The sequence below is a fragment of the Gopherus flavomarginatus genome, chromosome 5 (genome assembly GCF_025201925.1).
Source record: "Gopherus flavomarginatus isolate rGopFla2 chromosome 5, rGopFla2.mat.asm, whole genome shotgun sequence".
Classification (NCBI taxonomy): Eukaryota; Metazoa; Chordata; order Testudines; family Testudinidae; genus Gopherus; species Gopherus flavomarginatus.
This window is the reverse complement of record NC_066621.1, coordinates 131,097,356-131,343,181: the sequence shown is the minus strand read 5'-3', so window position 1 is coordinate 131,343,181 and position 245,826 is coordinate 131,097,356. Positions and strand designations below refer to the sequence as shown.

Below are 245,826 nucleotides of genomic sequence, written 5' to 3'. Positions count from 1 at the left end.
AGTGGAGTTCCAGTTACATCCTCTTCACCTGTGCTTCCTAGTCATAGATACATGCACTGCATCAGCCAAAAATCTATTTGTAGTCCCGATACCAGATGCTTAGTACTGAAATCGCCCTCCCTTGCCTTAATGATGAACCCATAGTGTGACTTCTGTGCTGGACCTCACCTTTCAACTCTACACACTCTAATCCCCAACAGATCTTAGACTAGGAGGCTGCAGGGTGCATACGAATGGGAACTAGGAACTTTGTACGTTTTTGGTTTCAGGGAAAAGTGGTGAAGTAGTAACTTTTTGGCAGAGCCAAGCAATGAAACTAGTAAAATGTTGCAGCTGCTCAAAAGGGTTAAAAAAGCACCTGGCGTTTTCTATCTATTAGGCTCAATGGTATCATATATGGGGGAAAATATGAATAAATTCAATTGAGTTTCTCTAACTTGCCTAATTAAAAAAAACAAGGAGTCCTTGTGGCACCTTAGAAACTAACATTTATTTGGGCATAAGCTTTCATTAGGCTCTAAGGTGCCACAAGGACACTTTTTTTTTTGCTGATACAAACTAACATGGCTACCACTGAAACTTGCCTAATAAAAATACTGCTTATCTTGAGAGTATGTTCTTTACCCATCACACCATTATCAATTTATATTTGTATTAGCATAACTTAACATTTTAGCACTCATAACAGTGAAAGGAAAAGTTCTGCCAAGTTTGGGCCAATGCTCCAATGGAACTACATCAACTTACCCCAGCTCAGAATCTGGCCCTTTGTATGGAAGCATAGGGACTTATCTTCAAATATATAAAGGTCTTGGTTGATTTTAATGCCCAAGAGAAGATTCTTGTGCAGTACAAAAACATATAATAGCAGGCTTACTTCACACTGAATAGCTTTCAATGGCTCTTTGAAGATGATTTCATACTCCAGTTTAATTAAAGAACTTTCTGAATTGAAAAAAAAAACAAATCCAATATGGATGCAAAATTCTTGACTGCAATTTAATAAGTTTAGCAATAAATCATATCGTATTATACAGTTGTGACTAAGCACCACTATTCGCACCCTATACTGCAGTAATCTTTGTACAAAATATGCCTTGTGAGGTAGCATTTGACAACTAATAACTCACTGATCAATAATATCGTGGTGAAATGTATGTAACAACTTTATATGTAAAGTTGTAAATTACCACTGTATGATGGTAGGGGAAAGAAAAGGGAAATATGTTAAAAATTACTTAAACAAGTTAGGTGACTTCAAGTCACCAGGGCCTGCTGAAATGTATCCTAGAATATTCAAGGAACTGACTGAGGAGATAGCTGAGCCAATAGTGATCATCTTCAAAAACTCATGGAAGACGGGACATATTCCAGAGGACTTGTAAGGGGGCAAATATGGAGATTCTGGGGGAGAAGTTGATCCGCCAGGCTGCTGCTGAGTGCCTGTGGCACACATACAGAATGGGAAATGACTCCCTAGGAGGGAGTACTGCAGAAAAGGAGGGTTATAGTGCATCACAAGCTAAACATGAGTCAACAGTGGAACACTTGCGGGGAAAAAAAAAAAGCAAACATCATTGTAGGATGTATTAGCAGGAGTGTTGTAAGCAAGACATAAACAGTTGGTCCACTCTATTCTGCACTGCTTAGGCCTCAACTGGAGCACTGTGTCCACATTTCAGGAAAGCTATGGACAAATTGGAGAAAGTCCAGAGAAAAGAAAAATGACAAAGGTCTAGAAAACGTGACCTATCAGGAAAGATTGAAAAAATTGCATTTGCTTACTCAGGAGAAAAGAAGACTGAGGGAGACATGAAAACAGTTTTTAAGTACATAAAAGCTTGTTACAAGGAGGGAGAAAAATTATTCTCCTTAACCTCTGAGGATAGGACAAGAAGCAATGGGCTTAAACTGCAGCAAGGGTGGTTTAGGTTGGACATTAGGAAAAATGTCCTGTTATGGAGATAAGCACTGGAACAAATTGCCTAGGGAAAATGTGGAACCTCCATCATTGGGGGGTTTTAAGAACAGCTTAGACAAACACCTGTCAGGGATGATCTAGTTATTACATAGTATTGCCATAAGTGCTGGGGACCGGAGTAGAAGACCTCTTGAGGTCCTTTCCAGTCTTACACTTGTATGATTTTATGATGTTATTAGCACACGTTCACAAAAGTTATTAAACAGGCCTATTCTAAACAAAGGAGTGTGTGTTGAAGTCAATGGGAGTTTTGCCATTTACTTCAATAGGGCCAGTACATCAACCAAAGAGTGTTAAACCACTTGTAGAGAGGAGGTGAAATCTCAGCCCTCATGACATTAAAGGCAAAATTCCCATGGACTTCAGTGGGGATGAGGAGATTTTGCCCCAGACCTATTAAAAAATGAATACTCTAGGCATAAAACTGCATGAACTGTCTGATTAGGGCTTGCCTCTTTGATCATGCAAGTTTCCTAGCCACCCACCTCTCTGGTTTCTCCTTGCACATCACCTAGACCCATGTACCTCCTCTGTCCAACTCTCTCTCCCTGCCATTTTGCCTTGTTCCCGATCATCCTACAACACTTCCCCCACTTTATCGAGCTGTTCTAGCTTTCTTTAGCTTGCTGTTGCAATCCACTTGATTTCTTCTCCTTCTCAGATTTTTTTTTAATTAAAATTCAAGGGTGATGAAGGGGCTAAAGTTACAATCTGATCTGAGGAAATTGGACAAACTGAAATCAGGAAATACAGAGGTAAGCTTGACTGAAAACAAAAGGAGAAAAAAAGAAGGAAAACAAATTGAGCAACTGACCAGAGCATAAAATAGAAACCCCTTGTGAACTAGTATGTTATATTGCTAGTTTTCACTAAGACACTGTCCTTGACAGCACACTGTACTCCCATACTTAGGCCACGTGCACACTACGGGGGGGAAATCGATCTTAGATACGCAACTTCAGCTACGTGAATAACGTAGCTGAAGTCGAATATCTAAGATCGGATTACTCACCCGTCCACACCGCGCAGGATCGATGTTCGCGGCTCTCCCTGTCGATTCCGGAACTCCGTTGGGGTTGAGGAGTTCCGGAATCGATATAAGCGCGCTCGGGGATCGATATATCGCATCTAGATTAGATGCGATATATCGATCCCCGAGCAATCGATTTTAACCCGCCAATACGGCGGGTAGTCTGGACGTGGCCTCAGTATCTTACCTGCTGCTAACACATTTAAATGTTTCAATAATATGGAAAATAATGCTTTTTCCTGGTATAAGAACCTGAGGATTGTGAAATGTGAAGCACTCAACTGAAAGCAAATTAGAGGACTGGCACCTCCGCCTCCGCTCAGGTGAGAAAGGAAGTGGCCTATATTGTGAAGAAGATACACATCCGTGTCAGAAGCCTTTGCAGTCAAGGGGGATAAAGATGTGACTACAGGAGAGCCCCACTGCAGCTTCCAGAGGCAAAGAAAAGATCTGATACATTGCCAGCACCTCCCAGTCTGTGTGGGAAAAAAAAATGGAGATAACCCTATCTCATAGAGCTGGAAGGGACCCTGAAAGGTCATTGAGTCCAGCTCCCTGCCTTCACTAGCAGGACCAAGTACTGATTTTGCCCCAGATGGCCCCCTCAAGGATTGAACTCAACTCTGGGTTTAGCAGGCCAGTGCTCAAACCGAGGAGGAGAAGGAGAAGGAACATTGATGCTGTAGTATTGAAGAGAAGCTCCTGGTATGAACAGGTGGTGATTCCGGAGAACAGTCACTAAAAAGGTAAGCCACAGTTATAGTGAAACTACAAAAAAGATTCATAACTTATGTCCATTTAAAATTCAAAAATTCATTATTCTTTAGTTTGCCTATGTTACTAAAAAAAAAATTCAATCCATAATTGTCACTAATTTGATCAATTGCCTAGACTTTTAATGATTTGGTCAAGTGTGCAAGCGAAATGATCATTTAACCAAAGGAGTGAAAATTTCAGTCTTCCAATAAAATTACTAGTAGACTAAAATGAGCCAAATCAATATATAGTATAAATATGCTTAGATTACTGCAGAGAAGAATTTGACTCAATACTTGTAACAAAGTATAAACAAAGTTTGAGCATAACTGAAAGCATTATAAATAATAAAGGAAATGGCAAGTCAAAACATCTCCAGAAAGACTTATGGTGTGCCTGTCCCTATCGGCCAGTCACTAGCTTTCTGTGTGATACCAACAGAGTAACCAGATTACTGAGTTTTAATGTTGTTCAGAGAGAGAGCGCGAGAAATAGAGAGCGTTATAATGAACGGTGTTGCAGTGTAGTATGTGATTTTGGTTCTCTCTGCATAATCACGATCAAGTGCATTTCAGTGGTTTCATTTGGAGACAAGTTCGGTTGAGGACCCCAGCATTTTAATGGAAGATGTCCACTACAATTACTTTTTAAACTACAACTTCCTTTGTGTCTGACAGATGCTTTAAAGTGGTCACACTTTGAAAGACAGAGGACATGATCTAAAAAAAAAAAAAAGAAGAATTATGAAGTATCAATAAATTGCTGGAATTCTTAGTTTAAACGTTCTTCTGACCACCAAAAATATTTATCCCATACACACATCTAGTCTTTTATTTAACAAGCATCATATCTGGCATCTTAATATCCTTTCTATGGCTATTATGCCTTTAATAATTTTTATGGAACAAAAATGGCCATCTAATTCCAAACTAATACAATAGCTGCCCTTAAAGGTGACCCAAATCTAATTAACTGTCAAGACAAATACTTAAAAAGCAGCAAAGAATCCTGTGGCACCTTATAGACTAACAGAGGTTTTGGAGCATGAGCTTTCGTGGGTGAATACCCACTTCCTCAGATGCATGTAATGGAAATATCCAGGGGCAGGTATATATATGTGTGCTAGCAAGCAAGCTAGAGATAACGAGGTCAGTTCAATCAGGGAGGATGAGGCCCTGTTCTAGCAGTTGAGGTGTGAAAACCAAGAGAGGAGAAACTGGTTCTGTAATTGGCAAGCCATTCACAGTCTTTGTTCAATCCTGAGCTGATGGTGTCAAATTTGCAGATGAACTGAAGCTCAGCAGTTTCTCTTTGAAGTCTGGTCCTGAAGTTTTTTTGCTGCAGGATGGCCACCTTAAGGTCTGCTATAGTGTGGCCAGGGAGGTTGAAGTGCTCTCCTACAGGTTTTTGTATATTGCCATTCCTAATGTCTGATTTGTGTCCATTTATCCTTTTCCGTAGAGACTGTCCAGTTTGGCCGATGTACATAGCAGAGGGGCATTGCTGGCATATGATGGCGTATATTACATTGGTGGATGTGCAGGTGAATGAACCAGTGATGGTGTGGCTGATCTGGTTAGGTCCTGTGATGGTGTCGCTGGTGTAGATATGTGGGCAGAGCTGGCATCGAGGTTTGTTGCATGGATTGGTTCCTGAGCTAGAGTTATTATGGTGTGGTGTGCAGTTACTGGTGAGAATATGTTTCAGGTTGGCAGGTTGTCTGTGGGCAAGGATTGGCCTGCCACCCAAGGCCTGTGAAAGTGTGGGATCATTGTCCAGGATGGGTTGTAGATCCTTGATGATGCGTTGGAGGGGTTTTAGCTGGGGGCTGTATGTGATGGCCAGTGGAGTCCTGTTGGTTTCTCTCTTGGGTTTGTCTTGCAGTAGGAGGCTTCTGGGTACACGTCTGGCTCTGTTGATCTGTGTCCTTATTTCCTCGTGTGGGTATTGTAGTTTTGAGAATGCTTGGTGGAGATTTTGTAGGTGTTGGTCTCTGTCTGAGGGGTCAGAACAGATGCGGTTGTACCTCAGTGCTTGGCTGTAGACAATGGATCGTGTGATGTGCCCGGGATGGAAGCTGGAGGCATGAAGGTAGGCATAGCGGTCGGTGGGTTTTCGATATAGGGTGGTGTTAATGTGACCATCACTTATTTGCACCGTGGTGTCAAGAAAGTGGACCTCCCGTGTAGATTGATCCAGGCTGAGGTTGATGGTGGGGTGGAAGCTGTTGAAATCATGGTGGAATTTTTCCAGAGTCTCCTTCCCATGGGTCCAGATGATGAAGATGTCATCAATGTAGCGTAGATAGAGAAGGGGTGTGAGTGGACGAGAGCTGAGGAAGCGTTGTTCCAGGTCGGCCATGAAGATATTGGCATATTGTGGGGCCATGCGGGTGCCCATAGCAGTGCCACTGATCTGGAGATATATATTGTCATCAAATTTGAAATAGTTGTGTGTAAGTATAAAGGCACAGAGCTCAGCAGCCAGTTGTGCTGTGGCATCATCAGGGATAGTGTTCCTGACAGCTTGTATTCCATCTGCGTGTGGGATGTTTGTGTAGAGAGCCTCTACATCCATGGTGGCTAGGATGGTGTTTTCTGGGAGGTCACCAATGCATTGTAGTTTCCTCAGGAAATCAGTGGTGTCGCGGAGATAGCTGGGAGTGCTGGTGGCATAGGGTCTGAGTAGAGAGTCCATATATCCAGACAGTCCTTCACCTGCACATCCACCAATGTAATATACGCCATCATATGCCAGCAATGCCCCTCTGCTATGTACATCGGCCAAACTGGACAGTCTCTACGGAAAAGGATAAATGGACACAAATCAGACATTAGGAATGGCAATATACAAAAACCTGTAGGAGAGCACTTCAACCTCCCTGGCCACACTATAGCAGACCTTAAGGTGGCCATCCTGCAGCAAAAAAACTTCAGGACCAGACTTCAAAGAGAAACTGCTGAGCTTCAGTTCATCTGCAAATTTGACACCATCAGCTCAGGATTGAACAAAGACTGTGAATGGCTTGCCAATTACAGAACCAGTTTCTCCTCTCTTGGTTTTCACACCTCAACTGCTAGAACAGGGCCTCATCCTCCCTGATTGAACTGACCTCGTTATCTCTAGCTTGCTTGCTAGCACACATATATATACCTGCCCCTGGATATTTCCATTACATGCATCTGAGGAAGTGGGTATTCACCCCCGAAAGCTCATGCTCCAAAACCTCTGTTAGTCTATAAAGTGCCACAGGATTCTTTGCTGCTTTTACAGATCCAGACTAACACGGCTACCCTCTGATACTTGACAAATACTTAGGGTTTTTTATATTTGTGTGTTACAAACTTTTTATTCTGAGTCATATTTAAAGAATAACATTCATTGTCAGATTTAGAAACCTCTCCCATCTCTTTAGAAAGCACCATGTCAAGTTCCTATTCTGAACCTCAGCACAGGTTGAAATAAAGATTAATGATTCTCTTTAGTGTTACAAATCAGACTCATTACATTAGCAAGAATGAGAGCACATCAGTCTGGTTTTGTGACACTGCCCTGCCATCATATGAAAATGGACAAGTCTTTACGTGGAGGCTGAGAACTCTGTGCTGGTACCACACTCAGGCTATGTCTACACCACAAACTTAAGTCAACCTAATTTATGTTGATGATCATCCACCACTGTACATTAAACTGTTTTTGCACAGTGGAGAAGCAAGTGGCAATCGCTGTGTGGAAGCTGACAACTCCAGACTGCTACCAATCAGTCACCAACCAGTTTGGAACTGGGAACTCCACCATGGGAGTTGCAATGATGCAAGCGTGCAGGCCCATTGATCACCTCGTCCTACGAAGGACTGTGACTCTGAGCAATGTACACTCCCACTGTTTTATTGATGAAAGCTGCCTTTTGTCAACATGTCAAGGTTCCTTTCCCACTCTGAACTTTAAGGTACAGATGTGGGGACCTGCATGACCACCTCTAAGCTTAACTACCAGCTTAGATCTGGTTTTGCTGCCACCACTCCCAAATACTAACTCCCTTCCCTGGATAGTCTTGAGAGACTTCTTCACCAAATTCCTGGTGAACACCGATCCAACACCTTGGATCTTAACACAAGGAGAATTTAACCATCTCCCCTTCTTTCCCCCACCAATTCCTGGTGAGTCCAAATCCAATCCCCTTGGATCTTAAAACAAGGGGAAAAAATCAATCAGGTTCTTAAAAAGAAGGCTTTTAATTAAAGAAATGTAATCATCTCTGTAAAATCAGGATGGAAAATAACTTTACAGGGTAATCAGATTCATAGAGCCCAGAGGAACCCCCTCTAGCCTTAGGTTCAAAGTTACAGCAAACAGAGATAAATCCTCTTAGCAAACAGGAACATTTACAAGTTGAGAAAACAAAGGTAAACCTAACACACCTTGCCTGGCTGTTACTTACAAGTTTGAAATATGAGAGACTTGTTCAGAAAGATTTGGAGAGCACGCACTGATGTCCTATTCCTCTTAGTCCCAAGAGCGAACCACCCCCAAAACAAAGACCACAAACAAAACCCTTCCTGCCACCAAGATTTAAAAGTATCTTGGCCCTTTATTGGTCCTTTGGGTCAGGTGTCAGCCAGGTTACCTGAGCTTCTTAACCCTTTACAGGTAAAAGGATTTTGGTGTCTCTGGCAAGGAGGGATTTTATAGCATTGTACACAGAAGGGCTGTTCCCTTGTAGACATGGCCTCAGTCTCAGGAGGGAAAGTGCCGGAGTATTTACTCCTCAGCCTTTTACTATTAACTGATTCATATACCACTTAACTGCAGCAGGAATTCCTTACATGATGAGCTAAATTATGGCTCATGGGAGCCAAAAGGTGTGTAACGGGGGAGAGGGCCAGCAGCACACAAAGATGGGGCAGGGAGGCAGTGTGTGAAAGGTGTGGCACTGGAGGGAAATGCATCTTAGGCCTAGTCTACATTAGAAAAGGTTTGCTGGTATAGCTATGCCAGCAAACCTCCTCCTGTAGACAGCTTCTGACAGCAAAAAATATGCTTTGGCTGTAAAGCTTATACCAGTTCTCTGGCTGAAATAAGCTCTCTCAGCAAAAGGATTTTGTTGGTATAACTGTTTATACAAGGGCTTTTGCCAATATACAAATATTACATATGTATGTTACCCCAACTGACATTTTTATCATGACAAAATTTTCTAGTCAGAACTCCCTTCAGTGCAGCCAGTGTGCAAGGGGAACAGGGTCATATTCATATCTAGGATTCATTTCCCCCTCCATTAGCAATTTAAAATGGAAACTGAGTCAGACTTTTAGCTTCTACAGCTGTGTATGAAATAGTAGTACTAGAATATACCAGTCCTGTTATGACTGACACATGCCACACCTTCTTTCCAGTCTGTTAGTTTCTTTAACCTACATGCCTTTAGTGGGACTGGATAAGGGGCATTTATGAATGTCTGAATATACAATATATTATCTGTGACCTGTCTAGAGAAAGGAAGGCTAATTGTAAAAAGGAACTGGTTGGTTTGCATTCACATTACCTGATAGAAGTATGATGAACTAGGTTTTGGACCTGGTAATAAGACTTAGAATGGAATTGTGGGTGCATTTCCCTTTAAATGGTAGAAGTTCAGCGTCACTCCCTCCATCCCCCCAGAAATGCTTTCAGTATTTAAGGTTTCATTTAACACAAACGTAGTCAGAAGCGACTAGAGAGTGAAAAGAAAAGCAGCAGTATGGCACACACGTCCAAGTGAATGAGCCTGTAAGCTAGAGACAGCCTTTCCCATTTGGGTTTGTAATTTGAGGATAATTCAATTAGACATTTCAAGCAATTTAAACATTCACGCATTGTCCAGTATCAAAGCATGAACTGTTTCAGCAGCAAACTAGACCTGACAGCATTAGCAGGCCAAGTAAAAATCCCAGTGTTTAAAATCCCAGAAAAGCCCTTACTTAATCAATGCCTCCTGGGGAAAAAAATGCAAAGGACAGTGTGAAGTGTATATTCCAATTAGTGGGTTCACACCTCATTTGCAGTCATCTGCTTAACAGAATACTTCAAGGGCTTGTATCTTCTCTTCAGAGGAAGATTAAAATACAAATGCACCTGACAGCCCATCTGTTATACCTCTTCTAATGATAGCCGAGAGGCAGGCATTTAGAAAAACAAAACAGAATGGACTTGTAGCAACTCATTAAAGGCCTGATTCTTCTTACTGTTATTGAGTGTTTTACCAAAGCACCTAAGAATTGAGATCAAGGCTCAATTGCGCTGTTCATACACATAGCAGGAGAAAGTCCCTGCCCTGAAGAGCTTACAGTCTAAACAGAAAGAAAAGATGGAGGCGACGAGGTATCATGCTCATTTTACAGGCAGGAAATTGAGGCAGAGATTAAGTGACTTGCTCAAGGTCACTCAGGAAGTCTCTAACAAAGCAAGCATTAAACCCAGAACTCCAAAATCCTAGTCCAGTGCTTGAGCTAAAGAAAACATCCTTCCTTTCTGCAAACCTCAGTCATATTGTGTAGCATTTCAGTGGAATTATTTGTACAGTAGAACCTCAAGAGATATGAACACTGTGGAAATGGAGGTTGTTTGTAACTCTGAAATGCTTGTAACTCTGAAATGTTTGTAACTCTGAACAAAGCATTATGGCTGTTCTTCAAAAGTTTACAACAGAACATTAATATATACAGCTTTGAAATTTTACTATGCAGAAGAACAATGCTGCTTTTAACCCTCTTAATTTAAATGAAAAACAGAAACAGATTCTTTACCTTGGCAAAAAAATTAAATGTAAACTACAAAACAAAAGTTAAACAGTACTGTACTTTAAAACTGTATTTATTTAGTTTTGGTCTCTGCTGCTGCCTGATTGCATACTTCTGGTTTCAAATGAAGCGCGTGGTTGACCAGTTTGTAATTCTGAGTTTCTACGGTCTGAATAATTCAACCTAAGCATTGCTGAATTCAAGACTTAAGTTGTTCACGGAAAGCAAAGATGGCAGCAGCTTGCACAATAACTTCTGCACATAAACACTGAAAGAAGTCAAGCAACACACAACATGCAGTGTTACTGGCAAGATGGACAAGAGAGGTGCTTATTCTGAAATACCAAATCAATTACTGATCATTTGGCATGGTTGATGAAAAAACTGCATGTAAAACTTCCTTAATGAGTGTGGATGTTTTTGCCTATTCAACTATTAACAAAGCACCATGCGCAACAAATCAATAATGTGACAGAATTAAAAGCCAGAAGGATCCGAGTCCTTATTTTCTTAAAATATAGCATCGCCTACAACCTCTGAATTTAGCTGAAGAGAAGCTATTTGTCCCCTCCACAATACAGCTGTACTGGGAGCACAAGGTCATGTTAACCTACTGACTGGCTGGCTGCCAGGCAAAGTCCTCTTCTGGTGGACTCAACCTTTCGCTGAACAAAGTCATTCATTTTGGCTAAGGTCATTTGGAGACAACGCTGATAAAAGCATCTTGGATTCTTAAGGCCCAATTCTTGGGTTGGCTATATCCCCTTTGAGTTGTTCCACTGATGAAAAAACAGGCTGCCAACCCAGCAGATCTTGCTAACTGGTAATTTCCCTAGCAGAGAAGGTACATGCAAAAACTTTCAAGGATGTACAATACTGGCACCCATTTTTATGCTGGACCAAGTTAAGATGAATGATCAAGACACTAAACTAAATACATTTTATTTATATGCCCAGCACATTTCATTATAATACCATTTTCAGTTGTTTATTACTTTGCCAAAATTTAAACTGTTTGGGTGTCTGCCTCAGGCTGCTAAAATGAAGCAGCCATTTGTGAGAATAACACTGGGGAAAAATACATTGTTTTGTCCATGTTAAAATAATTCTTACAACCATTTCATTTAAAATTCTGTAAAATTTCATGCTTTAGAGAAGGGACTTGAAATTTGGCAGGCAGGTCAGCGGGGTGTCAGGGATGCCGTTTGCTGCCATGTGAAAAAAATATCCAAATCCGGCTACATTGTAAACCTCTGAGAAGTTGCAGTTTGCATATCATAAGTAGACACTTGTAGGAATTTGGCAGCAAAGTTCTCTGAAGATTCCATCTGAAATGAGCATGCTCCATCCCCTCACCTCCTGAGACCAGACTGTCCATGCACCATCACTACAGCACCGCCTATCTAATGATCTCAAAGTGTTTTGCCAATCAGGGGTGGCTCCAGGCCCCAGCACGCTGAGCGCGTGCTTGGGGCAGCAAGCCCCTGGAGGTGCTCTGCCAGTCGCTGCTAGGGCGGCAGGCAGGCTGCCTTTGGCGGCTTGCCTGCGGAGGGTCCGCTGGTCCCGCAGCTTCGTGCTTGGGGCAGCAAAATTCCTAGAGCCGCCCCTGTTGCCAACACAAGTGAAATATTACACAGCTGGTGTTATGGGTACAAAAGTAACCCAATTTTTTAGATAGATAAGATTAAAGGCACTGAGGTTAGTGGCTTGTCCAAATTCAAATAGCACGTGGATATACAAACACAACGCAGGAACTGCAACCACAGCACCATTTATCTCAGTAACATTTGTCTTTCACTGACTAAAACAATGAGTGTAATGAAGTGTTGTTTACCTACTCCCTTTTAATGTATTACCACAGCAATAGTGACTGATGCTAAAAGATTTATTGCTGCTGTCTTCTCCCTGTTGGTAAATTTTTGGGTGCACAGGCTATGATAAAAGGCAGTGAATATTTAAAAAAAAACTATTTATCTTCCCTGTCCCCTAATCTTGACACAAAGAAATGCCAGCAGTGGTCCAGCGTGCACAGCAGCTACTCATTAACTACCCACTGCTCTGGGTTTTTATGAGCAACTGCTCTGACCAGCAGACCCCATAACTCAATGCATCAATGGGCTTAAAATGAAGGAATTTTAAAAATTAAGCAGCATACAGGCTAACAAATGCTATTAATCATACATGTACATAGCATTTTTTTCATCTTGATGAAGTGGCCAGTTTTTGATCTGCTCCAGATGTGTGCAAGAGTGGACTGGACTCAAAACACCCCTCCCTTGCCTTGCCCCCTCTGTGCAGCAGCTATATATAATTACATTCCCGGTCTCTGATATTTAAGCATAATCTTAGGCAGAGTACCATGTATATTACATATACTCGTACATAGCAGAAATTCCACACTCCCTTGCAGACCTGCACAGATTCTTAGGAGTGGGAGGCAAGTATTTCTAAAATTCCGCAACATATAAGATATAATTTATATTATCTCAAATCTGTCAAAGCAAATCCCTTCCCATGCCCCTGATCACTATAGCAGAATCTTTCCTCATCTGGTTCTACTTTAAAAGTCGCTGTGTTAAAACAGCCTCTTAGGGCTCCATATTTGCCTATTACTGACTCCATAACGAATTTGTTCAGTTTATAAGATTTCCCCCCGCCTTGTAACTGCCAGACCCGCAAACCCAATCTGAACTCTGATAGAGAGAATTGCCCCAGTTGTGCAAAATTGAAGTGAACAAGGTTCTACATTGGTGCAGGAGTCCACCTTTGAGATGCAAATTGCAGGATCAATCCCTCTGTTCTTTTCTTCTCACACATCAGCTGTAATACAGCTTCTGGGGACCAAAGTAGGCCTTCAGTTACACTTGTGCAACCCCAATGTTTTGAGATTATGGCCTCTGTGACCTCTACGCATTCAATGAGTTTATCCAGGTAGAACTGATTGGAATTTAGTAAACAATTCCATAGCTGAGGCATGAGAAGGGACAGAATTAATATAGCTCTCATAGCTGTGTGGGCTCTGCTGGACTAAAAGCGGTAGGAAACATCATAGATTTATTTTATTGACTTTAGTGACTATGAATTCACTAAACATATTGGTGGAGTAAAATAGTGCCATTTACAGTGTCACCTTTCAAAGTAAAGCCATACTTTTAAAACTTTAATTCACCACCAAAATCCTTCAATTACTTACCGCAGAAACAGTAAACACATCCACCATACATTTGAGGTGATGTTTGATTTCTAACATTTGCTTTGAAAAATAATTTTAATTTATTATAATGTCTTGTGACATAATCCCATTTATTTGTATGACAGTACACCTGGATGCTCTAACCAAGATCAGGGCCCCACTGTGCTAGGCATGCCACATGACAGTTCCTGCCCTACAGAGCTTAATGTCTAAGTAGACAAGGGGCGAGAGACTGGAAGCACTAATATGCCTCTTTTACAGATGGAGTACTCAGGTACAGTATGGAGAAAGGAATGGTTTTCAGAATGTGTTTTTCTGCTATAACGAAAGCAGAATAACTGTGCTGAAAGAACGCATGCACGCCACTTTGCTTATGCCAGCTTAATATGCTTACCTTGTGAATCACTGCATCTAGCCAGCTTTGCATTTTCTTTTAAATGAACACAGGATCCTGGGCAGATAGCTCATGGCACCATGTTCTACCATTGTATGCATTCTGGAATTTATTTTGGCAGTGCATTGTGTGATGCCTATCAGAACCTACTGGAATTCTAGGACTTGAGAGTTTTAGGTTGATCCCATGATTCCTATCCTTGTATCTCATTATTCATCTGGTTTTCACAAGTCCAGTGCTCTTAGCCAGCATAGTTTGGTGCCACAATTCTGATAGCCATTAATATGAACAGGATGTGCCACATGGATTGATAGTCATACAGCTGGTTGACTTTGGATGGGTTGGGAGACAGGCACAGCAATGCCACACGGATACAGGGAGAGGAGAAGGAGGAGGAAATCAAGCAGTCACTTCTACAGGATGTTTTCCTGGAGTCACTTCACTGAGTGAAATGCTTCTGGGATTGGCAACTAGCACCGACTGGTGGGACAGGATAGTGAGGCAGATTGGGGATGATTAGCAGTGGAAACAGAACGTCAGGAGGCAGAAGGCACCATTCCTTGAGATCTGTGCAGAGCTCACCCTGGAACTGTGGTGGTGGAACAACAACATGAGAGTTCCCCTTGCCATCTGGAAGTTCAGCACCCCCAGTGGCATTCTGATGTTGGTAGATCATCTGACAAGGCTGCTGTCATGGACATCTGCATTGTTATTAAGAGGTTGTTGCTGGGCCAAGTTGTAAAGTAGATAAATTATGCATTTGCATAGTTGCGGTTCCCAGACTGTAGAGGCCATTGATGAGATCCATGTGATTATTATTTGCCCCAATACCAGGCAGAAAGTAGTATTTCTCCATCATGCTGAAAAACCTGGTTGATCACCTTGGAAGGTCCACCAATATTAATGTGACTGATCCAGGTGTGAAGCAATGCAGTGTGGGGAAAGCAGTGGATGACTGCTAGAAGAAAAATAGTTAATCCAAAATACAGATGCAACCACACAAACCTTATTTACCCACCCCAAAAAAACCCACCCTCATTCCTGAACAGGATTATTACACTTCAAAAGCACATTAATGTAGAATAGGATGCCAGATAATTCAAAAATAGAACTTTTATGTTTAGATACAAGGCAATTCATCTTAAAAAACCTCAACCGGGGAGGGGGACGGAAGCTTTCCCATGTAGACAAGGTCTTTATGATTTGTTCAAAATCATACAAGTAGTTTACACCTGAGCTGGGAGTTGAATCCAGAATTCTAGTCCAGTTCTTGATCCACAAGACCATCCTTCCTGTCTTTTAAACTGAGTACTTATAAATGAACATAGAATTATAAATATCATGAACAGACTTCTAAATCTGTACAGTGAAAATCCATTTTATTTTTGAGTGATAAGAGTCCTACAGTTGTAGGAAACTTTGCTTTCCAATATTTTTTTTGGAGCAGTTAGTCACATCATGCAGAATACTTTGAACCTATCTGCCTCAAAAGTAACCTAGTATATCCTCTGTTCAAGTTGACTGGCTACATGCCATAGACAAGAATGACCTGGGATGCCTAAAAAGCAAACTCATCCATTCTGATGGCTGCAATCTGTCAATGTCTTCTGAGTTCAGTATGTGCTGGAGAGATATGCCTTTATCTATGGAAACTGAGCAGATGAAAGACACTTGAAAGTACAGTGGTATTCAGCTACATTTTCTGGTGGGCTGGCTAAAGCAAATGTCCAAATCTTGGTTGGCAACAGGGCACTTTCTGGGGCCAAAGGGATCGTCAGGTGTTTGCTTTCTAATGAAAGCATATCAGTTACTGATCATTGTATATGCTGCATAAGCATCTGATTAAGCACCTGATTAAAAAAAAAGTTTACCACTGTGGGTTCAAATGTATCAGTCTAGTTCCAATGTGTTTAAATGTACATGAAAAGTTTCTGAATTAAAACACAGAAGTGCATTTATCTAAATGGCAAGATATCAGATACTCAGATTACTAGACATTTGGACAGAAGGAAGTGATATTTTTAGCTGCAATTTCACACTGAAATTTTGTTCAGTCACTGACCATGCTGGCAGACCACCTTGGAGTGTTGAAGTTCTGTACCCAGCTGAAGTGGAAATGTACAATACTTTCATTCTATGCTCTTCCTTACTGCTGCATCATCTCCAATCTGACATTAAGCCCTCCTCACCACATCATTTTTGTTTGACTTTTTCAAACTTTTTTTTTGTTTTGCTGAATTTTGTGCCTGAATAAAGAGTTCTCTGTCATTTAATATAATACAAGCTTAATTCTTCCAGATAATTTATTAGACAAGTGGCAGCTAATAGAGAGAAAGTCCTTGTCTGTAATAATATTTACCTCTTGTTACTAGTGAGCAAGGTGGCACTTTTTGCTTTGCGCTAGCTTGTTAAAACCTGGCTTCAGTGAAGTGACTGCTACACAAAGGCAGCTCTCCAGAGGCTTGTTTTTCAGCATGTTTGAGCATCATTCTACGTGACTTTCATAACTACAAATTGGGATTTGCATGTATAAGTCTTGGGCTTGCATATGTGTGCCAATGATGTGTCCTTACCGAGACAGCACTGAGGAAAAAAAAGATCTTTATGGTTTGCAGAGGACTCAGCACCCAGCTCACAAAATAGTCTGTGCTGCAGACTTGAGGAGGCTCTGATTAAAATTATTATTTTCATCCTGGTCTCCACACCTTTCAACTACCCAACTTGGCACACAGCACACTTTGGAGTATAACACAGTGCAACGTTTTTACTAATGGTTCTACTTTGGCCAGTCATGCCACAAGGCCCTCCCCATTTGTCCAGCATTTAAGGTACTCCATCTATTACTGGAAAGCAAGTCTTGCCTAGCTGTAGCCAGAGTTCCTGTTGCCTCAAACACTGCAGTGACTTTCTCAAATATGAGGAGGAAACAACAGAAAATGTGGAAATGGCAGAAGTGCTAAATGACTATTTTGTTTTGGTTTTTACCGAAAAGGTTAGTAGCGATTAGACATCTAACATAGTGAATGTCAGTGAAAATGAGGTAAGATCAGAGGCTAAAATAGGGAAAAAAGTTAGATTACTTAGAGTATGGCTACACTTGCAGCTGTACAGCGCTGGGAGTTAAAGCTGTCTTCATACAGCTGTGTAGGGAAAGCGCTGCAGTGTGGCCACACTGACAGCTACCAGTGCACTGTCATAGCCACATTTGCAGCTGTGTTGGGAGTGGTGCATTATGAGCAGCTATCCTAGCGTTCAAGTGGCTGCAACGTGCTTTTCAAAAGAGGAGGGTGGGGTGTGAAAGGGAGTGTGGGGAAGGGGGAGAGAGAGAGAGAGAGAGAGTGGATTTTTGGAGCTGACACTGTATCAGCTCCCTGCCTTACAAGTTCCGACCCCTTCCCCCACCTCTCTCTCATTCATTAAATGCAAACAGCCTTGTTTCTTTCTTTACAGACCAGATAAGCAGCTGCTCCAAAACGGACCCGCCCCCCGCACGCCATGCTGCTTCTCTCCTCAAGCAAACACTAGCTGTGGACATTCCAAAGAGATCCCCCCTGCCTGCCTCATTCAGAGCAAACAGTAGCTGTGTTTGTTTTTTAGCTAAGCATATCCGGGTGCCCTGAGTTCACAACAAAACAAAGAGAGGCATCACAACAAAACAGAGTGTTATCTTTACTTAAATGCATTATGGGAAGCTTCCGGAGGTCAGATACAGCATAGTAAGATTAATCACTGTTCACACTGGCACCCCAGCGCTGCAGCACAAGCGCTGTTCTCTTTATTCCTCTCGTCGAGGTGGAGTACATGCAGCGCTGTAGCCAGGGAGATACAGCGCTGTATGTGCCTTGCCAGTGTGGACGGGGAGTGAGTTACAGCGCTGGAAAGCCACCACCAGCGCTGTAACTCTCAAGTGTAGCCAAGGCCTCAGACTAGTTAGATGTCTTCAAGTCACCAGGGCCTGACAAAATACATCCTAGAATACTCAAGGAGCTGACAGAGGAGAAATGAGCTATTAACGATTATCTTTGAAAAGTCATGGAAGACAAGAGAGATTCCAGAGGATTGGAAAAGGCAAATATAGTGCCAATGTATAAAAAAAGAAAATAAGGACAACCCAAGGAATTATACACCACTTGGTTTAACTTCTGTACCTGGAAAGATAAAAGACCAAATAATTAAGCAATCAATTTGCAAACACCTAGAAGATAATAAGGTGATAAGTAACAGTCAGCATGGATTTGTCTGGAACAAACTGTCAAATATAATAGGTTTCTTCGACAGGGTAAGAAGCCTTATGGATGGGTGGGAAAGCAGTAGATGTGGTACATCTTGATTTCAGTAATGCTTTTGACACTGTCTCACGTGACCTTTTCATAAACAAACTAGAGAAATACAACCTAGATGGAGCTACTATAAGGTGGGTACTATAAACTGGTTTGAAAACAGTTCCCAGAGAGTAGTCATCAGTGGTTCAATGTCAAGCTGAAAGGGCATATCGAGTGGGAATCCTGTAGGGATCAGTTGTATCCAGTTCTGGTCAATATCTTCATCAGTGATTTAGATAATGGCGTAGAGAGGACTCTTATAAAGTTTGTGTATGATACCAAGTTGGGAGGGGTTGCAAGTGCTTTGGAAGATAGGATTAAAGTTCAAAAAAAGCTGAAGCAAATTGGATGAAATTCAATAAAGGACAAATGCAAAGTACTGTACTATGGAAAGAGCAGTTACACTGTGAAATGACTGTCTGGGAAGGACTATTGAAGACAGGGATCTGGGAGTCATGTGGAACACAAACTAAAATGAGTCAGTCAACAGCAAAAAAGCAACCATCGTTTGGGGATATATTAGCAGGAGTGTTGTGAGCATGACCTGAGAAGTAATTCTTCTGCTCTACTCTGCATTGATTAGGCCTCAACTGGAAGTATTGAGGCACCCAAAACTGGACACATTTCAGGAAAGATGTGAACAAACTGGAGAAAGTCCAGAGAAGAGCAATCAAAATTAAAGGTGTAGACAACATGACCCATGAGGGAAGACAAAAAATTGGGTTTAGTTAGGAGAAGAGAAGACAGAGGGGACATAACAGGTTTCATGTACATAAAAGATTGTTACAAGGGGGAAGAAGAAAAAATGTTCTCTTCAACCTCTGAGGATAGGACAAGAAGCAATGGGCTTAAATTGCAACAAGAGGAGTTTAGGTTGGACAATAGGAAAAACTTCCTAATTGTCAGGGTGGTTAAGCACTGGAATAAATTGCTTAGGGAGGTTTTGGAATCTCCATTGTTGGAGATTTAAGAGCAGGTTATACAAATACCATACAACCTGCCTCAGAAAAATCCTCTGCATCTTTTGGCCCAGAACAATCTCAAACCAAGATCTATTGACACAGTGCAGCCAAGAGGATCTGAGCACCATCATTGCCAGAGGGTGTTGGAGATGAATCAGTCATGTGCTTCAGATGGAAACTGATTCCATCACCAGAGTAGCAATAAGATGGACACCTGAAGGCAAGCAAAAATGAGGACACCTGAAAACATAGCGAAGAGCTCATAAACTCATAGACTCTAGGACTGGAAGGGACCTCGAGAGGTCATCGAGTCCAGTCCCCTGCCCTCATGGCAGGACCAAATACTGTCTAGACCATCCCTAATAGACATTTATCTAACCTACTCTTAAATATCTCCAGAGATGGAGATTCCACAACTTCCCTAGGCAATCTATTCCAGTGTTTAACTACCCTGACAGTTAGGAACTTTTTCCTAATGTCCAACCTAAATCTTCCTTGCTGCAGTTTAAGCGCATTGCTTCTTGTTCTATCATTGGAGGCTAAGGTGAACAAGTTTTCTCCCTCCTCCTGTTGACACCCTTTTAGATACCTGAAAACTGCTATCATGTCCCCTCTCAGTCTTCTCTTTTCCAAACTAAACAAACCCAATTGTTTCAGCCTTCCTTCATAGGTCATGTTCTCAAGACCTTTAATCATTCTCGTTGCTCTTCTCTGGACCCTCTCCAATTTCTCCACATCTTTCTTGAAATGCGGTGCCCAGAACTGGACACAATACTCCAGTTGAGGCCTAACCAGCGCAGAGTAAAGCGGAAGAATGACTTCTCGTGTCTTGTTTACGACACACCTGTTAATGCATCCCAGAATCACGTTTGCTTTTTTTGCAACAGTATCACACTGTTGACTGTGGAAGCTGACTTGAAGAGCCTGGGGTACAGCTGGGGAACCATTGAAAGACTTACCAGAAACAGACAGGAGTGGAGGAGCTTCATCACTGCCCTAAATGCCAGAGGAATAATAGGAACATGATGATGATGGATAAATACCTGTCAGGGACAGTCAAGATAATACTTGTCCTGCCATGAGTGCAGGGGACTGGACTAGATGATCTCTTGACATCCCTTCCAGTCCTATGATTCTTTTATAAAACCTACTTCCTGCCCATCCAGCATTAGTAGTATCTGTAACGGACATCTCCCTATACCAGCTTCAGTGGACTTAGCCTTATAGTTAGGGTAACCTCAGGCAGTTAATTTGTGGCAATTAGTTCAGGACTCACCTAACACTTACCAGTATCAGAAGGTTTTATTCACGTGGAATAGCTGTTTTCATACACACAGGCAAAATAAGTGTTTCAATACCCATTGAACATTTCCCACTTGGTCAAAGTAGCTCTGAGGTTAGAGCCTTCTGCTTTGCCAAACATAGAGAACATCATTGGTATCAAGACATTACAGTGATGGGCATATTATAAACACATAAAATAGAGAAGCCATTATTTTTATCCCATTTCCAAGTCACATATTTCATTGGACAGAAGACATAATGGGAAATTTGGCATCCTACTCCAAAAACAGTTTCATTCAGAGCATTAAATATTTACTAATTGATTCTCTCTCTAGTGCCGCATTTCTCTTTGCATTTCCTCCTTTCCACCACATCCTCCTTGCTGCTACAATTCGTGTACCAAACATGGGGTGCTCAACATGTGGCCTATGGTTAGCTGGTGAAGTTGTTATAATACAGCGGGTGAGCAATGCTCCCTTTTACCCCAGATTTCTCAGATGGCTCATCACATGCTGGGATCTTTCATTCCCATGGGGCTTCATTCCTTTAATAATGATGAAAGTAGCTCTAACAATCTGCTCCCTTTTCTACAAATTGCATGAGAACCTCAGTGTAAATTAACATAGTGCAAATGAGCGAAATTCACTATCTGAGGCCTTGGTTCATCAAGTTGCTCATCTGGCTCTCAGTTGAGACAGGTTTGGGCCCTTGCTACTCTCAGTGGTGGAAGTGTAGAAATGTGTGCTTTTGCACAGCACTATGCCTTCCCTGTAAAGTTTGAGATTGTTCTCCCAGCTCCCTAAGCATTTTATTACCTTATCTCCATTATTTAAACAAAGGCAGAGCACTTCTCTAGACAGGTTCCAGGGCGCCACTTTATCAACATTAATGCAATAATAACCCTTTATCCACTGGATTCAACTCCTCCTTAAAAATCAATCACTGACTAATTTAAGTTCTGTAGATAATGGAATTTGCATGCTACACAGTACTAGATGTGCCATCCTCTTCATTCGAGCCCATTCAGTTACATTTCACTGCTTTGTTTTATTTTTATTATGAAGTCATCTTGCCACTTGCCATTTTAGTTTATTTTTAAATATCCCATTTGAGGAGCCAGAGGTGATCAGCTTAATGGATCCAGGCTGTTTTACACATTTGATGAGTAACTCACTCAAATGAATGGGGCACTTGCTGCAATCCAGCCTTTGTGAATAATAACCTGAATAATTAGGCACTATTGTTTTGCTTTCCCAGATGTCTCAGGAAGCCAGCAGTTTACAAAGAGATAAAAATCAAGCCCTTCACTCTAAAAAGGCTGGGTCCTCCAGAATACAGATAAGGGAGACTTACTAGGAAAAAAAAATTACAAGGATAGTGCCTGAAGATAGTTGGGGTTTGCAAGATAAAGAAAAAGCAAACAGAATCCTCCTAGATTTTTCTCTTTGTATTTTCAAAGATCCAGTAACCTCCTGCATTTATCACATTTGTAAGATTGATTCTCTAAAAGTGATGTTAAGGATGCGCAGTCTGTCTTTGTGACTATCATTTGATTATAAATCCAGACATGAGGACATTATCTGTGCTGTAGGGCTCGTAGAAACATGACAGATCTTCCCTCCAGTGAATTTACGGAGCTCTGACTTTCTTGGAGGCTGGCAGCACATTGCACACGGTGCTCGCTGTGAGACAGAGATGGAATGCTAACTGAGAATGGGAGGCCTGTTATTCAGCTTTGCTGAGTCAAAAATTCAAATAAAAAGGGCTTCTGCTGAGAAAAAAAAAATCACATTTAATTAGTAGAGAATAAAATGAATGTGCTGAATAAAATAAGACCAGAGCTACTGCAGAAAGAAAATTGGATTAATCTGTCTGGGAACTGTCTGACAGATTATTAATAAGTATACTGAGCACTTATATAGCACTTTGGGCAAAGGTCAGCCCCACTGTAAGCTAATCACTTTTGTTGCCCTCTGCTGGACTCTTTCCAATTTTTCCCACATCCTTCTTGCAGCATGGGGCCCAAAACTGGACACAGCACTCCAGATGAGGCCTCATCAATGTCGAATTGAGGGGAATGATCACATCCCTCCATCTGCTGGCAATGCCCCTACTTATACAGCCCAAGATGTCATTAGCCTTCCTGGTAACAAGGGCACACTGTCGACTCATATCCAGCTTCTCGTCCACTGTAACCCCTAGGTCCTTCTCTGCAGAACAGCTGCTTAGCCATTTGGTCCATAGTTTGTAGCAGTGCATGGGATTCTTCCATCCTAAGTGCAGGACTCTGCACTGTCCTTGTTGAACTTCATCAGGTTTCTTTTGGTCCAATCCTCTCATTTGTCTAGGTCCCTCTGTATCCTATCCCTACCCTCCAGTATATCTACCACTCCCTCCCAGTTTAGTGTCATCTGCAAACTTGCTGAGGGTGCAGTCCACGCCATCCTCCAGATCATTAATGAAGATATTGAACAAAACCAGCCCCAGGAACGACCCTTGGGGCACTCCGCTTGATACCGGCTGCCAACTAGACATGGAGCCATTGACCACTACCCATTGAGCCCGATGATCTTGCCAGCTTTCTATCCATCTTATAGTCCATTCATCCAGCCCATACTTCTTTAACTTGCCTGCATAAACTTACGCTGATTTTAATTACCTTCCTTTAGTTCGTTCTTAATCAATTCTCATATCAGCTGCTCCATTATCTTGCCTGGGATTGATGTCAGGCAAACAGGCTTATCCTTAACTCTACTAGCTATAGAGTTTTCTGTCTGTCTTTTGGCTTCCCTTATCTGTTTTCTACAATTCTTAACTTCTGCTTTATAGTATCAACTTCCTCTTTCCTCCATTTCTTATATATTTATTTTTAACAGTTGCCATCACTTCCCCTTTAAATCAAACTTTAAAAAAATCTACATCTTTCTACTTCAGTTGTGGGATTATGGCTTTTGGGGCATCTAATAAGGTGTTCTTAAATGATTCCCAATTTTTTTTTTAAATTCTTCATCCCAGCTGATTTGGCTCATAATTATGTTCAGCTTCATGAAAATGGCTGTTATAGCACCTAGTATACACACATTACTGGTCGGGACTTTATTCTGCTTGCACATTATAAATGTAATCAAGTCATGATTACAGTCCCAGTTTTGGGCCCCCCATTACCGAAAGGATGTGGACAAATTGGAGAGGGTCCAGCAGAGGGCAACAAAAATGATAAGGGGGTTGGGGCACATGACTTATGAGGAGAGATTGAGGGAACTAGGCTTGTTTAGTCTACAGTAGAGAAGAGTGGTAGGGGATTTGATAGCCTTCAACTAGCTGAAGGTGGGGTTCCAAAAAGGATGGAGCTTGGCATAGATGCCGACTTCTCCTTCTGTGTGGAGGGTGCTTGACCTCCCCCAACCCTGGTCCCACCCCTGCACTGCCGTTGCCTCACCCCCATTCGACCCCCCCTTCCACCAAGTCCCCACCCTTGCCTTTTCTCCACCTCTTCCCCTAAGCACACCACGTCCCCACTTCTCCCCCTCCCTCACAGAAAGTCCTAAGCCCTGCCAACCAGCTGTTAGGCAACAGGTGCTGGGAGGGGGAGGATCTTTCCTAAATACTTTATAAGCATTTATTTTAACATTCCAATTGTGCAAATCCCACCAGGTATTTCTCGCTCTCTCTCTCTCTCTCTCTCTCTCTCTCACACACACACACACACACACACACACACACACACACAAGATGGGGCCCATATAACACAGAGCTGCATATGCGGCTCACAATGGTAAATAAGATGAGAATCATTTAACTCAACAAATTTAAACCCATAAACCCACATTATAGTACACAAGTCCTGTGACAACTAATTTTGTGCATGTTCAAGGCCTTAAAAAAAAAAAAGATTATTTCTTTTAATTTCCAGAGTTAAGAGAAACAGGACAGATAGGACCTCTGAAATACAGTCCTAAATTTCACACACTGAGGGAAAGCCTTTCAAACATTTAATCTTGTAATGTAGTCACGTGTAAATAACATTTGGAATGGCCTCCTGTAGTAGTTCTAGTTGGTATACTTTTTAGAGTAGGACTACATTACCCAGATCCTTAAGAAGTGGAGGTGGTCAATATTTTTGGAGAGTAAAAATGAATGGGGGTTGCTGCTTAACAGCAAACTTCAATGCCACCATTTTTCATTAAAAAATCCTCCTAGCTACAACGATAATCTATGTTAGTTGTTCTTTTGATCCACAGGCAAGCTTCTTTATAATACTATACTCTGCATCCTCCTTTTGGACGTTGATATTTTATTTTTATTATTAGGACACCTACACTGCAAACCAATATCAAGGTCCTATTATGCTAGGTGCTGTACATACACTTTCAAGGCTGATTCCCCACTCTGGCACATCGAGTGCAGAAAGTGGGGGCCCGCAAGGATTTTAAAAATACTGGCCACTCCAGGCTTGTATCAAACTCCCAAGATTACAGCTTTTCTCTGAGCTTGGATGGGTAGATGCTGCCACCACCCAAGTGCAAAAACCCCTTTTGGAACCCAGAACGGTACACCTGGGAATTCCTTCCTCTGGGGTACCCTCAAGCCCTTTCACCTCCCCCTCCAGGGAAGAGCTGAGAAAGAAAACAAAGGAAATCAGCTGTTGCCACTAGCTAATTAAACATCCACAAACCTCTTAGGGACACAAATTCAATCCCGTTCTTAAAAAAGGTAAATTTTATTAAAAACAAAAAGAAAGAATACATCTGGAACTTAGGCTTTTTGCTAGGTTTAAAAAGAAACTACTGTCATAAACAGATAGTTAAGGGTTAATGTCTCTTTTACCTGTAAAGGGTTAACCAACAGGGACCCAAACACCTGACCAGAGGACCAATCAGAAGACAAGATATTTTCAAATCTCGTGCGGAGGGAAGCCTTTGTTTGTGGGTTTGGGGTTTGGCTTTGTTCTCTCTGGGTCCTGGATGAGGCTAGAGGTGCAACCAGGTTTCTGCCAATCTCCCTGCTACAGTCTCTTATCTATTCAGAATTGTAAGTAAGAAAAGGCGGTCATAGTCTTTTAATTTGTTTGTTTTCCATTTACATATGTGTACTTGCTGGAAGTAGCTTAAATTGTGTTTCTGCTGGAGAAAGTTTCTTTCTATTGTTTATAAGTTGAACGCCCCTGTAACTTTTTACCATCTAAAGTGCAGAGATAAACCTTTTACTTTTTTCTTTCTTTTTTATTAAAAGTTTTGCTTTTAAGATCTATTGATTTTTCTCTCCTAATTAAGGCTCAAAGAAATTGAGTCTGTATATACCAGGGAATTGGTGGGGAGAAGGGAAGGATAAATTTCCTCTTTGTGTTAGATTCACGCAGCTTGAATCTGTATTGCCTCTGGGTGAGGGGGATGCAGGGAGGGAAAGGTAAATTTCCTCTTTGTGTTAGATTCACAGAACTTGAATCTGTATTGCCTCTGGGAGAAGGGGAGAGAGAAACTTGATCTCTCTGTGTTGTGTTTCAAGGAATTGAATCACAGTATCTCCTAGTGTACCCAGGCTGGAAAGATCTGGGAGGAGGTAAAGAGGTGAGAGGGAATGGTTTATTTCCCTTTGTTGTGAGACTCAAGGAATCTGGGTCTTGGGGTCCCCTGGGAAGGTTTTGGGAGGACCAGAGGGTATCAGGCCCTAAAAATTCCTGATTGGTGGCAGCGCTACAGAATCTAAGCTGGTAATTAAGCTTATAGGACTTTATGCTAGTACCCATATTCTGGACGCTAAGGTCTAGATTTGGGAATTATACTATGACAACTACCGATTACAAGGATTAAGCATCAAAATAGCTCTCTTGAGCAGCGGCAGCTCTATGTATTTTGCCGCCCCAAGCACAGCAGTCATGCAACCTTTGGCGGCATGCCTGCGGGAGGTCTGCTGGTAACGCAGATTCAGTGGTATGCCTGCGGGAGGTCTGCTGGTAACGCGGATTCAGTGGCATGCCTGTGGGAGGTCTGCTGGTAATGCGGATTCAGTGGCATGCCTGCGGGAGGTCCGCTGGTCCCATACCTTCGGCGTACCTGCTGCCAAATTGCCACCGCAGCCATGGGACCAGCGGACCTCCCGCAGGCATGCCACCAAAGGCAGCCTGACTACCGCCCTCACAGCAACCAGCAGGCGCCCCCCGTGGCTTGTCGCCCCAGGCACGTGCTTGGTGCGCTGATGCCTGGAGCCAGCCCTGCTCTTGAGATCCAGCTTAAAGGCTACAAACAAGACAAAAGCACTTAGGGTTAACAGAGGAGTTCACAAGCCATAAAGAAATAAGAGATAAACCTAGCCATGTCTTCCTAGACATTTTGTGATCTACTTACATATCTGGGGTTTCCAGTGAGTAGTTTCTAGGCACGATCTGGTGATTTTCCATACCTGGCCCAAAGCTTTTTATAGCATAGTTCCAGCCCCGTCCCCTCTCTCTGGAGAACAATGGACAAGGGGGAAGTTCTTCCCCACCCCACCAGTTCTAAAAAAGTTCTACCCTTCCCACTGGCTCTTTTGGTCAGGTGCCAACTCCCTTCCTTTTACCTATGGACTTTACCTGTAAAGGGTTAAAGCAAGTAGAGAACAGCTACTAACAGTGCTTTTATAGCTGGCTGGCTGGCTGTCCATAAAAGGGAGCTACCCTCTCCCCACCCCTCATTTATCACTTACACATAAAAGACAGTTCCTGTTCTATAAAGCTGACCAGTCCAGGCTGAGAGAAAAGAAGAAATTTTATCCTCATTTTACAAATGTGAAAACAGAGGCACAGATAAATTAAGTGTCTTGTTCAAGGTGTCACAGGGAATCTGTAGAATGGCCAGGAAATGAACCCATATCTCTTGGTCCCAGTCCAGTGCCTGAATCAATCTTCCTCCATCCTTATGTGATAATAGGTTACGTCCCTTCTCATTCTCCTTTTCCGTCTTACTCTTTTTTTTGGGGGAGGGAAGGAGGAACAAAAAACAGCTTGCATGTAGCTCAATGTATAATCCCCCTCTACTGATTAAAGCAGGTACTCAGTTACTTGCTGTCTCTCCTGAAGAAAAGAGGTTACATTTGTTAGTGGCTTCTTGTGATCACTTTCAACATCTATGGTTCACTGTGGTAATTTGAGCAAGTCAGAGCTAGAAGGCTCCTGTTAATTAGTAAATGAGGAGAAAACTCCTAAAATGAGAGAGAGGTGCCTCAGAAAATAATCTACCCTAGAGATTATCAAACCTATTTGGTGTATATCAGATCCCTTAGCAGATAAAGGTCAAGTTGTAATTTTATTCAAGAGGCCAAGCAAAAGCCTTTATGCCTTCATAGTCCTGAGTGGAACAAAAGTATTATTGCATTTCATGTATTAGATAATGCTCATCTGTTTTGTACAAGAACAATTCAGTAGAGGATTTCAGGTATTAAGAACCTGATTGGTCCAAAAAATTAAATTTAGCCAGTAGTTCATCACTGCAGATCCAAAAGAAACTCTATGTATCTTACTTCCTCTGCCCCTAGAAGTCATTCAGATCCTTTGGTGGTTGGGACAGCTTAATTTAATTCCCAATCCATCACAGACTTCTGGTGCGCCCTTGGGATTTGCCTTTACATTGTGGCAAAGTGCTCTAGAGGGGAGAGATTTGCAGAGTACTCTAAATGTGTTGCACTTTCATTGCCCTGCATGAAGCCTAATGGCAGCAGAGGCAGATTAAGATTTACTGGTACCCTGGTCTCAAAGAACATTTGGGTCCCCCATACTGCAGGTGTCATAAACAGATAGCTAAGGGTTAATGTCTCTTCCAGCTGAAGCACCTGACCAGAGGACCAATCAGGAAACCGGATTTTTTCAACTCTGGGTGGAGGGAGTTTGTGTCTGAGTCTTTTGTCTGTCTTCCTGCTTTCTCTGAGCTGTGGAGAAGTAGTTTCTACTTTCTAGTCTTCTGTTTCTAAGTGTAAGGACAAAGAGATCAGATAGTAAGTTCTATGGTTTCTTTTCTTTGGTATTTGCATGAATATAAGTGCTGGAGTGCTTTGATTTGTATTCTTTTTGAATAAGGCTGTTTATTCAATATTCTTTTAAGCAATTGACCCTGTATTGTATCATCTTAATACAGAGAGAACATTTGTATGTATTTTTCTTTCTTTTTATATAAAGCTTTCTTTTAAGACCTGTTGGAGTTTTTCTTTACTTCAGGGAAATTGAGTCTGTACTCACCAGGGAATTGGTGGGAGGAAGAAATCGGGGAGATCTGTGTGTTGGATTTGCTAGCCTGATTTTGCATTCCCTCTGGGGGAATAGGAAAGTACTTTTTGTTTCCAGGACTGGAAACAGAGAGGGGGAGTCACTCTGTGTAGTTTCACAGAGCTTGTGTCTGTGTATCTCTCCAGGAGCACCTGGAGGGGGGAAGGGAAAAAGGATTATTTCCCTTTGTTGTGAGACTCAAGGGATTTGGGTCTTAGGGTCCCCAGGGAAGGTTTTTCAGGGGGACCAGAGTGCCCCAAAACACTCTAATTTTTTGGGTGGTGGCAGCAGGTACCAGGTCCAAGCTGGTAACTAAGCTTGGAGGTTTTCATGCTAACCCCCATATTTTAGACGCTAAGGTCCAAATCTGGGACTAAGGTTATGATATGAGTGGCAGCAGGTGGGATATAGACAGAATCCAGAAGCCAGTAGGAATATTATATTTTTCTTTTCTCTGCTAAGGGCTTTTTAGCAGAGAGAAACAGTTGGTTTTAAAAGGGAACCAGAGAGAATTTTTTTTTCTGCTCTCTCTGGCAGTTTGTGGCTTGCATGTTAAGCAAGAAGCCATTACCAGACTGTTAAGGGTCTTTTGTCATGCAATAGCCCTCCCATTAGGAGGCAAGTTCCAGCACTATATGCATGCAAATAAAGTGGTTTTTCAGGTTTACTTAACATTGAAGATTAGCTAAAGGCACTGTTGCTAGGCAGACTTCAGGAGGCAACAGAGCCTGCAGTGCAGAAGATAAACACCGGAGGGCACCCCAACCCAAGAAAACAAGAACCATGACTTCTAAGGCAAAAATTGAGGCCGAAGAACAATTCAGAGAAGCTGAACACAGGCGACAACTGGAAATAAAACAAAAAGAGATGGAGATGAAAGAAAGAGAAGAACAAATCAAACAGGCAGCACACAAAAGAAAACTAGAGGAAGAAGAGTTCGCCCACCGAAGGAAACAAGAAGAAGAAGAGTTGGCCCACCGCCGAGAAATGGAAAAGCACCAAAAAGAAATGGAAAAACAACAAAAAGAAATAGAAAAACAACAAAAAGAGAATGAAGAGAAGGAAAAACAGAGAAAACATGAACTGGAGTTGGCCAAAGCTGGGCTGCATGTGCCAGCCAACCCTAACAACCCGGCGCCAATTATTGCTCCACAGCACAGGAAATTTCCCACCTACAAGGCAGGGGATGACACCGAGGCCTTCTTGGAAAATTTTGAAAGAGCCTGTCTTGGGTACAGCATTCCTGAAGACCAGTACATGGTAGAATTGAGGTCACAGCTCAGTGGACCTTTAGCAGAGGTGGCAGCTGAAATGCCTAAGCAGCAAATGAATGACTATAAACTTTTTCAAACCAAGGCCAGAAACAGAATGGGGATAACCCCAGATCATGCCCGTCGGCGTTTCAGAACCCAAAAGTGGAAACCAGAGGTGTCATTTCCCAAACACGCCTACTACATTGCAAAAAACTATGAGGCCTGGATAACAGGAAACAACATTCAAACCTTGAAAGAACTGCACCTCCTCATACAAATGGAGCAGTTCTTGGATGGTGTTCCTGAAGACATCACACGGTACATACAAGATGGAAATCCCAAAGATATCGCTGAGGCGGGGGAGATTGGAGCCAAATGGATGGAACTAGCAGAAAGCAAGAAAGCTACTGTCAAGGGGAACGATTACCCCAGGCGGCACACAGACCATAAACCCTACAACCGAGGACAGCCAAAGACCCCACATACCACCCAAGTAAAGCCACAGATACCCTACCCTTCAACCTCACCAGTTTCCAGTAACTCACCTCGGCCCAGTGACCCATCAGATGGAAGATGCTTTAAGTGTAATGAACTGGGACATATCAAGGCCAACTGTCCAAAGAACACCATGCGAGTGCAATTCATTACACCACCATCACACCAAAGATCCCCAGGCCCGGATGCCTCTCAAATACCCTTGGAGCGAAGGGAAAATTTGAGAGTGGGCGGAAAGAAGGTTACTGCGTGGAGAGACACGGGGGCACAAGTGTCAGCTATCCACCAATCCTTCGTTGACCCCAAATTCATCAACCCAAAGGCCAAAGTTACAATTTACCCCTTCATGTCACAAGCTGTAGACTTGCCTACAGCTCAACTGCCTGTCCAGTACAAAGGCTGGTCAGGAATGTGGACTTTTGCAGTCTATGACAATTATCCTATCCCCATGCTACTGGGGGAAGACTTGGCCAACCAGGTGAGGCGGGCCAAGAGAGTGGGAATGGTTACACGTAGCCAAACCAGGCAAGCTTCCAGACCCATTCCTGTTCCTGAACCGTCCACAGACGCCCCGTCTGGGTTACCAGAGACCCAGACAGAGGTAGTGGACCCGGATTCCATGCCAACCACTGAAACAGCCACAGCACCTCCAGTCCCAGGCCCGGAACTGGAACAGCAACCAGCACCAGCAAGTGCAATCCCATCTTCAAACTCAACGCCAGAGGGCGCCAGCGAGCCAGAACTGGCAGAAGCCAAAGACAGCCATACCCAAAAGGCTCAGCCAGAGCCTGAAATACCCACAGGTGCACCAGCGGAGAGCGGTTCACCAGCAACGGAAACAAACCCCTCACCTACATCGCTTCCAGAGGGACCAAGTCCACAGTCTGAGGAAGAACTGGTGACCCCAGCCTCAAGGGAACAGTTCCAGGCTGAGCAGGAAGCGGATGACAGCCTTCAGAAAGCTTGGGCGGCGGCACGGAGCACCCCACCGCCTCTCAGCTCTTCTAATCGATCCCGGTTTGTTATAGACCAAGGACTTTTATACAAGGAAATTCTTTCTGGTGGACACCGGGAAGAATGGCAGCCGCAAAAACAGTTGGTGGTTCCAACTAAGTACCGGGGGAAGCTCTTAAGCTTAGCCCATGATCATCCCAGTGGCCATGCTGGGGTGAACAGAACCAGGGGTGCTGGAACCAGAGAGTCAGGGGGGCCATGCCTGTCCACTTTTTAACATGGACATAGTAACCTGGGGCAGGCATGGAGCAGCAGGGATTGCACTTTGCGGAAGGGGATCTAATAAGTGAGGGGCTAAGGTGGGCCCTAGCCCGCTCCCTTGCCAGAGGGGGCCTCTTCCCAACTCCTCCTCTCCCCCTCCCCCTCCCCCCCAAGGCCCCAGCCCCTGCCCAGGCTAGCAGTCAGAGTCAGGCCAGTGTAAGAACCGCTCAGGGAGCCTGGGCTGCTGTGAGGAGCTCTGGACCTGCCACCTGTCCTGGGTGGCGTGTCCTGAGCAGCCCATGTCCCCACCTGCTCTCAGGCACCCCACTCAGGGCAGGTAGAGAGTCCAGGGCTCCCCACAGTGGCCCAGGCTCCCTGAGCAGCTCTTACACCAGCCCAGCCAGGGCCATAGTCCTGGTGCTGGTGGCCACCTACTGCCACAGGTTCTGGTGGTCCTGTGGGGGTCCCCAAATTGGACAGGGCCCATGGGCACAGGTCCCATGCATTAATCTGCCACTGCTGGCATGCTCTAAAAGGTACCTAGTTCTTATTAACCAAAGACCAAAATCTCAGTTGGAGAGGCCTCCAAGCACTACCAAGTGTCTGCTTTGGGTCCAAAGAGTGCTTCCTACAAACATTCACATGAACAAAAAACTTTTCATTCCCTTTTTGCAATATGCCTGAGTGGGCAGTGCTAATGTGGAAGCAGCAAAAGTTTATTCAAAAAAGTCTCCAAAATATTAATGAAATGTCTCATTCCCCACATAGTTTTTCTGCTCATTACAGTGCAAATGGAAGTATGGTTTCAAATGTAGCATAACTCTATACTCAAATATTAAAATCAGACACTTTCTATAACAAGTACAAGTCATGTCACAGAAAACAGACAACTGGAGAAACATAACATGAGCCTCTTTGCCCATGTTCACTAAGGGCATGAAGTTTTATGCCTTGCAATGGTACCATGGCTCCTTAAGGATTTCTCCTCTCCTTGCCCCCTTCCCATGTAGCTATAGCTGCTGGAGAGTGGCCCTTGCCATGTGGCTAGGTTATAATCTTTGGTAACCCTGATTCGTGTTATAGAAAGTGGCCAGGAAATAAACATACTAGTACTCCTATGTGTCATGCCTAGATTACACTACATAACCAGGTGAGGTGGAGCCTGATCAACAGTGTGGAAGCCTGACCCTGTGTTCCCTGCCCCATAGAACCTAGTGATGCTGTAAGTTGTACCCACTACCTCTTCAGCCAAATCCCCCTGCCTCCCCCAAGGAAGCTGTGTGTGATCACATTAGTGATGTTTCCTGACCCTTCTACATCAGTGGTGGGCCACCTGCAAGCCGCTGGTTGCCTATCAGGGCAAGCTGCTGGTGGGTCACCAGACTGTTTGTTTACATTTGCACAGCCACTTGCAGCTCCCAGTGGCTGCAGTTTGCCATTCCTGGCCAATGGGAGCCACAGGAAGCGATAGCCAGGCCCGCGCTGCTTCCCTCAGCGCCCATTGGCCAGGAACGGTGAATCACAGCCACTGGGAGTTGCGGGTGACTGTGCAAATATAAACAAGTGGCCTGGTGACCTGCAGCCCACAGGCTGCCCACCACTGCTCTACGTGAGCACAGAAGAGTACAATTTTTTGTGTCTCTAAGCACTAGACTAGGAAAGACAGTTGCTAATATCCAGCCCACAGCTTCTCTCCCAAGTGAGCTGCATGAAGCTTCTGGTAAAGTTCCAGTGCAGGCCTTACAGCCTCCAGGAGTTCATGTGGAAGGGACATGAACAAACAAGAGGCAGGAAGGAAAATGAATGTTTCCAAAAGCCTCCAAAAGGGGAGGTTGTTTTCTTTCATTTATCCTGCTTTATTGAAGCCATTACAGAAATGAACCAGCAGACCTTGCTTTCGACAATTTAATGTTCTGCAAGTATTTTGGCATTGAGCACAAAGTGACTGTTTTAGATTTTAATTGCTTCAGAATTGCTACTCAACGGTAGTTTGCAAGTGTTTGGGGTTTTGATGTTTGTTGAGCTAATCTGTCCTTGCCTCATAATAAAATGTCAAGGCCCAAGTTCATCTGCTAAAGAGGAGGAAGAAACTGGATTTGACCTGGAAAAGTTTGCTGGCTGAGCAGGTATGTACTTGATAATGCTGTAGGCTTGGAAAATTTGTTACCAAAAAAAACCCACCACAAGATTTACTAATCTTGTCAGCTACATTAATTTTAAAGCATTTGAGTAAAGTTTGTTTTGCTCCAAAAACAAACAAAACAAACAAAAAAAACCACACGACACCATTTACTCCCATTTAGCCTGAAAAACATATCCTGGATCATAGTAACATCTTTGTTCCAGATTCTGCTATCTTTATTCAATTTCAGTAGTATCTTACTCCAGCAGTACTGCCAACCCTTCCTCCCTTCCAAGAAAAACCGTAAGTCAGACCTCACAACTCAATGTATTAAAAAAATTTTTTTTAAAAAAGAAAGGTTTTGGGTCTGTGTTGATATTTAAACTCCCCTGGCCCATCCCAGTGTGTGTTGCCATCTCTCCCAAATTTAGCGTAAGGTGATTTTGGCATTCAGTGGAAGACTCCCAGAAATCAGGTTACACAGTAAAAGCTTCCAGCTTCACCCCTCCGGCCCACAAGTTTCTAATAATGTGTTTCCCCCACATCTGACCATTCCCCAGCCCAGCTATAAATTATGCACACACCCAACTCCCACAGCAACTATGCCCCTCACCCTGCATCTGCTCTGCCTGTACGTCCAGGGGTCCTTCAGCCCCCACTTCCCAGGGCTGTGAGGGTGGGGAGCAACTGCAGCAGGGTCCCCTAAGCCCCTTCACATCCCATTGGTTAGAAACTAAACAGAGTCTCAACAGCAGTTTGCTCTCCCTCACTATTCAGAGATAACTGAAGATCAGCAGCAGAAATATGCACTGAAATAAAAAAAATGGAAGCTACTATGAAAACTGAGACAGAACGTGCATCCATCTTCACTGATGGCTGTGAGGGAAAATGGAAGTTCCTGTAATTTTCCTACAGATCCTGTATTGCACATGGGCTCATTTCATGTACCACATGCAAGTTATTGACAGTATTCACAACTGTTTCAAGGGTTAAGTAAACTATTATATATGCCTATATACCAATTTAGTACCAGTAAATGTCTTCCTTAAGTGCTTTTGTATCTTTCCTATCAGAGATTTAACTCTATTTATATTTATCTCAAAGTCCTGAAGAGACTAAACTCTGTCATGTGCCACAGCAGAGAGATTTTAAAAGAGGGGGGGAGAAACATTATACCCAACACAAGGGCTTTCAGCAAGCCCATTACCAGTTCACTCACCAAAACATTCCAGTTTAAGTGAATTAGTTAAAGTTTTAAGTTTTCCTGCTTGATTACTAGAGAGTGAATGAAGGGATCATGACTGTAGAGTGCTTTGAACATCTAGTGCACTGCCCAAGGGCCAATACTTATTGTATATTTCTGCAGGGCATTCCTTTTTGGAGCGGTCAGTGTGCTTTGCAAAAATGACAATTAGCCTCACAAAACCACTATAAGGGATAAGTAGAAAAGAGCTGGCTCACCATTGGCATGCACCCTCATGGCTAGGCATGACATAGCACCCCTTTCCTCATCTAACACTCTCTGCTGACAGTCGCTCTGCAGTGGTCTCTTCAGGATTCAGCCTTCTGGCCAGAGCACTGTAGAGTTTCTCCCCTTCTGGAATAAACATGGCATCCAATAAACTAAATTCAAGCACCCATAACTTCACCCCTTCCCAGGCTCACTCCTCCAATCCTTCCACCCCTTCCTGCAGCAGCACAGTCATCCTCCTTCTCTTATGCAGAATGGCATCTCATAAGGCTTTGTTCAGTGATTACTAGTTCCAAACTCAATTGTCCTTCTCCTTGTAGCAGGGTGTTTCTGCACCACTTTTTTCCAATGGCCAGTAGGGGAATCCAGACCCTCTCTTCTCTAGTTTCCAGTACAGGGACCTTGTGACAAACAACTAATGTCTGCTCCCTCAGACTCCTTGCTACATTCGTCTTCCTTCAAGCCCTTTCCTACAGCCCTTTCCTGGGCTACTGCAATTCTGCCTCTAGGCTCTTCCTTCACACTTTGGAAACCAGAGGCTGCCAAACTCTTTCCCTGCAGCCACCTTCTCATCTGGGCTTCCTCCTTTATGCTCACTACCCTCAACTGGGCTGCATCTTCAGTTGGGCCTGAGCCACCGTCCAGGTGCAACCAGATACCTTAGCCAGCTTTAGTTAACCCAGCAGTCCCCATCCTTTGTCTGGCGGGTGCCAGACGAAGGACCATGGCAGCAGTTGAGCATCCGCCGAAATGGCGCTGAATTTGCGACGCCTCTCGATGACGCTGCTTGTCGACAGCAAGCAGCATCAGCAAGAGGCAGTGATGCCGAAATGCTGCCGAAATTTGGCAGTATTTCAGCAGATGCTTGACCGCTGGCCAGGACGCCAGGGCACCGCATTGAGGACCGCTGAGTTAACCCATTTAGTACCAGTGGGAACTCCCCCTCCTCCTTCCACTATAGAAAGTTCATTATCTTCATTTTACAGATGAAAAAATTGGAACACAGATGATTTGCTTCAGGTCACAGAGAATTTAGAGCAGAGGCAGGAATCAGCCCTATTTCCGCTCTTCTAATTCAGCCATGTGAGTTAGCTACAAGACGTCTCACCCAGGCTGCCAATAGTTACTCAAATCCGTGTAACTATGGTACCTTTCTCAATGAATACTTACCCAAATGGAAAAAAGATTGTTCATTTAAAGTTATCACATACTGGGCCTATTTTTCAAAGGGCACATCTAAGTCCTGGAATTCAGAGTGACTCCCATAAAATGGTTCTTTCAGTGCCTAAGGGTCAATTTAAGCATCTATAGGCAGGATTTAGAAATCCTATCAAGTATACACATTTTAAAAAATAGGGCTGTCCATGATAAAGGAGATCAAAGAATTTGGGAACAAATCAATTTAACAAATCAGTATTATTTCTTTTATTCCCAATTTTTTTGTTCCTGAGCATTAACTTACAAGGGATTTTAACTCAACAAATCCAATATTCTCCAATCATTTAAAAAACAAAAACCCACTATCCCCAAACCCTTCCCTCTTTCCCACCAGGCTATCCACAATCATGTTTTAACCTCTAGGGATAAATCATTCTATTGTTGGCATTACCCATCATAATCTCTTCCATCAACATGAGTGCTTTGCAAAGAGTAATTCTTTCCTGCCACAGGATATTCTGCAGCTGTCTTAGCCAATGAATCTAATCAACATGCTGCAGTGAGCTAAATTACTACAAATGTGAAACTGATTGAAATTAGTGAGTCCTAACACTTAATCCTGCTATGAGAAAATGAGGCTTTGCATATTTAAACACCAAGCAATCTCAACAAGCTACAGAAGAATAATGGCCTGAGATGACTGGGTTGTGCTGTCAGTGTTGGATGAATTAATAAAACACTTAGTAAATCAATTGGAAGTGATGTGAAGCTGGTATTGGGTTTTCACCCTTGGTACTATTTCCGCATATGAAGTCTTAAAATTAGTCATGACAAATACATCCCCCCTCTTTATTAGAGATAGGTCCCAAATCCCAGGTTCAATGATGGGGAAATTCAGATCAGCCACCAGTCTTCACAGATGTGGTCCACTGTTCTCTATTTCTGTTACAGTACACAGTGCTGACAAAATGGCCTTGATGAATTTCAGATACCCCGTCACAAGTTCACAATGCAGGAGCAGTGCCTCCTCCAGACATTACTTGTTGTTATAACATTGCCTAAAACAACTCTGCCATAGCATATGGTATGGACTGCAGAGGTCTTGTTCACAGTGATCTGCTGAACCTGTTCAGTTCTATCACACCCCACTGCCATTGCCTAAAGGAGCAAAAGAATTGGGAAAGCAAGATCTATCTTGGCTGTTTGTGTGAGTGACTCGGAGCTGTGAAAAGGGAAAAATATTCTCATTTGCCAAGGGCAGCAAGAAGCCATACAGTTGGCACCTAGTAAAAAGCTGTATTCTTTAGTGCCTTAATGCACCAATTTAATAGCATCCAGGGTATGAGAGATTTCTGAAGATGGTGATTATAAAGTGGGTTCAGGAGATCAATTATTAATGGCCAGGTTCTGCAACTTTTGGTCATACTAGGATTTGGCTATACTAGAAAGTCATATCACGTTAGCTATACCAGTGTAATTAATGCAGTACAACCCAGCTAAAGGAGATAAAGATATAAATGAGTTTTATACTGTCTTTGTAGGGTCCTACCCCAGAGCAAGCCCCACATGCATACAAATGATTCTACAGCCAACAAATCTCATGACTAGATGTGGGGATGCTGGGCCTCTCTTGACTGTCTTCTCCCAATAGCTATTCAGACCCTGTGGGTGTCTGGTTCATTGACTTGGCTGGCCAAGTCAAGTCCCCTTTCAGGGTACCTAAGTCCAGCTGTAACTGATCAGGCCCCAACCTGGCTTCTCCCATCTGGTCTCTGCAGAGACCCTTCACCCAGCTCCCCACTAGACCTGCAGTAAAGTGCTACCCCATCAAACAAGAATCACACTCTTCTTTCCGAGAGAAGCCAGCTTCTCCCCAGGCCCCTCAGCAGAACTCAAAACCACATACAAAATTAAAGACTACCAAAGCATCTTTTGCCCCTCCCCAGGCTTGGGCTCCCCATCTCTTGTGGGCTCCTTGTCAGTTCCCTATTCCTCTTCCAGAACACTGGGCCTACCACCGTCTCCCTGGAACCTGGCCTCGTTTCAGGACTCACCTGTGATTCTGCCAGGCCAGGTGCCAGCTCATGCCAAGATCCCCATATCTTAACTTCAAACTATGTATTTGTCAATGTTCAGAAGTCTTGCTTGCTGAGGTGTTAGTATTGTTAATATGGGTATTAGAATTATAAGAATTTGTTTAGGTATATAGAGTTCATTAAATGCTTGTGAGCCGCTGTATACATTGATCTCACCCCTAACATCTATATCCCATGTTGTAAGATAGCATTAGAGAGGTTGTATTGTGAGCCTTTGTGACTGTGAGACTTGTTATTCTGCCTCCTCCCCATGAAGAGGAGTCATGCAAGTGACTCCTCCCATCAGCTGAGCTTTGCAGCCAAAAGCATGTGGGAAGAGGAGAATAAAACCTCTAACAAGAAGAAACTGATTATTTCTATGCTGCTTGGACCCTGGGGCACAAATTATTTCAAAGCATAAGATCCCAGCTGCTTAGCCTGGGCCAGCCCTAAAGAAGATGTAGAGCTTGAAGATTATAGAAGTTTCGTTTACCTTTTGAAATTTAAGAGTAACTTATTTGTGTATCAATCATGTAACAGGGTGGCACTCACTTCACGTGAGCACCCCCTTGTTCAGGTGTACAGCTGCACCTCTCACAATTTATGGTGACCCCATCAGCAGTTCTGCTAACTCAGCCCTTTGGCTGACTCACACAGAGTCCATGTGAAACACAAACAAAGCAGATCCCTTCCAGAGTAAACAGTCTAACAGAGGTCTGTGACAATACCTGTCTTCAAGCAGTTTCAGTCTTCACACAGTCCCAGCCCTGGTATCAAGCCATACTCCCAGGGCTTCCTCCCTGGAGGCAATGTTTTCACCCTCTCTGGGTCCTTCTGGCCTCAACTCTCTAGCTGAGCCATTAAGCAGTTCAGTCCCCTTCCAGAGACATAGCTTAGTTCAATATTCAGTAAATTGCTGACCCTCTTCAGGAGCTTCAGTCCCCTCTCTGGGGTTAGGTTCAACTCCCTTCTCAGGAAGTAGATCCACTCCACCTGCAGCCAGTGGGGGACACCCAGATCCACCCACTACTTCAGGTCCCAGCCCAGGGACCCTATGAATAACAGTCACATGCCATTGTGTTCTTTTGACCACTCACAATGCTACTACAGTTCCCTGGACCACTTCCCCAAAGCCACAGCACCTTCACTCACATATACTTCACCCTTATCATAGGACTGAAGTCTTGTACTCAGTCCCAGCATCCAGCCAAAATCTCCTCCTTATTCCCACAGTCCTTGTTCATGGTATTATAGCTTCCTTGGACCATCCAGGAGCAACATCTGCACTCCTGTGTCTCCAGCAAAGAACTAGCCGTTGCTAGCTTTGCAGCTCCTTTTATATGGCCCTCCTGGACCCTGCCTTTCTCCAACTGACTGCTCCTCATGCAGCCTCTCTTGGCTGCTTGGAGGACTCAACTCCTTTGCTCCTTTCTGAAATGCCTCCAGCAAGGGGCGGCTGAGCCTGGTACACCTCATCATGTTTACCACTTTAATCTTGTAAATAACTTTTTTTTAACTTAATAAATCTTTGTATAGTTTATTATAGGATTGTCAACGAGCATTGTCTTCAGTGTGAGATCGAAGGTGAAATTGACTTGGGGTAAGTGACTGGTCCTTTGGGACTTGGAGTAAACTGAATATTGCTGTGATTCTTGGTATAAGGAACTAGCTATCGCAAAGATACACTTACCTTGGTGGTTAGATAAAACAGAGTACCCCACCACAATGGGAAAGAGAATAAGCATCATCAGTAAAAGGCAGTTTTATATGCATATAACTGTATCCACACTTGGGTTTGCACTGATTTAACTATTTTGGTTTAAAAAAAAAATCACACCCCTAAATTATAGTTATACCAGTCCAAAAACTGTGTGTAGACCAGGCCTGAGTAGCCCCTTACTCTCCTAGAAGTCTCAGTGGAGCAATACACAAAGTAAAGGCTGGGTCTATGCACAGGAAGAATTTGCACTGGTATTAGTATGTCAGTTAGGGGTGTGAGTTTTCAGTGAAATAGTTATACCATTAAAACCCTTTGAAATCCTTAATGTTTACAAAGTGGCTCACATATAGTGGTCACTGCTGTAAATGAATTATAATACTTTTATCATCCATAATTGTTGTGTCAATGTTATTTGCTGCATACTGTGGGGTTTGTTTGTTGTTTTTTTTAAATCCCTAACAAGAATATCAGCTTAGCAGACATGGCAGCCCTTCCTTTTCCCAGGATATCATAAAGCATAAGCATTCTGAAAGTTTCTCCACTGCCAGCTCAAAAAATTGACCTCGATGTCCTGTCCTTTATAATAATCTTTAAAATCCATCATCTGCAAACTAAGTTTAAGTCAGAAACCTAATTAGTAACAGAGAAAATGAACAAACAAGCTAGGGGGAAAGAATCTCAGGCAGGTGGCCAGAGCTTCCTTGAATAATTTCTTGTGCAGTGGTCATGCTTCAGAAATTTAATTCTCCATAATTTCATTTAGAATGGGGAAAAAAACATAAGTAAAGTGATATAGGATTTCGTTTAGCTTTTGACAGGCACATTCATCTAAGGTCTGTCTGTAATAGCTGAAGCTACCGAACATTGCTTCCAAAACATTTACTGGTGTGAAACAAGAAGCAATACGACATATGGGACCTACTCGGCATTTATGTCCCCTATTTTTGTCTATCAAGAAGCAGCACAAAAAATAAATCTCCCTGCTGCCACATTGATTGTATTAATCTGATTTCTGTGGTACTTTAGGCTTGATTGCTTTCTGATTCTTGTTTATTATAAGTGGTCTTAAAGTAGCTGAAATTACAGCTACTGTTCAGAAGACAAAGGGGAGACCACTTGAATCTGCGGTGGGTGCCATGTTTCATTGCTTTAATTAAAAGTTGTTTTAAAATGCCAAACACTTCTGCTGTAATTTCATGTCCCTTGAGTGCAAAAAAGTGTGCTTTGCAATTCAGACTATTTGGACACTTGTATTGGCCCTCGGAGCTTTTCGGAAGTTCTATCACTTATCCACACTGAGGCACAGAACCAATTAAAAGACTTGAAATTTCCTTTCGGCCTTGAAAATCCTCTCCATGCTGGAACTATGTTTATCTTTGTGCAATACTTTAAAGATCACCCATTTTAGATTAGTGCACCTACAGACAGGATATTGCACTTACAGAAGCATATGGGAGAATTAGATGCCCAACTCCAGCTGTTTTTTTTTTCATGAAAATTGAATATCTAACTTCCCTTTGTGCCTTAACTAGAGGAAAACAATCTCCCACTTGTTTGCCCTTTCCCCAGGAGATGTCAGCAAGCTTACCTTTCCCACGCTATATTCCATGTGATATCTAGCGGATGATTACTTCATATATGGCCACAAGCTGCTAGCTACAAGGTCATGCCTTCAGAGAATGATCAGCCAATAAGAGTTTTTTCTGGCAAGGTAAGTCTTGCAACTAGATATCTAGCTGTAACTTTTAATAAGAGGAGCTTCTGCTGAAATAGTCAGAACTGAAATTATTAGCTTTTATCTGTTTTTACCAAATTAGTTGCTAGTCAGTTTCAGATCAACTGACCTCTGTACTCCTATTAACTTTTAATCCAAACCAGGGGTCAAAAAAATGACAATCCCTTCCAGTCTCAACCCCTCCCCTCAAATTGTGCAGCTTTGAAAATGATAATCATCCTTTTTTTCTTTTATGCTTTTATCAGCAATGCAATAGTTAACTTTGAAACCTAATGGTGACGATTTAAATGTTAGCACAATTTTGAGATGAAATCTCCATCTTCCTAAAAGGATTGGGAAGGGGGAACAACTCTACTTTCACACTCTGCTTCCCTCCATTCCCAGCCAATTGCTCCAAAAGCATAGGTCAGACCAGTTGTTCAAAAGGAGACTCTTGATTATCTGTTTGTAATTTTAGGGCCTTTATCCCCTGAGATCCAGCCAAAAGGAAGCATCATCATACACATGTGGCCTGACATTCTCTCCAGTAAGCAGCAGTGGTTCATGCACGCTCCCCAGTATATTATACAATCCTGTAAGCTATCCAGCTCCCCAACCCATTAGACTTAAATTTTCACTAGAAAATTAATATGCTTCAATGGCAATTTTTTTTCTTATGACAGCGGTATTGTGAGTACCATTAATACCTTATTGATATTAATATGGGTGGACCAAGGAGGCTGTGTAGGATCAAGGTCCATATTGGACTGAAAATAAGGTTCAGATTAAATGTTATCAATTTAGAAGTATTAAGTTTAAACAGCACTAGGTTTCAAATATCATTCTAGCAGAATCTTGTGAGTTACTTTTGAATAGTGGAAATTTCACAAGCTCAGCTGTTCTCTGCATCCAAATGGGAACCAAAAAGTAGACTCCCTCCAATTTTAGATCCAGCCTGCAACCAAAAACCACAGGGATGAATTGGATCTGGAGAGTCAAATATGAAACCTATTAAAATTCAAAGGGTTTTGGATTGGAGGTTCCAGTTTTGGCTCTTCAATGCTGTTTGTATCAGCAGCTGTATCCCTTTCAAGCCAAAGCTTTGAATAAAGAGAGTGAGCAACATGTCTTAACACAGAGAACCGAGCCTGCTAGCCCCTCTGTTACACAGTGTGCAAGGGTTAATAGGAATGTAAACATCCCAAGATCAAAGCTTTGTGAAAGGTCAGTCCCTAGTCTCCAAAACTTTCCATTACTGAGGGGAGTGAGTCACTGTTAGGCTCAGTGCTTGCCAAATCCTTCTCTGGAGGTCAGAACTGTGCAAAGCTTACAGTTTTCACCTGCTGAAATCTGAACAGAGAAGTGAGGAGCTCAGCTGATTTAATTTTCCCTCTAGTCAGTTTTTCCCCTGGAAATCACCAGCCCATCCCCTTAAACAACAAAATAAAAATTAGAGTCAGAATCATTGCGTTCCTTTTCAGAGGGCACCCAGGGAACATAGATCACAATCAGAGCATCTTCATTTGCTAGCAGGTACATTCCTGGTGATAGAGGGTAATTGCTTCTATAAAGCAATTATAAAGCTTCTATAAAGCTGTAAAGTTAGCACCCTGAGGGAGTGGTAAAATCAGCACAAGTGTGCAAAGGTCTAAATCTTGCAGTCCTTACTCAGGCAAAACAACCTGTTGCCTTCATAAAGGAGTTTTGCCCAAAGAAGGATTGCAGGACTGGACACACTGTTCCTGGAAAGCTGCTACCAGTTCAGCATGCTCCTGTTTCTCCTCTATCACTGGAATTTTCCCTTTGATGGAACCAAAGCTAAAAAGTACAGCCCCCAGTGCTTTGAGCATTCCCATGCAGAGGTCCACAGCCCATTGCGTAAGGCAATGACATGAAGTACATGGGCCTATGAACATCAATCTGATCCAGAGCTACATTAGGACTCCCAGCAACTTCAAATGCCATTTCCTTACAAGGAGCAATACTTACCTGCAAAAATGGCACAATGTTGGCTAACCCAGGTGTCTTTCTTTCCAATGCTTTCATCTCAAGTCTTTGGAACGATATTGTGGTTATGTTAAACAAACCTACATTGGAACCTTACCTGACTGTGGTTTGAAACATTACCTACCTTCCTCCAAAAACTAACAATTGGCTAGAAACCTTAAAAATTAACAATTCCATTAAGGCTCTAGCTGGAACTACTGGCAGTGCCCCACCTCACATGGATCTCCAGGAACTATTGTATCGCAAGCAGACACAAAGCTTCCAGAGATCCTGTGAGGCACAAGAATGGCACCACTCTTCACAAGGATACAGATGTTGGCCCCTCTTTGGCCATGCAGCTGTGAGGTACAGGGGAGGGCAAAGCCAGGGTCTCCCTGCCTTTTCCACCGCACCCTGCTTTTAGAGTGTTAGTACGATGACTCCAGTTGTGTTTGGCCCATAAACAGGGGGCAGAGGGGCACTGGCTCCAGATACAGTCAAACCTCGCAATAACGTGCCCCGCCATAACGCGAAATTGAATATAACACGATAATAAGTTGGCTCCCCTTTAAGGCATAATACAGTACTGTACCAGTGGTCCCCAACATCATGGCAGGGGAGAGAAGCTGCAGCCCTGCACCTGCCAGGGACAGAGAACTCCGGGGCTGCGGGCACTGGTGCTCTCTGTCCCCGGCAGGTGCGGGGCCGCGGCTTCTCTCCCGCTTCAGGAGGAGCCACGGCTCCCTGCCTGTCAGGGATAGAGAACTCCGGGGCTGCGGGCACTGGTGCTCTCTGTCCCCAGCAGGTGCGGGGCTGCGGCTTCTCTCCTGCTTCCAGAGGAGCCGCGGCTCCCCACCTGCCGGGGACAGAGAACTCCGAGGCTGTGGACGCTGGTGCTCTCTGTCCCCGGCAGGCAGGGGGCCGCGGCTCCTCTCCCCTGCTGGGCACTAGGGGCACTAGGTGGCGCACATCAATACACCATGTTGGGGACCACTGACAAACTGACTGGCTTGAAACCCTGCTATACCGTGACCCCACATTTAGCACAATGGAAGTTTTTGGACCTCAAACATCGCGTTATAGCGGGGTTTCACTGTATATTCTAACCAGCACTCAGCCACAGATGAGCCCGAGGCGTAACACGGTAAACAGAGGATTAGCTTTGGGCCAAACAGAGCCATGTTGTGTTGCTGTGGATTTAGTTTCGCAGCCACATCATTCCACTCAGCTTTGTGACACTTCAGGCAATTTTATTAAATTCCCTACTCCTAATGTCCTCATTTGAAGCAAAGCATCTTCAGCAGCTTAATGTTTGATCTCAGCATCACAAATAGGGAAAATCAGTAGCTGTCCTGTAATTCAAGAGGAACAGAATAATTACCCACTAGGGCTGTTTGTTCAGTATGTAGATGGGCAAATCGAATGAATAATTGGACAATACAGATCAATTAAGCATACCTTAGATAATATAATGAATGTGCAAATTAGTATCTATTAGGTGAATCAGACGCAATTCACTTTTGACCGGAATGTTAAAAAATATTATATCTAAAAAGATTGTGGCTGAAAAGGTTTGGGGATGGGAACTGTCAGATAGAAGTTGCTCTTCTTAAGCTCTAGGGTTCAAATCACTGAAGATGTATAGAACTCTTGGAGCAGGTTTTTGCTCTCGGTTTGTGCAACTCTCACTGGATCATAACCACTCATTAGCGATGGGACTGAGGTATAAGGTTCCGATCAGCGTCCAGAAAGCTATAGTGTTTGCTGGAGCAGAGATGTGGACGGGCACAGGAAGGAAGGACGAGAAGAAGAATGTTACAAAGTTTGAAAGCTGTCACTCGGAAATCAGCTGGCATAATAACGTAGCTGCCCCCGGAGCACTTTCTATAAATGCTTTGAAAATCCCTAAGAAGCGCTTGGATTAAGTGATACAGTATTTAGTACAGATAAAGACAGTCCTAGAAAGTTCAGCGGCTCAGCAGCCTGGTCACCTAATGGCTGGGGCTGCTGAGAGCAATGTACCCAACAATGGCTCTTCGTACATCTCCTGAAAGTTTCAAAGCACATTCCCTGCAGTGGCAGGCACCAAGTGCTAGCATGGGCACATGGGGGGGCACAGGCCTGGCTTTTCCTCCCACCTACACCCTGTAAGTGTGCACCATAGCACTGGCCGACCCCACCCCTTTGTGTGGGTGCTTTGGCTCCAGCATGGGTGCCCTGGAGGAAAGGGGTTTCCCCTCTGCTTTGTCCTCCATCTCATACACCCACACAGGGCCAGCCACAATTGGCTCCCATTGCACTCCTACTCAGTAGTCAGGTTTAGTTATAGATCCCATGTTCTTCATAGCTCAAGACTGCTGGCCATCCAGGGATATTCCCCACCCCCGCCCCAGGGAGTAAGGAGGAGGCAGGGCCATGTAGGGTGCGGTGCACAGAAGAAGTGAAGGAGGCAGGATGCATGGGGGCATGCTACCCCTTCCTAATGTTGGCAGGGCTGATCCTATGCCCTTAGGAGCACTGCATCATCCCCAGCACTGTCCTGTTCCTTAATGGCACAGTCTCTGCTTTAACAAACACATCTGCATGAGGAAGCCTAAGGCATGGCAGCATTTGTTAAACAGCATTCAACATAATGCACATCTATAATAGGCTAATGCTAGAACCTATATATGCTCTGATATCATTTGCCTACATCACATCCTCACTGTGACAGTCCTTATCCCTCACAAGCTAAAAGTACTGGGTCAGATCCACAGCTGGAGTAAATCTGGGTAGCTTCATTGATTTACACCAGCTGAAGATCTAAACCTTTGTCAGCATTTATACACAATTTCCTCGAGTCCAACAGCATAACACAGGGAAAGTTTTCAATTAATAATAACAATTTTTTAAATATGGGTTATTTATAATCAGCTTTATTGACATTTTCCTATGAGGCAAAAATTCTCAGGTTCGGAAAAGCTTTTGTAAAGAACCTGACTGCCAGTAATTTGATTTCACAGGAAAGCCATAGAGCTGTCAGAAAAGCAAACCTGCCCAAAGAAAGACCTACCTATGACATTTTTACTGTGCGTGTAAAACTTTACAGACACGCTGTTGTACCTTTTTGAAAGGATCTAAAATATCAAACAGCCTAACCGTTTGTGTTTGCCCCGCTACTGAATTATACATAGACAACACTGACCTAGAGTTACACTACGTCCATCAAACTCAGAGCTTCCCAGCCCACAGTCATGGTTTGTCAGGTTTGATGGGCAACTGGTTAAATACAATACTAGAGTGTAATGTTAGCCGGTGCCACTCACAGATCGCTCAATAGTGAATTAGTATATTAGTAACATTTTATCAAACGCAACAAAATATTGGCAATGAATTGAATAATTTTCCACCATTTGGATCACAGATTTTTTTTATGTTAAGTTTCCTTAGCAGTGAGTGAAAAACAAGTCACTTACGAAAATAGTATTTTTGTCTGTACTATTTGGTACATAGAGGGCAATAAATATGGCTTATTCACTACTGAAAAAATACTAAGCACTTCTTCCCCACACCCTGGTTCCTACTGGACTGGAACTGAACCCCTTAGAGCTAGTCGGTTCCAGCAGACCTTCCTTCCTCCCACTTGGTCCCGCACCACCTGACCAAATGCATTTCTGACACCAGTCTCTAACCTCCCAGAAGCAACCACAACAGGGAGCAGCAGCTGCAGTTGGAACTGGGGGAGCACCAGGCACTCTTCAGCCTAGGATAATGTTAGAACTCTTTTCTCTTAACTTTGCACACCATCACTTGCTGTTCTGCTTCCTGTCTATCCCAGCCTACACCTGCCAGTCATACACCTTGCCCATCTCATCTCCCTCTGCTTCCATCTTACATCCTTTTTCAGATCCAAACTCTTTCACCAGAAGTGAACAGAGTAATTCTAGATGTATATCACTGTAGCTCTAAGAAGTGTCTCCCCACAGCCTTTCCTCCTAAACATGCACACACAACCTCTCCACCTAAGCAGGGACCTGTCCCCCACATTCTAAACACGTGACATTGTGGGCCATAGTCTTGACAGCATAGGTGCCGGAACTAGCAGGAGCACCCCCTGGCTTGATGTGGTGTCCATCAGAGACAGGGTTTACTTTACAGATTGGTTCCATGGCTCTCAGCATCTCCACTATACAAATTGTTCAGCGCACCTGCTTGACAGTGTCCTAACCTGGTTTTAGGCCTAATACCAAGTTGAAGATCCACTCTGTTCACCAAAGCTGGGATTTTTAAAGGGGTTTAAGGGAAAGTCAATGGGGGTTGGGTATGGAATGCCCTTTGGCCCCTTTGACAATCCAAGCCTAACTGGAGAGCCCACTACTGTGGGTCAGATTTCTTGGGACTTTATAGGGGTGCACAATGGAAGAGCAAAGTGAAAATAGCCTTCCTGCCTCACCCTGGCACATCCTGAAAAAGGGCCTGGAAGAACTGCAATCCCTGGGCTCTTGTGACCTTCTCAACTTTAATGGGGCTGCACAGGCTGTAGTTTAGAGAAGCATTTGGCCCCACAACAGGTTTATCACTCCCCTGGCACATCAGGCCATATTGCATCATCACGTTTTAAGCAGAACTGAAAAAATGATGACATACTATGGCCCCTGGTTAGGATTTATAACCAGTGACAAGTCTGTAATTAGATGTCACTGAATGGGCCAGATATGCTGTCAGAATATAAATTAAAATCAACTGAAACACCATTTTAGCTGAAGTGTATTTTTCGATGTGAATAAAACTGTGAGGTGTTTAAAGACACTTGTGCAGAAAAGTAAGTAACTCAAGGTGTTCAGTGCATCCGATAACCTTGCCATGCAGGACACAGTGTTATGTAATTTGCCAGTTGTGCTGCCTACATTGTGGTTTTTAACAGTCATTTGATCCCAAGTGCCTTGTCTTGTGTTTTAAAATTTCACAGTTCAGTGCAAAATAAATTGATTCTTTTACTAGGTCAGCTGTGGTAACAGCCAGTGATTTAAGAAGCTTATGACAACATATGACCAAATGCTATTTCTAAGCTCCAGCTCTTTAAGAGTACCCAGAAGAGAGACCAAAGCAATCCAAACTGACTTCTTGACACACACACAAAGAGATACGAATTCTGGGAGCATAACAGAGCAAGAAGATTAGTTTGTGTTATTTGGCAGCATTTTTATTGAACACCAAACGCTATTTACTTCCTAATCTGCCTGCAAAATACAAAAATTTGCTACTCTGAGCTATTTCAGAGATAATATGAATGACTCGCTTGAGCATATTACCGTCAAGTAGCCTAAAGATATATTTTAAGCTCTTTAAACACAATTAAAGTAGATCATTCTCTTCTTCTTAAGGCTGCCTACATTGTTTCCAGAGATTTATATTACACTAAAAAATTGCACCTTGTATACTCTACATGTTAAAGCACACCTCTAGCCAAGTCAAATGTATGAACTATCAGTATTAGCCGGCATTATTACAAATATCCTGAATAATCTGTCACTTCTGTCATCCCCCTTGGGGTTATTTGTTCATTTTGATTTTATGCCTTCTTCCAAGCTGTCCCTTATGCTGGAATGAATATAGCTTTCCAATTAATATATTCAGTCCTCACTTCACTGCTTCAAAAAGACCCATTTGTTCCATGATGCATTTTGATTATAGTTAAAGATGGACCAATACCAAAGCCTTAAGATACTGACATTCAGATCTTACCTTTCTAGGGCGCTGAGCCAAAACTGTATCCAAATTCCCCCAAACTTTGGAAGAGCCTGGATGTGAATCTGGATGAAAACTCTGCAGCTTTGACCCATTTCTAATGTTATGGACTGTCCACCAGCACATTTTGCATTACATTGTTCTGTACTGTAACTCTGGGTGGTTAGGCCTCTGGGGCAGGTTATGCACAGTGCTGCCTACACTTACCGCACAACAGCAATGATAATGATTGAGCAAATGTGGTTCTGCTCTGGAAGGTAACTCTGTACAAGTAACACTGTGGAGCTCAATGGTTGTCTTTCAATGACTCCAGATCAAATATATTCCCTTTCCAAGTAAACTTGTAGGGTTTTTCCTAGCTGTCCAAATCACAAACTCACCAGGGAATTTAAGTCAAACTGAGAACCTTTCTATCTTGCCCATTATCACCAGTAATACAGGTTCTGCAACCTACATTCTGCCCTCGGTCACACCTGTGCACAGCGGAGTAATTATCTCCAAAAGGTTGCAGGGGGAGGGGCAGAGACACTTCCCCTCCCCCCTGGTCATGAAATCCCCCCTGCACTACAACCCACTGAAAGAGTTCCAACACAAGTGCCTTTCACTCACGTTCCTTTAAACAAAAAACAAAGATGCCCTCCTCTCACAGTGTTTACTTTGCTCTGCTCCTACCGGTCTTCCTCTGCTGCTGCCTTTGATTGTTCCTGTCCTGTGTGGTAGCAAGCTCTAGGTGCTAAGCTGAGTTTCAACTCTCCCACTCTGCTACCTACTTTGTCTCCTCTCTCCCCTACAGATTTGTCTGTGTGAAATCTTCTCACTCTCCTGTTTCACACAAACTCCCACCATGTGTCCTCCTCCTCCTCTTCTAAGCCACCTCTCTCTCCTTTTGCTTCTGAGATGCTCATCCCCCAAATCACACCCAGTCTCTTTTCCAAGATCCCCCTCATGCTTGCCCACCGCATCACTTCCCCAAACTCACCCTCTTCTATATTCTGCCATCATCTTCTTTCTTTCCCAATTCCACTGAGAGCTACCCCTTAGACTCTTTCCCCTGTGTGCCTCGGACTTCACAGCTGTCTCCTGGTTACAGTTCCCAACTTCCAGATTTCTTAAAACAGCTCCTCCCTGCTGGTCACTCGTTCACTCCCCCTTCCCCAGGACTCACCTGCCGCCTACAGAACTGGACTGGGAGCTGATGCAGAGCCTGCCTGCCCAGAAGATACAGGTAGGAGGCGGCCCCAGCTGAGAAGGGGCTGGCACAGGTTGATGACATGGTCCCACCCCGGCCCCTCCCCAGCCCCATATCCAGGGCCAGGCTGGAAGGGACTAGGGGACAGGCTGGCAGTGGCATTTGCAGGCAGCAACTTCCACCTCATTCCAGCATCCCTGCAGGCGGTAACCAGATTTGGTGTCCGGTCAGTACTTCTGACCAGACATCCTAGAAGTTCCCCTTCAACTGGACTTTCCAGTTGAAAACCAAGCCCTTAGCAACCCTACTTCTGGTGCCCGTCCCTCCATAACTTCCCCTTAGTGCCTATGTTACCCGCCTGCCTCCCAAGTGGTGTCCCCTAGCATCCATCTTGCCCCCACAGTACCCACCCCCCAGAGGTGCCCCTAGTGCCCATGTTACCCCCTAGTGTCCATGTCAACCCAGAGGTCCCCCCAGTGACCACTCTCCCAAAGGTACCCCAAGTGTCTGCACCCCAGAGGTGTCCCCTAGTGCTCATGTCACCCCTAATGCCTGCCCCTCCAAAGGTTCCCTCTAGTGCCCATGTCAGCCCATAGTGCCTGCCCCACAGAGGTGTCCCCTAGTGCCCATTCCAGCTGTCCTCCCCAGGTGCCTGCCTGCCCCTCACAGCTCCTCCCTGCCTGTCCCCTGAGGGAATGATTGCTGCACATCCAGGCCCCTCCGGCTCTACAGCAGCTGCGGCCTGGGATGAACCCTAAGGAGCCCATTTCAGGCACCAGACCACAGCTGGTTCCTGTCTATCCTGCAAGAGGATGGCAGCCCTGTTCTCCTGCTCCTAGAGCTTGTAACAACTGATCAGTACCCTGCAAGAGGAAAAGGGGAGGGGGGAGAAATAGGATGCCAAGCCCAGCTGCACTAAGCCACCTCAGAATCCCTTTCCCTCCCTCCCTTTCATAGTCTGCCAAAAGTTGGAGGAAGGCATTGCTGTTCCTCCCCCTTTCCCCCCCCCCCCCCCGTATGAAAGTTGGGGCAGGAGATGTCTTCCAAGCCTCCCTCATTACACCCATTATCTTCAGTGGGGTTACAAAGGTATAAACTATGCTGTTGATAATGCACCACAGGGAATGAATTTTAATACAGCCAGATGTAAAGTTATACATCTAGGAACAAGGAATGCAAGAATGGGGGACTCTAGCCGGGAAAGTGGTGACTCTGAAAAGGATTTAGCAGGTAACTGTGGATAAATAACTCAATATAATATCTCAGTTCTGTGATACAGTAAAAAGTGCTAATGCAGTCCTTGGGTGTATGAACAGGGAAGTAGTGAGTAGGAGCAGGGTGGTGATTTTACCTCTGTATATGGTATTGTGAATCTGATACTAGAATAGTGCATACAATTCTGGTGTCCACATTTTTAAAAGGATGTTGAAAAGTTGGAGAGGGTGGAAGAGTCCAGGATTGGAGAAAATGCCATGTAATGAGAGATTTAAAGAGCTTATTGTGTTTAGTTTATCAAAGAAAAAAGATTGAGAGGTGACTTGATTACAGTGTGTAAGTACCATCATGGGGTGAAAATCCTGGGTACTAAAGGGCTCTTTAACATAGAGGGAAAAGGCATAACAAGAACCAATGGTTAGGCATGAAACTGCTCAAATTCAGATTAGAAATAAGGCACACATTTTCAACACTGGGTTGATTAACCTCTGGAACAGTCTACCATCTCTTGATGTTTTAAAATCAACACTGGATACCTTTCTGGAAGATAGTCTTTACCCAAACACAAGTTACGGGGGGTGAAATGTAATGGCTTGTGATATACAGGAGATCAGATTAGATGATATCCTTGTCCCTTCTGGTCTTAAACTGTATGAGGGAACAGAATCTAGATCTCTCTCTCAGCTGTGTTGGTTCTGCAAGGCTAATAGGAGAAAAAGAAATAAAATCTTTACTCAAGCAATTATTTTCAGGACCTCTCTTCCCCTCCAAAGGAGCTGGGGAAAAACACGTTAATGCTGAGAGTGGTAGTAAAGGGCATGTTTTTAATAGGATTTTAATATACAGCTTACATGTTTATTTATTAGTATTCTAGTCAGTGCATTACAGTAATAAATATGAGAGATATAATTTATGAATGAACAGAATTAAATGTTAATTACACGAGGTGATAAATTCTGGTCTTTTTAGGAATTCACCAAAAGCCACTGAAGACAGTGAAAGTCTTATCATTGACTTAAATGGGCTCTGGATCAGTCCTTTAATGCTGTTAAAATTAATTTGTTATTAAACAAACTTTCTATGCAATTTTATGCCATAGCTATAATTTGTTATCATCATAATGCAAAAGTTCAGGACCAAACCTGCTCCTACTGAACTTTATGGTAAAACTTCCCTAGACATGACAAAGAGCAGAATTGGGCTGTACATTTTTAATTGCACTGTATACAAATATTCACATAAGACTAAAATAAAGTATTCACAAAACTAAAGAGGTTTCCATGAAGCTCACAGGAAAGTACAGCACAAAATCAATGAACTGAAAAGTAACTTTTTCAAAAAATAATAAACCATACTTGATAGGTGTGGTAAACATTAAACAAAAAGATGAACTGCCACAGTTTAACAACCTCATTTCTAAGTGTGCTTTGTAATAATGCTCCTCCCAAGCTGCTGTTTTTCCAGAACATAATGACAAAAAGCCTCATTGTACCATCACTGTTTTACAGTGACAAATTTTATTGCATTGCCAACTGTGAGTTTAAAGAAAAAGCTGTAGAAAGGATCCAAAAGCACCACCACCCTTTTTTTTTTTTTGGTTATCAGCCAAAATAGCAACATAGTACTTTCACACGTCGGTGAATATGCACTAGTCTAGTTTTAAAAAAAAGAAGTTAAAGAAAAATGAGTTTTGTTTTTGTTTCAAAAATAATATAAATAACCATTTCAGAATCAAATATTTCAATGATTAGAGATATGTTTAGCATGAAAGATAGAGCCCGACCCTGCAAACACTCTTGAGAGCAATCTCAATGACTTCACTGGGCCTGCTCGTGTAAGCAATAATTTATGTGTGTGATTACGGATTGGCAGGATCAGGCTCTTAGCTTTGCCCTGCTTAAGCTTTTGCACAATTGTCCTAGGCTACAAAGCATAGATAAAGTACTAATATATACAAAAATGAGCTTTTATCTTATAGCTTTAACCCTTTTATTGCTAGACCAAAAGTGAGGATGTGGAACAATTTACATCATTCATAGAGGATAAAACTGAGATGCAGCTTCAGATGACTGAATTTCCACTTGAGCCATTTTAAACTGGGTACACTGTAGCCATTTGCGGAGTGCGGATGAGCTATTGTTCATTTGTCCTGACCCCTGTAACATCCTCAGGCTGTGGTGGTTCACGTTATTCTGAATGGCTTGAAGGCGCAGTTGGAGTCCAGCAGATAAATGCTATTAAAACCAGCAGAAGGTTGAGTTTCTCTCTTTTATTCAATACATACATTAAATCAGGATTATGTAAGACTTTTTGCCAGGAGCTGATCTTGGAAGGGGAGGATTTCCCATGCATGCCCCACGCCCCTCCATCCCAGGTCTCCTTCTACCTCATCTCCAACCACTGACAAAGATGTTGTCATAAGGGGCATTGATTTCAGGCCACCATAACCCAAATCACTACGTTCTCAACAGCAACTTTATAGTGGAGCTTTCTGCACAGCCTTTATTCCCATCCACTCTTGACTGACAGGACCCATTGGCACACCTCATCCTCATTTCTGTCACAAACAAGGCCACTTAGCACTATTATCGTCCAACCAGCAGACCACAGCAGGTCAACATCAGGTGCTGCAGAACTGAAAGCCACCCCCTGAATCAGGGGTTCTCAACCTGTGGATCGATGTCAGGGGGTTATGGACCACCCTGCTTTGCTTAGCTAGTTAGATGGGAGTGGGGAGGGCTTCCCATTTAGATCCTAGTTAGTTATATGTAAGTCATGGGTGGCACAGTGTCTCAGTACAGAAAAGGTTGAGAACTACTGTCCTAAATGATGCCTCTGCCCATTCAAATTTGGCATATTCAATGCTGAGCCACTGATTATCCCCAAATACCAAGCAGTTTGCATATTATAACAAGATGTACGTTGAAAAAATAATATGGAGTTTTTATGATGCATTGTCAGAATGTTGGGAGTGTGAGTCTTATTTCTAGAGTACATTCAGACAAAGCACAGAACAGAAATACCAACAAGCATGAAAGAACAAGAGAAAATAACTTACCTTTAGATTTGACTGAATCATTGGCAACCACATGGGTATTAGCTGTACGAAGAGACAACAGATGTTTTGTTAGTTTACTATATGGGTCTATGAATCTGTTCCAGTTACAGTGAGTCAGAGCAGGGAATGTCTAACTCATTGAGCCCTTTGAACGGATGGTTACACATGCTGAAAGGACTCATCCATAAATATGGAAATGTCTCTGTAAAAGATGGGCATGCTGGACATGTGGCATTCAGAGGTTAAGAAGCCAGCTTTGATCATTTGTATCCTATTTTACAATAAAGAGCAATTATTGGTACTATTTAAGGCAAAGGTGCACATTGCTGCAGATGGTGAAGAGTGAAAAGGATTGAGGCAGAAGTTCATGATGATGCAGAACATTTTATATTCTGATCACTGACCACTGTTTTACAGGTCAACAATCGCAGACATTCATGCTATACTCACACATCTAATTTAGGCCCAAGACCTCCTTTCACCATACAGCACGTACTGCAAACTGTGAGTAGGGTATCTTAGTGCTGGGGCAGTGGAAAAGGAATTTTCCCTTCAATGCCAAGCGGCTGTGGAGTTGCTGTGCAGCTCTTACTGCAGCCCTCCATGGGAGCGATGGGTGAACCCATGTAACAGTGAATCTTCCAGCTTCACCCTTGCCTTGCCATGTCCTAATCCCTCATCTCCAACTGACCTCTGTGCACCCTACTCCCAAGAGATAGAAGGCTCACTCATCAGGATGAAAAAGTAACTCTTAGGCTCTGATCTACGCCTGGATTTATTTTCTCCAGGACAGCACATCATCAATCAGCACTCAGAACTCCCATTGACTTCCCCGGGCACTCTGTTTGCAGAGCAATGGCAGGATCAGGGCTTCGTGTGGTCATACTCCAGACACCAACAAAGTAGGGGAGGCAAAAAGGGATCTGGGAATCCATAATCCAAGAGCTGATATTTGTTTCTGGCTATATCTCTTAACAGAACTTTTATTTGAGAGTAACTTTACATGACAAGCCTACGGAAACCATTTCTATCCATGTTCTCCAATATTAATTTAACCACTGGGCATATTGTTCTGAAATGCTTCTCCAAATGGCATCAGAATTTGCAATTTACCAATTATGCTACTGAGAGTTGTAGGTTAAACCTAATCAGTATTGACAGCATTAGATAAAGCACCATTTCCCCTGTTTAAAGAATGCTAATTGTTTGTCTGGCTACATAACATAAATTTCAGTGCTGTTTTGCTAGTGTATCATATGCAGCTCTGTCAGTACTGATTACTTGGTCCACCAAATAAAGAACCATATTCAATCCTCTGCTTCTGCAGGCAGATGGATGCCAAAACAGATGGAACCCAGCCAGAGAATAGGGGAGCATTAGCTCTGTAATCTCCTTCCCTGGGACCTTGCAGAAGTTCCTCCACTGGAGTTCTGATGACTCAGGTCTATGTGGGGTTTTTGAGAAGCAGAAATAGGACAGCTAAAAGAGCACCCACATTCCATGGCGTGCTCCCCCTGCTAACCTCACAGACTTACCAGTGGAAATCTGATAAGGGGTTCATGCTGCTCCTATGGAACTAGCCAGGGGCAGAATGTTTCCTGCTAAAGAGGAAGGGAAGCTGGTTGGAAAGCTGTGCAGAAACACAGGATCTCTTATGTACCCCAAGATCCACACAAGATTTAGGAGGACTGAACCCTTGGTGGGGGTGGATGTTAGAGGAGGGTAAATCCTCCCACTCCCCGCACTGTCACCTAGCTGGGTGGAGGAGGAAGCAATTGAGTTGGAACTCTTGGATTTTTTTTCTTTCCATCTCCCAGTCAGGCTTTTCTCCAAAAGGAGGAATATGGCTTAAAAATCCAGCCAAAAAGTGCTATCTGGCAGTAAAAGGGAGCAGCTCTACCCCAGGGGGAAGCATACACAGCACACGTGGGTGGGGAACACCAATGGCTAAAAGTAGATGAAATCAGGAGGTGGAACTCTCACCCTACCAGTCAAAGAGGAAGGGGAGCTGAGAGAAAGTGCTGCTCCTTGCCAGTGAGATGAAAGAAAACTCCTCCTCTGCTTTTAGTTTAGGAGGATCTGCAGTCCCCTATCTTGCTCTACTTTCCCTGGCTTTACCCTCCCAGCATCTCATTCCTAATAAGGTTCCCCACCACCTCAGCATCCAAGTAAACACACTTCCCATAATCCACCTGGCAATGTATGACCCTCTTGACTCCCTGTTGTGGTGATCATTACAATTACACATTTTTCCTGTGTCTGCTGTGATGAAGTTGTACAGGGGCCTTCTTGAACATTTTAATCACATCTGATTCCCTATTTAGAATAAGAAATAAACTTAATTAATGAAGACGGTAAGTGTGCAGGGATTAGTGGCAACCACTGTGTTAAGAAGGGGTGGGGTTGGTGGTGGTGATGATTTGATTTGCACAATGCAGAAAGCTCAGGAAAAGGATATTAAGAATGTGCTGAAACTGAATAAAAAAATGATTATTTTTCACTCCACTCTCCCCTCCTCACCATTCTTTAGTGATAACTTATTTTTGTTTGAAAGGCTTACATCTACATAAAGGATAGGTGCTTTGAAATATAAAATATATTCTGTCCCCTACACTTAATTACCAACAAGGTCGCGGCAATACAAGATTTTCTAAACTGTCTGAAACATAATAAAAAACAACAATCAGCCAACAATCAGAGAGCTGTTATCTCTGCAGCCTCTTCATGTAGGTTAGGGCCGTGAAAATTCAAGTCTTCTCTGCAACCCTTGAAAATAAGACAGTTTCAGAGCTGATTTGGGGTAAATTTCTTGTTTGTATCTCAATGGTTTTCAACCATTTTTCATTTGTGGACCCCTAAAAAATTTCAAATGAAGGTGTGGCCTCCTTTGCAAATCTTAGACATGGTCAGGAGACCCTCAAGGGTCTGCGGCCCACAGCTTGAAAACCACTGCTATAAATTATGGAGGTGCAAGTCATGGCTCCATAGTTAAAGCTGAGCTCTGAACTTAGAGCAGGGATTCAGTCTCTCTGGAATGTTTTTAAAATACAGCATATCCTCCCCACAATTACAGAACTTACTTTTAAAGTAGAGATTGAACACTAACACAATGCAAAATACTGTGTTTCTACAAATCTGGAACTTTAAACACGGAAAAGCCTTAATTATAAACATATGGTTAATGCATGATGTCACTGCAGGGGAGAGTTAAGGTTGTCTGGTTGCTCTATGCATTTCCAAACCTTAACATACTTGGATTTCTTTTAAGCTTATCTGGAATTTCCTAGATTTATCATTCTTTTTTTTGCAATAATTACAACATCCCTTAGTGTATTTTACTATAAATTACTGACACATACTCTCAATCTTAACTTCATTGTACATACTTTTTGCTTGGGAATTTACTGCAGAATTTGTGCCAGGTTTGCCTTTTCTTTGGGTGGGAAGGCAGCTTTAAAATCCACCCTGGGCTTCATAAGATCCTGATTCATAGGTGCTGAATCAGTCCATGTCTTGGGAACCCTGTCCATGTTCCATCCTGGGACAGCCTTGCCCACTTTTAGGGACCCGGCCTGCAGAGCTGAGGTACTGAACTGAGCTCTTTACCTTATTATAAATCTGAATTTTAACATTTGCTAATAGAACCTGAATCTTTTCAAACCAATCTGCCTCATGCTCAGTCATCCATTAGGAAGTGAAATGTGATCTCATTCAAATGTCACCCCCGCCTAGAAAAGGTCAAAACACCCTATTTACTGAAGGGAAATACATGAAGTGAGGCAGTGAGAGAGTATGTCTGAATTTTTTTCAGAAATTTCATTCTTTGATTGATATCCTCATGCAGGGAATGTTTAAGTAGCTCTCCACAATACTACAACAGTATAACTCTTCTCAGCCATTAATTTTAAAGAAGGCATGGTAACAGGGGGATTGCCTTTCAATTTTAGCTATTGTGTTACTGCTGGACACTAATGGTATGTCTACACTGCAACATAAGTCTGTGCTTGAACCCAGGCTCAAGCCTAACCCCCTCTTGCATCTACACTGCAATTGTGCTAACCCAGCTTTTGAACCTACGGTCCCAGGACCCTGGATGGTTGGAGGGTCCAAGCTCAAGTTAAGCCAGGACCCAGGGTCTGAGCCCTGTTGCTTTGCAGTGTAGATGCAGCCACGCTTGACTCAGGACCTGGGAGTTGGCCAGACATATCCTACAATTCCATGGGACCATGGCTGTAGTACTCTCTATCCCAACAATCTGCAATCCACTGTATTGAAAATGGAAGCCATGCCCCCTTTGTAAATGGCAGCAGCTCAGCGTTAACCTAGTCTCTCATGATCACCAATCTGCAAGAACATATTGAGAGAGCCTCCTGGATTTGCAATGGAGAGCGAACAGATCAAGTCTTTGGCAAAGCGAGCTGCTTTCTGGTTATGTGCAGGGAGGGCAGTAAAGTTTTCCCACAGTGCATCATGGTCCTAGTGCTAGAGCAGCCACATTTTGGGGGGATGAGAGGGGATGCTAGGGAGTCTGGGATATGGTTACTTTCACTTGGGTCTGTGCACTGCAATATGGACACTAGAGCTCTAGGTTTCAACACAGGTTAGAAAAGTCTTAACGTAAGGTCAAGCCCAGGGTTCCCTAACACGGGTCAGATGACTAGAGTCCCATTAACCTTGCGCTTACGTTGCAGTGTAGACATACCCTAAGAGGCTAGAAAAGAATAACACACAGTGGCTTGCTCGAATGCAATGCAACAGCTCAAAATACAAAGGAACACAATTCATCTAGACTCATAGGACTAAGGACTGCTTTGCTTGCTGTTATTTCATCTGAAAAACAGCTACCCAGAGGACAAAGTGGGAAAGCATCTATAATGCTAGAAGACTTGACTTATCCTGTGTGACCACCCCAATTCTTTTCATTTCTTCTTTGGTTTGGTTTGGTTTTACTCAGATCAATGCAGGGAACAATGTGGTCATCCACAAGGGCGAAAATACTACTTTATTTAAATTTTGGACCAAATGCTGCAGGACACTGATTTCCAAAGGAGTTTTGTACAAGCAAGGCAAGAAGGACTTGGTCCTGGACTGGTGAATAGCCTATTGTGCTTCCCTAAAAGAATAGGATTCACCATCTAATTATATTAAGTAAGAAACACACACACATAGGCATTTAATAAAACCAGACGTTATTCAGGCACAAGTCTTGTGTTATCACCCTGAAAGAATTTGAGTGCCAGGACATAACTGTGATCTGCAAAGGAAGCTGTGTGACACCAACATTGTTAGGAATTAGAGATTGGTCCAAAATGGAAACTTAAAATCCAGATTTTGAATCCTGCTCCTTGCAAAGTTCAGGGGTATCTGAATGCAGACTTTGGGTTCATTCTGTTCTAGAAACTAGGAGTAAATAAGATACAAAGTCAAAATTCAAGGGCAGTTTGGGCTCAGCGTTTTCGTCTGTGCCTCTATGTTAGGGATTTTACTCTTTTAATGTTGTAAAGGGCTATATTCCCACACTGACCTTTAATCTCAGCCCCTTCTAGTTTCCCCTTCTAGGAAATCTGGTGGAAAAAAAGGTCCCTACGAACCCTTAAAGAAATATTCACAGCATGTGATTCACATACCTTGACAAAGATAGTGGAATTGCATTCTTGTAAAGCCTCCATTAAACTAATCACATGTAGACACACCATTTCCACCATCTGAAAGAAAAAATATTAAATAAATATCCAGTGTAATAATATTGTGAACACAGCAAAGAGTCCTGTGGCACCTTATAGACGAACAGATGTATCGGAGCATGAGCTTTCCTGGGTGAATACCCACTTTGTTGGATGCATGGCACCACACACAGCCAACAGTCCCTAGGGATAGGCTTGCTCCATTTTCTTGGCAGCTACACTAGGACATAAGCTGTATGTTTTGTAACCACTGACATTTCAGGTTAAATATCTCATGATGACGTTTCTGTTTACTAAGTCTTTCTCTGATGCAGCAGCATCTATCTGTTAGAGTGCTCTATATATTTTGTTTATCTCCTATTGCACACCAAGACCAACTGTCTTCAGTTTTCTTTCTCTCAGTCATTGTTCCTTCTACATGTCCCTGTTGGGTCGTTCTCATCAATCACTGAGTCAGAAATTGGTATTTTTATTTACTGAATTCCTTTTAAAATAAAAGATCAGATTTTATTTTTTCCATCTGAAGGTGATTTATTGTTCTGAATTGGCAGGGGGCCATGAATATATAATTCTTGGATTTTATAGCATGAAATACAGCATATGCAAATATTAGCTTTTTGGTAGTAAACGGCATTTTATGTTTTATGTTCTGTAAATGCACAGGTACAACAAGACAAATCTCTTGAGATGGCAGTGGGTATTTGCAATGCCTGTCTGAACTATGCATGGATTCCCCTATATAACAATAAATTTAGCTTTTCAGTATTGTTTGTCTTCTTCGAAGAGCTTTACAAACACTCACTAATTGAACTTCAAAATACCCCTGTGAGAATAAATATAATCCACATTTTACAGAGCAGGTAGTCAAGGCAAAGAGTTTAATAACTTGTGCCAAGGGCCACATAATGAGTCATTGTTAGAAATGAGATTAAAACTCAGGGGTTCCCAGTCCCACACCTTTCCCCTTAGATTGAGGCTAGTCAGAGACAGAGGTCGCGCAGAATTCCAGTTGACTTCACTAGGAGTTCCAGGCTTACAGCAGCAGTTTCCAAACTGTGTTCAGTGGACTACAAGTGGGTCACAGAGCACTTAACTAATAGTCCATTGACGCGGGCTGGTCACCCAGGCTTCTCCACATTTCCAGAGGTTAAAATCACATTAAAGGACAGCTATACATATATTAAGTACTTGCCTAATGTGACTATAATGTAAACAATTGCTGTAGTTGGCACAAAAATATTCCAACTGCAATCCATGTGACTGCAAATGAAATGGAAAATGCCCAAACATAGGGGGAATGGGAGGTGGTCTACATGATCATACATGAGCAGGGAGGTGCTCCACAAAGCAGTCTCTGCATAAATAGGTGGCCTACATTCTAGAAAATGTAGAGAGCCACATGCTTAGAGGACCTGGCTATATGTGAGGACTCTTTGTCTTGGGCCTAGAATCAGAACCTTCAGAGCCAAAGCCAACAATTACCATTTCAGCTAATGGAGAATATCGATCACATTAGTAGAACCAGAAGCTCATGACGAGTCTGGCAAGTGAGAGACAAGACCCCTATGTACCTTGCCCATCTTAAGCAAGCTGTCAACCCTGAGCATGCAAACAGAGAAAGCTATTATTCTAGCACTGTGCATGCTTTAGGGCCTGAACCTCTGAGGCACTCAGCAATGGAAGTCAATGGGAGTTTAGAGCACTCGGCACACATCAGGAGGCACTGGGCAATTTGCATAGCACTGGGTCCTTAGTGAACTGCACCTACATCCTGCACACTAAGCAGTGGAACTGGATTAATAATTCGTAACAAATAATTAACTGAACAAATTTGGCTCATTTTCTGTTTGTGAAATGTTTATGAACAGACTGCGGTCTTCTCAAATCATTCATTACTCAGAACTATTTGCTGAATGATCTCTGTGGATTATGCTTGCTCAATAACTTCTTTGCAACCAGTTAACTGTGAGAGTTCAGTATTGATCATTTGAGCTGTTTTGACTGAACACATAGATCACAGGGTAAAAACTCAAACAAATATTTACAAAACCCTTCTGAAGTATGTGATCATTTTTGCTATGCAAAGTCAGGCGCTCTAACACTGAACAGCACTAGGATCCAATAGAACTGACTAGCACTAAGATCCTTGTTCAGATCCCCACAGGGTAAAATTATTACTAGTTATCTTCCCCTTTGAACTGTCAAAGGTAACATATACTGCACTTCCAAAAATAGCACAACTGCTTCACAAAATTATGCATAGTCCCATGTATTCAGTTTTAAACTTTAAACCTAGAAGGTTTGGCTTTATATAAATCTGTAATAAACAAATCTGTATACAGTGTCTGACTCACCACTTTGTTATGTGCCATAAGCTGTATGATACTAGGTGTCACTCGGCTCCAGAACTCCAGAGCTGTAAGGATGGCCGTAAAGCTAAACTCGTTTTGATTTTGGACCGTAGGAGCTACTGCTGTTTGTTCACAATACACTGTCCAGAGCTGAGCAAATATAAATGCATGGAAGAGGGAACACATGTGCAGCACTGATGTCTGTGGAAAGAGTAACAAGAAGAAAAAGGGTTTTCTTGAAATAGTATAAAGTACATTCCCCACCAAAGTATCCCCCATTAACATAAACCTCCATCAAATTAAATCCTCCAAGGAATTCTCCCCCATCAGGTACTCCCTGATCAAATCCACAACTATCAAAGTGTTTCTCTCGTTAGGATGCAGTAAGTGAAAGGCATCTGATAACAGCTCATGCTCATGCTGTTATCAGCTCATGCATGTTGAAAGAACATGTTTATATTTACAGCCTAAGAGCCCGATCCTGCAAACAGATCTGCACATACAGGCCCTTACCTGTGCAGATGCACTAAGGGGTATTAAAGTAAAGGTCAGAGCGTGAAGACCACTTTGTCCTTGGGAACCAATCCTGCTGACCTCACTGAGGTAAAACTCCCATTGCCATCAATGAGAGGCCTGTAGGAGAAGGGCCTTATGACTCATGACCTTGAACATGCTACTACCCAAGTCAGTGAGAGTGAGAGTGTCCCAAGGAAACATGTATCCACACAAAATAAATCATTTTACATCAACTTCTTTTGATCTGCAACCTAGTTGCATCTTACCAGAATATAATTGCCCTAAAACACCTCCATGGTACAGCCCCATAATGGGAACTTTGCAAGGCTCACTGTGTAATTTTACAGATGCACCTGAGCATGACTCTTTAACAATAAATGTTAGGTGTAGTGATTTCTGACAGACACACCAAAGAACTGTCACGACTCCTAGACATGTCACTAGTTCATTATAAAAGAAATGTTCTACTGTAATTCAGGTCATAGATGTTTTCTCAGTTTAAAAGCGCAACAGTGATTCATGGCCAATGCCAGTATGACTGCACCAAACACTGCCAAGGTTGCTTGGTAACTGGAGGGAGGTATTTGAAAGAGCAAAAAGAGCTAGAAGGAATTAATGGGAAGCATCAGTCTTGAATGGGTGAGGGGAGGCCAATACTAGACAAGCATGTGATCATTCTACTTCTGTAGTTAATAAACTCCTATTTATTATTTATTAAATGAACACATAGCACCTGCTGAATCTATGTTAATTATTGTCATAAATGGTTTATGATTTGCAACAATGTGTACTGTTCATCTTCAAAGCACTTGACAAATCAAGCTGTGCTTGAGCCCATCTCTGTTTGCAAATATTAAGTCTTTTTTAATCCTCATACTACCTCTGTGATGGAGGTTAGCAAGTCTTATTTGACTAGAATAGAATAGTCACTTGAGTCAATGGGAGAGTCAATGTCGAGCTGAGAGAGGTAGGCTTAGGATTCAGGAATTCCCATCTCCCACTCCTGTGCTCAGAACACTAGACAGTGATGCTCTCGGACAATAAAACATCTCTAGCAAGCTGATTTTTAGTGAATTTATCACTGGTTTTCTGTGTCTATTGGGGCAGTTACCTTAAGAAAGACTGGGCAGGTTTGGGGTTTCTTTTCTGAATTATAATCATAAGTTTTTTACTATGCTTCCAATTTCCTATATCTTATGAATACAGCAGCCTGCTAAGTTTGGGCAGTTTTCGTTTTAGTATGGTGGGACCATTATTGAACAAGAAAGTGGGCAGTGTAATTTTAAAACATTCAAACAATACTGCTGGAATATTTTACTTGTACAAGTGGTACCATCTGGGAGTTTAAACCACTTTAAATAAGGCATTAACATGAAGTTGCTTTTATAATATCCAGAGAAGGAAAAGCCGTAAGATGCATTTCACCTCCCTGAAAAAAAACACAACTGGTTAAGTGTTTGCAATACTAATGGCGTTGCATAAGGTGTATCATCTTAAACCCAAGGAATCCCTTACCTTTGATTGCTCTGGAAACCCAATCAGGATAACAATAAGGTGGTCTGCAATGTGGGAGCCAGCATCCAGAGGAATTGGCATGCAAGACGAGGGAAAATTCGGACAGATGACATTGTGTGTCAGAGACCCCAGAAGTAGCCAGGAGAGTAAACGAATATGAGATACACATTCGATGAATTCTTTGGGCCTGTCAGAGAACAATTGATTTTTATAATGCATGTAAACTTTGCTCTCTCTCATTAACTGAAAATCCCACGTTTGCAAAATGCTGCCTGTGCTTGCTAGAGTCTAAATCATTCAGGTAGCTTGTGGGAATGCCAGGAAGAGCCGCATGTAGATTGGCTGAGCAGCATTTGTTCTGTCCTTGCAAAGCTGAGATTCTGCATAAGGCTGATGTGGCAAACTCAGAGCCACACACAGTGATTATTTGGATATAAATTATCAAAGGAGCTTTATATCATGATTCCTCTGTATATTAAAGACTGTGGTTATGGCACTGGGCAGTGATTCATGAGATCCTGATTCAGTTCCCAGCTCTGCCAGAGACTTCCTGTGTGACCACGGGCAAGTCACTGGATCTCTCGGGATCTCACTTCCCCATCAGTAAAATACGGTTAATCACACTTCCTTTCTCCCACCCTTTGTCTGTCTTTGTTCATTTAGTTTGTAAGTTCTTTGGGGCAGGGACTGTCTCTAATTAAAAGATCATACTACACCTAGCACAATGAGATCCTGATCTTCGCTGGAGCATCTAAGTGTTAGTGTAACACAAGAGTAACAATAATTTCCATTGCTTTCATCTCAATCCAAGATCCCCTGGCTTTCACAAAGCCTGGAATTTAGATTACCTACTCATCTGAATTCATAGGCACTGAGAAGAAACTGATTTCAGGTCAGAAAGCCATTGCTTAGCAGACCTCTCACTGCCATTTTTCATTATTAATTTAACATCATCAGTGATTCAAAACACCAAGGAGGCATAACGATAATACATTTATTTTATTCATTGGCTTTTCTATGGTGTTCAGCACCCAGGACCTGGGACTTCACAAACCTTAGTTATCCTCACCTCAGGACATATTAGCCTCATTTTACATGTAGCGAACTGAAGCCCAGGGAGATGATAACCCCGATGCTGCAAACACACATACACATGGTTAATATTAAGCACATATACATAAGTGTTCGCAGGACTAGGGGCTGGGGGCCAGATTTTTCAAGGTATTAGGTGTCTAAAGATGCAGATAGGTGCCTAGTGCGATTCTCATAAATGCCTAGGTGCTTAACTCCTACTAGGTGCCTATCTGCACCTTAAGGACCTAAATACCTTGAAAAATCAGGCCCAAAGTGACTTGCTGAGCTCCCATAGGAAATCTGTACTAGAGCCACGAATTGAATCCAGATCTGCTGAGGCTATGGCCAGTGTCTTAACCACACAGCCATCCTTTCTCTCTATGAAAAATAATTGTAAAACAAGGCTTAGTTCTCTTCACCTGCACCGCCATCATTTCCCATTATCCTACACAACCTGCAGCCACACAGAAATACTATAGGTCAGGATCTCTCACGTTTACCTTGACTGGGGAGGGTTAAGCATGTATTTAAATTAAAGTATATGTATAGCTTCACAGATTAAATCCAACAAACCTCTCATATTGTGAAGTCTTTTTTTAACAGATCACCTTCAGAATGGACCCAGTCCTGGAGCCCCTATTCATTTACATTCACTCCTTACACAAGCAAACTGCAATGAGTAAGTAGTTAGAAGTTGGCCCTATATAGCTAGGTTTACAACCAGAACTGATCTAACACTTTCATTCTGTTTTACTATGAGCTCATATTCTAAAATCTTTATTCAAATTCATTCCTCATGTAACCTCACTGAAGCCAATGGAGTTACATCATGGATTCATCTGAGACCATGATGCAATACTACTGAGTCATAAAGTTGGGGTTGTTCAAACATTTAACCTTGAATTATCTTTGTTTCAACTTCCATCATCAAATTACACCCACTGTCATCACTAACTGCATTCCCTTTAATCTGGCAAGAACCCCAGAATTATTGTGGGAATTTCTGCCTCATTGCTCTTCTTTTGGGGACAAAAGTGCTCTTACCCCTGTTGCATTGCAGAAGGAGGATGATACAGCCATGGCAAGTAACGAATCACAGCTTTATTATCTCTGTGATTTCCTCGTGTAATTTCCATAGCTGCAATCTGAGCTAAACCAACTTTGAGATGTCCACCAAATGTGTCTTCATGCAGCGGCTGAGAACATGTCTTCATGTGACTCTGCAAAGTAAAGATCTGATTTTCTATCCAGTAGGGTATTGCACTAGATCCACTTTATGCAAATTCTCACATATTGTCTGTTCACCTTCAATCACCCACACAAAGAGAGAGTTAGGCAACATGTGCAGGCATCCTTTCTATCAGCAAACCCTGTAACTATGTATGCAAACTAGCTTCTGCATACTCAATTTATTTAATTGCACATCGAAGGACTCAATCTTTTCACACGGTAATACAATCTGCACAAGAAATTACCAGCTTTACCCAGGCAAATAGCCATTTGCCTTTAAAAATACAATATTTCGACTCTTCGGTGGGTGAGGGACCATTTTGCATGGCTCATTTATTGTGAAGACATTTAGGCCCTGAAAATCTAAGGGCAGTGTTGTATCTATTGAGTGGCATATGCTTATCCCTGAAAACGTATTTTATAAAACACTGTTGTGAGCTGTCATGCTTAATTGGTGCTTCTTGAGATTCCTCCATGTTCCCAAATGTGCTAACTCTGAATTGTCTACTGCTATTGCAGATGATGACAGTGCCAATTGCTGTATGGTTTGCTTAAACCGCCAGACTGTCCTTTGCACAACAGAGGCCATGTCATCAGATGGAATAAATTGCTATAATGGCATGAAAGTCAATGGACCTATGCTGATTTTCATCAGCTGAGTATCTGGCCCCAGTAATTTTAGTTCTACCAAATGAAAATCATTTAACTGAACTCCTGTTTCAAAAGTGCAAAATCTTCCAGCACCGATGATTAGATCGATCGATAGATAGATCTTTTGCTTATGTACAGCTAGTGAAATTAATAAATTCAGCTTTCCTGACTTTCCAGAAATTTACATCTTATTCCAAGAGAAAACAAAGACCACAAATAACTGAACACAGACAATAAATGAGACTATGGCTATGCTGAGAAGTTATCATAAGAACGGCCATACCAGGTCACACCAAAGGTCCATCTAGCCCAGTATCTGTCTACCGGCAGTGGCCAATGCCAGGTGCACCAGAAGGAGTGAACCTAACAGGCAATGATTAAGTGATCTCTCTCCCACCATTCATCTCCATCCTCTGACAAACAGAGGCTAGGGACACCATTCCTTACCCATCCTGGCTAATAGCCATTTATGGACTTCACCACCATGAATTTATCCAGTTCTCTTTTAAACGCTGTTATAGTCCTAGCCTTCACAACCTCCTCAGGTAAGGAGTTCTACAAGTTGATTGTGCGCTGCGTGAAGAAGAACTTCCTTTTGTTTGTTTTAAACCTGCTGCCTATTAATTTCATTTGGTGACCCCTAGTTCTTGTATTATGAGAATAAGTAAATAACTTTTCCTTATCCACTTTCTCAACATCACTCATGATTTTATATACCTCTATCATATCCCCCCTTAGTTTCCTCTTTTCCAAGCTGAAAAGTCCTAGCCTCTTTAATCTCTCCTCATATGGGACCCTCTTCAACCCCCTAATCATTTTAGTTGCCCTTTTCTGACCCTTTTCTAGTGCCAGTGTATCTTTTTTGAGGTGAGGAGACCACATCTGTACACAGTATTCGAGATGTGGGCGTACCATGGATTTATATAAGGGCAATAATATATTCTCAGTCTTATTTCTATCCCCTTTTTAATTATTCCTAACATCCTGTCTGCTTTTTTAAGTGCCTCTGCACACTGCATGGACATCTTCAGAGAACTGTCCACGATGACTCCAAGATCTTTTTCCTGACTCATTGCAGCTAAATTAGCCCCCATCGTATTGTATGTATAGTTGGGGTTATTTTTTCCAATGTGCATTACTTTACATTTATCCACATTAAATTTCATTTGCCATTTTGTTGCCCAATCACTTAGTTTTGTGAGATCTTTCTGAAGTTCTTCACAGTCTGCTTTGGTCTTAACTATCTTGAGCAGTTTAGTATCATCTGCAAATTTTTCCACCTCACTGTTTACCCCTTTCTCTAGATCATTTATGAATAAATTGAATAAGATTGTGCAAGTCTAACATAATGCACTAGTTACTAATACAGGGCTGAGAAAGAAATACACAATTAATGTCTAATAAAACACTTTATTTCAGCTAAACTAACAACTTTTAACTAAATATTTATTCAGCAAACTTTACCTCTTTTTCTGTTCATTGAATTTCTGCAAACAGTGCTTTCCTTAGATTTATTCATTAGCTGATGAACAATTTCCCCCTTTTTGAACTCAAAGCCTTGTTATTCACAATTTGAAATCCCAAATCAAGTTGTGCTCCTAGGTTGTGATTGGTCATATAAGTCACATGATATTGTTCCCATCACCTGGATTGGTTAGTGTAACTCTGACCAACAGGCCTCTGGAGGCAATACTTGCAGAAAGCAAATATACAATGTGGACAAACTTAAAATCCACTTTCCAGGGATATTTGCATTAGTGAAACCCAGTCAATATGAACATTCATGTAAAATGAGTATGAATGCGCATGAACATGGATGATGTGGACTTGTTTAAAAATCTGACTGAACATTTGTAGGGTTTTTGGTTTGGTTTGGTTTAGCTTTTCCAGTATTTACCCATACTGGAGACATACAGTGTGTTTCTGTCTGCATCCCTTAAAAAGGTAAATCTAAAAAGGAAGAGGCTACAGCTTTTCCACATACAAACATTCCAGACTAAATATATACTTGCCTTTACATTTTCCAAACTGAACCAGAACTTCAATAAACCATTAACTAAAATAATGATCATATTAGTTGGCTTTCTACTGTATTCCTTCAAGCAGTCTGACCCATATCTCATGCTTTGATTCTGATCCAGATTTCAACTCCAAATCACAAAGCTTAGAACTCTGCTCCCTGGTTTAATTTTGCCCCATGAAAGATATATGAAGAACAGAGCAGGGGGCTTAGTTCAGGTCCATCGCTTGCTATACAAAGACTAACAATAAACATGAAGAACTTTTAGATTCTGCAAAGACTTATGCAGCTGTGTAATTTAAGCAAGTCAAGGTGCACGAGGTGGTAATATCTTTTACTGGACCAACTTCTGTTATATGTAGTGGTCAGAGGGCTATAGATGGTGAGACCTCTGGGAAAGATGTTTTGTTCCTTGCATTAACTTTTTCTTCCTTTTTCTTCATGTAGTGGAGTTTCCATTTCAGATGGAAAAATTCCATATCTTCCATGTTGTTTGCAGTGTTGTTGTAGCCATATTAGTCCCAGGATATTAGAGAGACAAGCTGGCTGTTTTATTGGACCTTTTACCTCACCCACCCTGTCCCTCTAATATCCTGGGACCAACACAACCACAGGCACCAGCTTCCTCCAGGCCCCAGGTGCTCAAACTCCTGCTCCGCCCCAGGCCTCATCCCCACCTGACCCCTTTCTCCAAAACCTCCACCCCCACCCTGTTTCTTCCTGCCCAGTTCCGCCCCATCCCCGCACCTCTCACCCCTCCCCTAGCACTTCCTGCACGTTGCAGAACAACTGATCAAGGCAGGCAGAAGGCACTGGGAGGGAGGGGAAGGAGTGGATCGGCAGGGTCGCCAGAGGACAGGAGGTACTGGCTGGGAGAGAGGGAGCTGGCTGCTGGTGGGCGCTAAGCACCCACTAGTTTTTTTCCCTGGCTGCTCCAGCCCTGGAGTGATGCATTTTCAAGAACAACAAGGAGTCCTTGTGGCACCTTAGAGACTAACACATTTATTTGGGCATAAGCTTTCATGGGCTAGAACCCACTTCATCGGATGCATGGAGTGGAAAATACAGGAGCAGGTATAAATACATGGAAGGACGGGAGTTGCCTTACCAAGTGTGAGCTGTTGCAGGATTGGAGCCTTAAAGAGATAGAAACAATTTAGTAAAACGGGAAAAGAAAAGGGAAGAAGGGGGAATTAAAAAAAAAGTATGCAAGAAAGAGCTCTTTTTAGGAATATTTCACAGATGACAGAGGTCATCTGAATATATTTACAAAGATATGGTTTCCATTTATGGTTTCAATCAAATTCATGTTTTCTGTGGGATAAGTGTACAGGATGAGTCTCTTAGTGTCACCACTGTTCATTTTTTAGTATATTTGGAAAGTAATTTAGAATGTGTGAATAATTTTTTTAACAGGGAAAAATTAAGAGTGGGCTGGGAATTCAGTTCAGTTGAAAATGATGAATTAGTTCACGCTTTAGAGTGGATTACTACTCCAGTGTGAAAGAGGAAAAAAGCAGCTTCCCCTACTGGAGCATTTCTGAATAGGGCTCAAGACAGACATTCAATAGGGCAGGCACTGGAAGCAGAGATTTTTCTCTCTTAAAAAAATTTCTTGTGGGTTTCAACAGAAGCATTTTTTCAGGTTTTATGCGTGATTCCTCCTCATTTATGTGGCTGACATTCTCTCCCTGCAAGATGTTCGTGTGAAGACAAAAGATGAACTGGTAGCACGAGGCGATCTAGTCGCACTGCCACTACTTTTCAGAAAAAGACTGATACATTCCAAAGCTTGGCCTATAAAAGCAGCAGCACACTCCTCTCTAGGGGAGCCGGTGTTTGCTGTGCAGCCTTTCAGTATCCCCTACAGACTGACCTGTGCTGCAAAATGCATTGGAGCAAATCAACAGCTCTTTAGCCACAGGCTAGAAGTGAACGTGGGAGATTAGTAGCGGAGCCTCCCTAGAACTATGTGTATGTCAGAGCCCAGGGTGCAATGTGTGAATGACGGGAATATGTTTTCTTGCTAGTTAGAATTAGGCAACATTAGCTGTACTATATCTGTTAACTGAGCTTTAGATCACAAAAATACAATTTGGCAACTGTTTGATTTGTCTGTGTTCAGTGATGGAGTGACCTCTGATTCTGCTCATGGACTTCCCCTTGGGTCACTGAGTTCCTGTTGTTCAAACACTAATGGCCTTTTGCCAGATTTTAGCATTGGCTGCATCTTTTACAACTTTTGGACTCTCTTTTGTACTTTGGAATGACCTCTCTTCCATACTACCACACCATCAATTTGTCTTGCAAACTTTGTATGGGTTACAAGTAGCAAGACCTGCTTACATCCCCTCCTGCTTTACTTTATGTGCTAATTGGATGAAATCCACTCCTGTGCAGGGAAGCAGCACTAGATCAACAGACCATTTCAATCCCACTGAACACCTTTTTTGAGGATATAGGAGGTATTTAAGCAGTGCTATTGATATACCTGTGCTTCTCCTCTGCTCAGAGGTGAATTTCAACCACTGCGCATGTATTTTCAGCTCTAAACTATACTCACACTTGTTTAGAGGGACAATGTTACAATTTAAGTTGTATAAATAAAATTAAATTAGTAGTTTAATAAATTAAAATATTATGATTTATTTTACAAAACTTAATAAGAGTATAACTGTTTTTATGGGCTTTTTAAAATTAAAATATTGTATTTTGATGTAAACATTTCTCTGGCATGTTTGCTGTCCAAACATGTTTGCAGCATCAGCATTAATGTATAAGAATCCGAAAATAACACTGACTAGAAACCAAAGAGAAACTAACTAGTCTATTTCCATTGTCCAAACTGAGTGAAATGCATCATCATACATGAGGAAAAGAAAACTGGAATTTTAAAATTATTACAATTTTAATAACACATGGTTAAATCATACTTCCCTAACAAAGACAAGTAATGTCTGTGTGTGTGTGTATAAGGGATGCAGGATTGGTTCATGAAAGCAGAATTAGTAACATGGATACGGAACTTAATATTTCTGTATATGATTGTCTAACCTGACTGTCCCTTCCAAAGCAATCTTTGTATAATATTATTTTATCAGCAGCCACATTTCAAAAAATGAAACCTGCGTTTTCATTTGTGTGCTATGCATATTCAAATCCAGCCCTAACTTCAACCCTTTCCATAAGCTTGTTCTTGTTTCTCCCTGAGGAAGTGACTAACCTATGATAACACTAGCTTTAAAACAGAAATCTCTCTGTTGGTCATCTTCATAGAGGTGCCTCCAACTGTGCTATTTACAGAAAAGATGAAAGTCATACTTAGCAAATACAATTTGGGTCAACATATCCCTGTAACGTACTCACCTTTAATTTGGTTAAGGTATGCATATCGGCAATAAAATCCAGCACATCATTAATGTACTGCCTCATGCACTCCATTGCTGCTGTTCCACACTAAAAAAAAAAGTACAAAATAACTGAATTCAGTCATCTGGTTTTTGACATATTCAGGTTCTGGATTTGCCTATTTCTTGGTTGCTTCCAGTGGTGTACCGTTTAATCTGAAATATTCCGTGGGAGTCTTCTTTGCAGTGTAGTTTGCCCCATTACACAAAAAGCAGCCAATCTCAGTACCTACTTCATCCATCACAGAATTTTTCATCAGTGACTGTAATAAAAAGTGAAGTGAAGACCTTTAAGAATATTAGTACAGTGTACTCCTTGAACGTTTCATGGGGCCTGAATCAAAGTCCACTGATGTCAATGGAAGCCTTTTTATCAGCTTCAATGGGCACTGGATAAGACCCCTAGTCCCACAACTTTTCAAGCAGCTGAGCTCTCCTCTGAGGCAAATTGGTGGGCTGAGCCCTAAGAAATTGAAATAGAACCACAGGCACGGACGCTCTGTGTTCATATGAATGAGTCCAGTTCAGGAAGCTTATGTAAAGAACACGGTCATTCTTCCTTGCTCACAAATTCCCAGTGAAAATGGCACCAGAAAAATTTATTTTTAATCACTGTTCTCATGTTTTTCACTTGTTAACAGAGATGAATGTGTGCACCACAATTTTTGAAAGCAGAGCTTAGTGGAATATTTTCATTGACACAGTACTCAAAAGATCAGCACTTTGCTGCCATTTCAAATGTACTTAAAAAAAATTAAAAACATGCTAAATCTAGATCACAATAGTTTTCACTTCACAACAGGTAGGGTTTAAAAAATGTAAGTGTTTTCAGAGTAGCAACAAAAGTGCTGTTTTCACAACACTTTGGGAACATGCAAAATTCTGGGAGCCCAAACTGTACAAAGCAAAACTGTGTAAGATTTTTTTTTAAGAAACTGCAACAAACCCCACTCCATAATTACAAATAGCCTTAGGGAAATAGACACAATAAAGACAGTTTCTTTCCTTCAACTCCTATTTAAATGGAGAGGACAGATGGCACACTGGGCTCAATCATGAGCCAGCCTACACACCAGCAGCACTGGGGAATTAGGGGGTATAAAACATCTCCCTATCCTCTTGCATGAGCTATCTGCATTTCAGTCACAGGTGGGTAATCAGCTGTGCCAGCATACAGGGAGAAGTAATCTGTGCCAGGAAAATGGCTAGCTTCCATTACCTCCCCCATAGAGCAAACGGGGAGCAGGGACCAAACTGGGATGTAATAGAGTCACAATTTGGCCTGGGCTCTGTTCCTGGGAAGTGCAGTTGTGCATGGCCCCTTACTCAGGGCACACTGCCAGATGCCAGTCTAGCCCTCAGTTAGTAAAAGATCTGCAAGGCACATGCGAACAATGCAGTGAATTAAATGACCAAGCTAAACATAGGTCATACCAGAGAGCTCTTCATAAAAGCTTTGTGAGAAGGTGCATACAATGGGTGGAGTATTCACCTTACTCCAAAGGCAGAATCCTCTGAATCCAAGGGGTTGATTTTCAGGAGTGGTGAGCACAGCTGAAGTCTGTGGGAGCTGTGGCTGCTCAGCACCTCTGAAAATCAAACTTCTATAAATTCAGGATTATGCTGGGTCCAATACACTTACTGCACTACATGACATCATTGTTTTATCAAATCTCATATCTTGCTTCCAAGAGTGGCCAATAGCCACCTATAGCTTTAAAAGAAGACAAAAAGTCGTAATGCACCTGGCCTGTAATGCAATACTGTATGTTGGGAAAGAATATTCCTCTTTGACCCCTCTAGTAAATGGTCTACATCCTAAACATTATTGAGTTGGGGTTGGTCCTGTTTTGAGCAGGGGGCTGGACTAGATGACCTCCTGAGGTCTCTTCCAACCCTGATATTCTATGATCTATGAACCGATCACCCTTTACTGAGCACGAGTAACAGCCAGTGTTGTTTTTGTTCATAAAATTATTCAGCCGTGAATTTTAGTTGCTGAAATTTGAGAATCTGCTCAAATGCTATATTTAAGCAGCTGACCAAAGTATTTCTCATTTTTCTATGTTAATATAAATCTACATGGTGCTGAACTATGACACTTCCTGCCTGTTCAAATGCTAAGCCTGTCAATTCTCTTGACAGGACAACAAACAGCAAAAGAAGGTCACTGGCAGCCCTGTCAGAGTGTCCTCCATCCAGTTTCTGTGGACTAAGGATTCCACATTGGTTCTTTAAACTGAGTGATGGAATTCTAAAAGGCATTGTGCTCAAACCTCCTGAATAATAAACCTGTATTGCAAGAGACATCTCTGCTACTATTTATTCAGTTTCTCTTGGGAGATATGTTGCATTCAAACAGCAGAACAACTTTCTCTTCTGTTAGTTCTTCTAAAGTGATCAATTTATGCCATGTCTTGTTATATCGACAGCAATCTGGCTACTTTGATCAAAATACAATTAAAAGTTTCTGTTAGGAGAGGTGTTAATTATCATTGTGGCTTGGAGTTAAAAGTCATAGAATCACAGAAGTTAGATACAGAAAAGACCTGTTAGGACATCTATAGAGATGGCGAGACTTGCACATAGAAAAGCAGTCTGCAAATCCTGGAGCAGACTTGGGATGACTAAGGACATGCCCAAGACCCATCTATCTACTGGAATTTGTGCTACATCCAGAATGATAAATCTGAATACCTTACAGGATTATTTAACTTCCTTCTTTACCTGTGTCTTTCTTTTGGGAAAGTTGGGGCAATTGTCTGAACTCTCCCTCCCCTATGACATCTTTTGGGGCATTCAGTTGGTCTGCTCTCCAATTCAGTTTTCTGGAGACTAGCAAGGTAACCCCTGCTTGAGTGAGAAGCCCCACTGAAGTCAATGGGACTTGTCATGTGAGTAAGGACTACTGTCATAGTATCTTTCCCCAATCTGAACCTTAGAGTCCAAAAGTTGGGGTACTAGCATGAATTCCTCTAAGCTTAATTACCTGCTTAGATCTGATAAGCTGCCACTAATCAGGAATTCCAGTGCCTGATACACTCTGGTCCCCCCAAAACCTTCCCTGGGGACCCCAAGACCCAAATTCCTTGAGTCTTACAATACAGGGGAATAAACCATTTCCCTTCCCTTCTCCTCCCCTCCAGGTGTTCCTTCCCTGGGCTCCTGGAGAGATATACAGATTCAAGCTCCATGAATCTAAAACAAAGGGATTCCATCCTTCTCCCTCCCTGTTAAGTACAGACTCAATTCCCTTGAGCCTCAACAAGGGGAAAAGATCAGACAGGTCTTAAAAGCAAAACTTTTAATAAAAGAAAAAAAGAATAAAGAAAATCACTGTAAATTCAAGATGGAATATTACAGGGTCTGTCAGCTTCTAGAAACTGGAGAAAAAGCCTCCTCCAGCAGAAATACAATTTAAAATACTTCCAGCCAAATACACATTAGACCTCTACCAGCCAGATACACATTTGCAAATAAAGAAAACCGATTAAAAAGACTAAACCGCCTTTCTACTTGCACTTACTACTTGAATAGAAAATTAGAGCCTGTGGTACATCCAGTCACTCTCAGATCCCAGAGAGAACAAAGCTAAACCCCAAAAATACAAACAAAGGCTTCCCTCCACCGAGATTTGAAAGTATCTTGTCTCCTGATTGGTCCCCTAGTCAGGTGTTTGGTTCCCTGTTTGTTAACCCTTTACAGGTAAAAGAGACATTAACCCTTAACTATCTGTTTATGACAACTACTCATATAAAGTAGAGGCTGCAGGATTATGTTGTGTTACTCTAAATTTTTCTCAACATTCTATAAAAATGAATCATCCAAGCTTCTTATCTTCAGTGCCCTGGTAAGCCAGAAGAGAAACAAAGGTAAGAGAAAGGACATTTCCATGAAACCATCTGAACATCAGAACTGTGTGAGACATCATTCTAAAAAAAAGCAGAAACAAAGAGATGGAGTGTGGTTCAGTACTTACTCCAGGCATAGATGCAATCATCTGTTTATGCAAGATTGTTGACTCAGCTAGTTTTGTTCCAGCATCTGCACAAACAAACTAATAAGAAATTAAAGATGAATTATATTTGTAGGAGCCTGAAAACATTAAAAAGTAATTTATGATTTTATTAAACTCAGCTCAGATCTCTTTTTGCTGACTTTTGTGGCAACTTGCTTTTGGCTACAAAAGAGCTCCTGCCATTATTAAAAAGCTAGTTTGTCAGTTATAAACAAGTTAATTCATCAGATAGAAAAACTGACTTTAAAGTATATGAATTGACATATATATGCTGATTTGTGCACTAATGGTTTGAAGAAAAATATAAGATAAAATAGGAAATTTTCAATCAAACCTAAATATATTTGTAATCAACAGGACACTTCTGCATTTCTCCAAATAACCTCAATGGGCTCTTCTTAAGTGACTGATTTCAGAAGGAGGATGGATCAATGGGCAATATTCAACTTTCATGAATCTCTACTGGAGAACTCTATCACTGGAGTTACACTAAGGATGAATTATATTAACAGATTTTAAATTCAGAATGGACCATTATGATCATCTAGTCTGACCTCTTGCATAACACAGGCCATAGAATTTCACCCACTGATCCCTGAATCAAACCCAATAAATTCTTGTTAATCTAGAGCAGCTGTCATTGAACATTATCATGCTTAATTTTTCCTTGTTTTTCTTGATTCCATTTGCACACTTCCATTTACTTTTAATTCCCCTGGCCCCAAAACCACTGATGTCCACAATATTCATACACCAGGCCTTTTAATGTTGTTGTTTATTCTTTATATATCTCCAACACTGTGCTAGACACTTTTCAGACAAGATGATGAGATCCCGTCCCAAGAGAGTTTTTACTATCCTAACAAACATTGTCCTTGCACTTGAGCAATTCTTGCAGTTTCTGTCCATAGAGATGCAGTATGTCATCCCTCAAAGAGCAGACACAGAAGCAAGGTTCCCAAGCTGAGGTGTCAACCTGGACTTCCTCAGTGTATGTTGTGGTTTCATTGATTTGGGCAGCTTCAAACTACATAATATATCTATTAACTGTTTGACACACAAGTCTGGCACCATTGTCACCACTGATTGTCCTCAATCTTGGCCCCAGATGTCCCCTACAGTGCCCGAAGCTGCATTTCTAGTCAATTTCCCATGACCTATATCTTTTGCAATGTATTTTAATTAGAACATTCGTATTACATACCAAGACTTGGAAACACTCAACCAGTAAACTTAGATCTTTGACATCAATCTGTTCTTTGGGGATAAATGCCACAAAGAGAAAAAGATATGTGTAGGGTAACGTTCAGACAGGGTCTTCCCCATATACACGGAATGATTCTGATCCCCTTTACTCTAATTTCACACCAGAGTAAAGACAGTGGTTCCAATTTATATTGAAGAGAGATCATGATGTGACCCATACCATTTCAGTCATGGTTGGTCAGAATCTATTCTGTGCCAGAGCTCTAATTGGCACAGGGAGGGAAGAAGGAGGCCTCTGGGAGCAGTTATGGTATGCACCAGCCGCAGTGGTATTTAGAATAGCTGTTAGGCTGCTCTAAATTATGCCAGAGATGGAGGAACCTTAAGAGACCCTATACCAGTGGAGGACAGGCATACTCCTGACATGCCCCCACAACATACCCTTGGCACATCCCCTACTCTGAGAATATATGCCAGTAGGAAGTTCTCCTATGCCAGAGGAATTATCTGCTGAACATTTCCTGCTGTATTATGGTCCTTTTGCACTCACTAGAGAATCTGGCCTGGTATTTCTAACACATTATGGTAGGTTATGTGCATTGCTATAGGTAAAATATTGTGTCAATATTCAGTAATTTCAAGTCAACTGAGAACATCTGCTAAAGTGAAACATTGTTGATTTTAAATATTATTTTCCCTTAAAACAAAAAAGCCTTATTAGCATCCTGTTAACATACTAAATGCAAAGTATTCAATGCGGTGGGTTATGCACAAAGATTAATATAAACATGAACAATGGCTAACACAATCCATAAAGTTTGTAATATCCAATTAGGTCCTCTTTAGTTTATAATTTTGGTTACCATCTGGCCTGCAGCTGCAAGGATCCTTCCAGAGCTAAACTGCAGTGAAGAAGGGCTGGATAAACCAAACCAATGCTCAGTACTAAAATTTCTTATTTCCAGTTCAACTCACTGACATTCATATTAACTCCCTACAAATACACCTCTACTCCATTATAACGCCACCCGATATAACACTAATTCGGATATAACGCGATAAAGCAGCACTCCGGGAGGGCAGGGCTGCGCGCTCCTGTGGATCAAATCAAGTTCAATATAACGCAGTTTCACCTATAACACGGTAAGATTTTTTGGCTCCTGAGGACAGCGTTATATCAAGGTAGAGGTGTATTATGAGGCATCAAGATGCCACTGGCAGTGGATTTAGTACCAGTCATACGTAGGGTCACATTGCAAAAGGATGGGAAATATATATTGGACCTCTTCCTAACATTGTCTGCTAATTGAGATAAAGTGGTTGGGTAATGTCTGCTGAATTTGGGTGGGTAAATATCCATCTGTTCATGCTCAGAGTTCTAAAAAAATATTTGCGAGAAATATCTTAACATGTGACCTTCATCTTTGATCATTTCAGTCAGTTATGCTTTATGATTAAATTCTGAGGACTAGATCCTCAACTGATGTATATCAGCATGGTTCCACTGAAGTCAATAGAGCTACACTGATATACATCAGTTTACGGTCTGGCCCAGAATGGGTGCCCTCTCATGGGTCTTGTTGTTAAAAAGGGGAAATAATAAAACATGTAAGTTAAAAAGAAATGAAACATGAGGCCTGATTCTGTGCTCTCTTGCACTGCTTTAATTGCACTGACTTCCACAGAGGTAATGCAGGTTTACACTATTGCAAGGAGGACAGAATCAAGCCCTTGGGATTTAAAATACTAGTAGAAGCAGCAGTTCCTATACAATCTGCCTGGGCCACACATCCATAAAGAAGATATAGTGTGAGGGCTGCAAAGCAGGCATGGCCATTGGCTCCTGGCAAGATTTCGGTGTTATCCTCGGTTGAACAAAATTTGGATGCTAGGCAAAAAAACCAACAACCACCAAGAAACCTTGCAATAAATAAATCATCAAAATGTAAAAACCATGCTTAAATAGATGCTTATATTGATCTTGTAACTATCAATTTTCAGAATACAATTAACCCTAATGGAAAGTTTCACTAATTAATTTGAATATTTGGATATAAATGTCGATCAACATGTAAAACAAAAAAACAGAGGGAAGAGAATATAATACTGAGGAACCCAGAGAATATGGGAAACTAAGAGAGTCTAAACCAACAGTTTCTGAGTCTGCAAACAATCATTTGTGAAATGTTAATATGACCACAACTACCTGCCAAACTCTTCACTTAGACCAGTAACAAAATGAAAGTAATAATACACTACAGTAGACAAGCATGTTTCACATTCAGCTAATGACTAAATTCTAGGCCAAAGTCAAACCTTCAACTTTTCTAAGAGTGACAACAGCAGAATTACAGCAGTACAGATTTGTTCTTTCTGAATTACTGGACCTTTCAGATAAACAAATCTCTGCTTAACATAATGCAGAACAACAACTGAAGAAACTAGGGCCCAGAGGTGCTGAGTGACTCCTGAGAAGGGTTCTCTCCCCTCAGTTTCCATTAAAGTCAATGAGAATGTAACAGAGTGGCTTGCCCACAGGTTGGAGAGACTGGGGCTAAGCCTGATTATGAGATGAGCCCCAGCTGAGAAGTGTTTGGTCATTCCAATGTAAAAGGCTACAGGAAGCTGAAAGTGTGAGGGGGCAGTTATTGAGTATGGGTGCAAGGCATCCCATGCAGCATCAAAAACAAATTTGGGAAAGCTTGACTCAATTCAAGCTCAAGTGTTGCAAATTGCTTGTGGTGCCTTCATCACAGTGCCGCTGCATGTACTGCAGATAGCTGCAGGTGAAATGCCTCTTAACGTTTAGAGGGAAGGTTTGAGACTTAACCTTTTGGGCTAAAGTCATTGGAAACAGTGAAGACGGAAACACTAAGCAAATATATGATGCATGCTGGGTATTAAGGAGTCGACAGGTAGGGCAAAAACTCAAAATGCCTCATCTCAGTAGGGTTAAAGAGTGGACAAAAGAATTAGTGAAAACAAAGACCTAAAAGAGATTAAAATCTATAGTTTTGGGGAAATACATTACAACTGAGGTGAGGGATAGCTCAGTGGTTTCAGCATTAGCCTGCCAAACCCCCAGTTGTGAGTTCAATCCTTGAGGGGGCCATTTGGGGATTGGTCCTGCTTTAAGCAGGGGGTTGGACTAGATGATCTCCTGAGGTCCCTTCCAACCCTAATAATCTATGATTCTAACTGGAGAATTACACCTCCTGAGGTAGATACAAAACAGTATAATGAATTTCAAAGAGGAAAAGGAGTGTTAAATATGCAGGATACAGCAAATCAATTCATTTGTGATAAGTGGGGATGCTAATGCCTAATGTATACTGATGGCTCCAAAGACGTAAGAACAGGAAGAGTGAGAGCAGCATTCTGTGGCCCTTCACACAAAAAGCTGTACGGCTATCAAATTCTGTAACCACTTTGACAGCTAACCTGGCATGGATAATGCTGGCATTAAATTGGGTCATAGCTGAGCACCCGGCCACCATGGTCATCCTGTCTGATTCCTTATCATGATTCCTGGCAATCAGAAATGGCACTTCAGACAGCAGAAATAATATGCTTAATGAATTATTACTGTTAACAGAATTGACACGGGTGTAATCATAGTAACAGCATGGATCCCAGCGCATGCAGGGGTGGTGGGTATTGAGCAGGCAGACGAAGTGGCAAAAACTGCTGTCAAACACAAGCAAGTTGATTTAGAAATCCCCTTAAGTAAACTGAAGTTTAATAATCTAATTAAAAATGAGTTAAGAGAGGAATGGCAGGAAATATAGGCACAAGAAGCAAAGGGGAAAAGATTCCGTGAAATACACCCAAGAGTCAAAAATGCTGATCTATTCCAAGGCCTTGAGAGAAAGAGTAAAGTGGTGCCATTTATAATTTTAACTGGCCATTGTGGCTTAAACAGTCATTTGTTTCTAACAAACAAACAAAGATGCAAGGTCCAGGAAACAGCTGATCATCTCCTTTGGGAACACCAAGAGTTTACCATCAAAAGGAGGTATTTATATGAAAAATTTAGAGGCCTTAAAATTTTCACTGTAATGCTTAGTAAGAGCATCAGGAAAATGGGGCCCTGGTAAAAAAAGCAGCATTGCAATTCTTTAAGAATAGGGGAAAGATGAAAGACTTTAATTCTTGAATTATTTATGGTGTCCAATGTTTGGCAGTCTTAGATTCAGCAAGTGAGTCTGCTTCACCATAAAACAGAAGAAGGGGATAGGGGAAAGGGGTGTAGATGACAGAGTAGCTGAGACTGCCAGAGGCAGGTGCTAGTTACCTGGGGAAACTTAGGAGACTGGTGGGGGGAGTTAGGCAGATAAAGCCTGTGTGTGAGAGTAAAGAAAGCTCAAAGGAAAAGCAGAGCTAGATGGGGACTGCAGAGTGAAGCTGCAGGGAGAGAGAGCCTCCTGCAATGGTCCCCAAGGAAGGGACAGTATGTCAGGGAGGAGGGGAACATTTTAAAATGTTTCTTTCTGGGAACTTTGTTAGTTTATTAAAAAAAAAAATCAGACCCCAGGTAGTGCTGCGATTGAGCAAGATTGTGCGACTATTGTTTAAGGAGCCCTGAAGGGGAAAACAAGAGCAAGGCATTGCACACATGGCCATGAGGGGGTGCTCCGTGTGACAGACAAGTTAAAAGTGCCCCACAGTAGGGGTGAATGTCAGCCCTGCCCTGAGTGCAGGGGGAGCTGGCAGAGCTGCACAAGCCAAAGGGAGCATTGTAGCGTGGGGTTGGTGGTGTCTATCCCTATGCAGCACACAGCAGCTGGACAACAGTACTAGGCTGAACACCCTTTACAAAGTGCTGTAAGGAATCATTCAAACTAAGCTCTACTTGTCAATTAAATCAGCAAGGTGAAGTGTGTATTTGCTTTTTAAAATGGTGTTTATTTTGCATACTGCTGGAGAGGACAAGCAGACGCATTATAGCTTTCCCTTGCAAGGGCTGCTTGGAGGAAGAGACTCCCCGTACCTCTTCCAACCTACTCAGGACACCTGTGCCCCAGCCAGGCATAATTTGGCCAAAGTGTTATCACTCTCCTAGTAAAGTGTGAAAAAATGATTCTCATCACATTTAGTATGTATGTCATCAGTAATGCTGATGGCAGTGAGTAATCTGAAATTAATGTGGGTGTTGAATGTACATTCCAGTAATTCCTTTGTTATTCAGCCCACGCTTGCTCTATCATTAAAATAAAGTGTTCCAAGCCCCCACGTTATCTCGATCATCTAGAGTGAATCCCAGTGTACTCTATGCATCACACATGGAGCGGTGTATATACATGTTAATAGGTGGCGGGGGGGGGGAGTCTGCAGGAACCTTTGTGAAAATGAAAACTGTCTTTGTGTTCATTTCATGCTACCCCTGCCACAGGTTTGATTAACATAAGATAATACAATTAATATGAATTTTCTACAGACTTCTCTGCACTGAAGTGGTGAAATGAGACATCTCCTCATTTCAAGGATATTGAAGTAAATCTAAAATTTTAATTACATTTATTAAAAATTAATAAATGTGATGTTACTAGCAGATTACTTTCAAGGGTGTTCCTGTGAATTTAGTGTATGGAGAAAGTGCTGGGTTGGCAGCAATTGTAGTTCTATATTTACAGGTAGACGAGAGGGAGTTTTGTTTAGCAGCTGGATCATGGGACTGAGTCAGCAGCTTTGGGTCCTCTTCCCAGCCCTTAGAAAGCACTCAGACCCTACCTGGATCAGGCACTTGAATAGGTGGTTGCACCTTACACAAGATAGGCTGTCCAGTTCCTAGCGGACAAGTCATGACATCATTAAACCACCAAAACGGTTATTAATTGACACCCTTTCCGGCAGTCTCAACAGAGGAACTCCAGCTTGAATCGGCTATGGAGATGAAACTATCTTGTCACCGGTCAAGGTAGCCCCAGGACTGAAGTGCATAGATACAGTAATGTGGAAAAGTTGGAATTGCTTAGCCTGCGATGCAGTGGCAGTCAGGCTATGTCTACATTGGCACTTTTATCGGTAAAACGTGTGTCAGCCAGGGGTGTGAAAAAACACCCTCCTGCCCAACATAAGTTTCACCAACAAAAGTGCCAGTATGGACTGTGCCATATCGGCGGGGGAGCATCTCCCGCCAACATAGGCACCGCTGCTCATTGGGTGTAGTTTAATTATGCCTATGGAGACCTCTCTCCCGTCAGCACAGAGCGGCTACCCAGGAGATCTTACAACAGGACAGCTGCAGCAGAACCTCAGTGGAGCAGGTCCTAAGCCAGAGATGGGCAAACTACGGCCTGTGGACCACATCCGGCCCACAGGACCCTCCTGCCCAGCCCCTGAGCTCCTGCTCCAGGAGGCTCGCCCCCAGCCCTCCCCTGCTGTTCCCTCTCCCCCACAGCATCAGCATGCTGCCCCGCCCCACCAGCACAATGCTCTGGGCAGCACAGCTGCAGAGCCCGGCCTGATCCAGTGCTCTGTGCTGCGTGGTGGCATGGCTGGCTCCAGCCGGATGGCGTGGCTGTAGCGCCGCCAACCACTGGTGCTCCAGGCAGCACGTTAAGGCGGTAGGGAGCAGGTGGGGTTGGACAGACGGCAGGGGAGTTCGCGGTGGTGGTCAGGGGTGTGGATAGGGGTTGGGGTGGTCAAAGGGCAAGGAACAGGGGGTTTGAATGGGTGCAGGGGTGCCGGGGGCAGTCAGGAAGGAGAGGTGGGTTGGATAGGGTGGCGGGGGACAGTCAGGGGCAGGGGTTCAGGGGGCGGTCAGGGAGAAAGGGTGGTTGGATGGGGCAGGGGTCCTGGTGGGGACAGTCAGGAATGAGAGGACAGGTTGGATGGGGCAGTGGGGAGCAGTCAGAGATGGTGGCTCCAGGGGCAGTCAAGGGACAGGGAGCGGGGGGAGGCATCAGGGGGCGAGAAGCAGGGGGCAGAGGCTTTTTAGGGAGGCACAGCCTCCCCTAACCAGCCCTCCATACAATTTCTGAAACCTGATGCGGCCCTCAGGCCAAAAAATTTGCCTGTCCTAAGCACTGAATAGCAATCAGATCGTAACTCTGGTCACTACCACTCCGGGCTGGATTTGGATCAGTGTTTTGAAGAACACTAACAATTCTCTGAGCCATCCAGTCTCCTCCTTTTGAATTACTTTGTGTTTTTGGCTGACATTACCTGAAGTCCCTGTTTAAAAAGCACATTTCTGATTTTTAATTAAAGTGGATAAAATCACTTTTCCTCACACAAAAAGAAACCTCTGTTTTTTCAATACTGCTGTTATTTTAGTTGTATATGGTTGTTTTCAGAGTTGTTTCTAATGGCTCTGTAATTTAAGCTGTTGATTTTACTGTTCTGTCAATAAGCAACTGTTTATTTTCTACAACTAATACTCCAGTGTGACTCAGGAGAGGTAATATATGCGCTGTGCGCCATTGGCCAGATAAAAGGGGAAACATTGTGATGAGCAGGACATTGTGAATGACCCAAAGAGGGCATCTACAGAGCACAAAATCCTGCTTTGGGCCATTTGTGTCACTTCAATCCTGACTCCTTGTCATTTTAAAGCTATTTAATGCAAACATTGGCCAGTCCATTGTACAGCAGAGGACAGCTACTGCCAGCTGGTTGTGTTCAAAACTGCTGGTCTTCAGTAGATGGTATTTGCTGGATGGCTTGTTTTTTCAGTTTGCTTCCACAGGAGTCCTTAAAATTCATTTTCAGTTCAAGTGGGATCCGAAGTAGGACACTGGATCTTTCTCACACTCTTGAACCTGAAAGAAGTCTGGATCCAAGTCTGCATTGCACAACTCAGGCTCACCTCTAATTCAGTCACATAGGTAGCTAGGATAGATGAAGAGTTCTTTGATTAAAGTTGGAGTTTTCAAAGGAGTCTCTGGGAGTTAGGCACCCAACCCCCATGGACTTTCAATGATATTTGAGTGCCTAATTCCCTTAGATCCCTTTGAAAATCCCAGCCTAAATCCTGTCTTGAGCCAGCAGAATAGCAAGGAGAAGAAATGGTTCCTAGGCTTGGTCTACATTACAAAGTTAGAAGAATGCTTTCAACTAGGGCAGGATCCTTAATGGACTGGACAGACATGCTGCGGAGACAACTTTGCTGCTCCTCTAAGCAGGAAAAAATTGAATCTTCGCTCATTAGTATGCCTTGCTAATCACAGTCTATCACCTGGCCAGCTGTGGAGCTATGATATGAACCCTGCAGACTGAGATTCCTTTGAGATGGGATGTGCAGGCCAGCGCATTAGCAAAAGTGCTGTGGGTCAACACCACCTTTGACAATCAGGCCACTTGTTTAGGTGCATAAATATCAATTTAGGTGTCCTAATTTAGGCATCCACGTTTTCAGATGTCATCCTTAGTTCTGAAGGACCTGATTCGGACAAGCACATGCTTAACGTCACATACTTAGCTTTTATTTGGAATGGTGAAGGACTGAATCACTACTTCTGTGCTTTGCTGAACTGAGGTCTGAGCACTCCCAATATGTGAATAGCATTAAATAGTTTTAAAGGCATATCTACTGTACCTGTACCAACAGCAGCAGGTTCGTATCTGGTAAGGGTGACTTTAACTTCAGGGCCTGCAGTAATTCTAAGATGACGCTGCGGGACAAGTAGAACTTATCCCTTTCCTAAACAGAAGGAAAAAATAAAATAAGTGAAGGTGTCTAGAAATTCACCTAAAATGCATTGATACCAAATATTGCACCACAACGCTCCCCATAGCCTCAATTTGTTTTTCATTTGTTTTTAATTGAGAACTTTAAAAAAAATGAGTTAAGAGAAAAGAAAGATGGAGGTGCATACCTTTGGCCTTGAATCCCAGAAAGCATTCAAATAACGCATCATTCATTTCTTTAATACTATGGACCAGATCCAAGGCCACTGAAGTCAATGGAAATACTACTATTGTCTTCAGTGGATTTTGCCTCAGGCCCTGTATGAGTGTTTGTATATTTTATATGTAAAGTATAGATAGATTAAATGATATATCTATGCACATATAAAGTTACATGGTTAAATCTACCTTATAAAGTAAAAAAGAATATGGACGTCAATGGCTAGGTCTGAATCAGAACAAAATTAGCACTAGACTCATGTAGCATAAGTCTTTCACTAAGCCTATCATAAAACCTGCAAATTTGATCATGAATTCTTCTGTTGTTTTCTGCACAAAATGAGTGTCTCTGTTAAACCAGCTCAGACATCTATACTGACTTAATCAGCCAAGCAGTACTTTTCCACTTCCACAGTAAAACCCTCTTAGCTACAGCTAGTGCAACAGAAACTCATTTTAAAGCACATGAGGGAAGATTAGGAGATGGAGATTAGATGATGTAGGCCAAGAACACAAGTTCTGGAGATGGGACAGATGATGAGATTAGCCGAAGATATTACAAATCTCAATCTGATATTTTCTGACTTTAAGAGATAGGATATGTGGAACCAATTTGTAAATTGTTATTGAAACTAGCAATTCAAGGGGTTTGATCACTACTGTGCAATTTGAATGAGGGAGTCCTATCCCTAGCTCCACCGCTGATTCACCAGTCCTTGATGTCACTGAATCCTTGATCCTACGAACATTTGGGGCTTATCTACACTACCAATCAAATCAATGAAATTTACATCATGCAGGAGCGTGAAAAAACCACCCCTTCTGAACGACAAAAGTTACATTGACCTAAGCACCGTCCACATCAGCGCTTTGTCAGTGAGAGACACTCTCTCATTGACATGGCTTTCACCCCTCATTGAGGTGTACTAATTATGCAGATATGAGAGTGCTCTCTCATCAGCCTAGTGCATCTTCATCAGACGCGCCACAGTGGCACAGCTGCACTGATGCACTTGTGCCGATATAGCACAGTAGTGTAGACTAGCCCTTACACAAATGATTAATTTATGTACAAGAGTAACCCCACTGAAGTCCATAGGACTGCTCATGTTAGTTAAATTTAGCACGTGCATAAGTGTTCACTGAGTCAGGGCTTTAATCTCTGTATGGCATCTGTAAATGGGTAAAATTAATACTTGCCTCTACCACACATAAGTCTTGTGAGGTTTCATTAACCAGCAGCCACGCAAGGTAGTAAGTGCAACTGAGAGGGAAAACGGCTGAACGAGTTGGGGACTGGGAAAAGTCTTGGCTCTGCCCCGCCCCCCCCAACACTGCAGGCTGCATAGCTCTTCCTCTTCGAACAAGCCTTTCCAAGTATAGCAAGAATGACACTCACCACAGTAGAGCTGGCCAGTGGATGACAACTCCATTGCACAGCAACTTTCAAGGTTTCAAAATCTGTTTTCATTCTTATTGGAACAAAATCCAAAACCTTTTGAACGTGTCAGTGAACAATGCCATTGTACCAAAATGTCTGTTTTTTATTCGGGAAGAGGTGCCAAAATGTCTAAGGTGTTTGTCTGTCCTGGTGGGTAGGGCGCTGGCCTGGGATACAGGAGACCCGCGTTCACCTCCCTGCTCTGCCTGATTCAAAGGAGAGTTTATCATCCCAGAGCACTCTGATTCAGGAAGCTTCCCACACCAGTGCCCTAACCATCAGGCTACAGAGCACAACAGCCCTTTTCTCTTAACCCCAAAAAACTTTCTTGTTGAAGCCGAAACATTTTGGCTTTGACAAAACAGCATATTTCGATCATATGAAAATTTCACTGAAAATGTTCTGACCAGCTCTATGCATTGTTACCTTAGTCTTTGCAAAAGTGGCCCCACCCCCAAACCATTATCACTAATAAAAACAATTTAAAAAGAAAAGGAAAGGAAAGAAAAACTGTAGAAAACAAATCAACTATCATCAACAAACAAAAAATACCCCAGAGTTTTTACCCTGAAAAGGGAGCAGAACAAGAGACTCCATAAACTGGACTAGGGGATTTGCTACTGCTACGGATTTTATGTGTTAGGCATTCAGATACTACAGGTTATCATAGAATCACAGAATATCAGGGTTGGAAGGGAACTCAGGAGGTCATCTAGTCCAACCCCCTGCCCAAAGCTGGGCCAACCCCAACTAAATCATCCCAGACAGGGCTTTGTCAAGCCAGGCCTTAAAAACCTCTAAGGATGGAGATTCCACCACCTTCTTAGGTAACCCATTCCAGTGCTTCACCACCCTCCCAAGTAATGAGCAGCAGCATAAAACTCTACAATAAAAAGACAGACAGAGTACTTTGCTAGACACTAACAATCATGGACTGAATAGAGACACTGGATTTATGGCTTATTACAACAAACTGTAGACCACTATCCCCCCTTTTTGTCCTATGACTGCAGCGGTATTTATGGGCCACTTCACATTAAATTGTCCCTCAGAATACGTGCTAACCACTTATGCTAAACTCTCTGTTCAATCTTGTATTTAGCTGTGACACGCAGAGTACCTTTCCCAGACCTGAAGAAGTGTTCTGTGTGGCTTGAAAGCTTCTCTCTTTCACCAACAGAAGTCGGTCCAATAAAAGATGTCACCCATCTTGCTTCTCAAAGACACTTCAGGCAGTGTATGCTTCTCTGGATATAGACCTGGTAAAGTTTACTCCCTCCCTGGAGCAGTGGGGGAACCACAGTCTCTGTGAATCACAGTCTCCCTGCCAAACTATTCTAAGGACAATATAACAAAGCGCTACCCTTTACTCAGTGCAGACTTTTATCTCATGCTCTAGTCCTCCATGTTTATAAAGCACTTTGAGATCTGTGGATGATGTGCAAATGTAACACCAACAGACCTTGGTTGTCGGGATTGAACCTGGTACCTCTGACACTTAGTGTATGAGCCTCTACTGCATGAGCTAAAAGCCACATGGCTCTTAGCCAAGGCTGCAGCAGACTCATCGATCTTTAGATGGGCTAGGTACCACTAGAGGAGGCACCACACCACACCACACCACACCAAGCAGGCATAGGTACACAAACAAGGCAAATAAACTCTGGAGAACTTCCATCATTTGAAAGTATATTTCTGAAATAAATTCCTCTGCCCATACCCAATATTAGAAAGTGAGCATAGCAGTGCAAAATAAATGTATGCCGGCTGATTTACTGATACTCTAAAGAGCTAAAGTTCTTAGCTATCTGAATTAAAAACTAAATGGGCCTGATTCTGCTTTCATTTACTCCAGTTTACGTCTGGAGTCACTCCACTGAAGTCCATGGGCCAGATTCTCTTTCTCACTAAGGCCCTTTACACGACTCTGTTGGTATACATTACACAAATAACATACACATTGCCAAGTGGAGTGAAGGGGCCATCATGTAAAAGAGAATAAGGCTCAATGCTGTTACATAAGTGTAAAACTGGTATAAATGAGATTGGAATTCAGCCTGTTTCAACTTTGATCTATGGAAGCTCACTCCCTCAACAAAATGCAGTGGGCCTATATACGGAAAGGCTCCTTAGCAAGCCTTATATAAACCCTGCCAGCGGTATGTGTGGACAGCCCATCCTGGACAATGATCCCACACTTTCACAGGCCTTGGGTGGCAGGCCAGTCCTTGCCCACAGACAACCTGCCAACCTGAAACATATTCTCACCGGTAACTGCACACCGCACCATAATAACTCTAGCTCAGGAACCAATCCATGCAACAAACCTCGATGCCAACTCTGCCCACATATCTACACCAGCCACACCATCACTGGTTCATTCACCTGCACATCCACCAATGTAATATACACCATCATATGCCAGCAATGCCCCTCTGCTATGTACATCGGCCAAACTGGACCAATACAGCTACAATAACACTGTATACCCCAAAGCATACACATAGATTGAGTAAGCTATTGTTGCTATGGTTGGTTCCAACAGACAAAACTAAGTTGTGACATGGACAAGTGAATCTGAGTAGTTTATGGATTCACAAATTGTATTCTGTTCAGCATGCAGTCCTGCATGGTATTCTGTCAGATAAATTAGTCCTTTAGATACAGAGATTTCTAATATAAGAAACACAGAGGGCTGAACTGGTAAGTTTCTCCTAAGGGCAGTCATAAATTTGCTAATTCTATAAAAACATATAGTAAAGATTCAGCAATCACAAGGATAATGTAGTGTGAAGTTCTATTAAACGAAGCATTTTCTGGGTATAAATTGCAGAGAAACATTTGCTAACTATCCCATTCTGGGTCAATAGTTTGCATTAACAAATTCAAGCAGGAATTTTCACCAAGAGATATAATCCAAGCTTCCTGTTTGTAATGAAATAAGTCAATATATTCTTAGAATATGTGACTGAGAAACGTAAGGGAAAAATGCTAACCAAGATCCACACCAGAAAGAGAACTTTATTGAAATAACTGAAGTTGAGGTAGCAATAGGGTATATGTGAGGGGACCTGGCTATTTCATACATTCCAAGATTTGCTTTAGTAGCTCTGGATAAATTCTTTTATCACAGCTCAAACACAAAATGATTCAGGTGTGCTATATTGACAGTGCCAAGTATTATTTTCAGATAAATATTTTCAGATAGCATAAATTCCTGCCATTTCTTAAAATGAGAAACTATCTATAGATTAACAGTATCTGAATTCAGCCTCGGATCACCTCCGTGTGGTAGGGAAGCATCATTGTCTCCATTGTAAAGACTAGAAAAGCGAGAGTGATGGGGCGTCCAGCCCATACTGGCCTATAAAAGGGTTAAAGGAGTCATAGGGAATCTGTGTGAAAGGCAGCCAAGAGGAGATGTCCATATAAGAATAGCTGCTGGGAAGGGCAGGTTCAGTTGCTTCCTGGAACTTGAGGCTCCTACCTTGCAGGAGGAGAAAAGCTAGCACTTTGGACAGAGCAGTGCTGGGCAGGACCAGGGGAGTGAGAGCCAGCGCTGGGCTGACTGCTGACATGCTGAGGCCCTGATATAAGGGCGGAGATGGTGCTGGGGCTGCGGGAAAGTGGTCCCAGGAAGTAGGCTGAGAGGTTGGACGGGATGCAGAGCGTGGCTGCCATCTACAGGGTCTCTGGGCTGAGATGTGGGGTAGTGAGCGGTCCTGGTCTCCCTCTCACCCCCGCACATCACTGAGGAAGTGGCTGGACCGTCAGACTGCGGTACGTTCCCCCAGAAGGCGGGGGAGCACAGAGAGTGTGGCACGGTCAGGGGGTTGTTTCATGAAGAGGACGCTGTGGTTCTGGGAGTGACATGGGTCCTGGAGCAGACATGACGGCGGCGAGACACCACCAGAATAGGCTGCACTGGCCAGCAGAGCTAAACGCATGTCAGCCGGCAGGAGGCAACGCAGTGGTAAGTCGCACCCCGTCATAGCGAGGCACAGAGATTTTAAGTGACTTGACTAAGAAGTCTATGGCAGATCTGGGAACCAATTCAACACTCCTGACTCTACTCCACATGACCCATCCATCTGTCATTTACAGCCCTTGGAGTAATTATTTCTAATGGCTGGACAGGATTTCCCAGATATAGGTTTTACAAAGGAAGAGATCCTATCTTTTCCATGACACATAAAACCAAGGTACTGTCCACTTGTTACTAGAGATAGCAACTTTTTGCAAGAGTTTACCTGGGTGTCTGACAAATTCCATCTATCTGAAGTTCCCCCGTCACTTCAGCTGATAAAATGATTTAATTATTTTCTTGTCATTAAACTGCTGAGTGGCATTGATGTTACCTTTATTATGGATGCCGCATCCCCTTTCAACAGGCAGCTGTATTCTGATGAAGGGTGATGTGATCCCTGGTGTATGTGTGCAATATTGAATTGGTAAAGCATATAGTTACTTATGAAAGAAATGCTCTCCCTGGTATTAATTATTGTTATGATAACAACGACTACGTTGGGAAATAGTCTACTTTAAGGCTGGATAAGGCTTGTGTTTATTGCTTTAACAACTGAGCTGACGGACTTTATGGAATTCTGCTACAAGTTTTGTCTGTTTTCTGCTGTTTGTGTACTGCGTATCCTCTTGTCAATAACTGATATAAAAATGCATTTGGCTAATTATTATTTGTACTGTGACAGACCCAGACCAGTGGGGTACAGAAGTCTGGTAGAGGGCAAATATGCTGGTCACTGGATGAGTAGTTTTCTGTTCCCTGAGTGACCAGAGCAGGGGCTGCACTAGAGTAATCAGGAACCTGCTAGAACCAATTAAAGCAGACAGGCTGATTAGATCACCTGCAGCCAATCAAGGCAGGCTAATCAGGGCACCTGGGTTTAAAAAGGAGCTCACTCCAGTCAGGTGAGGGGAAGCCAAGGAGAGGAAGTGCGTGTGAGGAGCTGGGAGCAAGAGGCGCAAGTTGCTGAGAGTGAGAGGGTGTGCTGCTGGAGGACTAAGGAGTACAAGTGTTATCAGACACCAGGAGGAAGGTCCTGCGGTGAGGAAAAAGAAAGTGTTTGGAGGAGGCCATGGGGAAGTAGCCCAGGGAGTTGTAGCTGTCATGCAGCTGTTACAGGGGGCACTATAGACAGCTGCAATCCACAGGGCCCTGGGCTGGAACCCGGAGTAGAGGGCAGGCCCAGGTTTCCCCTAAACCTCCCAACGCCTGATCAGACACAGGAGGAATTGATCCAGACTGTGGGGAAGATCACTGAGGTGAGCAAATCTGCCAATAAGAGCAGGACCCACCAAGGTAGAGGAGGAACTTTGTCACAGTACATATAGAGTGACTTTCATCCAAGTAGCTCAAAGAGTTTTCAAAGGTGGGCACCTATCATCTCCTTTTTTACATGTGTAGTAACTGAAGCACAGAAAGCTTGAGTGATTCATACAAGGTCAAACAGGGGTAGAGTTGGGAATGCACCCCAGGTCTCTTGACTCCCAGTCCTCTGCTCTAACTATCAGTCCACACTGCTTCCCTATGAACTTTACTGTCAAGACATGCTACCAACCATAGGAAAATTTCAAAATATTTTGATTTTTTGACTGCCAGCGATGTGTGGTTGAACACACATGCTAGGGGATGTTTGATGGGATTTACATGTTCTCACATATTTTTAAATCATGCCCAAATCTCAGACATTAACTATACAGGAATGAATTTTCAAAAGGCATAAAAGGTGTATCTTGAGGATCCTGTACTCACAACCTCTACAGGAAGTTTTCTTTATTTGTGCCTGTACTAGAAAAATGAAAGTCAATATTATCAATAGGCATTGCAACAACCAAACTACTGATTAGTCAAGCTCTATTAAAACTGCTGACATGACTGAGACATGACACTGATTCCAACTTTTACCTATGCATTTCCCACTTAAGGAACTAGTAATTTTTCTTCCTTGTTTTCAGTTGTCCCTAATGGAAAATATCAGCTCATTGTTACCTTAGTGAAGGCTCGGTAGCATAAGCCGCACAGTTCTACCAGGTAGGCCAAAGTGAAGACAGCATTCTGAATGACAAAACTTAATAATTTTGAAAATGGCTCAAGAAGACTCTGCAATGAAATATGATTTTAGAGAAATCAATAGCTGAATCATTCAGCAAAATAAATTACATTCAAGTTCTGAAAAGCTTTAATGGAACAAAACCTTTATTTTTAACTCAGAGGATAAGTTGCTGTGGTATACCCCATTTCAGACAAAAGGTTGTTCTGACATATGTTTTCATGTTTATAAAACAAATTAGAAGCAAAGGAATAGAAAACAGAGTTTCACCTTTAATCCAGTGCTTACTTGATACCAGTGCTTACTGGTAGTGCTTACAAAAACTAAACTCCCACTGACCTCAACAGGAATTGCACTAGTAAGTAGACTGCAGGATCAGACTCTGGGGAAGTTTATCATTACAGTTGTTTTAGAAAAACATCAAACCTTTAGGAAGCTATACATTCACATGCAGACATTCATGTAACCTAGATTCTGAAGCTCCTGTCATTCACTATAGAATACTAAACTGCAAATTTTCATGCTCACATATAATACTTCCTTAGCGAGGGGATAAGGAACGAATCTGTAATACAATGAAGGATGGAGAACTCTGTTGCAGAAGAGTTGTGTATTTCTGGAACTTACCCGGGTGGCACTAGTGGTAGGTATCTTCAACAGGCAAATCATTATTCTTAAACTGGAATCTAAAGAACACTGTGGAAAGAGAAAAGTTAGTGTCTTCCTCTGCACACCTCTTGTTTTTAAATGGTGTCAGATGTAAACATGCAATAGGTGAAGTCAAAAAACCATCACTTCTAAATTATCTTTAACAGGATGCTGCCAATATAAATATCATAGACTGCATTGTCCTCTCCAGCAGTAAAGCCTACGGAGAAGGAAATCTCCAAGAAGGCTTGGCTTGTTGTGGTCACTCCAAATTGCTGTCAAGGATGCTGCCATTACCCTCTGTAGAACAGAAAATGCCCAACTTTTCTAGTCCAACAGAATTTGGTTAGTATGGGAACATGTTCCTGGCAGATTAACAGGAGCGTAGCGTCCTATGTTTCTGTAGCTGATCTGGGCCCCAGTATCTCTCTCTGCTCTTCTTCAGCTCTGTGTAGCTCGAAAGCTTGCCTCTCTCACCAACAGAAATTGGTCCAATACAAGATATTACCTCACCCACCCTGTTTCTCTAAAATCTTGGAACCAACATGGCTACAACAATGAAAGATATATTGAATGGTGTTTTACTGCCTGAGTGGTGTTTTTCGATGGGACCGCTCATGGAGCAACTTGTTATTCAGTATAAGTAAATGTATCAGAATCTGGCCCTTAAACGCTGATACAAAACCAGTGGAAGTCAATGGAGAGAGTTGCACTGACTTCAGTGGACTCTGAATGAGGCCTTTGGAACTTAGTTAACTGGAAAATAAGGCATCTGTGCAGGCCCCAGGAGTGTTCACAGCGCAGAACCCAGAGCCGCTGAACTTGGCCTCTACAATTATATCCTGATTAGGTTCCTCTGATGGGATTATAACCTGATCAGTCAAGCAGGATGTGTTCAACTTCTGCTGTCTGAAGGCCTCTCTGCCTGGCTGGCTATTATGTATTCATTAATTTTAAGGAATTATTTAGATATAGCTTTCTTTCTATGGGATTGAATTCTTCTTAAGGCAGTAACAGTGAATGAACTTTTTATTGCCAAGAATGTTGATTATCACTAATTTATTGTCCTAATCTGACAAAGAGAGGACGTGGAAGGTGAGGAGGAGAAAAATATTCTCACCCCAGCCATAGTTATGGTGGCTACTAAATGGAGGGTAGAGACAGAGGGATGGATCAGGCACTCTAGTGCAACCTGATCTACTGGAAATGTCTGGTAATTTACAACAAAATATCACACACTATGCTCTGTTTGTATATAACTTTCAAATAGTTTGCACATGCCTTAGCCCATAGTAGCACAGCCCTTGTGTCAGATGTTTTGGTTGATCACTTACAAATTACCCTTATAAATAAAAAACTTTATTACAACATCATACCTTAAGTGGCAAAACACAAGGCAGCTTGGTAAAGAAAGTCTGAAAATGGTTACTAATAGTGGTCCAGAGGTTACTAGGAGAATCCATTGGCAAAGCTTCCATAAATGTAGCAATGTTTTCCAAACAACGTAGCATTGCACCCCCTGCTGGCAAGTTCTTTTTGTTGTTTAAACCCTAGAAAATAAAATGCAGAATTTGAAAATAAATTAAACATCAGAAAATAAGCATCTAAACAATATTTTAAAACACACTTACAATCGCCAAGGTCAGACTAACAGTGCAATTTCCATCTTCTCCCACAAATAATTTAAAGTGCATTGCTTCTCTACAGCATCTACCTCTGATAAAGTATGAGGCAGATCATCAACAGTGACAGTGGTCAGGAAAAGATTAAAGCAGCATATATTTTCAGAATCGGCTTTAGGCAACTGAAAGACATCCAATAAGAACCAGCCACCAGCACTTCCCAGCAGACCATGTGTGACAAATTGTCTTGTACATACCTATCATTTTCCTGTATTGGAAGGAATCCCAGACTTGTGCAAATGTTTATCAGACTACAGTTGTTTTGGTCTCTAGTGGGTGAGCTGAAAAGATGTAAGCACTGCTAAAGTATCATCAAAAGCTTTGCTTACAGGGCTACTACTGAAAGAAAAAGAAGCAATCCCCAGGTTCCTGTTAGTGCTGAAAAGTATATTAGGAAGTGAGACTTGAGGTAGAGACAAGCTAAGCTGGGAGGAGAAGCAGAAAGGAACAAGCAGAGGACTAGACTTTAACTTTGAGGGATTCCACAGAGGAGGATTGCAGAGCAGGAACTGCCATTAGATACAGAGGAGAAATGGTCTTACAGGCAGCAACAGCACTATGACAAGAACCATGAACAGAAATGGAGACAGTGCAGGGAAATGAAATGGTCTGATGCATCAAGAAGGAAGAACCCAATAGCTGGCAGAAGAAGTGAGAGTAAGACTGACTGAAAACGGTGGAGGATATTATGACTTGATTCTGCTTCCATGTAAGTCAATGCAAAAATTCTCATTGTCTTTAATAGTGTAGGATCCAGCTCTTAGTATGTTAGAGGAGGACGGAAAGATATACCTGGTAGTACCTAATACAGTCAGCCTTATTGTGAACATACCTCTAATAGTTGGCTCAGTGCAGCTACGGAGCTCAGCTCACTGAAGTCCATAAGAGATGTAGCCAGGGTCCGTAAAAAACTTCCATCTGGAAATCAGAACCACATTTTTTTGATAAGTGTTGAAATGCTTGAGATGATTGGTGGTGGAAGAAATGCACTCAGGCATTGCACATTACCTTTGATACTGCTCTGGAACAGCTGTGGAAATATACCATTGGGAGCCAGCTGATGGAAAATGCAACGGAGAAATTGCTTAGCCACACCGGCAGCATTACCAGGGATCATCATGCTGCAATGAAGGGAAAAAAAGGGAGAAATTTCATAGTAGATGAAAAATATTTCCGAAAGCTGAAAATTGGAGAAGGTAAAGAAGATCCTATTATTTCTAGTAACAGATAAAGACAAGTTCAGTTATGAATACAAGAAGATGGTGATAATAATAACTCCTAGCTCTTATAAAGCACTTTTCATTAGTACACCACAAAAGGAGGCCAGGATCATTATCCTCATTTTACAGATAGGGAAACTGAGGCATAAGGAGGTAAAGTGACTTGCCAAGATCACCAAGCAGCTAGTGGCAGAGCTAGGAATAGAACACAGGCCTTCTGAGTACTCCTGAGTGCTCTGGGAAAGGTCTTGATCCAGAAAACCATGTAATCACAGGCTTAACTTGCATGACTTCAGCAGGATTATTCACATGGTTTAAGTTAGGCAAGTGCTGAAGTGCCATGGCTTGATTCTGGCCTCAACAGTTAGTTTAATTTTTTCTCATTCTCTACATAGTGTCAGGAATGTTTTTGCCATTGAGTCTTCAGCATTTGAAGCCCAGTTCTGCTCTCATTGAAGTCAATGGCAAAACTCTCACTGATTTCAGGGATGCAGAATCAGCTTCCTGGAGAACTTCCACATTTGGATGCAAGCTCCCATAAAGCTCATTCATTTACTCCTCTCTAGCACCTCCCAGCCAAAGATTTCAAAGCACTTTCCAATCATTAATGAATTAAGCAGCACAATCTTTTTACAATTTCCAAAAATGAATGCAGACCATGTGATGTCCCCATAGAAGGACAGTGGTCTATTTGCATGATGGGACATCACCTGTAGGTGTTCTCCACAATTATGGATGATTGACTTATGCTATGTCTAAACTACTGCGGTTAGTCAACCTATGTTACTTAACTCCAGCTACGTGAGTAATGTAGTTGGAGTTGATGTAGCTTATGTTGACTTACTGCGGTGTCTACACAGCGCTAAGTCGATGGGACACACTCTGCGGTCAATTTGGTGGGTCTTCGACCCCTGGCACATCGATCGACAGTGTCGATACAGTGGTAGTGTAGATATAGCCTTAGTTAAATGCATACAGATGAAAACCCTTTCCAGGGCCATACATTTTATTCACCAGCATAATGGGAAAACCACACATATAATGAGCCATGGGAATGAGCTTCGAAGGTGTGGAGTGAAATCCAGCATCCATAAAATCAATGGGAGTTTTGTCACTGACTTTACGGGGCCCTCAATTTTATCCCTGATCCAGTATGAATTTTTCCAAAGTTCAAGGAGGTTTGGATCTGGGCTTTTTGGTCCAGGCCCATCACTAGAAAACATGAGATATTTGTACCTATGTAAAAAAACACAGGATTTGATCCTTTGTTTATACATCTAGCACACTTTTTGGGAGAAAGTGAGCGGTTACCGTACCTTTCTGCTTGATTAGAAAAACAGGTACTTGATGCCAACCTGGAGTAAACAGCAGAAAACAGCAAATCAAACAAAAGTACTGTTCATAATATTTTTTAATCAAGCCAATAAAATTACCAGTAAGTAAAATTTAGTAAGTAGACGTTTTGGAGAAGATGTTTTAAAGGTCACAAGAGACCCTTTGATCAGATGCACAGGGGACTCAAATTCATTTTTGTAAAGGATAAAAGTCAAAATCAAAGTCAGTCTTGCAATATTGTCACAAATATTTGCCAGCTCCAACAAATTCTATTGCACTCCCTTATCGCCATAATGATAATGAAAGTATCTTGTATTCATAAATCAAGAACAATTACTCACCCTGGGCAATTTGGAGAGCAGAAATTTGCAGAGATGGCGTAGGAATTGTATGCTGACTGAAATCAACAGGAGTTAGGCCCTTAAGGTGCTTCTGAAAATCCCATTAGGCATCTATCTGCAACTTTAGGCTCCCAAATACCTTTGACAATCTGGCCCTACGTTGCTTTAGTGCTTTGAAAATTTTACCCTAGATCTTAAGTCTCCTGACTCCAAGTCCTCTGATCTAAACATCAGACAACACTATCTTCTCTAAGCAGTAAAAGAGCAAGTAATTCACTTGTGATGCACAGGCATAAATATCATCTGTGTTAATAGACTGGATAAAAGAAAGCAATGCACAAAAATAACTTCAGAAAAAAAAAGTTTACTAGGAACAAAACAGCAAGTACACTGAGGCCACCTGAATGCGTTCATCTCCATATCTCAGGGGTTCTCAAACTGGGGGTTGGGACCCCTCAGGGGGTCGTGAGGTTATTACATGGGGGGGTTGAGAGCTGTCAACCTCCACCCCAAACCCTGCTTTGCCTCCAGCATTTATAATGGTGTTAAATATATTTAAAAGTGTTTTTAATTTATAAGGGGGGTCACACTCAGAGGCTTGCTGTGTGAAAGGGGTCATCAGTACAAAAGTTTAAGAACCACTGCCATATCTACTTCTATGGGAATTTGCCTTGTTCTGCTTCTATTCAAAGCAATTCCTTCATGGGCCTGTAACTGCACCTTGATTAGTAAAAAATGGTGATGACCAGGACTGAATGCTAGGAAATGACAAAGTACGTTTGCCATACTGGAATGCCCCAGGTTCCTTACCACCTGCTTGGCTAATGGACTCAGATGTGTCTCACTGAGGATGCAGTATTTCCACTTTAGAGTGGAAAATGTATGACATCCCCCACATACACTTTGATAACTAATCTTCAGGAGTTTAATTGTTCACTGCTTCTCACTGGCCCTATTAGTGTTGTATTTATGAGTAACAAGTAGGATGGATGGCATCAGTCTAGATTGGAAACTCTACCACCTCCGGAGTTCATTAACACTGACAGCAGGAAACTGCAGCCTCAGAATTAATCGAAATGAAGGGCTTGATTTTCCACTATCTTCAGGCGGAGTTCAGACATGGTGGAGAGGGAGGGCTGTAGGGAGCCAGTTGCAGTTTCAGAATCCTTGACCACCAAGCCCCTGCATAAGTTAAAGCTGTAGGGGAGTAGCTTTAATTTAAGCCACGGACATAAGGTTTCTCAGGGGTGTTATGCCAATGGAGAATCAGATATAAGAGAGCTCTGCTTCACTATCCTGCTTAGGCACCACTCCTGGAATACCCCTGACAAACACTTTCCTTCCCTCTTATGCTGAGGGTTGTGAGAGCAGTTGGCACAGAAGCCATCTCCACCAGCTTTCTGCTCGCACAGCCTTTCACCACCACAGGGAGCTGCCAGAGACATTCCCTGACACAGGTAAAGGCTCTGGCAACTACCTGTGAGAAGGGAAGGCCTCAGTAGCAGGGGGAAGCATCAGGGAAAAGCTCTGGCATCATAAGGATGCAGGGTCTAGAACCCAGGTCCAAAGATCCTGGGATAGCTGACATTCCCACTGTGCCAGAGCCCCAGCCAGGGAGCACTAGGGAGAGTTGGGCCCAGAGGAAGGACTACCCAAAGGAGCCAGAGTGACAGTATCTTGTGGCCCTCTGCCTGGCTAACCACCCTATTTAGCCCTGGAGGGTGCCCCAGAAAGCTATCTGAGCAACAGCAAAGACTTTGGGCCTGCTGTGATTCCAGACCTCTCCTGATCTCCAGCCTCTGATCCCAGCCTGACCCCAATTCCTACTTCCTAATTCCAGCAAGGTACTACCTCTGATTTCCAGTCTCCGACCCTGGCATCACTTTGACCCTGACTCTTGCTTATTGAACCCAGCTCTAATGATTCCTCTGACCTCTGCTCACTGGCTGTGTGGATTCTAGCCCAGCTGTGACCACCTGGCCAGACCACCTATGCCCTGATCCCTGACATGCAATTCCCTGTGGCAGGGAAAGACCCCAACAGCCTCCTGCTGCCAGAGCCTTTCACTACCATGTGTAGTTACAAAACTCAGTGTGAACACAGCCTGCTTTGCACTCAGCAGTAGCTACAATGTATCCTACATCCCACTGCCAGTGGCATGCAATGTAGACATGCCTTGAGACAACTCTCTATGTCCTGAATCACTTATACTTCTCAGTATAGCTCTACAGGGCATTGCTGTTGTTTAATTTTAACATTTTTAAAGCCTTTGGGTATAAGCTTTCTTCCATCTGTTATCCCGGCAGAGTATGTGCCATGGAGATTCTCATCTCTGAATTATATGTGACTGGAAATAGCGGAATTTATCATGCTCTACTTCACCTTCATTTTGGGCTGCCATTTTTCAGCTATACAACAATGACCAGGAAAAAAAATAGATCACCTCAAATCCACCATACCACTGCACAGGGCCTGATATACTAGATTGGTGCACAAAGCACTGTCCCCTTCCTCTACAGCAGTGGTTCCCAAACTGGGATTTGTGAACTGTTACAGGGGGTTCTTGGGGAAAAATTCCCTAATGGCAGACAGAGCTGTACCTACGGATCCCAGGCAGCACAGGGCCAGCAGACCAGAGACCCTGGACTTCCAAGAGCTAAGGAGATCAAAGCAAGCGTATCTATCACACTAAGGACATTTAAATTTCAAGAGTCCTTATAAGAAATGGAAAAGGAGGTGGATATGTTTTGCTGTTTTTAAAATTAAATAGGCAGCTACTATTGTTTTTAAAATTATCACGAGGAACAAGTTTAAGCTTTGTTGTAACGTGTGTTGTTTGCCTGGACTGCTCAAGACCTGAATGCTTGTGTAGGAGGAACTCTTTGAGTTGTCTTCTTAAATACCTTCATGCTGTTTCATATCTGATGCTCCTTGATGAAACAGAGGAGTCCTGTCTTATAACAGGCTTATTGAAAGTGATATTAGCTACGAAAGTGAGATGTTGGAAGAGTGTTGCCATTTTCATAATGTAATAATTAATAATAAATAGTGTGTAATAAGCATGTTATAAAAACAAATTTTATATTTCCAAGATCACTGCTTTTATAATTTATACTCAGGTAAAGAAGAAAATCCCTGGAAACATTCATTTTCAGGAGGGGGTTTGCGAGACTTAATATTTTAGTGAAAGGCGTTCACCAGTTGTTAAAGTTTGGGAACCACTGCTCTAGAGCCAAGATCTATCTGCTTCAAACATGGTCTACCTTTTGAGCTATCTGATATGCCACCAGGACATCTCTTTCAGTTCTCCTAGGGCACAATTCAAGGGCACAAAAATCTTCCTTCCCTCATAAAAGAGAGAGGGGTGCGAAGAGAGAGAGAGAGACAGAGAGCGAGCACGGTTCAAAGGTTACCTTCCTACAGACTGCATGATGTCCAACAACAAAGGAGCAGCCAAATCTGGGCTGAGGTGAATGAATGTGGAGAGAACAACTATGGCCAGACCTAGTGTTTCTTCATCATACTCTTCGAGGATAGCCCCACAATCATGGCATCTGCAAGGAAAGTTATTAAAAGCTAATATTATTTGTTCAATTAATTAGGAGAATCCATGTTACATTGAACATTTTATGACTAAGAAAATAGATCACTGTGCTTTAAACCCTGTATGCAAAACACTTTTCACTAGCTCCATCAACAGGCAATGTTGATCTCTGGCAGGTGGTCAGTTACTCCAATCCGTGCTTTGTGTCGATGAACAATAAAACAATAATCTGATGAGATCAGATTACAGCTGTGGTTATAGACTTGCAAGAGGAAATGATAGGATTTTTATGTGGGGAGGAGGCCAAAGAAGATTCCGTTTGTTTTTAGAGATGTCTCTTTCTGTTCCAAACCAGTTTTGCTGTTGAATTGCTGCCCCCTCCTGCAATGCTGAGAGTTGACTCTGAAAGCTCTGCAATAGCTTTGTAACATCTAATCATAAGGGAGATGTCAGCTGCAGGAGAGATGAGGCAGGGTTTTAAAACCACATAAAAAGATAAACAAACCTGGGAAACTGGTACATCTCAGCCCAATAGGGAGGCTTGGTTAATTAGATCAACCAGTCGCTAATGACTCCAACAGATTGATATTTTAACTTAATGGGATTCTACAAGCAATTTCCCTCCCTTTGTGTCTCAACAGGAGAAGAAGATGCTAGCAAGGTTATGAAAATCAATCTCGTCTGGTTTGGCATCTGAGGCCAAAGCTTCTGGAAAAAGGCCAAAGAAGATACATGAAATGAGCCCCTTCTTGGAATGTTTAGCATTTACACAACGTAACTTCCAGTTCCACTGAAGACTCACACAACAGCCTTGACCTTCTCTAGTAAGCATCTTGGCAGCTCATCTAGTGTCTAGAGCACAGGATTGAAAGCCACAACTCTGGGGTTCTACTCCAGTTCTGCCTTTGAATCAATGGGTGGCTTTAAGCCAGCTACTTCACTGCTTCTCTGTAAAATGAGTACCATCATATTTAATTACAGTGCCTCAATGGGATTTTGATCAAAGAATTAATGTTGGTAAAAGATATTGGGGATCCTTGTAGAGGAAAAGCATGTAAGTGCAAAATAGCAGTAGTGGAGGTAACAGTAGTATTCAAGGTGCTGATTTACAGTCATGGCTTTACATTGCAATGGAAAAGCCACAGCAATTCAAAAACATGATAACTTTCATTTTAGGGAGAAAAACTAGAGTTTTCAGTGGATTACAATGAGCCCTTACAGTAAAAAACAGAGAAAGCTCAATTGTAGAATTAAAGTCTTGTTAATTGTGGATACAGTTTTATTTCATCCATTTACATAACCAAATGTAATAAAAGTCCCTTCCTAGATCAAATCCATAGAAACAAAATGAGCCATGCAGGCAACGTGTAGATTCACATCCATCTTAGGTCAAGGCGAGGGTTTTGAGTTTGATTAAGGCCAAATAAATAAAAACCACTCCCAGTTTCAAGGCAAAAAGCTTTTAGAACCAGCCAAGTCCCAAAACTTGCTTACAGAAAATTCTACCCAATCAAGAGATTAAGCGGAGCAGAAGAATTAGTGAATTCCCTGATCACTGCCATAGAAACTCTAATACTTGAGTGCCTCCTCCCATCCCACTATCCACACAGATGGCAATGGTTCTCAGAAACCTCATGACGTCAGCTTTTCTCACAAGATTTCTTTGTTTGGATCTTTTCTAAATCAGATCTCCTTCAGGCATTGGTTCTGACTCAGATCGAAAACCATAGCGGTGAATTCGTATCCAAAGGTTTGGAGTGCAGGTCCCAGTCTTATCTCTATATCATTAAAAAAGCCCCTTTAACGAAAGATCTCCTTTTTCCCAAGGATACAGTCTTTTTCCTGTTTATGTTCCTTTAAAACTAGAGGAGTTCTGTGCAACAGGTACCATGGGTTTGATCTTACTTGTACCAGTTTTACACTGGCGTACAACCTTGCCTTTAATAGCATTAATTCGGATTTTCACCAGGGAAAAGTGAGTAGAGAATCAGGCTACACACCTTTCTCTAAATACCATACAAGGCAAACTGTCAACACTCAAATAATAAAACAGTACTACTAATAATACTCCCAGCCACCACTTTGCACACACATACTCATGTCCCAGTATATTCACAGCACACTCGGTTTGCAACATTTTGAAAATTTTCCCTTGCTACAAAAAATTATACTGCTCAGGAGAAAATTTGAGAATGTTCTTTCACTGAGTCAGGGCCCATCTAAATATGTTCTGAAACTCGGTGGTTTTTAACTACCAAATTATTTGAAAGAAATAGAAATTGGCTTACTTGTCAGTCATCATAGTAGGTTGGTCATCGGTAAATTCTTCTGGAGCTGGTACAAACATACTGACTATACTGGGTGCTGACAGTAAGCTGGATTTGGTGGCACCTTGAAGCCATTAAAAGAAAAGAAGCATGGTAAATGGAAATCTGGAATGGACATAGATAAACAAAAAAAGCTTTTGCAGTGTATGTAAATAAAAATTTCTCTTTGGAGAAAGATACAACACATTCTTTGGTTCTGTCAAATTTCTCCAATTACTTGTGCTTATTTTATTTTTTAAAGGTCAGGAATGAAACAAATTCAAGGTGGATGACTGCTTTAGTGTTCAGTTGTCAAGTTTTTATCCCCTCATTCTTTACGTAGAGTGGATGGTCCTGTAGTTAGTATGAGACTGTTAGGAACTTTGGATTCCTCCCCCCCAGAACTTTGTGTGACCTTGGGGGAGGAAATCACTTAACATCCTCTTTGCCTCAGTCACCCCATCTGTGAAATGGAGATGATAATGCCTCACAACGTTGAGGCTTAATTCATCAAGATTTGAAAAGGCTTAGAGATCATTGGATGGAAGATGATTGAGAAGTGCAAAGTATTATTACTGTTATTTTCAGTTAGAAAAGTTTTAAAGGCAAGCTATACCGATGAGGAGAAACTGACAGCACATAGACCTGGTCATAGAGGAATACAAATAGTGCAGTCACATGTGGCTCTTCCTTGCCCAGGGGGTACCTCTTCTATGCCCAAATCATGGGAGATGGGAAGGGGAGCGGATTCTTTGTTTAACAGGAAGGGTTGAAGGCAGAAGGAGCCTCACAGGACAGGTATTGAATAGGTAGAGTATCCTGGAAGACAGGACTCTTGGATTGATGTTATAGGACACCATGTCTCTGAAACAGCTAACTTGTTCTCCAGAATCACAGCTTTCTTGCTGGCTGTCTCTCTTTTTATTTTTAAAGGTAATTCTTTTTTATTATTATTTTTATTTATTTATTTATTTTTAAGGGTAATTCTCAAGATGTTATGGTTGTGAAAAAAAAACTCCTGGAACAATAGCACAGAGAGGTGTGAACTGCCCCATTCATCTCAATGAAGTGTTAATGCAAGTGCCCTTTGATGATATTTTAAGGTCAACATTGTTAATTATTTCTTTTCTCAGGTAAGAAAGAAGAGGAAAGGCCATAGATCTGCACAACCTACTATCGAGTAATGTCTCATTTTGATGCCACAAATGAGTGGCATTTGTGGGACAGCACCACTTCTTTTTCCTCCAAGCTAATTAAGACCCACTGAGAAGAGCCAAACTCAAGGAACCCAGTGGAACTCATATTATAGATGTGATCACACTTGCATGGTCTACATTGAGTGGCATCTCGTTTTGAAGTTGCACATGGGTGGAGCTCATTTTGTGGTTACAGCTTGGAAGAATACCTATGTCTTTTTCCCTTCAGTTTGACCCTTGCAGATATGGAAGGGCTGGAGGGTGATTTGAAGAAGCCAGAAAGAAAACAAACAGCAATCTGAAGGCCTCACAAACAGAATTCACAGCTAGGATTGAAACTAGCCTATTGTAATCCTCATCACGGGTTAAAGAAACAAGAGGTGGATTGTCTGACTAAGCCTGGTACAAATGGAGTTGCTATTGATATGGTCCCAATAGCTGCTGTTGCAAAGGCAAGCTCAGACCAAATGATCTATATGAGATTCCATTCTAGACTGATAGGGAGGGTGCTGAGTGCTGCTTTAATGAAAATAGAAGTGTCAAACAATTGTTCTGCTAAGTTTGGAAGGAAACATAATTATTTTCTATACAAGCTAAGACCCTATCCTATATGTTGAGTAATGGTCTCTTTGAGATTGCACTGGATGCAGCAGACAATTTAGAGAGTCTTGAGGAGTCTTCAGTGATATAGGAAACCATCGAGAATGCAAGAAATAAGAGTTTGTTAGCTAGTCTTTGCTTCATAAACTGATTTACTTTACCTTCCCTTTTAACATTATGCTGGAAGCTTAACTGATGCCATCTCTAGCTACAGGTTACAGTATAGCATGCAAATGCTGGATGTTGATGTAACCATGGCTACATAACTGGGAGTTAAGCTGCAAATAATAATAACACTTGTGCTGATCTTGTGGTGAAAAGTGAGAGAGAATGTGATTCAAGCTAGAGAAAGGCTAGTTTGTGGTGCCATTAAAAAGCTGTAAGGAAGGCTGAGCAGTTTGGATGTCAGGAATGAGTGTTTGAATAGCTAAGAAGTGGGGACTTGGTGACACCGGGAATGGGGCACACAGTCTTTCACTTCCAAGTCATCAGTTACATCCAGACGAGCTAGGTACTGACAGGAAGTCATTACCATCCATCAACTATCCATGTCCCGTGTAAAAAGAATTGGTGGTGTCATTCTAGCTGAACAGAACACAAAGCCACCATCACAACTGATACTAACTGGCAACCTTGTTGGTAGTCTCAGCAGAGAGACCAAGTTTGAATGAACGTGGACACTGAACTAACCTCTTATTCTTAGTGGTGGTCCCTCCAGGTCAGGGTTTAGGCAAACTGAGACATTGCACGGCCGCTTCCCATGCTGTATCTGTTCTGTGGATAAATAGAAGACTTCAGACTGTGGTACTGTTAATGCAGCGCCTCTCACCAACACCATAAATTCACTCCAACAATTAAAACACCACCATCACCACACACATATACAACAGCTGGAAGACAGAGGGTTAAATCTCTGAGCATGAAGACAGAAAAGAAGAGAAGAAAAGAAGGTAGAAGATAGTTCCATAGAGGAAGCAAGAACCAGATTTAGCAATATTAAAGGAGGCCTTTTAGGAAAGCTCAAAGTCAAGGTCTTTTGATAAGAAATATAGCGCTAATTGCAAGGATTCAGCAAGAAATGGATATGTAAAGAGTCACAGAAAGAGTAAAAGTTAATGCTCTGGGACACCGAGGGATGAGTAGTTCATGGACATGCTTGTGCTGGCATAGGATAGACACACAAAGAGTTTATTTTTCAGAGAAAGATTTTGGGACAGAGCAGTTTGAAATGAGAGATGAAGAAAGAGAGGATGGTACCCAGTTTAGCTGGACTGATGTAGAAAATATAAAGCAGCCACAAAATGATGTGAAATTAAGGATTGTAAAAGTTCCCTTGAAAAATTCAGTTGGTGTCACAAGTCACTGGAGGAAGTGACTTGAAGTGAGGGTCTTTTGGAGAGAAAGGTGACAGATGTTGAAAAGAATGCTAGTGGATTCCCAACAAGAATTAAGATGGAGCTCCTCAAAGATATAGTGATTAGAATACTGACTTGCCCACTTGGAAGACAGGTTCAATAGGTCACATAAGAGGTAAATGATAAACTATATGGTTCTGAAATACTAAATGGGAAAACCAGGTTATTGTATAAGTTATGCTAACTGACGTTTCTATGTGAGATAAACTTACTTGATATGTCAGAAGGCTACCATGGACCTGCTACCCATGACAAATTCTGTGCTTGATGATGTGGGGAAGGTTAGGAAGGGAAACTGACAATCCACGTCATTCTGAGGATGGAGGTCACAAGAGAAGCCATTGCCTCAGAGGCACGGATGGAAAGGGACTGATGGGACTTAAAAGTGAAAACTGAATTAAGCACAATTTTTGAGACCAGTCTCCCCACTAACTTTACAGTGGGAACGTTCAACCAAGTGCTACATTCCAGGTCAATGTCTTACAGTTCTGTCCCTCCCTCATCACCTCCTGGTTTGCTAGTGAAATTCTAGGAAGCATCATTCTATTATGTCACAATGAAACATATGCCAGAATTCATCATCCTGTGACAAATTCAATGAACTACAGAAGATTTCACACAAGAGAAAAAGAATGAAAAGAGGTTAAAACTATTTTCAGGTGGTTAGTGGGGACATTCTGTACTTAATTCAGTTTTCATTGTCTGCTTTGCATTTCGCTCTTAAGGAGAAACATGGAAACCCAGTATGAATTCCTGAGCAGAAACCCCATGAGTTGTGCATGAACTGGCAAAAGACTCCCAAGCGTCTGCCGATGGAGAAGTGGGAGTCTCTTTGGCATAAGGTTTAAATGCCTGATGTCTCAATATGATTGGAAAAAAAAAAAAGGTTTGTCTTTATAAAAATGATTCACACTGTCATAACATTTTTTCCCAGATTTGGACCTTAGCGTCCAAAATATGGGTGTTAGCATGAAAACCTCCAAGCTTAGTTACCAGCTTGGACCTGGTAAAGCTGCCACCAGCCAGGGATTTATACAGTGCCTAGCTCACTGTGGTCTCCCCAAAACCTTCCCTGGGGGACCCCCAGACTCAGATGCCTTGAGTCCTACAACAAAGGGAAATAACCCCCTCCTCTTGTTTCCTGGTTACTTCCTCCCAGGCTCCCCTCCCTGGACGACCCTAGGAGATTCCCTGCTTCCAGTCCTGGAAACACAAGTACCGAGAGGTCTAATCTCTCCCTCCCGCCCTTCACCCAGAGGGTATGCAAAGTCAGGCTAGTAAATCTAACACAAAGAGATTTCCCTCTCCCTTCGTCCCTTAGCCTTAACCAGTGAAAAAATTCAAACAGGTCTTAAAAAGAAAGCTTTATATAAAAAGAAAGAAAAATACATTAAAAATAGTCTCTGTATAAGGTGACAATCTACAGGGTCAATTGCTTAAGAAAAAAAAAAGTGAATATACAGCCTTATTCCAAAAGAATACAATTTAACACATTCCAGCAACTACACACATGTAAATACAAAAGATAACAATATAAACCTATTGTCTTACTATCTTTGTACTTACAACTTGGAAACAGAAGATTAGAAAGCCAGGAGATAGAAAAATCACTCTCAGAGCCGAGAGGGTCAGACACAAGACAAAGAACAAAGAACTCACACCCAAAACTTCCCTCCACCCAGATTTGAAAAAGTCTTGTTTCCTGATTGGTCCTCTGGTCAGGTGTTTCAGGTTCCCTGTGTTAACTCTTTACAGGTAAAATACATTAACCCTTAGCTATCTGTTTATGACACACACACACACTGGGTGAAATCCTGGCCCTGCTGAAGTCAGTGGCAATACTCAGTTTGATCTCAATAGGGCCAGAATCTGTATACAAGCTGTATACAAAATGGTAATGGCCACTACAATGGAGCCATCCTGATTCACACCAGAAGAGAATCTGGTATAATTCCACTGTAGACCTGAGCTCAGTTACTTTTCTCCAACAGCAGAATGGTAATGGCTCACTTATATTCACAACAATTGATCACCACAGAGAGACACACTAACTGGTTTAAGGGAATGGAAATAAAGAATAGAGAAGCATAACTTACCAGTGTCCCAAGTGCTGATATTATGGGGTGCACTAGATTGGTGTTCCAGCTGTCTCTTCATTAGCTGGTTCATTGTCAGAGCTCCCAGTGAGCCCCTTTTCATCTGTCTGAACTGAGCTGCAAAGCAGAATTTGAAAAGAGTTCAGAGAATCACACAAGCTGCTCTTATTCCCTCGAATTTGTCCATCAGCATGAAGGAGGTACTGATATCATCCACAAAGACCAGCTGCTTGCTCTCAGAATTTTATTCAAAGTAATCTGCTCTATTCACGTAGTTGTACATGGTGAAATTCTGGCCCCACTTCAGTCCATGGCAAAAATCCTGTGGATTTCAGTGAAACCAGGATTTCACGCATAGTGTCTACTAGCAATTCCTTGGCCTGTAATCTTTATTCTAAAATACAGTGAAACGTGTTCAAGATGCCACCTTTATTAGACATCCCTAAAGCTTAAGAAACCACTGTAAAGTATTGCCAGACATCGAGTTAGACTGTGACTAGTCCGTGTGTGCACATGCTGGGGGTGGGGACATCAGGACTGATTCTGGGGAGGATGTCTTCCCCAACAATCCCCTTTCATTTGCACACGCCATTGTACAGTTAGTAGAATGACAGTCTCTTCACTTGGGAAAGCATGAGCACTGCTCCCTCTAGGCACCTCGTGGAAAAGAAAGTGGGTAAGGATCATGACCTTGTGCCCCACCCCTTGCACTGGCCTGCAGAGTACAAGACACATTATGTGACTGGTGCATCCTACAGTCTCACTGAACACCCTGCCACTCAGGGAGGGATTGCAACTCTCTCCGGAGCTCCCCAGGGGTAGGGTGACGCCATACCACCTTCTAGACAGGCCAGCATCCAAATAGCACAAAATGGCCCTTTTGTCCCCTCCACTTTTATTAGAAGACCTCGTCCTTTAAGTAGCCAACTTCTGCTGGTCTATCGGGTTGCCAATTTCTATACTTTTTAACCTACATTGATGTATATTTTATTGAAAATGACCAGCTGACAATACTCCCTGAATAAACTATAACATAACCAGAAATTAAGACCAGTATTGTAACATATTTCCCTAATACTCAAATGGACAGAGAAACAGGTGATAGGATGCTCCCAACCTATCTTCTTTTCCCATCCCTTCAACAGGAAGCAATCAAGGAGGATGAGGATGGCTCCTCTACTTTATCAGCCTATCTGAGCAATGTATTTCCCCCAATGAAACCAAGACCATTACTCACAGCCTGAAACTGATTCTTGGGCCCTGAATCCGAAAAGCACTCGAGCATGTGCTTAAATCCATACCTATTCTGAATGTTTTTAAGCATGTAGATTTAAGCCTGAGTTTAAATATTTTCTTGAAGTCAGGCCTACATGATATCAATGTGAGACCTCTTTGTCATGATCATTTTCATTTGCAACTAAAAGAAATCTAATATAGGTAAAAATAGTATTAATGTGACACGTGCCAGTACAACAGTAACCAGCTAAGCTTTAAAAAAAGATCAAACAGTCCTTGACATTATTAACTGAAAAGGCAAAACTGGAGCCATAAGGTTCAGATCCAAACTTTGCCCAAAGTTGAGACACTCAAATCCCAGGTCTTCAGTCAGATCCATCTCAGTGTCTAACTACAAAGAAGATTCAAACCCAAATTAAATAGAATAATGGAATCACAGATAATGTAGGACTGGAAGGGACCCTTTAGGTCACTTAGTCCAGTCCTTAGCCCTGAGGCAGACCTAAGTATTATCTAGATCATCCCTGACAGGTGTTTGTCAAAACTGTTCTTGAAAACATCCAGTGACGGAGATTCCACAACCTTCCTAGGTAATTTGTTCTGGTGCCTAACTACCCTCACAGTTAGGAAGTTTTTCCTAATATCTAATCTAAATCTCCTTTGCTGTAATTTAAGCCCATTACTTCTTTCCCTGATCTCATCTTATAAGGAGAACAATTTAAAGAACTTTCTAACAGAATAAGTACCAGTATCAAATTTATAACAACATCCATTGGGAATCTGCTCATCAAAACAATTTCATACACATCAGGATGAGATGTGTTGTAGGTTTCCCCCCATTTATGCAATACCCTTTCAATATATCAAATCACATTTAAACTCCAACAACAACAAAATTATCCAACTCTGCAGCAAACCAAACCTTGTATAAATGAGCTTCTGGAACTGAACCGAACTGTGATTCCATTCAATATTTAACTTTTTTGTTTTGTTTTGCAGCTGTCTTTCACAGCAAATTAGCAGAAAAATCTAATTTCCATCTCTTCCAGTACAAAGGATTTTAAATAGATGCTTTATCAGTTTATCAAAGACCAAATTTCCAAATGAAAGAATGGCAATTAATTTCAGAACTGACAATGTTGCTTGGAGTGCAGAAGACTGTCAAAATCTAGGAAATTATCTCTTTGAACTTCCTTACCAGCTTTTATGATAGTAATTAAAGGTTTTTTTAATGCATATTCAACATTATCACAGTGGTGTTGAGCTGGTTCGTATTTCCAGAGTTACTTACCTGGTTTCTGAAGGATAGCTGTGATTTCAAACGTTGAAAAAACATTTCATGTAGTATGATTGTACCAACAGAAACATTATTTCCATGATCTGTTTTCTACCAATAACTTGAAAAAGTCTAGGGAGCAGATCCTCAGCTGGTTTAAATTGTCGTCATAATTCAGTTGGAGTTAGGACAATGTATATCAGCTGAGGATCTGACCCTATGTTTCTTTCTGTCCGTGGAAATTCCTATGGGAGAAGACAGGCTCTATGGGAACTTTTCATGATCAGGATTGTTTGACAATGTACGCTAGATGCATACATTGTCAAACAATCTTAAGTATAATTATGTATTCGTATTACAGTAATGAGTAGAGCCCTCAACAGAGATCAAGGCCCCACTGTACTGAACACTGAACAAACCCATAGCAAGAGACAGCCCCTGCTCCAAAGAGCTCAAAAGCTAAATAGACAAGAAAGACAAAAACATTTTTATCCCCATTTTACAGATGGAAACTGAGACACAGAGACAAAAAGAGTGAGATTTACAGAGGTCTTTAGATGCCTAATGATGCAGAAAGGTACCTAGTGGGGTTCACACAAGCATCTCAGCAGGGTAAGTGCCTCATATCCAATGATATCAGTGGGAATTCAGTGGCTAACCTGCCTCAATTTAGGTGCTTTTGGAAATCCCCCTAAGTGTCTAGCTGCATCTTTACCTGCCTAAATACTTTGTAAATCTGGTCCTCTGGACTTGCCCAAGGTCACACTGGAAGTTGGTAGTGCAGCTGGAGAACTGATTCCAGCTCTGTCTGAGTCCTAGACTGGTGTCCTTACCTCAAGACCATCCTTCCTTTTATAGGCCCGATATTACTTCCACTGAAGTCAGTGGTTCTTGGATATCACTAAATAAATTAATATTCAGCATTTTTATAGCACCCTATGGGCCAGTTTCTCCTCTCACTTAAACCCCATTTTCATCAGTATAACTCTATTGGCTCCAGTGCAGTTCCATCGGATTTGCATCAGGCCCAAAATCTTCAAAGAACTTCACTAATTTAAATGATTAATGCTCACAGCTCTCCTGCAGGATAGTTATTATTACCTCTGTTTTACAATTGGTTAAGTAGCTTTTCTAAGACCACATAGCTAGTAATAGAATTCTGGGGAGTTTCTGTCTCCTGGTCCTGTGCTTAGACAACTAGATAATGCTACATCTTATTCAAAGTGCCCACACAACTTCAGCAAAAGGCTGCATTCAGCAACCACCTCCTCAAATTCCATTTATTGCTTAAGGATGTACAATGCATATGCAGCAAATCAATGTCCGTGAAGTTTGCTATGTCACAATAAACCTTGTAGTCCTTAATTGCAAATCTAACAAGCACCACACAAATATGCTTCCAGTCACGTAAAGTTTGGAGGAAGATCATGTTCCAGATGCTGATGCATATTAGATGTACAAATGCAGTAACTGAATTTCTGTTCTTCAATATAGGGGAAAACTTACTTGATATGGAAGAGTGACTACTTGTCTCTGGCACACCTGCTTCAAGTGTTGGAGCAGAAGATGATTCTCTTGGCATTTCCAGAGTTGAAAGTCCTTTAGCAGTGGGATCTGCAAATGGAAATGGTGCTTAAACTCTGAGTGCATTATTTAAAAATCAGAGAACATTTTTTCATCAGCTTCCTTCTCTGATTGCCATTTTCACATCTTTTCAATGTTAAATTTGCCATCTGGCACCTCCAGTGGCTATACACATGTGGTGATGTTACAGGTGCACAGGGAATTGTTTTTAAATCACTTTTTAAAGGAGATTTGTGGATAAGCCTCTTGGAGACTATTCATATATAGTACATACTATAATGAATAAATGTACATAAAGCACCTGACTGATCTCAGTTACAAAGTGTACATCAGGGCTAACTTAATGGAAGTCAATGGAGTAACACTGGTGTAAATCCAGTGTAAATGACAGAATGCCATAACTCTTGCAATATTTGGTATTATTCTTGAAGCCTCATTTGCTAAAGTTATTTGATTGTGTGAGAATCTCCACTTTCATTTAAAAAAAAAAAGTTTATTGCCATCAGAGTTGCAGAGAAAAGCTTGAAAATATGCATCCTAAAAGGTTAAAAAACTGGAAAAGAATCCCAAATATATGATTTTTTAAAAATCTCATGATTTTTAAGCTAATCTCATGATTTCTGACCAGCTGAAGTTATCAAAACTGGAAGACTCAAACCCAAAGTTTCTCAGGCATTACTAGGTGTGTTCTGCAAGCGCAAAATAACTAAGAAAACGTGAACTTATATATTATTATAAAAAAATCTCAAGCAGGAACCCAGGGATTGCTCATTTGAAGAAACAGATCATCTGGATATTCCACTGGGAAACAAATTATGGCAGAATCCTTTCCAAAGATATTAAAGCATGCAAGTTTCAGCATTTTGCAATAGGTGCTTGAAACTGTAACCAGCAAATTATGATAATCACATCAAGCCTACTTTCCTAAACTATAATAAATGTATTCACAAACTAGTAAACTGATCAGGATGATAAAAGAAACAAGATATGTAACTCATTCTGGTCACTACCAGCAACATACAGCATTATAAACCAAGGTCATTTAATGGAACATTGCGAATGTTTTATGCGGCTGTATAATAATACACTCAGAAATGCGTAATCATGTTGCTCTTCAGTGGCTAAATATTTTGACATGAGGTATGATGCTAACATCTCTGATGTGTGTCAGAGCTGTGCCAACCATTCCAGTTCAACAGATGTTTGTGAATGTACATGTGAAACTTGATTCTCATTGATTTGCAGGCTCTAATGGTGAAAAGGGGATTGAGTCTGAACAAACCCAGTTTTCCTGTGGCCACTTCCCTTTGCAAACCTGTGCAAAGGGCTCAGGATCAGCTGGCTCATTATTACCTGGTTGCACTGACTCTTTGGCTCACTGGAACCACAAGTGGGACTAGGCTTCAGCCCTGACAGAACACCAACACTGATCGCAGTTAAACATATTTACCCTTGCAAAACTGGAATATAGTTATCACATCAACTATAACATAAAATAATGAGACTGTTCTCATTAATGGAAGGGCATTTACAGGAGGTGGAGCTAGACATACACAAAAACTAGACTTCACTTCTCATGCAACAAGATAGCTCTAGTCTTAGGGATATTTTACCTTTTAAACCTGTGATATCATTAATTATTGTGTGTGACCCCAACTGAGCAATAAGTCCTCAATAACTGAAAAATACTGATGGTACTAGGCCACTGCCTCCAAAGTCTTCGTTCTGGTTTGCTAGTTGGATCAGAGCATATAACTTCTGTCTTGTGGAGAAACCAAATGAAAATATTTTGTGTTGAGATCAGTTCAACCAATCAGGACTACAGCAGAAATATCATGTGATCTCTCCCAATAAACTGGGGCTGAACTTGAAATATACCACAAACAATGGACTAATAAAGCTCATGGATACCCAGCTATAGCAAAAACAAAAGTATTTCATGGGAACAGTTTGTGAAGAACCAACTTCAAGCAAACCTCTACTGGTTCCAAGAGACGGGTTGAACTCAAACCAAAGCTAACTTGGAATTAGATTCCAAAAGTCTTAGTCTATACAATCTTCTTGCTATCTATTGACTGCAGCCTGCAGAGGAAATAAGTTCTAAGAACAGTGAGTGAATGTTGCATAGATTACATTGATAGATTTTAAGGCAAGAGAAACGATTGTGATCATCTAGTCCAACCTCCTGACACACACCATAGAATTTCACTCACTAATTCCTATATCAAGCCCAACAACAACACTTGTGGTTGAATTAGAGCATGTCTTTTAGATATGCCATCACCCATACACGATACTTGTGTAGACAGTACATTCCTAATTGATTCCAACACGTTTGACACTGAGAAGCAGACACTCTGGAAGGGTACATCTACATGAGATCAGTTCTGACATTTTATATCCTACTGTCTGGCATGTAAACAGGACTGAGTGATCAAACAGATACATTACTGAAAACTTAAATAATAACAGCTTTTGGTTTGGTTTGTGGTTGTCCTCACCTGTCTCTTTCTGTTCTCCCAGCTTGTCTAGAACGTTGAAGGAAATGTCAAGGTATTCTCTCTGTATAGCACTCACAGCAATCTTTCTCTGTTTTCTCTGCCTGGGAACAATCTGAATCTTAAATTCTGACTCCTCAGCTTCTTCCTCCTGTTTCTGTTCTGTATCAGATTCTGTGTTGGCATCAAGCTTATCAGGTTCTGTTTGGTTTTCAGAGTCTTCAGGAACCTTAATAAGGACAGTTTTTACATTTGAACTTGGAACTGGTCCACTAGGTTTAACTTCTCCCACGTTAAGCTCAGAGTTATCATCAAGGGACGTCTCAGGGAGTGCAAATGACTTTTGCAACAGGTCTCGCTTTTGCTTAAGTGTTAGTGGGCTCCCGCAGGAGACATCTTGAAGCTCCTCTGGCTTAGCTAACTCTTCAAAGTCTTTTTGATCTTTGGGAGCTGTGGAGGGGATTTCCTTTTTTCCTAATGAAATATTATTGCTCGCTTCCTTAGATGTAAAGTCTTTGGAGCAATCCAGAATGCTGAACTGCACGAGGCGGGTTGCACTGAGGCTGAGGGCAGAGGCACTGATGGGAGATGAGGGAGATGACACAGCAGTTTTTCCAGAGACACCATCATTTAATTGGTTTGTTGTTTCTTCTTCTTCATCACTCTCCACTATTCTCAGGGGAGGAAGTGGTTCAAAGACTAGAGAGTCACTGTCTGAAGTGGAAAGGATTGAATGCTTGTCAGGCCCTGATGTTGAGTCAGAGGACAAATCTATCAGATCTAAATCCTCTTTAAGAACAGGAGGTTTCACTGGAGAATCCACTTTTACTTCATATGTTTCCATGCAGTTTAGCCTGACTTCTGGTATGACAGGTCTCCTTATTTCCTGGAAGCTTTCCATGACAGAAGGATTCTCTTGTGTCTCTGTATTTTCAGTCCTTGTAGAAGAATTCTGTCTAGGTCGTCCATAATCATTCTGTCTATGCATGGTGTAAGCAGCAGTGGTGGGTGGTTTATCTAAGTCACACCGGTCTATGCAGGACTTCCTACGATGTTCATCTAATGAAAACAACAAGGAGTCTGCATTCCCTATATCAAGAGATTTTTGTTTTAGAGAGCGCAGTTTTTTTTTCTGAATGCTTTCTTCTCTCACACAGTGTAGAATGCTGTCTTGTAACGCCCCACTTTCTCTATATTCAGCCAGTTCTATTTCACCTGATTAAAACAGAAAAAGCTAGTAATATTTTACTTGGAGATTTTTGGCAGAAATCATATCACCTTATAGTTCAGCACACGACTGACATTTCAGATACAAACCCAGTGTTATGACAGTTAATCTTCAATCAAAATCATCTGAGATTTCTTTTCATCTCCACGTCACACTACAAAGAATTTTGCCACAGGCAACAAAAAAATCCACTGCCCAGATCACTTTACTCAGACCATTAGATTGTAAAAGCAAATTTTTAGCTTCTACCAGATGTGCCCTTGATAGGGTCTATTTGGCACTATATACTGAATAAAAAACGGTGTGGAGAAAAGGTTTTATTGGCATCCATTTGGGACGACTGCATTACTTATGAGTGGTCAAGCCACGCAGTAGTTATGTGGGTCATCCCAAACATACATCAATATCACCTTTACCCCATACCTCCCTGTAGTCAGTATATGACATATATGTTAGAGGAAAACGGTTTTAGAAATATTTTATTTTGCTGTAGCACTGCTATAGTACCAAGGAGCCCTGGTCATTATTGGTACTATAGATCATTCTGCCTTGGAAACCCAACACCAAAAACATAAGGAAAAATTACTCCAAACGTTCAGCCTAGAGATTATCAGAAAATTAATTTTTGGCCACATAAAAAAGGATAATTTAAAAACCAAATAACTGAAAACTGAACATTTTTCAGGTTTGGTCAAACAATAACTGATTTTTTTTAAGCAATGGAAAACCAAAACATTTTCAACAACATTGGGATTATTTCCACAAAAAAAATCCATTTAATCAAAAAGTCAACTTCTGTCAAAAGAGAAGCTTCAACTGAAAATTTCAACCAACACCAACTTAGCCATTAGTAGAAGGAGAAAAATTTAGAAACTTCTCAAACTGACCTTTAAATAGTTTTTCTATATATTGTAGTGTCACGTTTTAACAAGAAACTATTGATTTTGTGGCCCAATGTAAGATGCCTTAAAGAGGCCTTATTTCTGGAAAGTACTGAGCAGTCATTCTCTGAAAATCAAACGCCTATGAGTGCGTGAATGAGAATATTAAAATGATGCATAGTGACAATGCATACATAAATTAAGGTTTCAGTATGACACAAGCAGCAGATTATCATATTTCTTCACAAATTAACTCTGATAAAAAATTCATACTTCTCTGGGCATTCATCTCAACTGGTTGATATTTCACCATTTTGCTGCCACCAATTCTTTTCAGTCTTGCAAAGAATGTTTGCGACTCTTTACTGCAGGGTCCAGTTGGAGTATCATGAATATCAGATTCATCAAAGACACTATCTTCCTCTGCTTGGGAAAGAAAATCATTATTACTCTTCAGAGTCAGGCCTTGCACAAGAGCCAGAGCCAGTGGACCAAGTCCTCAGCTGCTACACATCAGTTTTTAAAGTAGAAAATTCAAAACATTCTATAGGTTTGTAAAGAAACACGTATCACAGTAATACCATTCAAAACACACTTTACAGCTTGAACGATTAAGGTCTGAAAAGTAAGGAATAGAATTTTTTTCTAAGCAATTAATGCTTCTTGTAGCATTCGCCATGCACAGTATATGGTGAGATCCTCAGCTGGCATAAATTGGTGCAGCTCCATTGAAGTCAACAGACCTGTCACAACTAGTACAGTGAGGTACAGCAGAGATGTTGAGAGAGATGGTGGATGCTGGGCAAATGCATCCTCTGCATCAGGACTAGTGCTGACTAAGATAGGATTACTCCTATTGCTGGTCCTCTGAGCAGGAGCAAAATGTACCCCTGCCTAGCATTTGCTGATGATAGTGGCATATGCATTAGCTGATTGGAGGCTAAATATGACTGTTAATCTGTAGACAACCACATAGACGCACATCCCTGGGGATGTGGGAAAGGGCCAGCCCTTCAGTTTTCCAAAACACTATGGAATGATCCTGGCCTACTTCTTGCGGGTTTGGGAAAAAACTTCCTGTACCCCCTTCCTGTTCTTCCACACTAGTAAGCACAGGATGAGATTCATCTCTCAGTTTAATAATAATAATACTCTGTGCTAATATAGTAACAGTTTGTCCATATAAAGATCATTTCCTTTGTGTAGTGCAAAGCACTTCCCAAAAGCCTGGCAAAGTAGGTAAGTAGTATTCTCCCTACTTGAAACTGAGACGAAGTGTGGTCCAAGGCCACACAGTGGGTTTAGGCCCATAGCAGAGACAAGATTAGAACTCAGGGTTTCTTCAATCCTTACAAACTGCCCATTCTCCTAGACCACGATGCCACAAGTATCTAGATATACCTTAAAGACGTCCTTTAGAATTACTAAATCTCAGCCCTCAAATTTGATTCCATTTTACAGGCCAGCATATTGCCAGTTCTCCCTATCACTATAGCTTACTTGTACAAATCAAGGCAAAGACAAACAGATGGGGAAATTAGTCCAGAGTCATATGAAGAAACAAAATATTCGGAGCCTGATTCTCAGCAACACTAAGGCCTCTTTGTGCTTCCCCAGCAGCATCAAGGTGTCTTAAAGTTGTTGTAAATATAAAATATATAATTCACAACCATTTGAAGGCCCCTTTACACTTGCAGAGTGGTGTAAAGTAGCCTTAATGCAAATGAGAATTTCGGCCTCTGTTTGACAGACACGTTTATCATTCAACTTTTCAAAATGCCAAGCACTAAGCAACATGCAGCAAAGCAGAAAAGGTACTGACATAAATAAAATGACGGAGTGGGCAGAAAACACATTCTAATTCTACTCGTTTTGTCTTTTATCCCACGGGTATAGTCTTTCACAAAAGTCTTAAGTAGACTTTAATCACAATTAAACTGGATAAACTCTAGATACCCAGCCCACACTCAGTAAAAGAAAGGTTTTAGAAACTGAAGGTAAATTTGCCCCCTCTGTAAGTATTTTTCTCACGCAGGAAAAACAGATTGCTGCACACCAGGAAGAGTCTTTGTCAGTTAAGAAGGTAATAACAGATTCCCTCAGATTCCCTAAAAGGCAGTTATGTTTCATCATCAATAGAACCCCTCTAAGAAATTATCAAATTGATTTATAATAATAAAATGTGCAATTGTATAGGTTCTCACGCAGGGATATCAAGCCACTTTTCCAAAACACTAATGTTATACTCCATCACCTGAAATGAATATTCATTTAGATTTTAGTGCACCAACAAGAAAATCAGCTCCAAGTATGCCCCTGTATTACCGTACCTATTTCATAACTGGTAAACTGAGGTGCAGAAAAACTAGCTCACCTTCTTAAGAGCAGATAGGAAAATCTGGGAATAGAATCCAGGAATCTGACTCTCAGTCCTACCTCTAACAGCTAGATCACACTCTCTCATCACCCACGGCTTAAAGAATTAAATCAGTGACTAATACAGAAATTTAAATATTTAAAATACCTTTTTCCTTTTCACTGTATCGGCTTATGTTACTGTTGTCATTGTACAAAGGACCGGCTGTGGCATGTGGCTTGCAGCTGTGGTACTGGGCGTTGAGTGTGTTGACTGTTATGTAGATCAGATGCAGCACAATCTTGCTGATGTCACAGTCTCTGTACGGATACTAGTCGGTGAAATAAAAAGATTTTACCTTAAAAACTAACTTTTCCTCTTGATTTGTCTACAGTAGGTCCTTCTCTTGGATAAATATTTAGGTAATAATATAGGAATGGCCAATCATATTGTCTTCTGGTGGCTCTTGGCACTCCTGTGATCTTATGTTTCTAAATACATGCTAGAAAGCAGAAATATTCCTCCGCTTTGTAAAGAATGCTTTATAAAAAGAAACTGGTCTATAAATAAAACATTTTGAAGAATTACCTATGAGGATAGTTTAATATACGATTTCCTTGATTTTTATATGATAAAGCAGCCTGTTAATGATACCTCAAGAGGTCTTACCAGATCTATTTGCAAAATATTTGCTATTTCACTGATTTTCAATTTCTCCATTTTCAGGCACATCAAATCTAACCACTAGAACTGTGTTCTGTATGTCAGATTATTGTCAAAGCTTCAGATCTCAGCTCCAGTAGGTACTTTACTGAAGTTATGTTCTTTACAACTCACATAAAAACATTATGTGAATTAAAAATGCCAGTTGTTAAATTGACACTATTAACTTAAAATGTAATAAATTTAAGTAACATCAGATATTAAATCTGAGTCCACCTGCCAGTTTTGTGGTTTTACAACTCATTTTCCTGTATTGAAAAACATTTTTCTTGCTCAAGCTGTTAGGTGAAAGATCCACATCAACAATGGGGGAAACTGACTAGCTCGTTGACTATATAGGGTGAACAGTGAAACTAATTTACACAAATTGAAAGTAAATACCCAAAGTAAACAAACTGAAAGAAGAGAGAAAAATGTTTCTGTCTAATCTCTTCTGGTTTCAGTAGGCTTAGGCACCGCTTGAAACAAAAGGTAGAGTGACATGTGAATGTTAAGATAACAGAACCCCTTCAAAACAACAAACCTTGTAAAGGATGACAAGTAACGCCTTTAACCACATCTGCCGAATGTGAGGTTTGATGGACCAGAGGGAGCAGCGGGGAGGCTGCTGGAAGTAATGTCTTAGTTGAGGACAAGTGCAATACTTCAGCACCTGAACCACTAATGGAAGGAGATGTTTTCCCAGGTTAATGTTATAGTCCATCACCTGAAATGAATATTCATTTAGATTTTAGTGCACCGACAAGAAAACCAGCTCCATTTGTGTTAGCAATTGTCATACTACAACAGCAGCTTAAATACTGGGAAGGTGAAGGGAAATAAGGGCCTGCACGAAGTTTCCACAATCCCCTAGAAAGCTTTCAGGAAGTTTGCTATTTTGTTAGCTCTTTGCATGGTATCAGCATGATGAGTCATTTACTACAACACTGCCACTAGGTTATTTATCATTTCAAAACAGACTATTGGCAACATTTTCAAACCTCCCCAATTAAGTTGCAGAGACAATATACATATCAATGTCTGCTGTGGTTTCTAAATACCTTTTTCGTGTGTAGAAACTGAGGATGTGCCTCAATACGTGTGTTTACTCACACAAATGCCCAGTTTGCAACCGAGTGCAGACTTGTTTATAAAATGTAGCTCAGCGGATCAAATTCCGCCTTCAGTTACAATAATTTTTATCAACAGGTTTGCACAAGAGCAAATTAAGGCAAAAACTGGGCCTTTATGTCATATTACATTGTGAGGCAATGCAAAAAAAAAATTGGGGGGGGGGATCAGTTAGCCAGGCAAATGGGTTGAACTATAAACAACTGAATGTTGCCCATCTCTTGCTTAAATACCATCCTAGTACTGAAGGATGCAAGCACATTTTACTCTTAATACATTGTTCAATCTATAGAACTTTACATTTATAGCATTGAAAGTTAATGCGCTCCTAACTGCCTGAATCACTTTTGAAAAAAGCATGTACGCTCCTAAATCACTTACGCACTTTTGAAAATTTTCTCCAAGGCCTAACTATCTTATAAACCACTTTCCAAACAAAAATGCTCAGTGACGTAAAATCAAGTAAAATGGTTCATCCTGTAATGAGACCCTATTTAGCTAGATGGGGAAAGTGTGTTAGCAGGAGGTGTATTTAAAAACAGCTCTGTCTAGCACAGTCTGAACTGTAGTGTGCACAGGGCCTCTCCATATTACAAAATATATCATGCTCGGACACTTGTGTGTTATAACACAGTTTGATCATGAATGCACAAACAGGACCAAACAAACTTATACCCATGTTAGTTAACCAGCTACATTTGCCAACTCTCATGATCTTATCATGAGTCTTTTGATTTTAGGTGTTTTTCTTCAATCCCTAGGTCTTGGAGTCATGTGATCAGCCAAGACTTTCATATCTCTTTGAGAAAGTAAGTTTCTAGCTTTCATTACTGCAGAGAAAAGCTTGAAAATGTCAGCTCTAAAGGTTCTATTATATATATAGATATATATTATATTATATCTAATATAATTTGTGGGCCTGACTTACGATTTTTAAATACTTTGGTTTAGCAATACCTCACATATAAATGGGTGGACTAATCACCTCACTCTCAGCCCTACCCGCGTGTGAACACACACACACACACACACACACACACACACACACACACACTCTATTTTCCAAATTTACTCACTGCTGGGGTTTGCATTCATTTTTTGATTAAAGTAGCAAAGCCCTAAGACAAGACTGTATATACAAACACAAGATTTAGCACCCAAGCTCCTGCACAAGTGGATTGACTAGGCTTTTCTATGCAGAGTTTCCTATTCCTGTCTCCATCTCTCTCTTACTTTAGCATTTAACATTCCTTGAGTCAAGCTAATGAGACCCATCTTGTCTGTCTACCAATATACATAAACTGTCAGATGAATATATAGTGTATCTCTGTAGATGATTCTAGAGCCTGACATCTGATTGCAACAAGGCTATAACATGGTTCTGTAACATGATTATACTAGGTTTTGACCAAATCATTCACAAGACCAAACTGTGTTATAACAAGGTGTCTCAATGCAGTACGTTTTGTAATGCAGACAGGCCCTGGAGCCAATGGCACTTTTCTACACGTTATATTAAGATTTGGGAAGTCTAAAATTATATATCCTGACTATAGCTCAACCATAGGACTTAAAGCACAATTTTACCAAGTATTATCAAGGCCCATCTGTGCTATATTCTTTCCTCCAAATAGAACTGTCCAACACCACCACCTGGTGGGAAAACATCTAAATGATTTTACCTTGCACACTCTTATCTCAGGGTTTGCTGCTAGGAATAAAAGATCTCTATCTTACAAACAAACAGCAGAGCAGCAATATTAGGGTGTAAGGAGCTGAATATTAACAATAATCTTTGGAAACAATGTTTCCTTGAGCTAAAATTTCTAGGTTTAAGCTCGTGGAAGTTAAAGCTAATAAACCAGCACATTCATCCAGTTCCAGCATTTGCAGAACTGGCGATAGCAAGTAAATATTTATACATTTTGCATTATGTTAATGTTGTATTTTACAAAAGTTCCCTCTTCTAGTGAGCAAATTCCAGTGCTACAATAAAGAGTGTGACTCTAATAGCCAAGGAGATTCCCTACACTACAGAATGCTCCCTTTTATCACAAGTAAAAAAAAAAAAAATCAAAACAAATTCCAAATTAATATTTTCACACTAAAGACACGGAGTAAAATCCTGGCCCCATTAAAGTAAATGGCAAAGTTCCCATTAACTTCAGTGGATTCCACCCCCGGATCTAAATGTTCAAAAGTGATTAGTGCTTTTGTGAGCCCAACCTGAGACACCTTAAAAAGAGACCAGATTTTTAGAGAGAGGGTGTTCAGCACTTCTGAAAATCAAGCCTTTCAAAGGTGTCTCAAGTTGGGCACCCAAAAAACTGAGGCAAGGCCAATTATTAGTTACTTTGGAAAATTTAGGTTATGGCTCTACAGTCTAACTTCCACCTTCTGAGCCTTCAAGCTAAACACAACACAATTGGCCTGAACCTCCTTTCATATACACCACTATATATCCACAGTAAATGAGAGGTAAATCAGGAGCAATACACTGTGATTGCATCTTGACAGGTCTGGCATGCAGTTTGTACAAATGCATCCTGATCTAGCTGCCCACATGCACATATATGTACCTGATCTGCATGTACAAATGTCTGCATGTTTTGCCTGGGGCTGCATGTGAATTTCTGCAGATTCATCCATCGCACTCTGCTTTGAAAAAAATGGGTGCTTCCTCCAATGTGTATGACAAAAAAAGCAGATGAAAAAAAGTGATATTCTTGCATCTTTATTGGGCATTTTTAATGTTTTACGGTTATTTGAACTAGTGACCATTTTTCTCCCTTAAAGTTCACGTACGAGGGTGTTTTAATAAGGAGCTATGGGGAAACATTGCAGCAATGAAAAGACTTTGTCATAAAAAACAATAATGATACTCTGCAACCATGTAGCACCTTTCAGCCAAGTATCACTTTACTAATACGAGTTAATTAAGCCCTTGCAAGATAGGGAATTATTGTGGACCCCATTTTACAGACGAAGAAAGTAATGCACAGAGAGGAAAACTAACCTGCTCGGGGTTATATAGCAAGTCTATGGTGCAAATGGGCACAGAACCCATCAATTCTAACTTGCAATCTCTGTCTTTACCCACTTTCCTTCCTTCTCCAAAGCAATAGCACTAGCAGGGCCGGCTCCAGGCAAAAGCATTCCAAGCTGGTGCTTGGGGTGGCAATCTTCAAGGGGCGGCAGTCCCTGTTGTTTTGCCCCCAGCAGCGCGCTGAATTGCCGCTGCGGACGGCGGGGGCAGCCCATGTGCCCTTAGAGTAGCATGTGCGTTTCCGCGGGGGCAGCAATTCGGCAGCAGCTTCTATATTTAGCTGTCCACAGCGGCACAGCTAAACATACAAGCTGCCGCCGAATTGCCGCCGCCATGGAAACGTGCCTGCCACCCTAAGGGCACACGGACTGACCCCGCCGCCTGTGGCGGCAATTCAGCGCACTGCTTGGGGCAGTGAAAATTGTAGAGCTGGCCCTGAGCACTAGGAAAGTACTTCATATGTCTGGACTGAGCTTTTGAAGGGTGAACAAGCAACACAGCCCTTCTCGCTCTCAAATTCATCCACTTATTACAATGAGAGCGTATATCTAAAGGTATTACCTTTGTTTACTGAACACTCAACCAGCATTTTTAATACTGTAAAGACGACTGCCTTGCAGGACATTTCAGGAACCCCAGACAACGGTAGCTGGCTGGGTGAGGTATTTTGGTGCCAGCTCAATGGATCACATATGTCCAGTGAGAATAAATCACACCTACTTGTGCTATTCCAGCAATAAATGCATTAAAACAAGTTGAAATGCGCATTTTCTGAGGCGCAATCATGAAGCATCCTTCCTGTTGATCATAGCCAAGCAAGACGTACAGATGGCGCTTCACTGTGTTGAAGGCTTTAGCACTGCTGATATCTGACTCAGCACTACTCTCATCCTTTGCCATAAACTTCATTAGCACAGTAATCAGCTGGTGGACGGTCTGATGATCAATCCCAGCATCCTCTGGAAGCAGGTCCTTTATTGTATTGTCATTCTCTGGGGATGGTTGTCCTATCAACACAAGAAAGACACTGATGAGAATGACTGCAATGCAAGGCAATAAAGAATCAGGCCAGAGACATCTATCCAAGAGACTTGTCTCACTTCTGACTCTATCTGCACATGTGAAGTCAGTAGGAATTGTGCATGCATTTCTGAGGGCAGTAATCTACTCTCGCCTTTGGGTACTTTAGGTATATGAAATTAACTCCATATTTTTGTTGAAATCAAAAGCTTTTCAGTTCTTCAAACATCCTCATGAACAGTCATACTGTATGGGACTGATTCTGATTTCCTTTCACAACAGTGTAACTCCACCACGTTCTGTGACCTTACTCCTGGTTTACACTACTGTGAGCAAAAGAAGAATAATATTTTATAGGTTAGAGCCTCAGTTGGTGTAATTCTTCATAGCTCCATTGACTTCAATGGAACACAATTCACTCCAGCTAAGGGTAATCCCAATAAAATTTTAGAGCAGTGATTGGCAACCTGCGGCCCACAGGCCACACACGGTCCGTCAGGATAGTCCACTGGCAGGCCGCGAGACAGTTTATTTACATTGACTGTCCACAGTCACAGCCGCTCGCAGCTCCCAGTAGCTGGGAACATGTCCCTGCAGGCCCCACCACTTCCCACAGCTCCCATTGGTTGGGAATGGCAAACTCTGGTCACTGGGAGCTGCAGGCAGCTGTGCCTGTGGATGGTCAATGTAAACAAATTGTCTCGCGGCCCGCCAGCGGATACCCTGACAGGCCGCAAGTTGCCTACCATTGCTTTAGAGGACATGAGAGAGGGAGATCCTGCATTTGATCAAATAGATAATGAAGGATTTACCTTCTAATGTGCATAATGCATACTTCTCTCCAGACACAGAAGAATAGTGGATTTACCTGATTAGATTGTGCCATTTTAGGCTTATCCAGGAAAGCCACAGCTTCCAAAGGAACACAGAGATCCTAACTATCATCTAATGCTGCTAAGTAAATCCCGAAAATCTACACAGAGTGTGTTAAAGGTATGCTGTCTGATAGACTAAGCCAAATTGTTGCTTATACGGTAGTATAGGATAGTATCATATCATATCATATAGATTGTTTTACAAACATTAAATATTTAGTACAAATATTCTCATGATTATTTTCCAGTGAAAGAAGTTGGATTTGATCATTTCCCTGCAGTGCATGCAACCCAAACAGTAATGCAGGACAAACTGAACAAGAGGGAAATTGACTAACTAAGCATCATTGCTCATTCTGAATGAATGCAAAAAGGAAACAAGCAGCAAAAAAAACAAATAGTAAATTAGATTTATAACATTCTTTCCATTTTCATAATCTAAAACCTTTTCAGTAACATTTTTAAGTAAGGAATATTTTTAACCCTTATGATTTCTAATTCATAGCGTGGCGACTCCCTCTAGGGCTGGAGTACCATGGGAAAAAATGGTGGGTGCTAGGCACCCACTGCAGCCTCCCTATCAACACCTGTTCCTTCCCCTCTCCCAATGCATCCCACCTGCCGGCAGCCCCATCAATCAGTGCCTCCCCCATCACCTCCCACCCATCGTGATCAGCTGTTCCGTGGCGTGCAGGAGGCACTGGGGGAGGGGGAAGAAGCAAAAGCAAGGCACACCATGGGAAGGGGCGGGAAAAGTCGGGGAGGGGTAGGGCTTTGTGGGAAGGGGTGGAGTGGGGGCGGGGCCTGAGGCAGAGCCGGGGGGAGCACCCCCCTGCATATTAGAAAGTCGGGGCCTATGCATAGGTGCTAGACTTAGGTGTGCAGGGGTTTCCGCTGCACCTCCTGGCTTGAGTGATTTTCATCATATACAGGTTTAGTTTGGTTCAATGGCTCTCGGCACCCCCATATACAAACTGTTCCAGCACCCCTGTTTTAACCTGTCAGAGCCCCTTTATCTGGCCTATGAAATATCATCCTCATTTTATCATCTATATAAGTACGTCTTTATTACTGAGAACCTTCATACTAGAGATGAAGTATCAGAAGTACTGAGTACCTACAACTCCAGGTGAAGTCAATAGGAGCTGCAGCTGCCCAGCATCTCTAAGTATGAGGGTCTTTTTACAAACAACAATATGTGAAAGTATAAAGCAGAAGTGTTGGTAGAGAATGCAATGTACTGTAATTCCAACACAATCTGTTTAAATATTAATTAAAATAAAGTACTTGCTGCATAATTCAAATTCCCATTCTTTTTTTCAGATATGAATTAGGGCTGCAGCAATGGCTCCTGTGTCCCATGGAACTGGGGCTGGGGATTGAGAGTGAACCCACCCTGCACTCAAGTCAGGCAGTGGCAGCTCCTGTGTCCTGCAGGCTGGGCCCAGTTCCAGGCTCCAAGCGTTGTGACCTGACACACAGGGTCTCAGCACCACTCTTGCTCAAATTTGGCCCCAGACCTGAGGAAGAGCACTGGGGAGCTCAAAAGTTTGTCTCTCGCACCAACAGAAGTTGGTCCAATAAAAGATATTACCTCACCCATATTATGTCTCTCTCATCCTTGACTTCTTTTGGTCCTTTAGAATTCAATTGAGAGTGATAACCTTTCCAAACAATTCCACAGCAGAGATACAATTCTCTATTAAATTCTACTGAATACTTTCTATAAAAAGGACATCAGTCTCATTCAGAAGATTTTACAGTTTTTTCTTTAGCCCCCTACTGGTTTCATCTCTATTAAATTCTATGTGACTTTTCCTGAACATAAAAACATTTAACTATGGAACTGAATGAGTCATTAATGTGGATCTAAATCTATCCCAAAATGTCCATATACAATTAAATGAGTAATTAATCTGATAAAATTATTCTTTTTACTTTTCCTCACTGAGCTGTGTCTTTCAGAAACTTGAAGATAAGGAAATATTCAGTCTTGCAATGGGTATACAGTAGTGGCATGAGTTAATGGATACTTCCAAGGACTTTTTCTGAGCTTTCACTCTCCAGAGTTAGTATTATGCTCTCACAAGCATGCAAAATCTCATATCTGGTACTTCTCTCTGTTATCAGCATCCATTATGATGCCCCTGTAAACTACTCCAGGGTGGCAGGTCCTCAGCTGCCGTAAATTATCATAGCTCCACTGAGGATCAGCCCTGCCATATGTCAGTTACATTGTCCTCCTCCTACTGGCTAGATGTGTGCTTCTTTAGCCACTATTATACGGTAATTCATAAACAATGATTATTGGGGGATTTGAGTGGTATTTGGTCTGTTATTTGTTTTAAATGTGTAAGAGTCAACGGATCTTATTCAATATACAGATATTTCGATATTACCCACCAGTATGTAACAGTTCTAAGGTATGTCAGATTTGGAGACTAAATTTCTTGCACACATACAAAATGGGAAATGATGGCCTAGGAAGGAGTACTGCAGAAAGGGATTTGAGGGTCATAGTGGATCACAAACTAAATATGAATTAACAGTGTAACACTGTTGCAAAAAAAAGTGAACATCATTCTGGGATGTATTAGCAGGAGTGTTGTAAGCAAGACATAAGAAGTAATTCTTCCGCTCTACTCCGCTCTGATTAGGCCTCAACCAGAGTACTGTGTCCAGTTCTGGGAGCCACATTTCAGGAAAGATGGACTGTCATGGTATAATTCCCCACTCTGAACCTTAGCACCCAAAAGATGGGGTACCAGCATGAATTCCTCTAAGCTTAATTACCAGCTTAGAACCTGTAGCGCGGCCACCAACCAGGAATTCCAGTGCCTGGTACACTCTGGTCCCCCCCAAAACCTTGCCCAGGGACCCCCAAGACCCAGACCCTCTGGATCTTAACACAAGGAAAGTAAACCCTTTCCCTCACCGTTGCCTCTCCCAGGCTTCCCCTGGAAGATCACTGTGATTCAAACTCCTTGAATCTTGAAACAGAGAGGAAAATCCACCTTCCCTCCTCCTTCTCTCTCCCCCTCCCAGACTCTCTCTGAGAGAGAAAGTAATCCTAACAGAGAGAGAAAATTAACCTCTCTCTCCCCCTTCCCTCCTTTCTCCCCACCAATTCCCTGATGGATCCAGACCCAGTCCCCTGGGGTCTCACCCGAATAAAAAAACAATCAGGTTCTTAAACAAGAAACTTTTAATTAAAGAGAGAAAAACAGTAAAAGTTATCTTTATAAATTTAAAATGGAATAGGTACAGAGTCTTTCAGCTATAGACACTGGGAATACCCTCCCAGCCTAAGTATACAAGTACAAATTAAAATCCTTTCAGCAAAATACAAATTTGAACTCCTCCCAGCCAAATACACATTTGCAAATAAAGAAAACAAACATAAGCCTAGCTCGCCTTATCTACCTAATAGTTACTATTTTGAACTTATAAGAGCCTGTATCGGAGAGACTGGTTGCACGTCTGGTCCCTCTGAGCCCCCAGAGTGAACAACAACCAAAAACTAACAGCACACACAAAAACTTCCCTTCCTCAAGATTTTAAAGTATCCTGTCCCCTGACTGGTCCTCTGGTCAGGTGACAGCCAGGCTCACTGGACTTGTTAACCCTTTCCAGGCAAAAGAGATATGAAGAACTTCTGTTCTATTAACTCTTACTAGTCTGTTCATGACATGGACACATTGGAGAAAGTCCAGAGAAGAGCAACAAAAATGATTAAAGGTCTAGAAAACATGACGTATGAGGGAAGATTGAAAAAACTGGGTTTGTTTAGTCTGGAGAAGAGAAGACTGAGAGGGGATATGATAACAGTTTTCAAGTACATAAAAGGTTGTTACAAGGAGGAGGGAGAAAAAATGTTCTTCTTAACCTCTGAGGATAAGACAAGAAGCAGTGGGCTTAAATTGCAGTAAGGGAGATTTAGGTAGGACATTAGGAAAAACTTCCTAACTGTCAGAGTGGTGAAGCACTGGAATAAATTGCCTAGGTAGGTTGTGGAATCTCCATCATTGGGGATTTTTAAGAGCAGGTTGGACAAACATGTGTCAGGGATGGTCAAAATAATACTTAGTCCTGCCTTGAGTGCAAGGGCCTGAACTAGATGACCTCTTGAGATCCCTTCCAGTTCTATGATTCTATTATTCTAATCTGAGTCCCTTTCACCTTCAGATTACCTCATGACCTATCAACATATACCATAAAACACCAAACCATGATTAGACTGTGCCTCATACTAAACGTGACCTCTTTGTCTTTCGGTACACACCAATCAGTGGAATTCCTGCCTTCTGTGACAAAGTGGTTTGGAATGCTGAACAGAGTTAAAAATTAATAAGGGCCTGATGCTGTGTCCTTGATTCCCACAGAACCTCCACTGATTTCAACAGGAGTTTTGACTGAGTTGGGATTACAGGTTTAAACCTAAAATGATGGAGTGGACGGGGATGAGGATCAAATCTTTACTTTTCTCAGTGTAAGAAAGAGGAGTGTTTTTTGATAGCAGATGTGCAGAAAGTATTTGGATCCGTATTGGTTCTTTGGAAAAATCAGTCAAGTTCAGTATCACTAATCGCACGTATTCATGAGTCAGCCCTCCAAAAATCATGAGATTTTTATAATAAACATTGGGCTCTTTTTGCCTGCAGGTTTCCAAGCCTTTGGGATGTATTCAGGTCATGATTTCAGGCTTTTCTTCACCATCAGGAGATTTTTTTTTAAAACAACAGCTGAGATTCGCACAATCACCTGAATCCAGGAGCTGAGTCTTTAAGAATAAGATCAACTATCACAAGACTCATGACACAATCATGAGAGTTGGCAACACTGTAAGTTAGGTAATGTGAGGCTGACACTTCCCATATGACAAGGGAATTGACCTTGGTAACCCTGATCTCTGCCAGGTGACTGGGGCCTGGGAATAAAGAATAGTCACTTCCAACACTCCTGTGTATCACACCTTTTATCAGATTGTGACAAAGTGTAAAGGCATTCTGGCATGTAAAGACTGGTCTACACGGGGGGGGAGGGGGAATTGATCTAAGATACACAACTTCAGCTAAGAGAATAGCATAGACATATCTTAGATTGATAGAATCATAGATTATTAGGGTTGGAAGGGACCTCAGGAGATCATCTAATCCAACCCCCTACTCAAAGCAGGACCAATCCCCAAATGGCCCCCTCAAAGATTGAACTCACAACCCTGGGTTTAGCAGGCCAATGCTCAAACCACAGAGCTATCCCTCTCCTCCCTTTGTGTTATCACGATGCGGGATCGATGGCTGCTCCCCCATTGACTCTGCTTCCGCCTCTCACCCTGGTGGAGTTCTGGAGTCAATGAGGAGTGCGTTCAGGGATCGATGTATCGCGTCTAGACAAGATGCAATACATCGATCCCCAATAGATTGATCACTACCTCCCGATCTGGCGGGTAGTGTAGACATACGTCTCTGCCTGCCACATGATTGATCTGCACGAGGCTATGACAGGAAGGGGGTGCTGGTTCAAAGGAAGCTAGCATCAAGCAAGATTGTGCTCCTGCCCTTTCCAGGTCACTGAAACTGGGAAGGCCTTGCAGCTTATCACCCAGTAGTTTGAATTGATTTGTTCTAGTTTTGAGCTTATATTTTAGCAAATAAAGCTAGACCTGAAGAAAGGGACATGAAGAGACCCTGTAGTTGGGACTTTATTTTTCTGTCCCCTAACGGTGAGTCTGCACACCGATTTACACAGACCAGCAAATAATATTATTATTATTATTTATTGTGCAGTGACACTTAGGAGCCCCAGTCATTGAACAGGACTCCATTGTGCTAGGTGCTGTACAAACCCAGAACAAAAGAACAGTCCCTGCCCAAAGGAGTTTACAGTAGTATAAGACATAAGACTAGAAGTGGAGACAGACTGACAAACTAAGAGCGTATAACTTACAACAACTTGCAGGACAAAATAATCCCTTCTTCTGGCACTCAACTTTTTAAGAATGAACCTTTTTGATAAGCTAGTGCCTAATGCAAATTATATCATGATCCGATAAAAGAGATTGCATTCCCTCCCTTCTTCCTGTATCCACTATACACCCTTCTCTTCAACAGAGGAAGTACCCACCTGGCGTTTGCTCTGGTGTTCCACCAAGTGCAGGAGCAGACTGCTCATGCCTCGTCAACCTCACAGCTAAAAACCAAGAATAACTCTGTTTAAATAAGCAATAGAGAAAACTTAAACTTCAACATATGCTCAGCATTAAGCTAAGTTTGATCCAAGAGAATTCTCAAGTGCATGTATTAATTGTTATCATGCAGTGAACGTAACATTTTAGAAGATTTATTTTTGTGGAGTTGTGATTTTATACTCTGTATCCCTTAACTCTAGTTTCCTTTATTACTCAGTTTTTCTGGTCCGAGAGTTATTAAACAAGAAGGACTTGTGCAGGATCCAGAATTAATCAATAAAAGTTACATAAGATTCACAGAAAACTATAAGCAAAATAATTTTGGGTTTAATTTTGTTCTCTGCTAATTTTAGAGGGAAAAGTTCTAATTAATCTTAGCAGTTCATTAGCACCAATGACTCAGGCTAATTTTAACAAGTATATTATACGAGTTGAGGGTATTAAGTGTTGCTGAAGTATCTTTTAAGTACAGGACTAATCAATATTTGTAAAATCCCCTAAAAATGAAAAATAGATTTAATTATCGTTTTTCCTATAGAACATTAACAATATTCTAGCCATTGAGATTTTTGCAGCACATGCAGCCCAAAGGATTTTGAGAATCAATTTCCTCGTATGTAAGATGGTTATAAAAATGTTTTGTATGCACATTATTATACTGCTAAAGGAAATATGAAAATATGGAATGGCTGCAGCAAAGAATTTCTTGTTGTTTGAAAAGTGCCAAGCACATGTATAGTGTTGTATAAATTGACAAAAACATATTCATTAATAATAATCAGAAACAACAATCACTTTCCAAAAGCTCCTCTAGTTCTTGTCCAAGTAGCCAATACATTAGCCACCTTATGCAGGTTAAAACCTATCTACAAATTTGTTTCAGGGCATTTCATTCTATCAATAAAACAAGTATAACACAAAACTGGAATGTGGTCCATGTTATTTGCAAAATTCACTGACTTGTAACTACCAGAATAATGTTTGAGTCAGTCTGTAACCCAGCTATGCTAAACTGTCCCCACTGGATGAATAGTGAAAGTTCCATTATGTACTCAGCAACAGGATGCAATCTTAAGGGAGAAGATGCAGGCTTATCACAAAAATATAAATGGATACTCAACGGATTTTGGTGGTGAAGGTTTCTGGAAGGGAGAGTGCTCTCTTTGATTCCCCAGGTCCCTTCACGCTGTCCCTCAGCGAACGCACGCTCTTCTGACGATTACGTGCAAAACGAGCCCTCTTGATCTTCCACATTGCTGTATCACTGAGGTTGGCGACATTTGTCCGGACAGCAGTGATAGCTTTACAAATGTAATCGACCACGTTAGGATTCATTCCACTGCATATTTACTGCAATCCTGAAAAGTCTCTCATACAGGCAGACCCCGAGTCCCACTGAAGTCAACAAGTCTTTACATGGGTGCCAGCAGGGCTGGCTTTACGCCAATTCCCCTGATCCCTGGAATCGGGTCCCGCGCTGAAGGGGGCCCTGCGCCTAAGGGGACCCCACTCCGCGGGTCTTCGGCACCATTTCAGCGGTGGAGGGTATGCTCCAACAGTCTTCGGAGGCATTTCAGTGGTGGGGGGTCCGCTCCGACAGTCTTCGGCGGCATTTCAGCAGCAGGGGGTCCTTCGGTACAGCAGAAGACCCGTAGCAGACCCCCTGCTGCCGAAGTGCCACCGAAGCCCCCGGACCACCGCCAAGCATTCCAATTGGGCCCCACAGATCATAAAGCTGGCCCTGGGTGCCAGGGCCACCGCCGCCGCAGCTACAGCTACCATGGGGCTCCAGCGGTGATTTAAAGGGCCCAGGGTTCCCAGCTGCCACCACTTTCCCACTACTGCCACCACTGCCTTTAAATTGCCACCAGAGCCCCAGAGTAGCGGCAGCAATTTAAAGGGCCCAAGGATTTAAAGGCCCAACCCCTTCCACCTGAGCCCTCCCCCACGCTCAGGACCCCAGCCCTGCATACTGATAAGTCCCTTAAGTTACTTTCAGCCCTTCCAGTACACTTCAATTAGCTTTAATAGAGTCATTGATGATCTGGGCACATGAGACATTGAAGCCCTTGGATTTTTACAGTAATTAGAGTTCCAAGAGCAGATAATCAAATCCCCTAAACACCTTATGGTTACGTTTGGAAAGCCAAGAAGCAAAGGGGCAAAAGGTGGACATCTGCAGCATAGTTACATATTAAATGCTCCCAAATATTTTTCACTTTAAGTTACTGATTGATTTGTAATTTTTACAATAAAATCATGTAAAAATAATCCTACAAAGACAACTGAAATTATTATTTTGTCTTAGTCCATTGGAGGATGGAAAAAGACAGGATCTCAATGGGTATCTTAACAGGAAGCCAGGTACGTCAGCACCTCTGTTAACAAAAAGTCCGTTACAGACACTGTGGGAATTATTAACTGTTATTAACTGTTGTATGAGCTCCAAATACCTGTCATGTAATATCACCATTCCCACTCATCCATTTGTATCTTTTGGACTGTATGGCTTCTGGGCCAGGGATTGTCTCTTTACCTATCTTTATACAGCCCCCAGCAGAATGAGGCCTAAACATGACTGTGGCCTTTGGTAATAATAATAAATAAAATAAATAATAATAATAATAAATTAAGTATTAATTATTATTAAGAGGGCAAACTATAAAACCGTCTACACTGGGGTCAAGAACAATGTTTGGGGGAACCAGTTCTAAAGAACATTCAGGCTAACTCAGTTTGACCTTGACTATTCACAGAACCAAATAATGTTTCAATAAAGCCTGAGACCCATGTTTTAACTAAAGTAGAACACAGTGTTCAAAAACCTTTAAACACAGTGTATCCTAATCTGGTCTAGGCATGTTTACACTGGGTTATCCACTTCTAGTTTAAAATGACTACATCAGTTCAGTAAACCTGGTTAAAGCCCCACTGCAGATGGGGCCTTCACTTCTCTCCTTCCCTAGTTCAGAGAGCTGAATTCCAGCAGTGGTGAAAGGTAATGTGTTTCTGAGTCTGCTTACTTGTTGGAAAAGGGAATTCTTTGTTGCAGTCCAGATGAAGCTGTGCTTCCAGAGAGAGTGTCTCAAAGCGATTCACAAAGAACTCCCAGCTCAAAGCCGGAATGTCCTGCTTTAGAAAATGAAGGAGCAAAAGCTTGCTGAGAATTGTGGGTCTGTCTTTGACAACTGTATCAAACTGGAAATCAAGGCAGAGGCACAGACCCTGTGGAGGAAAAAAAGAACAGAACTCAGATGGAAAGAGTATAACAAGTGTTCTTTAAAATGGAGAGGCAAACCTCTCAACTTCTCTAATCAGCTGGTGGAGAAGAAGGGCCTGTTTCTGGTCTCTCACACATGTCAGTTGGGAATAACTCTACTAAAACTGATGGAAAACCAATGTAAGTGAGGGAAGAATTAGGCCCTCGTCATTTTGAATGGGGGATATTTCATTTTAATTTTTAAAAATATGTAAGTATAGGGCAAAATTTTACCCTATTACATGCAACACAAAATCCTCCCTGATCATACCCTGATGCTCTGTTGGTTTCAGTGAAGTTATACCAGTGTATTGGCCCCAAGTCATTTTAAAGTGGAGGAAGCAATCCAGAATTCTGACAAGCAAAGAATACAGGAACCAATGCAGTGCATCTAGAAACAGATTCAAATGCAAACCCCGCTGCTGCTATGACATACCTATCAGGCAGAAGGACACTGTGGGTATTAGCAATGCAGATGTGAATACCGTGCAAAACCCTTTGCCTCAGAATTCTTGGGCCAAATTCTGCCTTCATTTTCATTCATGTAAACCCACTGCTTTCAAGGAGTCTTCAAAACCAAGGAGGATTCAGGGAATTTGGCCATTTATTTCCAGCAGAACCATAAAAGTAGCGCTGGGGTAGAGCACTTAAGTAGAAAGCATGTACCATATTCTGATAAAATAAAATGAATGAAAGCTAATGGAAAGGACTTCGCTTGCTAACAGGAATCCAAGGAGTTCAATACAGTTCATGGAGAGTGGAGATTATTGAAGCATGTACCACTAGAAATGTATGTTACCTCCCATTAATTCAATCAATGAAATACGATGGGAATTTAGCAGCAGTTCCACTGGTTCAACTGTTTTAAGTAATCAAAAATGTTATTTTAAATGTTTTAATAACTACACCTCTACCTCGATATAACACTGTCCTTGGGAGCCAAAAAATCTTACCGCATTATAGATGAAACTGTGTTATATCGAACTTGCTTTGATCCACCTGAGTGCGCAGCCCCACACCCCCAGAGCACTGCTTTACCACGTTATATCCGAATTTGTGTTATATCGGGTTGCGTTATATCGGGGTGGAGCTGTACGTAGATCAAAAAAAGTATAGGTCTGATCCTGACCTTCCAGTGAACCCAAAATTCCCATTGATTTCAGTAGGCATTTTAGGTAGGTAGGCTCAAGCCCCAAATGAGGAAGATATATTACCTGGTTAAAAGTATCAAAGGCACACAAATGCTGCTGTGTTTTATTAGCATAAGAATTTTGAGCTTGGTGTAAACATTCATGTTTGAAAAAGACAACAGGAATTAAATATTTAACAAGTGCAGCACACGTGGGACAAGTCTGTCTTCCTCAACAAGAAGAACCTTTGGCCAGACCACAAAGAAAAATCTGGCTTAGGCAGTTATTTGTAGCCTTTGGCATATGCAATCAATTTGTCAAAGCACTAGGGACACATTTGAAAAGATTTAGACAGGACTGGAGCTGTGCAACTCCCACTATCTTCAGCAGAATCCACATTCCCTGAGCTGTGCTTTGAAAATCTGCCTCATATAGCGTATAAAATAGCAAACCTATTAACTGCATTTTATGGGCAACTGTACTGGAATTATTACTTAAATACCATTTTTGTTCTACCTACCAGAAATAATTTATACCAGATATTGCACTAAACTTTATAATGAGATTTTTTCATCTTGCTTATAAATGTAGGTCGTGATCCTGCTAAGATTTATATATGTGCTTAATTTTAAGCACATGAGTAGTCCAATCAGGGGTCTTCTCACATGCTTAAAGGTAAACATGTGTATAAATCTTTCAGAGATCAAGGCAATAGGTAGCTTTGTTTTCATAAATTTTCTGCTATCTGTTTACCTGTGAGTAAGGCCCTTCATATACAAGTTTTTTTGGTTTAAAAATTCCTAGGAATTTATCAGTGTTTACTACAAAGATAAAAAATGGGTGAAAATCAGTGCAAAAAATTAACTTCACCATTTTCTGGTAAATATTGGGGGACAAGAGAACAGAAAAAACAATATATAGAGAAAAGTAAAAATACTGAAAGTAAAAGGAGTTTAATGCTGTGGTTTATTTCATAAAATGTACACTAACAGTTCGTACATATTTGCACATGTGCATATGTGTATCTTCCACTACTTTGCCTTACTTTAACAGACAACCTCCCAATTGCATTTAGACTAATTTATTATTAACATAAACACATTTACCTCATATAATACATTAGATTTTCTTAATATATTATCAGTACTTTCCTGTACATGATTGGTTTTTACCCTAAGTTTGGATCAATTAAAACTGAATAATAGCTTTTGTAAAACCTGGGAATTTATCAGTTAAAAAAAAAAATCAGTAAAAACTGAAAACAGAGGGTCTTACTTGTGAGTCAGTAGATTTTTGAACTATATTTTTTTCCAGCATTAAAAAGAAAATCACCCCAATTTGTTTTACCATTATAAAAATAATTATATTTTTTCAAGTAATAGCTCAGATGCCAGGGCCGCCCAGAAGATTCCGGGGGCCTGGGGCCATCGGCGGCAGGCGGCTCCGGTGGACCTCCCGTAGGCATGCCTGTGGAGGGTCCGCTGGTCCCGCGGCTCCAGTGAAGCATCCGCAGGCATGCCTGCGGGAGGTCCACCGGAGCCGCGGGACCGGCAAGCAGCAGTGCGCCCCCCGTGCAGCGAAATTCTAGAGCCAGCCCTGTTCGGCGGCGGGGGGCCCTTCCGTTCCGGGACCTGCTGCTGAAGTGCCCCGAAGACCCGTGGCGGGGGCCCTCCACTGGCGAATTACCACCGAAGCAGGACCCGCCGCCGAAGTGCAGCCCGCTCTTCGGCGGTAATTCGGTGGCGGGGCACCCCTGCCGCGGGTCTTCGGGGCACTTCGGCGGCAGGTCCCGGAATGGAAGGGCCCCCCACCGCTGAATTACCGCCGAAGACCGGGTTGCACTTCAGCGGCAGGTCCCGCTTTGGCGGTAATTCGCTGGCGGGGGGGTCCTTCCCCCCGAGCAGAAGGACCCCCCCGCCGGCAAAGACCGGGAGCGGAAGAAGCTCTGGGGCCTGGCCCCGCAAGAGTTTTCCAGGCCCCCTGGAGCAAGTGAAGGACCCCGCTCCAGGGGCCCCAAAAAACTCTCGTGGGGGCCCCTGCGGAGCCCGGGGCAAATTGCCCCTCTTGCCCCCCCCCCGGGCGGCCCTATCAGATGCTAGCATTTTGGACCAGAAGACTGGCACCTCTACAATCTGTAAACGGCATGCTGCCTCTGTGCGAGTTAGCTACTGAGAACCTTAAGATGCTGTGTTTTCTGAAGTTATAGTGATGGGCCAAACTCCAAACTACGGATCTGAACACCTTTGAACTTTGGGGGAAAAAAATGGGTCAAGACCCTGTCTTTGTCACTTTCTAGCTTTGGTGCATTTTTTGTTCCATATGGTGAACCTACCTGCAAAGCTGGCCTCTTTATGGTGTCAAGTAATAGCCCAGCTCTTGTTGCCACTGCTGGGTTGACATCCTCCACGGCAGTCAAAAAACAGCAGAATGCATGAGCCAAAGAATACTTCAGCAGGTGATTTTTTGTCACTGAGTGAATGTCCAGAAATCTGCACAAAACAGCCACTTTCTCTACTGCAGCAGACAAGTCCCCAAACAAAGAAAATATTCACATTAATTCAAGCAGCGACCTTTTCCCCTATGTTTTGAACAATATACACAGGCCTGTATCTCATAGAAAACAAGAAAGAATAATCAAAACATCAACTTGTTTCCACTTTCAGCTTTGCGAGACAAGTGCACATTTTTCTCATTACCCCAATTACTTACAGGTTTCCCAGATTCTCCCCTATACTACAGCTACTTTGTGTCATTCCCTTGGTGCAAAGTAGCTCCAACGCCAGCACAACCAGCCACAGGAGGATCATTCCAGTGCAGGAGGATCTTTTGGAGGCACAGAGCCAGCACAGCTGCTTCTGCACCACCCAATCTGCCTACATCTGGCAGGGCTATAGGAAGGATCTTCTAAATTCATAGATTCATAGATTTTAAGGTCACAAGGGACTATTACGATCATCTAACCTGACTTTCCGTATAATAGAGGCCAAAAAATTTCACCCTGTTCTCTGCATCCTGGCAATTGCAGCTATAATGGCACTTCGGAGGCACAGGCAGACAGCAGAACTTTAGAGCAGCTTTTAGATTGACTGTCCTGGTGCACCGCTGGCCAAAGACCTCTTTACACCCCACACCTTTTCCCAAGCTGTACTGTGCACTACTTGTCTGCAGCCAAGGATGTGGGCCAATAATTCCAAAACAAAATCCAGTGGGCTTGAGTCTCCTCTCCCTTACACTAGTGTAAATTAAAAGTAACCCCACTAAAGTCAACAGATTGACATCAGTGTAACACCAGCATAAGAAAGGAAAATAAGGCTCATTGATTGTAATAGCTGCTTCTTTCTTTTCATTCCCCTATTTCAAACATCAGGATCACTTTGATTTGAAGGAATTCCTCTTTTAAGGAGCAGATGGGAACAGCCACTGATTCTTGGCAAACCTGAACTAGCATCAGGGGCCTTGATTGACCAGCCCAGAGAAGATCAATCCAATGGGCTGTAATATAGATCTGTTTTTAATGATAACAGAAAGGTAACATGGAGATTACTAGAGAAGGCTATGTGATGTTTAGAAAAGACAGGAAGAAAGGCAAAGGTGGTGGAGTAGCCTTGTACATCAATGATGAAATTAAATGTAGCGAAATAAGAAGCGATGGAATGGATAAGACAGAGTCTGTCTGGGCAAAAATCACGCTGGGTAAAAAAGCAACTAGAGCTTCCCCTGAGATAGTGCTTGGGGGATAGTGCTACAGACCGCCGGGATCGGATTGGGATATGGATAGAGACCTCTTTAATGTCTTAAATGAAGTAAACACAAAGGGGAAATGTGTGATTATGGGGGACTTCAACTTCCCGGATATAGACTGGAGGACAAGTACTTGCACGAATAATAGGGGTCAGATTTTTCTGGATGTGATAGCAGATGGATTTCTTCATCAAGTAGTTGAAGCACCTACAAGAGGGGATGCCATTTTAGATTTGGTGTTGGTGAGCAGTGAAGACCTCGTAGAAGAAATGGTGGTAGGGGACAACCTTGGTTCGAGTGATCATGAGCTGATTCAGTTCAAACTAGATGGAAGGATAAACAAATGTAGATCTGCGATTAGGGTTTTTGACTTCTCGAGGGCTAATTTTAAAGAGTTAAGGAAATTAGTTAGGGAAGTGGATTGGACGGAGGAATTAGTGGATTTAAATGTGGAGGAGGCCTGGAATTACTTTAAGTCACAGCTGCGGAGACTGTCGGAAGCCTGCATCCCAAGAAAGGGGAAAAGAACCATGGGCAGGAGTTGTAGGCCAAACTGGATGAGCAAGCAACTCAGAGAGGGGATTAGACAAAAGCAGAAAGCTTACAGGGAGTGGAAGGAAGGCAGGATCAGTAAAGAAAGCTACCTTGCTGAGGTCAGAACATGTAGGGATAAAGTGAGGAAGGCTAAAAGCCACATTGAACTGGAACTTGCAAAGGGAATCAAAACCAATAGTAAGAGGTTCTACAGCCACATAAATAAGAAGAAAACAAAGAAAGAAGAAGTGGGGCCGCTATACACTGAGGATGGAATGGAGGTTAAGGATAACCTAGGCATGGCCCAACATCTAAACAAGTACTTTGCCTCAGTTTTTAATAAGACTAGTGAGGAACCTTGCGATGATGGAGGGATGATAAACGGGAATGTGGATATGGAAGTGGATATTACCGCAACTGAGGTAGAGGCCATACTTGAACAGCTCGATGGGACGAAGTCGGAGGGCCCGGACAATCTCCACTCGAGGATATTAAAGGAACTGGCGCGTGAAATTGCGAGCCCGTTAGCGAGAATTTTTAAGCAATCGATAAACTCGGGGGTTGTGCCGTATGACTGGAGGATTGCTAATGTAGTTCCTATTTTTAAGAAAGGGAATAAGAGTGATCCGGGTAATTATAGGCCTGTTAGCTTGACATCTGTAGTATGTAAGGTCTTGGAAAAAATTTTAAGGGAGAAAGTAGTTAAGGACATAGAGGTCAATGGTAATTGTGACGAATTGCAACACGGATTTACTAAAGGTAGATCGTGCCAAATCAATCTGATCTCCTTCTTTGAGAAGGTGACGGATTACTTAGATAAAGGAAATGCGGTAGATATAATTTACCTAGATTTCAGTAAGGCGTTCGACACGGTTCCACATAGGGAGCTGTTAGTTAAATTGGAAAAGCTGGGAGTGAATATGAAAGTTGTAAGCTGGATAAGGAACTGGTTAAAGGGGAGACTCCAGAGGGTCGTATTGAAAGGTGAACTGTCGGACTGGAAGGAGGTCACCAGTGGAGTCCCTCAAGGATCGGTTTTGGGACCGATCTTATTTAACCTTTTTATTACTGACCTTGGCACAAAGAGCGGGAATGTGCTAATAAAGTTTGCGGATGACACCAAGCTGGGGGGTATTGCTAACACGGAGGAGGACAGGGATACTATTCAGGAAGATCTGAACCACCTTGTAAACTGGAGTAATAGAAATAGGATGAAATACAATAGTGAAAAGTGCAAGGTCATGCATTTAGGAATTAATAATAAGAATTTTGGATATACGTTGGGGCGCATCAGTTGGAAGCGACGGAGGAAGAGAAGGACCTTGGGGTACTGGTTGATAGCAGGATGACTATGAGTCGCCAATGTGATACGGCTGTTAAAAAAGCAAATGTGATTTTGGGATGCATCAGGCGGGGTATTTCCTGCAAGGATAAGGATGTGTTAGTACCGTTGTATAAGGCGTTGGTGAGACCCCATCTGGAATACTGTGTGCAATTCTGGTGTCCCATGTTCAAGAAGGATGAATTCAAACTGGAACAGGTTCAGAGACGGGCTACAAGGATGATCCGAGGAATGGAAAAACTGCCTTATGAAAGGAGACTCAAAGAGCTTGGCTTGTTTAGCCTGGCCAAAAGAAGGCTGAGGGGGGATATGCTCGCTCTATATAAATATATCAAGGGGGTTAACGTTAGGGAGGGAGAGGAATTATTTAAGTTTAGTACTAATGTAGCCACGAGGACGAATGGGTATAAACTGGATATTAGGAAGTTTAGACTTGAAATTAGACGAAGGTTTCTGACCATTAGGGGAGTGAAGTTCTGGAATAGCCTTCCGAGGGAAGTAGTAGGGGCAAAAGACTTTCCTGGCTTTAAGACAAAGCTTGATAAGTATATGGAGGGGATGTTATGATAGGATCATTAATTTGGGCAATTGATCTTGAATTACCACCAGACAGGTCTGCTCAATGGTCTGCGGGGAGATGTTGCATGCGATGGGTACTGAGTTGCTGCGGAGAATTCCTTCTTGGGTGCTAGCTGGTGAGTCTTGCCCACATGCTCAGGGTTTAGCTGATCGCCATATTTGGGGTCGGGAAGGAATTTTCCTCCAGGGCGGATTGGCAGGTGCCCTGGAGGTTTTTCGCCTTCCCCTGCAGCGTGGGGCACGGGTCGCTTGCTGGTGGTTTCTCTGCAGCTTGAGGTCTTCAAACCGTTTTTGAGGATTTCAATAACTCGGTCCTGGGATAGGGGTTGTTATAAAATTGGATGGGTGGGGTTCTGTGGCCTGCCTTGTGCAGGAGGTCAGACTAGATGATCAGATTGGTCCCTTCTGACCTACGAGTCTATGAGTCTATGAGAATTTTATCATGTTACAAATATACACCAATACTGGAGAGCTATGTTAAATAGTCTTTAAAGAGCACTACAAGGGGGTACACAGTAAGTAATGCTCCATTACTGGAGATATTTAAACTAGGCTAGCCAGAGTACAAGGAAATGGACTATAAGGAACAATCCTGCATTAGTGAGAGGTAGAAGGACTATGGGTGGAGGATCTAATGGGTCTTTTCTATCAATGTGATATCTGATTTTATTAAACCAACCACCAGAACATGCAATGAACACAATGAATTTAAAAAGAAACAAACAAAAAACACTTATGGGTAGCAGATGGAAAGAAACTGTAGAAAAATAGCCTCTCTACCTTAAACAGCCAATGTAAACTACAATATCTCCAAGTGATAAAACCCCTTCCTCCCTGCCATAGCAACCCACATGCAAATATCACATACTTTTCAGACCTACCTGCTTCAAACCTCATCTTCCAATCTTTGCTGTTAAAATTGCTGTTTATGATTGTCCAGAAAATATCAGCTCCATGAGGAAGCGACAGAGCATGTAGAAGGAGTGGAACAGCCAATGAAGAAAGCTGAGAGAAATCAGACTTCACTACTCTCCATAAACTAGAAGGACCAACAAAAGCAAATCTGATCACAGAAATTGTCTTTTACTCATAGAACGTCCTTCATACTAAATGTCTACATTATGGGACTGCGGGGAATTTACTTCATAAGAAAAGGGGTATATTTGTGAGTTACATCCGGCACTCACAGAAACATTGAATTGTTAACATATGTGGAAGTCCCATATACTCCTGCATTTTATATTCATTTTAAATGAATTTTGTTGGGGTAAATTCTAGCAGTTTTTGGAAACGGTCTGTCAGAGACATTCACCAGCATAACTGAAACAGAAATGTATTACTCCACATGAAAAAAATACATCTGACTCATTGTAAAACAATTGGCGTGTGGAATGTAGCAACTGGTAGGCCTGATCAGATCAAAGAAGATCTCATCTGATGTCCTCTCTCCAACAGTGATGCTTTGCACCTCCTTATAGTTGGTTACTCCCCTTTGGTTTTACACTCGCCAAACAACATATTTCTCAGCTAATATTAAGAGGTGGCAGGGAATTTTCCAACAATTTTTTTTCTGATAGAAAATGTTGTTCCTGGAAAATCTAAGTTGTCCTTGGTAAAACTTTAAATTTTACCAAAATGTTTTTGATTTCTTATTGGGAAAATCTAAATGAAATATTTCATTTCTGACTGGGTGTTCCTGAATCAAAACACTTTTCGGTTTTTTGAACTGAATTAAACATTTTGTTTCAGGTCAGTTCAACATTAATCTGCATTCACCTGGGTAGTTGCAGTGCCTCACGGAAGCTGTAGTTCAAGTGCGTCATGACCCCTTTTTCCCCTATGGGCCTGGTTCCTGTGTTACGTGTGTTAGGGGTAAATAATACTTCCTTATTCATTTTCTCCATACCATTTATGATTTTATAGACGTCTATCATATTTCCGCTTAGTCATCTATTTTTTCTAAGCTGAACAGTCAGAGTCTTTTTAATCTCACCTAATGTGGAATCCGTTCCATACCCTTACTCATTTTTGCTGCCCTTCTCTGTTCCTTTTCCATTTCTAAGATATCTTTTTTGAGATGGTGTAACCAGAATTGCAAGCAGTATTCAAGGAGTGAGCATACCATGGATTTATGGCGTGACATTATGATATTTTCTCTTATTATCAATCCCTTTCCAATGGTTCCTAACATTCTATTAGCTTTATTGACTGCAACTGCACACTCAGCAGATGTTTCCAGAGAACTATCCATGATGACTCCAAGATCTCTTTCTTGAGTGGTTACAACTAAATTAGACTGCATCGCTTTGCATGTACAGATAAAAACAAAATGTTAAAATATCAGAATTTCCTGTTTTTCTATCAGCTTTAGTTAAGGTTTAAATACAAGCATTGCTATATGCACTTTTCTGAACAGAGATGTTGTGTAACCCTTTGTACTATTATCATTATTTATACTGCACCACAAGTGCATGTGGTGCCTTACAGACAAATAAAAAATCCAGGAAAGCTCTGAAGATTTAACAGTCTAAGATGAATCCTGCAAGTCCTTACTCACATGAGTTGTCCCTCCAAAGCTGATTGAATTGCTTATGCTAATAAGGGGTACAGATTGGGCCCCAGAGCAATAAGACTTGACATAAGGAGAGATAATAATGGACAAAAGGGAAGGGAGGAAAGAAAGGAATGAGATTTACACAATGTCAGTTTCTTAGTAAATGATGATATGACAAGTCTGTTGTTCACATGGCCAAACTCCTTGCAAATAAACTACTACAAGCAAAGCCCTTAGCACTCAAAACAAAACTTAAGATTTAAAAATAAAATTCACATGCTGTACATAGTTCTGATCTGCTTTTCCTTGAACGGTTTTTTATTGTCCAGAAATCAGTTTCATTGACAATATATGAGCATTCCTGGAACCATTATTGCAAATTTGCACTGCAATCAGGGAGGCTAGTGGTCTAGCAAAGGGAGCACTGGACTGGTAGTTAGGAGACCTGGGTTCTGTTCTCAGCTCTGGGACTGACCCGCTGTGTGACCTTGGACAAGTTACTTCACTTTTCGGTGCCTCTGTTTCCCTTCCCATCCTTTGTCTATCTTGTCTATTTAAACTGTAAGAGCTTTGAAGTAACAACTGCTTCTCACTGTGTGTTTGTACAATGCCTAGCACAATGGACCTCTGATCCTGGTTGGAATTTAGAAGCACTAACTGTAATATAAATAAAAATGACAATTCCTGGGTTAAAAACATACCTTGCAATCAGCATCTGATCTTGAATGTAAGCCAAGAATTGTGGATGGTCCTTTCTTGCAATGTAGAAACATTCCCCATGAAGACAGAGAATCTTCAAACAGTTCAGCATGTTAAAAAGAATGTCTGGCTCTTCAAATCTAGCCATTTCCTGTGCAAGCAATTCATGTAATTAATGCTACTCTCAAAGCAGGGATGTCATTAAATCAAATATATATATTTAAAAAGTAATCAGCTGTACCTGCAAGATAGTGTATATGAGCTTCAAGGTTACTGGAAGTTGCTGGTAACAGAATTTTCTTTCAGTGTCATTTTTTATTGATGCTGAAATCAAGTTACATTAGAGTCATTAATATATCATCTCTTTAGCTGGTTGGGAATGAAACTAGAAAATAAACCAAGGGAAGGTGGAATTGCTGCAAAGGGCAAATGCATGCCAGCTATATCTCTACTGCAGTCAGTAGAATTATATTAGGAATTAATTTGACCCATAACATTTTTCTGTGTGATCAAAGGAATGGGGTTTTTAATGATTTTTTTTCTTGGTTCAACAATTTTGCTATATAAGTGTATAAATGGAAAGCAACTTTCCCATAGAATGAACACATTTTAAAAGTATAAAATGCATGAAAAACTATCAATTCCGTGCTGTTGGATTTGCAAGACTAGTTTAAATCTTTGTATTTTTTTAAGGAATAAAGCCAAACCAATGCTTCATTTAACACCTAGTTCAAATAGCTTACCAGCATTTTCTGTTGTCTCTCTATGATTTCCTGGGTTTTCTCCATGTTTTGTTGCAGATTTATTTTCCTCTTCCCCTTCAGTTCCTATAATAAACTCGGGTCTAGTATACAGAAGACTATCCTCAAGGTTGTCTGTGGGCTCCTATAAGAACACAATAATGATTATACCTAGCTCTTATTAAGCACTTCTCATCAGTAGACCTCAAAAACAGTTTATCATCATCCTCATTTTACAGATGGGGAAACTGAGGAATTCAATTCATTTCTTGATGTACAGCCTTCAGTACACTAGGCCAAATCCTAATCTTTAAATTAAATCCTGCATGCATAAATGGGGCCCAAACTGAGCATGAATGGACTGTACACACGTACATTTGGGTGTGATAATGTCAGCATTCTCAAACTTGGACATTTAAGTGAGTCTCATAAAAAGTAACAAAGGATCTTTAATGATCACAAGTGGCCAGGAATTTTGGTGAAGATATTCAAAAATGACTAGTGATGTGAGATGCCCAACCTGAAACAGCTTCGAGGAACCTAACTTTCTAAAAATCAGGCCCCTTTAAGGGACCCCAAGTGGGACACTTGAAAACTGAATCGCCCAAAATCACTAGTCACTTGAAAATCTTGGCCCTTGGTTTTAACTAGTTATATAAACAACTTTGAAGATGAAAAGCACTAAGAAGCATATTTGTTAATCTGAAAGACATGACCTCCAACAACAGAGCCCTGCCACCACTGGTTCAAAGTTGATATAGAAGGAAGAGTGCCACCTATTGTATCAATATCATTGCCAGCGAGTGTGCTTTGAAGGTTTCCCATCCAAGCTTATCAGATCTGACAAATCAATGGGAATTTTGCTCTAGAATTCCTCTATGCACAAGATCAATGCAGTTCACTTCCTTATGTCAGGCTAATTAAAACAGGAGTTTTGGGGAACTCTCATAATTTGTCATTTAATTACATAAGCTATTTGTTTCACTACTTACCACCAGCCTGATTTCTTCTTTTGGAGCTAGTCGCTCCAGCAGCTCACAAGCCAGCTGGTAACAGAGAATGCTAGACTGGCACAGGTTACATTCTACTACTTTTTCATCTTTCTGACAGGTGTGAGAGCCACCCCAAGGGGCCTGAAACACATTGTTTATGATGGAAATTATGTCCTTCGAGAGACTGTTCTCCAAACCCAAGGTGATGCCATCATCTTGGAGTTCCATCTGAAAGTCAGTGATAGAATGGTAAGGAATTAACTATTTAATGAACAGTGCTCTTCCTATTCCGCTTGGTCTCACATTACTGCCAGTATTAAAATTAACTAGACAGAGAAGAGTATGACATGTAGTGTGACTCACAGTTTCAAAAGTGGCCCCTGATATTGGGTGCCCAACTTTAGACACCTAGGGTGGGATTTTCATAGCCACATAGAGGATTTGCATGTCCAATTCCCATTAACTTTAATAGAAGATGGGTATCTAAATCACTTAGACCACTTTGTAAATCTCAGCCCTAGCGCCATCATTGGGTCCAGAGAGATGTGTTTGGTGCAGGACTTGAGGGAAGAGACAAAGATGGCTTTACACTAACTTTGTGCTTTCCACGATCCCTGAGTCTGCAAGGTCCAGTTTGGCTCTCAGCACAAATTAGACCAACCATCTGGGCTCCTTTCATTTATCCCAACTGATAACAGCCCCAAGGGGGCATTACTCCAGCTGAGGATCATCAGAGCACAGCAGTGCTATGGCCACATCCTCTTTCCTGCCTACACTCTTGCCATGCCACCTAACTCAGTGGCTGTGACAGCACGTTGTGTAGAGCTACCTATGACAACTCTATGTGACCCTGAGACTCCTCCAACCAGGAGCATCCTAATCTGTCCACTCAAGGCAACTTTATGTCCTCTCTGAATCACTAGAGTAGTACAAAAGGACTTCAGCAGAGGCTGGGATCTGAAATCTGAGCCTGATTTTTAGAGCTACTGACCACCTACAAATCAGCTGTTAATGGGAGGGCACCCAAAAATGGAGGCACTGCAAATCAAAGGCCATTTCTGGATATTTGGACCTATATCTAGAGAGCATTACACTGGGATAGGCCATTTTCAGCTAATCATCCTGAATAAGTAGCTATTCTGAAGCTGAAAAAAAGGCCATTTAAAAAAAGAAGTTGGAAAAGACTTACATGAAATAAAACACAACAAAGAATAAAAAAAGACAAGAATGAGAAAGACATTGACTGTATTTTATCTTTATTGCTGCTCCTAATCTTCATTTGGTAAATTCTATATTCAAAGGTCAGAGCTCAGAATTTCACAGCAATTTAACACTTGGTTAAGTATCCCCATTAAGGAGGTGTCTTCACTAGGAAAAGAGGCAGAGTGTAGGCAGGAAAGAGGATGTGACCATAGCATTGCTGTGCTCTGATGATCCTCAGTTGGAGTAATGCCCCCTTGGGGCTGTTATCAATTGGGATAAATGAAAGGAGCCCAGATGGTTGGTCTAACTTGTGCTGAGAGCCAAACTGGACCTTGCAGACTCAGGGATCGTGGAAAGCACAAAGTATTCCTAACCAACATGGGGTAAAACCCTAGCTGAAAACAAGGCAGTTTGTAGTTTTCACATGAGTTAGCAGTGAGGCTCCCCCAGTCTTTAACTTGACTTGCTAACTCATGTGAAAACCACAAACTGCCGTCACTAGGATTTTACCTCATGTTAGATAACCCAAATTAAAATCACACCTTTTTCCTAGACTATGTCTTCACTAGCACTTTTGTCAGTATAACATAGGCCTGGGCTACAATAGCAGGGGGGAGGGGGTTCAAACTAAGATACGCAACTTCAGCTACGCTATTCGTGTAGCTGAAGTCGAAGTATCTTAGTTCGACTTACCTGGCCGTCCTCACGGTGGCGAGTCGACCAGTGCGGCTCCCCCATCAATGCCGCTTACTCCTCCTGATGAGGTGGAGTGCGGGCGTCGATTAGCGGATCTATTTATCGCGTCCAGATGAGATGCGATAAATCGATCCCCGATAAATCGAACACTACCCGCCGATCAGGCAGGTAGTATAGATGTACCCTTACATTGCTCAGGGGTATGAAAAAACATCTCAAGTTACACAGACAGAAGCACTGGTGTGGACAGTGCTATGTTGGCAGGAGACACGCTCCTGCTGACTCAGCCACCGCCACTCGTTAGGGGTGGTTTAATTATGTCAACAGGAGAGATCTCTCCTGTTGGCATAGAGCAGCTACATGGGAAATCTTACAGCAGTGCAGCTGCCTTGGTACAGTTGCGCTGCTGTAAGCTCTCTAGTATAGACATGGCTCTAGTAAAAATACACCTTATGGGGTTTTTAACATATACATTTGCAATTAGTGCAGCAGCTTAAATAAAAAAATAACTCACTAAACTAGTGCAAATCTGTGTGTCCACACAGTTATTTTAATTGAAAAGTGGTTTATTTTGGTTTTGTTTATTTCTGTTCTTAAGGACTGGTCTACCTACAGAACTGTCTACACTTAAAAGCACTGCAGATGCCCTGCTGCAGCACTCCAGTGTAGACACTCACTACAGCAATGGGATGGGTTCTCCTGTTGCTACAGTCAGTCCTCCTCTCCAAGAGGCAGAAGCTAGGTCAAGGTAAGATTTCTTCCATCAGCCTAGCGCTGCCTGCACTGGGGGTTAGGTCAACATAACTACGTCACTCAGGGATGTGGTTTTTTCACACCCCTGAGCAATTTAGCTGGGTCAATCTAACTTTTTAGTGTAGATCTGGCCTTAAATCAGTTTATAAAGTGACTTAATTAAATCAATACAAACCTCTATGTGGACACTTTTATTCTGGTTTAAGTGTGGCTTATTTTGATTCAGCCTAATCCATTCAACAACTTGTCCACAAGGAGTTTCCATCAGGTTAACTAAAGCAATTTAAAATTATACCTTAAATTAAACCTGTGCAACTTTCTTGTACAGAAAAGTGATGACACTGACTTAAAGCAAACTAAAATAAGTCTGGTTTAAACTAAAACAAGTGTCCATGGTGCCTTTTGTACAAGTTTAACTAAATTAGTTTAAAATCGCACGTTCAGTTAAATTGATGAAACTCTGCAGGTTGACAGCTGTAAATTGATTTCTACAAAGAAGTCTCAATAAAGTGACCAGCCTGATTACACTGTTTAGATCCACATACTTTTCATGTCTTTTGTGTTCATCTAAAAATGGGAATAGTTAATTTCCTTTCAGGTCATTCAGAAAAAACATAGGTGGGTTTCATAGAATATCAGGGTTGGAAGAGACCTCAGGAGGTCATCTAGTCCAACCCCCTGCTCAAAGCAGGACCAATCCCCAGGCAGATTTTAGCCCCAGATCCCTGAACGGCCCCCTTACGGATTGAACTCACAACCTTGGTTTAGCAGGCCAATGAGCAAACCCTGAGCTATCCCTCCCCCTGAGTATTGTGTAGTATTGAGAACTATATTTCTGCATCAGTTTAACATAGACATTCTTTATCTGCTGGCACCTGCTTCAGGATGAGATCAAACATCAGTATGAAGCAATTCAGATTCATTTCATCTTCATCACAGTCAAAGTCTATAGTCCTCCCTCCAGGATGTCCAAAGTTCTTGAATGGGCTGCGGAAAGGACTGCGCATGGGACTGCGAAATGGGCTCTGGAAAGGACTTGGGAAAGGACTCAGCATATTGTGCTGAACCCTGCGTCCAGGGTCAGAGGCAACACTCACCTGAAGAAACAAAAAATGGATATGCATAAGTCAACTTTAAACACTTGGGCATTGGCTAGTATGATACTAAAGGAAATGAGGGAAACTGCTTTACTGTTCCCTGTTAGGGCTGTTTCTTGTACATTTTCAACTGGTTCTTAATGTCACTAAACGTTAAAATATATTATAAATACAATGGGCCAAATTCTGCACTGATGTACATGTTGGTGTATGCAAGACAGTTGAGGTCAAATTAATGCTTGGTGTAACTCTACCGATTTCAGTAAAGTTACATCAAAGGGGAATTTGGCCTCCTAGTGTAAACTGGCCAGAAAATGAATATAGGTGATAAAGCAGCCAAGTTACACTGATCTCACATTCTATGATAGGCAAAAGGAATCAAACTCCACAAATGCTTTGAAAGCAGGGTAGTGGCTGATGAAAAAAAGAGGGTGTATTAAGAAAATAGTGTCATGTAAGACGATCCGCAGATATGTCAGATAGCTGAAAAGCAACTAGCAAAAGAACATAAAATAAAGCAACAGAGACACAGGAAACTTCCTCCCACATAATGATAGGCACCCCACATCACTCCCAGTAACACACACAAAATCCCATACTGGTGCAGAGAAGTCTGCGTCAAACCGCACATTTATCTACTTTTAGGCCAACTATTGTCTGAAATAGGCAGCTTTTAGCCCCTTTGTACCATTAGTGGAGCTGGGGATCTGACCTTCTCAGTTTAAGCTGCCTGACTCTCACATGCGCTGTGTGTGCGTGGTGTCATTTAGCAGTATTCCTGTTTGCCTCTATGAGTCAGGCTCCTAGTGTGTTCTCTCCTGAATATTCACTATGCCTCTGGGCACCAACCTATCTTCTTTTGCTCCACAGAATCCAAATTTGGAATTTTAAAGCCTGAACACATTTTAACAAGTGGCTTTAGTTTACATCTATTTCTGCACCTCTACTGCAGAATTTGGCCCAATATAGGTGTGCTAAAATGTAAAAGAAACATCCACACCTCACCTGCAGTACCAGCAACCAAACATTCACTGCTTTCATAAACATCGCATGCCCAGTAACTGCAGGATTTTCCATTGTTTTTCTGTAACTCAACTAAAAATAACTGAATAGCAGCAAAAAAGTAAAGATAAGGAAGTGATGTTAAAAGATGAAACATCAGAGGATAAACTCTATAGTTTTGAGTCACAAGGGCGGAATTCATAAGGCTGATTAAAGCAAAAGGGCATGCTTCCACTGATCATTATTAATGACACTTGCTTGTGTTTTTGTTACACAGGAAACAGTACAGTGTTTTAGAAATGAAGTACTAACAGATTTTCAGAATTTATGCACAGGTTTCAATAAATATGTTTGCTTCATTTTTCACATTTTCTCTTTTAAGACCAGTGAATTCATTTTGGAAGCCAGAGCCAGACAGAGGAATCCATTTCAAATGGAGGAGCTGTTAGAGAAGCATTCAATCAAATGTCTGATCTATTGCTGCTGGTCGCATGAGTTAAATATTGGCCAGTTTGGCTTTGTGCTGCTGCAAACTGGTTCATTTGATTTGTACAGCAGACAGCCTAGCGATTCAGAGTCTATGTTGTCTACTGACAAATTACCAGCAGATAACACTTTAAGGACTAGAGGAGAGAAATTGAGACAGGATTGGATTTAACTGCAATGACCGAATAGGCATCTGCCACCAAAAAGGCCCCCTCAAAAAGTCTCTAAGCATGCTTGCCTATTGAACAAAGTGTTTAATAGGCAAGTCTCTAAGCATGCTTGCCTATTGAACAAAGTGACTTAGCAATAAGTCAAGAAAGCTGCTTCCTTCTTCTTCCATCAGAGGTAAATATTGAAGAGTGTAGGGGCAGGTTAGGTAAAATACAAGGAAAAATGGAGGGACAAAGAAACTAATTCTGCTCAGTCATCACTACCAATAAGTGTCTAGATCCTACCAAACATGTGCAACACGAATATGAAAGCTCACCCTAGATGACCAGATGTCCATCAAAAATTGCTGGTTGATGGTAGTGGACAGAAGATACAGAGAATGAAAATTGTTGGAAAAGTTAACACCACAAAATAAATACTAATGCTTAGCTATTATATAGATGCCATACACCAAGTGAAATAGTTCACTCAGAAAGAGATTTCACAATTACACTCTGCCAAATTACAACACATCTACTAAATTATTAATTTATAAATTAAAACTGATCAAATGGGAGGCTGGCATTAACTCAAGCTGTGTTGATTTTTATCACTCTCAAAATCTGTACTTTGTTTCCATCAAGGGTTAGAGTAATTGGCAGCAAGTTTTTTAAATCTTCATATGCAAATTAAAAGGGAAACTATTTTAAGGAGAAAAAGAAAAAACTAGACAAGATGAAAGATAATACCCTTCGAGCTCCAAGATTCCCTGCCAGTTCACTGACTCTTGATTTTCTTTGATTTGCTAACTCTTTGACAGAATTAACTCCATCGGAAAACATACTGATCAGTAGCTGAAGAGGAACCACAATGTCTAACTCAGATAATACCTGAAGAAAGATAAAATTAAGAAAGCATGAGTTTTCAGCGCGGACCAAAAATACTAACTACCTTTATAAATACTTTAACCATGACCCTATTTCAACAAGATCCATAAACATGTGTCTAACTTCAACCACGTGAGTAGTTTGATTGAAGTCAATGGGACTATTTGTGCTTAAAGTCAGGCCCATGCCTAACTACCTGGCTGAATCAGAACCAAGCAAATCTGTCCGAGTATAACAAAGAGCACTTTCCAATATGCTTGCAACTGAAACCTGACAACTCTCTTTGCTGATATTTGAGGCCCCTTTTACTCACAAACATTCCAATGTGAGGTGTTTTCACAAGATGTTTGTGTGAAGCAAAAATGACACAACTACTAGCATGAACAGGTGATACCACTAGTACTAATTATTATTTGTATTGCAGTAGTGCCCCAAGGCTCCAATCAGAATAATTCCTGTGGCCATTCTGAAAAGCTCTTTTCATTATTCCTCAGTAGATTCATCAAACATTTTCAAATATTGGTGAACAGACCAGAGGCTCTTCCTTTTCTCAAGGGACCCATCACATGCAGCAAATCACCAAGAGGGAATTCTCACAGTGACCTCTTCATGAATAAACCAGACAAAACTGAGCTCACTCAGTCATCGAACAGTTGTTAATACGCAAATCTGCAAAAGGCACAATCTGTTGGTGGAAAATTTGCCAACAGACAAAACTATTACAGCCATCAACTAAATTGTTCTCTGCAAATAGGTCACCTAGCATTGACTGCAAATAACTCTCATCGGGGCAGAAACAACAACAATGGACATAAGCGTTATTCACAAAAGGCCAACTATAGTAAAATGCACATGGCTTTAAGGGGAGCTGCACCCTGCAGGATGAATCTCATCCAAGTAGCTGCTCACTATGCAGGGGAAGCACACATGGTTGCAGTGTACACCTTCACTCCAGCTGGCCAGCTTCAGGGGTTGGTACATAGGAGCCGTGAAGACAAGGCAATAAGTGGTTTTGATAGACTCCAAAGGGAATCCAATCCAGCTCTTCACAACAAAGGACTCTTAAAAACTGCTTAAGTGTTTCTGAAGTCATTCTGCAGTCTACGAAGCAAATTAGGTGTAGACTCTAGCGTACAGCTGGGGAAGAGGCAGGGGCACCGGGCCTACCTTCAAGACACAACCTACAACCAAAGGGAAAACGGGCTTCTAGCCTTCCACCAAAAGGCCAGACCTATCGCCTAGACGGGAGAGTGCCATCTTACCTCCCTTGTAGGCACTTAGCTACCTAGCTGCTTGCACTGGGGGATAAGTGAAGAGGAAAAAGACTTCCTGACCCTTAAAAAAGGTTTGATTCAGAGATGAGTGAAAGTTCAAGATAGCTCTTTTACGTCTGAACCATTTCACCCATTTCTAATTACAACCCCAATAAGCTGCTTCAGCAGGACCTATCCATAATAGTCACTTACATGCAGCCAGAGCAAAGCTTGCTCCTGCACAGAGGAAGGATAGCCCGTGAATCGACAACTAATGAAGCCAAACATCTCCTCCATGGAAAAAGGCAGAGGGCAAAGCTCAATATCAAACATTTTGCTGCAAAGAAGGATAAAGATACATGATCACTGGTTTGCTGTTACGTGCAGTACATAGTAGACTGTACCCGGACAATTAATAGAATACCAATCACAACTAAATAACACTAACATCTCACTAGTGTATCATTTGCATGCTCATTTTGCATCACAAAGGTAGTGTGTCACCTGCAATTGTCATTTTGACTCCGGGGAGTCATTCCAGAGTTTGGTGGGTCTGTCACGCATCATAACAATTCAAATGAAATTTCAAAGTGTGTTCAGCCAGGCTATGCAGATGGATTGGAAAGATCAGTGAGCAGAAATATTTTCATCTGTTAGTGATGACTTTCTCTACCTCCAACACACAGAAATATTTCTCTCCTTACCTTTCCCCCAACAAAATGCATTTCAGGCTGGAGACAGACCTCAGCCAAGGAGGATTGACTGTAAGTTTAAGAGCCACTGTGTAGCTGCACTGTCCCAGAATGCATGAAACGAGGCATTGGGATTCTGAGAGCACACACTCTGGCTTCCCCTTTGCTCCAGAGGGGAAGTAATTTGCTAGACCAGTAGCAGACTAATCCGCTTCTGAGCCAGCTCAGCTGTGTCCATTCCCCACCCCTGCACACCCACTCCAGACCAACCTGTAAGGGAGGAGTAGCACTCCCCTGGAGGCTGCTCTCTCCACTGTGACCAAACCCCCTGGACATGTTGTCCGCTCAGGGCAAAGGCCAATCTAATCCTACTTTTGGATCAGGGTACAGATCCAGTGATACTGTGGAACTTTGGATCAAATGTTCCAGTTAAGGTCCAACTTTAATTTATCAATGATGCAGCTGCATCTAGTCACTATTTCTTATAATGCATATAAACACAGCAGTTCTGAAAGGCATTTTTATTCAATGTCACCAATTTCTTGTGCTAAAACCCTTGTTGATTAATGTACTCACCATTGTTACAGCTCAAGTACCCATTTACCTACCTGAGTACTTCTCTGAACTCTTTCAGTTGATTATCAGGCACTTCTGTTCTAATGGCTTCCAGCCATTCTGGCATAATACATTCCCACACAGGCTGGTTTATTACATTGTACGGAATCAGGCAGAGGATGCGATTCAGACCTTCCTTTAATTGTGTCACAGTGCTACACGATTTGTCCCAGTATCCACCAACCTGAGGGCATTTCCAGGAATAGTGTTTATTAGCTGCTATTATAATTCTTCCATTTGTTATCTGTATAGCATCATATATTTGCATAGCACCTTACAGACATTAAATCATGATGACTGATCAGTAGTATAGTTCAGTGCATATTTCAGATTCAGCAATAGGGACTGCATATTTTTTTTCATATGATTCAGTGGCAACTGAAGTGCAGCTGAAGATTTAAATGCAGTTCTCTCTGTCCGGCCTAATGACCACTGAAGTATTTATCCACAGTAGAGAAAGACTGTAGTCCGGTGGTTAGAGTAGCTAGCTGGAAGGTGGAAGACACCAGGTCAAGTCCACCTGTTTTAGTCACTCTTTCATTATTTATCCAAAGTGGAACAGCTTCAACAGGAACATAAAAACATAAGAATGGCCATACTGGGTCAGACCAAAGGTCCAGCCAGCCAGTATCCTGTCTGCCGACAGTGACCAATGCCAGGCACCCCAGAGGGAGTGAACCTAACAGGCAATGATCAAGTGATCGCTCTCCTGCCATCCATCTCCACCCTCTGACAAACAGTGGCTAGGGACTTATCCATCCTGGCTAATAGCCATTAATGGACTTAACCATCATGAAGTTATCTAATTCTCTTTTAAACCCCGTTATAGTCCCCGCCTTCACAACCTGCTCAGGCAAGGAGTTCCACAGGTTGACTGTGCGCTGTGTGAAGAAGAACTTCCTTTTATTTGTGTTAAACCTACTTCCCATTAATTTCATTTGGTGGCCCCTAGTTCTTATATTATGGGACCATGTCAATAACTTTTCTTTATTCACTTTCTCCACACCACTCATGATTTTATATACCTGTATCATATCCCCACTTAGTCTCCTCTTTTCCAAGCTGAAAAGTCCTAGCCTCTTTAATCTCTCCTCATATAGGACCCGTTCCAAACCCCTAATAATTTTAGTTGCTTTTCTCTTAACCTTTTCTAATGCCAGTATATCTTTTTTGTGATATACAGGAGAGAGTGAGGGAGCCCCACAACAGAATATCCCATATCTCAGTGGATAAAGCCCTCTTCTGGGTGGTGGGAAACCTCACTTCAAATCCTTTCTCCCCCATTGGCAGAGATGGGGACTTGAACCTGGGTCTCCCACATCACAAGTGAGTGCCCCAACCATTGGGCTAAAAGTTATAGGGCTGGTAGTGGTACCACCACCACCAACAGCATAGGTGCCTAATTTCAGGAGCGTTCACAGTTGAGAAAAGCAAGCAGCGATAGGTGCCTACTTCTGGGAGTGCGATGGGGCTTAGCACACGTCTGTCTTGTTGGCACCTCCCACTGGCTAGCTGGCTTCCTGTCTAGCATACTGGGGCTTTTGTTTTATTTCATTCTATGGTGTCTGCCTCTGCACATTCATTGTATAGGAGTTTAGGTGCCTAACTCAGGCATTGTGTACCATAGTGATTTTCTAGGTGCTTAAAGTTAGGTGTTGTGACACTTAGCATAACTATGCCTAACTTCTTTTCTGCATCCAGCCCTTCAGAGATAAGGAAGAGGCCCAGGGAAAGGCAGCAAGGTACAGGAGGGAACCACACCTTGGCTGATGTTTAGATGGTCCCACAGCAGGAACCTGGAGTAGAGGGTGGGCTCAGGTTCCCCATTAGCCATTGAGCGACTGGGATCTGAGGCAGTGAGTGGGAGGACTGCCTAAAACTGCTGGTGAGCAGGGACTTTGGTACACAACCTTGGAAGGGAGGAACGTTGAATGACCTAGCTGGAGGGCTGAGTCATGAAGAGGCAGCAGCAGCTCCTGGGGTGAGAGAAGGGTTGCACACTAAGCGCAAGCAACAGAGAGATGGAATGCAACCACAAGAAGGACCGTTGGTTATGTTAAACTAATCCCCAAAATGGCCAGGAGGAGGTGCCCTCCTGTGGTGAGTAGAGCACCCTGTCTCAGAGAGTTAAGTGCCTAAATACCCTTATGGGTCTGGGCCTGTATGCGTTGATTTGAGTGCAGAATTTATTCCTTAAAGTTTCTAAATATACCACAGTAAGACTTCAAGCTTTATGGCTTTCACAGAACCTCCAGACAAAATACAGAAAATATTCTTACCCTGGCAAACTCCATTGGTTTAGGAAGTAGGCACATAACCATGACATCAAATCGAACGTCACAAACTGTCTTCAGCCACTTGGTGACAAACTGAGGTTTGAGTTTTTCCACGAGGCTACCAACTTCATCATCCATCATATAAGCTGTGGAATGAAACCACTGGAAGACCATACTAACCAGGCGAGCTAAGCTCTCTGTTGGAGTATTCTCACTGGGAGTACAAAGGCTCACCTGGAAGACAGCAAAAACAAACCTAATTTTCAATTTATCCCAAGATACTGTGGTAACTGCTGGTGGGAGAGGACTGTACCATTTTCTATACGATTCTTCATCTTCTCTGAGATTCCACTCTGCATCTTGATAATGGGGTAATGGAGCTACTTGTTTCTCAGTATTTGTATGAATACAGCTCAGGTATGTATTAACTGAAAAGTATTATCATCTGAGAGTCTCTTTGAAATGAATTGCTGATCTCTGTCCAGTTCCTAATGGAAAAGTGTTCACTTCATGCTAACTGGCACCATTGCTGTCAGTCTCTGAGAGGTCTAGGATTGCACAGGCATTCAGTAAAATCACTGATTTTTCACTCTGCCATCTAGAGATGTTCTCTCAAGGTCAGAGATGAGGTACACTGACAGAACAGAGCAGGTAAGCTTGTACTGCTCTTGCCCATATGCTACACCTCCTGTGAATATAAAGCAATCTTCAGCTTTCAAGAATACTGTTTTAAGCACCATAGATGGACACAATAACATACAAAACAAGATTGGAATCTCTGTCCCTAAGTGCTTACACTCAAAGTTTAGACATGGAGATATTAGGAGGATGAAGACAGTAAAGTCACGTGGTCATTTGAATCAGTAGTGCAAACACCTCCTAACTCTCAGACCTGCCAACATTTGTAAACAGAAAGCCATAGGTTCTCATTTACATATATTTCCATAAATGTCTCTGCCTTCCTACACCATACGCTAACACCACATCCCAGGGCCCTAGCTCCCCTCCCCTTTCCTCAGCCTTCTGGAAGAGGCCGTGTAAATGGGTGCTGGCCCTTTAAGGTCCGAGGAGGTAGTCACTACATTCCACGTGTCCTGGGAAGTAAGTGAAACAGTTATTGGGGGAGAGGAAGATGGTCCCAGAGAGTAGCTGGGGACAGGGATAGTACAGGGCCATCCCAGACCAGTGCTCCTTTAAGGGCCTGAGATCAGGAGCCTTGTAGATTGGCTGGGGCAAGACTCCCTGCAACCCCAGCCAGCACGGAAAGGTTTGGGGTTCTTTGACCCACATGGGCGAAGCCCAGAGTGTAATTAGTTGACAGAGAGGCTCCAAGCCCAGTCAAAGGGACAAGCTGATGTCACACAGCCGCTTAGGGGGAAGAGCTCAGCTGGGATACAACCCCAGGAAGGGAGGCAGTGAGATCCCTGAACCAGAAGAGAGAGAGTCTACAGGCCAGGGAAGCCAGGACTGGCAACACAGTCCCAAAAAGGATTGTGAGACCCTAAACCTGAGGAGTGAGCAGAAAGGGGTCATTCAGGGAGCTGAATGCTACTTAATAAGTTAGACTCCAGAAGAGGGAGGATATAGTTTCAAAGACTTTGTTCTGACTGGATTATTCTGGGAACTCAGTGGGAAACTAAGGCATGTGGGGGTGCCCTGGGACAGCACCCATCTTTAGGCCTCAGTAGGTGGCCCTCCTCTTCTGGCTGTAGGCGGTGTCCTGCTGCCCCCCAATTTCTAGACTTTGGGGGGCTTCCAAGGGTGATCACTACCTCCCTGCAATTCAGAGAGAGAGAGTACCCCGGGATAAATCAGCAGGGGATGGGAGATACTCTCTCTACCCTCACCCAGCAGGTCCCAGCCCTACTTACACTCTGGGCCCTGCCCGTTCCTACCCTGCAGGCTTGGGACATGTCTACTTCTTGGGCAAGGCATCCCTATCCACCCAAGGGAGACACCTCTCACCATCCTCATCACCCTTTGGAACAACACCCAGGCCAGCAGGACTCAGCCTGTGAGCACAGCAAGACAAGTGAAGGACTCTGTCCCATCCCTGCCCTCTGCCCCTAGTGATCAATCCCCAAGTGCTCTCTGGATTGGCTGGAGGACAGTGACACCTCCCCCCTGATGGTCCCCTAAAGGCTAGAGATTGGAAAGGGCAGCTGGGCACCCCTTGAATCCAGGAGGGGAGGGCAGCCCATCAGGGTCCCTCCCAGAAGACTCTGAATTAAGAGCGGAAACTGGTACCCCTGGATTTGCTATTAGGAACAGGCGGGTCAGAGACATGCTGGGGATCAGGTGGGGGCATCACAGGAACATGGGAGGTCAGAGGTACATGGTGGATTGGAGGTAAATGGGGAGGATGAAGGCAGCAGAGGAATATGGGGATGCTGGGAAATGGTTAAAAATACATGGGGGATAGGGCATATGGGGAGCTGCAGAGCCAGCAGGGGGAAGCTGCATCCCAGCATGCTCAGAGATCAAAGGCCTGGGGAGTTCATCAGAGCTCAGCCCTTTTGTTTACCCAGCTGGGAGGCCAGGGGCGACCTCTGCCTGCCACCCAGGCTAACGGAATGAGCTGTCCATTTACCTTATGCAGCAGCTCTGGGATCTCCTTCCCCAAGAGGTGGGTAAATGGGAAAGAACAGCCAATCAGAGGCAACTTCCTGGTAGCCTATGAGTTTTCCCCTAGCTGGGTCTGAAAACCCAGAGAGTTAGCAGGTGTGGATTCTCCTTTCACACCCATTTTACAAGCAGTGTATTCATTTGATTCAATGAAGTTACTCCTGTTTTTCACCAGAGTCAGTGGAAGATGAATCAGGCCCCACAAGGATTTTTAAATTTCTTTTGTTCTATATGAAGCATATATTTCAAGACTGTACTTTATCAATGGCCTTGAAGAACTGGACTCAACAGTACAGTGGGTGGAGGCATGATGGCCCGAGTCTTAAATGGGGAACAGACATACAGGGCTGCATGAAAAAAAGGCACAGAGGCAGGTGTGGCATGAGGAAGGAGGGTACTCAGACACATGGCTAGGACTAAAGGAGACAAGAGCAGAGAGTCCTTAGGCAACTTCTTACAGCCACACACAACAGGCTGAGTGGAACATCAACACACCACCTTTGTTCTCTCCTCCAAAAGGAACTCTGAGGCAGGAAGATTTACTTCATATTCTACAAATAATTTGCAGATAAAATAGGTTAAACTACTGGTCTAAAATGCCTAGAGCAGAAGGAGACAGCTGGCTGGTTACATGGTGCTGTCTCCTCATCCTTATTTCCACATTAGAAGACACTTAAATCACATTAAATATTTGCTTAATGTTACTTTTCCATATGGGCAATTGCTGTAGTTGTCACAGTGATGTTATGCAGTCCACATGGGGAGGGACGAGGCCTGTGTGATTGCAAACAAGAAGGGAGTTGTCCACAAGATAATTTCTGTTTTAAGATGTGGTTCATGCTATGGAAAATTCTGAGAACTCCTCAAGGGACAAGGAAAGAGCTTTTGGCTAAGTTTGTACTGGTGGTATAGGCCCAGATGGTAGAGATGTATGAAACTGAGGGCATGTCTACACTGCAACTGGGAGCATGCTTCCCAGCATGGGTAAACCCATGACTACTTGGCTATTTTTAGTGCACTAGCTGAAGCAGAGCTAGCATATGTCTATCTAATCACACGGGAAGCAAACTCCCAGCTGCTATGCAGACATACCCTAAGTAGTTATAGCAGTTAATACAAACCTTTTCATCAGCTTTAGTCAATATGGATTTGTACCTCCTGAGTTTCATTCTGAACTGCAGGTTTTAATCAAACCAAAATTCAAAGTGAAACTCAATCAAAATCTGTTTCACCTGGTTTCAGATAAAAAAAAAATCTTTAAAGTACAAATGCCCCATTACTTTGATCCAGATATACTTGGCTTTGGGGGGTTTATCAGCACAGATTCAAGTAAGCAGTGCATGAACCTTCGCAAACCTTGAATTAACATGGGCTGAATTTCAAATTTGTAATAAACAAAACTCTCAAGTGGATGAGTTTAATATGGACTGTGAGGGTGCACTGCAAACATTCCCAGAGCTTTATTTGGCAGAAGCAGGGCAGAGACTGGAAAGCATCTTTTCAAGACTCAAACAGATTTAAAAGTGAGTGGGGATAGTGAAGAAAAAAGACAATTAATTTGGGAAATGTGTAGTGGCAAGATATCAAGCAATGGAGAAATAATGAAAAACAAATAAAAATCAAATGGTATCTAAAATTATATGTATCGTGTGCTTCCGCACTCTGGGGTACACGAAAGTGCTCCTGTTATGTTTGTCACTAAAACTACTACTGAATTTCTGGATACTAAACTTAAGGAAAAACCTCCTTACACAGGGAGAAGAGAATGTGAACAGTGCTGGGAGCACTTCAATAAAAACATCCGTGTCTGAAACAGAAGAAAGGGGTAGACTGTAGAAAGCAGAAAGAGTGAAAACAGATTTCTACTAGCAAGACAAACTCCTCTTGTTATCCAGTCATGCAAATTATGAGAAAAGAACTAACGAGCCTAAAGTATTCGCTTATTATAAAGATAACAAATCTGTGGTAGAGCATCCTTCAGAATGAAAGGAGCAATAATACCACAGTAAAAAATTTGTTGTCTGGAATGTGTCAGCAGAAACATAAAAGTTCTTGAAGACAGTAGAAAGCTCTAGAGACTGAACTCTTACAAACAAGTTATGCATACTAGAAAAAAAATGAATACCTTTGCCTTTACCTAGAAATAGTGTAAAACACATCAATGTAGAACAGTTACAAAGATACGGTATGTAACATCATATAGAAGCGCACTTGTAGCCCAATGATTACAGCAAGTAACTCAGTCAGGGAATCTGGATTCTCCTCCCAGCTCTGCCATGTGGCCTGAGAGCTTGTCTGTATGATAAAAATGGCACCAATTTAACTAGATCAATCCTGTCCTGGTAAATGACTGAATTAAGCTAAACGAATTTAAGAGTGAGATCAATGATAGGACAGATGACCCTGAAGAAAGAGGGGAGAGGGAGAAACAGCAAGGAACACTTACTAAGAACCAGATTCCAAACTGGCTCAGGATGCGCTGGTCATGCTTGTCATCATCTTTGTTATCGAAGTCAGTGTTGTCCAAGGAATGATGGGAAGAGGAGAGGCCCATCTGCCTCCTGCGGTTGAGTTCATACTCCCTCTGCTCAGCATGGAACTCTGCTTCTTTCAGCAAGCTGCAAAACAAGGTGAATGTGGCTCGTAATTCAGCCTTTCTGCACTAAAAGTAGTTAGCTGGTCAGTGACTATTACAAATTAAAGCACTAGATTTCATTCCTCTCCCTGTGCACAGTGTCCTTGAAGGGTAAAACACATAATGAAATAAGATAAAGTCCCAGCTTTCAAGGTCAAATTCTGACACTCAGACACATGTGTACAAGTCCCTCAGCCTGATTCTCATCTTTGCTACACCAGGATGATTTCAGTGCAGTCAGTGTAGTTTATGCTGGTGAAACTAGGATCACAACCTGGCCCTAGGACTTGCATAGGATTTGCAAGTACAGGTGTGAGGGTAATGATCTGACCCTGTGTTTGTTTGCCTCATTACCTGATCACAGCTTCCACAGTACAAACTAGTTCCTCAGCCCCACACTCCCGCGTATTGATTGGGGGAGGAGATGTCTGATAAAGGTGGGTCTCTGCTGCTGCCCCAACTTCGCTGCTGTGATGGTTCGAATGGCATCTTTTGCAGTAGCGCACTGGCCTGTTACCATGGCGGCCACAGCAGCCTGCTGAGAAGCAGGTGACGACAGCCCTTCTGACATGTGAGCTACAGTTCTGGAAACAAACAGATTTTATCATGCCACATGTGGCAATAAGTGGAACTGAAAACGAGAATGAAAATCAGCATAACAGAGCTAGCTAATATGTTGGCATTTTTTAAAATTCACTAGAGATGGGTCCAAAACATGCCCCTGGAGCAAAGCATTACCAAACTTCAAGGAAAGATATATGTAGACCTAGACCTGAATGTCATGGATAGTCTCCTTTCTCTGGAATGGGCCAAATCAATGCCTCAACTTTCTGGCTTGGGCCAGTCTCTAAAGGTAATAACAGCATCTGATTTTCAGTTCACCTGTACCCAATTTATTTCTAAGCAAACCCATACTCTGATTCAGAGCATTCCCCTCATTCTTCATAGCAGTGTGATTCTTAGGGTATATCTTCACTACCCGCCAGATTGGCAGGTAGTGATCGATCTATCAGGGATCAATGTATTGCGTCTCGTCTAGATGCGATAAATCGATCCCCAAACGCACTCCCCGTCAACTCCGGAACTCCACCAGAGTGAGAGGCGGAAGCGGAGTCAACGGGGGAGCGGCGGCCATCGATCCTGCGCCACAAGGACGCGAAGTATGTCAATCTAAGTCGATCTAAGATACATCGACTTCAGCAATGCTATTCTCGTAGCTAAGTTGCGAATCTTAGATCAATCCCCCCAGTGTAGACCAAGCCTATGAAACAAACTAGAAATACAGAAAGGAAAAGAAGTTCACTTTGTTGAATATTTAATACTTGTGTCCTGCAAAATTCTCTCACTCATCAGTTATAGTTCAGAATTTTTGAAAGTTACACATAACAGGGCCAGATCCTTAGCTGGTTTAAATCCATATAGCTTCATTGATTTCAGTGGAGATATGCCAATTTACACCAGCTCATTCGGGGTAACTTTCAGAATTTCTGAAATATAAATTAACTTCAACTGAGCTATGCCAGTCTACACCAGCTGAGCTATGCCAGTCTACACCAGCTGAGATTTTGGCTCAATGTATAAGCTTTTTCTAGCACATGAGACCTTGAACATGTCTATCCATACTTGTAAAAAGAGCCTCCAGGGTTTGACTTGACTTTCCAAATATTATCCTTTAATATTATCCTATCCTTTAATAGGAGCAAAGAGTCCTGTGGCACCTTATAGACTAACAGAAGTATTGGATCACGAGCTTTTGTGGGTGAATACCCACTTCATCGGATGCATAGTCTGCTTTTACAGATCCAGACTAACACAGCTACCTCTCTGATACTATCCTTTAATATTAGCCTATTAAGAAAATGTTGCTAATATGTTTTCAAATAGATTGGTTTGTCGATACTCTGTGTAGGGTCCAATACTGAAGACTGAGTTGGTCTTTACCTAAGTCAAAATCCACTGACTATAATGGCAGTTGTGCATAATTAAGGACTAATTCAGTACTTCAATATTGTGGCCCAGAATATATAAAATGCTTGGATTTTAAATTAATAGTTCATACTCTTCTCTTTATAAGTAGTTGTAGTGGAGTGGTCACCCCACTCCTGCCCGGAGGGGTTAAAAACAGCCCAGGAGAGGGCTGTGGCTGGAGGCAAGCAGCCCAGGCTGATTGGGGAAGCAGCCTCAATTGTAGCCATGCCCTAGTCAGGGCCCAGCTGGCCCTTATAAGAGGGCAGTGGGCTAGGAGCAGGAGACACTCTCTCTCTAGCCTTTGAGAGGGAGGGGCCTGGCTACTGGGAAGCATACCTAAGGAGGAGCAGGGCTTGGGAAGGGCCACAGAAGCTCCGGCCTGGAAACCTCCCCCCACCCTCAGGCTGCAGGCCCAGAGTAAGGCCAAATAGGTACTGAGGTTGCAGGGGGCAGCCCAAGGGTAGGCAGAGGCAGCAGGTCCAAACTCCTGTTGCCTGTGATGAGTGGGTTACATACTGCAGTCTACCCCAGTGAACAGGTGCTACATGGGGACTGGGCAGTAGCCATATACTGAGGTGAGGCAGGGGTGGGGATTCCCCAGGGAAGGGAGACCCAGAGACTGAGGGCAGCACCCCGGTGTGCAAAGGGCACTGGATTCGGGAGGGACATGGGGGCCTGGCGAAAACAGGACACTGGCCTGTGGAGGGCGCTCCAATGGCTGGAGAGCTAATTCCCAGAAAGTACCAGCAAGAGGTGCCGCAGAGGTGAGTCCCACATGGTTACAGCAGTATTATACACAGACTAGTAAGATCAATTGAACAATAAGACTGCTTTGTTAAGCTATCATTTTAATGGAAACATCTCAAAATCAAGAGTCATACTGCAGCAATCTGAGCCAAAACAAATCTCACTGCTAAATCACCTTCATTTCCCCTTAACAAATGTGGCAATGGATACACAATGAAAAAACTTCAGATGGCAAAAAATATATCACACAGTAATGGGATGACATTATGCACAAACACAGCAAATCATGCTCCATCACAGAAACAACTTAGTCTTACCTTCTTCTGACATATAGCAGAAATTTCAGCTGTAAGGGGAAGGTATACAAAATATCAACACAGTACTATCACTTTCTCCCTTACCATGGCAATCATAGGAGAAACATATGTGTAAAAAGAGCCTCCAGGGTTTGACTTGACTTTCCAAATATTATCCTTTTCCTCCAGCTATATGGTAGGTTTCTCTACTTGTATCTGGAACACATCAGATGATTGATGTCAACTATACTCAGCCAATGGGCCAAATTCTATAAGCGAAAATTCCAGTGAAATTAATGGAAGCTTTGTCTGCCTAGGGACTGCAAAGTCAGGCCCTGTAATTTGAAGGAAAGTTCTTCATAATTACATTCACTTTCTATACTAGCACAATTTAAACCAGTGCCCCTTTCTCTCCAACAGCAAGTCATAACATCTGGGTACAAGGGCTGATAAAATGCAGACCATTGAAATCTAAACGTGAGCCACAACTGCCTCTCTCTCCTGCATGGATGTGTCATCTCAAGAGTGCAGTACTGTGTGGTACAGTACCAGTGCCAGGCTGTTTCGGCCAAGTTAGGTAGCTGCATGCTGTAAACTATAGGGTGTGCAAGAGACGAGAGCTGGTAGGTCCTGAAATAGGCGAAGCAAGGACTGCTCATGCATGCCAACTCTTGTGAACTGATGGTGAGAGTTGCAATTTCTGAGTAAAATTAAGCCTCACTCATGAATCAGAGATTACTAGGGTTGGAAGGGACCTCAGAAGATCCTCATCTATTCCAACCCCCTGCTCAAAGCAGGACCAATCCTCAACTAAATCCCCAGATGGCCCCCTCAAGGATTGAACTCACAACCTGGGGTTTAGCAGGACAATGCTCAAACCACTGAGCTATCCCTCCCCCACCTTGCAAGAGGCCTCTCAAAGTCAGGATTTTTTTTTTGTCAGCCATGGCACAAATCATGTGTTTCCAGTCAAACAGGAGATACCCCATTCTAAACAAAGGAAGGTGTTTTCTCCATCCAGCAGTTAATTCCAAAGTACTTAGACAATGATAATTCATTTACATATCAGGTAAGCAGAGCTATCAAACTAACAAGAGACAGCTGGCTGGCTCTACCCCAGCAGGGAAGAGAATCTTCATCTGATAGAAGGGGAGGAGGGCCAAACCTCAAACAAGCATCAACTGAAAAAAAATCCTGACATTTGAGTGTTCTAAAAGTGAGGCTTAATTTTACTTAGAAATCCTGTCAGTTGCCCCAGGCACAGCTGTGGTTCCAGCTGTCAGACATGGGTGGCTGGTCCCCTGCCAGCCTAAGAAGTGGAAGAGGGGACCCCATTGCTGCCCCCTAGGTCTGGGGAGAGTGAAGAATCTTAAGGAGCAGAGGTGAGGCTGGAGGCTGCAGAGGGGGCTGAAGTGAGGAGGGTGAGGGCTGATGGTGCGTTTTGAACAGATGGGGTGAGTGCCAGGAGGGTGAACTGAGGGCAGTGGGGGTGGATAGGGTAGGGGGCTGAACTGTTGGGGTGGTGATAATGGGGGCTGGGAGACTGAACTGAGGGCAGGGGTTGTACTGAGGAGGTTTGGGTGAAGAGAGAACTGATGGGGGACTGGGATACAGGATTAATTGTCGGGCAGGAAAAGGGCAGATGTGGGGGTGAGAGCTCCTACAGCAAGGGCCAAAAATCACCTTATCCATTACATGTGGAGAGTGGGCAACACTGTTACATGCACATCCCCTGGGAATGTATAAGGGAAGTTCAGAAATAAAGAGACTGGCCTAAAAAACACAGTATAAACTTTTTTTAAAATGTCATGATTTTGAGGCCAATGATTTTTGGGAGTCCAGCTCATGATTTTTGATCTCTTGAAGTTGGCAATACTGACTGCTGCACTGGAGAAAAGGGATCAAATGGGGCCCACCCAGAGCTACCCTTCCCCCAACATACCTCTTCACCCAGAACTGTGCAGGGAGGCCACTCCACCTAGGTCCCAATGCCCTCAGTGTGGTGACTCCCATCCCCGCACTATATGGGCTTGGGACAAGACAGAAAGGAGGCAAGAGCCAGCCAGAGACTGCAGCTGGTGGGAGCAGAAGCAGCCAAAGCAGGGTCCTTTGTATGTCGAGGCATTCAGAGAACTTTCTAGTTTTGTCTGGACCTTCTCTGTCCTGTGCTGACTGGCTGTTTGCTCTACTCCCTCCACCTCCCTCTCCTTCACATTCTCTTCACTTCAGCTTCACTCCACACCTGCACCTCTTACCCTCTTCTTCCCAGCTCCACCCATGCTTTCCCTTCCCTTTTCTTTCCATTTAGCTGATCCCCTCCCAAGTAAATCCATATGCATCCCAAATGGTAGAATTAACATGTTTGCTGCTAGCAGTGTTCATTCCACTTGTGTGTTCTACTTCTTCCCTCAGCCTCTGTCTGTCTTGTCTATTTAGACTGGATGCTCTTTGGGGCAGGGACCATCTGCTAGTCTGTTTGTACAGCACCCACCATAATAGGGCCTCACTCTTGGTTTGCCCTTACGGACCACCATAATAGACATAATAACAACTAGAAAAGTTTGCACACTACTCTGAAGATGCTAAGGAGCATTTAAGTGTAAACAATTATTATCTTCTAGGATTCTGTGTGGTCTTCTTGAAAGTATAACACAAATACCTCGGATAACAGAGAAAAATAAACAAACCTATGACTGTAAAGTCACAATTACTTGTGATTCATCCTTAAAGTAAATCTTACCTTGTGGCAGGAGAACGTCAACCAACCATTCACTGTGGTCCCTAAAATAATTCAAATATTTAATTAACATCCCTTTTTTTATTATTTTTGCACAAAAGAAATGTCAGTGATCTACACTGTTCTGAAAAAGCTTTTCTGTAAATAGCACATCATAAACAGCAGGCTATTTTAAATCAGTTCTCTTGGTTATGCCTTATTGATTGCAAATTACCACTGTGCTGATATTTGTCCATGTTCAAGACTTTCAAATATTACTTTGAAGATATTAATTTAGCAATTTAGAAAATACAGTGTGTTCTGTATATCCTGAGATTAAAAACTGATGGTGAACAGTGTGAGACAAACATGAAAAAAGGAAAAGTACCTGTTCCATACACTGTATATCTGTTTAGAAGCCATGGGCTGCCACTAAATTTGATTACTTTTCCCTGCAGCTTTAAATCAAGGATGACTTCAAAGCAAAGATGACTTCTGTGAAATTTAATTACTTTTCCCTGCAGCTGCTATGATACAGAGGTGTCTGTTAAACAACAGCCAAAAATAAATATGCACAGCTTCTGAACTAAGCAGAACTTCACTCATTTGCACTAATGATTGGGAGACACATTGCAAATTAGTGGATTTTGTAAATTAACAAGTTTCCAAACAAAACTTAAAATGTGAGGATAAATCATGTCAGAATGTATTTCTGCATGTACTTCACAAGTGTGATCTAATTTTAACTCCTTATGCAGTTGCTTCATGGTGTACACTAGAGAACGTTCTGAAGTACATTTTCCATAAATGTAATGATGCCTCAGCAAGGGAGACCTCACTATAGTGCTCTTAATGGTAAGGAGCAGGGAGAGACATTGTTCTTGTGCAAAAAGGGGATGGATTCATAACATAAAATCATATCATTCACAAATCTTATCTTTAAGACTAATGTGCCAACTAAAAGCAAATGCTGTTCACTTTGGGCCGGACTCTGCTACAATTACTCGTACCAGGTAGCAGATTACTTTACAGGTGGGTCTATTAACTTCAGTTGGATTATTTGTGGAGTAAGATTCTATTCAAGATGAGTGAGGGTGTTAGAATCTGGAGTTGTATACTCATTGTATGTGGTTGTTTTTAACTGACTATTTGTGATCATCGTTCATCTCTGAGTCTTAGTCTACCCACCCTGCAATCCTTTGGCTGCATTCTTCACACAGGTAAAGCGGGGGTGGCTTATCACCCAGAGCCACAGACAAGGAAGGTTCTATGCACATCTGAAACACACAGGAAGAACAAAATGAACTTCTCTCTCCATGAAAGTGGTCTGGTTTCATAACAATCCAAGGGGCCAAAGCTACAAGGTAATGAGCATCCACTGGCATCAGTGTTTGTGGAGGGCACTCATCATCTTGCAGGAGGCACTCAGCACCTGCCAGTGTTGTGTCCCAAATGGTTTCTGCCAAAGACAAGCTCAAAACAGGGAACCAGTCTGTGTAAAAGGAGAGCATTGTCAGTCCTGTTTTCTGCATTCTTGCTTTAAGTGGGCCTATGGGAGTGGTCTACACACAATAACACAGGTATGTCTTTCTGTTACATTACTATAACTAAACACATATTATATTTCATGGTCATTGCAGTTCTGTCTTTAAGAGGCAGACTCTCATACAGGAGAATTTGGCTTAATATTTTTAGGCCAAGCTAAGGTAGAATTCTAGATCTTTCAATCTCAGTGGTGTCACTTGCAACATCTGTATGCTGCAAGTATACAAGCAACATGGCTCTTCGCTATACAGCACATATGTGATAACAGAGATAGAACCCAGGAGTTCTGACTCTCAAAATGCAGGCTTCTGTTACCAGAGCTAAAAGAATAACTCCACTGTCTTGCACTAGTGGCGAAGCTTTTATCCTTTTTGTAGGTTAGCCATTAGATGGCAACATGATTACACATCTGAGCAGACGCATTACACTATTTAAGTACTCAGAAGCAGGACGGTCGTAGGTCTGGACATGGATACTGACGGGTTGATCTTTCTCTTACGGGTACTGGTGCCTAGAGGTCAGCCCACCCCAGTCACAAGGCATGGCCCTGTGATGGGGTGTCCACGCCACACAAGGCCTGAAAGGAGTAAGTGGCTAGGACAATCACTGCTCTAGGCAAAACCTCATTTTGCTGCCCTGCTCCAACCCTCTAGAGCAGAGGTTCTCAAACGAGGAGGTGCATCCCCCTGGACTTCTGGTGGAGGACATGCCGCCCCTTCCCCGTGACCGCCCCAAGCATCTGCTTGCTGGGCTGGTGCCTGGAGCCGGCCCTGGACATGACAGTGGCTGGACCAAATTTTAGTAGCATTGCAACCTGACACACAGGGTTGCAGCACCAATCAAATATGGGATTTGTGGGGAAAGGTGTTGTTTTGTGTTCTGGTAGGTCTTGTGCAAGTTAACCAAGTGCACATTGGTTAATCTGAACCTGAAACATGCTGATGACTAGAACTACAAACCTAGTTTCAAGAGGAGGGCTGGGGGCACACTCCTCTAGATGTGGGAAACCAGAAGGGAAACCAAAAGGACAGTTTGGAGCACAGCCTGGGGAGTGCCAAAGAGGCTATAGAGCCACAGAGAACAGAGGTCTCTGTAACAGACCAATGAGAAGCCACCGAGGAAACCAGACCCTCTAGAGGAGAGGACCACAAGATGTGAACTAGAGGAACAGTCTACAGGAGCAGCATGTTACAAAGCACACCAGGGAAACAGTAAAGGGTTGAAAGAAATTGACATAAACTCCTTTATACAGGGTTCCTAGCCTGGAACCCAGAAAATGGCCAGGCCTTAGGCTTCCCTACCAAACCGATCAGGAGGGTTTACTAAGGCCCTGAGCAAGCGGGCCACACTCAAAGAGATCAATGACTGTAGGACTCTCATCTAAGGTGATTGACCTCCTGAAGCATTGGACTCTTCAGCACCCTGAAAGGAGGAAAGGACTACCAGCCATGCAGCCGGAGGGCTAGGGTCACGACGAAGGACCCATGAGCAGGCTAGATGGTGAGGGGATCCATCAGAGTAGAATGCAAACTGAGCAGCCTTGCTGTGTCACCCAGTTCCACCACAAGGGGGCAGTAAAGACAAAAGGCAATCGCTAACAGACACCATAGTATCACTTCTAAACTAAATTAAAGTGTTTCTTAATCTAGCCAAGAGCTTCATCTTGCTGTGAATGACAGAGAGTAGATTCTTCTTCGGATGTAACTTCCACCCTCTCTCTATTAACAAGAGTTTTGGGCATGTATCTAAGAGAGAATAGGCCTCAATTCATATATCTCTACATAGCTCGGATCTTCATTCTACAGCAAAACGTAGTTTAAATGAAAGTCCATTCGAGACTCTTTAAGCATTAAGTATTTACATGTACAAACCTTAGAACTGTAAATCTCACTAAGAGTTACTCTCCCCACTGAATGGCTGGAGTTCAAATGGGGTGACCCTTAGGTCACAATGTGACACTTGCCTGTTATCATTCTCTGGCGATGGGAGGACCTAACGGGGGGTGACTGGGAAGGGCTGGATGAGGGGCTGGGGTTGAAGTATGCTGGGTGGGAAATGTTGGGAGATCTGAAGTCAAGTATGAACATCTTTTTTTGCCATTATAATAGACTGGAGACTAGTTTGCTGGGAGAGAGAGATCTATCATGTGTCATTTTGATCAGTTTAATTGTTTTAATGTTTATACGGTGCCTGGAATATAGGTTAGGTCCATGAAATAAATAGCTTTACTACGGGCAGTGTGCACCAGACTTGGACTCAGAAAATGTGGGTTCTATTTCTGACTCTCCTACTGCCCACTGAATGACCCGGGGGTCTGAATGACTTAATCTCTCTGTGATTCCTGTTTCCTGTAAAACGGGGATGATGCTATTCATCTCCTTTCTAAAGCACTTTGGAGAAAATAATTAGTAATATTTTTGAGAAAACATAACACTGGGGTAGCCAGAGACCACTCCAGAGATTTTCTATGTGGATAGGGTTGCCAACTTTCTAATCTTACAAAACTGAACACACCTTCCCCACTCCTGCCCCAAGGCCCTGGCCCTGCCCTACCCCTTCTCTGAGGCCCCGCCCCAGTCTGCTTGCTCCATCTCTCCTCCCTCCATCGCTCACTCTCCCCTACTCTCACTCACTTTCACTGGGCTGGGGTAGGGGTTTGGGGTGTGAGGTGTAAGCTCCAGGAGGGAGATTGGGTGTGTGAGGGGACTCCGTGCTGGGGCAGGTGGTTGGGATGCGGGAGGGGTTGCGCAGTCCTGGCGGCACTTACCATGGCTCCCAGGAAGCAGCCACTAGGTACCTACAGCCCCTAGACACAGCCAAGGAGGCTCTGTGCACTGCCCTCACACCCACAGGCACCGCCTCCACAGCTCCCATTGGTCACGGTTCCTGGCCAATGGGAACTGCAGAGCTAGGCCTCAGGGAGAGGGGAGGGGCAGCATGCCAAGCCTGCCTGGCTACTCATGCACCCAGGGACTGCAGGGAGCTGATGACCACTTCCAGGAGCTGCGAAGAGCTAGGGCAGGCAGGGAGTTTACCTTAGCCCTGGGCCTCCGCTGTGCCACCAACCGGACTTTTAATATCCTGGTTGGTGATGCCGACCGGAGCCACCAGGGTCCCTTTTCAACCAGGAGTTCTGGTCAAAAACTAGACACTTGGTAACCCTACATGTGGCCCGCAACCATCCTTATATTTAATATGGGGACATAGCTCATGGAGGAAATACTCCATCTTCATCTGAGCAGCCAGGCTACATAGGCCATCTAGATCAAGATGTATTCTTAGGCCCTTTAGTTTCCACAGGCCACGCTGCCATCTTAGTTCCTGTATCTGATCTTATGGAAGTCAATAGGAGTTTTGCAACTGACTTCAGTAGAAGCAAAAGCAGGCCATTAAAGATATGGGTAACTGCAAGCGATTTCCATGCCAGACTCAGCCCTTGATTACACACAAGTCTTACCGACTTCCGTGTATGACCGGAGACAAAATGGGGCCCTAGCTTCAACCCATGGGCTTACAGAAATTTTACATTAAGGCCCTCAACTGGGCAAAGCTCTGATCCTGCGGAAATAACAGTACCTTCACAGCTGGTTTGTTAATTGCATTATGGCATTCAATGTGCTGGCAGTGGATGGGATTCCAGGCTGCAAAACCAAAACACAGCTGATTAACAAACAAAAAATATTATTCATAGGTACTATTATGCTAGTGCCCAGAGGCCCCAATCCAGACTGGGCCCCATTGTGCTAGCTGCTGTACAAATACAAAGGAAGACACGACCTGTTCATGAGCTGATCCTAGGGCAGCTTAGCAACACACTATCCCTTACTAAGGGCTGTGTACTCAATGCTCAGATTTTGTCACACATTCCAGTCTTCTAGGGAATTTGAACCATGCCTAGGGGGGAAACTCCCTGTAATCAGCTGTCTGCCCCACTCACCTGCCTCCTGGGGCTGAGCAACCAATCAGGACAGCTACAGGAAAAGCTCTCCCCACCACCACCCCATAGCAATTCAAAACTGTTCTGACAGGAGGGGAGGGGAAAGGAAGGAGCTAAGCAGACCAGCTGCTCAGGGCAACTCCATCCCATCCTCTGAGCAGTGTGAGGGATAGGATAGCATGAGTGTTCCTCCGCAGGAGCCCCCCACGACTGGAAGGGGGGAGAGGGTACCCTGCTGTAGTCCTCCAGGCCTGGGAGAGGGAGATGAAAATCCATGAGTAGCAGAGGGGAAGCTGAGGGAGGGACTGGCAAATGTAGGGGCGAGAGCTCCTGTAGCGGGAGCCAAAAATCACTTTACCCAATAAATGTCGAATCATCTGCAACACTGTCATGCATACACTGGGGATGGGCAGGAGCAGTTCAAAAACCAGAAGACAGACCAAAAACCACAGAACAGAATATTTTATTTTAGAAAGCCCATGATTTTGGGGGGCAATCTCATGATTTGTTGGGGTTCAAATCTTTATTTTTGCTCTCTTGCGGGTGGTAATACTGTGTCCTAGAGACACAATCTAGCCCTAAATGAGCCGCACAACAATTTAAAATATAATAATACAATGAACAAGGTCAGAGATCAGCAATACACAAACCAGAGCAACATTTAAATCCCAATAATCTGACCTCATTAAAAAGGGAAAGTGAATGCTACATAGGAAGTGACAGTAATCAGATATTAGAAGTGCATTCCAGTGGATCCAGACCCAAATTCACATTCTGAATGTCTCAAAGCTCAGGGTCATTTGAGTGTGGGCTTCTGGTGCCAGCCCAACTGTACTCCAAAATGGAAAAAAAACCCAAAAACACAACACAACATTAAAAATATGATTCTTCAAAGCAGAGAGATGGAGTTAAGGCCAACAAGCAGCAAAAGGAAGTTTCCATGCTTAAGAACCATTCCAGCAGAAGCACAGTCCCCTACCAATATAAGATGCAAAACAGCACAGAGGAAGGTGAGCATGAGACCTCGTGCCATCTACCTACTCGGCTTTGTCTCTCTCTTCCTGCTTTCCCACATCCTTCTTTCCAGCCCTGGGAACTTTCCTACTGAGCTGTGTTTGCACCTGACTCCAGTGACAGTAATAGCTAGAAGAGGAGTCATAGCAACAGCAGCAGCTATAGCAAATGAGACGTCAGTAGCATCTTTCTACGTGAGAGTAGAAAGGGACATCAAATGGATTCCTTCTGGGTACCTACAGGGTACATTTACATCTCAGTTCGGGACTTTGCACTGTAGGTTTATGGGGAGAGGTTATCCACTGAGCGTTGGGACTGACACATTGGATTTACTGGATCTGATCCCATCTTCTACTGCCCATAACTTCTACCAGTTATCATCACCTTTTGAAAGCACACTGAAATAGACATTGCCTATACTTAATATATCTGCCTATAGAATATTGTAGTTAGGATCCCTCTGACAGGAGCTAACAGCTAACACTAGTACACACCAGACCACCTCGTTTATTGTATTTATTTGGGTTCATACAAACATTTTTGCACTTACCTGTGTACTGCAATCCTCTGTACTCACTTATGGCCCCTGGCGGTTTTAAATTGGGCCAATAGTGGAATAGCATTTGTACTGCCGGAGGTTTTACTTGAGAAGGACCATAAGCTATTACATACAGCAAGTCCTAAGGAACAACATGTGTAGCCTGTTTAGTTTGCATGGTAATGAAACACAACTCATTTCATAACATTACTTTATGTATGTTTTCAAACGTACTTACACATATACCAACTGTATACATTTTACATCCTGCCCATCACCTTTTGCAAACTCTTTAGGGGAGCTTAGATGGCAACTCTACCAATATGTTTGTAAAGCACCTAGCACAATGGATCTGTGATCTTGACTGGGGCCTTCAGATGCTACCACAATGCATATAACATATAATAACTTCAAGCAAATTAAGCCTTCTATCTAGATACAAACCAAAAAGGTGGAGTTTGGATCCATAACTGGATCCAGATTTGGTTCAAGCTAAGGATAAGAATCCAGATTTGAGGTTAAATGGGACTAAATTACCTCTGGCCTCAATGATACTACACACAAACCATCCTCATAAAAATTCAGTCCAATATGAATTAGTAAGATCTCTTGCTCTTACAAGATTTTTCCCAATATGAGCAACATTTAAGTAGTATTCAGAAAACAGGCCCTGATCTGAAGGGATGGAACAGCATCTACAAATTCCAATTCTGAGCAACCAACACATGCTTGCCCCAAATTCAGCAGGAGGATCATATATGAAAATCACTACTTCTGACTTTCTGGCTCAAAGCGACTACAGTTTTCAAGCCATCTGGTTTTCATTATTGTAAACAACATTGTCTATATAAGATATATTTAGTCACAAACTTACTTTCCATACTTCTTGCTTATATTTCATGAGGCATTCCAGTAACTGACAATGATACACTAAGAGAGAAAAGACCATATAAGCATGACACTGAAATGGAAACTCAAGTTCAAGAAATGGCTTGTGTCGCATTTAGTTTAGTTTATTGAATCTACATTCTGTTTAATTCAGTGTTTACAAAGTGAACACTTTGCTAAGGGCTCATTGTCCTGGGGTTAGAGTAGATAATTGAGAGTCAGAAATTAAATATCAGTAGTTTGTTGATGCTGAGGAATGCAGTAAATTACTAGTGTACCAAATTTTGGCACTTACTCTTTGCACAGATATGGAGTAGTTCCCTTTGCCTACATCTGATTTATCTGCCTATTTACTTAGATCTTGTTTTTATGGCAGTATATGAATATATATGATGCCAAATTCAGCTCTGGTGTAACAGTGCTGTGGGATCTGGGAGTCAAAAAGCAAAATACTTCATACAAAAATCTCATTCATATTTAAAATTTGTCATAAAAATAGCTTATTTCTATGTTGTGGCCTACTTTTATTAAGCTTTGGTTAATTATGTTTGTATTGTGGGAGACTTCTTCACATGCTCATGGTACAGATAGCCCAGTGCATTTCAATATCTACACCACTTAATAAATAAATAGAACGGGAGAGAGTTGTTTATGGCAAAGAGAGACAATTCCTATGGGTCAAGTGTTATCTTCACTTGACAGTAGTGTGACCTCACTGACTTCACTGGGGCTGCGCCAAAGTTAGAGAGGGCAGATTTTGCCTTCAGGTGCTTTTTAATTACAATTAAATTAATTACAGTTTATTTTGGAGCCAGTAGACAGCAATCTCTGTCTTGCTAAAAAAAGTGACAACAATTGTGATTCTAGCAGATCAGGAGTCCAGTATATGAGACAATAAAACAGATCCTATAGACCTTTAATTATGACTGATAGCAGTTAGTAATTATTGCTAAACATGGATGTTAGAATGTTCCATTTTCTGATGTTAAGCTAGAATAAGCAGGACTGTTTTAAAGTCTCAAATTCACTGTACATGCACAAACCAATGAAAAAAATATTTTCATTGATAATAATCTTCCTATCTGTAAATTTCGGTTAAGAAAAATACTGCTTGAGAACTTACTAGAGTTGGATTTAAGAATATGTACTTTGTATGTTTTAACATGTGATGTTGACAATTCATATTTTAATGGTTACAAAGCTGTAGTTTTTTTTCAGTCTTGATATCTACTGTCACTAAATATTTATGGTCTGACTCCTGACCTCGTTCTCTGACTCCCCCAATACCCACAACTGTGAACTTTAAATCAATAGAAATTGGTAAAATATGCTTAAAACACATAATTTTGCACGTCTGTGAACATTTAATTGGATAAAAATAGGAAAAACTACTTACAAGTAATCAACATTATCCATAAAAATTATAAACAAATAAAATTAAAATGGAATCCTGAAAAGCCTAGTTGTCTGGAAACATTGCTGCTTCAAATACCAGTCTCAGAAATGCCAAGTTTTAACTAAAAGGACTATTTTTAAATCCATTTTTGCAATTCCAGCATGGTGAGGAGCAGCATTTCCAATTGTCTGAACTTCCAGCGAGCTGAGTTCTCAAACACTTTCTCTGACGTAATATTTCATGACTCATACCTTTACAAGGACAGAGAGATACAAACAATGGTGCATATTTATTTATACATACCGGGATTTGATGTGTACTGCATTGCAATCATTAGCATTGAAGATGCAGATAGATTGACGTGTGCAGGCACTCCTTCTCTCCTCAAAGATCCCACTTAAAGGGAAGCAAAAAATATCTCCTAGTGTACAGCAAGAAAAATAGAAAAAAACTGCACCCAGTTTAGATATTGACTGATGCAAATAAAATGCATAGGGATGCGTGTATTTAAAAAAAAAAACATGATGGGGTAAAAGTTCTCTGATGGCAAAAGAAAGACTATTGTAGATGTGGTGTTTGCTCCCAGGGTTTTAGCCTAGTTCCCCTGAATAGCAAGGTTTCTGTCTGAGAGCTGTGCTAGCAAAACCCTTCTCAAGAACCATGGCTCTGAAATGTTTTCAGTCTGCAACCTACAAAATGGCCAAAATATCAGCTCACAACACACCATATCCCACAATCCTTTGCTGTTAGGATTCAGGTCCTGGGGGAAACAATGGGAAGCTTGTGGGAGCTACTGAGTGGGGTAACAGGGTTGATGAGAGGACTGGTATTGAGGAATGGTGGGTGGGGCTGAAGTGGAATAGGGTGCTGGGTGTTGCTGGTCTACAGTATAGATTAGTCCCTAGGCAGCATGATTTTAAACACTATTCTCAGACTATAAATCCCATTCCTCACTAGCTGGGATAACTATACTAGAACACTGATACCAACAGCAGTATTTAAACATGGGAGCTATGATTCTGATTGTAGGGGATAAGACCTAATAGACCCTAGCTGGAGCTTCTGCTGATCTCCTAGTGGGCTGATCAATGTTGAGCTACTGGTCACCACCAGCTAGGATCCTGGGAAAGACCTGAAGATTGAGGGTATTTATTGGGCTGCCATCATTCATCTCCTGACACCGATTGAAGAAACAGAGTTACAAAGCAAAGGTTTAGTGGAGCCTGTTGCTGGGGTTATGAGCTGCTTAAGCAAGTGGGGTTAGTGGAAGAGAAGCTGTGAAACAGTTCAGCAATGTGCTATAGATGGCCGGACCCATAGATCATAGCACTCAGATAATGAATATAATTGATACCCCTGAGTGTACATGCCACAAGTGTAATTACCTCTGATTTAATTACTGCTCTGCTGGAACTATTCTCTGCCACGTCAGTAGCCCAGTAATTACATGCTGTTCAAAATAATCCCCAAATTATTATGGCACGATCTGTTTGTGAGAATTTATATTGCGAAATACGTATTCTCCCACAGTTCTGACCTAGCATTTAAAAATAGTCTATACAGAAAAGGTACCATGCGGTATTAGAAACAAAATATAGAGTTGGATTGATTTATACAGTGATTTGAGAAAGCTGTGTGAGAAAAAGGCAATTGGCTATCTACTGCTCTCAGTTATGTATGTACAATATCCACTGCGGGACTAGTATCCATTTAACTAAAGGGAGAATTAGGCTTAATAGGTTGTTCTGGAGAATAGTTTCAGAGATTTGAGGAAATACAGGATTGGAGGAGCACTCTGTAGAAAGTTCTACATTGAATATATTTTTCACAATCTAGCATAATGGATAGATAAAGGCTTTAGTTCAAGATTCTTTAAACCATAGTGAGACTATTGCATATTGATTTGTATTTCTATAGAACCTTCCATCCACAATATCAAAGAACTTTAGAAAACATTATAGAATTAAGCCTCACAAGACCCTCATGATATAGGGAAGTATTATTATTCCCATTTTACAAATGGGGAACATGAGGTACAGAACTGTTAAGTGGCCTGCCCAGGGTCACACAGCAAATCTGTGGGAGAGCCAGGAATAGTAGATAACAGACCTCCTCAAAGTCCTATGCTTTAGGACACTAGACCATGCTTCTTCCGATATTCTGTAGAGATTTGCTGTGCAAAACTCCCAGTAGCATTAATGGAGCTCTGAATGCAGAAATAGTTCATACTGTCAGATAAAGGATGCTAATATCCTGGGACCAACACGGCTACACAACAATACTGCATGCAACAAAGGTCTATAGGGCTGATAAGAAAGGGGAGTTTAGCTGGTTATGATGCAACTGACTCCAAAGTCGTCCCCAGTCCCCAAATTTGTGAAATGTGAAAAAAAGATGTATTTACAGCAGCTACCGAAAGGTCAGCAAGCTTTTATCAGGTACATAGATGGCTGTTCAAAACACAGCTAGTCAGTACTGCTTTGGATCCACAGCCTGCAGGGATTTTAACTTTATGCAGTAATTCAATATCCATTCAAGAAAAGCAGAAAATCAACTACCTATCAGATTCCATTGGCACCCATAAATATTCAGTACAAAACAATAAGATAAATAGAGCCAAATTCTGCTATTGGATGTCCATCCGTTATATTGACAGTAGTTGTTCATGTGCATCCCGAAGCAAATGTTATACATATTGCTGTTGCATTCGTATTTTCAGGAACATATTGTACATTTGCTCTGTATTCAGGACTCTCATTGCTACCATTGGAAGCTCTCTGTGTAATTAGTACAGTATATCACTTTAAGATGTTTTATTTCAGCCTTTAAGTGAAAAGAAATAACCTAGTAATACAACATAAAAAGTAGACATTCTGTATAACTTCTTCCTCTGATAAGAGCAGCCACACTGAATTACATTTTGTAGCAAGCAAGTAGATTAACATGTAACCACATCCACATGGTAAATAAAACATTGATAATTATGGTCTAATGTTATTTAAAAAACCTACATACTTTCTGAAATGTAACATTATTAGAATGAATTCCACTTACATATAGCCATAGGCAGAAAAGAGGTACTGAGATACTCTATAATATCCTTGTGCAGAAATGGTGGAAAGGTGGCTAATGTTGAAATCATTGTATAAGGCAAAGTACTCAGGATGTCATCATTGAGAAAAGGAAGCAAACATGTGGTTGTGTAAAAAATCGACTGTCCAAGATCTGTCAAAGAAAATTCAATACACAGAGCATCATTATATTTTATTAAAAAAAAACAATGTATTTTTTGATTTATGGACTGTTTACAAAATGATCATAACAACAAAACTTAAATTGTGCCTTTCTCCCCAAAATTGTTTAGAAATTTAGTTGATATTTAAACAACACACAGGAATCACTTCACCAACCATTATAATGAATTTCCTTCTAGGGTAGAAGGAGGCAGCTGTTTAACAGCAAATAGCAACAGTTTAGAGCAGAGGTTGGCAAACTACAGCTGGCAGGCCACATCCAGCCCAGGACTGTCCTGCCCGCCCTTGAGCTCCCGGCCGGGGAGGCTATCCCCCAACCCCTCCCCTCTGTTCCTCCTCCCCCACAGCCTCAGCTAGCTGTGCTGGGCAGTGGAACTGCAAGCTCCTGCTAGGCAGCGTGGCTGCAAGAGCCGCGAGCCTGCCCCGGTGCTCTAGACTGCGCAGTGGCATGCCTGGCTCCGGTCGGGCGGTGCGGCTGCCAGTTCTGGTGCTCTAAGCAGCATGGTAAGGGGGCAGGGAGCAGGGTGGTTGGATAAGGGACAGGGGGTCGCAGAGGCTTGTCAGGGGGCGAGGGTGTGGATAGGGGTCAGGGCAGTCAGGGGACAGGGAGGATTGGACGGGGGTGGGGTCCTGGGGAGCAGTTAGGGACAGGGGGTTCCAGGAGGTGGTGGTCAGGGGACAAGGAACAGGGGGTGTTGAATGGGTTGGGAGTTGTGAGGGGGGCAGTCAGGGGGCAGGAAGTGGGAGAAGGCAGGGGCCAGGCTGTTTGAGGAGGCACAGCCTTCCCTACCCGGCTCGCCATACAGTTTTGGAACCCTGATGTGGCCCTCAGGCCAAAACATTTGCCCACCCCAGGTCTAGAGGGAAAATGAACACTGTGAAACCAACACATGGATAGGGGCGTGGGTTTAGATAGGGAGAATGCCACTATCAGAGTTAGAATTTGGCCAGGACATTGGTATATTAACCAACCTATTCTTGCAAAAAGTGCCATAGAAGCTGTCATAGCCACAGGACATCAGAACCTATGTTTTAAACCTCATTCAAAGAGCAAAGTGTCTCCAGAACATCAGACTGGGGCACGGGTTCTGTGCTGACTCAGAGGGAAAAATGTCACTGTATTTTCAACACTACACGTGATTAAACTGCTGAATTCATTACCACAGTAAGTCATTGAGGCCAAGAACTCACTAAGATTTAAAAAGAGATTGGATATTTATATGGATATCAAGTATATTCAGAGTTACAATTAATTATACCAAAAATTGTGGAAAGGATATTAAAACTTGTGCTTCAGGGCTTAAGCCAATCTTTAGACATCAGGATCAGACTTGTCGGGAGGGAGGCATATTCTCCCACATTTGCCTTCCTCTAAAGTATCTGGTGCCAGCCACTGACAGAGAATACTGGACTAGAGGTACCCTTGAGTCTGATGTAAAGTCTGGCAGTTCCTATGAATTACAAAAACCTCCTACTGAAGCAAGTGGGTTTCTAGTCCAAGCTCTGTGACTAACTCACTGTGTGTCCTTGGGCAAGTCACTTAGGCAGCCTGTGCCTCTGTTTTCCCATCTGTAAACTGGGGATATTTATACCTACCTTTGTAAAGTGCTTAGAGATCTATGACTGAAAAGCACTCCATAAGTTCTAACAATCATTAATGTATTCCATTTTAGTGTCTTCAAAGGTCCTCCATGCAAGGGTCACATACTGCAGGATGCAGAGTGCCTCTCTCTTGCAATAAATGCTCAGCATCTTTCACGAAAAGTACTAAGTACAGATGTGGCCTAGCTTGTGAAATCTGACAGAATCAAAATACAAGTGGCTGAAGGCACAACAGCATTGTTCTAGATCTAAGTTGTTCTGATAACTACATTTTATTAAAGAAATTACTAAAATGAAGGAAGGAATAAACTATAAGTTTAATTGCAAATTTTAATCCACTGTACAGACATCATCTCATCTCTTCCTACGTCTATACTGGAATCAAAATACATTATCTATCCAAAGGAATTCTGAAAGCAACAGGGAAATCTTTCCTGCAAAATTAATTCATATACTTACCAAAGCTTAACAGCCTGGAGCACAGTTCTCTCCACCTCAGCGTACAAGTGACGCTCATTGAAATCAAGATAGACACTGGTATCCTGAGATGGGGAGAACTGGGCCCCAGGCTTTCAGTAAAGATAACCGCAGTCTACAAAATTGCATACTGAAGGAGTTGACTAAGAATAATATAAATAACAACATGTGATCAAAATCTAATATATTTTGTGATGAGATGATTCAAAGCACTGTGCAAAACCCTCTATTTCTGTATATTCAGACTTACAATCCTTTCTTTTTACCCAGTGACATTTTAAACCAGTCTCCATCACAGCTGTTCCCAAACGTGTTCTGCCACTTGTGCAGAGAAAGCCCCTGGCGGGCCAGGCAGGTTTGTGTACCTGCCCTGTCCGCAGGTTCAGCCGATCGCATCTCCCAGTGGCCATGGTTCGCTGCTCCCAGCCAATGGGAACTGCTAGAATCAGCGGTTAGTACATCCCTCAGCCCACACTGCTTCCAGCAGCTCCTATTGGCACAGAGCAGCAAACCGCAGCCAGTGGAAGCCGCGACTGGCCAAACCTGCAGACATGGCAGGTACACAAACCAGCCCGGCCCGCCAGGGGCTTTCCCCACACAAGCAGCGGAACAAGTTTGGGAACAACTGCTCTATTACATTCTTAAAATGCTGTTAAGATCTTTTATCAAATCTACTTTACATTTTACTCAGAGATGGGCCTGATCTGCACATCCCTGAGCATTAGTGGGCTTCAGAATCCAAACCCAAAGCCAGATCCACAATTTGCAAATAGGCCCTGACTCTTCAATGGAGTCAAACAAAAAGGCCAGATAAAAATACTTCCATTTTTGGAATAGGTTTAGGCCCATCTCTATTATATTATTAAGGCCATGTCTACACTACAAAATATGTTGATCTAACTTGCATCAGCATACAGCCACTGCACTTATTAAATCGCTTGTGTGCACGCACATTTGGGTCCTTGTGTTGGCAGTTCACCTCCTCATCAGGAGCGCTTGTATCGATTGAATTGTCAGTGTGGGGCATTGTGGGATTGCCCCTGAAAGCCAGTAACAGTCAATTTAAGCAACACAGCGTCTACACTGACACTGTGTTAACCTAATCACATTGACCGTGACTATGCCACTCAGGGAGGTGGTGTTACTAAATCGGTGTAGAGAGGCACTTTTGTAGGCAGGAGCCAAATTTACGTGTAGACACTTCCACAGCTAGGTTGACACAAGGCAGCTTACGTCAACGTAACTGTGTAGCATAGACCAGGCCTTACATACCACACATGGATTCAAAGCACTGGATCTACGTGTACGGTAAGGATTCAAAGGCCTGCTTACCATGCTGACCATGCTGTAGCAAAGGAACTAGATCCAGCAGAGTCACCAATGTCACGTAAAGTCCTTGATAGTCCAATGATGGGTAGTCTGATAACTGAGCATCACGACTGTGCTGGCCACGTTCAGATGGAGCATCTCGCAGGACGCTGTAAAGGAGGGAGCGAGTAACAGTAGGGTTGATGGAACTGACCTGTGGTCTTAGAGATGGGGTGAGTGGGAATGGCACAGGAAAAAGACACATGGTCATGGGCACTGTCAAATTGGAGGCATCTTGATTCTCCTTCTTCCCTGTGCGGGACAAAATGCTGTTGGGGGGACAAAGAAAAAAAAGAGACAACAAAGACACAAAGAACAGCACATTACATTGAAATGACACTATAAAACAAATAATAAAACACCAGATACACCCCACATAAGATGCAATTTCTACCAATACCAGTGTGTTGGCAAATCTAGCAACCATTCACTTCTATGCTTCAAGATAGTAACATTAAAAATTGCCATTTGTAAAAATTTCCATTGCATCTCATGTGTTATCTGGTTCATAAGGAGCAAAAATATAAAAATGCATGTTTCAGTACCATACCCATGTTTCACAGTTAAGCAAAATTTGGGAATTGAGCTGCTTGCTATGCAAAGAATAGCTGTGTTCAAATAGCTGGAGAATTTGCTTTGAGAAGGTTTGGGGGAAAAATACATTTTCAGTAAGATTGTTTGAACCAAGGGAGTGAAAACTTGTAAAATATAGGTGTGGCACTTTCAGAAACATGTTTTAGCAAAGAATAAACATGTGGGTTTGTTAAGATAGTCTTAAAAATCACATGTTTATCGCATTAAAATAATGTCTGTATGTATTTTATGATACTGTTTCATGACATTCCGTCAGTATCATTTGAGATAATGAAGTTTAAACAGGCACATGGATTTAGAAATAATATCATATTTCTAAAATGTTAACTAAACTACATTTGGAGAAGCTATAAAATAATATATAGTAGATGATCTTTAGCATATGTTTGTGAGCTAATGATAATGGTTGTTTATGTGTGTTTTTAATTTTGCCCATGTTTGGGGAGGAAACATTTTATTTTATGAATACAAACACTCTTTTGGTAAATAGTCACTTCCAAATCTAAGGGCTAAGCAAGCAATACCAGTTATAGAACTGCACATCAGACAGTGTGTTATCATACATTCCTGCTGCTACGTACTTACGTTATTATTCAACAAAACTCACTACAAACTAAAGGAAAGATAATTTCAAAAATTAAAATTAAAATTCGTGGGCATCAAAATAGAGGCTAAAAATCAACTAGCTTGTTATATCTTTTAAAAATTGTTATAAACGTTAGTCCAGTTGTTCTGAAATGATTAATAATTTTTAAAATAGAATAAAATTGCTGCTTAAGCAACAAAGCTATATTTTCGCTAGCCTAATAGAAAATGAATATGCATTACAGGATTATCTAATAATTTTTTTCATGATCCTATAAAAGTATCATATACTATTTTAATATATTAAACCACAGACCAACTTGCTTTACATGTACTGTACACGTAGCGTGAGCTTCCAAAAGTGGCCAGTGTTGGCGTACCTCTACTCCCACTGAAGTCAGTGTTAAAACTAGTAAAGTGTAGGTGGGGCACTGAAACATCCATTGACTTCAGTGGAGCAGAGCTGGGTCAATGGAAAGCACTTTTGAAAATTCCACCCACCCTACACAGAATTCACGCCCCAATCTTGCAAACACAAACACATGTGTAACTTTACTCACATGTTGTCCCATAGAAGTCAGTATGACAATTCACATGGGGAAGCTTCACACATGCTTATGTGTTTGCAAGAGAGGGCCTGATTTATTTGCCATATAAATTTTATTAAAAATTTTATAAGTACAGTCAGGCATGCCTGATCTCTCAAATATGCAGATGTTATATAGATACAATATAATCTACCCTAAGAAAAGTTACTGCATAGTAGTAGTTGTTTTTTTTCTTATTGTGCCTTGGATGCCTGTAAATTATTTTGCTTTCTGTTACCCAATGTCCAGTCTAAGAAAAGTGGTAATAAGATTGTTCTGACAGTTTTTATGAAATCATATCAGTAAACCAACAAAGATCTATTAGGATTTTAAAAGTGAATTATCAGAGTGCTGATTCCTCTTTTTTGGATTTGCTTTTTTTAATTTGCTTGACTTTCATATGATACATTTTGCAGCTTCTGATTTGAGATGTGGAGGTATTAAATTACAGTCAACCCCTCTCTGTGAACAAATTCTACCCAGCTACCCACCAAATCCAGTTCCTTCACTTGCCAACACATCACTACCCAGAAGTGCTGCCCCCTGGGAGCAATACTTCCAGGAGGGACATTAGAGCATTAATAAATCCTTGTTTTGGAAACTGTAAGGCAGTGATGGCTAACATTCACCTCCCTTCTCCTTAATATGAAGGGGTGGGAGCCATGGAGACTACAGGTCCCAGCATACAATACTCCATCTTGATCACAGAGGCCTTCTATTCAATTCAGGTATTAGGGATGTGCCCCTACCAAAGCCTCAGTTCCTACCACCCCCAAACTCAGAGGATCTCTGGATCTGGATATGCAGCTGATGCCAAGTTCTATAATGCAACCAGTCAAAACTCCAGATCCAATAACAATCCTGAACTTTGAGAAAGTTTGGCTGCAGATTCAGATCTGCCCACTGTAGCTCGTTCCCTTTTCTACTCAATATAGAGCACTGTACGCTAGGACCTGTAGTATCTGCAGGCCACCTCCAAACTGAATCTGTCCCACTATATGCAAATGAGTTGCCAATGCATCTCTTAATTGGTTAAAGTTTGGGCTCCCTTGCTACAACATAGACCATTCTCCAAATTACTACCTTCCCAAGGTGTTTCTTTGAGACATGGTGCCAGACAAATTGCATCTCTCCACACTCGAGAAAGCAGTAAAAATATCTTGTGCATTAATAACTGTTCATTTAATAAAGAATTTTGTTTATAGTTAAGAAATGCACTGAGGAGTTTTTTCCTAAGAAAACAAGAAAAAAGCAGATGTTGTGTAAGAGGTTTATGTTGTTCTAGGTCAATCCTCAAGTGAGGGAGGAAAGGCTGGAAATGAGTAATGCATGAAACTTAAATTCATGTGCTGTAATGTAAAGAAATGCTTCTGCCCAAAGAGAAAATTGAGGAGGAGCTAAATGAATCAATATGTTATGCATTGTGTATAGTGATTTTATGTGATGTTTATTCATAAAAGGTAAATGCCTCACTTTTTTCAACCATAGCCACTTCTTCCCACCCCTACCCCGAGCCTGTTACATAGTCAAATGTATATGAACCAAAGGACCAAGTTAATCCCTGCTGCAACTAAACTGAAACTACCGGTATTACACCAGATATGACTCTGACCCAAAACAGTGGGACTGCCCCACTCGGAAGAACTAAGTCAATATGTTTATAACTCAGAAAAGTAACTGCACTGTCAAAGTACAACAAGTTGCAAAAGCTACATCTACTAAGGCCTAGTATGCTAACAACTGAATGGGATATATCTGGCTGTGTTTTATACTCCGTTGTGCAATAATGAGTGTGGACGCGCTCATAGTGTGAGAGGCAGAAAGACGACTTGGGATGCATGGCATTCAGGGAAACTCTTGAACAAAATCTTGAGCAAGCCCAGGGTATTGAGATGTTTGTTTAGGATAAGCCTTCTTAAGGTCCCTGAAAAGGGAATTGCGTGCGCTGGACAGGAGTTTCTCTCTTTCCACTTGCCACACTCAGTGTAGGGTAAGGTGTTTTGTCTAATCCCTGTCTAGATGTGAACATGTGTATGAAGTTGTGGTGGGCTCACACCACAGCACCCAGGTCCAGAACCAGATTTCAAACACTCCAAAGTTAAAAGAGGTCTGAATTAGAGATTTGATCTGGCCTATTTTAAGGATACGGGCAAAAGCCTATATGAAATTCAGGTCTGGATCCAGGGCTGGATTTCTAATGTCCTCTCCCTAATTTGGGGGATGTTCAGATTTAGCATTTTGATTTGCCCATTATAAAGAAAGAGGCCATCTATGAAATTATATCCAGATCTGAATATACACTGTGAGTACCACCTCAAACCTTATCAAGTTCAGGGTAATCAGTACCAGGGTTTTGGTTCAGTCCAACCTCTAGCATGAAATAAAGAAGTTAAATGGAATTGCTCCCTTCATATGGAATTAACAATTCTGCAGATTTAAAACAGCCACACAGAAAAGGGAGTTGTGCAGACCTCTACATTCTGCTTCTGTAACCTATAAAACTATCTGCATCACTCAGTCCAGCAACTTGAATGCTTATAAAGTGTGAAGAATTTCTCACCAAGAATACACTATGCAATGTACTGCTCTGTGCAGAGTTAGGTGATACAGCAGTAAAATGTTTGCACCTTTTCTATGCTGCAAATTCCAACGGTGCTGCCACTGATGGAGTTCCACCCAAATGGGGATTATCCTAGTGTATACCTTTGAGCAAGTCACTAATGAGAGGTGAGAGGGAGAGTACATGCCAGAATCCAGGACAATTTGCATGGCTGAATAGTTTGGGAGGTCCACTCAGCTTATGCTGAGGCTGTTTTGCTGCACACAGAGTCTTGTGTGTAGTGTTTGCCTGATTTTCAAATGTTTTCATTGTTTGATTAGCCAATTGAAAATACACTGACATGGAATAAGAACCACACTTCCTAGCTACTCTCAATATCCCTATAAATATTTTTTGGCTATTAATGTAACATATTAATTGAACATCATTCCATTTGTTGGACCTGAAAGAGCCTTTTAAGTTAACACAGGTGCGTTCAGCACCCTAAAATATTCAGTGAGCTAAACATTTCATGATGGTTAAATGATTTTATTCATGAAATCTGGGAATGTGAAGTATAAACACAGCTCCTGAGAGTTTGCAGCCAAAATGGGATTCTGAAGGTAATGTGTATTTCTACATATGTATTTTTCCTGTTAACATAGAACATGAAGTGTTTCTGAATTCCATGGTCTCTGAATGTGGGCTCCCAATGAGTTTTTCATTCAACTTTAATACTTGCTTGTTAACATATTTTAGAGCAAGAGAGAATGTTTCTTCTCTCCAATACTATACAAATGGTCTAACTTCCAAAGCAGCCTCTGAAAGTATGGGTGCAATTTTCTAAGCGTAAATATTTTTCTAGGTGCAAATCACATAGTTATACTCAAAAATACACCGTGAACTCAAAACTATCTGCATATGAAAAATGAACCACAAAAATGTAGGCATACAAAAATTATATCTGCAATATCAAAGGCCATCTGAAGGCCACTTTGAAAATTCAGGTCAATGAATCCACTATACTGTGGGAAAATTGGAATACAAGTAATGTTCCTAATGAAGTTCCAAACCTATAACAGCTCTCTTTAATAAGTTGAAAGGTCATATCACCTACCTAAACCTATTCTCTAATCATACTTAGTACTTATTGGTTTTTATATTGCAACTAGAGTGGACTAAACCAAATCACTAGATCAGAGCAACTCTGAACCATTAATGTCATTCAGATCCAGATCTGGATCCAAACTTTGTGCTTATGCCCGTTGCTATAATAGGCTGGACAAAAATCCAGATGTGAAAGCCCATTGAACTATGGGACAGCTCAGCTTCTAGTTTTGCTGCTCAGGCTCATCGCAGTAGGATCCGACAGCTTTAGGATTCTCAGAGAGGTCACAGTCAAACTTGTGAAATTTTATAGCAACCTTCTCTCTTCTTTACTTTAAGCACGTGTGCACTCCACTAACTTATAGTAGGGTCAAGCAAACCAGGTTTTGTTTAGAATCAGCCACTCAATAAGCAGCTCAACTGGGCAAATTGGGCAACAGCCACTGCTCTAATTTATTTATACCATACCGTACTTTTAATTATTGAGCTCTGACTCCTTCTGGTTGAGCATTGATCCATAAGATCCATTAACCAAGAAGAAATCAATACTTATCCCCTAACATTTTTTCTCTTGAATAGCATAATTTAAAACTTACCTCAATAAAGTCTGAGAAAAGTATTTCAGAGTGTTTGCAATGTCCGTTCCAGAGGGCACAGGGTAAATGTTGTGAAGAACGCGGTTATGGTATTCCTGTAGGTAGCGGATCTTGGAAGCAACTGGATTAAAAAAAAACACACACACAGAGACTTTCATTTAGCTTAGTTCAGGTTAAGACACCATACCAGTTTTCTACCCCTACTGTATTGTTAAAATTCATGCAGTGAGCTAAACCTAAGAGACAAGTCTTTCCAATCTTTATAGTGGCTGAATGAATTGAATCCTTTGATGAAGGAGGGAAGAAAAAGGAAAAATTGTATACAGTATTTTAAAATCTGGTTTAGGCCTACTCTGTGCTAACAGATCAAACAAACGCTTAGTGCCTGTCTCGTTTTTTCCATTCATGGATCTCAAGCCTCACTTATAATGTTATGAGCTGGATGAAACCTTGTCATAGATTGAGTTCAAACCTCTTTGAGATTGGTAGATGTGACCTATAACTATATGCATAAGCCCCACCTAAGACAAAAGGTGTGTGTGAACTCCGGGAGCTCCTGTCTGAAGGTTGTTTTGGGTAGGTGTGTGGGTACAAGGGAAGAGAGATCACACAGAAACTAAGGTTAGCCAAGAACAGACTGAGTGAGAGAGATCACCTGCAGCAGAAGCTGAAGGCATGTGGCACACCCTGGAAGAAATCTAGGGAGAGGTTTTTGGGTCACAGGCTCAGGCTGAAAAGAGTGCTCTTGGTACTGTGGGCAAAATAAGCTGTTTGTTTCCTTCTTGTACATTCTTCGTAAACAAAATAAACTGTATCCAAGAAATACCTGACTACCACCAATTTCTACTCCCAACTGGAACATGTACAGGGCTCCATATTTTGACTAGCCACTCAGGTCAAAAATGGTGAGCAATAATTATTGATTCAGTAAGTCACACGACATTCATATGAGATAGGTAAGTATGACTACAGTCAATTTATGGATGGACAACCTGAGGGAAAGAGAAACTCAGTGGTTTGCTCTAGGCCATGCAGTGAATCAATTGTGTAAGACTATATGTACAGTTTATTTACATCTATAGCAGGCAGCCTGGTCAGAGTGGGCTGGGGTCAGGGATGGTTCAAAGCAGCTTTTCTACAGTGAAGTGCAGGAGGCGAAATCGTAGCTTTAGGAAGAATAGCATTTTCCTTATTCTAATAAGTTCCTTTCCCTATTCATGATGGACTGCTGGTCTGCAAATGGACTGCTGGTCTTCTATTTTCTACCATAAAAGTCACCTTGATTATAAAGAAGGTTAATTACAAAGAAAACTCAGCATGTAAATCAGTTATAGGCCTAAGCTTAGAGGGCACACCTATTTTCTGTACAATACCACAGCAAACAAATACAATATAGCTATAAAAAAGGTCAACACTTTTGTTAATATGAAATACTGATGCTATTTCTTTATGTCACTTTATTGTTGTCATTCTCTGACAGTGGACAACATGACATAATAAATGTCAGCACAGCTTAAGATTTTAAATGCTTTAACTCTTCTTTAACAAAGCAAGAGAACTTCAAAGTGCATGTTCACTATGCTCTCTGCAATGAGGAACATTATGGGTGGGATTTTCCACGCACTCAGAACTGGCCAGACTCTGCTCCTATTCAAGTCAGTGTTAAAAATCCCATTGACTTCAGTGGAAGCAGAATTGGGCAGTGCTAGCACTGGTGAAAATCCTGCCCTATAGATACATAAAACAATTTAGGAACAAGGTAAGGCCATCCATCACAACATGCCAGACTACAGCTAAACGTAGGTATCTCTTGAACACATTTACTGTATACATTTTGCTTTGATCAGCTCCCCCAGTGAACAATCCTATATATTTATTAAATACAAAAACTATGCTATAATTATTCAAGTTGCAAAGTCAAGCACTCAAAAGTTAGGAAATGCCAGAATTAAGGTTGCCTATGCAACCTGAATTCAGCCCTGTTGGATGTATGCATTATTATACTGATTTTAATTACATGATCATATATATTTTTTTCCAAGGACCTCTGCACAAAATTGTGTATGCCTAAAGGGGAGCTTAGGTGGAGGCTGTCTCTCTAATTTTATGGATAACTTTCATAATTTAAAAAAAAAGTCTCCTCAAAGTCTCCTTTTTTTTCCAGTGTGCTAATTTTCATGTTTGTATCTTTGCACTAGCAAGGTTTTTGCATAAACAAGCTACATTTGTGCATCCAACTGGGTACTGATGGCCTTGTGGGTCATACTAGTCATATTTTGTCCTCACCTATCCATTCAGTGGACTCAAAATAATATACAGATGGGTGGGACCAACAAAATAGAAGGCTAAAGAATCCAGTAGCAAAAATCATGTTCTGAGTTCTGTTAAATCTTACTCAGTGATTACGCAAGGCAAGGAAGGCTTTCTTTCCCTCCACTACAATATCTATGACATTCTGGTTAGCAGAACTGGTGCATTTGAGGCCTCCACTTGTGAGCAAAATAGGCGCCTCAGATTTAAATGGATAAAGCTTTCTAGTACACCATGTATTCTCCCTGCGTATAATGTATATTATTACTGTTTACTGATACAGCCTTATAGATGTAAATGACCCTTTACAAATAAGTAAGAATACGGATCCCTGTTCCCAAAATCTCTTTAGACAACTAGACTACTGAACATCCTTTGCGTAGGTGCTCAGATTCCATGGTAATGAGAGTCATACAGTATAAATACATGAATTAGATTAGGAAAGAGCCTTTTCTATTTACTTAATGTTGTTTGTGTTGTCAGTCTCCCTGGTGTAAAGGATATGAAGCCTAGTAGATTTGTAAAATAATCAGGTCACAAATCAGATTTCCCAGCCAAAGTACAACTCACAGCTGGATTTATAGTTCATTGCAGGTGCTATGCTACGCAGTCAGATGTCCATAACTGAAATAGGAAAACCGATGCCAGAGATATTAGTCAAGCTATATTTTAAAAAGCCTCCTTCATCTTTACAGCCACGTGTTTTCAAGAGAGGGAAAAGCATGTCGGGAGCTGTTTTGTGCAAAGTAGGAAACCTGTTTATTTCTATTAAGCGAGTTAGTGCCCAAATGAAATCAATCAACATAAAAGAACATTCATAAATGCAATAGCTAGATAATAATTTTGTTTGTAAAATGAGTCACTTCATATTCTTTTGCTATCAGACCATACCTCCCATAGAAATGTAATTATATCATGTCCCAGGTAATGAGAGCTTTTTTGAATGAAAGCATTACATCATATTGCAAACCTTTGTACCTACAGATAGGCTCCTAAATCCAGTGCAGGCATTGGATTATAAATAACTGATTTTGAAAAGCCTTGAGCATCCATAAATCCTATTATCTTCAACAGGAAGTGCACGTGTTTAGCACTTTAGAAAATCAGGCCACTTGTACTGCTATGTCTAAATATGGATCTAGGAGCCTTGCTTTAGCTATCCATGTTTTAAAATGTTGACGTAAATATCTGCTAGCTTCAATGTCTATCTCCACACTGCACATGCATCTAAACTCTGAAATTCCTCTTTGACACAAGTGTAAAAGCTGCGTTGGATTCTTTGGAGATGGTCTCCTTGTTTGTTTCAAAGTCCTGGACAGGAAAATGGAGGGCAGTTGGCATTCCCAGAACATTACTTACCCTGAGCAGATGCCAGTTTTAATTACTGGAGGAAAAGGGAATTAACAAGTCCACTGGAGTGCTGTGATGTTAGACCTAATCATTGACTTTACTTTTCAGAATGTACCCAGAAGGATGAAGAGAATAAAGAAGAGTAGCATGGCAGGTGACCTCCTGTGACCCTCTGTTGGCTGTATACCTTTTGTTAGGATGACCTGGTATTGCTCAGAGCAGTAGGAGACGAACTGTTACTTGGCCATGTATTCCTGAGGAGTTCCACACCACCAATGATTAGGACTGGAATTTTTGCTCTTCTGATCTGGTCAGTGTATTCTTTCACTTTAGTTTTTTCTGCTGTTTCATGGCAAATTCTGGAGTCATCATTACTTTTTACGCCTACGTGAGACAATCTGTTTCTTGCCTGTCAGTCTAGCAGGACAGTAGCAGTGGCAGCATCAGTTGAGGCTTGAGGGATAGCCTGGTAATGGTGCATAAGCCAGTGTAATTCTTGCTGGAAATCATCACCATTTGTCAAAAAGTGCAAGTGAAAGAAAATTGGAATTATGCAAAGAGGAAATAAATATACTTTACAATGCCATAAAGAACTAGGTAAAGGAGGAGCCTTGATAAACATATTATAAAACAAAAGTTCAGTGGGTTAGGAATTTCTGGATCCCCAACCTAAAGCATCATGTGGAGGAGAAAGCCAGCTTCAGGACCGGAACAGAGGAGAAATCCATGATCTGGATCCACAAGTGAATCCCATTTAAAACCAATGCATATACCAAAACTGTAAAAAAACAAAAAATAAAAGGGGGGGGGTCCTTAAAACTAAAAGAAACGGAGAAGGCAATGCCAGTGTGAGGGCTCCAGAGCAGCACAAGGGGTGGGGGAAGAGAGAGTAAATAGCAGCCAGCAAAGTGAGTGAAAGAAGCCCAAAGTAGAACAGTCCAAGAATATTAGGGGTGAGGGAACACGAAGGTTGATAACAGAAAGAGAAAACATCAAAAATGGTGCTGATGGAGAGAGTGGATGAAGCAGAAGGAACTGTTCCATATATTAATGTGAACATAAGAACATGAACAGCCATACAGGGTCAGACCAAAGGTCCACTCAGCCCAGTATCCTGTCTACCGACAGTGACCAATGCCAGGTGCCCCAGAGGGAGTGAACCTAACAGGCAATGATCAAGTGATCTCTCTCCTGCCATCCATCTCCATCCTCTGACAAACAGAGGCTAGGGACACCATTCCTTACCCATCCGGGCTAATAGCCATTTATGGATTTAACCACCATGAATTTATCCAGCTCCCTTTTAAACCCTGTTATAGTCCTATCCTTCACAACCTCCTCAGGCAAGGAGTTCTACAGGTTGCCTGTGCACTGTGTGAAGAAGAACTTCCTTTTATTTGTGTTAAACCTGCTGCCCATTAATTTAATTTGGTGGCCCCTAGTTCTTATATTATGGGAATAAGTAAATAACTTTTCCTTATTCACTTTCTCCACACCACTCATGATTTTATATATTTCTATCATATCCCCGCTTAGTCTCCTCTTTTCCAAGCTGAAGAGTCCGGCCTCTTTATCTCTCCTCATATGGGACCCATTCCAAACCCCTAACCATTTTAGTTGCCCTTCTCTGAACCTTTTCTAATGCCAGTATATCGTGTCTGAGATGAGGAGACCACATCTGTACACAGTATTCAAGTTGTGGGCGTATCATGGATTTATATCAGGGCAATAAGATATTTTCTATCTTATTCTCTTTCTCTTTTTTAATTATTCCTAACATCTTGTTTACTTTTTTGACTGCCACTGCATACTCGTGGACATCTTCCAAGAACTATCCATGATGACTCCAAGATCTCTTTCCTGATTAGTTGTAGCTAAATTAGCTCCCATCATATTGTATGTATAGTTGGGGTTATTTTTTCCAATGTGCATTACTTTACATTTATCCACATTAAATTTAATTTGCCATTTTGTTGCCCAATCACTTAGTTTTGTGAAACCTTTTTGAAGTTCTTCACAGTCTACTTTGGCCTTAACTATCCTGAGCAGTTTAGTATCAACTGCAAACTTTGCCACCTCACTGTTTACCCCTTTCTCCAGATCATTTATGAATAAGTTAAATAGGATTCATCTTAGGACTGACCATTGGGAACGCTACTAGTTACCTCTCTCCATTCTGAAAATGTACCATTTATTCCTACCCTTTGTTCCTTGTCTTTTAACCAGTTCTCAATCCATGAAAGGATCTTCCCTCTTATCCCATGACAACTTAATTTACATAAGAGCCTTTGGTGAGCGACCTTGTCAAAGGCTTTCTGGAAATCTAAGTACGCTATGTCAACTGGATCCCCCTTTGTCATAAACAGATAGTTAAGGGTTAATGTCTCTTTACCTGTAAAGAGTTAACAAACAGTGAACCGAACACCTGACCAAACGACCAATCAGAAAACAAGATACTTTCAAATCTCGGTGGAAGGAAGCCTTTGTTTGTGTTTTTTGGGTTTTGCTTTGTTCTCTCTGGGTCCTGGAAGGGACTAGATGCGCAACCAGGTTTCTTGCCAATCTCCCTGCTACAGTCTCTTACATATTCAGAATAGTGAGTATTTAGTAGAGAAGGCGGTTATAGTCTTTTGATTGTTTTCTGTATTTGCAAATGTGTAGTTTGCTGGAAGTATTTTAAATTGTATTTCTGCTGGAGGAGGCTTTTTCTCCAGTTTCTATAAGCTGACAGACCCTGTAACTTTTACCATCTAAATTGCAGAGATAATAAAAAAAGAAAGAAAAAAGTAAAAGTTAAGTTTTGTTTTTAAGACCTGTTTGATTTTTTCCCCTTGTTGAGGCTCAAGGGAATTGAGTCTGTACTTAACAGGGAAGGGGAAAGGAGGGGAGAAGGGGGAATCCCTTTGTTTAGATTCACGGAGCTTGAATCTGTCTCTCTCTCCAGGAGCCCAGGGAGGGAACACCTGGAGGGGAAGAGCAGGGGAGGGAAATGGTTTATTCCTCTGTGTTGTAAGACTCAAGGAATTTGGGTCTTGGGGTCCCCAGGGAAGGTTTTTGGAGGGACCAGAGTGCCCCAAAACACTATATATTTTTGGGTGGTGGCAGTGTATCAGATCTAAGCTGGTAATTAAGCTTAGAGGAATTCATGCTGGTACCCCAATTTTTTGGACTCTAAGGTTCAGATTGGGGAAAGATACCATGACACTCTTGTCAACATGTTTGTTGACCCCTTCAAAGAACTCTAATAGATTAGTAAAACATGATTTCCCTTTACAGAAACCATGTTGACTTTTGCCCAACAATTTATGTTCTTCCATGTGTCTAATAATTTTATTCTTTACTGTTGTTTCAACTAATTTGCCCAGTACTGACGTTAGACTTACCGGGAAGTAATGTGAAGTAATCAGAGGTAAGACACAGAGTAGCATGAGGAGGAGGAGCAGATTCAGAAAATGTGGGAGAGAAAGAGAAAAAAGTAGCACAATGGACGAGAGCAGAACATTGCATCGTGCAGAGAGGGAGTACAGAATTTTCTTTTTCATTTTTAAGAACATAAGAATTGTCATACTGGGTCAGACCGAAGGTCCGTCTAGCCCAGTATCTTGTCTTCTGGCAGTGGCCAATGCCAGGTGCCCCAGAGGGAATTAACAGAACAGGTATTCATCAAGTGATCCATCTCCTGTTGCCCATTCCCAGCTTCTGGCAAACAGAGGCTAGGGACACCATCCCTTGATTTATAAAAATGCACCCTCCATAAAGGATGCACCTAGGCCATCAGCATAACACTTAAAAGACAAAAATATCAGCTACTGTAACTTAGAGATTAACTCCAAAAGTTAAAAAAAGATGTCCCTTTGTCCTAGTCAGGCAAAGGCCTGTAAAAAACACAAAGGCTTTGTACTATAACCTGAAGATCAATAGACATGGACCAAAGAGGGAAGTGAATTTCAACATCCAGAATGTCGGGTGAAATGATTCCAGCTGAGCCAAATGCACTCTAAGCCCTTGATCACAGAGCAATCCCAACACATCATTAAGATAGTGCATCAGAAGAAAAGATTATATGGATTCAGTGCTGGTCTACAGTGGCATTTTTCTTATAATTTCCCACTATTGCACTAGCAAATATGCCAGTTATTAACAGTAGTAACAATAGTGGGAGTGCTGATGTGGGCCAGCTGCTTGCATTCTTATCACCATCATCTGACTTTGCTGGCAGAGTAGATCTAGAAAACATGGTGGTTAAAATGTCAGTGACTGCTAGCATCCACTCTAGGGTAAGTGAATGGAGCTCCTCTGGTGTTTTTTAGCAGCAGCGCAGAATAGTTTGAAACAATAGAGTAGACAAGGTAAGAGAACGATGACTTCTGTATATGCACAGAAGATGCATGGCATGAGCCAGAGCAGCAGCCCAGCTTCCCTATTCCATCAATGATCTTCTTCATAGGTAGATCACTTCTAAGACTGTGAAGGGCAGATCACGTTCTATGTTAGTTCAATCTGTGGGCTCTCTGTTGAGACTCTTAGACCAATTAGTTGGGTGACTTTTGATACAGACACTAGGACCTAACTAAACCCTCACTTCAATTCATACAAACCAATGAAGCTGTCAGTTCACTTTGGGACACCACTGATCAGGGCTAGTGATCAAGAACTGTTAGGCTCTGTATTTTATCACTAAATCCACAAGCCAAACCGAGCCAATCAATCATTCCCCCCCTTCGCGCCCCCAACACTAAATTACGTTCCTTTCCTTTTAACAGAGCATGTAAATATTATCTCATTGGTAAGCATGCAAAGCAATAGGTGAAACGCTTAAGGGCTATTAAAAGCAACCAAAACAGTTTGTATCAGTATGAGGATTGAAAAATCACCAAGTGCAACACTTCATGGGGATAGGGTGACCAGACAGGAAGTGTGAAAAATCAGGATAGGACGTGGGTGGGTAATAGGCACTTGTATAAGACACAGCCCCAAATATCAGGACTGTCCCTATAAAATCAGGACATCTGGTCACCCTACATAGGGAAGAGGACCCGCACTGAAAATGATGTAAACAGCTTTGAACAAAGGCTGGGAAGTTTTAACCCACAGCTGCCATTTACAGCAAAGGAGACTGATCAAACACCTAAAACCAAGCCCTAACCAGAACTAGGTCCCAGGGCCTGGCTTCCCTTCTCCTCCTTCCTCCTGTCTTGGAGGAAGGCAGAAAAGCCTCCGGTTTTTAACTCCGATATCACGCAGAGCACAAACTGGGCACCCTTGACAGGGTTTCTCAGCAGCTGGGTGAAGCAAATCGCACTGCAGAGACAGCCAGACACCCCGACGCAGCTCCGAGCGCAGTGGCAGGCAGCTGGCAAATTGCAAGGCGCAGTGTAACAGATCCCCCGACACGCCCCCCTCCACCTGCCATCCGCCCCTGTGACCCGGCTCCCAGGACCATGGACAGTGCAGCGCCCCTCCCCCGCCGCACCGGGACCCACACAGCACCCCCAGCCCTGGCTGCTCCCTCCTTCCCCAGGGAAGGGGCCGCGACCGACCCCCGGGCGCCCGCTACTTACACTGCTCCGCTTTGGTGGACATGATGTTGTCCGGGTGGAAGTGGTTCGCCCCAATATCGATGGCCTTTGGGTTCTTCTCTCCCCCTCAGACCGCGATGAGCGATGGTCCCTCCCTGCTGCCCCGGCGCGCGCGGCCGGCCGAGCTGCGTCCCTCCCGCCCCTCTGCCGCTACCATTCGTGGGGCGGCAAACCTAGCGCCGAGCAACCCTCCGGGGGCCCGGCCTGCAGCTGGGAGCCCAACGCGCCCGCGCTGCTGGCGGGAGGGGCGGAGGGAGAACGGAGAAGGGGGCGTGGCCGAGGGGCCCTGGAGAATTGCACAGCGAGGGGTGGGGGGGAGCGATTCCATTCGCAAGGAACAGCCTCTTAAAGGGGAAGCGCTGCTCAGCCCCTAAACTGGGGCTCGGAGAAGATGGGAAATTAACGCGCCCCATACTCTTTAGAGCTGCTTTGCAACAGACACCCCCCTCCCCCGCCCCCAGGCTTGCAGCGGCTGTTTTACACACACCCCGAGGTTTGTTCTGGACCTGACTGCAGAGCCTTTCTGACCCCCCCGCCCCCAGCTCCTGAGTGCGGATAATGTACAAATGCAGAGCCCCTGGACATGGGCGGTGCGTGAACACCCCCCCTTCCGGGAGCTAGCACGGGGCCCCACCTCCCGCGGCCAGAGGAGCCCCAGTCGAACAGCCCTGGGCCCTTCATTCTTTAGTGCATTAGTTTTATCATTTCTGTAGGGCTCTGGCTCCCCTCCCCCAAGCAGTGGAGGCCTCTGCTTCCCTGCAGCCCCATCCACATCCCACTGTGGATAATTTCCCCACGCGGCAGCTCCCAGCCAGACCCCCAGCTTTCCATTCTACTTCTCAGTTCCTCACTCCAACCTCTGCGCCCCCAAATCTTCCTCAGCTCAGGACCAGGGGGAGATGGGCGGGCTGGCCAAGGTGTGTGAGTATCATCTCCCTTCCATTCATTTTTTTTTTTTTTGCGGAGGAGAGGCTAATTCAGTGGATGAATCAGTGTTCCACGCCCCCAATAGTTACTAGTTCCAGGCAGGGCCGGATTAACCCATAGGCTAATAAGGCTATAGGCTTAGCCCCTCCTATTTTTAGGCCTTAATTTTTAGGCCGTCCATTCCACACTGAAGTAACAGCTAAGCCATGGTAGCGGGGCATTCCGAATTTTTTTGTCTCGTCAGATAGTGCTTTGTACAAATTAATCCATCAAGATCGTGAATTCAATTTATGGTGGTTGTGATTTTGTCTTTGTCAGCTAAGTAAGCGTGGGCCCAAGCAGTATTGAACTTTGTACACAGCAGGCCCATGCTGGACAATAGAAACCATGTCGAAGAAAGGAGGATGACAGAAATTGAAAGAGGCCAAAGAAAGACGGCAAAGACAAGATGTAGTGCTGAAAGATACTCCTTCTCTCCTAACATTTTTTCCTCCTACTAAGGGCTTGGCTACATTAGAGAGTTGCAGCACCGGTGGTGGCTTTACACCACTGCAACTCACTCACCGTCCACACTTGCAAGGCATATACAGCGCTGTATCCCCCTGGCTACAGCGCTGGCTGTACTCCACTTCGGCCTGGGGAATAACGACTGCAGCACTGGTCCGCCAGTGTGGCCACCAAAAGCACTGTTATTGGCCTCCAGAGGTATTTGGAGGTATCCCAGAATACCTGTTCAGCCACTCTGCTCATCAGTTCGAACTCTACTGCCCTGGTCTTAGGTGACCTGCCCTTTAAATGCCCCAGGAATTTTGAAAATCCCCCTTCTGTTTGCTCAGCCAGGTGTGGAGTGCAATCAGTGAATCTTTCCAGGTGACCATGCCTCCACGTGCCAAACGAGCCCCAGCTTGGAACAATGGTGAGTTGCTGGACCTCATCAGTGTTTAGGGGAGGAAGTTGTGCAGTCCCAGCTGCGCTCCAGCCATAGGAATTACAATACCTATGGGCAGATATCAAGGGCCATGCTGGAAAGGGGCCATGACCGGGACGCGCTGCAGTGCAAGTTTAAAGAGAAGGAACTGCGGCGTGCCTGTTGCAAAGCCCACGAGGGAAACCGCCGCTCCGGCACTGCTCCCACAACCTGCCGTTTTTACAAAGAGCTGGATGCGATACTTGGGGGTGACCTGACCACCAATCCGAGGACCACGATGGACACTTCAGAGTGGGGGGGGGAGGAGGAAACCGAGAGTGAAGGTACTGGGGTGGGGAGAGACACCCCCGGAGTCCCAGGAGGCATGCAGCCAGGAGCTCTTGTCAAGCCAGGAGGAAGGTAGCCAATCGCAGCAGCCGGTACTTGGTGGAGGACAAATAGAGGAGCGGGTTCCCGCTAAGCGGCTTTTATTTTCAGGATGGAAATTTTTTGAGAGAGGAAGGAGGGTTCTGCATGCATGCATGCATGCCTAGATGTGGAATAGTGAGGGGTGGAGAGACCGCTGCACACAAGCAAGCTGCATAGGGGCCAGGGCGGAATCCGCATTGCTATAGAAGACCCTCCCACTCTTCCCAGGTGACCCGCAGCAGCGAGATATATTCCAGGATCAACTCCTGTGGAAAATGTTGGGAGAGTGTTCACTGTAGGTGCCCCCTGCAGCTGTTTGCTTTCCCCAATGCACAGAAACCCCGAGGACAGTACAGCCCCGAAGCAATCAGTCCCCCTTACTCACCATTTCGGGGCTCCTGTGGGTTATATACGCTCTCTTTGGTATGGGAAAATTATGCTATTGTGAAGAATGTTACTCCTTCACTGTGTGGGAATAACTGTCTGAGATATAAACAATGCTACCTCTGTTAAGCGTTGCCTTTTTTGCCTTTCCACAAGCAACCTTGAGTTCTTGGCTGCCCGTGTTATCAACAGCTCAAAGACTCCAAAACCTCTGGAAGAATCCGTGAAAAAGCAAAGAAGACCTGCTGCAAGCAGTTATGGATTACTCTGCCACAGAGAATCAAAAAGTGCAGAACTGGAAAGAAAGGGAAAGCAGGATCTGCCAGAAAAACACAGCGGCCAGGAAGAAAAGAACAAAGCAGGTGATAAGCATCCTGGTGCACCAAGCGGACTCCATCCAGGCACTCGAAGCCATGCAGGCACAGCACTACTACGCACTGGCCCCCGCCCCGTCCCGTCCCGTCCCAAAGCTCTTTCCCTTGTGCCCCAAGATCAGCTCAAAACTCCCTTCCCCAGCATCCAGGTCCTTACCAACACCAGCTGCCTCCAAAACCAGTACGTTCACCAACCAGCCCTGAGAACTACGACCCTTACCCTCTGCACTCAACCTCCATCACCCTGCAGTATGGGCATCCTGAAGTGCCGCAGTCATTGCACTGCACTCCAGACAGGACATATTCAAATCTGTGACTGTACAGTTCCCCACCCCACCACCCTGCCCTTTTAGGTTCCCAAAATGTTGTGTGTCTGTCAATAAAGTTATTTTCTTTTCAATAAATGAATTCTTGGCTTTAAAAACAGTCTTTATTATTGCAGAAAGTCAAAGATACCTTAGCCCAGGAAAGAAACAAGCACTGCAAATCAGCTTAGGAAAAACAGATTCCTACTAACATTGTAACCACTGCACTTCAGTCCCATGCAAGGCACCAAACATTACTGTTGGTTTTTGCCTCAGATTCCTCCCTCAAGGCATCCTTAATCCTTGAAGCCCTGTGCTGGGCCTGTCTAGTAGCCCTGCTCTCTGGCTGTGCAAATTCAGCCTCCAGGCATTGAACCTCGGAAGTCCATGCCTGACTGAATCTTTCACCCTTCCCTTCACAAATATTATGGAGGGTCCAGCACACGGATATAACCACAGGGATGCTGCTTTCCTCCAAGTCTAGCTTCCCATACAGAGATCACCAGCGCCCCTTTAAATGGCCAAAAGCACACTTCACAGTCATTCGGCACCGGCTCAGCCTGTAGCTGAACCGGTCCTTGCTCCTGTCAAGCTTCCCTGTATACGGTTTCATGAGCTAAGGCATTAATGGGTAAGCAAGGTCTCCAAGGATCACAACGGGCATTTCAACGTCCCCTACTGTGATCTTCCTATCTGGGAAAAAAGTCCCTGCCTGCAGCTTCCTGAACAAGTCAGTGTTCTGAAAGATGTGTGCATCATGCACCTTTCCAGGCCAGACTTTGTTAATGTCAATGAAATGCCCAAGGTGGTCCACAAGCCCCTGGAGAATCATAGAGAAATACCTCTTCCAATTAATGTACTCAGATGCTAGGTGGGGTGGTGCCAGAATAGGAATATGCGTCCCATCTATCGCCCCTCCACAGTTAGGGAAACCCATTTGTGCAAAGCCATCCACAATGTCCTACACATTCCCCAGAGTCACGGTTCTTCTTAGCAGGATGCAATTAATGGCCCTGCAAACTTGCATCAACACGATTCCAATGGTCGACTTTCCCCCTCCAAACTGGTTAGTGACTGATCAGTAGCTGTCTGGAGCTGCCAGCTTCCAGATTGCAATAGCCACCTGCTTCACCACCGTCAGGGCAGCTCTCAATCTCGTGTCCTTGCGCCACAGGGTGAGGGCGAGCTCAGCACACAGTCCCATGAAAGTGGCTTTTCTCATCCAAAAGTTCTGCAGCCACTGCTCGTCATCCCAGACTTCCATGATGGTGTGATCCCACCACTCAGTGCTTGTTTTCCGAGCCCAAAAGCGGCATTCCACGGTGCTGAGCATTTCCGTGAATGCCAGAAGCAATTTAGTGTCATACTCGTCAGGTGACTCACTATCATCGTCAGACTCCTCATCACTTTGTATCTTAAGGAATAGCTCTACTGCCAAACATGATGTGCTGGCAAGACTCGTCAGCATACTCCTCAGCAGTTCAGGCTCCATTTCCCACAGAAATCGCGCGGCACAGAAACGTTGAGAATCAAGATGGCGCCAAACATGGACGGAATAACAGGGATTGCTGGGATGTGAAGTGATGCATCATGGGGCGTTGGGACAGGAAGCAGAATGACCCACACCCTCCGCCCCCTTGCCACAACCCACGGCGCCAAAATGGTGACAAAATGGGACGAGGTGCTCTGTGGGATAGCTGCCCATAATGCACCACTCCCAACAGCGCTGCAAATGCTGCAAATGTGGCCACACTGCAGCGCTGGTAGCTGTCAGTGTGGCCACACTGCAGCGCTTTCCCTACACAGCTGTACGAAGACAGCCTTAACTCCCAGCGCTGCACACCTGCAAGTGTAGCCAAACCGTAGTCTAGTGGTGAGAAAATCCAGACGAATACCTGCCCAAGTGAACCTGCTCTGCCTGTGCCTGATGAAAAGGAGCAGCCTCCTGTGACTTCTCCAGCTGCAGTCTCACCCCACTCCTCTGAACACTTTCCCAGTGATAGTAATACAAAAATATCCTTCTCCAATGATCCAGGTGAGTGGGACACGACTTCTCAAGATCTCATTACATAGTGGATTGAGACGAGCCCACAGAAATGCCAGAATCTAGATGCTGATTTTTCATTGATAAATACACCAATCAGAATTGTTATCTGACCAAATCATTTTTTGAATATGTGAAGCCTAGCAAACAGATTGGCAAGTGAGAATGGCTCATCTATTCGCCTTCTAATAAGAAAGTGTACTGTTTCTATTGCTGCCTGATTTCTGATACCAAAAAGTGGGGAATGTTCTATGAAGGCTTCAGTGATTGGAAGAATACTGCATACATTACCAATCATGCAATGAGTAAGCAGAATACATTGTCAGTAAGCAGCTACAATGCCTGAAAGAAAGTGGCAGAATTGATACCCAAATGGAAAACCAGTTTTTAGATGCTCGTGCTTATTGGAAGAATGTTCTCAGACGCATAGTTGAAACAATAGATTTTCTTGCAGAGTATGGTCTGCCATTCCGTGGCTCAGATGAGACTATTGGATCAAAACACAATGGCAATTATCTTGGCATTCTAGAGCTAATCGCTAAGTTCGACCCTTTCTTAGCTCAGCACATCAATGAACATGCAAATTGTGTAAAAGGCCATACATCATATCTATCAAAGACTATTTGTGACGAATTCATTGCACTGCTGGCAAAGAAGACACTGTCAGCCATTGCAGACGAGATTAAAGATGTGGGATATTTTTCAGTGTCCATTGACTCAACACTGGATGTGTCATGTAGATCAGTTGACTGTCATCTTGCATAATGTGCTACCCAGGAGACCAGTTGAGCATGTCATGACCTTCATAAACATCACCAGCCACACAGGGGAAAGTCTTGCCTCGTATCTACATGACTTCCTCACCGAAAATGGGATTGACATCAGCCTTTGTTGTGGCCAAAGCTATGACAATGCAAGTAATATGAGTGCAAATATTCAGGGATGCAGGCAAAGATAAAAGGATGCAATGTTTTGGTTGATTACATACCATGTGCTGCACATTCACTCAGCCTTGTTGGCCAGTCTGCCATAGGTTGTTGTGTTGAAACAGATTCTTTTTTTGGATTTGTCCCAGAATTGTACAATTTTTTCTCTGCATCAACCAGTCATTGGATGATTCCTAGAGATTCACTACCAAAGGGATGCCCAGTGTCCAAATCACTCTCAGGGACATGGTGGAGTGCCAGCGCTGAAGCTGTGAATGCAGTTGTTCTGTGATACCCCAACATCCTTGAAGTGCTAGAGAGCATCAAGGATGATGAATCTCAAAAATCATCAACAAGAAAAGATGCGAAGATCCTGAGTGATGCAATGCACACTTTGGAAACTGGCATTGTGTGTGAGCTCTGGAATGATATACTTCAGCCATTCAGCACGTGCTGTCTAAGCTTGCAAAGTGCTCAAATTGATCTTTCCACTACTGTAAACCTAATGAGGAGTCTTGGAACTGTTCTTCAACAAATGCAGGATAGTTTTGATGAATGTGAAATTCAGGAGGCTGCAAGGACTGCTAACCATGAGTATAAGTCAGCCAAACACCCCAAAAGTCAGAAGACATGCAATGACGCAACTGCCCACTCATTCAGTGACAAGGAGGCCTTCAGAGTTAATACCTTCATTACAATCATTAACAAACTGAAGACTTCATTAGAACATCGGATCAAAGCTTACAAAAATATTGACAAAACCTTTATAGTGTACTGACAAATTTTTCGCCTAACATTTCAAGTTCCAAAGTCAGTGAAGATATCAAACGTCTGTGTCTGAAATACCCAGATGATCTCACAGCAGATTTTACTAAAGAATTTCTTTAGTTTGTTGAATTCACATCGCTCTCAGATACATAGAGAAAAGATGATGAAGCAAATCTATTTGGATGTACCAAGTTATCTCTGAATCCAATGTGATAGAATGTTTCCCCAAATGTTGAAACTGCTTTATGGCTGTATTTGTTGCTAATGATCACTAACTGTAGTGGAGAACGTTCCTCTTGTCTTCTAACAAGGGTCAAAAATGTCCTCTGATCCACCATGACTCAAGAGCATCTCAGTGCTTTGTCCCTCTTCAGCACTGAGAATGCAATTGGCTGGTCTTTAAATTACGATGACATCATTCATGGCTTTGCCACAGCTAAGCTAGGGGAAAAAATTTTTCGAAGAATTGAGTGTAGTGAGAATAGAATAAACTTGTTAATTTTACATAAATAATATGTAAATATGTATGCAGATAAATGTTTGATAACTTCATAATTTTTTTTTGCAATATGCAATTAATACTTAGGCCCTTCTCTCCCATTAGCCTTAGGCCCCTCATAACCGTAATCTGGCCCTGGTTCCAGGAGGTAGGGGGCAGTGTTCCCCCACCTCCCAGCTAGGAGTGCCAGTTATATGGCAGGAAAGAGGAAGGTGGGTGAGGGATATTCCTCCAGCACTGGGGAAGCTGCTGGTTTGGATGAGTAGTGTAAGAAAGTTCAGGATGTGTTCCAGAAAGCAAATGTACCCCTGTGCCTTGCTGTATCTCTTGGGTTATTCCAGGACAGTCACTACCTGAGCTGTAAATTCAGGTGCTCTCCCATTATCTTTTTGGGCTCACTAGGGACATATCTTCATTTCTGCCATCCAGGACATCTCTAGGGGCTCTAGGCTGCTCTCCTGTGGAGAACTTCATAGTGAAGATCCATGTGACAGAGCAAAAGGATTCCATCTGCAAAGGACATGGAGGAGCTGTGGGTTACATATAAAAAGCCTGCTGGAAACAGCCTACCCCCAAACAGCTGATAGGCAGGAAAATAGGGAGGCCTTGGAAGCCAAAGAGGGCTGTGCAACAGGAGCAGAGGAGCCTGAGAACAGCCTATTTGCATAGTCAATACACCAGTCCTTCCCTCAAGACTTCCAAACACAAGCATATGGGCTTGCCCTATAAATGTCAGCACCACCATGCTCACTGCAGCAGAAGCATGACACAGAGTCCAGTGCATCCAACTTACTGCTGCCCAGGACTGAGAACAGTAGACAACTGAGCCCAGATCCTCAAATTTCAGTGGGAGGGAGGTTCCTAACTACCTGTGAGGATCTGAGCCTTTGTCACTGGTGGGCTGCAGTAAATAGGCAGATCTATACATTGGCCTTTAACTAGTTATTTTTGTTTTCATATCAATTAAAAAATACTGAATGTGCCACATTTTCCCCATTTCACAGCCCAATTAATTAGTTCAACATCAGAATCCTCAGTGTATTCTCCCCTCCCCCACAGCCATCACCACCTCCCTTATCTGATAGCTTCCCCCAGCTCCTTGCGAGGTTCTTCCTTCCATACTCCCTGCAGCTTTTACGCCCTTGACAGGAAGAGGAACCTGTTTACAATAGAGCCACTGTATCAGAATAAGCAGCAGTTACCTCCGTGGGAGTTGGTGACAAGTGAAAAGCCTGGGCATATTGGGGGAGGAGAGCTTTCAATGGCCCTGAGAATTAGTTTCCACAATAATGATCATTGGATAGGTTTGTTCCCATCTGCCATCATTCCCCTTTCCTGCTCTCTGTAATATCCCCAGAGGTGTGGTTTGGGGGGTGGGCGCAGTGAGGCGAAGCACATGCTGCAAGGTTCATGCCTTTTATTAGAAATAGGCTACTGGGAGGTGATCCAAAACCCATTGAAGTCAATGGGAGTCTTTCCATTAATTTCAATGAGCTTTGGATGGAGGCAGCTGCTAAGGTACTATGATACTTCCAGCCCCACTAGACACAGACCCCTTGATAGTGGAGGTGCCTGCTGTTAGGGTTGCCAGGTGTCCAATTTTTTAATAGAAAGTCCAGTCAAAAAGGGACCTGTACAGTGTCTGGTCAGAAATACTGACTGGACATCAAAAGTCCAGTTACTGCCCGCAGGGAAGCCAGAAGAGGGGGTGCCAAGGCACCGCCCACTGCAGCATGACCATAGCGGGGCACTTGCAGAGAGCAGGGGGCAGCATCCTTGTGAGCCAAGGGGTGCTAATCTATGCTGCAGGATTGCGTTTGGATCACATCCTATTTTCCACCCTCCTCTCTGGCTCTGCTCCCACCCCCCATCTTCCTGGGAAGCCATTCCAGGGGCTTCAAGACATGCATGACCAGCACCAGAGACGCAACTAGGAAGAAGTGACTTTGCAGTACCAGCTCCTGCTTCGCCTCCCTCCCTATGCCACTTGGATGAAAGCTTGGCCCAGCCCAGGAGAGTGGGGGAGGAGTGCCCTTAAAACTCAGGTCATGCGTCTCATTGTGGAGTCTGGAACCCAGCTTGCACACACAGCACGGGGAGGAAATGGCATTTCCCCCAGCCTGGCCCAGCTCATCCAGAGAGACTGACAGCACCCCATGCCCCTTCCACAACTGCTGCCTGCAAACACCACTGCCAGCCTGGCCCAGGGCGTGGAGACCAGAGGTGCTGGGTCATCAACCTGCATCAGCCCCTTCTCAGCCAGAGCTGACTCCTACCTGCATTTTGTGGGTAGACTCCGCTTCAGCTCCCCACCTAGCTCTGCTGGGTCCTGGAGGGAGGAGCATGTGAGTGGGGAGGAGTGAGCGAGCAGAGGCAGGAGGTGGTGGGGGTTCTATAGTGTCTGATTTTAAGAAATTGGGAAGTTGGCAACCCTACGTGGCCGTACATATAGAAAGATGCACTGCAAATCTGACAGAAGCAGGCCACCTCAGGCAATTTTCATCTGCAGAGTGAGTTTCCTGCCTGTTATAACAGTAAATCACTTGCCACCCTTAATTCTGCACTGCCCTTCAGAGCTGGGCAGCCTGAGAGCGGCATCTGTTGGCTGGGTGCCCAGCTCTGAAGGCAGCGCCCCACCAGCAGCATCGCAGAAGTAAGAGTGGCAATAGCATACCATGCCACCCTCACTTCTGTGATGCTGTCTTCAGAGCGATGGCTACTGACGAGGGCCCAGCTCTGCAGACAGCAGCACAGAAATAAGGTGGCAATACCATACCATGCCATCCTGACTTCTGTGCTACTCCTGACAGTGACTCTGCTTTCAAAGCTGGGCTCCCAGCCAGCACCGCCGCTCTCCAGCTGCCGAGCTCTGGAGGCAGCACTGCCACCAGCTGCAGCGCAGAAGTAAGAGTAGTACCACAACCCCCCCGGCAATAACCTTGCAACCTCTATGCCCCACCCCCCAACTCCTTTTTGTGTTGGGACTCCTACAATTACAATACTGTGAAATTTCAGATTTAAATAGCTGAAGTCATGAAATTTTAAGATTTTAAAAATTGCAGACTGGGAAATTGACCAAAATGGATTGTGAATTTGGTAGGGCCCTAACTATGAACTCCAGAGCATGGAGGAGCACATGGGACAGAGAAAAACAGATTCTGAGCATTTCCTTTAAATATATATAGTATCCACATACTATAGTGATGGGCCATTATAGAAATCTAGACAGATAGGTGAGCAGGAGCAGGTGGGAAAAACATGTGTTCCTCTTCTAACATAACAATTGTTCCCTCACAGAGTGCAGGAAAATTACAGCTATTTCTACATGATTGAACAAGGTCTTACACCCATCAGCCTGTGATTCATGTATACAGAAGACAGTTTTTGCTACCCATAATTTTTGTGCAAACCTGGACACTGTCTATATCTCAACTAAATCCAGATCACATGTTATTTGATGAAACTAGGTTGGACTAGTTTATTAATGTCATTATAGGGAGTAGGTCACTCAGATGTTTTAAGCTGTGCTCTAATATCAGCAGGCAGCAGCTGCAGGAACAGTGTGAGCTCTGGGGATTTATTTCTCATCTCTTTCCACTGAAAAGAGGTCATTATTTTCCAGCAAGTTCCCCATGACTTTGTCTAATAGGATGCACAGAACTCCTTTGGGAACTTCTTAAAAAACAGTTAATGGTTTACTTTCACATGCCTTTTACTGCTTTGTGAAAACTAAAAATTAACAGGAAAAGCTTTAGTACTAGAAAGTTCATAAGTAATTAGTACAAGACATTTGTAATAAAAAATGAACAGAAGCAAAGACATTTGGACCAATTTATTAAAAATGCAAAAGAATAAATGATACTTGCCTCATATAAGTAGTGAAATTTTCTTGATGTTAAGGTGCAAAGTATAATTAACAAAGCTGCAAAATCTGCGTCTATCAGGCAAATTTGTTACTGGCCAAGTTCAACTTTGCTGTCCCAAGAGACACATTTAATTCACAGATTTTTTTCCATTGATTAGTGTGTGTGTTGGTTTCTTTTTCCACATATATAGTTGTTTTAACATTATCTCTGGTAAAACAGTGGAAAGTTTGATTTCATTATAAGATGTAAGAAGTGGCCTGGGTTTTCAAAGCTACATTCTGTATTTATTTGACTGTTACAGTGGATGCAACTTCTTGCTAATAAACTCTGAACAACCACATAACATGCAGTTTTATTTATCTGGTTTTAATCCACTGTGCTGGCAAGCCTGCTTTAAGGAAGGTAATTCTTATGGAAAAATACAAAAAAGATCAAATCAAACCATTTTACCTTGACTTGTATGGAAAATTCCTTGAAGTGTCATAAATATTTGGTATTTTCCTCAAAGCTCCAGCTCTTAGAAACATGGGATTACATGAGAATCTTAACTTTCATTAAAAAAAAATGAAAGTACATTCCTAACCCTCATGGTTGAAGGCCCCAGTACACCATAAAGATTCAGGGAAAGGAGGCAAATAAAAGAACTTAGAGAGAAAAATCTCATGATTTTTGTAGAGCTGACTCATTATTTTTTACTTGGGTTTGCAATACTGCATGTGACAATGGAGTAGGCAATTCACCAGCAGGAAACCCCCTTGTATCAGGTCACAATGGGTCTGGCTGTAGTTACTCATTGGGAGCTCACAGGCAGGACACTAGCTTCAGAGGCTCAGTGACATTCTACTGTCCAACCAGGTCACATAGGGCCTTGCTCCATGCAAGACATACAAAGCAGTCCAGCCAAAGGATAGTCATAGGCTCAGTCAAGAAGTTACCTGGCCTCCCGCAAATCTATGCCTCAATGTCTCTGCTCCTCTGGTTTCAGGAGCCCTTTTGCCCATTCAGATTCTCCCCTGCCAGGGAAGGCTTGCAGCTCTCTGCACCCCTTAGGTGTAGGTAGGAAAACCAGGCCCACCTTTTCCACCAGCTTCCAGTTCAGGGCTCTGTGGAAGGCATCTAAAGTCAGCACCCAAGGGTGCTGTACTACTGCTTTCCTGAATTACTTTCTACCAGTCCCTTTCTCCCCACAAGCAAAGACATTAAGCAATATATATCAAAAGGAAATTTCAGACCTTCTGAGTGTCAAGAATCCCTTTGCTCAGTAGGTCACTGTCATAGTATAATTCCCAAATCTGAACCTTAGCATCCAAAATATGGGTACTAGCATAAATTCCCCTAAGCTTAATTACCAGCTTAGATTCTGTAGCGCTGCCACCAATCAGGAATTCCAGGGCCTGATACCCTCTGGTCCCCCCAAACCCTTCCCTGGGGACCCCCAAGACCCAGATTCCTTGAGTCTCAAAACAAAGGGGAATAAGCCATTTCCCTTCCCCCTCCTTTCTTCCTCCCAGCTCTTTCCCACCCTGGGTACACTAGGAGACCACTGTGATTCAATTCCTTGAATCCTCACCCTGAGAGGAATGTTACCTTCCCCCTCCCTTCTTCCCCAGAGAGAGATACAGAGATAAACACAGAGAGTAGGTTTTTCTTCCCTCCTCCCCTTCTTTTCTCCCACCAATTCCCCGGTGAGTGCAGACTCCCTTCCCTGGAGTCTTACAAAAGATAACCCCAAATAATCAATTAGGTTCTAAAAAAGAGGAAAACTTTAATAGAGAAGGAAAAAACATAAAAACTGTCTCTGTAATCAAGATGATAAATATACAGGGTTTTTAGCTTATAGACAATAGAAAGAAGCTTTCTCCCGTAGACACACAATTTAAGCTACTTCCAGCAAGTACACATCTGCAAATAAAGAAAAACAAACTAAAAGACTATAACCACCTTTGTACTTACTCACTATTCTGAATAGATAAGAGACTAGCAGGGAGATTGGCAGAAACCTGATTGCACCTCTAGTCCCATCCAGGACCCAGAGAGAACAAACCCAAACCCCACAAACAAAGGCTTCCCTCCACCTAGATTTGAAAGTATCTTGTTTCCTGATTGGTCCTCTGGTCAGGTGTTTGAGTCCCTGTTTGTTAACCCTTTACAGGTAAAGGGGACATTAACCCTTAACTATCTGTTTATGATAGTCACAGAGTCAGAGATCCCTGGCAGCTGAACACCCTCACAGGACTCACTACAAAAAGCTAACAGAATACAAGGCTATTAGCCTCCACTGCTAGTGAGCTAGTCTGTTCTCCTTTTAAGCTTCTCCTCCAACCCAGGCATGCTATGCAGGTGTGGTGGGGAGGGATTAGCTGGACTCAGAGTAGCTCCTTAACCCCTTCCTTTGTGGTGCAATGTTTGTACACCTCATCACACACAACACAACACACAACAATGGTCAGATCCTGTTTGATTTTATTTGTCCCTAAATCCTAAATAAGCATTAATCTTCACTGCATGCCTATGAGGTACATAGGTATTATCATTTACAGCTGAGGAAAACATCCATGTGATGTAGGGCTAAACTGAGTCATTAGGCTCAGCCCAGAATAAGGGGCAACACGTATATGTGCTGACTCAGGAGGAGCTGTGGGAAGGAATTGTTCCTTTGGGCTCATGATCTCTGGGTTAATGTGACATCAGCAAGATGAATGCCTACGCATCAATAGCAGTGGATTCTGTTAGTGATCATAGTGAGTGAAATTCACTTCTGTGCAGAGGACCAGCACATGTTTGTGCATCACTTAAGACCTCGAAATAGGACTTAAGTGGGTTAGATCTCATATTGGCTCCCTGCATAGAGTGAATTTCACCCAGGGAGAAATGTCAGTATCTGTGAGCTAAAAATACCCAACAGCTATGGTAAATACTCTAAATTATTGAGTAATTTCTTTAGCCATCAAAAAACCAAAATACTTAGTTTGTTGCCATGGCAGAGGGGTTCAGAGAAGTAAGTGACATCCCACATTGAGAATTAGTACCATCCTGATGAACATAGACTTGGACTATTAACAGATTAGCCCTAAGGAACACAGTGTTAGGAACAGTCATTTAACCATGCTATGTTTGTGCAAATGCATGTCACCCACAAGACTTTTCCGCAAAGCATGAATTTCATTTTACTTTCTTCTATGCCTCTCTTTACCCCAAATTGGCCAAACCAACTATTTATAGACCAAAAGCAGACCTGTGCATTTTATGAGTTGAGAGGGAAAGTGTTTAAAAAATCACCCTCTTCACTCCTGCTCTGGCCCCTTTGCACCTGGCAAAAGCACCACCCTGGTGTAGAGAACCACTAAAAGCCCCAGCTCCGAGCGCATTCTGCTGGCACAGGAACTGCAGCAGACAGCCATAATGCTGCCTTCTGAGGACTCCCTAGCAACTCCTGGCATAGGGGTATCCCAGAGCTGGGGCTAAGGAAGGGGACACACTGTGTACAGTTCTGCAACAATTCCAGGCGGCACTGCAGCACCTAAGGCATTCCAAGGAGGTTGCTGTAATTTGGACAGGCACCACAGTTGTCTAAAGTTTGTCAGGGGCCCCACTAGTCCCTAGATCAGTGGTTCCCAAACTTTAACAACCTGTGAACCCCTTTCACTAAAATGTCAAGTCTCATGAACCCTCTCCTAAAAATGAATATTGCCAGGATTTTCTCCTTTACCCGAGTATAAACTGTAAGAGCAGTGATCTTGGAAATATGAAATTTGTTTTTATGACATACTTATTACACACTATTTATTATTATTTACCATTACAGTATTTTTATTGTATTATGAAATGGCAACACCCTTCCAACATCTCACTTTCGTACCTTGTATCAGTTTGAATAAGCTTGTTATAAGACAAGACTCCTATGTTTCATCAAGGAGTATCAGATGTGAAACAGCATGAAGGTATTTAAGAAGCCAACTCAAAGAGTTCCTTCTACACAAGCATTCAGGTCTTGGGCAGTCCAGGCAAACAACACACGTTACAACAAAGCTTAAACTTGTTCTTCATAATAATTTAAAAAACAATACTAGCTGCCTATTTCATTTAAAAACAGCAAAAAATATCCACTTCCCTTTCCATTTTCTATAAGGAGTCTAGAAATTTAAATCTCCTTCATGTGATAGATACGCTTGCTTTGATTTGCTTAGCTCTTGGAAGTCCAGGGTCTCTGGGCTGCTGGCCCTGTGCTGCCCAGGATCCCTAGGTACAGCTCTGTCTGCCATTAGGGAATTTTTCCCCAAGAGCCCCCTGTAACATTTCACAAACCCCCAGGGGTTCACAAACCCCAGTTTGGGAACCACTGCCCCAGAGTAGCCTAGGATTGGGAGGGCACAAAGGTGGTTTAAAGCCACCACTGCACCCTCACTGGGCTATGAGATTTGTGCTGTGCCCTGTAGAAAGACAGAACAGAATCTTATCCCTGGGTTCTAATTCCAGCTCTACCCCTAAATTGTTATGTCACCTCGGGCAAGTCTCTTTGCTGCAGCTTCCCAATCTGTGGGCTGGTCTACACTAGGGGAGGGGATCGATCTAAGATACACAACTTCAGCTACGAGAATAACGTAGCTGAAGTCGAAGTATCTTAGATCGAGTTACCTACCATCCTCATGGCACGGGATCGACGTCCGCGGCTCCCCCTGTTGACTCCGCTACCACTGTTTGTGTTGGTGGAGTTCCGGAGTCGACAGGAGCACATTCGGGGATCAATATATTGTGCCTAGATGAGACGCGATATATCGATCCCCGAGAAATTGATTGCTACCCGCCGATACAGCCAGTAGTGAAGACGTACCCTGTGATGAGGGTTACAGGACAATGATACTCACCTATCTTTGTAAAGGACTTTGAGCCCTCCTGGTGACAAGTGCTGTATCAGAGCTAAGGAATATTATTAATGAACCGTGAAACCCTATTCCCATTGCAGAAAGAGAAACACATCTAAAAATGGGCTGGATATTTGAATGTTCTTTTATTTCTGAAAAATGCTTATATTTTAAACAATTCTCCAGATAACTGCTCTGATTTCTAGGAAGCATTTCTACTAAAAGATAAATATGTCTATGTTCTTATGTCTCCAAATGTTAAACAATTTTTTTAACAGACTTTCATCTAGTGCTATTCCAATTGCTTCAATGAGCTTTTGACTTACTTTGTTTACTTTGTTATAAACAGACAACCTCACTAGATATTATCATATCTTAGAAGGACAAATACAGTAACTAAAATATATCATGTCTTACTAAGTTATTTCTTGTATATTAAATGAGGTAGGAATAACCAAATTAGGCCCCTGATCCTGCAAGAATATATGCACACTGAGTAATTTAACACAGATGAATAGTCCCATTGACTACTTATGTTTACAAAATCAGTGCTCCACAGTGTCTTCCTGCAGCTATCTTTCTGTTTTCATCTAATCAGTACTGGCATGGTTTGTTCTCTGGAGATCAAGAATCTAGGCCCCAATCCAAAGCTCATTGAAATCTGTGGGAATCCTTCCATAAACATCAATGAACATTGAATCACGCTGGTAGAATTACAGTGACAGGGCTATATTTTTCTGCAAAGAATAAAACAGCATCACTATTTATAAGCTATTAAAGAGCCCCCATTCTCTCCAATTCATAAATGTCTAAAAGCATTTAAAGTGATGGAGAAGAACCAGACAGTTCAGCTTTTTTGAAAATTACATTTTAGAAGCACACTAAGAATTTATACTTTCACTTAGCTGAGAAAGAAGTTGCACTGAAATCCATGTTTTCAGAAGCTGTATTTTCACGTTACAGTGAGTTGTTTTACCCTTAATGGAGACAGACAGCTAGCAGAATATGATTTGTATCAAGCATCATAGAGGGTGGACTCTATATTTTTGCAAACCAGAAATGTACTCATTAAGAGATATGACTTGAACCAAGAATAATACCATGTAAGTGTGACATATTGAACCATTATCATACTTACTTAAAATGAAGACTAGATTTTAAAATATTTCCATTCTATCCATTATAAACATAAAAAATGGCAAAATCCTTCACATACCATAAATCTAAACATAAAAGTTTAAAACAAATTGATGTTTCTGCCAACCGCAATTTGCAGGATACATTTATTCTAGTGGGAATGCACAGGTTTTTCTATTGACACAGAAGAGACACAAAGAGTTAAAGAGAAACAATCAACTTAAAAATCACCCTTCTCTATCAATATTTATTCCTATTATTAAAATGAATCCCTAATATTTGTAAAGGAGAAAAAGAGTTTAAAAATAATGATTTCTTTGTATTTTTTTCAGTTAGCTTAGCTTACACTTTTGAAAGCACACTGGGCCAAACTCAGTCTGGGTCTGCTCAGTGCAACTCAGTTGAAGTCAGTGTAGTTGAATCCACTTAGATCAGCCACACTATGGCAATTTGTGTCAGTTTTACTGTTTTCCATATATGGTCAGGCCTCACTCCTGCAAATAGTTATGCATTTGCTTAACTTTTAACCTTAGCCCATTGGAGTCAACGGGACTCCTCAGAGAGCATAAACTTGAGTACCTGCATGAGGCTTTGCAGGATGAGGACCTGACTTAGTAATTTTCCCTGCTTGTGTGAGTTTTTCACACAGTAACAACGTAGTTGATATAGAACCTGAAACTAGCATTTAACTCATTTATTTTTTTTTGTTGATTAGACTTCAGGTTGACACTCTTGCTTTAAAGATGCTCCATAAAGGAATATTTACAGCAGATCTGAGGCGCCAGATCTTAAATAGGAAAGCACATCTTCTACTTCTTTTTATAGCTCGGAAGGTGGAACAGGAACCATCCAGCTGGTCCAAGGACAGCCAGGGAAAATGCTGATAAACCAATGACAGTCTCCTGAATCAAAGGAAAGAAGGTTAAATGAAGCTAGAAAAGTTGGAATGCTTCCAAAGGAAGCAGTCTGTTGCCGACCAAATGATATATTACTGAATTACTACCACTCTAATCCCAGTAATGTGATAGATTCTAAAGGAAGAACAAACAACAGAGAATTATTATACAAATTTAAATGAGACTCACTAGTAGAAGTACTTCAAATCAACTGAAAAACAAACTGTGATTTTAAATCTCAGACCACTACAAACACAAAGAACTTTCAAAAGTGTCCTCAGGGTTTAGCAGCTTTGCAGCTATTTCTATAAATACAGGGCATTTTCTGTGTATTTTTTCTGTTTTCCATAAAATCTATACAGAAATAATATTATTTTGGTTGAGAGCTACATTTGCACAGATGTTTACCTCAAAATGAGTCACACAAGACAGTCTTGTGCATCCATGAAACACGGTGGGACAAAAAAGGGGATGCTACAATAGGGAGGAGTTGCTGGGTAAGGTGTTTGTGGGGGAGGATGTCATTTAGATTCAATCTAGTGTTAGGATAATTGGGAGCAGTTACTGAGTGATTTCTGTTGGGTAATGTAATTAAGACTCATATAAAAGGGCATTTCAGGTAAACAGGCTTTTGCTATGTATCTATGTTGGTGTGAGAGGAGGATTCCCTTTCCCACAGATGAGGAGCCTGTCCTTCCAGCCTGCGGGGAAATAGGAAGCTTTGGGTGGAACTCTCCTTCCCCTAGAAAGAAAAGAGAGCTCTGGGGAAAAACTGGCCTGCCCTTTCACCCTGTGGGGACAGGAGTGTCTGTGGGAAAACATTTTTTGGCCTCTCTATATGGAAGGTGTAAGAAGAGCACCCTTGGGACGTACTAACGCCCCCAGCTGTGGGTGAGGATTGAAGCCAGGTAGATGAAGGAAAGGAACTCACCACTAGTCCCACGTTGTCCTGGGGTGGTTGGCTGTGAAGGAGGCAGCTGCCCCTGCTGACAGTTCTCCAGAAGAGATAGCTGGAAAGAAGTCGGGATCCATGGTGCACAGGAGGGCCCATCGTCCTTTCCAGGTGAGAGAGGAGTCCACAGCTGGGGAATCCTGACCAAGCAGCAACTATTGCTGTGAAGAGCTGGATGGCTCTGTTTCCTCACCTACTGCCAGGAGCTTGGTGTTGGGTGTGCAGTTCTTCTTGAAGAAGTAAGGAGTCCTTGTGCTCAACAACCAAGTCCTTTTATTTTTAAGATGCATGCATGAAAGGTCAACAGAAACCAGAACCTACTGTGGAACTGCAGCCTCTGGCTCAGCATCTGCCGGAATGCTTGTGTCTGCTCTCCAAAGGGAAGAAAGACCTTTGGATTATTGCAGCCACCTCCCACAAGCTTGCTTAAGCTATTGAGCCCAGGGAACAGGAGGAGTCAGTCCTTGCAGCTGAGAGAGACTGATAAAAGGGAAGGGAGCCTAAACTGTAATATCCCATCGCCTCACAAATATCTGTCCCCCATCACTATTAGGCCCTTGAAATCACTCCCTCCAATGAACCATCACTCCCCAAAATTATATATTCCCTAAAATTCCTATCTGTCCACAACAACAAATAGCCCATCATCTTCCCCTACAAAAGTATCTGCTCAACAAACAACCAGCCCCCTCCAAATGTTTTTATCCTCTATTTCAGACATTCAACATACTTCCTTCAGCACTCTTCCCTCAAATATCATTGCGTTCAGTGGTGCAAAGGGGCTGTAAAGTGGCCTAACTGGACAGTTAAAAGATTTCCATAGCAGGGAGAATGCTCAGGTAACATACAGCTGGCCCCTTCAGCTCTAGCCTTGTCATAGGAAGTATGTCAGGAGCATGACTAAAGGAAAGGGGCATGGCCAGAGATGCTAGGAGTAGATTACTCTAAATTGCCGTGGTGGACAAAGAAGCCAGAAGCAGACCGGTGTACATGCATACATGGGATCCACACGCTAATCTGTCCTTTACGTCCTGTACTGGAACATCTCAAAGAGCAACTGTTTCTTGAGTTATTGTTATTATTCTCCAAAAGTGGGCAAGGAAATTTGCAAACATGTAGGAAAATCAAAGAGAGAACCATATAAATAGACAAGCATGGAGACAAAGATTAGTGGGCAAGGGAACCACATACAGGCAACGTGACTGAGCAGTAACAAATTTGCCTTACAGTTTTTGCAACTCTGTTAGATGTAGTTTGTCACCTTAACATTGAAAATGCCTCATTCATTATTTGAGGCAGGTATCATTGACTTGTTTGTATTTTAATAAGTTATTCCGTATGTCTTTGATTCTGTTCATTTTTGTTAACGCTTATTAATTACTTGTGCTCTTTCTAATACCTAGAGCTTTTTTGTTCCCTGTTAGTCTTCATTTTGTTTGTATATAGAAGGGAATGTGGCCATAAGCCCTGGCTAGTTTACAAAGGTCCCACAGGAGTTTTGCACATGCTGTACTAGACAGTTGTAGGGAAGATTTTGGAAAATAATGACCTCTCCTCAGGGCAGAGACTTGAGAAATTAATTCCCAGATCTCACTGTTCCTTCACTTCTTGACTTATATTCATTCTTGATATTAGAGACTTGATATCATTTTACACTGACTTTACACAGTTGTAAATGACTACACAGGGTGCGGTGGTAATCCAGGCCATTGTGGTTGATTCTCACTCACAATATGGGTAGAGAAAACACCTCTTTCTTTGGCCCCGATTCAGCAAAACACTTGGACATGTATTTAACTTTTGGCACTCTCTGTCCTCATTTCCCACCATTTTGCCACTGAAGGGAAAGGGGGAAGAGAGAAAAAAAGAGGAAGAGAGGAACCAGAAACTGAAAACCCAAACCTTCTTGATTTCAACAACTGAAATAATTTCCTTTTTTTCCATTAAATCAAATGACATTTCCTTCTAAAGGAAAATTTTCTGCAAAAATGTTAATTTTTGAAAAAGTTTGTAGTTGTTACAGGAAAAAAAATTGAACTAAATAAGTCCTCTATTTGTAGGCATTTTACATGAGCAGAAAAGCAGTCTGATACATGTGAGGAATCGGATGTAAAAAGTCTGGCACCCACTTCCCAGAGAACTGCCCTTTTCAGAATGTTTCTCATGCTTCTCCAAATTATACAAAACATTTTGACTTTCAGACATGAAATCAGGGGCGGCTCCAGGCACCAGCACGGCAAGCACATGCATGGGGCGGCAAGCCACTGGGGGGGCTCTGCCAGTCACTACGAGGGCGCCAGGCAGGCTGCCTTTGGTGGCATGCCTGCGGAGGGTCCGCTGATCCCGTGGCTTCGGCGGACCTCCTGCTGGCTGCCACCGAATCCATGGGACCGGGAAACTCCCGCAGGCAATCCGCCGAAGGCAACCTGCCTGCCGTGCTTGGGGCTGCAAAATACCCAGAGCTGCCTCTGCATGAGATCCATGGAATGTTTAACTTTTTATGAGTTCTGAAAAGTGTGTTTATGTCTAAGTTTCATATATTCCTTAGCATGTTCTTTTGTGCCAGGAACTTTACACTTACTTGGCTCAGGGCCTTCAGTAACAATGTCTGCTAATTCAGTCTAAAGCTTGGGCTAACTGCCTGAATAAAGACCTCTCAGGACCCCCCTGGATACATCCTCTGGTGGCTAACCTGAGCCGTCACCTTTACTACTCCCAGGCTACATTGCTATTTTTAGTGTGCTAGCTAGAACAGAGCACATCTAACTATTCGTGCTGGGAAGCATGCTCCCAGCTCGTGTTGACGTACTCTTAGGCTATGTCTACACTTGTGGTGCCAATGTAGAGTACAGACACTGTACATCCAGCTAACATGGGTATAAATAGCAGTGTAAAGGGTGAGACACTGCTTAGGTGAGTAGAGTGCTGTGCCCTACACACCTGAACCCTAAGGTATGTACCCCACATAGTTCTCTACACACTGTGGCAAGGCACCTTCTCAGTCTCCCCAGCCTCTGCTGCTTTTAGCCCTGCTGAGACAGGCTTGGGTAATGCGGTGCCCCCTTGGGACACAGGGGAAGTCTGCTCCTCGTATCTCCACTAGTCCTGCTTAGAGTATTTTTACTCCCTTGTGGGAGAGTACTGCCTCTCCTCCTGGTGAGGCTCGCTGTCTTGCTGCTCCTACACTCTTGGCAGCAGGGCTCCTTCTCTCTTTGCTCTCCCCCCTCCTTCCTCCCAGGGAAGGGTTTAAAAAGTTCCCAGGCAGCCCTAAGTTGGAATCAGCTGATCCTAATTAACCTCAGGTAGCTCCCCCTCAGCTGATTCTAATTGCTAGCTTGGTAACCCTTTCTCAGCTGAACCTGACTGACCTGTAGTTGCCTACCAGTTGATAAGGAGGAGGGCCTTTTAACCTTCTGGGACTGATTCCTACCCCTCCCTTGCAGCTGTCTGTCCTGAGTTTATAACAACACCCAAGCACTGCCTCCCACATCTACAGTGCTATTTTTTTTTGCAGTGCAGTGTCCCATGGCCTCCAACATGCTTGAGTTTTTTCCTTTTGAAATGAAAGGCTCCAGCAGCAGGGAGGCAATAGAGAAAGGCTCTGAACTTGTAATTGCAAGGCTGCAACAGAATAAGGAAACAAACATAAGGAAGTACTTATTCACATAGTGCACAGACAGTGTGTGGAACATGTCGCCAGGGGACATTGTGAAGGCCAAAAGTGTAATTGGGTTAAAAAAAGAACTAGATAAGTTCATGGAGGATAGGTCCATCAATGGCTATTAACCAAGATTGGCCAGGGATGCAACTCCATGCTCTGGATGTCCCTAAGCCTGTGACTGCAGGATGCTGGGACTGGATGACAGAGGATGGATCACTCACTAATTACCCTGTTCTGTTCATTCCCTCTGAAGTATCTGCAGCCAGCCACTGTTGGAAGAATTGAAAAACCTTTTGCTTTGGCTACTTGCAGCAATACTTCTTTTATGGGTTGCAGGGAGATTGCGTGAGGACATTAGTACTCTGCTCCATTCTTTAAGGTTAATGCAGATCATCAGCTCACCTATCTTTCTCACTGCCACTGTACTGCTGATCCACTCTGCGATTTTTTTCACTGTATTTCTAATGCCACAAGGCTGGCTTTTTGTCTTTCTCTTTTTTTGAGCTCTGCTTCCAAGGTTGCTCATACTTTACATGGCTGAGATTATACTGGCTTCACCTTCAAGGCCACCTCTAAGTGGAACACACTGGTAGGTCTTCAGGATTGTGAAATAGATCCTTCTAGTCAGCCGTGTTCTTTGCATAGAGGTCAGCGGTGTCACATCACTGGATAAATTGCGGCAATTTGGCTGCTTCATTTGGAGCTGTCCTACAGATGACATTTTCCATCTTCTAGTTCACTGTAACAAGTACAGTTTCCTCATATTTTAGCTGTGAGGATGAATTATGAACTCCTTGAAATTCTATGTTATGCTTTACAGGTTTATATCACCCTTATAACCATAGTATCTGATGGCCTCCCACTAGTGCCTCCTCTCCCTAGAGGGAGATCTGCATCTATAGTGAGGTATTTTATTTTGGTTCTTTTTTTATTTGGGGGGATTTTATTAAAATGTGCACACCGCTATGTTTATTTTATGGAAGGCAAGGTCAAAGAAATGCACCTTAGATTTGAAGGAAAAAGTCAAAAGATTTATGATGGTCCTTTCAAGAGCATTTTTCATTTCTAAGTCTAAATGTTTCATATAAAAATCATGATATAATTCTAACTTGACACCATTATGTGGTACAGCTGGACTCCCACCTTGTCTCGTTTTCCAATAATCTGTGCACTTTATTAGATTGCATAAGGAACCACCATCGACTTGACTAATTCTTTGGCAAGAGAACAATTAGTCCATGAGTTTTGTTTTTAGCTCTCTTCTGCATGTCTGCAGTTATATTTTCCCTCCTGATTAGGATATGCTCAGTAGTGGAGTTGGTTATGCATCAAAAGGCTTAAAGAACCATTTTCTTTGGGGCATGATTTTATGCCATGATTATTTTGATGTGTAAAAGTTTTGGACATCTATCAGTCAGAATGTTAGGTACATCTTCATCTTATAATGCAGACTGCAATGGCAATATATACATTAATAACATGTTAAGAAAAATGAATTGCACAATTTTTCTAATGTAGTAGTGGTAAATACCTACAAATCCATCAGAAATCATGCAAAATTGATATCTCTTTTTCTCTTCTTTCCTCTTTCTGATCCATCTAGCTTTAGTAACTCTCCCCAGATATATTCTTGAAGATTACCTTTGACTATCCATTTCTAATTGTCTTTTCTTTTTTGCAGAATGGGACAATTATGCAGAGTTAGATTTAATTAGATTTGGAGACATCACTATCTTCAAAAAATATGTTCAAAGGAGATATCGGGCTCATATGTGATTTCACAACAGTGTAAATCTGGAATAATTCCATTGAAATCCATGGAGTTTCACCAAAAGAAGTCTGCTGGGATTTAGGCATCCAGTTTCAGAAATTTTGGCCACAGTATTTTTTCTTTGTTTTTTTTTAAACTGCCCCATATTTAGTCTACTGTAGTGTGAATGAAGACAAGGCAAAGCGGGCCAATTTCAAATTCTATGGCTTTTCTGTTGAGGTTTTGTTTTTGAGAAAATCAGTTCTGTTTCCCAAGGAGATCTCAGGTTATCTTGACTTAGTTCAGCTATTATTTTAAAATATGGTGCTAATTATTAAGCAATCAATTTGAAAACACCTAGAAGATAAAAAAGTGATAAGTAACAGTCAGCATGGATTTGTCAAGAACAAATCATGTCAAACCAACCTCATAGCTTTCTTTTCCAGGCAGGGCCGGCGCTACCATTTAGGCAACCTAGGCAATGGCCTAGGGTGCCAGAATTTGGAGGGGGCGCTATTTTGCCGGGGGGGTGGCACGCAGGTCCGGTGGACCTACCTCAGTCATGCCGGCGGACGGTCCGCTGCTGGAAAGGCTCCGGTGGAGCTGCTGCAGTCATTTCGGCAGACGGTGCGCTGGTCTAAAGGCTCCGGCGGACCTACCGCAGTCATGGCTGTGGCAGGTCCACCGGAGCCTTTAGACCAGTGGACCGGCTGTTGGCATCACTGCGGCAGCTCCACCGGAGCCTTTCCAGCAGCGGGCCGTCCGCCGGCATGACTGCGGTAGGTCCACCGGACCTGCGGGGGGCGGCGAAATGGCCGTCCGCCTAGGGCGTCAGAAACCCTAGCACCGCTCCTGTTTCCAGGGTAACAAGCCTTGTGGATGTGGGAAAGTGGTAGATGTGGCATATCTTGATGTTAGCAAGACTTTTGATACTGTCTCACATGACCTCACAAACAAACTAGGGAAATACAACATAGATGGAGCTACTATAAGCTAGGTGCATAACTGGTTAGAAAACCATTCCCAGAGAGTATTTATCAGTAGTTAACAGTCAAGCTGGAATGGCATATCAAGTGGATTAAGAGTTCAGAAAACATGGTCTATGAGGGAAGATTGAAAAAAAGTTGAGTTTGTTTAGTCTGGAGAAGAGATGATAGAGAGAGGACATGATAATAGTTTTCAAGTATATGAAAGGTTATTACAAGGAGGAGGGAGAAAAATTGTTCTCCTTAACCTTTAAAGATAGGACGTGAAGCAATGGATTTAAATTGCAGCAAGAGAGGATTAGGTTGGACATTAGGAAAAACTTCCTGTCAGGGGGTTAAGCATTGAAATATATTGCCTAGGGAGGCTGTGGAATCTCCATTGTTGGAGATTTTTTCGATCAGATTAGACAAACACCTGTCAGGGGTGGTAATGCTTAGCCTTGAGTACAGGGGACTGGACTAGATGGTCCCTTCCAGTTCTATGATTCTATTATTAGGATGAAAAGTTTAAAGTAACAGTGGTTGCCAATATAAAGTCCACATTTACCAGCAATTACTACACTGTGATGTCAAGGATACCAGACTTTTCCTCTGAGTTTCAGACCTGTAATAGCTGTGCTCAAATGTTGATGTTTTAAGTGGTAACCCTTCCCCTAGCTGGTACATAACACACATTGCATTTTATATATGAATAATCATTTAAAATTGCAGGCTGTCATAATCCAGATTACAGTTTTAATAAGAGTTACGTGAATTCCTTTCAGCAACCCCCAGTAAGTATTTGCTTGATTAAGCTGGATGGAAATATAAGCAAATATTTTTGCTTAAAGTGTTTTTATGAATTGAGCAAAAAGATTGGGCCAACTTCAGCCCCAGCATAACTCTGCAGGTGCCATCGGAGTTATATTAGGGATTAATGTGGCCCAGTATCTTTAATTCATGGTGTAATATTTATACCTCTATCCATTGCCACACTGGTGCTTGTTGTTTCTTTTCAGTGCAAACAGTGCCACCTGGTGGACTCTGGATATGATTCTCCTTTCAACCAGCTTCTCCTGGGCATAACTCCATTGAATTGAATAGAGTTGCTCCTGATTTGTGTAAGTGAGGAGGGAATCAGGTCCTGAGTGTTTACTAGAAACCCCAGAGGAGAAAATCAAGAGTAAAATATCTCTTGTTCAAGAGCAGTATGAAACCAGCCGTAGTAAACAATGGAGTCACCACTTCACTTTGTATAAACACCTATTTTCATATTAATTACAGTAACTCCTCACTTAAAGTTGTCCCAGTTATCGTTTTGTTCTTATGTTGCTGATCAATTATGGAACATGCTCATTTAATGATGTGCAATGCTCCCTTCTAACATCATTTGGCAGCCTCCTGCTTTGTCCATTGCTTGCAAGAATTGTCCGTTGCAGCTAGCTGGTGGGGGCTTGTAACCAGGGTGAACCAGCAGCCCTCCTATCAGCTCCCTGCTCCCCTAAGTTCCCTGTGCGGCAGCCACCCAGCAGGCTATCAATCAGCAGTTCATCTGTCCCTCCCCACACTGCCATGTGCTGCTCCTGCCCTCTGCCTTGGAGCTGTTCCCAGAGACTCCTGCTTGTTGTGCAGGGGGAAAGGGAGGGGGCTAATATCAGGGTGTCCCCCTCCCCCTTGCTCCTGCACCCTGCTTACCTTTTCTCCATATAGAGCAGGGAGGGGACACGGATGGACGGAGAGAGACAGAGAGAGTTTGGGGCAGCAGCTGCTGTCTCAACTTCCTGATCCACTTAAAAAGACAATGTACTTAAGAGTGGGTCAGCTTACTTAAAATGGCAGCGTGCATCGCTCTCTCTCCCTCCCACACACAAGGTGTGTCTCTCTCTGTTTGCTATGCTGTCTCCTCTCCCTCATGTTCATGCTGCCTTGTGTTAGAGGCTACATTAATAACAATGTGTTAACCCTTGAGGGATCAGCCAAGTGCTAGTTCATCATTTAGCAGTAGGGCATTCCCTGGGAAATATCCCTCCCTCTTCCACCCTTTAACTTCACCACCTCAACCAAGCTTCACAATCATCATAGCTGTGAACAATATTAAACTGTTTGTTTAAAATGTATACAGTGTGTATATCTATATAATATATAGCTTTTTGTGTGGTGAAAAAAATTTCCCTGGAACCTAACCCCCCCCATTTACATTAATTCTTATGGGAAAATTGGATTCGCTTAACATCGTTTAGCTTAAAGTCACATTTTTCAGGAACATAACTACCACGCTAAGTGAGGAGTTACTATATATTATTTCTGTTAGTGACCAAGTATTTAGTGGGAACTAGTTTATCATCCATGGCTAACTAATTGAAGATGTTGTCTTTGCCCAATGGTAAAGCATTCACGGTATGTTATATATTCTAACTTAATTATCTACCCCGAGAAGTTCCCAAACTCTGCATGGTGAAGACTATATCTTAATAGCTTATGCCCAAATAAATTTGTTAGTCTCTAAGGTGCCACAAGGATTCCTCATTGTTTTTGCTGATACACACTAACATGGCTACCACTCTGAGACGAAAGTTGTTACCTAAGAAATAAAAAGTAAAATTGCAATCTGAGTTCTATTAACTAGACAGGATTTGAATCAAGCAGTGGCTCACCCTGATGGTATAGTTCCTTACTACGCAAGCTCGGATTCTCCTTTCCAGCCTGAGACCACCTCCCCCATTCAAACTGTTCTCCAGACGTGTTTCCAGGTGGGGGGTCTGAGGACAAATCACAATGGCACTTCCCCTCCTTTATAGCTTGCTGGAAAGATCTCTTGCTATGACATAAGTCAAGCAGTTTCCATTGTTTATGTGCTTTCTCTGAGAGGTCTCCATTATATTAAGTTCCTAGGGTAGCCCTTGTGAGTGTGTATTACCCCCAGTGAGCCATCATCAGTGTCTGGCTGTCCCATTGTTGTACCTGAAAGGCTGGTTGTGGGTGTTTCCAGCTTCACAACGTATTTCAGTAACATAGACATATCAAAACCATAACTCCACATACAATGATAACACATACAATTTAACAGAATATTAATTGTACAAAACATATCATAATCATGTCACCATGGTAAATATGGGGGTGACAGGGTGATGCTTTGGGGTACAGAGTGTCACACATACCCTGAGAGAAGTCTGGTTGGGCTTTAGTCAGCTCATATAAGCTATCTTTCCCATACAGCCCCATTTCTGACTAATTGGATCTGTTTCTCCCTTACCTGTTGCCATCATCTGAAATCTTTCCTCTGAGTTCGTGTTCCAGAGGACCTCTTTCCCCTCCACTGCCAGGATCTTCTTGGGGTTTCTATTTGGCCTTCTCCTCTGACCATTCTCCCTCTGCCCCCAGAAGCCTACAGCAGTCCAGCAAAAAAGTTCTGCTTCTCCTATATCTAGGTTTGGAAGAATTCCATGTTTATTGGTAAATGTCAATAAACGGTGATTTCACATGTACATACATATTTCTATCAATAATGATCAAAATTTAAAGATAGGCAAAGTAAGAAAAATGCTGTTTGAGAACTTTAGAGTCCCACTGGATGTGTATGAAATGTGTTGTAATATTGGCGTAAGGGGAACGCAGTGGGGCACCACTCAGGTAACTTTAACTTTTTGAATCTCAACATCTACTATCATTAGACAGGGTCCAAAAAAGAACTAGATAAGTTCGTGGAGGATAGGTCCATCAATTGCTATTAGCCAGGATGGGCGGATGGTATCCCTAGCCTCTGTTTGCCAGAAGCTGAGAATGAGCAACAGGGGATGGATCACTTGATGATTACCTGTTCTATTCATTCCCTCTGGGGCACCTGGCATTCGCCACTATCGGAAGACAGGATACTGGGCTAGATGGACCTTTGGTCTGAGCCAGTATGGCCGTTCTTATGTTTTTATGTTTTAAATCATTATTGCATGACTCCATCCCCCTGGGATTTCCCACAACTGTGATTATTTAAATTTAAATTATTTTTAAAATGCTTAAAAATAAACATTGATATTATCTGTCAAAATTATATTAAAAAACCAAATTCTGCCAAGCCTACTCATATCTAAACACTGTATTCTAGGGGGAGAAAGATACAGGCAGACTGCACCATCATCAAGATCTGGATATGCACCCTTGGCTCTTTGCTATTCATGACTTCATTTTGGGTGGAAGTCCACACCCTAGTGCAGAGGACCAATCAAACCTCTATCCACTACTTCAATCTCTCTATTGGGACTTAAGTTTCACTTAAGTAACAAGTGGGGCCTTGTATTAATAGGAATGAAGTAGCAGGCTCAGTGAGCCAAAGATGTTAATGACACTATTATTGTTATCACGTTAAATAGTTAAATATGGGGGGTTTCTAAACACAGAGGGATTAGTTACTAAGCAAATATTGTACATTTTTTAAAGTGTATTAAGAATAAAGAGGCAAAAGAAACCCAAAGCCCTCAAAATATCTTTTAACAAAGCGTAAAAATGGAAGGTTTATTCATTTAAAACAGTCATTTTAATTTTAGCAAAATTCTTTATACAGGGGATATTGATTAGAATCCCTTGCTTCTTTTTTTTTTTAACGCCTTCTTAGTAAAAAGAAAGGGATGGTTAATTTTGCTGCTGATTTTTGTCTTTAGCTTCAAGTCACTTGTTATCTCTGCTTTTTAGATACACAGGCTTATGTGAGTAGGATGGAGAATAGGAGAGAAAGGTGGGGAAAATATGACTCTGTCACCAAAGCTTACAGAATTGGTGCTGGCAGCTCAGCCATGAAAAGATGCAGGTCTAGGTCCTGGGATGACATCCCACTGGTCTTTGGTTAGTCTCTTCCCAACCCAATCTCCAGCTGATCCATGTTATGCTCTGCAGATCTGGACAATGATATCTCATTCTGTTGTGCTTGTGCCATGCTGTAGATAGCACAGATGATCTGAATAGTAGCCAGGAAGGAGTTAGGAAAGGAGGAAGAGACTAATGGGTAAATAAAAGAGACATATGTGGGGAGGGAAAGTAAAAAATAAAACATCTTAAATCTTACATCCAAGAGGCAATCTGGGAGCAAGTTGACCTAGCACTGAGGGTCTGGTGTCCTCACCAGCTGTGTTGAGACCTGGATGTTTAAGTATACACAAAGTCCATGAATAAAGATAAGAGTACTCAAAATAGATCAGAAACCTTTTAGCTTTCCCAAGGGAAACTCCCCAGTCAATCCCAAGGCTCTCCAAAACTTCTTTTCTAAAGAGCCCGATAAGGCTTGCTGGGCCATAAAGACCATTTTCATTAGCATGTTTTCATTAATTAGATATACAGTAACTCGTCACTTAAAGTCATCCGGTTAATGTTGTTTCGTTGTTACATTGCTGATCAATTAGGGAACATGCATGTTTAAAGTTGTGCAATGCTCCCTTATAACATTGCTTGGCAGCCACCTGCTTTGTCCATTGCTTGCAGGAAGAGCAGCCCATTGCAGCTAGCTGGTAGGGGCTAGGGACCAGGGTGGACCAGCAGCCCCCCATCAGCTTCCTGCTCCCAGCAGGCTACCAATTGCTGGCAGTTCAGCTGTTCCTCCCACCACTGCCATGTGCTTCTCCTGCCCTCTACCTTGGAGCTGCTCCCAGGAGCTTCCTGCTTGCTGTGCAGGGGAGGGGGGAAGAGGGGGACTAATGTCAGGGTATCCCCCCCCCTACTCCTTTCTCCTGCTTACTCCCTTCTCCTTATACAGAAGGGGGGATACACAGTAGGGCTCAGAACTAGAGAGCTGGCCACAGCTGCTGTCTCAACTTACCAATCTTTTTAAAGGCAATGTATTTAGAATGTACTTAAAGGGGCAATGCACATCTCTCTCTCTCACACAAGGTGTGTGCCATGCTGTCTCCCCTCCCTCCATTTGCGCTGCCTTGTAGAGTGTGAACTACATTAACAACAACGTGTTAACCCTTGAGGGCTCAGCCGAATGCTTGTTCGTCATTTAGCAGTTAGGCATTCCCTGGGAAATATCCCACCCTCTTCCATCCTCTAACTTCACCACCTAAACCAAGCTTCACAATCATCATTGCTGTGTACAGTATTAAATTGTTTATTTAAAACTTATACTGTGCGTATATATAATAATATAGTTTTTTGTCTGGTGAAAAAAATTTCCCTGGAACCTAACTCCCCTAGTTACATTAATTCTTATGGAGAAATTGGATTCACTTAAAATCGTTTCGCTTAGAGTCACATTTTTCAGGAACATAACTACAACGTTAAGCGAGGAGTTACTGTAGATATATATACTAGTCTCCAGTCTCCTTGTCTCCATTTATATGCCTTTCTGACAACAGTTGTTGTTATAGATAACTGATGCTGTCATATTTCATCCACTTAATTTTGCAAATGTCAAAGAATTAGCCAGGCCTCAGTTATTACAACAGGCTTTGACAAGCCTTTTGCAATGGGCTGAGTCTGAATCTCCACACCTACCAGCTCTTTAGATAAAAAAAGATAGATTTAAAATTTGCATCAGAGATCTAGCAAAATGCAAAACTAACAAAATGAAAGGCTGATGTATATATTGCATCAAAACGGATACAAATGAGAAAAGGTTGGTTTTGTTTAATCCGTAAACAAACATATTCCATGTAGTGTGCTTGTGAGCAGAGGATCTGTTCTTGATTTTGTCATGTGATATTGAGGAAAGTATAAATATCAATGTATTTATACATTGGGTTGAATCCTCAGCTGTGCTGGAGCTCTGCTCAATGCACCTGAGAGAGATGTGGGCTTTCTGCCAACTTAGCACCCCAACAATCCTGGACGCAGCATGGTACCAGTTCAGTTTCCAGTACAAGATGGGGGATTCTGTGGACTACTTCAACATGTGCCAGCTGGAATCGGTCTTATGATCCAGGATCACCAGAGCACAGGATACTCAGGCCACATCGTTTCTGACTCTGGCACACTCCCAGAATGCCCACTCTAGCAGGGGCCAGGAAAAGGTAAAATAGAGCTGGTTATACTGGTTTTACACCACCTGGGTTTACACCCTTTCTGTCTGAGAATTCCCAGATGCCCTGTTAAGGCAACATTCCATCTACTTTGCAACATGGGAGAATCACAGGGGGACAGAATGGAGTGCAAGAAGGTGGCCCATTAGGGTTCCAGTGTCATTCAAGCAGGTAACTGCTCTGGTTACTCAATTACACAATATTACAAAAATAACATCACTTGATCAAAATCAGCAGAAGATAAAGGCTTCCATTTTGACACAAGAGAACAATAATTCCATCCACAAAGGTATATGCTACTGTCAAAAGATTCCAAGAAGGAATACAAAGAAGCAGCAGCCAAAGAAAGAAAGAAGATAGCAATGGGGTGCTGATGTCTGCATAGGGGGAGCAGTAGGGAGATCTTGCACTGGGGCTGCTGCTCCAGCCCTTGCGCTCAAATCCTTTTAATTTTGCACAACATCTCTGTGCTTGCAAATAAAGGAGTTTCTGTCTGTACATCCCCTGATGGAGATCATTGTTATGGGTCATGTCTGGATATCAAGGTACTGCAGAAATGGGGGGAATTGTCCTTGGAATGACTTAGAGTATAGTCTCCAACTTCTAAAAGCTTAGGATGAATTCACATCCAATCATCTATATATTAATTCAATATCACAGAAACACAGAAATGTAGGGCTAGAAGGGACCTCAAGAAGTCCTGCACTGAGGCAGGAGGGCAACAAAAACCCAGCGGAGGGCAATAAAAATGATTAGAGGGCTGGAGCACATGACTTATGAGGAGAGGCTGAGGGAACTGGGATTGTTTAGTCTGCAGAAGAGAAGAATGAGGGGGGATTTGATAGCTGCTTTTAACTACCTGAAAGGGGGTTCCAAAGAGGATGGATCTAGACTGTTCTCAGTGGGATCTGATGACAGAACAAGGAGTAATGGTCTTAAGTTGCAGAGGGGGAGGTTTAGGTTGGATATTAGGAAAAACTTTTTCACTAGGAGGGTGGTGAAGTACTGGAATGGGTTACCTAGGGAGGTGGTGAAATCCCCTTCCTTAGAGGTTTTTAAGGTCAGACTTGACAAAGCCCTGGCTGGGATGATTTAGTTGGGAATTGGTCCTGCTTTGAGCAGGGGGTTGGACTAGATGACCTCCTGAGGTCCCTTCCAACCCTTGATTCTATGATTCTATGAGGCAGAAACAAGTATATCTAGTCCATCCCTGACAGATGTTTGTCTAACCTGTTCTTAAAAACCTCCAATGACTGGGGATTCCACAACTTCCCTTGGAAGCCTATTCCAGTGCTTAACTATTGTTATAGTTCGAAAAATTTTCCTAATATCTAACTCAAATCTCCCTTGTTGTAGATTAAGCCATTACTTCTTTTCCCACCTTCAATGGACATGCAGAACATCCTCCTTATAACGGTCTTTAACATATTTGAAGACTGTTATCTGGTCCCTCCCACATCTTTTTTGCAAGGCAAAACATGTCCAGTTTGTTTAATCTTTCCTCACAGGTCATGTTTCCTAAACCAAGTGTGATGCCCAGAAATGGACACAGTGCCAAGTAGAGCAGAATATTTACCTCTTGTGTTTTACATATGACATTCCTGTTCATACACTCCAGAATATTAGCCTCTCACAGCTGCATCACACTGTTGACCCATATTCAATTTGTGATCCACTATAACTCCCAGATCCTTTTCTGCAGTACAACTGCCTAGCCAGTTAGTCCCCATTTTGTAGTTGTGCATTTGATTTTTTCTTCCAAAGTGTAGTACTTTGCACTTGTCCCAAATTATATTTAAGATATACACACAAGTCACTGAACAGATGCCAGGTTTAGAGAGCTCAGAGCAGTACTGTTCAAGAGGGAATGAAGTAATCCAGATTATCAAACTGGGAACAAATCTTTTGATTCATTGACTGGACTTACAGGGCAGGGAGTTCATAAGAGAAAAAATAATGGAGAAAGTCAAGTACAAGAGAATTTCCATGGCAGAAATGTTTGAGATAATAAAATGTTAATGTGCATCAGTCAATAGTACAGCATTCTGAATTGTGACATTCTACTTCTAGCTTTGGAGTGAATAAACTGGACAATGAAAACCACTTACAGCAATGGAACTTACCTAACATGGACCCTGAGCCTGATCCACTGAAGTCAATGTGAATCTTATCATTGACTTTAATGGGAGCTGAGTAGGCTTGGAAAACTGTTGCTTTGAGCAAATTAAGAAGAGGATAAGAGGATTGTCTAATTCTGTCATTTAGCTGTAATGGAAATCACACTGGTTTGATCGACAGTACCAGAAACAAAGAAGAAAAATGAAAAAAAAATCTTTCAGAAGATGAACGCACTGATCCCTGTTGTAGTAAAGCATTATTTTAAAAGCATGAAGCATATTAAACAACACAGACCCTTCTGTTGCTAATTTAGAAATGTTACACATGATGGTAATTTCATTTTTCTAGCCGCCTTTTCTCATATCTTTAATGCATTTAAAAAACATGAGATGATTACATTTTTAAAAGTCATGCTTTGCTTTGTAATTCACAGCTCTGACACACTGCTCACTTTCCAAAAGCCCTCTTTTGCTGCAGGGGGTGCTAAACTGTTGTGTGGTACAAGGCATAATCACATTTACCCATGTCTGTATGAGTGTGCATATGATATGTTTTGGTTTTGTTGTGCGAGTCAGAGATGAGATTTTAACACAACTAAGCAAGTGGGATTAAAACCATTAAAGATCTGTTCACAACTAAGAACCATAATTATTTTCTGTTACACTTCTGATTAATATTTAATATATTTCAGGAAAACCAGACCACATAGTCACCAGATGGAGCAACTGAGATACTGGAATAAAAACAGTAGGTAGTATGACCCATTGAGTAGCACCTTTCCTCCACTAATGCTGACTCATCTCAGAGCTGGTCAAGTCCCAGGTGGAATCAGAGACCAATCCTACCCTATGTCATGATTGCTTTGTGCCACACTGGTGGCTCAATGCAACCATAAACATGGTTTAACTTGTCCCCCCAGAATTCCCCTTGTGTAAGTCAGTATAGCACTTCAATTCCTCTTACCTCCAAGTTTTTGGTAAAGCATTCGGGAGGGGTAGGGTAAAGCTGCATAGTGCAGCTTTAGTGGACCCTCTGGTTTCTATTTTTGGGTCTACTTGTTCTGTGACCTTAGGCAGCTGCAAAATTTTCAAAAATGGGTGTCTAAAGTTAGGCACCTAAATCCATATTTAAGCATCTCAAAAAAGTGTTCTGATTTACAGAGTGTTTGAGCAGACTGTAAATTTGTTGGGCTAGTGTTTTCCCTTTACTATATATATATCTACAGAGCATAGCACAATGAGACACCAACCCAGCTGCAGCCTCTAGGTGCTACAATAATAATAATAATTAATAATAATTAATACAAATAAATAATAAAATGCCTAACTCAATGGGAGTTCCAGGGTACTCAATACCTCTGGAAACCAAGTCACCTTTATATAAGTTCCTATATGTGGAATTAGGGCTTGAGCCTGCACCCATTGCAGTCAATGGGAAAACTTCCATTGATTTCAGTGGGGCAGGATCAGGCACTTAGTAACCTAACTTTAGGCGCCCAAGTCTGAAAATGTTGGCCATAACCTCTCTATGACTCTGTTTCCCCATCTGTAAATGGAGATTATACTTACCCACTTTTGTAAAGTGGCTTGGGATCTATGGCTGAAAAGCATTAAAAGAGCCAGGCACTATTAGTTTTTCTGCCTCGGAATCAGTTGAATAAGCAAATGATGGGCTAGATCCCTAGCTGGTGTAAACTGAAATACTTCCATTGACAATGATACTAGGCAAATTTACACCAGCTAAGGATCTGGCCCATAGTTTGATTGTTCAACAAATTGTCTTTACATGAAACTTGAAACTGGTCCTGATTGCTCCTAGTCATTAAAGATGTTAAGGCATTCCTGCAAAAAGAGGAGTTCAAGTCTTGGTGCTCTTATCAAATTGCAGGTTGGATAAATACACTGAGCATATTTAAAAATTCCTTGCAATTTTAGTTAGAAAGAGTCCCCGTCGCATCATCCAACCTCATTTTCTGGCCTAATCTGCCACTGTTGATGTGTACTAATAATCTAAGCACTTTACCCTGATGTACAGACACTCTTTTCCCAAAATATGTATTATATAATTTTTTTAACATTAGCTTTAATAAAAATTTTAAATCTGTTCTTATCAACCAACCTAATTCTCAATTACTGGGGGACAATCTCCACTCATTGATATATTCTGCTTTCCACAATCAAATCTCTGTACAACTTTTCATGAGTGATGTACCCGAGTATTCTAATATCTAAACTGTATTGTTAAATCTTTTCACATAAATTTGGATTACTGCTGATTATGTACTCTATGTATCATATGACTTTTAAAAACTAGCTTTCTATTTGTGGATAATCTAAACACTATACCCAGAAGTACAGAGACTCTTCTCTCAACCTATGTATTATATAATTTTTTTAACATTTGCTTAAATAAAATTTTTACATCTGTTCTTAAATAGTTGCCATGTTCCACCCCAGTGGTAGATTAGGTGACCCCTGAATATAGGGCCTGGTTTAAAGCCCATTTGTTGGCTTCAGTGGGCTTGCACTCTGGCCTGTGGAGGCACAGGGCTAAATGCATCTCAGTATTTGCATGACACTTCACAACTTCAGTATTCTACTCTACCTACAAATCCCCCATTGATAGCAGTAGCTCTACCCATACACGGAGAGCTAAGCACCGAAAGTGAATTCTGCCACAGGGAATCTTAGAGAATTTAACCATAATACCTGATCTTTGGAGCCCTTATGCAGGGGAACAGTCTCACTGAAATAATGAGATAATTCATCCGAGAATGGGCTGAAGGATTGGCCCTATAGTTTGCAAAATTATTTGAAATGCCATATGATGAAAAGTGCTATGCAAGTATCATAGGCGAGATAGCTCAGTGGTTTCAGCATTGGCTTACTAAACCCCCCAGGGTCATGAGTTCAATTCCTGATGGGGCCATTTAGGGATGTGGGGCAAAAATCTGTCTGGGGATCAGTCCTGGTTTGAGCAAGAAGGGGTTAGACTAGATGACCTCCTGAGGTCCCTTCCTCATATTCTATGATACCATATACTATTCCTACAATCACTCTGCACTACAGTCTAAGGGCACAAGATAAATATTAACTCTTGGGAAAGAGCATCATTGTGATACATAGATTCACAGAAGGGACTATTAGATCATCTAATCTGACCTCCCTGTATATCATAAGCCATTAAATTTCACCCACTTCCCTCTCTATTGAACCAAATAATTTGTGTTTGGGAAAACATATCTTCCAGAAAAGCTATTAACCTTGATCTGAAAACTCAAGAGATGGAGAATGCACCAGTTCCCTTGGTAGTTTGCCCTAGAGGTTAAGGACCCTCACTGTTAACAGTGTGTGCCTTATTTCTAATTTGTATTCATCTGGCCTCAGCTTCCAGACATTGCTTCTTCTTATGCCTTTCTGTAGTAAAGAGTAGGGTGACCAGATAGCAAGTGTGAAAAATCAGGACAGGTGGGTGGGGGGTAATAGGAGCCCATATAAAAAAAGCCCCAAATATCAGGACTGTCCCTGTAAAATCAGGACATCTGGTCATCCTAGTAAAGAGCATTTTAGTGCCTGGTATTTTCTCCCCAGGAGGGTACTTATACATTATAGTTAAGCCATGTATTACAGGAAGGACATCTCTCCAGGGCCACAATCTGAGGGCTTCATTCTCAATTGTTATTTCAAAGTCATTCTTCCTTACACTTGAAAGGCCCCCTTTTATTTTTTACTGAATGCTTTCTTTCTTATAGTCTTACTTTTCACCTTTAACAATTGTAATATTTGCCTACCCTTCTACTACCTCTAGGCTTGGTGTCTGAAACTTGTTTTCTAACTAGTCTCTGGATACTTGTGTTAAAAGAGGAATTAATATGAAAAATGTCTCAGAGTAATTATCCATTCTAAATGCTCAGCTCACAATGTGCCCATGCAGCACATTCTAGCCTGTTATTGTAATGACTTTGGACCAGAAAATGAGCCCCTTATTCCCATTAATGAGCAGTTCCCATGAGTAATCCCACTGAAGACAATCGGACTACTCATGTGAGTAACTACTCACCAGTGTGAGTAAGGGATTCATATTACAGCCTTTTAGGGTTTTAACATAGGATTTTGATGTAAAAGACCATTCGCTTTGTCCATTTTTGGCTCCATAAATCCTGAGGTGAAAGCAATGTTAGCACTCATGATTTGATCTCTTGCAACATGTAGTGTTCTTTTTAAAGCCCCAGCTCCTGAACTCATATGAATATATGTGAATAGCAAGTTTCATTAAAAGAAAAAGTTTCTAGTTCTTATGGTTGCAAAGAAAACAAGAAAATGTGACCCAAATGTATCCAGAAGGCTCAAAAATCCAAATTTATTTTCTCTTTTTAAATCTCATGATTTTAACCCAATCTCATGATTTTGGGGGCCTGACTCCTGATTCTTGAATGGTTGGGACTGGCAATACTGTGAAAGTGTTAGCTATATTGATAAATTTTTTCCATTTGCTTACACAGCCGGAGTTCGGATTGCTTTCCCATTCAGAGATTATGGGGATACAAATCCCCAACCTGTAAGCAGACAAAACAAAGGAGATGATATGGTTGCTGTGTAATGTCCGACCCTGTCTGGAACACTGTGTTTGCAATATTAGACAGGATTTCACAAGAACTCTATTAATTCTGTAGCCAGCAGCGATTTTTAGGGACAGCAAGTGTGTCAGGGAGATTGAAAGGTAGGAAGAGAAAGCCAGGAAAATTTTGCCTTTAAACTTTATGGCTTGAAACATTAAAAAAATTTCTATCCAGGGAATGCATTTTTGCTTTTTCTCTCTTTTTTGTTCGTTTATATTCACTTGCTATATGTGACCCACTAGCTGCTTGTTCCACAACTCCAAGGTCTTTGTGTGGCTTCTGGCATACTATCCTGAGGCATTTAACAAAAGAAAGCAGAGCATAAAGCAACCAGTATGTTACCATATTTCCTAAGATGTGCTGAGCACTTGCAACTCCAATTGACTTCAAGTAGACATGAAGGTGCTCAGCACCTCTCCAGATCAAGTCATAAATTATTAAAACAGATTAAAGGAATAATAAAAAATATTCTTCTCACCGTTAATGGATAGTCTACACTATGAGGTTAGTCAACATAAGCTGCCTTGCATCGACCTAGCTGTGGGAGTGTCTTCACTTAAATTTGGCTCCTGCCAACATAAGTGCCTCTCTACGCCAGTTTAGTTATACCACCCCTCAAGCAGCATAAAGTCAAGATCAATGTAATTAGGTCAACATAGTGTCAGCATAGACACTGCATTGCTTATGGCGTTAACTGTTACTGGCTTTCAGGAGCTGACCCATAATGCCCAACACTGACAATACAATCGATACAAGTTCTCCTGGTGAGAATGCGCACCACCGACACAAGGAGAAAACCGTGCGCATACACAAGTGATTTAATAACTGCGGTGGCTGTATGCCAATGTAAATTAGGCTGACCCAATTTTGTAGTGTAGATATGGCCTTTGAGTGGGACTCCATGGGGTGGGGGAAAAAGTGGAGTGGGAGGGAAGATAGATCTGATGAGGAGTCAGGGTGCCAGGGGAGAACTGGGACTGGATGGGCAAAGAGAGTAGGACAAAGAGTATTGGGGGGCAGGTAGAATGTTAGTGAGGAGCTCCAGGAAGGAGGATTGGGACTGGGAGCCATTGGGGATGGGAAACATTGATGGGGAGGTGGCAGAAAAAAGAGATACATATGGAACATGGAGCCAGGAGGAGGAAAACTGGGACTGGATGAGCAAGGAGACTGATACAGGGAGCAGGGTGGGAAGATTATGACTGGAAGGAACAGAGTGGAAGAGATAGCGTAGCTGGGTCAAGCTTGTGGGACATGGGTAAAACAGACTGCCTGCTAGAGTACACTCTCCTCCAGAGCCCGGAATGGAACCCAAGAATCATGAGTCACACCATTCCTCAGCTGTCTCACTGGCAGTGTCTCATTTCTTACTAGTTCTGCTCCACTCAGAGGATGACAACCTACTGCTGCTATCAGTTATTACATTAGCTCACGTGGCAGAGGTTTGTGTGGGAGATCTAAAGGTTTCAACCCTGCCAATGAACTATGTGGCTGTCAATAATTATTAAGATTACAAAGTCAAAAGTTAAGAAATGCCTGGGCAACCTTCATATGGCCCGCCTGTGTGTGTGGATTATGATACACTCTTTAATGACATGATCAGATACTATTTTTTTCCACAGGACCCTTGCCTCCTTCAGTGCACAGGATAGACCTGTTATGAGGATGAATGAGGGATGTGCAGTGAAAGAGTCTGTTGTCTATAGCACTCATGCTTCATTTATTGCAGAAG

The 245,826-nt window shown here is 42.3% G+C and overlaps 1 protein-coding gene and 1 long non-coding RNA gene across 8 annotated transcripts; both read right to left on the bottom strand.

Annotated features, from left to right (window-relative positions):
• Nucleotides 1-53,097: 53,097 nt before the first annotated feature.
• UNC79 (unc-79 homolog, NALCN channel complex subunit) lies at nucleotides 53,098-204,811 on the bottom strand. Of its 7 annotated transcripts, none has more exons than XM_050953161.1 (52): nucleotides 204,685-204,809; nucleotides 195,464-195,584; nucleotides 189,420-189,724; nucleotides 185,809-185,979; nucleotides 183,058-183,150; nucleotides 181,345-181,400; nucleotides 180,483-180,612; nucleotides 178,558-178,622; nucleotides 174,625-174,713; nucleotides 173,461-173,501; nucleotides 170,742-170,770; nucleotides 168,064-168,293; nucleotides 167,521-167,692; nucleotides 162,453-162,683; nucleotides 160,167-160,357; nucleotides 159,080-159,203; nucleotides 157,476-157,616; nucleotides 154,867-155,088; nucleotides 151,340-151,567; nucleotides 150,351-150,492; nucleotides 149,849-149,931; nucleotides 149,610-149,758; nucleotides 147,236-147,393; nucleotides 142,491-142,672; nucleotides 138,793-138,994; nucleotides 136,891-137,070; nucleotides 135,706-135,771; nucleotides 128,408-128,694; nucleotides 124,055-124,237; nucleotides 122,977-123,139; nucleotides 120,726-120,878; nucleotides 118,347-119,558; nucleotides 115,768-115,875; nucleotides 111,750-111,866; nucleotides 108,929-109,012; nucleotides 106,425-106,527; nucleotides 104,006-104,146; nucleotides 100,233-100,271; nucleotides 98,705-98,817; nucleotides 98,529-98,614; nucleotides 97,391-97,564; nucleotides 95,994-96,062; nucleotides 95,306-95,416; nucleotides 87,544-87,648; nucleotides 77,760-77,837; nucleotides 73,740-73,829; nucleotides 67,517-67,692; nucleotides 65,399-65,585; nucleotides 63,371-63,568; nucleotides 60,960-61,037; nucleotides 55,333-55,374; nucleotides 53,098-54,508 (listed from the first exon to the last, which is right to left on the bottom strand). In XM_050953161.1, the coding sequence occupies exons 1-52, from the start codon at nucleotides 204,704-204,706 to the stop codon at nucleotides 54,308-54,310; spliced, it is 8,121 nt and encodes a 2,706-aa protein (XP_050809118.1). In that variant the 5' UTR covers nucleotides 204,707-204,809; the 3' UTR covers nucleotides 53,098-54,307. The 7 variants fall into 7 exon arrangements, with proteins under 7 accessions (XP_050809118.1, XP_050809119.1, XP_050809121.1 ...); XM_050953162.1 differs by having other exon boundaries at nucleotides 120,726-120,875; XM_050953164.1 differs by having other exon boundaries at nucleotides 189,420-189,565.
• Nucleotides 204,812-221,122: 16,311 nt separating this feature from the next.
• LOC127051279 (uncharacterized) lies at nucleotides 221,123-225,072 on the bottom strand. Its single transcript, XR_007774462.1, has 2 exons — nucleotides 223,958-225,072; nucleotides 221,123-223,032 (listed from the first exon to the last, which is right to left on the bottom strand). It is a non-coding gene; the product is annotated as an uncharacterized LOC127051279 (long non-coding RNA).
• Nucleotides 225,073-245,826: the final 20,754 nt, after the last annotated feature.

What these genes read in the sequence shown, in the direction of transcription:
- UNC79 (XM_050953161.1), bottom strand. Translation starts at nt 204,706, where the DNA reads ATGTCCACCAAAGCGGAGCAGT. An exon ending in TTTTCTCAGACTTTATTGAG is followed by an intron (nt 189,725 to 195,463) that starts GTAAGTTTTAAA and finishes TCCCCCCAACAG; the next exon opens with CATTTTGTCCCGCACAGGGA. An exon ending in CCTACTATGATGACTGACAA is followed by an intron (nt 104,147 to 106,424) that starts GTAAGCCAATTT and finishes CTTTCCTTGCAG; the next exon opens with ATGCCATGATTGTGGGGCTA.